This window comes from Tetrao urogallus (assembly GCF_951394365.1).
Source record: "Tetrao urogallus genome assembly, chromosome: 10".
Taxonomy (NCBI): Eukaryota; Metazoa; Chordata; class Aves; order Galliformes; family Phasianidae; genus Tetrao; species Tetrao urogallus.
In genome coordinates this window covers 9,589,138-9,851,654 of record NC_136823.1, presented here as the reverse complement: position 1 = coordinate 9,851,654, position 262,517 = coordinate 9,589,138, and the positions used below count along the sequence as shown (strand labels likewise).

Sequence of the window (262,517 nt, the reverse complement as noted above, 5' to 3'; positions counted from 1 at the left end):
GAAGCAGATCTGAAAAAGAATATTTGAGCTGCAATCAAGTGCAGATTGTGCAGCAACCGCCACAGATAGGAAAAGACAGCCGCATGAAAGATTTATCTCCGAAGAACGGCGGAGCGAACGCGGCAGAAGTGCCCGCTGCCATCATTAAGATCTTCTCAGGCACCCACAGCAAAGTGCCGGCAGCGGGGAAGGAAACATCTCCAGCAAACTGCCACAAACCTGTTTTCATCCTGGGCGAGGGTTTGCATGCTAGTGAGCAGCCGGCATGGCAAGGCGAGCTCCAGCAGCTGAGGCTCTGTGCATCGCGCTGCGGTGCCGCTGGGTCCGTGCCGGGCAGCTCCGGAGCGCTCCGCAGCTCCTCTCGGTGGCTCGCTGGCTCTCGGCGGAAAGTCGCTTGGGTAATTCACCACTTCTCCTTCATCACTTTTTTTTTTTTTTTTTTCGTGTGTGGGCTGAAGTAGCGGTGGTGGTGGGAGGGGAGGTTGGGAAGGGTTGGGGGGGGGGGGGAGAGGGAGGGCCCACGGCTGGGAGAGCTGCGGTCCACTTGCCAGAAGCTGCCGCACGCATCAAAGGCACCTTGAAGGCACGCAGCGCAAAGTTACCGCTGCCGCAGGTTGTTTGCAACTAAACTTCCTTCCTGCCACTTACTGTGTCGAGGCCACGACGGCGGGGGGAGCGGAGGGAGAGGGGGAGACCTTTTTTCTCAAAGCGATCTCCGCCGCGGAGCCGTCTCCGATGCGAGCGCAACTTCCCCAGTCGCTGCCTGCGAGCGGCGGGGAGGAGGAGAAGGAGGAGGGCGAGGAGGAGGAGGGAGCCGCGCACCCGCTCCAGCCCAGGTCGCTCGGAGCCCCCCCGGCTCCATGCAGCCTCCCCGGCTCCTCCGCCGCGCGGTGCGGAGCGGGAGCGGCTCCGGGACGCGGTGGTTCCCTCCGCTCGCTGCCCCCCGCGCGGTGCCGCCGACCCCCCCCCGCCCCGCGGCTCCTCTCGGTTCCTCTCGACTCAGCCTCCCTCGCCGGCTCCGCCCGCCGCTCGCATCGCTGCCCTCGGTGCTGTTCGGGCGGCTGGCGGTCCCGGCTCGCCGACTCTGAACGTGGAAAGGGTTCATCACCGCGAAGCCCTGCCGCCTCCCGGCTGCCCCGGTGCCAACCTGTCCGCGCTGTCCCAAATCCACGCTTGGCTCTTAGGATCCAGGTGAGCCCTTGAAGCCGCACCAGGAAGATAGGAGCTTTCAGACACCGCCTCAGAGGAGCACCCAAGCACCCTGTTTTGCAGCCCCATTTGTGGTATAGGAAAGCAATTTAAAAATGCAGGATATAATTTATGCAGATATCCTGCACCTAATTATCATAGCTTATATGCAATACATATGTTGCAACTGTATAATTTGGGATATATTTTATGGCATATGACATTTGCTTATGTAAATGTAATATGTTGCTGCGAGGTTCCCAGGAGCTGAAATAGCTCCCCGAGCCCAAAGGCATCCAGATACTGAGCTTTGACAGAATCACAGAATCACAGAATCATTAAAGCTGGAAAAGACCACTAAGATCATTCAGTCCAACAGTTCCTCTGCCATCCGTACTGCCCACAACCACATCCCTCTGTGCCACATCTCCATGGTTCTTGAGCAACCCCAGGGTCAGGGACTCCATCACTCCCTGTGCAGCAGTGCCAGTGCATTACCACCCTTTTGCAGAATAAATTCTTCCTAAAACCCAGTTTGAAGTTTTGTCATTTTAATACTGTAAGTGTTTGGTATTTGTTGAGTGCTCTCAGCAGTATCGGTAGAATGACAGGAGATTGAAGTCCAGTAACTGGTTTTCATTCACATTCCATCCAACAAACCCCTTTTCATGACAGCAGCCATGGTATTTTGAGAAGATGGGTATCAAAGTTCAGTATGAGTTCATCTTTGGTACACTGTTGTGTTCTTGTTGGACAAGAGTTATTGGCCTCATGTTGCATGAGGGAAGGTTCAGGTTGGATATTAGGAAAAATATCTTCTCAGAAAGGATAGTGAGGCACTGGCACAGGCTGCCAAAGGGTCACCCCTGGAGGTGTTCCAGAACCATGGAGATGTGGCAATGAGGGATGCGGTTATGGGCATGGTAGGATGGGTCTTGGTGGTCTTAGAAGTTTTTTCCAACCTGAATGATTCTATGGTTCTGATTCTGTTTGTATTAATAGCACAGATTCAGTATGTTTCATGACACTAATAATTGCTTAGATGCCTGCATATAATTGAAGATCTCATGGCTTTTTAAGGAGAGGCAGCTCTTTGTAATGGTTTTTAATGCTATTCAATGTGCTCAGCAAGTCCAAGCCTCCAAAGAAAGGAAAGAAATAGATGCGAACCATAACAACAATAAATGTAAAACCTCTGAGATGACCCATATAAAAAGAACAAGGAAATCAAAAGCAGACTTCTTCCTCTTTCAGTGCCATTTAAATTAAATGCCCTAAAGGGGGTTTTAGTTATATACCGCAAAAGAAAAATTGGCATTGCTTAAGAAAAAAATACACATTTATGGCTGTTCATAACGTGAGAGATTTAGGTCAGCTGGGGTCTTAACAGAGCTCTGGGAACTGTATGCAGAGTTTACGATTTACTGGGCCAGCTACTGTCTGGGCAGGGCTCGGTGCTATTAAAGAGCCATTGAAGTCAGCTTCATTGCTGGGAGGATCAAGGACTTGTATGTTTATTTAAAGGGTACAGATCAGATAATAACTGGATAAAAAAGCCAGGAAAGAAGGAAGCACCCTCTTCCCCTGCTCACACGGCTGGTCTGCCAGGAACACTTCACTGCTTCCCTGTGGCGCTCCATGAAACCTGACGCCAGGAGCAGCTCCTCTCCTGCTGTGTGCTGGGAATATCCGAGTTCCCAGCGAGGTGGGGGAAGATTGCTGCCTATACTTCAGGACAAAAATAGCATCTGAAAGAAATGACCTTTGCTGGGACTCAGATCCTGCCTTTGAGAACCCACCTCGGTCAGTGCATTGACACCCAGCTACTTCCCTGCAGAGATTTGCGCAGAAGTGGATGAGTGGAGCATGAACCACCCCTTCCTTCCCTTCTCCCTCTTTCCCTGAGCCCACAGGAATTTGGGCACATTTCTTTGCACACACCTCCCTCCCATCTTGGGATAAAAATAAGTGAGAAGCAACCAATGACCAGCTACTTTCCACTTGCACAGAGCTTAAGCTGTGAATGAAAAGCCACCTGAGAACACTGGATTGAGTCTGAAGGATTCACCTAGCAGACATAAAAACAATATACAAGGCTTGAGCAGAGCAATTATTGCATACCACTCTCCCTGTGAGAAATCAAAGGGATGTATGAGCACAAGCATGTGGTATTTAAGAGACTGCAACATCTTTTCTTGTCTCTGGGGGTGAAATACATTGTGGAAATGCAGTTAAACCTAAATCAACTTCCTAATAACAAATAGAAATACACTTGGTCTGTGCACTAACTCAGTCACTGCAGGGAAAGATGTTTGCTTTATTAAGGAATGAGCACTGCTTAAGTTTAGCATCACTATTGATGCCAAAGGTACCCATAGGGGCATAGAGAAAAGGATAGACCCTCAAAAGAGGCAAATTGTAGGAGAAGAATTCACACTTCAAGAAAAGTTGCTGAAATGACAGAAAAAAAACCCCTGAATTTTAAAGTTTTTATCACGACACACGGAGAGAGAAGGGAGGGAGCAGGATGGGTGGGAGATGTCATGGTGGGCTGAAGTATAATTCTGGTGGTGGGGCAAGGGATTGAGATAGGACATTCTTTGTCATTATGCTTTCGGCCATAAAATGAATTTTTAATGGGTCATATCCTGTTGGCATGTGGAGGTGATGAGATTTTGTTTGGCCTCTTTGCTTCTATTGACAACCTGACGTTTTCATATTGCGAGGGAGCATTTTTGTTTGAGGAGGGAATTTGATGGGAGTGGGTGCTAAACCATGGGGCATTCTGCTCACCAAGAACTCACAGAGAACTTCTGATGATGAAAAGGGGGAAGAATTAATAGGGGAGGAGGAAGATGCATTGATAAAATCTCCAAGTAGTTTGTGGTGATGGAAGAATCTGCCCCAACAGGAAAATGCTTGAAATGACAACAGGCAGGGAGCTGCTGGAGAGCAGCACAAGGGAGAGCACATGGGAAATGCTGTGAGATGGAGCACGAAGCAATTGAAATTGAGTGAAGAGCAGAGAACACAGTGTCACCAAAGCTGTCGGTGTGCAGTTGTTGTTTTGGTTTGGCCCTTCTCTTTGGCTGCCCCACACAAGACATGTCCAGGAGTGGGCATTGGGATAAAGTGATTGTGCTTTCCTGTAAAATATCAATTTTAATGCCTTGTGGGCAAAAACCAAACTTGGTGTCTGGCAGATTGTGTTGAGAAAGGGAATGCTGAAGGATGGCATCTTATTGATCACGTTAAGTTTAACAATACTGGAAGGACTTATAACTCGCTCTGTGGTTTTGCAGTGTCATGTACCTCTTCCCAAAGCAATGCCACGTTAAATGGAGAAAGGTTGAAGGGTTACTGCAGGGCATCTGAGCAGCACAGGAGCTGTTTGCAGGCTTCATTGGTTGATGCTTGTCAGTAATTTCTTTTTCTGTTTTCATTCTCCCAAGTCAGAGGGAATAGAATTACTAAGGGAAGCCACAAGTGGTTTAATAACCCTGATGCAAACTTCTATGAAGTAATAAAGCATTTTTATCATGAAAATGAAAATATTTAGTGATAAAGATAGCGTGTTTTTTTGTGGGTAAGAAGAGCAATAATGATATTGTAAGTCCTGCTGTCATTAGCAGTCACCTATAACTCTGTGTCTGCAAGCACATGAGAGAAGAATGCCTTGCCTGTGCTACTTATTTGACAGGACCAAAAATATCTGCTTAAAATCACACAGTTTGAATACAAGTTTCAATCCTTTAAACTGATGTGTAGAAAATGACCCATCCTACATAGATGCTAATTTCAGAGCTGGTTGGTTTTAATTACAGAAGCAGTACACTTTCTGTTTGGTGGCTTGGTGGTTTTGTTTTTTGTTTTTTGTTTTTTTAATTAAAGCAACAACAACAAAAAACCAACCCAAGAATATTAATACCAGATTCTGAGGCATATATGAATATTAGAGCCAGCACCTTCCAAAAGTAGCAAATTCAACCCAAAAGGCTGAAACTCTGCCCTCAAGTTTGGTCTGTAGAGGGGAAGATCTCCTAACAGCTCGCTGCTCGAGAATAATTAGGATTTTTTTTAAGCTCAGAACCACGTAACTTCACCAGCGTCCCACCAAGGGAGGGAGAAAGTCCATTTTTCTCGGGTGCACAACTGTTGGCATTTAGAAATGGCAGAGAAATTGCAGCTGTCGTGCACTAGAGGGCACAGCAACAGCTCCGCCGACACGCTGAGCCCTGCCAGCCGCTCTCCCCAGTGACTGTGGGTGGGTTTGAACAATTATTTTTATCAACTTTCGGTTAATCGTTAGATGGTTTTCTTAAAACAAATATCCCGTCTTATCTCTGCGGCCCGGCGGTGTTGGTTTCTAAAGAAAAGATTCCTGTAAAGAGCCATAATTAGTCATTTTCCCTCTGAATCTGCTTACACCATGAGAACCGGCCCGGCTGTCTGGTCCCCTAGACAAGCACACTGCTGCAACACGTGAAGGGAAATCCTGTCCTGGTCATTGCGAGGACAGACATTGAGGAGTCTGCTACAAGACGGAATGTCCTAGGGCTGCATGTAGCCCTGCCACCACTGAGAGAGTCACAGAATCATTCAGGTTGGAAAAGACCTCTAAGATCACCAAGTCCAACCCCAACCCGCCCCGCCATGCCCATAACCACGTCCCTCAGTGCCACATCTCCATGGCTGTTGAACACCTCCAGGGACCCAGTGACTCCAGCACCTCCTGGCAGCAGTGCCAGTGCATCACCAACATCATTGTACCAGGACAAAATAATACTGCAAAAGCTGTGGTTGGAGCAGTGCTTTCTTTTGGTAGCCAAACTGGAAGCACTGTCTGGAGAAGAGTTATTATCGTGCTGCCTGGTTTTCTTGCTGTTCTGCAACTGACAATGCATCATTTATCATGCTTTGCATTCCAATTTTTCTTTGCATGTTTTCCAGCTCATCATAACATAATTACGTTTCTGTTTCTTCCAGCCAGGGGCCGAAACTTTCTTTTAGTAAGACAACAGCTGCACTGCACAACCTTGATGAATCCCCATAAGGAGAAAATGTGTCTGTGGTGCTTGTTTCTGCCTTGACAACCCAAATGTTCAAGCTCCTTTTTTTGTGACAAATGTTGTTTAAAAGCCCCAGTTCTTTCATTACATTTCTCAAAATGAGGTTTTATATTGTAATTAAGATGTGAAATATTGAACACCCAGGCTGGCTTGTAACTTTTTAAGGCTTCTTTTGTAACGTTTCTTTTGGTAGTGCTTATAGATTCGTAAACACTGAGATGGAATTTTAGAGGGCTGTGATTATTGTTATGGAATTTTTTGAATGAATGAAATTGGTTCTAAGTGTGAGTATCAGCACAACCTCTAAGGATGTGTTATGCATCATAAGGGAGTTGTGGGGGCACAGGTGAGTTACTTCCTAACTTGGCCTCAGTGGCTCTGGCTCAACTGGAAGATAAAGTTAATTATACCGGCCTGGTCTATGAAATGCATTAACTGCTGGTGATGGAAAATGTCATAAAAGACGCCTGGTATTTTTATTATTATTTAGTGAAATGTTCTATTTAACTCTAATTTGCTGCTTTGAAGCTGAGATTTCTAAACACTTCCAGCAGGAAGGACATTTTTATTTTGCAGGGGAGAAATCAGGACAGAGAATAGCAGGGTTCGATACTGGAGGTGAGCTGAGGGCAGAATCTATTCCTAAGGGCTCCTGATTTTATTTACCCAATTATACAATTACTATTTCCAGTCTCATCCCCAAATCTATCTGTCAGAATCCTACAAACAACCCAAGCAGTAAAATTTGGGTCTTAAAGATCCTCCAGATTTACAAGTACAGGGAGTATCGTGTCCCGGACAAAACTTCAGCCTGGATAACTGCAAAATGTACCCTCTGGTTTTTGCTTTCTATGCTGATCTCTTGGATGTTTTTACTGCTGCCGTAACTGTGTGAAGTTGGTTTGTATTAGAATAATACAATAACTTTATAGATGGAAGCAAGAGTTTTAATTCATGGTCACTCCTAGTTACATCTATATGTACAGTGATCTAAGGATGCTCTTGGATGTTTGAGCACAAAAATGTGTGTCGGAATGTTTCAGCTCTGTCCATCACACTGACTGCTGATGTAATGGCCTGGAGGGTCTTTGGTGTTGATGAATCATATAGTCATAGAGTCATAGGATCACAGAATGGCTTGGGTTGGAAGGGAACTCAATGATCACGAAGCTCCAACCGCCCTGCCGAATGCAGGGCCACCAACCTCCAATCTAATACTGGACCAGGCTGCCCAGGGCCCCATTCACCCTGGCCTTGAACACCTCCGGGGACGGGGCATCCACAACCTCTCTAGGAAAACTGATGGGAACTGTACCTCCTTGGTCAAAGCCAAATTCAACTTCCATCTACCAATGCTGAGTATAACTCAGCCGTTGTTAGAGAAGGTAGCAGGCTTGTTGTTTTGGATATACACTGACTTATGGCTGATGAGAAGAGCTTGCCTTGTACTATTTCTTCTTTATAACCCCATGGTAAATTCTGGCAGATTCTGCATTGATACATTTTACTTTTTTTTTCTCATTTATCTTTGGTTTCTCTGCTCCAGCCACTCACACATGTTCAGTGTATGGCTGACGTGCATTTTCTTTCCAATTCATGTATAGTATAGTAATTACTTCCTAACATCTGCCTAACAGATTTTGTAAGAAAAGTAACTTTGTAAATATTAAAAAAAAAAAAAAAAAAAAAAAAAAGGATGAAATCTTTGAAACCCCTATTATTGGGTTTGTTATCCACAGCTGACTGGATCCATTCCCAGCCAGGAAGCTGGTTCAGCAAAACAGCTGCATCAGTTAGTGAATGGGAGGCTTGATTCTCAGCCTGCTGTCAATCAGGAGTAGCACTGGAGAAAGTAAAGAATATCCATCAAGTGAAGTGCACATCAGGGGAAAAACCTCTTGGTTATTTGATTTTTGCAATATCTGCTACAATTTACTTCATAGCTCCTAGCAAGGGAAACGCATTCGCCAGTTTCCCTCCTTGGCTGAACTGAAGCACATGATAATTACCCAGAAGCATGCCTTGGGAAAGGGGATGACAAATGAGAAGTACTGCAGTAAAACAGAGGACAGAGCATCTGCAAGCACCCGAAGTATTTCATACATGAGACGATGATGACATTATAGCCCAAGAGAGCAAAGGATTGTTAGCAAGCTTTAGAGAAGGACATCTTCAATTCTCAGGGCCTTTAACAATCTTCCTATTTGATCTTATTATAAATTAGCAGCATGTGCTAACATCCAAAGTTACAGAATCTGAATGTTCGCCATCCCGGCTCTCACTTAGCCCCAACACAAGACATCTGCTATATGTTGGCTACAGTCTTTGGTACTCTTATATCAAAGCTATCTGTGGTTTTGTTTCTGCCTTAGAGTCAGTAGCATCTGCAGTTTCTGTGAGGTCCCTGAATGGCTCGTTGGTCTCCACCTCTGCACCTTGTCCCACAGCTCCTCAGCAATACCTACTGCAACAAACCAGAATTTCCGGGGCAACTTCAGTGACACCAGAAATACGTTCTGCTGTTCCAAAATCTGTCAGTGTGAATGATTCATTCAGCGCTGCACCCCTTGGCTGTTTGTATCTATAAGATGATCAAATATATTTTTAATTATCAATCTGAGATATTTACTTTTGCTCAGTAGACAATGCCCAACTGTATTGTAAGAGCCATTGGGAGAGCGCCAGAGAATTTGACAGCGAGATAAGGAACATATGGGCTCTCAACACTTAAGAACATATGGAAAGAGGTTTGGAAGAGTGCCACGTGGGGTGTAACTTGAAAGATGGTACATTTCTTCATCCTTTTTTTTTTTTTTTTTTAATCAAGCAAATGTAAAAATTTCACTTTTTTGAAGGATCCTAATGACCTCAAATTGTATAAGGGGAGGCTCAGGTTGGATATTAGGAAAAAATTGTTTTCCAAAAAGTGGCAATGCATTGGAACAGGCTGCCCTGGGAATGGTGGAGTTACTGTCCCCAGAGGTGTCAAGAAATGTGGAGATGGGGCACAGAGGGACGTGGTTAATGGACAATATTGGTGACAGGCGGATGACTGGACTAGATGATCTCAGACATATTTTTCAACCTTGATGGTGCTATGATTCTAATTCCTGTTCATTTTCTGTGATGCAGTACTGCTCTAGAACAAGCCATTAAATTCAGTATCAAGGTTTGAATAAAATAGGCGCCATGTTTAAGGGCAACTGCAGGCAAGTAATTAAACAGGTGACAAGACTGCAGATCTTTCCAGGCTTTTACCTCCTGATTTATGAGCTCCCTCACAGCTGAACTCAAAAACCTACAGCTGGTGACTCAACCTTTGGGATGAGAGAGAATATATAGTACCTGGCTAGATGGTATTCCTTTCACCTCAATGTGGATGAATGGAAGGAAGGAAGAAAGAAAGAAAGCATGGATGGATGGATGGATGGATGGATGGATGGATGGATGGATGGATGGATGGGTATTTCAGATCACTTGCCTTTAGCACACAGTTTAATTGTGTGAGTTGGAACTCTAGCACTACTCTACAAATATCAATTTTAGCTGGGGCAGGGGGGAATAGTTGAGAAGAGCAATCTGCAGCAGGATGTTTGAGTCTGGGCATCTATGAAGCAGCATCTTTGTGATATTTAAGAGACAAATGTCTCCTGCTTGTAATAGGAGGAGTCTGTATATCTGAGTTATTGCCTTGCTTTGTCAAAAAAGTAACGTACACTTGGCTTTGTATTTTGGTAATTCTTTTGCTACTGCTGAAGAAAAGGCTTTTCATGTTTTTTTGTTTTTTTGTTTTTTTTTTTTTTAGCACAGTTTTGTGTTCATTATAGGACTGCAGCAAATGCAGAGTTTACTGGAATATGCAAAACTGTATATGTGTATTAATTTGCTCTGTTTGCACATGGACCCTGCAGCTTAGTGAATTAATCTCTCCAGCTGGTAGGAAACCATCATCATCATCCTGCTTTGGTGGTGAGGGATGAAGACCAAGAGAATGGCAGGGGTTTGTACCAAGTGACGAAGTGTGATTCACAGTGTTTTTCTACTAACAGAATATGCAAACCTGAGGAACATTACAGGTTTTTTTCTTTTAATTCTGTGTGGCCATAATGGCTTCAAGTTCTGCTGTTTTGAGTATGTACTTCTGTGTGTAACTTTCAGTTGTGGTTTCTGGAGTGGAAATGCTAAGTCATGGCTTGAAGCAGTGATTGAGCACCTGGTGGGAAGGCAGGACCAATCCAGTGGAGTTCAGCTACATGCAGTGCAATGCACCTGAGTGACCTGAAAGGGTGGAGCCACGATCCACCCCTTCCTAAACCTCATTTAAAAGTTGGTAATGGAAGCAATGATATCTTGCTGGAGATTCCTGTGTATCTCAGGTCTTTTGAAGGTAAGCAGCTTCTTTCCTTTATTTCTGTGCACCTGGCTTTTGCATTTGAGCAAACCCTCAGTTGCAGCTCTAATGTTATTGCTGTGCTTTTCATTGTGCTACCATCTCCACTTAGAAGTATTTTTGACCCTGGCACATATTAATACTTATATTTTATTAAAAGCATTAATAATAATGTCCAGAACAACTTTGTGTATTAAAAAAAAAAAAAAAGCAGCAATCTGTGTGTTTCTTTACCACCTCCATTCCTATCTCTATGGATCTAAAAGGAGGACAAATTCTCTCCTATCTGCCCTTTCCTTTGCCTGATTAACTGGCTGCTGTGGCAGGCCTCCCTTTGCTCTGCTACAGTTTCATTCCCAGCGAAAGAAACCTGGTGGATGTTAAGCCCCTGAATGGTGGCAAAACTGGAGGGGGAAAACGTAGAAAAAATCTTGGTTTCTGTTTGTACTAAAGGGCTCTTGGTGCCTCCTCAATCAGGCAGTGTGTTTGCTGGAAATCAGCAGATCCTTGCCTAAAGGCATCAGGCAGTGCAGTGCAACTCAGTAATAAATGCATGTCAAGGGATCAGGAGGGAAATTTCTGAAGGAAGAGGGTAAGTGCTGGTGAACAGCTGACTTTGGGGGCTCTCTGTGGCCCTTTTTTACATTTATTTTTTCAGATTGCCTGAATTTGACAAAGGCTCTTTAAAATCCAAGACAGAAAGACTTACAAATTAAGCAACATCTAGCTCCTAATGTGTAAAACTGCAATTTGCATACATCACGGCAGCTGCTGAGTTGGCCCTTATTACCTCTGCTGGAGTGTTAATTTAGCCTCAACTTTCTCATTTATTTAAATGAGAAAGCAGCGGGTGGCTGGCATGCCACATTATCCATGAGGCAACCTGGGAATCAGGTCAGCAGAGCCAGGAAGAGATTTCAATGCAGGGGACTGCAGGGGTGCTGCTCCTTGGATGGTTGGACACTGGCATGTCTGGGTTGCCCTTGCCCTGTGCTAAAGGTCAGCACTTTTCCTAAGGAAAAAAATCAATGTTTTGTTCAGAGTGAAATAAGAGATAATAAGATTAAGCTGGGTTCCCTGGTCAAGTAAATTTCCCTGCTTCTGTTTTCTCGTATTTGAACTGGTGCTGTATTTGGAGATACAACTACCAAAATATCATAGCTTAGTTCTAATGTAACTAGAGAAGCTGTGATGCTCCATTTCTGGAGGTATTCAAAGCCAGGTTGGATGGGACAGCCTGATCTACTTACTGGTTGTCAGTCCTGCCCTAAGCAGGGTGGCTGGAGCTCAATGATCATTAAAAGTTCCCTTCAAGCAAAGCCGTTCTATGATTAATACAGCAACCTCCACTTGCAGAGCACCCAATGTGGTGAGGTCCAGAGCCTACACATACTGAGCCCCTGCCAGCCAGTGTGCTATGTATGAGCTATGCTTTTGTACCACTGCTTCGTGAAGCATCTCTGTACAACTGTGCATCTGTTGACAAAGAGCAAAACTGCAGAACCATGGCCCATGAGAATGGGGTCGCTGACTTCGATTGAGGTCGTAATCTGAAATCTTTCCTAGGCGAAGCACACTCTTGGGAACTGGTGGGACTCTTGCTTAGGAATGTGGAATTTATCCAGTAGGTTAATTTCCTGGGCAGCCTGATCTGGTGGTTGGCAGCTGAAGGGTTGAAAATGCGTGATCTTTAAGGTCCTCTCCAACCGAAGCCATTCTATGATTCCATTCGATGATAATCATGAGAAGCTGAGATTCAGGGAGGGATTTTCCTCCACACGGTGACAGAAGGCATTATATGGTTGGTGCCAGGCAAAAATTCTTTCTAAGACATTAAGTTCAACACATATTTCCAAAACACTGAAATATTTGCATCAAATGCCTCTCCCACCTACTCCTAATTGTTTTACAGCTTGCTGTTAAAAGATCACGCATTTGTTGTAGCGCCACAGACGTTTTTCCACTTGCTCTTAACTTAGCCTTGTTCAGCAAAAACTTTTGTCTTTGCCTACTTGTTAGCCATTCATTTTTGTAATTAAAATCGCCATGACAACAGATAATGATATCAGAGTGAAAGGATTATGGCTTAATTACATGGAGGAAGTGGAAAGCAGAGAAAGCTTTGAATTCCAGCTGACCTAGCCTGAGCACTGTTCACTGCTGGATTGCTCCACCTGTGCTATCAGAAAGTACTGCCTGCCCTAGAGGAGGCAGGGATTCGGGGGATATTTGGAGTTTTGAGAGCAATAGAAAGGAATTTGTCTTAAAAGTGCCAGCTAGCATTTTTGTGGGATGGACTCTTTATATGAATTAGCTAAAGAAATATACTCAGCAAAGAAATGCGTTTATTATTATGGTAGCAGAGTGGTTTCCTATAAATAAAATTTATTACATACGTGCTCAGTGTTAATCAACATGGTGCTATAAGCTGTTGCATGTAAGAGGAGAACAAGGCTTTTTAGGGGATGTGGTTCATTTTTATCATAGTGGTGGCATTTCATCAGTTTGCTGTTCCATCCTGGCTTTTGTGAAAGCTACAGTATGGGGTTGGGTATTTATATTTCTTGGGGTGTCTTATATTTCTAAGATAAAGCTGCTCTTTAATAGGAACAATCTGGGAGTTCAGACCACAGACTTCTTTGTAATCTGATCTCTCACATTTCCTGTCACGAGTAAACTTTCATCACTTTCTTTTTTTTTCTTCTTAGTTTTGTCCACAAATTATATGAAATCTGCTTTTCAAGAAGATGTACATCTTAATTTTCTCCTAAAAACAATGATTTGCTATTGACTATTGAACATTCCTGAACACAAGCCTCACCACTTTTGAAAAAACCCCACAGTATAACCATCTGACAAAAAATCTAGATAAGGAGAGACATTTCATTTTGAATTTTCTCAAAAGCTAATATGATCAATCAACCAACTTATTCAGCCAATAAATAAATTAATATCACTTGAAGAAGAGCATTCTGAAAATTTAGTGTCTTTCTCAGTTAAAAGCATAGGCTCAACATCAATCCGTTTTATAACCCTAATTTGTGCTTAATCTTTTTCTCACCTTTGTTTAAGCATGTGGATACATGCTTTATTATGGCCCTCTTGATTTCTCCCTTCAATTTAGAGTATGCCACTATCTGAGCAGATCTGCAGCTGATGGAGATTGGTGCAGTCCCATTATTCCAGCCCAACTTAGTTGATCTGCTTCTGATTTACATCAGCATAAGCATGTTGATGGTCAGGGCTTACAGCTGATTAAAAGTACATAGATAATTTGGAAGCAGAAATCCTTCCTCCAAAAGCTGGTCATCCCTTATAGAAAGAACTACTCATTTTTCAGAGTCTTAAAATTGCCTGAGTTGGAAAAGACCCTTGAAGGCCATCAGGCTCAACCCCCCTGCAATGAGCAGGGACACCTGCAGCTCCGTCAGGTGCTCCGAGCCCATCCAGCCTGACCTTGGCTGTCTGCAGGGATGGAGAGCATTCCCGGAGGTGCCCACCTCTTTGGGCAGCCTATGGCAGTGCCTCACCACTCTTATTGTAAAAAGCCTTTCTTATATCCAGTCTAAATCTCCCTTATAGTTTGAAACCATTCCTCCTTGTCCTGTTGTCCCCCCCTTGTTCCCTTAAAAAATGTCATTTTACAGTTTTGGCTCTTAAGGTGTAGAAAAGCAGAAAGTTTTGGGCAATGCCTGCCTGTAGAGATAGCAGTCTTGGTTCTGAGCCCAGCTTGAATGGCTTGAACCAGCAATAGCATATCCTTCCCTGGTACAGGGGAAGGAGAGCAGCCCCAGTGCCAGCTGTCCTGACGTGGCCCTGTGCCTGACACCTGAGCAGTGCCATGTTCCAGCCAGGAGCCCAGCTCTATTCATAGCCCCAGCACTTCAGTGCACACAGCAGCTCTCTGCTGTGATGTGAGATTTGTTTCCCTCCTTTTCGAGCCCTGTCTCTCCCCAGCCCCACAGGCACCTGCTCACAAAGGTACGTGCTGAATTCCTTCTTGGAGCTCAGCTGGGAGGAGACAGTAGGGCTGCTTTGGGATGTTGGATGCGTGTCTTGGGGGACCCACAAGACTGCAGGCACTGCTTTGCTCCCATCTGGGTATCCCTGTGTGCCTGGGGCTGCTCCTTACTATCAGAAGTTGAAAATGTTTCGTATGAGGTGTACAGATTTGTTGCAGGTGTGTGAGTGCTGGGGCTGTGTTGGTTGTGCTGCATGGCTTTGCTGGGAAGTTTCTCTTTTGTGTGGATGGGCGTACCTGAATACTTGCTTGGAATTGAAACTAGATAAAGTTTGTGGTGAGGGCTGGTTTAAAACTGGAACTAATGTTAAGTTCTAAGGGTTTGCATCATGCAATTTATTTTAATTTTGCTGGCACACCGAGGTCTGCATACCACCATTTGCTAACCAAAAGGATACGTACTTCAGAGTTTTATATAAATATAGGCAATTACAGTTTGCAATCTTTTCTGCTGTAAACATGCAAATAGAGTTTGGTCTGCAGCTAATTGTTAAATTATTTATTTTAATTGTGATATAGTTCAGTCTATAAAAGCACAATATGATGTAATTGTTCCAGAAAGAAAATCTTTCCTGTACTATGCAGTACGGTTAGAAAGAAACGAAATGAGAAACTTCTCTGACCTCTGCCAGGCTGCTGAGAGAGCTAATGAACTACATCTCAGAAACACGTTTTCCTTCTGCTGGCATCTATCATTGGATATGCAGAAAACTTGTGCGTCCTCCTACTGTGAAGAGCACTTTGCCATTTCAATTAGTTTTGATATGTAAGAAAATGATCTGCACATGTGAACTGCGAAAGAAATGGGCTCTGCATATGTGAGCTTAGGTTCTATTCTTCTTGTGCAATTAGTGCACATCATTGCTAAGAGTGGGGGTTGTTTACAGGGAAGTGATTGTGAACAGCCATGTGCATTTCCTACTTGTGTTGTGGGATTCTTTTGACTGACTCCATGGAGCTTTGAACTGGACCAAGAGTAAGGTGAGGGCTTATTTGAAAATGTGGCCCATGAAATCTTTCTTTATGAGCTTAAGAAAAAAGCCTCGTGTGCTGAGATAGGATCAATATTAATCAGTGCCACATCTAGACTCTGCCTTGGCTGTAAACAGAGCACAAACTGTCGGACCTTTCCAGAATCACCAACTACTCAAGTTCTTTGAAAGGTGATTAAAACAGCTCCAGGTCTCTCATAGTTAAGTGCATCCCAAATCAGTTTCAGCAGATTTTCAGGCTGCTTAAATCTCACTGCTAGGTGTGTGGAAGAAGCTGGCCCATAACCTGGTAGCAAAGCTCTCACAGACAGGAGAACCAGCTGTCAGGAGACTTCTGGGGATCTTGGCTCAGCTCCTTGGTGTCAGATGGCACGTGGGAATAAATAAGGTGCCGCAGGTTTGGAAGGAGAAAAATAGTTGGCATCACTCTCAGATGTACTGCTGTACGTTTGCAGCATTCACTTTTAAAAACCTTGCAGTTCCTCCATCCTTTCCAGCAAGTATGGATTCATAGAATGGCTTGGGTTGGAAGGGACCTGTAAGATCATCTGGTTCCAATCCCCCTGCTATAGGCAGGGACATCTCCCTCTAGACCAGGCTGCTCAGTAGACTGGTTCAGATCACCTGAAAAACGCCATCTGCAGGGCTGATCCAGGGAGATTGACAGCGCTGAGCAAGGAGAGTTCCTGTTCTGATTTCAGTGACCATGTCCCCTGGGAAATCTTTTAAAGCACGTTGGGGTTGGAGTTCTACTGTGGAAAGCAGTGCAGACTCTGCAGTTCCAAAATTACACAGTGACCTTAATTAGAAGGTGTAATTTTAACTTTGGTGCTTCTGAAAACCCAAGAAACCCAAATCTCTAAGTACTTAGCAACCGGTAGAATGCTGAAAACTTGAGAGAAGTGAGATTTATGGTGGTGGATGAGATACACCCAAACACCAAATGTCTAATTGTCACAGGGAACTGTTTATTAGAAACATTTATCTGTATCCCCTGTCAAACCACATAGACATAAATTCTATAAAAAGAGTTGGATGCTCTCCCACTTCAGTGCTCTTCCACTCTTCTGCACTTCTCTTTCTATATTTTATCTTGCCAGAATGGATGAAAATTGTTGAAGAAATAATATATAAATCAAAGCAAGAAATGTCCTGAAAGGTGACCTATGGTTTCAGGGAACAGCTCTACCTGCAGACCAGCAGTGCTTCCTTGTTTGATCACGGATAACTGTTATTTGAAGTGCTTTTTCAGCCATTCAAGCACCTGAGTGACAGAATCATAGAATTATTAAGGTTGGAGAAGATCTCTAAAATCACTGAGTCCAACCATCCACTTTACCATCAATGGTGCTCACTAACTGATTTCATTTAATCCATTGATTTAGTGATATCATATGAGATCATAGTATTATTTCATGTAGGATGAAGTACCTAATTTATCTCCTATTAGCCCTGAAAAAAAAAAATATGGATTGACAGCAGCTACAGCACCTACCAAGAATGAATTATCACCTTATTGCCCCCTGAGTTCTTATAATTCAATTTCTCCCAGCATCTTTCCAAGAATTAGTTAAATTAGTCTATAATTCCCTGGAAGATTCCTTTGTATTGCTTATTTTTGTGATATATTTTCCCTATATCAAGATTAGCATTATTATTTGCTCTTGCCCAGTACTGGGGTGAGGTTTAAAATCCACATCTTAAATGCCAGCACTGTGCAATTAACCACCCGGATTATAATGCGATTATCATCTGGGTGTTGATTTCTGCCTGGCCGTGGCTGTCAGCCAAATGTCATCATGCACACAATTAGCAGATTTACTCCCTGGCTTACTGATAACAATGGAAGCACAAATAATTCATAGGCAGAGGCATCGCTGCTTTGATGTGATTGAACTCTGATCCGCTCAGCACCTGAAGGGATGCGGGCTGAAGAAGGGTAGCCTCATTAAAGTGGAGAATAATGAAAACAAGGCGAGGAGGAAGAGGAGGAGGCAGGGATGACCCATGCTGGGCGCTGTGACCTCTTTGGGGCTGGGTCCTGCAGCTCCCAGCCTCCTGCCATGGCACAGGAACATGCAAATTCCCGGGGACGTGGGGAGAGGCAAGGAAAACCCATGTCCCAGACTGAAATAATGTCTCTAATTACAAGGCTGCCTTTTTTTTCCTGGGGTTAAGGGAAATTCCTGATGAGACGTTTCCATCTGGTTCGCAGTCCCTTTGCGCTGGGGCAGTTCAAAGAGGCTGCAGTGTAACTGAGAATTGAGGACAGCATTTATTTATAGTTGGATCATAAAAGCTGGAGAGCTGAGCTCGCAGCAGTGCACTTATTTATGTTTTAAGCAGCACCCCACTGCTGGTAAAACATGTGCTGTAGCTCTGGTGTAACATTAAGTGTGACTCTTTGTAAGGTTCGTGACACAAAGTTTAAAAAAAAAAAAAAAAAAAAGCAAAATTAAACTAACAAAACAGCTAACATGTAAATAAAAGTAGCAGCCAGAAGTGGAGAAAAATTAACAGTGCTGCTCTGAGATGAAGTAACATCAATGGAAGATTTGTATCTGAATCCATTTTTCACACTGCAAGAAAGAAATACCCTGAAATTCTGACTCTAGTTCTTGATAGTGTTACAAAGGATTTGAGCCTTAGTGTGGGGCTTAGTAATGACATCCCAGCCTCTGGCACCATCTCAGTACAGTGTCTCACTGCAAATTGTGTTTGTATCACATTTATCCTTTTTTTAATATCAGTGTACCTTCTTTTTCCTCTGTAACCCAGAGGGGAAAGCAAAGCAGCTTCATTTCATTATTACCCTTTAATAGTCTTCCCAGTGATACATGGGAGAATATTAATATCCTTCCAATGACCTCACCTAAACACTGCTAAAAGCCAGGGAAGGAGTGACAAGTTTGTAGTTAATGTAGGGGATGAAATTCTGGTTAATGAAAGGATTTATAGAATCACAGAATTGTTTGAGATGGAAGAGACCTGTAAAGGCTATCTGGTCCAACTTGAGTGATGGATGTAGGCTATCTCCATCACTGTAAGAAGAAAGGAACAGGCTCTTTAGGAGGGTCTGTTGTGGTAGGATGAGGGGAAATGGTTTCAAATGAGAAGAGGGAAGATTTAGACTGGAGATAAGGAAGAAGGTTTTTACTATAAGGATAGTGAGGCACAGGCTGCCCAGAGAGGTGGTGGGTGCCCTGTCACTGGAGACACCCAAGGTCAGGCTGGATGGGCTCTGAGCACCTAGTGGAGCTGTGGGGTCTCTGTTCATTGCAGGTAGGCTGGACCTGATGACTTTTAAGAGTCTCTTCCAACTGAAATGATTCTGTGATTTTTATGAATGATCACATAACTAGTACCCAGAATTGTATGTGAACTGTCAACTGTGCTGTACTGCTTGCACCTTAGAAAGAGATGGCTGTGAGCATTCACTGTCAAATATCCAAATCGCTTCTAAATGAGCACATGGAATTTGCAAATCTGCTGAACTGTGTAATCGAAGACAGAGTTACTCTTAAGAATGCTAAATTAATGGTGAAAGAAAACTTCAAGGTGGCCAGCAAAGGAAATGAAGTCATAACTCAGTTCTACACATGCTTCCTGATATGTATAAAAGTCTGAAAAAGATGGTGCTGATTAATCATCTCACTTGTTCTTCACACTGGAAATGCACATTTTGTCCATTACAGGGAAGGTATGGGATGTGTGAAGTTACAGGATCAAAAAGAAAAGCAGAGAAGTTGATCATTTTGGAGAAAGAAGCTTGGTTATATCAGACTGTTGAACTTGACTGAGGCCTTATTTGTAGGGAACACTTTCATCAAGCTGGAGAATGAGCAGCCCAGTGAATGGCAGTACAGCTCAGCTGCTTGAGATACGTGTACTCATAACATGATCTTTCAGTCATGGAATAATCCCTTTATCAAAATGCAGTGAAAACCAAACATTATAAAGTAATAAAATAGCTAGAGGGGAAACAACAATTGGCCATCTAATTACCGCAAAGGATTAAGAAAAGAACATCTGTTTCAAAAAAGGCTTTTGTTGAATGTAAAGACTGCTCCATAGGTAGATGAAGAGCTAAGACCTAAGGTTTCTTGAATTTCATTTTAGTGTAGCAGGAAAAAAAAATAAATCTACATTCAACATTATTTTTTGTGCAAAATTTATTATCTTTTATTGATTTTAGATATTACTGTAAGAGCTCAGAGCCTGGCCCATGTTCATATTGTGAAATTAGTGTTTTGTCTTCCAAATCCATTTTTAAAAATCTGATAACCCAGACTCATGTCTCAGATGTGTTGCTTCTAGTTCCAAATTTAGAATATGGAAAGAATTGATAAAAATTAAGGAAATGTGAGGCTTTTAATTTAGCACTCTAAGTGAGGAATCTATTTAATTTGCTAAAATAGAATGATGACCACTTCCAAAAACAACTGGACAGCTGAAAGAGTAGGACTGAAATGTACAGTATAGCTGCAGTTATCCTCTTCCTCTTTGGAAATAACTGTAATATTTAAATTCTTTTGGTCTAATTCTGTAGAAAAATCACATGTCAAAGAATTTCATATAATCATTTTCTATGTTGATTCAGACTTCTTTAATGAAACAGACTATTTTATGCTTTCCAGATTAGAGAAAGCAAGCTCAATCTGTCGTACCAGATCCTGATGCTGCAAATTTTAAGCTAGTGAGGAATGTTACTCATTTGAGTAGTCTCATTAAGCAATTCATGCCATGCTACAAATGTGTTTCAAACATGGTTATACTATAGCTTTAGGACTTGTCTGGGCATCAGTGATTCATGACATGATTCCTTAACGCATTTCTGCCACTGTCTCATTACCACATTAGAGGCAAAAACTGTGAGGGACTGATATCCCTTAAGTGATGGGTAGGCTTTATTCTCCTATTGACAGCTTTTCCACTGCACCTCACATTCTGGGTAATCTGAAAACTCATGAGGTTCACTGAAGGGCCCCAAATCCTTCTACAGATTGCCAGGGAACTGGGTTGCACCAGTGGCTTTATTTCCCACTGCTTTGCAGGGGTGTAGATCACTGTAAAAAGTAATGAAAGAAGCAAGTCTGATGTTCTTTTTCTTTTTTTTTTAGTCTTGTGAAAGTCTTGAAGTCTGTCTCTCTGGACAAAACTCCTAGTCTGAATGGATCTGTTCACCTGAAAAGGCACTGCTCCATCCCACTGCCCAACCTAAGGGAGAAGTTGAGAATACAGGGTGTTTCAGCACTGAAGCATTGACTAATTTCCTTTGGGTGCATGTGAAAGACAAAACTTGAATATCCCAGTAAGTTACACCCCGACCTTGAGTTTATTAAAGTCAGTGGAAATCTTTCACTTGATTTTAATAAAAGAGAAAAAGAGGAAGAAGGAAAAGGTGGCTGGAAAAGATCATTTTGAAGGGAAATTTTCTTTGATTAATCACAAAACTCTTGGGGAGGTATTGAATATTAAATGGAATATTAATGATCATTTGGAGTGCTTATTATTATTATTTTTTAAAGTCTGGAGATCTTCATCATGAGTTCTTAGCATAATTTTACAGACTATTCATATATTACTAGTTTATGGCACCCTCTACAGAATGATTTATCTTTAGAAATGAACAGCAGTATTAATTTGCCTAGTGATTTCTTCTTATTGAACCATATTACCCTTCTATCTCTAGAAACATTCTGGATGAAGACCTTGAATTCCAAGGAGATCTAAAAAGAGAAAGTTTGGTGATTAATCATGGATCATAGGACTGAGGAGAAAAGAAAGCAACGCCATAGCTTGACCTTACTGGAACAACTAAAAAGAATGAAAGAATCATCAGAGATAGTTGATGTTGTGCTAGTTGCCGAAGGTCAGAAATTTCCCTGCCATAAGGTGGTACTAGCTGCCTTCAGTTCTTACTTCAAAGCCATGTTTACCTGTGGCTTGGTTGAATGCACTCAAAGAGAAGTGGTACTGTATGACATGTCAGCAGAGAGCGTGTCTGTAATCCTCAATTACATGTACAGTGCGGATTTGCACCTCACTAACCAGAACGTGCAGACTGTTGCTCTGGCTTCGTATTTCATGCAGATGGAAGATGTTTTCAGCTTGTGTCAAAAGTACATGATGGACCACATGGATGCTTCCAATTGTGTGGGCATCTACTACTTTGCAAACCATATTGGAGCAGAAGATTTATGTGATCAAGCGAAGAGGTACTTATATCAGCACTTTGCTGAGGTGAGCTTACAGGAAGAAATATTGGAGATAGAAGTCCAGCAGCTGTTGACTCTTATAAAATCAGATGATCTGAATGTTTCCAGGGAGGAAAGCATTCTGGACCTTGTCATTAGATGGGTGAATCACAGCAGAAAGTCGCGTGCAGAACATCTTATCAAGCTCTTGAAGGAAGTGAGACTGGTACTGGTCAGCCCTTCCTTTCTCATGGAAGCCCGCAAAAGGAACACAGTGATTCTGTGCAATTCAGAATGCAATGATATGTTTGAGGAAGCATTGAAAAGCATCAAACTAGCCACCCACCCTTCTCTCAGCTTGCGATATGGCATGGAGACTACTGATCTCTTACTCTGCATCGGCAACAATTCGCTTGGCATTAGGTCAAGACATGGGAGCTATGCAGATGCCAGTTTCTGCTACGCTCCTGCAACACAAAAGACTTACTTCATTTCCTCTCCAAAGTATGGAGAGGGTTTAGGAAGTGTTTGCAGTGGTGTTGTCACTGAGAATAATGATATTATTGTGGCAGGAGAGGCAAGCGCCGCCAAAATGTCTAGACAAAAAAACAGGAACATTGAAATTTATAGGTGTGTACCCTGTCAGAAATTCCCTGATTATTTACAAATTTTAAGTCCAAAAAATGTTTCTGAGATCAAGAAAAGACCATTACACAAAGCGTTCTTTACCTGAGAGTTATCCCAGAGATTTCGACTACTGTAATCAGTTTGTCACAATTGATCTTCACAGTACAAGGAATCATGTATCTAAAACCAAACCCTTGTGCTTTTTCTCCTGAAAGAAGGAGGGTTTACACAGTGGAATCTTTGTATAAATAAGCTTGATTAGAACCTGCTTTGTTGTATGTGGATTCTATATTCTCCCAGTACAAAGCTCCACATATTACTAAGGTTCTCTTTTTGAGGTCTGTAGTGGGGGTAAATGTGTCAAGTGAATGACCTAAGGAATCCAGAAGGGGAGAGGTAACAGTCTTATCTGAGAAATCCATGTTGATGCTCAGAGATGAAAAGATAGACTGATAATTTAAATCTTCTATTTTACTCAAGTCTTTTTCAGATGAGCCCCTTTTAAAGACAGCCATAGCTTTTCTGGATTAAAGAGAGAATTAAAAATAACTTTTCAAACACAGGTACCTGAATTTAAAGAAGTAAATCCCCACAAGTCAGATAAAGTAGCTCTATTTTCAGCTGTGCTGAACTTCTGCTCTTCCCACTAACTTCAGTGGGGAACAGTTACTGAACAGCACATGCCGAAAAAAAGAGTCAAATATCTTTGAAAGAATGCTTAAAATCGGGATACCTAATTCTAAAAATGCTTGATCTTGCAAACAATGAGGCCAATTGTATAAACTGTCTATGAAGGAGAAAGCTCCTCTTGTCATCGCATCACTGAATAATCATTGAAGATGAAGGGGATAACATTTATAAACAATCATATGAGACCACACTGAACCACAGCATTTACAGCTTTGAATTTCCCTACAGATACCACCAGCGAGGAAATCAGTTTTGGCACAGCCTGTGCACCGCTCAGTTCCGTGAACTCTATGCACTGGGCACTGTCCATAATGATCTCTATGTGATCGGAGGGCAAATGAAAATCAAAAATCAATATGTGGTCACAAACTGCATGGAGAAGTACTCCATGGAGCAAGGTACCTGGAGAACCACAGCACCTCTGCCAGTGCCATTAGCCTGCCATGCAGTGGTGACAATGAAGAACAAGCTCTACGTGCTGGGTGGCTGGACACCACAGGTTGAGAAAAGTGCCAATCATGTTTCAGGAAAATGTTTGCTTTTTACGTTGTGCAATTTTATGGTGCTGCTTGCATGGGAAAATAAATTGCTCACATTGTTTGACATCTTTTCTAGAAAAACCAAACAGGGTAAAAAGGAATAATATTCATATTAAGACATCCTCACTGAAAATACCAGCTTCAAGAAGGGCAGTTCATTCATGAAGACATGTTCAGTGAGCAAGATTTCAAAAAGATTGTTTAAAAACAACAACAACAAGAAGCAAACAAATAACACCTCCCCTCTCCATCCCACTCTGAACAACAACAACAAAAAAAAAACAAAAACAAAACTAACACTTCCTTAGATCCTGTCTAAATCTCCACTCTTTTAATTTGAAGCCATTTCCTCTTGTCGTATCAAATGCCTATTTGGCATTTTGTTGTCATTACAGACTGAAAAATTGATTAACTGCAGTCTTTCCTCTTCCTATACACTGTCCGTTTAATTTTGCTGTGTATCAGTAAGTAATGTTCTTTAAACAATACAGAGCTCCTTAATTTATTTGTTTTTTATCGTATTTTAAATGAAAAGTTTCTCTGGAAAAGAGATTCCTGTAATCCACTCATTTTTTGTTTCAATTGCATTGCTTGGCCATATGATGCTTTAACAGTTTTCAATAGGGCCACAGATGCCATTTTCAGTAGAACAGGTAATACACAGAATTATGCTACGAGGCAGAATCATAGAATCACAAGGTTGGAAACGACCTATAAGATCATCTAGTACAACCGTCTTCTCATTACCATTGCTACCACTAGCACTAAACCACATCTCGCAGCTCCAAGGCTCTCTCCAGTCATTCCCAGTGTGAAAGATGCTTTTTAAGAGTTTAATTAATTCTTATTTACTGCTCAGTGCAGCTTAGTTTTGGGCATTTAAGAAAAAATAAAAACCGTGTATTTGACAGTGGTGTAGAGCACCTGTAATTGTTACTGCCAACTATAATATTTTCAGACTGTTGTCACATCTCATTGGTTTGTGATCACTTGAAATACATTACTGTTTGAAGTGCTTAGATGAGATGTATTCAGCAAACAGGATTTCCAGCTCTTTGGATATTTACAGTGCTGAAGTCCCCAAAGGAGACAACGGAAAGATCAGCAAGCCTTTCTCATACTAAAACAACAGAGCAAGGACACCTTGCTGTTTAAAGAAGTAAATTATGAGAACAGGTTTAATGTAGAAACAATCTGTCCGCTAAAAAAGAAAGAAAGAATATTTGAACTGGAAGATATAACAGATACAAATGTGGAAGTGAGATCCAGCTTTGTTTGTCTTAACAGATCTCCAGAACAGATTGAAAGGGGAGAAAATGGTTTAGGTGCACAAACTACAAACACTAACCCAATGTTAGCTTTAAAAAATCACCTGGGGAATGCTTAAAATTCATACCTGACAATCAGCATGTATGCACTAACAGCATGTGAGCGTGAGTTCATACAAAGCAGTCTGGAGCTGAGTGGACTAATGCTAATTGTCTCAATACTACAGCTTTGTAACAGCAAATTGTCATGTGTGTCACTGCAGAAGTGACGTAGGATGTGAATTTAGAGCATGTCAGATGGTGTCTGCTCTTAAGTATATGCTCACTCTGTATTGAAAATACAGTTTACTTCTTTCTCAGTGAATAAATCAGTATTTCACACCTATCATGGAGAAAAATGTGTCCCTGGGCACTCTAATGGAGTAATAAAGAGGTTATATATTGCCTGTTAGTTTGACTTCTACTATCTTGTACGTTATATCATAGAATCACAGTATCATTAAGGTTGGAAAGACATCTAAAATCATCTAGTCCAATTGTCCACTTACCACCAATATTGCCCACTAACTGCTTCCCACTAAACCATTTCCATCAGTGCTAGAAATGTATTTTTGGAGTGAAAAAGAACAAGCAAAGCAAGGGCACTTAAACCAGCTTTACAAGTAAGCAAAGTAGTCCTCTCCTCTCTACATGAAAACTTTAATCCTGGAAAGTTTCAGAATTCTCACCACAAAGCCTACTGCATGCAGCCAAAGCATACTGCGTATGGCCTGAATAACAGTGAAAGTGGAAATTCAACCATTAGCAGGAGAAAAGATACAGCAACCTTTTCCCTCTATTATTAGTAGTACTTCATAGGAGCCTTGTAAAAGAAGGGGCCAGAGTTGGGCCCGTGAATGTATTGTTATTACTCAGCTCCTTAGCTTTATTGCTACAGAATAGAAATTCTCAGCTATTCATTTGCCTTCCACAGCGTACTGCCAGCCACAAGTCAGGGCTGCTGTTAAACCGTCCTGCACGCGCATCGCTTCGCAGCTGTAATTGATGTGTTTATGTTATTTATCTGCTCCTCTGCCTGCTGTGATTAATTGCACGCAGGCATGTGCAGAGGGCTCCAAATGTTGTATTATTATATGGCTGTCATATTTCATACAGATGGATCTGCCTGACGATGAGCCGGATCGATTAAGTAACAGAATGTTTCAGTACGACCCGGGCCGAGACAAATGGGCAGAGTGTGCACCAATGAAGTACTCCAAGTACCGCTTCAGCACAGCCGTGGTCAACAGTGAGATTTATGTCTTGGGTAAGAGGAAAGAGATTTTTAACAGATAGCACCATGACTTTGTCTTTTTTCCAGCAATTTGCTTCTGTGAAGAAAAATATCTCACCCTTTGCTTTGTAGGACAAAGTATGTTGGATTAAATGGGTGGTATTTTTTGGGATCTATTACTTCCCTACATAATTTCTTCCTTCCTTAGTGCTTGAGGATTAAAATAAGTGAATAATGCTTAGTGTTCTGAATTAACATAAGAAAGGTACTTTGTTTTCAAACTACTTTTCTTTGGAGTGCTGATGGGAACTATATATAATAATAAATTTTATAAGTAGGGAAGCCCTGACAGCATCATTTCACAGGTGAACAGTGGGAAGCTGACATGCCCCATGCCAAGAAGAAATGGCACAAGGAAAAAAGAGAATTTGGAGGTCCCAAACAAAACCAAAATGGTTTGTAGATTCTGATAAAATTCAATGAATCATTCTCTTCCACCTCTTCCACCCAACTCAATGCAGTGCATTTTTGGAAAGCCTGAATCTCTCTGTTATTTTTTAAATCAAACTTTTCAGTTTTTTCATTTCAAAACAGAAGTTTGACCAAAAGTTTTAAGTTTTTGTGGAAGAGTTCAGCAATCTCCTATCCCCAAATCTTTTGTCCCAGAATAATTCTTGGCATGTCCCCAGTTCTGCAGTTCATCAATAACATGATTCTTCCCTAAAGCAATTCTTTATGGCCCCTCTGCCCAAGTCAGTAGAACGAACATCGCCTGCTTTTAAACGCTACTAGACAGCTCTGAAAAGCAATTCAAGAAGGGATTTTATGGAGAGATAATGATGGTTAAAGGCAGGAAAGTGCAGCCAGAGAAGAAAGACACTTTGGGCACTGGCAATTATATGGGAAAAAAAGCTGAAGGGGCATTTTGGAAAGACAATAGGAAATACAAAGTTAAATAAGCAAGTAGGAGAAGAATTATAGATAGATGCATTGCTAGAAAGTGCCTGAAGAACGGAGAGAGAAATTTGTGCAATTACTCCATAGGTGAGCTGTTGGTTGTTGATGTCCTTCCATGCTTATTTTCACAAAACTTGTGAGGGCTCTAATGTTAACAAATCTGTAAAATTTGGCTAAAACTGACCAATGGAGTCAAAAGCTGTGAGAGGAAGACAAACAAAGAACACCCCTACTGTGGGTAATTGCATATGCCTTGTTTCCTTAGGAAATCAAATAATTTTGCAGCTCATTTTTTAATTGAAAAATAAACCTGACACGGAGCCAAAAATGTTTTCTCATCAAATTTTCCCCTTGGATATGTAGATTTGAATCCACATTTTCTCTTTTGGTGGAAGTAACATTTTTCTCCCGAAGTTAAGACGACAACATGGATGGTAAATGCTAGCTGTCATAGTCTGAAAATTGTGGAGTAGTCTGAAAAATTTTCCAAGGCCTCTAAAAATGATGAAACATCTTCCCATAGAATTCTGTCTGGAAACAGCAGTGCAGTCACTGATACTGAAATCTTACTCTGCTGCTATTGCACGCAGTCTCTGCCCCAGCTGTAAACTTGCACGGCAAAAACCTGGCACAGAAAAGATTCAGTTCAAGGTTCATTCATGTTGACAAAGGCTTGCTAGCTTGTAAATTCTGAGACTGTTGTGTTGAGAAGTAGGTATAGCTTTCCTTTGGAAACTATTGCGATGGTATACCGAACTGGGTATGTGTAGCACAAAAAGGCATACAGTGAAAGCATTCTAAATCTGGCTCATGTGGCACACTTCTCTGCCATTCAGGAGAGGATGGGGATGGAAGGACTGAGCTTGGCACTGACAGACCAAAGAATACCAATTGCCATGAGGATGATAAGACCATTGCAGTCTGGTCAGAGCTGTGGATCCCTCAGACATCACTGTGTCTTAATAGTGTTACGCATCATAAGAGTCTAAAGAGATGCTGTCAAGGGCAATTTGTTCAAAGAGATATGTTCTGAAGAGGGTCACAGCCTGAGGGTTGTCTTCATGTAGTGAGTTCAGAGACATCTGTGCTCAGACATAGTAGTTAAGGTTTTATTCTACAGATCAGCAAGACTTTTGTAGAGTTTCTACCCTTGCCTTTTCTACAGCTTCTCATTCAAAATGGGGATTTCTCATGGTGAAGTGTGTGCATAGAACCTGAACATTTAACAGGCTCCCACATAACCCCAATGTGTGGGACATTCATTGAAGGGACAGCTGAGAAGCATGCTCCGTAGCAACACTTGCATTCCCACAAGCGTCACCCACTTCTCATGTAAGACTTGTAATGCACAGCTTTTGGCTTGGTACATAAAGTCATCCTGCAGGTAGACATGAGTTAGGATAAAGGGGTAATGGCCTCAGGTTGCACCAAGGGAGGTTCAGGTTGGATATTAGGAAAAATTTCTTCTCAGAAGGAGTGGTATTGGCACAGGCTGCACAAGGAGTGGTGGAGTCACCATCCCTGGGGGTGTTCAAGAACTGTGGAGATGCGGCACTGGGGGACGTGGTTGCAGGCATGGTGGGGGTGGGCTGGGGTTGGACTTGGTGATCTTGGTGGTCTTTTCCAACCTTAACGATTCTAAGGTTCTGTGACTTCTTTCAAGCATCTCTGGGAAGATATTGTTAAATGATGCATGTCTGTCAGTTCTTTCAGGTAGGATCTCTGTCTTCCCATAAAGTTTGTACAGGTCTCAGCACATTCAGGATTAAGCATAAATGAAAAATCACCTCACAAAGGATTAATCCTCTCTAATATCTCTGATGTATGAATCCAAGTTCTATCATAAATGTGAAGCAAAACACATAGATGGAACGCTAGTTTTGAACGAGGAAAAGTGACAGCCTTGATGTGAGTGCACTTTTTGCTGTGATCCTTGTAGGTGTACGCCTGTAGTAAGCAGTCTTTTGATTTCAGTGGTGTTGTGTTATTTAGGCTCATTTTGTTCTAACCAGATCAGCATCTGATGCTTATCCACTGAAGTATTATGTTTTGAAAAGTCCTGTTGGCACAGAATGTAAAGTACACAGTCACTGTCCAAAAACCCTTCCCAGCCTAATTGCCAGCGCCAGCGTGTAAAACCCTAATGATTTAATGGAATTATTCTAGAGTCACACTTATGGGAGGGAAATGAGAAATTGATTAGAGTTTTTTTTGTCTGAATAATGGCACTGTGCAGGAACTTCCACCATGTGTCTTAATCAGCAGTCCTGCAGTATAATTGTTGTGTAATATTCCTAGAGAATCCTATGCTATTTATACAGCACACACAAACCTTAAAAGAAAATGAACGGCATTTCCTAAGGCTTAAAATCCTTTCTCCTTTTCATCCCATTTGACTGTCTTAGCTCTTTCTCTCCATATTTTCCCAGGAACATAACTATATTCATTGGAAAGCCCAAGAAAGAGCAGTATTGTGTTCTTAATGACAGAGGCAATTGAGATACTTTTGGAAGAAAACCAGAGGGGAGGGCTCTATTTAAGGTCATGCATCTTAATCTGTTGCTTAAAAAAAAATATCCTTTGCAGCTAAGACTCTGAAAACTCATTGCAGCCAATGGATAAATTAGGAAGATTTATCCAAATGTGGATAAATTAGGAAGATTTATCCAAATGAGCCATTTCAATGCTATATTCATTAGCTTATAATGAAACTCATTCTGCATAACTGCTGTCTCTGAAATACGGGTCACTGATAAAAATATTGAACCACCACGACAGCCTTAACCATGTGTTGCTTTCATGTTGTGTAATTCCTGCTTTAAAAATAAGAACATATAGAAGGACTTAAATGGGAAATCCTATTAGTGAAGATTTAGGAATCAAAGAATTTTTGTTTATCCTCTTTAGCCTGGCATCCCACCTCTTTAAAACTTGCTTGGTGTTTTTTTCCCAAGTTCTTGCCAAAAGCTTCTCTTAAAAGTTTTAAGCAATTAAATGAGGTTCAGTTAAGAACTGAAAGTCTCGGTCATAAAATACTTATTTGAATATGCGTTTTGGGGTCTCCTTGGAAAGGAAAGCTTGTGTAGGAGGGAATGGAAGGAAACATTTTAGCTTTCAGGTTTGAGTATTAGCCATGAATCTGAATAATACCTTCTTCTAAAATAAATGTGCCTATTTTTAGATATGCTTTGGACTTCTGACAAGTAGCAGATTACGGGCCTGATTCTGCTGTGCTGTACCTGTGCCACAGTTCTGTGGTGCCTGTGTGCAGGAAGGGATGAAAAAGGCAAAATTTGATTTGATATAAGAGATCAGAAATGCTCTCCACTCACTTAAAAATAATTAAAGGAAACAAGAACGAGGCACCATGGGACAAAAGAAGGAGCTGGAACTGAAATGTTCACCGTGCTGAGGAAGACAATTGGCTGGTGATTTTTTTTTCAGCTATGCTTCTAATCAATCTTCTGCCCTTGTGCCTTTTACAAACTGCGTTACATCATCTGCTTTGCTCTGTGTTAGTAAAGAATGACAGCACTTCTCATCTCTGGAAGTGCCTGCCAGGAACGGCTTTATAGCTCCCTCATTTCTGCAGGAATCCACTTACGCAGCCTTGCTTCTTGAGAGCGTGAGCAAGCAATGGAAGCGCTGAGACTCTCAGCTTGAGTGCTGTTAAAGAGTAATGAAGGGAAATGTTACATAAGAGATTTACGCTATTAAGCCCATTGTGCTTCCAGAGATCAATTTAATAGTGAATTATTTTACGGGAGGCAAAGGAGAGCATGAGTTTGGATTTCACTTGCATGTTGGAGAATTACTCTTTTTTTTTTTTCCAACCAAGTCACAGAAATGACAGTAAGAAAAAACATTGCTCTGTATTATGATCTGAGTATTTAATTATATGGCAAAGGATCCCAGTAACAGTGCCCTGATCTCAATCACCCAGACCAGCCTCACCTGGGGCCTCCACCCACAGCCTCTGCCAGTAGGTCCAAGGGCACTATTTAAGCACAGGGCTGGGAAGTCATTAAATTTTCATCCCCTTCTTTTTTGCCTGATGACTTCTGGGCTGTTGGTGGACCTTTTGCAGTTGCCTACTTGTGCAGCTATGCCCCAACGGTGAGCTCACTGTGTTGCCTGGGACAAGCTTCCCTCTGGGAGTAGCTCTGAATGTTTTTCTGACGTGCTGCTGTAGCTGAGGGATGTGGGTCATGCTTAATTTAAGCTGTCTGTAAGTGGGGGAACCAAGTTAACTTTAATGCTGGGTTCCTAGCACCCAAACCTTAAAGGCAGTGAGGCACTGGCAAAAGCTGCCTAGAGAAGTGGTGGGTGCCCTGACCTTGGGGACACCCAAGATCAGGCTGGATGGGCTCTTAGCACCGATGGAGCTGTTGGTGTCCTTGTTCATTGCAGGGGTATTGGAGTAGATGGCCTTCAAGGGCTCCTTCCAACTCAAACAATTCTATGCACATATATTCATATATGAAGTACTGATTTCCTTCGCATCTGCTGAACTTATTTTTGCTAGTGACTACCACCTCACAGCTCTTATAGGTGTTCTCCCTTATGCACTGAGAGGGTGTTCTGTTATTAGAAGTGATGTGATGCAAATTGTATTCAGCCTTCTCTAATGAGACTGGGGCAAGAAGGAGGCAGCTGGCATTAAGCAAAGCAAAATTATCTGCCTTCAGCCAGCTACAGTGTGTGGATACAGCAAGGCACAGGATGGTACTTCATTGAAATGCTGAGGATGTGCTAATCGCATCACCTACCTCTGCTTTGCCTTCTTGCCATCAAAGGCTTGTCTTTTCTGTCCTGATTTCTTTATAAAGTTCATATATAATTCCATATTATTTATTTTATTAACGGAGCTTCATGTTAAATTTAAAGTCTATTAGAACCACTTCTTACAGAGTGCCCTTGAAAGTATGTGTGGTTGCAAAATCATCCAAGCATGATATGGAAAGCACTCAAGCATTAATGGGTTTGGGAACACAAAGGTGACATCATTGGCTTTTTTTAGTCCTTCAGTGGCATCTGAAATATCTCCAAGGGAAAGCCAATAACGTAAAAAGCCTAATGTGTTGAAAGGGTGTATTTGTAACGGGTGGGTAGGGGAATGGCTGAGTTCTAGGATTAAATCCTCTTGTGTGATGAATGTGAAAATGACAGAAGTGTTTGAAACTCCTGGTGAGAAAACCACCTCTCCCTACTCAAAGGACACATAACTGGGCTTTACATAGGGAACTAAGCCAGGTGGTATTGAATTCCCCTGCTCTGTGACAAGAGGGATGACTGTGGGTTACTGAGCCACCCTCCCCAGCATCTAATGCAGTCCTTAGCCATGGAAATAGCAATTGCTGCCCTTCAGCACACCTGCTGGGGCTCCCAGGAGGTTGTGACCATGGCATGCAAATTGTAATGACCCTATTTATAGCTCTGTGTGGTTTAAAGTACAATAATACAATTGCAAATACACAGTATTGACCCTTTCTTTACCATGTGCTGCTAGTAGGGCACTTAGAATCACTGGATCATTAAGGTTGAAGAGGACCTCTGGGATCATAAAGTTCAACCATCTACCTGCCACCAATATTGCCCTCTAAACCACGTCCCTCAGTGCCACATCGACAAGTGTCTTGAACACCTCTGCTTGGCATAGTCTCTCCCAAACAATCTACAGCCCTCTGCCCTTCTACAGCTCTCCCTTGACCTCCTAGAGGCACCTCTGTTCTGCATAGAGGCCTCTATAGGAACAAAGCATCAACTCATTCGGTCAGCTTTGGCACTCAGAGAACACAAAACAGACAACCTTCTTGATCTTAACTGCAATTCCATATGTCTCTGCTTGTACTCCTAATGGTTTAATAAATCTCTGCAAAGAAGGCAATGGGACAGGATGAGTTCTGGGTTCTGTGAGTGGCTAAGCACAAAGCAGCATGAATTGCCTGACACAGCAAGTTTATTTTTCTGCCAATTTCGAGTCTTGCGTGCTGTACACATTGTAGGTGATGGATGGTCTGTTTAATGTGAGATGCCTCTACTTGGTTGCAGATGTGATTTGATTTCGCTTTGAGAAATTTTCTGGCTGATTTGTGTATTCAGCCTTTTGGGAAGAGGCCTGAGAAGTTGGTCTCTGTAGAGGAAAAAGTATTGTCTTGCAGGAGCATTTCTGAACTACCATATGTGGGAACAAGGCAAGGCAGTCCTGGTAGAATCTAATATCCTTGCATTCCTTTGTTAGCAATATTTCAGTGTTAGCATTGTTTTAAAAGAGGAGATTGAAATTTTCTGTGAGTTTGATTTCTTGTTGTTTAAAGCTTGAAAATTAGTCTTCCCTCTGATTTTCTTTCTCATTTTCTCTTTGCTGAGAACTTAGCTTTGTCTTTGTTGTAAATTGAACATGAAATTGGATTTAACTGGAATGGCTGTTGAAAGTGAAAATAAGTTGGAGATATCTTGTACCTTCAGGACTGTCTGATTGCGACAGGATTAAATGAGGTCGAATTTAAATTGCCTAAATTATCCAATGAAGGTTTTGTAAATGTTTGAGAATGTGGTAGCTCTTAAACTTTTGAAAAGATCTCCAATAGACAACTGAAGATTACTTCTCTAATAATTGTACAGGGGAAATGCTTGGAGCTGATCCCCTGGGCTGGCAGCTGTGTGTCTTCATTAACTAGTAATGGTGGTGATTTTTTTGCAAAAGGCACCGACTGCGCTGTACCTCATTATTTCTTATTTCTGAAGCTGCCATGCCCCACGGTTACTGAACTTGGCAATGACAGTAAAAATACACTAAGAAAATAGCAAATAGCAACTAGGCTTATAGAAAATGTTCTGGGGGCATTTTAAGCACTGGCCTACGTGAAATATTTAGGCAATCAAAAAGCTATTCAGTTATTTGAGTCTGATATGCCACGTGCATTGCCTGAGCGGGTATCATCCATTCCTCTGCACAGCACCCTCTTTCATTCCTCAGATGAAGACTCTTCCTCATGGATACATGCCTGTTCTTCAGTGCAGAACTCAAATACCACTTGAGCAATTTGAAAAGAGCTTGGTAACCTGCAGCAGTCTCTTTGGTACTGCAAAGCTGTCTCCTGAGCAGATTGAATCAGTCTATTGGGAGCTTTAATATTATTTGCTCTTAATGAAAACTACCTTAACTGTCTTTTTGCTGCACTCCATAGACTGTTCTTGCCCTGGTATCAAGTTGCCCTATACTCTGATTTTAAGGATACTACAGAATCAAAGAGTGGTGAGCTATCAATTAAATAGCTTTATCTAAAGCAGAAGTTGTCTGAGTACTCCTTGAAGCTTTTCTTGATAAATTTAGGAGAATGGCATCATGTCCCATCCAATCCAAGTTAATTTTTTGCTAGTTTCTTTATTGAATTCTAAGCTAAGCATTGGACAGGAAACTTCCAACAGGGTTAGAAATGTTTTCCTGAATGTTGGGGCTTTCAACTCACCAAGCTTTAGTAGTTAACTTTTTGCTGATAGTTGAAAAAAGTAATTACCTACCAAGTGGAAGCACTGACATTGGCTGTTGAGGTAACCATGGTATGTACATATAAGTGCTTGAGAAATTCAAAAATTGAATCTGGACAAAAAATTGAATACTGCAAGTTCAGCTGGAGGAGAACTTCCAGCTGAGGTTAATGGATGCTGAATTTGGTTCTCAGTTTGTTGCTCTCATGGGTTGTTTATTCAAGTAAGGATGTTTATCTTGTCCTTACTTGAATCTAAAATACAGATCAGGAAAAATGGTGGTGGCCAATTTGGAGTATTGTGATCAACAGTTACGTGTTCTCTTGCAAATATCTTCAGAGAGTGCTGCCAAGATTGGAAGAAATAGTACAGTCTATATGAAGAGGTAAATGGGGACTGGGGGGCTAGGGGGCTAGAACTAGGGCTCATCTCTCTGATAGACAAGCTTAGTGCAGTGCACAGTTTGTAAAAATGGGATCTGTTTCAGTCCCACACGTGGAATTCAGGCATCCTAATTAACCCTCCAGCAGTGGAGCTTGTCACAAATAACTCAGTTGCTACTCCTGCATATAGGATGGTTTTGTCTCTTTTGCCTAAGAAATGGGTATAACCTTTCTTTCATTTAGAAAGACAAACCCAAATAGCTGTTGGTTAGCAAGTGAGATTCATGCGCACTAACAGTAACTGGGAAATAATTTTGGATCCACTGCAACTTAATGACAAACTCCAGCACACGAAACATAATCATGACAATTTATACCACAAATGAAGAAAACAAGATAAAATACCTTTGTGTTTTGAAGACATGTTTCTTGTCCTTCCTTTGTTACAAGCCCTCAGAAAGGATCGTGCCGGATTTCTGTAAGTAATGGGTTGTGTCCTGCTTTGAGTTCACTTTCTAATGATCTTTCCAAGCTGCAAAATGAAAAGGAACAGGAGGCACATGAAGACGTGGAAACAAAACAAAAAAAAAAGATGCAACCAGCAATGTATTTTCCTGCAGAACCTGGGGCTGCTACATGTGACCTACGTGTCCTTTTTCCCTAGGAGGAATTGGGTGCCTTGGCCGTGACAGGGGGCAGACACGGAAATGTCTTGATGCAGTGGAGATTTATAACCCTGATGGAGACTTCTGGAGGGACGGACCTCCTATGCCTTCCCCGCTCCTCTCCTTGCGAACAAACTCTACCTGTGCAGGCTGCGTGGAAGGCAAGCTGTACCTCTGCGGAGGATTTCACGGAGCAGGTACTCAAATGAGTCTGAGATTCTTTGCCCAGTTGAAATAACTTTCCCTGTACGCGAGCTGACTTGGCTGAATAACCCTGTCGGTGGCACTGGCATGCCCTGGAGCCACAGAGCTGAATGAGTCCTTTGGACTGCTGACTCCTAATGTCAATATGCATTGTGTTCTGTTCATCCTCTCATGCTTTTTCCTTATCAAAGCAGGAAAAATTAGGGATGTTTCTGATCAGCACTGAATCTTTTCAAAACTGTGAACTCAGCAGAATTCTTCTGGATTTACATTCAGAGCCATTAAGATCAGAATCTCAGTGTATGTTATGGACGTGAAAGAACTTGAGCGTATCTGTTGGAGACTAAGGCGTTATTGATCTGTGGTAGCTGGCTCTATTTACTGACATGCTTTTCATTTTCAATGCTGGAAAACCTTGTGCATTTAATCAGTAACCCAGGTTGGGAGCTGAGGTACTAAAATCCCTGATCTGGTGATTTCTAATCCCAGCGTCACGACCACCTTTCTCCCTTCATTTTCCTACTGCCTAAATCCCCAGTATTGTTAAGCATTATATTCTAATTATAAATGCAGAGAGCCTCTCAACACATGCACACTTATTCTCCTACTATGGAGCAGCTGCTACCCCTATTTCCTTTCTGGGTGATGGCAGAAAATGCAGATAATGCAGAAATGCATTATGCACTACTAATACATGTCATGTCAGGCTCACTGCTGCCCAGGAATGTTCACATGGTGTCCCTGGGAGATGTATCCTCCACATGATACTGACTACGGCTGTGTTGGTTTTTAGTTGCATTACAAACTCTGTGGTTGCTCTGCTTTAAAGTGATTGCCACGTCTTAGTTCACAGCTCACCTCCCCTTTGTTTGCTGCTGCTTGAAGAGGCTGCTTCCTGAAAACAGTTGTACAGCAGGCAGCTCGCTAACAGGCCTGCATTTATGCCAACTCTGATGGAAATTCTGCAACCTCAGAACTATTATGGTTATGATGCATCATAGCATCAGAATGTTTGCATTTCCATAGCAAACACAGTGTCATCATATCTGTCTTTTTCCTCAGCAGTGTAAGGAAAAAGCCTATTCAGTCAGTGGGTTTACATCTCAAAAGGCTGATCATTTTCACTGGAAAATGAAGCAATTTCATTCAAGATGACTAACAGCTTAGTATGAAGTTTTCTGAATACGATAGCTTCAGAGCCATAAAAGTGCTCTTTACAGTACCACCATGTTCTGTCTCTGAGCCTCATGTTAAGAATGGTAGTACTGGGAGAGGTGGGAAGTTCCCATGTGGGTTTCAAGCTGGCTATCTTCTGTATGTACATACAATGCCTGCTCTATGGGTCCTGACTCCTGGCTGTGTTATTGCAGTCTATATTATGATTGTGCATTGAGCTCCGCTGCCCTAAAAGTACTGTTTAGATTAGAAAGCAGTAAGTTGGAGTTAGAAAATGTCAATTTCGCTGTTACCTGTGCAACCTGACCCCGCTATGCGTGCATTTTGTGTGCCAGTGCAGAAAGAGTGATTGTGTGTTAGACGTTGTGATGTCTTTTAAAAGGGAGCCAAAATAAGATTCTTACTGTCAGCTGTAAATCTGGTATATCCAAATGCCTGAGGAGTTGAGAGGAAGCTGTGCCTTAAAGATAGGCTTCTTAATGTGACCCTCAATTTATTAAAGGAAAAGGGTTGTTTAAATCTTCATAACAATAGCTTCTAGTTACTACCATCAAGGAATAGATGTCTGGAGTTCATGTGCTAGGTTATCTAGCTGGCTTCTTTCCCTGTCCCTGTCTCTCTGCATGCTGGAAGGTGTATTGTTCTTTAGGGATGAAGGCTGGAGTGAGGAACAGAGGGTTATTACTGTCATGTGGGAACTTGGAGAGTGGCTTGACTTTTTCACAATTACAGCTGCTCAACAGATTCAGGATATTCCCAGAACAGCATGTGCTGCTGCTTTGGTAGCAGATAGGGTTATTTTAGAATGTGCTTGTTTGGTTTTAGTCTTTTGGGTTTTTTGGCATGCAACTTCAGTTTTTGTGAGGGATGCAACCAAGAGAGGATACTCCAATTTTACCAAACATTGTAATTTAGTTTCAACCAAGTGGAGTTTTTGGAACAAGCTGGAGGCACAGCTGTAGGCTCTGTTTGCTGCCTGCTGAACTCTAAAAGGCTGCTCTGAACACTTGAGTACAAGTGCTTCTCAAAAAAAAGCAAACAAGCCCAAGATATTGCTGTGCTGGAAAGTCTTTGCCAGCGTATATAAGCAGCTGTGTATAGGGACTCTCTATATACTGGATATCTGTCTCCAACTCCCTCAATTTCCCTTTGCGTTCATTTAACCTCGCTCTTAATCCAACAATGTAAAAGCTGCTCTAATAAGGATGTTATTCATCTTAATTTTACTTGTGTGGGCACCATGCTCTGCGTGCCTTCCTGTATGACCATAGACCTGAATGGTTAATTAGAGGCCAGAGATGCTATACTCAAACACAACACTGAGAAATAGCTGCCAAGTGCCCAAAGGATCTTAATTTTGGATGGAAAGACAAGATGTTGCCCTTTTGAGATTGCCCTGTATGACACTCCTTGAAGCTTTGTGATGGCAGAAATTGCATCCCACTTGTATTGCCTACCAAATCTTTGCTTGGAGGAGAAGTGGAGTAGCACTAACAGCATCCCCAGGAGCACAGGAAGAGAAAGCAGAAATTTAGACTTAGCTGGGGTGCCTACATGAAGACCTTAGTGACCCCAGGCTCCATGCAGCCTATGGAGAAGCACAGATACTTCCAGAGGGACGTTCATCTCCTTGCTGCTTTAAGTCTGCTCTGAAAGACAAGAAGGCAATTCAGAACCCTGAGAACCTCTTGTCTCTTAATGCTTCATGTTTCTATCAGCATATGAGCAACTCAGAGTTGGCTTACCTAAGGCAAATCTGTTGGGACCCTGGTGTCTATGGTTAGATAGAACAAACCACTCTGAGACCTATGTTGGAAACACCTAGAATCGATTAAGGTTGAAAAAGACCTCTAAGATCATCCAGTTCAACTGTCCACCTACCACCAATATTGCTCATTGACCACGTCCCTCAGTGCCACATTTCCATGGTTCTTGATCACCCCAGGGATGGTGACCCCACACTCCCTGGGTAGTCCGTCCCTATGCCTGACAACTCTTTTGGATAATAAGTTTTCCTAGCATCCAACTTCTGCTTGTTTTGAATTCAAATTCCAGTTTCCTGCTTTAGCATGGCTTGCCATACATTGTCCATTAGCCCATTGTTTATATAAATTAGATCGTTTTCTACTAAAACCACTATGACAAATAAGAACCAACACTCTGCACATCTCTGGTGCTCAGCTCCAGCTCATGTAACTGAGTGGCATGAGTGTGTTTGCCTGCCTTTTGTTAGCAATGTTGTAGCACTCAGCAAGAGATTCAGAAATGTTTAAAATCATTGGGTTTATCCACTGGTTTGTAGTTCTGCAGAGTGAAAATGACAGTCGCAGTATGAATATTCAGAAGGACCCAGTGTGCAGCAGCCAGCCAGCTTGCCACTAATTGCTAAAATATGTTGCTGCATTTACTGCTGTAGCTATGGATTTTAAAGCAGCCTTCGCAGACTGAGCATAGTGTTCTTGTTCATGCATCTTATTTCCTTTGCCTTTACATAGCTCTAAAACCTGACACCTGCACAGGTTGGCAGCTATTAATGTGAAGCTGGGCATGGCAGAAGCAGACTCATTAGTGCTCCTTGTTGGAGGAGGGGTGAGCAGCTCTGCAGGTACGCAGCAAGCACTACACACAAATAAATGCCTGCCACATTGTATTCTCTTTCCCTTTGCTTCTAAATATTACAATTTTTTTTTTTTTTTCCAGTGAAAAGAATGAAGGCAAGTGTGTGTTTGCTGTGACTGCTATCAGCTCATGGAGGCACATACTCGATGTCGTGCTGTAGCCTCAAAGAGATCTCACAGCATGTCTCTGGGGGCTGGGGCAGGGGGAAAAATCAGCGGGGCTCTGTTTTCTTGATCATAGCTTTAGTCTATAGGTGTTAGTCCAACTGTCTGCCTCAGATTTGAACTAAATTCTATCATATTTAAACTTCATTGTAATTACTGTATTCCCATGTGGCATCAGCTGGTGTGCAAAGCGAAGGGACAGCCACCTCAATTCAAATAAGATGCTTTACAGGTCTGCTGGTAGTGGCTCATGCCACTTAAAACGCCTTGTGATTTTATCAGCTATTGCATTTGATGTGGAACTGCCTTTCTCTGAACTGGCTGTTCTGCCATCTTTCTTCAGCGCTGTTCATAGAGAAGATAACGTTTGCTGCTTCCCTACTCTATATGTTAAAATTCTGTGTGGGGCCAGAGCAGCTCAGCTCAGATCTGCTATTTACTTATCACTGCTATCAAACAGTAATTCATTTTTTCACTCCAGGGGTATTACTGGTGGCGGGAGGAAAAGGGGAAGAGATGCCTTTGGACTTGGAGCACAAGAATCTCAATTTTGTCTGCAGCTGTTAGATAGGTGATATGGTAACAGTCTGCGAGCTGTGTAACTCTGATTCTACCAAAAAAAAAAAAAGTATGCTTACCCCAGGTGTGCTTTCTGGCCTCTTCTTCCCTATTTACATAAATTGCAATCCATGTGCTGGAATAGCAGCAGCACTGCTTGCGGCAGCGCAGAGCCGGGTCATAATTACTGTATTCCAGCTGAGCTAATGAGTTTGCATCTCCATGCCACCCTCTCCTGACAGTGGACTAGCTTAATAGTTATTTATTTTGACTAATCTCCCGTAAAGGCTGTTCCCCTCAGCCTCATCCATTATGTGATTTAGATGGAGAATCGTTGTAATGCCTGTTTTTTTTTTTATTATAGTGGTTATGGTACATTACTGGAATCAAATTAAATCTAGACATTAAGAAGTCTGGCACAGTAAATACTAGACTTGTGAAGTTTGGGGGATGAAGGATTGGAAGGAAAGCTGTTTTCCAGCACCTTCGCATGTTCCCAGCTAAATAAAGCAGAAGGGCAAACCCTGGGCTGCAGATCTGCAGCACTGCTTGCTTCCCTCGGTTAGAATTTACCAGGCAGTGATGAATAATTAAAGTTCTCCTGCCCACAGTTGTTACCATTTACATATGCATCCCCACCCATGAAATGGATTCGAGGTCCCTGCGTTTCACTCAGCACAGAAATCTGACACACCACTGCTGCTTGTCTATGGGTCCACTCTGAAAAATGCCACTTGAATTCTGTCCGTTCTCTGAAGGGCTGCTCTGACACCTCTCCGGGGTGCTCCTTCCAGCCCTGTGCTCATTAGCTAGAATCTTACTGTGGTAAATAAGGCCAGTGCAGGTCAGGGAATCGCTGGTGAGCAGCACCTGCTTGTTTCAGATCTAAATTCAGCCTGCTGCCTGACTGTATTAGTAATTCGGTCATGCTCCCTGCAAAGATTCATTTATAACTTATAAAGGGTTAATAAATGATTAATTGACATTTTAATGCATCTTAATTAATTGCTAAAGAGGTCAATAGGTTGTTTAGAAACATGGCTCACAGCCATGTATGACATCTTCCATTGTGTTCATAACTGCCTGTCATGCATACAGTCTAAACATGCTTTATATCACCGATTAATAATGTATTAGCCCATCACAAAGCATTTAGAAACAGTATCTTAATATGGTCAGAGGCCGGTGATTCCTATTCTGATCTCCCAGCTTTTATTCCCATGAATGGTGCATTGACTCCAGGAGCACTGATCCTGCTCTGCTGTGACCCACCGTCCTGCCCCCATCAGCATCTGTGCCCATAGGGCTGGAGGAGGCCTGGCCCACGAACAATAGATAACTGGAAAGAGTTCAAAAGCTGAAGCAGCTGGATCAATCCCAAGAAAATCAGTTGAAATAACTGAATCAGAAGCTCCTTCCTGTCGGCCATTCTTTATTTATTTTAATAGATATTGATTTGTGAGGGAATGGGTGGATCACAGTTACGGTCCTGAAGAATTAGACAGCAGAGCGAGAGGATAGAAGCCTCGTCTATGAGAGCGAGTGGCTTACCTTACTCCATGCCGGTGCTTGGAAAACAGTGAGCTGCCATAGCTGTAAATTCAGCTTTTGCTGTGTCTGGTGGAGAACGCTGCCTTGGAACTCGGCATCCTGAAGGCTGGCCAGCATGTTAAACAGCCGAGCCAAGTTCCCTCTCCTGTGTATTCTCTGCCTGCTTCTGCCCACAGGCGCGGATGATGGATGTGTGACCCCCTGGGTGTGAGCGAGGCTGGTGGAGTTGGGGGCAGCTCGCAGGCTCAGATGGGATTGGAGGCCACAGACTTGATGAACTTACTCTTTTTTCTTCTGCACATCAGGAACCAGTACATCTGGAGATAATGATCTAAATGCACTTTCTTCCCAGTGTGACACAAATGTGAATTCCCAAGTCACCTAACTCTACATCATGTAATTATGAAAGCAGCTATTAGTGGCGAGGAAGATAAGTAGGAGAGGCTAATCCCACATGTTTAAAATCACCGTCTGCTCTCTGGTGCAGATAATGGCATGCAAAACCAGTTAGGAACTAGCACTGGAGGCCGAGCTGCTTCAGGGCAGCTCTGGAGTGGCTGCTGGGTGACAAGGACCTGGGAATCTTTTGGAAGAGCACCCTGAGTATGTGGCTTTGGGGACTGATGGGCACCTTGTGATGTTCAAGTGCTTTTTCCATGGAAAGAGCGGAGCAGCTAGTTAACAATTCAACCACTAGAAGTCTGATGGCTTTTTTCATAAATAGATTTATGGATAGGGAAGATAAAGCATGTTAGAGTACTGTGCTGACGGGAAAAGGTTCTGAGACAACCTGAGAAGTGCCAGGACTGACATCAGCAGGAGCTGGGAAAGCAGTCTAGGTGAGGATGTTTCAGGGCATCTTATGGACAAGGGCAGATGTGACACCAAGACTACTTGAGGCTGGATGTTAGGAAGAATTTCTTCTCAAAAAAGAGTGGTGATGCACTGGCACAGGCTGCCCAGGGAATGGTGGAGGCACTGTCCCTGAAGGTGTTCAGTAACCATGGAGATGTGGCACTGAGGGGCCAGCGGTCAGTAGGTATGGTGGGGGTGGGTTGATGGTTACGGTGATCTTTTCCAGCCCTAGAGGTTCTGTGATTCTATGATACACGCCTATTACTCATTGTGGTTCCATCCCGAGGTACCTGGTCCTCCTTTGAATAAACTTCCTTAGGTACTGTTGGCCATACAGCAATGGCTATGCCATGGTTAGGATGCAGGCGTGCTTGTCCAAAGCTAGTTTGGTTATCTATGCCCTGCACTGATGAGTGCAGAAGCACCCTACATTATGGAACATGCTCTCAGTATTTCCTTAATTTTTCTCCATAAAATGAATGCTCATAGAATGGTTGATATCAGCAGGCTCTTGTAAGGAGGAATTAAAAACTTGACCACATTTCAGCAAACTTGCTATAGGTTTAATTCCAATGAACTAAAATTCAGCATGATTTTATTTGAGTTCAGTGTTCTGTACATCAAAAGTCCATAGAGTAAATTTCTTGGTATTGGCTTATCAAAATAATAGCTGAGTGGTTGATAGTCCTCTACGAGCTATAGATTTTCTGCCTGTTAAGCATGTTGCTTAATTCTTCTATGTCTATCTCTTTAATAACTTCTCCATCCTGAAACAATTCTATCAAACATTCAGTTTCTAACAGGAAAGATACAAAAAAACCCAACAACCCAGAGCTGTATTAGTAGCATACTCTGAAGAGAAGATGTTCCTCCTCCCCGAACTGAAGGAAGTTGGGAAAAAAAGAAAAAAAGAAAAAAAGGTAGATCAAATATTTATAACATTGCCTGCAGTCATAGTGTGGGTCTTTCTGAGTATGGTTCATCCTGATTTACAGTCTATCCTTATTCAAATGAGAATGCACACAACATAAAATGAAGTCAGGCCATATCAAAATAAAAAACATCCTTTGTAGAGAGAAAACAGCCTTTTCCTTTCCCAAATAGGAAAAAGCCATATTGCTATAAGTGCTGTTATACTTTTTTGAAAGCATTAGGCTTAGGTTTGTACTACCTGAATGATTCTAATATAAAGGAGTTTAATGCTGAAAAGCAAACCGTAAGAGAAGATTCTTAACAATTTTCATCATCTTGGATTAAACAATAATGTGCAGAAAAATACAGCCTCATTTCGTAGGAAGAAAAGATTGAAAGCACTTGGAAGGGAGTGAAATCCCTTCCTTAGTTAAGGCGCCTGCCTGGTAAGTGATGCAGAATGGTGCTACGTGTGACAGGGAATTGTGGGGTGGCTTTTTAAGAGGATAATCCATGTAATACAGCCTATTTCTTTTTGTAGCTGTCTATCAACTTTAAATAAAATTGGCTGCAAAGCTATTGCCTTAGAAGCAAACAAACACAAATAAGATAAACAGATGAGGCCGAATGTGAGATTCTTTGTACCTGGGAAAATTTTAAGCAGTTTATTGGGATTAAAATACAAATCCAACATTACGGTCTGGAATCAAAGGTGACCAACTTCTGGAATTGGTGACAGAAATTACCTTTCCTCAGTCCATGCAAAGGGAGTGTGGGAGGGAGAAGTGAAGGGGTCAAAGTTGAGGTGTTTTAGCCCATTTCTCATCTGAAAAAGAAAGGGTGTGTGTCATATTTTGAAGCATAACGATATTGTGAGCAGTGCTTTTCCTCACATGAACTTTCTTGCCCAAAGGGTGCTGCTTCCTTTCATACGAAACAAGACAAGACTGGAGAAGTGATTGCTTCCTTTATTCCAGCACCGTAACCTTTTTATCTCCCAAGGGTTAAGAGCAAGCCAATCGTCCACATGCTGGAAAGCAGAATTTGCAGAGGGGAACAAAACCAGCTACATTATCCCACAAAAAAGGGAAACAAGGGACATTAAAGGTTGTGAGTTGCCAGGGTCAGGAAAAACACAGCAAGGCTTGCAAGGAAGGACAGCTGAGTTTGCCTTTGATGTTTTAATTATGATTTTCTCTGTAGTGTCACAATCACCCACCGAAGGTTTCAGGCACTTCCACTGTTTGATTTCTTTTCCTCCGGTTGTCTCATTTTTGTCATGATATATGCCAAAGAAAATCCAAGCGTACAAATTTATTGCATAAAGGAGATGATCTAATAATAAATCCAGGGACTGGAGCCTCCTGTGTCACAGCTCAGGTCTGTTTGTCTTCATAGCTGTATCTTAGGAAAAACCTGCTCCCTGTCACAGGGTCATATGGACACACATGAACTCTTTGGTACTGGCATGTGCTATTCACTTAGGGGTTTGGTTGTGCTTTCTCTTCATGTGCTGTGAGGTATTTTTGAGGTTTGCTGCCTTGTCCTGTGGAAGGTTGCTGCCTTCCTACCTATTCTCCTGTACTTAATGAACCACCCAAGTGCCATGAGCAAACCATCGCGACTACTGGTTCACTTTCTGTGAAGAGAAGAAAGGAATGGAACAAGGACTACTCAGATGAGGCCAAATTCTGAGATCTCATCCTAATCCTCAAGCAATCTCCCAGAGATCTGTGAGTGTCCTGGAGGGCTTAGGCCAACAAAAACATTGCCACAGTTCTGACACAATCGAGGGGAAAATACTTATGGGCTGCAATGCAGAAATGTGTACTGTACTCCTTTCTCAGGTGAGAGAGGGATCAGAGATTGGGAGTGGTTGGTGAGTGGCCTTAGGTAAATGCACAACACAAATTTCCAAAAAGCCAAGAGATCCTCAGTTGCTGCAGGTCCTGCACATGTGCAGAAACACAGACGTGCACCTAAATAGTTCAGCAAGGAAAACAATTCCAACAGTGGAATAAGTCTTTTTTTCCTCATGTGATCTCCCCGCACCCTGGAACTACTTGTGGAGGAACCCTAGGGTTGTCTAAATCCCACGGCGCTACGCCATGGTTACATCAGCACCAATTTTGCTCAGAACTTAAACCACAGTAACACCATAGAAGGGTGGTATCCAAAGGATGGGATGCAGCCACTAGATAAGGGTTGATTTTCAGGTGGTATAAAAAATAATAATAAAGAAAAGATCTGAATGTGGATCTCGGTGTGGACCCTTTACAGTTTACTCTGTCATAAGCCTTTCAAGACTCAAAATGGTGTTGAATATACACCATATTCCTACCCTATTACCTGTAAAGTATTTGGTTTTGGACTAGATGATCTCTAGAGGATCCCTTCCAGCTCTGATAATTCTGTTATTATGTGATTTCTTCTTGTCAATCTTTGAGACCAGGCTCCTAGAAAATCTGCCCAGAAATTCATAAGAAAGAGAAGGAATCTAAGAGCAAAGCATGTGCGTGTCCTCATCTCAAAGTAAGAAAAGTTTAGACTGAGGTTACATTCTGCAAGAAAACAATCTTTAGATGAAAAAGTTGGCAAAAACAAAAGATGCTTTTTATTTTTAGGAAATAGCTTGGATTTGAATAACATTGCTGGAGAGTTAAAGCAAAGAAAGGTTTTTACCTTTTCACAAGAAGTTTAATACAGCACTGCTGGTTGACAACTATGGTTCTCTGCTGTGTGGTGATGCTTTCATTACTTTTGTTAGTAAAAAGCTGCTTGTCTTAATGTCGTGCTTTATTGGCAAAGAAAAGATGATGCAGTGCATGTAGGCATGTCATTAACAATAGGCACTACGTCTTAAAGTGAGCATTTGACACATGATTGCATAATTAAATGCCACCTGCATGCTCCTAGCAAGGTGGGGAACCTTAAGTTTCTATCTGCTGTTCAGAGGATGAATAGTGAATAACCTGTATAGGTTTCCATCTACACCAACTTGTTTGCTATATAATGACACTGATTTTGATAGGACAAGAAGGTGTGGCCTCAAGTTGTGCCAGAGGAGGTTCAGGTTGGACATTAGGAAGAATCTGTGGAATGGTGATGCACTGGCACAGGTTGCCTACAGAGGTGATGGAGTCACTGTCCCTGGAGGTGTCCAGGGAGATATTGTACTTAGGGACGTAATTCAGTGGGCAGTATTGGTGGTAGACGGACAGTTGGACTAGGTGATTTTAGAGGTCTTTTCCAACCTTACTGATTCTATGACAAACTTGCATACTCCTCAGACAGTGTAGCTGTTGGTACCACAAAGAACCTTTTCATTGCCACCCTATAGAGAACAGCAATAATACTGTTGTAAACCTCTTTGATCCTGTTTGGCTGCAGTTCTGATTGCTGTTGTTTCTGCATTTCAGCTCGTCACGAAGTCATCACCAAAGAGATCCTCGAATTAGATACATGGGAGAACCAGTGGAATGTGGTGGCCATCAATGTCCTCATGCATGACAGCTATGATGTGTGCCTTGTTGCTAGGCTGAATCCACGGGATCTTATCCCTCCTCCTCCTGATTTAGTGGACCAATAAATGTTCAGTGGCTCTCTGCTTCCAGATTCTGCGGAAAGAGAAGAATATGGAGAGACAAATGGGAATATTAATGGAGCCGGTGGCTCCATTCTCTCCATTGGCTAGGTGTACCACAAGCTTAAGCACAGAATTGCCTTCCAAATGTGCTTCTCAGATGATGCTTAATTTGCTAGCACTGGTACTGTGGACTTCTGTGTTTGAAAGCTGAGTTTGTCAGCCTTGTCTCTTGGTCTGCCACTTGGTGTTCAAGCTGCAGTCTGGCGGTGCTTCTGGGGCCTGTGCCTTAGGCATGGAGGCAGCCTGGGGCTCACCTTGCAGCACAGCACTATGTTTGAAGGAAACCTCTAACCAGGAGAAACCCTCCTTTGCTGTCCAACTCACTGGGTTCTAGTCTACTGAGGGAGCTAAGAAATATCTGAAGTCATCTGATGGAAACCAATCTGCTGTACCAAGGTGACAGATTAATTGGCTGATGCAGGAGCAGAGGGAAGATGGAGAAGAGCATTTGTTTGTTTAAACAAAAAGAAAGCATTAGCCAAGGTTCATTAGCCAAGTGCAATAGCTGCTGCAAACATTATCTAACCCACAGTCAGGGCATCCCTTCTTTGGCAGCAGAGCTGAAGTTGTGCTGGTAGAAAAGTGGTCTTCTGGGAACAAGACACATGTGAGTCTTCCTTTAGTAATCCTGCACCAAATATGAGAAACTGCTAAAATTTTCACATAGATCCTACCTGTCATGAGGCAGAAATTTGTGTGGTCAGATGGAGAAGGGGATGTAAATGAAAACAAAATAAATGAGAAACAGTGTTAGCTCTGCATCTACAGAGAAAGGATAAAAGCACCAGGCATTTAGAGTTTATGTAAACTAGCTGGTTTTGTAGAAGTAGCTTTAATGAAATAACATCAGGCAAATTCTGCACCAATGGAGTTGGCTATAATTGCAGTGAAGAGGAGTAATTCAAACTGTTTCTTAAAGCAGTGCTGGCCTTTCTGGGGCTTGAAGGCAGTGGCTTAGAAAATTGTTACCAGTACAGCTGTCTTATTTGAGCTACCAATAACTGTTCATCATCCCCTGATGCCTGCATCACAGAATACATGTGAGTGATTGCCTGGGCTGTGTGGACAGGAGAACTGGGAATTTCTGTTGTGTTCTGGGGCCGAAACTGCAAATGACTGTATGCTGCAACAGACAGTGAATGACAGAGGCAAACGCTGTAAGAGTAAGCTAGAACATAGCAGAAGAATCATCACAGTCAGCAAAAAGTTGTTTGTTATGGTTACAGAAACAGTAAAAAAAACTGGAAGGAAATAATTGGCAAATTAATGAGGAAATCCATCAGGTGGTCACTTGCAGGATTTGCACTTCAGAGCACCTCCATTTTCTTTTACAATCACACATCAGGCTACAAAAATGACAGCATTTTTTTTCTTTTTTTTTTTTTAATTGCAATGCTTATTGCAGGGAGAGGTGGAGAGGAGAGGATGACCCAAAAGCCTTTCCCCAGTCCCGACTTTTCTGATTCATGATCTATTCTTTAAGATATCCAATGGGAATATTAATCTGTCATATAAAAACAATTAGCAGGAAGGTCACTGGAGTTCACTTGATAACAGTTATCACATGCTGAAGACTGCTCAGACAATAAGGGAGTTGGTGGGAGGAACTGAGGAAAACATGCAGAAAAGAAGTAAACTGTGAGCCAAAAAACTGATCTCTTTTCTCCCTTTGTTTCCTGGGCAGAATGAGTGTCTCAGCCTAAATGCAGACATTTGTGTTTGTAGCAGTTCCACATCATGCAGACGCTCTATTTTTCTTTGTTGACACGGGGGTTGTTATCTGTCCAGAGGAGAGCTCTGACAAGCGAGTCTCAACCATTCCGGCCACAAAACACAGTTGCAGATACAAGACTAAGGAGGTGAAAAAAGAATCTATTTAAATATGTTTTTAAACAAAAGCAATAGATTGTTTTCCCACTAACCAGGCAACATTGGAATTTTTTTAAACTTTAGGTACTCCTGGGAAGTATAGGCAATGATTTCCCTGCAGAGTTCTCAAGCCAGTAGGAAGCAATGCTTGAGGAGCAGCTCTCAGCCAAAATACTGAGTGTTTCCTTGTGATTACAACAAATTCTCGTACAGTACCTACAGATACACTATCACCTTTTTTGGTTTTCTTCATGCACCACTGGAAAGCCATTTGCCCTTGCGTGCACAGAGCATTTCTTTTCTTCTGCCTGCCTGGTCTGGCTGTTGACAGGACTCAGTGTCTCTCGGTTTCCGCCTAACAGACCAGCTATATATCCAGCAGGGAGTTGTTTTCTTCTTGTTTAAATGTCTAGAACAAAAGAACAGTCAGACCAATGTAGATTCCAACTTCAAAACATTGTGTGGACTCCACTTAGTTCATTGTTTGCCCCTGGGGCGACTACAATTTCTAAGTTGGAAAGGAAAGCTTGAGGGAAGGAAGGAAGAAACTGAAAGCATGTTTATTGAGAGGTACCAATATTAGCCAAAATCCCTCCAAGTATGTGAATGTTGCATGTCTGATACGTTCATGGGTAATCTCACATTCCTGGGAAAGCCCTTAAGAGCCTTAATTTCTTCTACTATGAATCCTAATGCTAGAATATTATAGAATATGCATTCTCCAAGCTTGCGTGCTTCACTGAAATAATAGTTTACTTCAGCCACTTTCCGGCTGAGCAGCAGTTAGCTGAGCCTTTAATCAAGGCTGCCTTGACATCATCCATAATTCTAAAATGTGAACAAAGCAGTGCTGGCAAGCTATGGGCTGTGGGAATGAATGGGGGGATTATTAAGCAAAGACATGTGCTTCAGTTTCACTTGAAACACAGTACATCACTAGTTGCCAACTAGAATAAAAAAATATTGGAGAGGTTACTGGTCACATGGTGCATGGGGAGTAAAGAAGAAAATGAAAAGCTATGAAAAGCGAATTGAAGCTCTCCCATTAGTGTTTTATCTTGACATTGTCAGTGCATAGCTCATTTCATAAGGATCCCCATGGGTCTCTGATTTCTGTTTTCACCCATCAGGTCACAAGAGCTGCCTGCACATGTGAACCCTCAGGCACCTGACAATGCGTACTCGCATGCCACTACCGTGATGGCTTGTGGCTCAGCCACTGCCTGTGCAAGGCAAACACATGCACAATTTCCTATGTGCAACACTGAAATGTATGGGGAAGGTTCTGGATTGGGTTCCAGCTGTATTCTGCCATTCGGGATGCCTCAGCTTGTCAGCAGAAAATTGCCTCGATGCTTACAAAGCTGTTGGATACTGCACTCCCAGGTATGTTCCAGGCAACAGGCTGAGGGAGATTAAAACTGAGCCCCTAGCAATGGAACTTAGAGCTGCTCCCAGATCGTTATGCACAGAGGAGCCAAGGTGGGTGCAATGATGCTCCCATCACTTCCCAGGAAGAATTCAAGATGTAAAAGGATTGTGCCCTGGATCTTAATCTTACATTTTTCCTCTACTCTAAGTGTGTATTGAGATTCTTGATCATCTGAAAAGCAATGAAAACGAATGTTACAATAATACATATAAGTATATAAAATTGTAAAGTATATTTTATGCAGGTCTGTATTGTTTTTCTGCTGATCTGGAAGTCTTTTAATACGGATTTACCAGTGATTACTATCTAAGCTGTAGCAATGAGGTCTCTTTCATAGGCTGCTCTCCTAATGGATTATGGAGCTCCTCTGAAAATTTATTTCATGAATCATAATGCTTTGAATCCCCAGGTCAGAATTTCAGCTGCTCTTTGTGCATTTCTGTGGCTCTCCCTACAGCTTTTCAAGTGGACTGTAGCTGTAGCTTCAAAGAAAAGCTATTTCACCCCCAGTTGTGCTCAGCTGGAACTGGTACGTTTGCAATTTGCAATCATTTGACGTGTTGAGGTTGAAAGCAAAGGAAATACTGGAAAATGGAGAAAATATACACTGAGCCTATACAGAAGTACACTTCCTTCCTTTCCATGTGCTTACTGCTCTGCCTGGGTGTCTGATGGAAAGATTTAATAACAACCCCTGACTGCAGCCATGGCAAAGGCCATGCTGGGTTATGCGTTTGTACTGCTGGAGCAGAGAGCACGGTGCTGAGCTGTGCTGCCTTGCCAGAAGAAATTACCTTCAAACAGAAATGTGCTTAAGTGTTCCATGATGTATACCTGTATGCATTTTCTATACATATGTATAACATTATTTTTGGAAGTTCTTTACTGACAGCAGCAGAATCCCTTTTTAACACCTACCTGGCAACCTGTCTTCTGCATAGCTAATCAAAGTACTTCAAATAAAGTGCTGTTCTTTAAAAACATGAAACTATTTCAGGCCTCAAATCATAAAGAAGCTGGAATTCCTTGCTGAGGTAAGGAACGGTTGGGGAAATCTTTTAGTCCTGGCCTATGTCTTCTTCCTTCTCCAAATATTTTGCTGGCTGTAGTCCATTCAGAATCCTCCTAAAGGATTTGTGCAGGTCTAATTTGTTCCCCTTTACCTTCCCTGCTCCTGCCTCAGCCCATCCAGTCCTTCTTTTCCCCTTTGCCTCCCAGAAGATGGTCATGACCACTTGAGGTGTTTGCCAGGCTCCTCAGGAGCCCATTACTCCAGGAACAAACTGACTCTGAAGATGGAAGATGACCACAGCAGGCTTCCAACCCAAGTTCTGTGGCTCAAACTCATTGCAAACACAATCTACCTTCTTTGCAACATCTCTGCTTTCTGGCTCTGACCCAGCTGGGCAGGCAGGTGAGCCCTGCTCTGTTTGCTGCTGTCTCACAGCATGATGCTGCTTAGTTTGACATTAAACATCTTGCATGCTGCGTGTGCCATAGCTGTAATGATTGCAGGCACAAGACGTCATCGTTATCTCTGATTCTTGAACACTCGTTGCTACAAAAACTGTCTGAAGCACGGAGGGAACTGTCTTCATTATTGCATTATAGCTCACGTCTTCAAGACTGACTTTCTTCCAGTTTCACTGAAGAACATGTTGTCTAATGTATCACATTAACTACTGGCATTTTTTCTCCGCTTTTTCCTTTTCTAGTCATTCTTTACAAGAATGTGAGTGATGTCACCAGCTTTTCTATGAAATGCGTTATCCAAACCAGCCTCCTGGGGCTGGGGGCTTTTCATAATGGGATCCAAGTACAGCCGCTAAAATGACAGCCAGCCACACTACTTTGTTTTCCCAATCAGCAACCTCACAGCAGAGGAAATGTACTTCATCCATACATAAGGTAATGTGAGAGGAAACCGCTTCCCACATAGACAAATCCCTGACTCATTCCTTTAGAACGTGGCTGAAACAACTGCAAAATGCCAACATAAAACAGCTCTGATATCCATTCAGTGAGCTCTCAGGCTTCCCAGCAGCAGGAGGAGGAGTGCAAGGAGGTGCTGGCTCATTAGTAGAGCACAGATCCAAAGTGCCCACCTCTGGGCTCTGTTCCTAGCCTTGGGCATCCTTTAGGCTCATCCATGTGAAATGTTTATAGCAGTGCACCACTGCTCATCACAGAGTGGTTTAGGCTGGAGGAGATCTTAAAGATCACCCAGCTCCAACCCCATGCTGTGGGCTGGCTGCCACCCACCAGCTCACGCTGCTCAGGGCCCATCCAGTGTGGCCTTGAGCACCTCCAGGGCACTCCCACAGCTCTCTGGGCAGCCATGCAAGTGCTTCACTGCCCTCTGAGTAAAAAATTTTATCCTAATATCTAAACTAAATCCCTCCTTTTAGTTTAAAGCTATTCCCCATCCCCTCATCCCCCTTGTCTGCCCATTCTGTGAGTCTGCTCTGATTTTAGAGGAGGTGATGGCTGTACTGTTATGCTGAGATCTAGAGATCACAAATTATATAGTGGTAGAATAATTATATTACTGCCCTGCCATCTCCCTCCATTTTAGCTGTGGACAGCATTCAGAGCTTCAACCCTCTTGGGAAAGGAGAGACCATGTGTCTGCAGCTCACTATGGTATTTCATTCACCCCCCCCCCCCAGGAAAATGGTGAGGGATACCAATCACTGTAATCTCAGCAAATGGCAAGGTTGCTAATTGAGGCTGAATTTAAACAGCAGTAATTAAAGAAGGAGTGTATGTTTCTCAAAGCAGATTTGATTTAATAAATTATGCTGTTTAGATAGATACAACTGCTCTCAAGCCAATAGAAGGTGGTTTACAGAAGTGCAGCAGATTTACTGGGTAACTGAGACCTGAATTACCTGAATTGATAGGAAAGCGGCTGCTCTGAGTCTCCGGGGGGTTTCCATAGCCAATTTGTAATGCATTTAACTGGCCGCTAAAAGGCACTGTTCCATCCAAGAAATTGCTTACAGAATATGCGTAAGTGAGCTTTAGGATATCACTGAAGTGTAAACAATGTGGCATCTACTTGCTGACTTGCTGAATTCATAGTAGGAATTATGTTGCCTTCCCCACAGCGTGCCTGAGTAAATAATCTTAGTTGAACTAACAGGTAATTTATAATACATGATACCTGAGAGTCCAAAAATCTTTCAGGTTAGGATGTTTTGCAGGGTAGAGAACATTTGTAACTAAGGCAGGGAGACGCGCTGGCATTTCCCTGCAGTTAAAAAGCCCTAACAAAACAACATAATAAATAAATGCAATTAGTTTGCAGGATAATTCTACAATGGGACTGATCAGAAAACTATCCAGGTGTTCTGTTTTTTTTTAGGCTGGAAGCTTGTGTACAGCAGCTAGTTTACAGTCTTAAAAAAAAAAAAAAAAAAAGATTCAGAAAGAGTTCCATGAATAAAAATAAAAAATAGGACAGATGCTTCTCTCTCACGTTATGCAAGTTGTAATACTCAGACCTAAGGTCTGCCTAAAAATATCTGTAAGGGCTAAGATTTCACCCTTCTGGTGAGGATGGAAAGGAAACAAAGCATGAGGTGAGAGGTGACAGCCTGGTGATGGGGACCTACACCTTTCAGGTCAAACACTGTGCAGGCCAAGAGTTACTCCCTGCAAATGGCTGTCTCTGACCACTGCTCAGTGCATTACTATCTGGCAATCCCATAGCTAATGAACAGGTCAACATGCTAAAAAATCAACAGAGAAAAAACCACTGGCCTCCCTGCTGGGAGCCTGAATAACAAGGCCATGGACTAAATAGCCTGTGATTTTCATGTTCTCTTCTCCAGATGATCCCCATTAGCAATGTTAAAGATCAGCCAAATGAATTTTGCATTAATGTTATCTACACCCCAAACAGGGAGAGAGTGCATAAAGATTTAAGGTAGGTCAAATGGAAGGAGCTCCCAAACCAGCATCCTATCTTACCATTTGAGATAGGTCTGCTCCATTCATTCCTCATTTTGCCCTTACTCCTGGTTAATTCACTGCAGCAGTAGCCCATTGAAAACAAAAGGAGCAGTTCTTTATTTTAGGTCAGTTCAAATCCTAAGGGGAGAAAGCTCATATTTAATCTGAGTCTCAAATGTTATATCAGATATTTCGGTGTCTATCATTTATCTGTATTTTTTAAGTTTCTACAGAGTGACAGGCTAGATGCACAAAGTGGTATCTCTGTAAGTTCCCTCTGGGGAACAAGGTGTTTGACTTCATAGAATCACAGAACTCTAGCTCACATTCAGAGTATGCAGAGGTTAAAGGATCCTTAACGTTCTTCTTTCTTGCAGCACCCCTCAGTATTGATGTTTTAAGGACAGATCTTTGCCTACTGGAATCAATGGCAGAACTCCCATTGACATAACTTGTTTTTTGCCCTCTAGTTGTTTGAAATGTTTGCATAAGAATTGCTGTGAGTTGTGAGATATGACTAAAAGCAGAATGGAAGTATCTAAGCCAGACCCACTTGTGGTGCAGTCAGAACTCTGAAGTGCAGATGAAAGAAGCTAAGTCTGCAGCTCAGCTGCAGAACTTGAAAAAAAGCCTTTTACAGCCAGATCATTTCATCATCCGTGTTGCCATGAAGCCACAGAATTGTGTATACTGGCACAGCACAAAGAGGCACAGAGAAAGAAACAAACGCTGCTAATGGGTGTGTGGTGCAGCAGCTGATGGTGCCAGCACAGCCACTTGAAAATTCACTCATCAAACCATGCCTGGGTGCACCAGCATGCACCTCAGCCCTGAAACTCGCCCGCTGTAAAGTCTGCTCTTTGGAGTGCTTTAAGGGGAGGAATAGTCAAAGACTGTACAATCAAAGATTGATAATTGCTGCAGAGCCTTGTCGTGACTCAGACATTAATAGCTTGCTGCTTGATGCCTCGTGCTCTCATACAAAGAGGCCAAACAGCATATGAACAAAACCATGGGATAAGAGGTTCAGTCTTTTTCAAGTGTTTGTAGATGATAAAACCTTCGGAAAGGTTTTTGTTCAAATACATTTCAAAAAGGATGACGACTCCACCCCTCAGCACTGCAGCATGGAGCAGTCATCTGATACGCAAAATAACAGTGATCTTGCCAGGAAATTTTCTGTGCTAATGCTGCTGTCCTGGGCATCTCAATCTTTAATCTGATTTATTTGTTCCTTATTTCAGGTAAGTCAGTGTAACAGCAATGTTCAGTCAAACCTGCAAACCACCAGGCACATCGCTGGCACGGCATGTTAGCAATGTGCTCTCTGCAGTTGGCCACTGTCCTGATTACTTGAATTTAAGGAGGAATTTAATGTGCTTGTACTACTGCGAGATTGCAAGGTCAGCTTGTATTTACCTCTTTATTTTCTCAGCTGAGCTAGATAGAGCCTGATATAGACAAATGTTATTTTTATAAGGAAAGTAAATCCTTATAAGCACAAATGTGAAGGGAAGCTGCAGCTAGCATTTTTGGAACCATCTGTGCAGTGTGTATTTAAATCACATTTCTGTTGTTATTGGATTATTGGATGCATTTTATAAAGTACATTAGGAGATCCACTGGGATGGGATCCACTCAGAGAATGTGATCCAGCAAACCAATGCTGTTAGCACTTCTAAAAGCCTTCTCTGGGATCAAGGAAAACAGTGATTAAAAGGCAATTAGACAAAGTGATATGTAGCAAGTAATTGATTTTGTTTGTATCCAACCTGCAACTTTTAAAAGGAAAGATGGTTTCAAGAAAACACTTCACAGATCTGACTGAGAAGCTGAAAACATCCAGCTGCTGAATGCCACTGTTCTTCCGCTGAGAAATACAGGTGGTTCAGGTCTAGAGAAAGAACCAGCTCCTGGGAATGACACTGAACCCACTGCTGAACCATCCACAACAGCCTGCCCTATGTAAATTGTAGTGGGCTCTTGAGGGGCATGCTTAACAAATCCTACAACAAACATGATGGAAATCAAGGCGGTCCTTTTCAACGCAGGCCATTCTATGGTTCTATCAGTTGAACTAAAATTGAACTGAAAGACCACTGGAAATATTGCTGCCTGGGGACTGCTCACAGTCAGAATGTAGAAGTTCTGGTCACTGCATTAATGACAGCGAATACTTTTGTGGTGCCAGGAAAGGTCGACAGGACAAGCGGAAATGGAGGAGATCTAAATTGGATATAAGGAAGAATTTCTTTACAGCCAGGGCTGAGCGAGACACTGGCACAGGCTGCCCACAGAGGTGGTGGGTGCCACCACCCAAGGTCAGGCTGGATGGGCTCTGAGCACCTGGTGGAGCTGTGAGTGTCCCTGTTCATTGCAGGGAGTCAGACCCTTTAAGAGTCCCTTCCAACTCAAAGGATTCTATGATTCCATGATGATTCAAGGAAAGAAAGCTATTAGAAGAAACTACAGAGACATCTAGCTCTACCTCCTTACACCTGCAGTTGCTTGCCAACCAGTGGTATACTGTGGAGATAAGCAAGCATAATAAAAATGTTACAGTAAATTTTAAAAATGGAAGAACTGGAAATAGAACGCTGTTTTTAATTGCAAAGTGTTTCTCATGCAAATGTTCTTGAAGTTATTTCACAAAAGAGATTGAACAAAATACAATAAAAATCAAATCAAACCTTATTCACTGTATACCAAATCGAACAGCTCAGGTTTCAGCTTTGGTTTTAAAGCCAGAAATAGAATTTACCTGATGAATTTCTGCTGCTACTCAGAATTCCAAAAATGAAAAAAAAAAACAAACCCAATAGCTGAAAAGGTAATTTGCAAACAGTCTGGATTTAAAAGCTATGTTGCCAAGACAGCAAAGTGAAAGATTCAAAGAATTATTCAACAAGAAGCAAATATCTGCAAAATAGAGAGGATTCAGTCCTATTTCAGAATCAAACCCACAATTTCACATGTACATGTATTTTCTGACTGCTGTCAGAACATCTGGGCTGGAGCAAAGAGATCCAGTACCACATAAAACATAACTTGAAAACCAGACTGCTCTTATGAGTAGCTCTCCAGTCCTAAATATAGGTTCAATGTATTTTTAGCACAGAAGGAATTTTTGCTAATGCTTCACAAAATTCTAGAGCACATGAATGCTCCGTGACAAAAGCCACATCTGAAAAGGTGTACAGAAGTTTGGCAGTGATGATTTCTAATCTTGGCCAGTTTCTACATGATGCCAGCTACAGCCAAACTGGCAGTGATTTTTATGTAAATGAGTCAATTATTGGAAATATATGGATCTTGTTACTCAGCTATAGGCACTGAAATACTGAAGTCAGTATTTCCAGCACAGGCACTTCTTTTCTTAATGCTCCACACATTTTTCTTTTATCTTTTTTTCCTCCTTATAGGTCAACAGTTTGATGGTTGAAAAACAGATCACATAACTGAAAGCTAGTTCTTAATCCTTACAACTCTGAACATGCTTGGGGTAATTAGCTCTAGTATCATTTTTACAGAATCCAGTAATGGCAGCCACAGTAAAACAAGTGGAACATGAAAAATAACCTTTCTCTGTGGTCTCTTTTTCTTTTTCAAGTTACAGTCTTATAAAGTGTTCTAGATGAAGCATTGCCATGAATGCAGGGAGCAGAGTGATTGATGTTCTAGGAGTGCCTGGGTGAACAAGTTGGAGAAATAGGGACGTGAGTCATGACAGGGGTTCTGGATTCAAAACATTTCATGCAAGACGTCGTTAACTTCTCATGTCCTGGTAATGATGTCAGAAATCCTTTTGTGCACTGCAGCATTGGGGTGATGTCTGACAGGGAAGCTAAGTTTACTTCTTTTGATGCATGTAGGGCAATTCTATTTAAACACTGGTTTTGGTATTTGAGCTTAGATATCTAAATTGGATTTTTTTTTGCAAATAACCACAATTCTGTAAACTTCAGGATAGGATCTGATTTTGCATTTCTTAACCTTCTATATTTAGGAAGGAATCTGAATTGCATCCCTTATAGAAAATGCAGGTTTTATCTTTTAGAATGCATGTCCTCAGCTAGAAGGAATTTACATTTTTATAGTCCTTTTATTAAAGAAGCAGAGGATTTTATTGGATAGAAAGAAAAAAAAAAGACAAATTAACTGATTTCTTTGCTTCAATCAGGCAGAAAGACCTCTTCACTCAGCATTTTCCATTGCCCTGCAATAAAGTACAAGTTGAAATTTATGTAAGAAAATATTACTCCATAATACTTAAGTGGAAATGTGGCTCTCAACACCTCACCGAAGAAGAGGTCTCCAATGGCACAGCTGGATTATGCAGAGAAACATATCACAGCGATCTCCTCAACTATCACAGACCCAAGTTCTCTGTGCAGCAATAGGAGCTACCATTAGGAAGCTCCTGGCAGGATTGCCATGTTTATATAACACTCAGCATGTGCAGTTCTGGTCCTGAACGGTCCCACTGATGCCATATAACTAATAATAATGATAATGAAACTTGCCAGCAGAGTTTTCTGTACTTCACGCACACTGAGATGGCATTATAAGTAAAGCAGTTCTTCCACCTTGTGGTTAAACAGACTACTACTGGTTTGTACATCAAGTATCAGAGCCTTCATATGAATACGGCTGTTAAACAGACCCGTACACAAGGCTCTGTTGGTACCTCTTGCAGCCCAATGCTGCATCTATTAACTAGCCCCATTCTGGAAGGTGCATGTCCTTGTATGTGTGAGTGTACACACACAAACGCGTAAGAACAAACAGATTTCATTTTCCTCCAGAGATCCTGGGATGTGCTGTAACAACAGCTTAAGGGAGTTTCTTAGCTTCCTTGGTAAAAAAGGCCTTTATTCAATGCAGCGTGAAAGCTCTGTCACGCAGATAACAAGTGGCAAAGTGGGAACAGAGAGTGAGCATGTCACAGATGTGAAGAACTGGACCCCTTCAAACAGTTTGTGGACAGTTTCTGTAAGCGGTGCTGCTACAGCTAAGCTGAACTGTTTGGATGCAATGAGAAATTCATCTAAGCTGCTTTGTTTCACTTCTACTCTCCACTCCTATTTTCTGCTTTTTACCTCTCACTGTTGAAGCAATCATACAGCCTTTCTTGTTTGCATCAGGGTACAATTCAGCACAATTGGGTCCAGCATCTGTAGTCAGTAACTACAGAGTGTAGACATTTCAAAAGCAGTAATTAAATGTCAATTTTATACTAATGTAATAGAGGTGTATTGAGATATATAATTTTGCAGCAAATGATGAAGATTTGCACAGTGTGAAACAGTGGAACACATTGACTAACAAAATTTAAAGCCACTAAGTGAATATTAATGATTTTAATGGCCCTAAATTACACTATTTTCAAAGCAGAATAACTTAGGTTACAACAGAGGAACTGATTTGGTTCAAAGAAATCAAGGCAAGTTGTTTAATCTGCTTCTCAGATACTGCTTTTTTTTCTAAAGAGCTGTTTATTTATTATATGCCAGCCTCATCATCGTTATTCCAGTTGTACCAGCTGTCGCTGTACTAAACTGAGTCCTCTTGTAGCAGTCGCTACTACTCCAAAACTGTGAAAATCAACCCTAGTTTTACCAATGCCACTTTTGTCACTCAAAGTGTGACTGGCTACCAAAATAGATCCCAAGATAAACTGAAGTTAGGGAGTCACAGTAAGCTGAAACTCGACCCTGTGTCTCACACGGCGTCACCAAAATAATTCCCCAACAACTGTATCGTCAGTTTCTTTTACTCTTCTGTTCTGCAGTGACAGCTGATGACACAAAGCAGCCGACCCTGAATTCTCTCTCTGTCTTTTTTTTTTTTTTTTTTTAATTCAGTTAGCAAAAAAAAGAGGCTTTTCACTGTGGATTTCTAAGGAAGCTAGCTTTCATAAACCATTTATTTCCAGAACTGAACTTCAGTGACAAATTCAGCCATAGTATTGTATTTTCATATTCCCAAATGTGAAGTTTTTCAGATTCAGAATGGCCAAAAGAGAGAGGTAAGAAAAAACTACTGAATTTTCAGCTTCCATATCTAAGTAGACAACTCTAAATGAAATTATAAGGTTTGTTTTCGTCTAGTATCAAATTACATTATTGATTAAACTATTTTAAAAAACAACAGGAAATCCATATGTCTAACAGATGGGCCTTGTGAAGAACAACACCCCTTTCTTTAACCTATCTGTATGTCACAGATGAAAAAAATAACACCATAGCATAAAGAACAAGTGTGACTTTATATCCTGGGAAGCCATCTTTTAAGGATAGACTTATCACTGTGAAGGAGAAATAGAGTGAGGCCCTAGAGATTGACACTATCTATTTGTCAAAAGAACAATTACAATAGAAACAGTGGATTGACAAGCTTCCCCACAGACTCTCTCAAAAATGCCCAAGCTTGATTCCGAGATAACATCTTTGAGAAGACACCTTACACAGATGTATTAGATAAGCGGAGTCAACATTTCTCCAGAGGTGCTCATCAGCATCTCCACTGAGCATGGAGTCTAGACAGTGACCTACTCACCTGACTTCTAAGTGGCTAAAAGCAGAGAAGCTGTTTAGATAAGAATAAAGCCACGTTATCCTTTCTAACTTAACCATGATCTGGCATAGTGATGTTATCAACACCCCTCACAGCAGTTTCCCGTGTTTTAATAAATTCCACAAAATTCTGGCAGGTCATTGTTTGCTTCTATCTTTGATTCCAGTTGTTGCTTCCTTGTTCAGACTTCCACAAAATTACTGCTAATTCTCCTTTCTCTTCCACCAGTTGCCTTTGGTAAATGGTGTCAATCCCTGTGTTAATAAGCCAAAAAGATCTCATGAAGTAAACTCTGCCTAAGAGTGTGTAATTTGAAAAACAGCTGCTTCCTCAATAATTGGAAATGAGTGGGTAAAAACCATTCATAAATTGGAAATTTTAAAGCAAGCTCCACTGGCCAAGGGCTGACTACAACAGTCTCAGTGCCATCAGTGGATATCTTTGATAACTCTTAGAAGTGCGCAGTTTCAGAAGATTTGAGGCAGGCAGATATAACATCCACTACAATAAATGAATAAAAAGGAGAAGGGAAAAAAAAATAACACCACCCATCAGGCAATGGAAATTAGGTCTGCTAATTTTAAAGTTAATATCAGGGAAGAAGAGATCAACTAATCAAACATAGCTAAGTGCCTAGAAAAGAACAAGGAGATTTGTGGAAACCACAGTGGATTTCACAGTGTTTATGCTGAGTAATTCTCTTGTATCAGCACCTCTATTTGCTTTCCTCCAACTTCTGTTTACCTTCAGCTTTCAGGGCAGCGATAAGTCCCTCTCTAAATGCCTGGAAAGCAGGCAGAACGTTGTGTTACTCTTAAAAACACCTTCAGCAAGAGGTCCATGGGACTACTTTTCACTTGTTGGAGAAGGGGTTGTTCGGGGGTTGGAGATTCACGATCCTTGAGGTCCCTTCCAACCCTGGCCATTCTGTGATACAAACACATGCTACACGTCAGCACTTTTTGGCACAAAGCACAGCGCTGCACCTTTTTACCAGTGCTTTGTATTTCACAGGAGGCTCAGCTTTCTCCAGCTGTGTTAAACCCAGCCTGAGGCTCACGAAAAGGATAGACGTGGCACTGAGGGACGTGGTTAGAGGGCGCGGTGCTGATGCTTGGACTCGGTGACTTTAAGACGACAAGATAAGATGGCGGCCAGGGGAGCTGACTACAACTCCCAGACTGCCACACGACTGGGTGCCTTCACCCACACGGAGCCAATAAACATCAGTATTTCCAGGCGGGCGCCGCAGGCTGTGTGAGCAGTGCATGCTGGGAGTTGTAGGCGATTGGCCGGCGCGGGGGAAGAGAACAGCGCCTGCGCAGTGCGGGCTGCGGCGCGTGGCAGGAAGCGGAAGCGGAAGGGCAGGGGGCGGCCCGGCTCAGTCCTGACGTGTCCATCCCGGGCAGCCGCCGCAGCGCTCCGCGCTCCCGTCCCCGGCCGCCATGGGGAGTGAGTATTGGGGTGTTTGATTGGGGCTGAGCTCTGTGCGGGTGTAGGGGCGGGCGGGGAGCCGCGCTGACGGGGTGCCGCTCTGCCCGAGCCCGCCGGAGCCCCGGGCTGCGCGCTCTCTCTGCGGCCAGGCCTCGTAGGGCAGGCGGGCTCCTTCCTCAGCTCTGGAGGTTCCTTCTGCCTTTCTTTTTCTTGAGTGAAATAATCGTTTCCTGGGCACGGCAACTTCCTCCTGGAAGGAAGAGCCTTCTGAAAAGCGTCTCGTTATCATAGCTGCTAGCCTCTCCTACGGCTTGGTTAAGGCATTGAAAGCACAGCTAATGATTTGAGATGGAGCAGTTCTTTATGAGTTAGTCGTAAAGCGTTATGGAAGTGCTGCCTTCCGTATGGAAGTGTGCAGCCACCAGGAGTTCCAGTTCTGCGTTGTCTCAGTCCTTCAGATTCGTCCCCAGATGCACGTGCAGTCTGAGCCTGGCCTCGGGAAGTTCAGCATTAACTCCATTCGAAACTAGTTACGTGTGATTGTGGCCAACGTGTGACTTTGCACATATTCCTATTTTGTGTGTGGTTGTTTTGGTGTTGTTGTTGTGTTTTTTTTCCCTAAAACTGAGGCAGCTTTGACTTTTCTGATCGGGGAACGTGTCCTTGTGACAAGGGGGTGATCATTGCAGGAGCAGTTCTGTAAAGAGACTTGAAGTAGAACATTGTGTGCGTGGACACTGAGTAGGAGCTCTTGAGCTGTGTGGCCTGAAGGCAGCTGCTGATTTTAACCTATCTTCAGTGTTGGATTTCTTAAATATTGGTACTTGAGAAGCGTTATGAAATTGAGTTATGAAGACATATATGTGTGCAAAACGGCAGCCGGTTTTCTGTGCTGCCAACCTACTCATTAAAAGCAGAAGGCTGTCAATTTGTTCTTTTTTTGTTCTTCTGTGTTTCCAATCCATATTCTACTTATCTTTTCTGCATACTTCTGCATGAGAATTAAAAAACAAAAAAAGGCAACATTTTTCTTAAACGCAGCATTTAATTTTATTCGAGCTTTTCCCTGTGTTCTTTCTGTGTGTTTACTTTGTCTTTTAAATAATTTCCTTGCAGTAAAATTTCTTGAAGTAATCAAGCCCTTCTGTGTTATCCTGCCTGAAATCCAGAAGCCAGAACGGAAGGTGAGTTGGTGAAATTTCATTCAGAAGTTTATATCTGTGTAATACAAGATGCTTGGCATTGTGGGGAGAATGACAAAGGATGCATTTCTGTGGAAATGCTAGAACTACCTTTAACTTACACTGACTTGCTTATTTGGATTAAGGGTTCAGTAAAGATTTGGCTGCATTCGGGGCAGAAGGGATGAAAGTGAACTATTTTGTTCAGTATCCTACACTTTGTTCCTTCAGAAGAAAATCAAATGCTCTGCAGTGTATCACTGTGAAAGTTTACTGGTTGACTAGATGTTGCTATTTTGGCAGCTTTATCTTCTTCAATGTGTTGTTTTGTTTTTCCTTTAGATTCAGTTTAAGGAAAAGGTACTATGGACAGCTATCACACTCTTCATCTTCTTAGTATGTTGTCAGGTATGCTTTTTTCCTGTTTGTAAGGAAGAGCTAAGATGGTGAATGGGTGTTACAAAGTCTAATTAAAAACTGTTTTCTTCTCTTGGTTGGATATTCAGATTCCCTTATTTGGCATAATGTCATCAGACTCAGCAGATCCATTCTACTGGATGAGAGTGATTCTGGCTTCTAATAGAGGTATGGTCAGTCTTCTAAGAGAAAATGTTTGTGACATGGAAGAAGACATTTTCAAATTTGTTCTTAATTTGTGGTTTCATTTATTGAAATGGGAAGTGGAACAAAGAGGAAAAAGTAATTTTATCTAATGTAAAAAAATATAAGTCAGCGTGGGATTGGAAGGGCACGCTTTCATGGACAAAATGACTTTGTAGCTGGCTGCAATCTATTCCATGCAAAAATGAGGGAGCATTTGGTGAGGAAAAAGACTGGGGAGAAAGAGTTCCAGCACTGCTGCTGGTACAGGATTCTGTGTACTTTCCAAGCTATTTCAGTCATACTGCAGCTGTATTTGCTTGCGTTCTGTTTTTCTGGATGATGTCTTTTCAGTCTGCCTCACCAAAGATTAAAGTCTGTGATTGTTTTATTAACTTCAGTTTATCAGAAAGGTTTTTAATGTAGATACAAATGAAGAATTGTGAGGTGATTTATGTGAGCACTCCTGAAAAAAGTGTGGGCTTTTGTTTTTAAATTGTTGTTATTTGTTTGTAAATAAATAATGAAGTTACTGATGATTGCCAAAGACAGAGCAAATTCCTACCTTGTCTTGTATACAGGAAAGCTGTTCCCAACACCAAAAGTCTTTTCCAGCAAATGTGATTCTTAAGGTACTGAGAAGTACTGCATTACTTATTAAACCAACTTTAACAAGCTTCTGTTACCATGGAAGCCTCTTATGTGTGTGGATATTTGGAGTTCTGTCTCATCTCTGTCATGATGCAAGGGGTGGAAAGTCAAACTTGGAAAGAAAGTGCTGGTGTGCACCATACCCACACACATCTGAGGGTCACTGTGCTTCCTGTGTCTGGCAGGTACATTGATGGAGCTGGGCATTTCCCCTATTGTCACTTCTGGGCTCATCATGCAGCTCTTGGCCGGTGCCAAGATCATTGAAGTTGGCGACACCCCAAAGGACAGAGCTCTATTCAACGGGGCACAGAAGTGTAAGTAGCAGCTGATGCTAAATGCCAAAGTAGGGTGATTTAGAATCTAACACTGACAACAGAACGTTGAAGTTTGCTTTGGTCTCCAATGTTCAGTACAGGATACAGACTTCTGTCGTGCTGTGTGTTCATGCTGTGCTACAGATGTCTCTTTCTGCAGCCTTGCTGGCTGTTCTTTGGCTTGTTAGCATTTGGGGTCATTTAGGTTTGTAGAGGAAGAGTATCTGTGCAGCTGGCATTTGTGCTGCAATCTCATCAAATAAACTAAGCAATGTTTTGGGCACCCGTAGCTTGAATTATGCTGGGTGGTGTTTGTCTAAAAAAAAGTATGTATCTATGAAGATGTTAGTTGTAGTAGTTGTTACCTTACACTTTCAAGGATGGTTCTTCAGCAAGATGGGATAAATGGCTTTTAGAGCAATCTGAGTATTCTCAAATGCGTGGCAACAAAGCTCTTACTGATTTGTTTATGGGAAAGAAAGAATCATAACCGAAGTAATGTCAATTCCTCCTCAATTTTCAGTGTTTAAAGACATCCTTAGTAACTAAAAATACTTTTAAATCTTTGTTTCTGAAGTCTGTGCATACTTGTATTTTCAGTGCTAGATTTCAGAGAACAAACTTAACCTGCTCTTGAATGTTCTGTGACTTCTGTATTCCTTCCCAACTTGCACAAAGATGTGATGTTTGTCTAATTGTCCAGGACATAAATCTTCAGAACAAATATGTAATTGTTTTTTGTATTCTCCAGTGTTTGGAATGATCATTACCATCGGGCAGTCAATAGTCTATGTGATGACTGGGATGTATGGAGACCCATCTGAGATGGGCGCCGGTATCTGCCTGCTTATCACAATTCAGGTAATTTCTACTCTTCCCTCCTTTTTTGTCCTCCAAGGGGGTCAAGGATATCAGTGTTGTGGATTCTCTCCTTACCCACATGCAGGGAAGAGATGCCAGTGTGCTTGCTTTCTCATATGTAGTCTAATTTTCTAAGAGGAATTAATTTATTTTTTTTTTAACAAAAAATGAGAAGGAATGTGAGTAATGCTCCTGTTTGTTTTTACTGCAGCTTTTTGTTGCTGGATTGATAGTTCTGCTCTTGGATGAGCTCCTGCAGAAAGGGTATGGTCTTGGTTCTGGCATCTCTCTCTTCATTGCTACCAACATCTGTGAGACTATTGTGTGGAAGGCGTTCAGCCCCACCACGGTGAACACAGGACGAGGTAATACTTGCATCAGAACTTCCTTATTTTCTCATGTGGAACATAAACACAGCAGCTTCTCCCCACAGCCTTCTAAAATTCCATCTCTTTACATCCCTTTATAGAATAGCACAATGATCTCTTAAAGTCAAAAAGACCAGTTTCTAATCCTGAACTCAGTGTCATACAGTGCCTCCATAAAACTTGATAGGGATGACTGCTGTTGTATTGCAGCTGCTGCCCAGCCTACTGACAAGTACCAGCTGTTCCTTTCTGTTCCTTATCTTACTCTTTGCTCCAAACCCCTTATTCTCCAAACCTGATAGGAGGCAATCATGTTGCTGATGTATACTAGAAAACTGAAATGAAGTAATTGCATTTTTTAAATTCAAACAGTAGCCAATGGCTGACCACAAATAATACTAGAAACGTTATCTCCCTTGTTTGAAAATAAATTAAAAAAAAAAAAAAAAAATTAAAAAAAAAAAAAAACAAAAACAAAAAAAACCAGAACAACAAAAAAAAAAAACCAGAACACAAAAAATTGTGTAAGTAATTTTGTGTCTCAGGAGATCAGTGAAGTTATTCCATTTGGTGTTTGGGTGGTGATTCGTTCCTAGTTTCATACAGGGGGGATTTCTGAATGTGCCCTTAATATGAACAGGGATGGAAGTGGTTCTGTTATGAGTCCTGTACTGTAGAAGAATGCTTCATTGGACAAAGCACTGAAATTTAAAGATAAAGATATCATGCTTAACTTGAGTTTTTTTCTTTTTCCACCCAAGGCATGGAATTTGAGGGTGCCATCATTGCTCTGTTTCATCTTCTGGCTACTCGTACAGACAAAGTCAGAGCTCTTCGTGAGGCCTTTTACCGTCAGAATCTCCCTAACCTCATGAATCTGATTGCCACCATCTTCGTGTTTGCGATTGTAATTTATTTCCAGGTCAGTTGGCATAAAGAGAGTTACTAAGCTGTTTCTATGGAAAAAGATGTGTAATCTGCTTCCTGTTAAAGGAAGTGCCGTCGTTTTTTTGCATGTCATGTTTATTTTCTGCTGTTGTCAAGGCCTGGCCCTTTCAGTTCATGACCTGTGGTATGGGTTCATGCTGTCAAGTTATAATAAGGGGCTTTTCTCTTTTGGAAATTTTTCAGGGTTTCAGAGTGGATCTTCCTATTAAATCTGCTCGCTACCGTGGCCAGTACAACACCTACCCAATCAAGCTGTTCTATACTTCAAACATTCCCATTATTCTTCAGTCTGCCCTGGTGTCAAACTTGTACGTCATCTCCCAGATGCTTTCTGCACGCTTCAGTGGGAACTTACTGGTTAGCCTGCTGGGCACTTGGTCTGTGAGTATTCCTGGTGATCTTCCATAGAGCACTGTAGGAGTGCCATTAACAGGTGTGCTTGGAGAGATGGTCTCCCTAAACACAAGGGCACATGGGTATGCTGAAGCTTCTAGATTAGCAATTTGTTAAATTGATGATGGTGTGTGAGACTTGCTGTAGATGTTGAATCTTCATTCAATTCTCACCATTCTTTACTGTCCTGGGGGTTCTTACTGTTCCTTATTGTATTCCATTTCCACATTAAAAACTGCTTATGATAGTAAAGTTGAGTCTTCATATGCTTCTGTAAGGATAATGAAATACAGTGATGTAAAGGTGGGATATAAACCCAGGATTAACTTTATGGCTGAGAAATGGCAAGAAAACTGGTGACTAATTGCTTCCTTTTTTGTAGGACACCTCAGCTGGAGGCCCTGCTCGTGCTTATCCTGTTGGTGGACTTTGTTATTATCTGTCACCTCCAGAATCCTTTTCTTCAGTGTTAGAAGACCCTGTCCATGCAGTTGTTTATATTGTGTTTATGCTGGGTTCCTGTGCTTTCTTCTCTAAAACATGGATTGAAGTCTCTGGCTCGTCTGCCAAAGATGTAAGTTTAAAATGATAAATGATATCTTGATTAAAAACAGCAGATATACATACTGAGTTTTTCTTAGATTACTGTTAAGCTGGTGATCTTCACAGTAATTTTTATCATTTGTGTAAGCAGTGGTTTTGATTTTTGGATTAGAAAGAGCTTTAAAAAAATGATAACTGGGGAGAGTGAGGGAAAAATGAAACTTTTTTACTTATTTTTGCCCTCTTCTCTTTACTGCTGTTTTTGAAAGCAGTGACAATAGCAAAAGACATACAGGGTTTTTTTGTTAGCATTAGGAAACTTCTGACACTGCTACATGAAATGTGATGAGTATGAGGAAAGATCAGGTAACACTCAAAGCTTTTAGCACCATATCACAATTGCAGTGTGTACAAGGCAGTTGCCACTTATAGGAACCTGCAGGTAAAACTTAAGTATCCATTTCTGGCATAAAGAGCTCATAGTTTGTTCTCAGGGAAGATTAACAAGAACTTTTTAACTTAAAAGATCTGAGAACTGAGAATGTAGTTCTGTGCATTAATGTATGTTTGGCTTCTTAAATTTCCTTTTGCTTCAAGATATTTGATATTGAGTAACTGTAATTCTCCAGTTGGAATTGGAAAACGAGATGGAAAATATCTGTCATTTTGGTATATTTGTATTGTATGGTTTGGGGGCAGGAAATGAAGTTTGACAGCCATGTGGAATGGTTTAATCCATACTTGAACAAATATGTAATAGTTGCATGGTGAGTTAACAGCAGGAGCACTCATTTTGGGTTTGCATCTGGCTGCTTGCTGTCAGACCTGCAAGGAGGCGCTTGCAGCCATTTATGGATAGAATTTCTTTCAGAATGAATGGAGATACAACTTGTAATGCTTCAGTACACTTTCCTCATACTGAAGAAAAGCTGATGTAAACAAGATCAAAAATTAAAAATTGATAAACCATTACTTATGTATACGTTCACAGTATGGTGGAAAACTGGTAGCTTAATCATCTGCAAGTACATTTAATTGGGTTACAGGCAGCTTTAGAAGCTCATCTACAAGAGTTTCAGTTCCTGTCAGTAGTTAGATGTTAGCAGGACTCAATTGTAATCCCATCCACTTGCAGAAATACCATTTAAGAGTAGTTTTCCAAGAAACAATCCTTTCTCAGTCATTTCCCTTCTAGTATAGTCTCACAGATAGCTCAGCTGAATGTGGGAGACTGCTGGAATGCACACTTCATAAGATGGTTTTAACAACATCAACTAAACCCTAACCAGGAGAGAGTAGAGACTTGGTGCTAGAACAGGACTTGTATTTACTATGGGAACAGTAATGGTGTAACAGCTGTAGCTTGTAGTGTGTGGGACAGCCACGGGTTTCCGTGTTCTTGTTTTCTCAAGGAAGGAGAGTTCTAGTTGTAGGACTAGAACTATCCAAGGAGCTTTGCATAATTGACAGTATGGAGAACTGCCTCTGACTGCAGTCTGGATTATCCTGAGTTGAAATACTGGCTGTTTTTATGTGTGAAAATGAAACACGAGAAAGACCAGTAACTCACTGAAATGCCTTGCTCTGGATTCTGGACTTGGCTAATAGTACTAACCTAACTGACTCCTTTTCTTTATTCGATGCAGGTTGCCAAACAGTTGAAAGAACAGCAAATGGTGATGCGAGGCCACAGAGAAACTTCAATGGTACATGAACTGAACAGGTGAGCTGTGCCCTTCACAAGTTGCTTATGCAAAGTGTGGGAGAACACATTGTAAACTTTGCTTAGACTGACATTTTCTGGACCCTAGTACATGGCTGTTCTTTAAGCTTTAGGGTTCTGTGCATGGGCATGGAGCACTGCCTCTCGTTAATAGCTGGACTTGCACAGCAGGATGTTGTTGCCTTGCAGTTAGAAAACATGCTTGAACTTCAGAGCTTTTATTTTCTTGTTTTATTTTTCCTTATGTCAACCTTTATAGGGAAGTTAGTAATGAGGGTGGAAGTATACTACACTTCAAACTGACAAACAGCACTTTAAGATTGTTCATGTGTCTTAAGAGTACTGCTTTCTATGTACTCCTGTCTAAAACTAGGAGCTACTTAAATCCAGTAGGTGTAGAGGCAAGCAGAGATTGGTCTAGATGAATCATGTTACAGAAATATTATTGCAACTTTTGATTTCAATCATCTGCAAATGTCTTGAGGATCTAACATTCATTAACATGTGCTTAATTACCTGGTAGACTGAAATGCACATCTCTCAGCACATCTTCTTCTTTCCATTCAGGCTGGGTTTTCTTTCCTTACCTGGTGTACTGGTCCTAGTGTACAACCCTTCTCTGGGATTAGCGGACCTATACCAGAAGAGAGGATGCTACCACCGTTTAGATTATCTGTGTTTTGTTTTTCTCAGTGGGACTGGCTTCCTAGGAAACACCCATCTCCTCGATTTAATACATTCCATGGTTCCCATACAGTGATAATCCTATTACATTTACCATAATCCTGAGCTGGTTCTAATAGCACCTTTTGTATTCACATCTTGTTTTACAGGTACATTCCTACAGCTGCTGCATTTGGTGGCCTCTGTATTGGTGCCCTCTCTGTGTTGGCAGACTTCCTTGGGGCAATCGGGTCTGGAACTGGGATCCTGCTGGCTGTCACCATCATTTATCAGTACTTTGAGATATTTGTAAAGGAACAGAGTGAAGTTGGCAGTATGGGAGCTCTTCTTTTCTAAACCTAGCTTCTCATGGACCCAAGAGAGAAGGGAACAGCACTCTCTAAAGCATCCAGATGCAAAGAAGTAACGTAAACTTGAGAATGTCATTCCATAGGAACACATCTTTTAATAATGTTTCCGAAGCGCATTTCCTTATGTTCAAACTTTTCTAGCATACTGTTTGCATTTTATAAATTACTGAGGAAAAATGTGCACAATTTTTTTAATGGAAATTGTTTCTTAATTATGTGTTAGGAGAATCAGCTTTCTGAATTGGATTTAGTTCAACAACTCTTGGATTTTTTTTTATCCCCTCTAAAAATTAGTAAACCTGAAACCTTTACAGGTTTTAATAACTGTGGGTAGGGTTGAATGTTTGGAAGGGTTTTTTTTCCCATTTTATTTTTTTTTTTTTGCAGCTCCATTGCAGCAGTAGTGAGGAAAAACCTCTCCCCCTAATGCTTGAGTTCCGTAACTACAATTGTAAGCACAAACAGCGTTTAATATGTTCAGTTTTGTGATGTATTTTTGTTCAAATATGGCAGATTTGGGAGGCAGTTGCTTCTTTTCACTCTAAATAGCAACTCTAATTCCAGAAGTTTTGCAATTACTGAGCTGGACCTTGACAGATCTCAAATATTGTCTTGAGGCTTGTCAGGGTTTGGTAAGAGAATGTGTTCTTTCCCATCACTCTTGTCTGTAAGCAGAAAACTCAGGTCAGTTGAGACTGTGCCAGCATCTGTGCCTCAGGAATGGCACCTTTTGAAAGTTGGTAGTATGGCAGATTTGTAAAAACCTTTTAGTTAGGGCTCCTTGCCATTAGCTCTAGCACTTCTAGTTCTGATGCTAACTGAAAGAAATACGTGTTGTGGAAACTCAGATGCAAATCTGCTTGCATCCTTTTCTGAAGGTAGGTTTCATCAATTTTAAAAATTCTGGTTGTACAGTTGTCAGGATGTTGCCTGATTATATCTACATATCTGGTGAATTTTGAGTCATGCTCATGCAAAGGAGTGTGAAGAGAATGTCTTTTTTGCCTAGAATTCTTGTATTTAGTTGTAGATATGAGACCCTTGTCAAGTAACTCTTAGAGTCACGCAGAGGAGGCTTTTCCATCATGTAACTGTGTTGACCTGAATGGTGCACTGAAAAGTACTTCTACAGAAGGTATTGGGACCCCTTTTTTTCCTACCATCATATCTCCAAAATGGAGAAGTTGACAGTAGAAGACTTAATTTTCCATTTAAATTGTCAGTACTAATTAGGTGCCTAGGACCAAATGCCAATCTCTGTGTACGGGTCTTGTAAATCTTGCCAGTGTTGGACAACATGAGAGCCAGACTTAGAAGTCGTGATGTTGGGATGTTTCTGTGCACGGCTTCACTGCGCCTTGTGTGCAGTTGTGCGTGTTGTGCCAGCACTGAGTGCTTTACTGCTGCTGCTCAGAGTGGTGGGACTCTTACATTCCCGAGAAGCACAGATGACGTCCAGAAGCCCTTGATAATGTATTGAGCTCAAATACCAAATGCATGAGAATTCTGCAAACTCAGAATGAAATACACCTGTCTGTAAGAGTGAAGGCCTCGGGGAAAGGATCACAATGGGGAAAATGAACAAAAGGATTGGGATAAAGCATCTGAAATGCTCACTGCCAGCTGTTCACTGTTGATTCACACTACTTTCTGTCACTTTCCTGTCTGTTTTTTTTATAAAGTACAGGCATGCCGTGGTGTGATTTTGATGTGAAATCAGGGACAGTTAAAAGTGACTGACTGGAAAGGGAGGGAGTATGGTGTGGTTCTTTTTCTTTTGGAATTTTTTTAGTTGGTTTTCCAAGAAGTCCAATGTGATTTTTTTTTTTTTTCCTTTTTTTATTTGTAATAAAAAGGACTCAACTTCTACATGTGCAGTTCTGGCTGGGCTGGAGCTGGACGTGTATTTTTGACCATATCATCCGTTTTCACTGGTTGCTGTTCAGGCCATCAGCTCCTGAGTGTCCGAGCAGCACTCGTTCTATGCATCTGTACTTTTGTTGTCCAGTGCTGGAGTCTTTGTTATTGAGCAGCTGTGTCCTGGTAGCAGGACCTGCTGCTCATACAGTGGGTGTTCACAGAACAATGCCTAAACAATCTGCTTTATAATGAAATAAAGTACATCTTTGGAGCTAATGCTTGTTCCGGTGCTTTCAATACCGCGATCCTAACGATTGTGGAATACTCTTACCTGCCCAAAATACTGGAAAAAAGGATCCCTCTCAGAACAGCTGTTCAGAGTGTGAAAGAAAAAAGTGGCATTTGCTCCAAGACCTTTCAAGAAAGCTTGTTGAAATCACAGTGCCTTAGCCGTTCCTGTGGGCTTTCCTGTTCCGCAAGTGTTGCATTTCAAAAGGTGCTGCGCAAGTGAATAGTGGGAAAGTCACGCACGGGTTCCACGAAAACGGTTTTTGTAACAGTGCTTGTCTTCTGCTACGACTGTGGTACTTAAAATAATGGGGTGCTAATTGGAGCAGGAAAAGTCGAAGGTCGGTGATGTCCCGATGCTTTTTAGCCAACTGACAACAATCTGCCCAAGGTTCCTTAATTCAAGTACCCTTTGCAGGAGCCTTGGCTGAGATTCTGGTCGTTTATAAAGTCGCTTCTAAGAAACGTGCATTAGTAATAACTGTCATTGCTGCAGGAGTGTTAGGTAATCATGTGCATCATCCCAAGTAACTGGAATTACATGGAAAGGAGTCGTGCAGAGGACAGCTACTTGAGGTACCAACATAAGGCAGTGCTTGAGGTCCTCTTTGGGATGGTAGTATTTCCAGAAGTCCTTGCATAACTGCTTCTTTTGACCTGCAGAACCCATGTGAAAGCTTGCAAAGCTTTTGCCACTTAAGCAGTGAGTGTTTGATATCCCACTGCTATTCAGGAAGCTGTAGAAGCCCCCCAGTTTATATAGCAGTTTGTGTATTCCTAAGACTTTATCTCCGTGTCATTTTGAGACAGAAAAAGATTCCATTGTTTAACAAACTTCAAAACTATGTTGTGGGGTTTTGCAGCCAAAATGATTTTTTTTACAGCTATGATGGTTGTTGCTTTCTTTGTGGAGTGCTTCGTTACTGCGCTCCCTTGATTTCCACTGGGATAACCCTGTCCTATGCTGTAAACAAAAGGTTGTTTGTGGAATAGATTTAGCAGTAGGCTTTTGGTAAAGGAGGAAGCAGAGTGGTAGTAACTGCTTTTCCTAATTGTTCTCCATTGCAGCAAAGAACACTAAGCCTTAGGTGGCCTTGAGTTTTATTCCAGCTTTGGGGACCTTCACACGGGTTTTTGTAAGGCTGTTACTGGCATGGCGTGACACAAGCGACAGGTCCTCAGTTGCCCCGTGCTGCCTGGAATACTGAAACTCAGGTCCTCCATCAACCCTCACTCCCTGGAATACCAAAACTCAGGTATCCCTTTGTGCCCACAGAGCATTCCCATTGTTCCTCAATCCAAGGTGTGATGGCTGCAGGGCGATTTCACCCTGTAAAGTAAAGAAGAGTGCTTTCAGAGAGAATCTGCGGGGAGGGAGAGCAGCGACAGCTCTGAAACTCCTGTTTGATGTGTGCTTGGATGGCCTGCTGTCTCGGTTCCTCTGGCTGCTCCCACTGCCAGCTTTCTGACATGAAACCCCAGCCTTCGCCTGCTTCCTGCCTGGAAAGGTCACAGCTTGAACTGCGGCCAGCAGCGTTGCTGGCACCTTCCCAGCTGCACAGGGAGACGTGCAGGTGTTCAAACAATGCCTGCCTGTTAGGGGGGCTCAGGGCTGTGCAGCCCCACCAAGCCTCGCTGAAGGACGGGTGCTGGCACGGCACAGGGGAGCATTTGCCCGCCTGGTGGCAATGTTACACTGCGAGTCAAGGTTTGCAATTTGGAAGAGAGCAGCAAAACGTGTATTAAATCTGTTCTGAACGTGTGTGGGGTCGTTTTTCCTTTGCTGTTATGCTTATGGGTGTTCTGCAGTGTAAAAAGTTGGGGATGGAGTTCGCTATTATTTCTAGGTTCTAGAATCAGGGCCAGGATTGAAGGAGCTTAAAGCTGAAATGCAAAAATGTTCTCCTCTTACGGTGTTTATAATAGTTAGAATACAGTCTATTGTTTTTCAAGCCTGCTCAGTGTCAGAGGTGGCTGCTGAGACAGTCGCATCGCCTGCTGAATATTGCTCTACAATTTAGCCTAGACCAAGACAGTCAATGGGATTGGAAAGAAAGCGAGAAAAGTAGCATTTAAAACCAAAATCAATATTCTAAGCTGGGGACCTAATTAGTCAGCGGGACTGTAAGCTGCTGCTTTATGGCACGCGACTGCACGGATCGGCTAAAATTGAAGCTCTTCTGTGGGCCAGGTTCTAACGATCCCTGGCTATCGCTAACGTGATGCTGGCCAAGCTGGCAGCGCCTAGCAGAAAGGAAATACCCCAACAACTGGCAGAGGGGCTGCAGTCTGGATGGGCACAGAGGTGGTGTGCTTTGTCACCATGCAGCGGGCTGTCAAGGTCAGAGTTGGGATGCCGACACAGATAGTTCTTGTTGGAGAAACAGGAGGCTTGGCAGTCAACCTTGCAGCAACACAAATACTTGAGAGCTTGAAACAGATGTAAATAAAAGCCTTTATCTGCGTGGTGCTCTTAGGGCTTTGGTAAACCTGTGGTTTGAAGCTTTATAAAAGGAAAAGGCTTCTTCAGTCATAGCAGAAAACTCAGTGAGCAGATCATGCTGTGCGATTAACATCAATGCTCAAGCATGAGCTGTATTTTTGCTTAAAAGCTTCGATTTTTCGACAAGAACAGGGAAACTTTGCTGCAGTTGGATTCCATAGGGTTGCAGAGCAGCACCTAATGCCTCTAGAGCAAGGGATCACTCTGGGCACAGGTGTCATTTATTGGGTGATTTGGGGTTGTAGAGCTCAGCTGCAGAGAGTAAAGGGTAGGGGTGTGGTGAAGGGGCAGCTGGGAGAAGTGATCCAGGACAGATGTGTCCTTGTGAGGCTGTTCTGGTTGGGGTGATGTGTCTGACTCAGAGGGGTGTACATGAGGATGCTCTGGTGTTTTGCCCACAACCAACTGTGAGTGTATTGCGGTGATGGTGGTGGTAAAGGTTGTGTGGAGGTATCTGCTCTTGAATTTTGCTATTTGCGTACCTGTGTGCTGTAGGAATTGAATTCTGATCTGTATTCTGTATCCCAAACTGATCCAGTGCTGCCTTTCCCCCATACGGGATTTCCTCTGTCTCTGTGGCTGTAGAACTTGTAAGATAGGGTTGTGCGTTCATTAGAAATGCTCTGAGAAGGACTTGGTTTCTCTTCAAGCTCTTGAGCTTGGAATTTGAACTGGTGCTTCTTTTAAAAAACAAATATTTCTACAGTTACCTTCCCTGGGAACGAGAGCAGCCTCTTTTTGCCAGAAGAGGCATTTAAAGGTGGATGTCTTCAGTGCTGAGCTTTGAGTTTGTTCAGTGCCTCCTGCTTCTGAAGTAGTGCGGAAGTGTATGTAAGCAGGATGTGAGATAGGGCTCATCTCATTGAGTGATGAAGCTCAATCACATGAACTTAACACTGCATAGCTCACTGCATAGCTAGGAGCTGCTAATTAATAACTGGTGTGCTTTGTTGTGTCCTTAATCCTAAAATCAGTGCGCCAGCAGCAAGCTCCAGCTTGCGGTAAGAAGAGGGGTCAGAGAATCAAGCGGTCCATGTGCCAGTGTGGTTGTGCTGCTCTTTGTTCCACCAGAAGTGCTGAGAGATCACAGCCTTGATGTAATTTCATCCCTGTAGAATATCTGTGCTCCTCCAGGGAGCGTTTCCCTATGCAGAGCACGTTAAGCAGCGGGCAGAGCTCTGAGTGCCCAGAACTCATCACCTCTAATGCTTTACTGTAGGAGGAGGCAAAAGTATTTGTCTGTGTTCTTGGTTCTTAAAAGATCAACTCAACTCTGTTGCCTGCCTAACTAGAGGTGGCATATTTCTGCTAGCTGGTTTCTAGAAGGTGCTGCTGAAGAAATGATGCCTTTGCCTGTTGCTGACCCAATGAGCCTGACGGCTGTCACACCGCTGCACGCCTCTGCCCTCCTGCAGAGGAGGGGCTCAGAGCCCAACCAGCCTGACCTTGTCTGCCTACAGGGATGGGGCACCCACTGACTCTCTGAGCAGCCTGTGCCAGTGCCTCACTGCCTTCATTGTAAAATATATCTGATTTTATACTCAGTCCATCCCATTCCTGCAGAGCTGCAACAAGGAGTTAGTTTTTGTGCCCCTACAGAAACAGGAAGGTGCTGCTGGCAGAGAACTGGCACAGGGAGATGGGCAAGGATGCACTCTGTCCCTGCCCGGAGCAGTTGGCTATTGGTTAATGTCCCTCTGGCTGCCCATTAGAGTTCATTTTTTCTCGTAGTGGGATTTGTTAATGTTCACATTCTGAAGCATTTGCATAGGGAAAAACAATCACAAAAGAGCAGCGAAGTATGTAATGAATCACCGCTACGGCTTTTGCGCTTCCCTCCACCAAGCGTTTCTGTCATTAATAACGCTCTGTGAGCTATCTGCTATCTCGAATGCTGGATAGCGTTCTGCTGGCCTGCAGGTTTCTGGTGCAATCTGTTTCCCAAATGCATAGCAAACATCCAACCAGACCCAAAGCGCCTGTGCCTTGTGCCAGGCAGCTCCGCTTCTCCCTCGTGACCCCCCACAGGAGGGTGGTGGAGGAAGACCTGAGGGTGTGGGGAGCAGGATAGGGCCGTTCCCCTCCAACAGTATGGCAGGAAAGGTGTGGGTGCCCCTGGACTGGTGGTGATACATCTGAGTGCTGCTGGAAGGTCCTCGGATTAGACAAAGTGAATTCACCCTCTGAAAAATCTATTCCCATGGACAGGACCCTTTAGGAACATGGAGTTATCGGCCTCTCTAATCTTTGGTGCCCATCACCTGTACCCAAGTTGGTGCAATACAGATATCCAGGCGGGTTGAAGCCGTTCAATAACGCTGCTGCTCCAGATCCTCTCATTAATACTGAGCTGGAGCACATCGCTCCTGGTCAGTGGTCTGGAAAACTGAATGCAGCTCCAGGACATGCAGGGTGCTGGGGAGAGCAGGAGAAGGGAAATGCTCCTGAATCTGTTGCTTGAGCTAAACTTTGTCTTGCTCGCTTTTATAGTGATGGAAAAAAAACAGTATTAAGCATGATTACAGCCTAAGGGGTATTATACTTATGAAATAATGTTTCTTTTACCATATTACATTCAATATACCCACCACACTGATAATGGGATTGCATTGCATGTAAAGAGATGAGGAGTTGTTTGCTGAACCCTGTGAGATGCTGAAGATGGGACTGCAGGTGTGAATGTAAGGGTTTGAGTGATACTCAAACAATTCCATGTGGATGGTTTCTCCACAGCAGCTGCAGTACCACAGCCGTGTCCCAGTGTGAGTGGCATGCAGGGCAGAGCTGCACTGGCAGCTTCATACACCCTAAATGGCCAAATGTTGCATACTGGCTTTCAAATCTCCCTTCCAAATGAACAAAGTAGTTACTTGTGTGAGGTCACTGGAAATTATGTCTTCTTTTCCATCCCTGACGGTGCTCAAGGCCAGGGTGGATGGGGCCCTGGGCAAGCAGAGCTGGTGTGGGGCAACCAGCCCATGGCAGAGGTTGGAACTGGATGGGCTTTGTGGTCCCTTCCAGCATGAGCTGCTCTAAGGCTGGAAGAAGTAACGCAGCACCTGCTGACCAGCTTTGGCCTGGCAGTTTAGGAGGAGTGATGCTCTGTGTGATGCACCTTGCTCATGTGGTGAAAGCAGGATGTGGCTGTGTTTTGTTGCACAGCCTCTGGGCTCTGCATGTTCTCCTGTGACCCAGGCTGAGCTTGTCACCCAAGAGATGCTGGGATCTGTCTACTTCACCTGGATGGGGCACTCTGCAGATGCAGAGATGAGAAAGGGAAGATATATCTAAAGGGAGACTAGGAGAAAGAAGGGGACAGGCTCTTTAGCATGGTCTGTTGTGACCAAGGGCAAATAGTTTCACACCAAAGGAGGGAGATTTAGATTGGCTATGAAGAAGGTTTTTAACAGTAAGGGTGGTGAGGCACCATGCCTGGAGGCAACCAAGTCAGGCTGGATGGGCTCTGAGCACCTGATGGAGCTGTAGGTGTTTCTGTTCATCGCAGGGAGGGTTGGACCTCATGGCCTTCCAACTTGGGTGACTTCATGGTACTGTGTCTTCACTGAATCCTCCTTCTTGTCGAAGTGGGAAATGCCCCCATGCAGCAGGACGAGTCCTGTTCTTCAGGAGATGTTGTGGATATCCTGGGATCCCAAATGAGGGTGCTCACAGCCCTGCTCATCCTTCTGTAGGAGTGAGCCCTGTAGAGCACTGTTCTGGACTGCTCAAAGCCCAGCACTGGCAGTTCAGGAAGACCTGTTTTCTCTTCAGGGCTGTACTTCTTCCAGACTTTTCTGTACTGTGGGGTGCTGCTGTTGCTGTCCTCAGAGCCTGCCTGCATCTCACTGATGGGGCAGAACAGTGGAAGCACTACTAGACTGGGCCACTGTAAAATACTCTTTATCAAAAACAAACATTGCAAAGAGTGCTGTAATTCTTTTGACCCCCTCTCCATTTTTTTTTTTTTTTTCCCTTGTGAGAATATATCCACTGTTTAATTAATTTTGTTTAATATCTCTCTCTCTCTCTCCAGACTTTCTGTTCCAGCCCTGCTGTGGGCGCTGTGGGCTGAGTGACAGCCTAATAACCTGCTCCGAGGCCGGTGGCAGGTGTCCCAGCACCCCTATTGAATGCCACCATCCAAAAAAAAAAAAAAAAAAAAAAAAGGAAAAAAATTATCAACAATCTTCCTTCAACAATGATTTATTATTGCCATAATTTGCCTTGGTACAATGAGGCGCAGAGCATATTTCTGCACCCGGCTGACAGGGGTTTGATGGCTCCAGGTTCCTATTTTATTTAGTCTTGAGCCTAATATGATTTGGTTACCCTCGCCACCCAACCTTTTCTCATTTTGTTTTGTTTTCTATGAGCGTGTGTTTCGCATAACCCTGGGCCGGCTGACAGCGCTTGTAAAAACCAGAAGTCGATCTCGCGGTGGCTTTTCACCATTAATCAAGCTGCCTGGAATTGGAAAGTAACACTGACAGGCTTTTATCTTGGCGAGAAGGAGGATGGCAGATGTATTTTATGGTGGATGAGCCTTCACGGCTTCTATTAGACGGGGACTTCAGCGGTACAAGGTGGTGCTTGGGGGGAGCGAGGGGGAGGAACAGCCGGGAGCAGCCTATAGATAAATAGATCCGTCCGTCAGGCGATGCGGAGGTCTCCAGGCGGCCAGCCATTGTAGGTGACAGAAAAGGCAATCAAAGACAAAACAAATCAAAAGGTACATCTTATCAGCAGCAGGCCAGCTGGACTTCCACCGCACTCGGAGGCCCCGCGGAGGGCAGGAGAAATTAATCGTGCTGTCGAGGCCGGAGAAATTGTCGCCGCGCGGGGTCCAAGTTCAGCCAGCGGAGGTGGCCAACTCGCGGGAAGCGGAGAGAGCGCGAGTGCCGCCGTCCCGCCGCGCTCCCCCCGGCTCCTGACATGTGCATTCATCGTGCGATGATAGCTCGGCACCTATGATTGGTACCTTTAATAATATAGCCCTCGCTCAGCTGTCAGGCTGGAAGAACAATTTTTCCTCCCGCTTTCCCCTGATGCAAAGATACATCGGTAATGAGAAGGGTGACGGAAAGTGGGAGCGTGGGGAGCCGGGGAAAGTTTGGAGGAACATTAATCACAAAATGAAGCTGGAGGTGATGTTGGGAGAGGAGTGCTGTGAGCCGTGGGCTCTGCTCTGCTCCTCCTTGGGGCCCGGGCTCCTTTGCAGCCCCTTGGAGCAGCCCCGGGGGTCCCTTCATCCCCTACTGCACAGCCCGTGTGCCGCAGCCCTTGGGTAAAACCAGCACAACTCATGCGTGCAGTGGGTTTGCACTGAGTGCAGAGGAGCAGGCGGCTCTTTTGCTGAGAAATGAGGTTACGAGTCCCAAGAGTTTTACTGCAGCAGAGATTCTGATCTGGGCGATGTGGCAGTAGTGCCGGAGCAGGAGGTGATTGTCCATCTATACTCAGCTTTAGTGAGGCTGCACTTTAAGTGCTGTGTTCAGCTTTGGGCCCTTCCCTACTAAAAAGATATCAAGGCCTTGGAGCATGTCCAGAGAAGGGTAACAGAGCTGTGAAGGGTCCAGAGCACAAGTCTTTATGGGGAGTGGCTGAGGGAACTGGGATGGTTCAGTCTAGAGAAGAGGATGCTTGGGGGAGATCTTATCACTGCCTGAAAGGAGGTTGTGGTAAGGTGGGGGTTGGCCTCTTCTCCCAGGTAACAGTGATAGGGTGGGAAGCGATGGCCTTAAGTGGTGCCAGAGGAGGTTCAGGTTGGTTATTAGGAAAAAATTCTTTTCAGAAAGAGTGCTTGGGCACTGGCACAGGCTGCCAAGGAGAGTGGTGCAGTCACTGTCCCTGGAGATATTCAAGAACTGTGGAGATGTGGCAATGAAGGTCGTAGTTTAGAGAGCTCACAGGCATGGGCTGATGGTTGGACCAGATGATCTTCTTGGTCTTTTGAACACTAATGATTCTATGACTCCAGTTTTGGATCCAGCTGGACCTGATCCTCAAACTTGTCCTCCTCAGAGCTGTGTGGCAACTGTTCCATTTCCCCCAGGAGAAGTCCTGCCTTCCAGGCACAGTACCCTTGGAGCATGGTGTGACCCATCAGGCTTCTGCTGTTTGGAAGATGTCTTCGTGTCAGCCCAAATATGGTGGCATGGTAATGCTCTGAGCCACTGCCCATGGCTGCGCCAGCACCCAGCCCTGCACTGCAGCATGCGACCCCCAAGGGCTCCTGCACACCCACATACCGTCCCATCATGACCTCTCTCCCTGCCATCCTCCACATCCCCTGATGCCACCATTTTGAGATCACCTCTCCAAGCAATTGCTCCAGTGCTGGGTCAGGAAGGGAGCCCTGGGTGGCATTTCCCAGTGCTGGGGAGAGCAGCAGGCTTGTATCTGCTGCACTTAAGGATTATGTCTGTTTTAATTCAAGGGATAAGCAGTGACATCCCCCAGTGTGGTTTTCTCCTGCAGTTTCCAGCAGCTTTCCCAGCTGCCCAGCCCTATGCTGTGGTTGTTGGTCCCTCCCTCTGACGAAGCCCTTGGGCTCAAATTCTTTAGCATTAGTATTTGGCAGCCATTCTCTTATTCTGTCTATTTGCTTACTTGTACCTACAATTGATTTACTAATCTGCATCTGTTTTTATTTTTACCCTAATAAAAGTGGGGATTATGACTAAATCTGGATCAAAGGGGTTTGTCTGTACAAGCAGAGGGTGCTGGTTTCTGCGGCCCGTCATCCTAAACCCCAAAGTATCAGCAGGAAGCAGGGAGGGTTAGGCACTGTGCTGAGAAGGGGGGATTTGTGTTCTGTGCCGTTTCCGAAAACTGAATGGTGGTCGCCTTCATTGAGAAGGCAAAAAGCAGGCATCCAACCTGGGAACCAACTGAAGTTACTGGGAAGAATTTCTTCTCAGTGGTTGGGCATGGGAACAGGCTGCCCGGGGAGGGATGGAGTCACCGTCCCTGGAGGTGTTCAAGAACCACAGAGGTGTGGCTGTGAGGGATGTGGGCAGCGTTGGTGGTAGGTGGGTGGTTGGACTGGGTGGTCTTGGAGGTCTTTTGCAAAGTTAATGATGATTGTAAGGGATGAAGTCATGTTTACATCATATTCATGGTCATGGAAAAGCTCGGATACGTCGTAGCATGTTCATAGCTCTTGCAAATGGGATCGAATTGTCCCTTAATCACATCAAAGAAATCAGGTTACGATCTGGCTGCTGTAGCACCATTCCACTAAGATGATTATGAGCAATTCGGTCCCATCTGCAAACATCTTAATGAACTGGGGGAACTACTTTAGCAGAGTGTAACCCCCAGCTGCAGCCATGAACAAAGCAGTAGCTCATGTTTGGCAGATGTCTCCTGGACTGGATGCAAAGTTTGTAGCCAGTTCCCAGAGCTGTCACCGAGCACTTGGGTCTTTTCTTTCAAAACATATGAAATGTTAAGCAGGCAAAGCTCATGCTTGCTTCTGAGCTACAATGCTGGGCCAGAGTGGTTCACTGAAACTGCTGCTTCCTGCCCCGATTCAGGGTCTGTCTGGGTAGAGGATGGTCAGGCTAGATGAACTAAGTGGTCTTTTCCAACCTTACAATGACTGTCATTCTATCAGTGGGCATGGTGGTGATGGGTTGATGGTTGGACTGGATTTTTTTAGTGGTCTCTTCCAACCTTGGCTCGTGGCAGGCAATGCCTTGGCCCCCTGCATGCTGGATTTAAGTGTGCCCATGGTTCTGGAGCAGGATCTAAGCGTGGCACTGCTTTGTAGCTGGAAGGAAATCACAGCTTATAATATTCAACTGGTTACTATAACCCCCACCCACCCCAGGTTTAATATTAGACCTATTTTTCACGTTGAAACCGAAATAGTACAAAATATGGGCTTGCTGTAATTGTTGTTAGATTATGTGTCACCCTGATAAGATGTAACAAATATTTTCCTACCCAGCAGGGCCCGTTTCCCTGCATGTAATGGATGGAGAAACTTCTCACAGTGTGCAGGCAATCGGTCGTAAAAACTTCGCTTAGAAGATTAATGCAAGAAGTGCAACCTTTGTGGGAAATAGGGGGGAAAAATTAAAATAATGTTTTGTCTTTTCACATTCAGTATTAATACCCAAACTTCTTTGGTGGGCTGTGTGCCCCTTCCTGCTTCCAGGGGCAGCTCTGCCAAATAAGTATGTGGTTTTTTTTCCTCTTATGATCCTTCATTGGTAGCTGTTGTATGTGGTGTAGTGATTCTTTCAGCAGAACTATTTTTATCAGTAATATGAAAGACTATTTTCATGGGCAAAGCTTTGACACTCATAAGTCAGCCAGACGTCACTTAATAGGCTAGATAAACATTCGCTCGCCATTTAGGGTAGAAGGATTTTCCCTTTATATCACAGCTTTATGTCTTTGGTAGACACTTAATGGCTGTTAAAGATGGCATGCTGGGGGGAATTCTTCAGAACCAGTGCAGAGGCAACACAGGGGCTTGTTTGTTGTACAAACATTAGCACAAGCAGAAATGGGGGAGGGGTGGTCAACTTTTCCTGTTGAAGGATTGGAAAGCTGCAGGGTTTTTTTTGTTATTTCCCTTCCCTATGTGTAACTAAAGTCTTATTTTCTTGCAAAAGTCCACTCCTCGATGCCTCAGCAGGTCTTCTGCCACCATGTGAGCAGGGCACCAAGTGATCAGGCTGCCCAGGGAAGCGGTGGAGTCGCCTCCCTGGAGACGGGGCACTGAGGGAAGCGATTTAGTGCTGCATTTGCTATCTTTGTTCATTTGGAGTCAGTAAGAGAGAGGTCCCTGCAGGTTTGAAAGCAGGATTGCTCCTTGGCCAAACGTAGTCAGAGATCAACAACAACAAAATTCATTCACTGAATATCTCTGTCACTGCTGTTTAGTTACAGACGTAGAGAATGAAGTAGAAAGATTATTTAAAGCACAGAAGATAATTAGGGCTGGCTGGCAGTACTACTAAAATTCATCTTGAAGAATGGGACAGATCTTCACGTGACCGTGATGTAGAATGTGCTCAAAACAATATTAAATCCAAATAAACATAAAATGGTTTAAAATCACTGAAGTTCGTAGTAAAAGATGCAAGGTTAGTAACGAAAATGAGTTTTTTCTTATATCACCTACTTATGTTACACAGATTTGTCCAAGATTTTAAACTTTAAAGCGTTTATTCTGAGTGCTGTGAGGAACTAAAAGTATCTGCATCTAACAGAAGAGGGAAACGCGCTTTGTGAAAAAGCAACTGAAGCAAAGTTCATAAAAATCTGTGCAGAGCAGAATTTCAAACCTTAATTACCAGGCTAATTTTTCTCACAGTTGTTCTGCTAACTCTCTTGTCTGTGTGGACATCAAACACTTTTAGCTTGCAATTTTTTTTTATGGTGGTTGATCAAGAAAGCGAGGACTGAACACAGTGGAAAATGTAGCTTGTGACAACATGAATTTGTTTAATCTGCTTTAAGAAAACCTAAAGAAAAAGTTATTTCAGGAGAAACACGTTAGAAGGGCCAAAATATCCAACAAAGTCCTTAAAAAGGCCTTGTTACCATTTCTTTCCTTTGCTACAGATCTGTTCTTGTGTCATAGACCCATTTTATTCACATTTTGCATTGTGATTCCCATTTTTCAACTGTTTCTTGAGGGAAGTCAGGACTCAGGACAAACATGGGCAAACTACCAGTATTCTTGAAATACTTTATTATAAACCACTTCAGACAAACTTTGATTCAAAAAAAAAAAAGTCATCATCTGTAAAAGGAAACTATCTTAAAAGGGTATTCATAAAGAAAATAGACTGTTCTTAAGCATCAGCTTCAGTTAGAGCTCTTCCATAATGAAATCTAAAAACCACTGGTGGTTCCAGAGCTATTCATTTCACAGGTACTCATAAAATGGAGACTAAGATGTTACACAGGTATCATAGAGCATCTTATCACTGACAATACAATAGGAACGCTTGCTATTTAATTCTGGCCTGACAAAGCAGTCCAACATTTAAATATTTTTCCAGTCCCAAAAGAGACAAACCATTAACATTTCTTATTTAAGCCAGCCCTGGCTAAGGGTTAACGCCACTTCAAAGCATCTACTATAAGCTCATTTCATGTACTTCTCTTGTTGATCAGCCAAGATTTTTGCTGAAGACTTGGCATCATAGAAAAGTTCGTTTATTTCTTCAATATGCTCCTTCTCAATGCTGTCTTTCCCATTAATCTTGGCAAGCAGGTTAGCTGGGGTCAGTAGCTGCACAGCATACCTGTGATCAAACAGATGATGAAAAATTACAATTCAGTGCATTCCAGTGAACTGAATAAATGTATGGGTGGGAGACCTATTGGGAAACACATAGCTCTAGTAATATAAAAAAAAATCTGTAAGATCCTATAGCTTGTACCTCTCTAAAACAAGGCAACGGGAGGATCAGTAACCTCTAGTAACATTAACTCTTCTTAGCACAATGTTACTGTGTGGGAGAGAGTTGTTTCACTTCAAGAGCAAATTATCCTACAGTGTTTTAAGCCCCAGTCATACTTAGAAAGTATGAGAGGAGAATCAATGGATTCAACTTACCTTAAGGTTGTCTTGGTACCAATTTCCCCTAAATGATTTAGAGCTTCTTCGCTAATGTTAATTCCTTCTGTCTGAGCACGAAGTTTTATGATCTGTTGGAATAAATAAGTCAGGTAACAGCTCAAACTATCAGCATGCTACACTACTTAGTTTATTTTCTAGAAACACTGTCAGCTTAGAGATAGGCTGTGCTATAAAATGAGATGGTATGAACTTCTCCTGTTGTAATTTACCACTAAACTACAAAAGATGTGTGGAATTCTATGTCTTTGAATGGGAAAACATCATGCTGGAAAACCTGACAATCAAAAGCAGGCTGAAGTAATGTTTTGACTACTTTATGATAATTTTGCATGGTTAGCAAAGTATATCTACTAATGAGAAGCAGAGTACGAGAACGTACACAAGGAGATTGAAAAAGTACACAGAGAGTAACGATGACAGCTGGAGTCTTGTGGGCAGCCACATCAGTTCCTACAGTGCACTGTTGCTGCTACACAGCAGAGTGTTCCAACAAGCCCTACAAGCAGCTCACAACACACTTTTTATTCCACTGACAATCCAATTGTACAATAAATCAAAAAGTTACTTTCTAAGATTCACCTATTCATGCAAGAAGGAAAAAAATCACCAAGAAGAATCTAATCTTTCAAGAACAGTCCCAGGCTTGTACCAGTTTGCAGATCTGTACAAAGTTGGAGAGCAAGATATCACAATAAGCCTGAGCATATAAAGCTGTACCAGGAGTGGCGCAAGTCTCTCGGCAGTGCGTATTACCAGCCGAGTGATAAGGGGCAGACTGGATAATGATGTTGTGTTGTAGTGCTGAGATAACTCTGGAACTGCAAGCCTCATATAATACAGGTATTTTTCACTTTGGCAGCTTTGTAAACAAGATATCAAGCACTCGTTTAAATTAAAGCCATAAAGATGCGCCAGGGGAGTCAGGGTAGGGAAGGGAGTAAAGAGGGGTTTGAAATGGCAGAAAGTTGTGCTAAGACATTAATACTGAATATCAGAAACGTCCCTGCAAATTGCCATTCCAAACTGAAGACTTGTCACATCTTACAGATCACCCAAACGGCGCTTTTCCTTCAAATACTGCGGCTTTGTTCTACCCCTGCTGGAAGCAACACACCTCGAATGCCACTTAGCTCACAAGAACTATTTCTTGAATTTTTTTATCTGGTAGAACCTCACTGAAGGATCAGGGACCACAGCAGTAACCCAGAAAATACATACTAGCCAAGCTTCTGTCAAATAGGAAAAGAAGTGTTCAGCAGGTGAAATAACTGGCACCCTTTGTTCATAATGTGTGACCTCTTCCATCCCACAGCAGGCACACATGGAAGAAAAAGTATCAGGCTAGAATGTGCATTTACCAGGGGGTTATCCTAGAATCACTGCGTGGTTGCAGTAAGGAAACTGTGAGTCTTGATATCAGAACCACACGATGGGATTTCTTCTGGTTATGAACTAACTTTCCATAGACACACAATTACTGTGCTGATAAGCAAATCAGTTGTGAGATGTCGAGGCAAAGGGTCCCATGTAGAAATAGAGTCAATGAAAACTACCTCCTAGAATGAAAGAAAAGCAGGACCAAAAAGAGACACTTTGGGCATCTTTTATTTTCATCATCCCTCCTAAGCTGTATTTAGTTAGAAAGTGAAATGTAGTACATGCCTCCTTCTCCTCCTCTCTCAAAAGAATTCATGGAAAAGTCCTAATCTAAGGGAAGATGAGATTGTTTAACTATGTGGTTTATAGCAGAAAATGTCCAGATCTATTTTTAGCCTCAGAAAAAGCTACTGTAAACACTGCGTTTCCCTCAGCCCTGGGAGAGGTTGGAAAGCATAGCACTGAACCCAGCTCTTGTAAGAAATCACCAGTTTAGGAACAAGCTCTTTAATACTATATTGTCTGCTGATAACACAGTACCCTGCGCTGCTTTTTGTGAAGCTATTTTTAATTCTCAGTACATTTTCCTCCTGCTCTTATTGCACAAAATTCACATACAGTACAGAGAAGTTCAGACGACAGTTTTTAACACCTGCAGACTGAACAGAAGTCACACTTGAAAACCTGTTTTGTATACAGACAAAACACAATCATATTATTAAATCTCTGGGCTGCTTCTACTGTTATCTACATTGTAATGCTTTTAAGTATCCTTTTAGGTACAAACAAAATCAACCTGAGCGTGGTTCACAACAGCCGTATGTGAAAAGCTCCTCAAAGTAAATGAAATGAAGCTTTGCCCCTACGTTTATATTCAATAAATGCCTCAGCTTCACCGTGGCACTTATCCAGCAGCAAGAGACTATTATCTGGTGAAAACGCTCTCCTCCATTGACACTATCTCTTAAATAATACAAAGAACTGACATGATAAACTGTAACGTCTTCTGCATTGTGTCACTTCACAGTATTGAGACGCTAATGAGGGGGATCTTTGACACGGTGCATCATAATGGCACCTAAGCATTAGAATCGATACACAGTACACAGCCATGGCCCCACAGGAAAGGTTTCGGGCATTCAGAAGTGCATCTCTGCAATGTTTACTGTGCTAACGTTTCCAAACTTGTCTAGGAGCACAAAAATCCCTTCACTTATCCTTTCACTTTCAGGAAGCAGCCCAAGCAGGTTAAAGCTTTAGTACAGGGGATGGGGGCAGAAATGCAGTGAGTGAAGTTGCATTCTGTAATTCCTCATCTGTTATGTAGAGGAACAGCTGAGGTCTGGGACCACAGGTCCCCAGAATGCAACACTCATACCTGCAGGAAAAAGCACTGCCTGCTGGAACCTGCAAACTCTACAGAAGCACATGCAGGTCACTTTCAGCTCTAGACATGTTTACCAGTAGTTTGTCAGTGCATGGAAATCCAACATAAAGAAAACATATGCACAATTTTAACCAACTTACTCTAAATGGTTTCTAAAGTAGCATACATTTAGGAAGTGGTAAACTTTCTGGCACAAGCTCTGCTGATTCCAACAGCTCAATAGTAACAGAGTATACAGGAATGTAGAAGTTATCCCAAGAAAGTAGGATCCCATATATTTGTTAGAAGCTCTCAGGATGCTTTGTATACCTGTTTCATTTCTTGAGGCGTGTACAGCATGGTTCGGATAATCATCACCCTGTCCAGCAGGTCCAGTGGTATTCCATGAGGAGACACTACATCCTCTGTGCCTCTAAAGGAGAAAACCAATGGAAAGGGATCAGGTATTATTCTGAATACAGTGTGTTGATTTGACTAAAATCAGTAGTAATTGACTGTATGTCCACTAATTTACAACTCTTCTGTACTCCCATAGAGACAAACTCCCCAGGCACTGACAGGAAACATTCTAGCCTGAAGTTCACACTGGGCAGCCTGCAAGAAACAAATATTACAGGAACTTTTAAACATGTCACTCAAAAATAGTCTGAGGTGGTGCTTTTCCTTGTATTTCTTTTCACTGTATCTTACAATGTGGTCTTACCTAATGTTTCAAAGTGTATGCCAATTAGGAACAAACGTTAAGCTGTATAGCAATATCAATTATATGCACTATTAGTCACTGAATGTTCTCTCTTTCTGAACAAGCCACTACTCTGTTCTATACATCCCTGAGACCCTCCAGCCACTGCAGTATTTGCATTACAGGCTTGCAGTCCAGCAAATTCAGAAGTAGAGATCTGTCTATGAAGGACAGTCTAGACTCTCAACTCTCAACAAAATTTATTTTGTTTGGCAAACAACACCCAATAGCAGTGTGCAGACACATCTACTCTTGCTTTTTCAAGAAAAGTGAATTGGTCAAGAAAGAAAGATATCCACATTTTGTGATACCTATGAAGATAACAGATGTAAAAGGTAAAGTGCTGGAGGATACATTTCCAAGTTCAATACCAGTATTTAGGCATCTCAGCTTTGGTCACGGTTCTCCACGGGAAACAAATCCAAAATCCCTGCAGTCAACCCAAGCAGATGATGTTGTCTCACGAGGTTGAAGAATCAACCAGCTACGTTGTAAAATGAAGTCTCCCCTGACCCTTTTAAGATACCAGTAGGCATACCAGAGCATCACCAACACTTTAAGATAGCAGTGTGGAGTTAAGACCTTGCTTTTAAGGGATTTAGTTTATCAATATTAGATACAACTATTATATGGAAACCTTTCTTTCTTAAATCACAGGTTCCCGTCAATCCCTGCTAATAGATCTGTTTGTTCTACTTTTACAAGACAGCCTTTTTATTCCTTTGCAGAAACAGTACTGCAAAGTCCCACCTCATCATTTTTGACAGGCTTACCATCTTAACTTCTAAACAATGCAAACAGAGAAAGATTAATATCAGATGACCCAGTAAGAGCGAAAGGAATAGCTGGTTAAGGAGCTGAATTAAGTCAACTTAAAGAGTAGCAATCATTGCTAAAGACATCTTGTTTTGATGTACTTAGATCTAGACCACAAATTAAGAGTAAAACTTGAAGAAGAATTTGAAAGAGGAAAAAACTTTTACAGAAAATGCAAAGAATGCACTGTGTGGGTGCAAAATATTGAAGTGGAAATGGAGCAGAGATTAAAAACAGGAGGTAAGTTGGCAGGGCTGGAGATAAAAAAAGTCTAGACCACTAAAGTAGAAAAGAAAGAAGAACAGTGAGAGGATGAACTGCAATATGCTTCAGCAGTAAGGACAGGAAGTTTAAGCCTTATACAACAAGGATAGCAAACAACAAATTGATTCAGAAGGAGAAAACTACAATAGAAGTTTGCATTTCTGGTTCTACAAGAGCTGTGTTCAGATATCTGAAGAGAGAGGTAACTGTAAGAGAACATTCAGGGAACGCAGTTTAGAGAACAAGAGGGATGTGTCAGTAGAAATAAAAGGAGTTCTAATCTGCTTTAGTTCAGTTAGTGTGGCACTAAATGAGCTTCTCTTGGTGAAGCCAACAAGCAATTCCTAAGCAGTGATGCACCTCGCAACCCACACAGGGTGTTTTCACAGATGTCAGTACCAGAGACAAAAGCTTTCAAACGTTCTCACACTGCTGACACAGCTCACTCCACGACTTATGGGCTGATGCAAACTGGAACATTCGACTTCAGACGTACCTGATTACACAGTTTCCTCGATTGGATGCAAAGATTACAATGGGGGAAATAGAAGATTCCAGTGCTCGGTGCAGGTATGTGAAGCATTCAATATCCAGCATGTGAACCTCATCTACAAACAGTACACCCGGGACCAGCTCTGCGATGCCTTGATCAATGTATTTATTTACCACTTTATTTATTTCTCCTCGAAGTTTATCTATGAGAACCAAAATAAGCTGTTAATTACTCTGCTAGCGAGCAATAGGTTTCTATGAAGACTTAAAGCAATCAACAGATTCCCCTGGAAATGTTCATGGTTTGATCTCTTAATGCCACAGGATAAATCTCGGCAACACTGAAATTCTGTGGAAATTGAAACTAAGATTTGAAATTTCAGTCCTGTATTGTGGAGACATCTGTGCATCAAAATATCTCTTAACTGAACTTCCTGCACTTAAGTCAGCCAAACTTTGTTTTAAAATGTGAAGTTTAACCAAGTTTCCAAGCATGTGTAAAAAGATTATTGAAAGAATAAAATACTTCTGCTGTATTTCAGCAACGTAGCATTCTATAAAGATTCTGTCAACATATGGATCTCAAAGGTACACAAGATGTTACAGATAAACTTCACTTCAGAATAAGCAAAATGACCTCTGGAGTGTAAGAAACACTTCAAAAGAGCACCGTTCAAGTTAGGAATTGAGGACTTTTATCTCAATTTAGTTACTTAATGAAATATCAATTATTTCAAAGAATGAAAAAGAGAACTGATTTTTCTGAAGATCTTTTTTCCTTCAGACGTGTAAGTAGGAAGAGCAACAGTGCACTGACAGCATCAAGTCAAAGGCAGCTGCTACAGCAGTCAAAAGCAAACCAAGGCTGGAGTGCTTAGAAGCCTTTTTCCTGCTCCTCAGAAACAGTGCACGGTCGCTTCACAAAACAAAGTGACCTAAGATTTTTTTCATTTTTGAGGTGTCAGTTTGCAACTCAGCACAGCTCTAGGAAAATATGAGGGCTGCTCTGAAAGTAATGACTGCTATTTACTGTGTTGGCCTGTGGCAACGGAGGCAGATGCTGGTGGTATGGCAGTAGAGGCCGAACCTTTCCACCAATATTCTGTTATGTGCTGTTGACAGATGGCAGCAGAGGGGCAGTCTGACAAAATGGCATCTGACATGGAAGCGTGCATGAAACAAAGGTGTGGGACTGAATTCCTCCATGTGGCAAAAATGGCACCCACTGATGTTAGCATTTATGGAGACCAAACAGTGGACATGAGCACAGTGAGGAGGTGGGTGGTGCATTTCAGCAGTGGTGACAGTGGGTCACCTGTGCTGGTGCAGATCTTTATGAGCTTGGCACACAGGCTCTTGTTCAACTGCTGGTGAAAATGCAGAGCTAATTGATTGTGACTGTGTTGAAAAAGTGTTTTGTAGCTGAGAATTTGCTCTACCAACTAGTGTTACTGTGCTCTCTGTATCTGCTGCACTTTCCAGGGAAATAAATAGGCATTACTTCTGGAGCAACCTATATATAACCACATACTCTTGAGCAGAAATATTTGGAGAAGGACAGCACTATGTCTCTGACCTCCTTCTTTCCAAAAACATGGATGCAGAATACGGTATATAGTTTAAAACTGTGTGAGCCAGTAACGTTTGCAGTGTTTCCAGCTAAATCTGAACATTTTTGAAAAAACATTATTTGTAGGCATTCATCATTATAGCTGCTATACTAATAACCCAACTTTTAATGCTTTTCTAATTGGCAAACATAGGTTATGATGGTCTGAAAACATGATGCAGGGTTCATACCAGTAATTTCAGTTTTCTTAGGCTTCATCAGCTGTCCCATCATAGAGAGGATGTCTTGCCCACCCTAGAAGAAAGTTACAGCAAGTATTAAGTCTTGCAGTGAACACGTACCATGAGAATTTTAAGAACTGGAAATTGGCTAAAGCAGTTCTTTCTTGCAGTTGAACTGACATTTTATTCAGCAGTGGCTGCTAACCTGCCAAAGGTCAGGTCGCTTTACCACAGTGGTGTTCCAAGCCCAACTGTTTGATTAGCTATTTCCTTTCTTTAACCTTGCTCATTTGCACAGTATACAAAAAAATGAGATATCTGCTTTTAAAAATTGTCATAGAGAAGCTCATGAGAACTCAAAACATCAGGGAACACAGAGGCTTAGGATTATTTGTGTGCACTGTAATTGTTCAACCTGTCAACACAGGAACAATTACACAGAGTTTTAACACTTTAGAATTCCTTGATATTATCAGGTAAATGATTCTGTTGGAAAAAGGATGTTTAATCTGAAATGCAGTAGCAGGTTAAGGGCTTGTAATATCATATCATAGGGGTGCCAACCTTTAAACACAAATACTGTATTGTCAGTGGCTTTTGTTTATGACAGAGAAGGAGTTTCCTCTTTCCTTGGTTTACATTACGATACAGATAGGGGTAATTCTCCTACTTTCAACTTTTTTATGCAGTGACTTCAGAGCTCTACTGCAAATCACAAGGAAGTTTAATGGGAGGTTATAAAATGTTTCTGGAGGAAGTGGGGAAATTAAGAGAACCTACAGCAAGGTCAAAAACACTCGGTGATCAGACACACGGTCTGATCTTTGGGTTGTCCTGTGTGGAGCCAAGAGTTGGACTCGATGATCCTTATGGGTCTACTGCAACTCAGGATATTCTGTAATTTATCACAGTACTTGCAATTTCTATTTTACAACCACAAAGCTATAACTACAAAGCAGAAGAAATTAATCTGTACTCAACTTTCAACGAATAAAATGATGCAGATCTGGCTGCTGCTACCTCACATCTCTCCTTATGGAGACAAAGGAGTAATCTTACCCAGCAGGGGAGACACCATGATCAAGCAGGTTTTCCAAGGGCAAGGTGCTCACATTTATTATTATTATTTTTAAATGTCGGATATTAGGAAAAATTTATTATCTGAAAGAGTTGTCAAAAGTTGGAACACAGGCTGCTGGGGGAAGAGGTGGAGTCCTCCACTGTCTGTCCCTGGAGGAATTCAAGAAATGTGTAGATGTGGCACTTAGGAATGGGATTTATTGGGCATGGTGGTGATGGGTTGAAAGTTGGACTTGATGACCTCAAGAGGTGCATGGTAACTGTTGAGTCACAGCCTGAACCACTGACTGAGCACCTGAGGAAAGGACCCAGGTCAGCCCTGGGAGCACAGGTGAAGGCAATTCAGCTGTGTGACAGGAAGGGTGGAGCCTGGCTGCAGCTCTCTTAGATCTCATTTAAGGGCTGACTGCAACTAGAGAAGGATCTCTGGCTGTAGATCCTTCTGTTGTGGAGTTTCCTTTTTGTGCCTAGATCTTCAGAGATGGGTGAGCACTTTTTCTTTGTAATACCTCTCTGCTGTGCCAGTCCCTTTGTCATTACACCTCCTGTATTGCTGTTCCATTGCGTTGATCTTTCTGATTGTTACAAGAGGTCTTTTCTACCTTTAATGACTCTATCACCTCTTTCTTTGTCAAGAGGAGGAGGCCTCCTTGCAGAGAGCAGAGTTAGAATGGCCTTTGAGATACCTTCTGTTTTTCCTGTAGCAGTGTCTTTGAGGGTACTTTAGAACAACTCAAAGCTTTCTATATCTTCCTGGTTATTCTTGAAGCCACCAGAACTATGTACAATATTTTATTCTGTAAAGGCTTCATCTGTGTTATTAGATACCTGAGGTCGAGCATTGGCCACATCCAAGTCATGCAGAGTAACGTCCTGAATAATTTCTTTCTTCTTGTGCACGTCACCCTTTGGTAAAGGAACATACTCTTCAGCTTCAAGGTCAAATTCTGTAGCATAGGTGTCACACCTGCCTTGCCTCTGAAGAAAGGCAAAGAAGAGAAACTTAGGTATAGGATTTGTTTTGGTGCCAAAACCTTGAGTGACAAACTTGCTAAAGGGCTTAGTTCACAACTCCAGTCCTGACAAGCTTCTGTCTGACAGTTCAGACATCCCACTCCCTGCTTAGCAACAAGCATACTGTATCTACTGATCAAAGCTCAAAATACCCTACTGAAAAGCACCTGATATTTTGGTGGTAAGAATATTTCACTCCTCCCTCCCTTTATTTTAACCGTATGCAATTCTTGCTAAAGGACAAATCCAGACGATTAGCTAGAGATTAGGGGAACTGTTCAAGACTCCTTTGTAGGTGGGTGATTTATTATATGATAGAAAATATTATGGTCATCCATTAAACAGCAAGTATCGCTACTTTCCAAATCAGATATGAAAAGAATGCTAACTAATGCAGTATTCCCTTCTACATGTATATATCTTGTGGAGAAAATACCAGAGCGATAAAAGAAAGATTAAATACACTGCACGTGTCAGCCTGAAAATGACTAAAGTTGCTTGCTGGTTTTTTTTCCCATCTTTCCTTAAAGATGTCTTGATCTCAGAGAAAAGGAAACTCAACCAGGCAGCACCAGCGATAGCTTCCTTGCCACATGACCTTAATCGTGAACCAGATGACCATGTTCTTTCAGTGCAAGAGATATTTTTCTTACCAGATAAGGATAATACTAGGCACTTTTAAAACTCTCACATAACCATTTCATGTCAATTAAGCTTAACAAATGGGAGAGCTTTCTGACAAAGGCAGGGAAGACCTGCAAGAACACATCCACCTGCATAAAAATGCAGAACTTTAACTTTACCTTGACAGCTCCACTGTTTGCTTCAATGTAAATAACATCTCCTGTTTCCACTCGTTCCTTCTGCAAGCTTTCAAATATGCTTGGGTCCAGCTGCACACAAACAAACATCACAGTTGGTGAAAACAGTTCTGCATTAATGTGGTAATCAACAAAAAGTTTAGACTAAAGCATATTTCAGCAGGCAACGTTAAACTGCAACTTCCCCCCATAATATCCTCTAGGATTTTATAAAGCTGTGACACCTGGAGTAGTGGTAGAGTACAACTTAGTCTTTACTGTAAAATCTAAAGAAGATGCATAAAACTTATTTTCTTACACTAAAATATCTGTCTGAAGAAAGTGACATTAAGTGCCAAAAACATAATGCTACCAGTTACAAAGTGTGCCTTTGTGTAATGTGACAACATGTTTACACTTAAGATGTGGTACTTCTAGCTTTCTAGCAAAACTTTCACAAAAACTGACTACTGCACCGCATTATGCTACTTGATCCTGAGTCTGCATCCTCTGTCAAGCTGCATGAGGGAAAGAAAGTGGAATATGTGAGATGCTATTGTTTCTCATAGTACGTATTTATTCATTTTTTCCTCTGCATTTTCTTGTTTCCAGCGTGAACAAATGCAAGTTGATACTTAACAACAGAGACAGCTTTCAGCTCTTGTATTCTAACTGACAGGGAAATTAAACAATAAGGACAGAGACAAGAAAACAAAGGGAAAGTGGGGCTGAGCTGGCAACATACCAGCTCAATTTCTAGTTCTCTATCAAGTATTCACTAAAGCATATCTCCACATATAGAAGGAAGAACTGTGGCAGAAAGAACCATTTATATGGAAGCGGACAAAATTTGCCAAAACTACTCTCAAAAATTCAGTTGAGTATCAGGAAAAACAAAAATGAATAGGCTTTCTTGAATGTTTGCTACTATGAACGTGAAGTTACAGCTGCAGTCACTGTGAGCAGATCAGGTTGTAGCTCAGACTCCTCACTGACCTGTTTTCTCTGTGAGCTAGTAACATTGCTGCTAAACTGCAACAGAATCTTTTGCTGGTTAAATCTTCCTTTTAACTTGAACACTCACAAGTGTGTATTGTCAAGCAGAAAAGTAACAGGAGCTGTTAAGTGAGCGATGGAGTTTCTATTAGTAGGAGAAAAGACCGACATCCAAAAACTAAGAACACCAAAGAGATAAAAATACCTACTCAGGAGTAAGATAACATTGTCTAGCAAACCAGTTTCTTTGCACTGTTACTCTACCCAGCTGGGGATCAAGAATTAGTGAAAAACAAAAGATACAGATATGATGCTTTTAAGGAAATTTGGAAACCCCACCACACATACCTTCAACTGCTTGGTTCCCTTTGCAGTTTTGAGTCCTATAATTACATGGCTGATTGTTTTGCCATAGCCCCCCATGGGGTTTTCAGTCTCACATGGAGTTAATTCTGTGACTTCTCCTTCATACACCTCCTTGGTCTCTTTAATCCTCAATCCTGGAAACAATCGTTTGGAATAGCTTAATTACACAAATAAATGGCCAAAAGCACTCGAGTCTTCTACATCAATGCCAACAGATTTTAATATATTGCAAGGGTTTGTTACGGTTAACTGGAAATCTTCAATTCCAAAATGTCAAAGATAATTATAGCTCTTCAATATGAAGTGTGAATATTCAACCCATGTCATGAGAGGGAAAGCTGAGCCCAAGTTCTGATCCAGAAAGCAGCTTATTAAGCTCTAAGAAACTATTTTCTTTCTGCTGTTATTATTCATTCTTTAGGCAAATATCAGTATCCTCTTTCTTTTACCTCCCGTCAAAGAGGGCAGTTGCCTGATTTATAACTTTACACTAAACAGTTCATCAAAATTCTGAAACTAAGGATCATTGACAACAGCACAACTGTGAGTTGTACACAATTTTTATGCTTTTAGAAAAGTCCCATAAAGTCAGGATAGAGAAATAAAAGTAACTTCAAAACCACTTTGTTTTTAAGAAAAACAACGTATAATATTCTACAAGTTATAGGTGAGAGGTGAGCTAGACAAAGTTTAACAGAATCTGTTATGAAGCAAACTTAAAACTGTTTCAAAATAGGAGACAGGGACATCCTTACTTCACTGTTTTTCAGAGAATTGAGAAAACATTACAATATTCTAAGCCAGAAATATTGCCGTGGACTAAAAGTCACTTTAAACTGATAAATAATACAGAGCTGAAGAGTTTTACGGTTAGACTGTGCCAAAGAAAAACCACTATCATCACCACCACAATTATGCAGACGTTCTAACTACATAAAATTTCAAAGAACCCACATCTGAGGAGGCTCTATAAAGTATTTTATGAGACACACATGCCATACCAAAAATAATGAATGGGCTGTAACAAGATATAAGGAAATCATCCTGCGCAGTCTGAGGCTATTAGGACTTCATAAAACTTTCCTTGTTCCTTAACTTTTCATTTTGCTTTGAAATAGATCAGACACTTCACCAGGAATCTTGAGTTGCTGATAGGGAAATAGGAAGGACTGACAAATAAGAGTCTGTCTCCCTCTACTGGACCCAAATTAAGGATGGGAGTTGAAATGTGAGAAATAGTGGGATTTTCAGATAACGTGGTAATTTCTTGGTAAGATGTGTGTTTCCTCTTATTGAGAATAACTTGGAAGTTCTACACAAAGCTAATTTCAGAAAACTTTTCAAATGTTTAAGTATGCCAAAACATTAAACAAAAAGTAATGAAACTCTGAATTATGAAATTGGCCTAGACAAGGCTGCATCACATAGACTACATCTGCAAGGAACATTCAGTAATATGGGATTCTGCACAGCACAACTCCCTGTGGTAAGAGATCTGGACACTTGCAGGCTTGCTTTTCCCTTATTTTTAACATTTCAGTGTAAGTTCTTTCTGCCCCCACAAACTGCAAGCCATTCATGTTTGGGGTGTATTTTGCATGGTCCTAAATCACATCTTCATGTTCTCTTTTGTCAGAAAAGAATCAGACCTAAGAGCAAATTCTGTTCCACAATACAAACCAAGGCTGAATCAGCTGAGTTTAACAAGATCTGAAAAAAAGTAATCGGTGTTTTGAATTTCCTGTTGACTATCTTTTGTTTTAAAATCAATCTGCATGTATCAGCTTAACTCTTAAAAGACCTCCTTAACTGAAACAGAGACATTTCCTAATTACAAATCAGAAGCATGAATCCAGGAAAGAAGCTGCAGAATGCTTCACGTTTTGGCTCGAAGGTGGACTCAAATAGCAAGTGTGTGATTTACTGGCAGTTGCAACCCATAAACAGCTTACTGGTTCCCTGTATCTAAGGGGCTATTCCAGTCGTGATTTCTTACTAGCTACTGTCACCATCCTGGTAGGCTGCTAATAAGCTCCACAGAGTACTGATCCCTCTCAGCTGAAGTGTTTGTTTTTAGCCTGTATAATTCCATCTTCTCATTTTCCACTTTTTTTTTGTTTCTTACATATTCTGAACAATGTTTGGCCATTAGACTACATCAAGCATGTTATTATATGACTTCCAACAGTAAAAATCTGAGAACTCTGATTTGCCTGTTTTCTAATGCAGTGATGGGATCAAACCAATCAGCCCCTCTTGCTTCCAAGAAAAAAAGAAAAAACTGATGTTAACACCCCCAATTGTTTTTACAATTTGAGCTGTCTAAAGCTCCTTACTGTAAAATGTACAATAAGGGAAGCAGATGATGTATACAGAACCTGCAAGGAAGGCTTCATACCAATCAAGCAAAAAAAAAAAAAAAAAAAATATATATATATATATATATAGGTGCCAATTGTGAGATGATTTTTTTCTTGCACTCAGCTACAGCTGCACTGTGCAAATAAAATCAAATCCTTTTTGAGAACATGTACTCTTCTAAATTATTTATTTGCTAGGCAGGTGATTGAAAATCTAACCAAGAATTAAACACGATTGGAAAACATTCCATGATTTTTTAAAAAAAAAAAAAAAGCAAAAAAAAAAAAAAAGCAGATCCTTTAAAACTTTTTTTTTTTTTTTTAATACTGAGAAAAATATTCAATAAAGGTTGTGTTATGAAAATGTGACACAGAGTTCAACAGAAAGGAATAAAAAAAGCTCCATCTTTCATGAACACCAATATTTGTTTAGAAGTGTCTCTCTGCTGACACTCAGGGAATGCAGAGAACTAACAATGCAGCTGGCTGTTAACCCAAGAGGTAAAATACAGCTATCTCCAGAAATGACAACATGGATGGCAGAAGTTTCATCTGTTGGTTCAAGTTTCCAAATCTTTGACAGGGAACTTCATCACATCAAGGAAATATAGCAGACTGCTCAGTCTCTGGCTTCCCTCCCCCAGGCCCTGCCAGGTTCACGGTAACTAGACCACAGACTACTGAAAGTTGCTTTCTTATAAAAATGAATGGAATACTTCTACTTGGTTGCAGAACTGAGAGACCTCTTCACCACCCCCAAATACTCAAGTGAAGTCAGAGAGGAAACACAGCACAGAAATCAGGAAAATTAACTGTTAATAAGCTCAGTTTTTCAGTTAGGTCATCTTTAGGCAATCCTTACACAAACAAGGACCACTTTAACTGCATTTATCAGCTGTCAGCAGAGATCATAAAAGAGATTTTAGCTATTTAGCAAGGTTGTGTTGCAAATTTACCCAATTTACATTGACTTTGTAAAAAGCACTCTAGAATTGAGGAAGATATTGAAGATATTTATTATGCTGGCATGGAACTTCCTCTGTGCTCACTGGATACTAAGCCAGAGTAACACTGCCACTTGGGAGTCTCTGAAGAAGGCTGCTTGCTCAGTAGGGTGAAATCACTGAAGTAAAAAAGGAAAGCATTGTGCTGTCTATGAGTATTTCTGCTAACGTAAGAAATTAAAACTAGGTTTTCTTTCAGATTTCTGGAGAGTCAGAGGCGACATCAGGAGATGGAACGTGAAGGATATGAAGAGATTCTGGGGGAGGAGAGCAAGTAAAAAATAACCGTGGGACACAAGCATTTATACCCACAAGCATTTATCTCCAGAAAACCTTACTGACTCTGTCAAGTGTGGGAGAGATTCCCCAAATTAAGATCAGAGTTGAAGAAAAGTTCATACCATTATCTGGAAGCCACCATGATTTTTTTTCCTTTTCAGATTACTAGAAAAAAAACAATGTAAGTACTGTGTAAATGCTTAATTTTCTATTTTCTAAAACTTACCAATTGCTCGTCTGAAGTTTTCCATCAGAACTTCCGTTTTCTTTATTTCAGTAGAATAGACCTCACTTCCAACCATAGGACAAAAGGGAACTTTACTGCCAAGTTCCTGAGCAATAGCTAAAGCCAAAGCAGTCTTAAAAAGCGAGAAAAGAAATGAAGCGTTTCATTTTTATGGAGGATTCTTTCAGCACAAATTTAACTTTCCTCATCATATCACTTTCACTCTATCAACCACCGCTTGAGTATTATAACTGCTCTGTCTGACATCTCACATACAACAAACCTCTCCCACCACAGCAAATTAGACATGCATAAGGTGACTTCTGCCAAAGACTTACGAACACTGTAAAGGAACAATATTGGACATCTGAATTCAGCAACTTGTATGTACAAAACAGCAAGGGGAAAACAACTAAAAAGAGTAATTATTTAGGCTATTCTGATAAAATTAACTTTTAAACCTCTTCTTCAGAAACCACACTACCTCTGTGTTTGGCAACCTGCATGAGGTGCTTTCACACTAACGATGACTGCAAAAACCAGAGGATGCTGCCAGCATTAATGACATGGCAAAAATTAAACACAAAGCAGGAAACTGTGTGGGGAAAAAAAAAACACACAGCAGCAGATGAAGACAATATGTAACCGCTATTCTAAAATGGTTGTGACAGCATGTTAAATTACAATGGATTTCAGAAGACTTTATTTCTTACAAATAAAGGAAATATCAGGATACCTTGCCAGTTCCAGGAGGTCCTGCCAACAGGACAGCTCTGCCAGCCATCTTCTTGCTTTTGATTAATTCTACTATAACCCCACAAGCCTGCAGGATAAGGGTTTGCACCATGAACAAGAGAAGTGTTAGAATATATTTAATTCCAGCAATACTAGATGCGTTCAGAGCTACTGATCTTCTGAGACACTAAAAATAAAGCGGATTTCAATTTTATGTACAGAAAAAAGTGAGGTAAGAAAGAAATCACTTCCTACAATCGTTTAAAAAATAAATCAGACGACAGAACTCAAACCAAAACCAAAATCCTTTCCCCTAGCTGAGCTGCACGCAGGTATCAAGGCTTAAAAACAGAGCAAGGAGTTTCTGCACAGAGGACTCCAGCACCGGGCCGGAGCCCCAACACCCCGCGGCAGATCGCTGATGTCGGGGCGTTCCACAGCCTGCGGCACCCCTGTTCGGAGGCAGCTCCGCAGCTAACGCGGTCAGTCACAGCGGCAGGGACTGCCTCACCGCCTCAGGCGGCATCAGCTGAGGTAAAGCCTCGCGCTCGCTGCTGAGAATTACAGGGGGGTAACGGCGAACTCACGGCCCTGAGGCTCCCCGTCAGCCCGCGGCAGCGCCAGGCCGGGCCCCTCGCTCACCTCCCGCGCGTTCTCCTGTCCCACCAGCCCGGCCCCCGCCGGCTTGGCGGTGCCGCTCTCGTCCAGCCCCAGCCCTTTAACATGGCTGTGGGCGGCGATGCGCTGGGTCTTCGAAGTGCTTTTCACCTCCTCGATCTTCATGGCGGGCCGCCCCTCTCCCTCACGTCCACCCTCCACACGCGGCCCGCGCGTTACCAAGGCTCCCGGCGCGCGGCCTCCGCTCCCCGCCCCCTCTCGCTATTGGCCCGCATGACGGCGCTCCGGTTGATGATTGGATGCGATGGGTGCCTGTCACCGCCGAGTGTGTGCATGTTTTTAGGGGCCGTCTTCGCGCTTCCGTGTGCGCCGCTCTCAGAGGGTCCGGCTGCGCGCGGGCGCTGTCAGGATATGGGCCGGGTCCGAGCCAGGACATCACCTTCGGGTGGGCCTCGCTGTCGTCTTGCCGTTACCGGTGTAGCAGTTAATTAAGTTTCACGTGCCCACGGCAGCGTCTGAAGCTTTAACTTCACCTTTTATACCGTACATCTACAACAGCTTCCTCCTGAGCTGCTAAACTGAGGGAAAAAGCACATCACAGAATCACAGAATGGCCTGGGTTGGAAGGGACCTAAAGGATCACGAATCTCCAACCCCCCTGCCATAGGCAGGGCCACCAACCTCCACATTTAATACTAGACCAGGCTGCCCAGGGCCCCATCCAACCTGGCCTTGAACAGGGCATCAACAACCCTTTGAGAAGCCTGTTCCAGCACCTCACCACTCTCATAGTAAAGAACTTCCCCCTGGCATCCAACCTCAGTCTTTTCTCCCTCAACTTAAAACCATTTCCCCTTGTCCTGCAGTTATCTACCTTTCCAAAGGCATCATCTCGGCAGGCAGCTCCATGCCCTCAGAGCTCCGTCATGTAACGGCTCTCCCACCATCATCGCTGGCAGCCAGCTGTGGGCTCCTCCGCAGTGCTGCTGCACCTCTTAACATGGTACATCAGTGCTTGGGGTGAAAATGCTGCGAAATTTCAGAGGGTTTCAGAGCTGACTGCTCCAGTGGCTTGTTGGTAGATTTTGGAGTTACTCATAGAATAGTGAAGGTTGGGAAAGACCTCTAAGGTCATCTAATCCAACCACTGACACCACCATGCCTACTGACCACATCCCTCCATGCCACATCTGCACAGTTCTGGAACACTTCCAGGCTCTACCAATCCCTGGGCAGCCTGTGCCAGTGCATCACCACTCTTTCTAAGAAGAAGGAACCTGCTAATTTTAGTATTTTCCTGCTAATACATTATGTTTGATGATAAAAGCTGTGTCCTAACGCTCAGCGTTAAGGGGCTAATGTTGTGTGGTGCTGCTGGAGCTGCTGCCACAACTCTGCTGCAGGCTGCCAGGGAGAGCTGCAAAGCAGTTGTGCAGTGATCCAAAACATCAGAAGGGCTTTTGGGAAGGAAGGGTGGGCATTGTGGCTCAGGTCACTGAAGTCTGGTGAAGACTGTTATGTGCCATTCATTCCCTTTTCATCTCAGAGCTTCCGTTAGTTTTGATTTAAATGTCATTCAGCAAAGAATGCTATTTTTTTTCCTGCTAAGTTGTTCTGTCAGTTTATATTTACATAATCTAGTTTAAAACTAATCACAATATAATTGCAGACATATGTAGTTCAACACCTTTGTAAGGATATCCTCTCATTTCAACTCTTGTAGCTAAGAATTTTTGAATCTAATAAATACAAGCTATCCTTTAAATAATTAAAAAAGTATGTATACTGTTGGACCCTATACATCCTTCCAGGGTCATATTAGTCACAGAATACAAATGCCTAATATGTACTGAGCTGCAGACATTTTTTTCTGTAAAAGAGCAAATATACAACTTTGATTTCTCTAGTGCATTGTGCTGCCACAAGTGCTGTGGGTATGTCTGGTCAGAGTTCAAGTTTCTGCCAGTTCTGGAAGAATAATTAACAAGGCTTGGAGGAGCTCTGAGGGCAGTGATATAGTTATATATATTTCTCTTTGGTGAAAGTCAGTGTAGAGGAATATAGATGGCAGGAATAGAAAATTATGGTCATTATAATTTAGTGGTCATTATAATTTAGAGGAGATGTAAAGGTCAGATATGCTGCATTAGAAACACTGATTTATTTAGAGATTTTCTGATAAAAGTGAGTAGCACTTACTTATCTGAAAGGAAACAAAACTGGAAGCTTTTCTAACTGTATAATTGTTTCTCTAAAGCAATATGGTGTCTTAAAGATAGAACTGGAGCCTAAAACTTCAATCTGTTGGGATCATCTTTGCTCATCATCTGCTGCCATGATGAAGATACAATTTTAGTACTGATACACAGAAATCATTATGAAAATGGGTTGGCTTTGTATTTGCAGTAGAAGTGGGTATTTCTTTCTCTCTGTCCATATATATGTGTTAAAAAGTAAACAATTGTTTACATGACAGATGCAGAGCTATCTTCTCCCTCTTATTTACTCAAATTAGCATCACTGTTCATAAACTCTGAATGGTTTGGCACATCTCATTGTGTTGACTGTTTTACTCATTCCACATGTTCTTTGAACATTGTACTGAAATTGCAGTTGCAGAAAGGAAAGTACGTTTGGGTGAAGGAAAATAAACAACAATCCTTTAGGCCACCCAGGATCAGTTGTTTATTTGTCAGAAAGAGTAAAGTAGAACTACTGGAAAGTTTAGGACTGAACTTAAATAGCTTAAATGATCTGTGATAATTGATGTCTGATGTGTTATGATGCATCAGTGTGAGGAAATACTGAGTCTCAACATGAGTTTTGTGATTTTGAATAGTTGACACATCTGTTACAGGGGAAGGGTAACACTTTGCTACAGATCTTGAGTCAGCTTTCTCCTTTGCCCATGCCACCGGGTGGAACATAAGTTGGCTGTTAGACCATTCTGCCCATCTCATGTTATGAGTGCTTTGAGTATAATTTAGTATTTCACTAGCCAGTTAAGCAGAAAAAATAATACCTGTCACTAAAGGTCTGAACTGTTATTCCCCAGGTTTAATCAACTGATTTTACCAGCGTTTCTTTTCCCCCCTGTTTGAGGTCTCCTGTTTGGCACAGACGTCATGTGATACCCGAAGTGGGAGCTGGGGACTGGAGAGCTGTTTTCCTAGTCTAAATGTTTGAGGTTACAGGACGTGGCCTAGTTTCACATAAGCTTTCAAATTTCAGTGGGACATGCCGAATCCTGAAACTGTCAAATAGTGTATTATTTTTGGAGGGAGAAAGAGTACGTGTATGTAAGTGTGTGAATGACCTTTACATTTTTACCCTATCCCAAAAGTCTGACTTCCTGCCCTTTCTCCCATGAGTCCGTAAACTTTAGCAATTAAAGTGAACACTTTTTAAGGAAGAAATTCAGTGCAGAAGGGAAGAACTGGAAAGGGGAATGGAGTTTTGAGGAGAAAACAAGAATGAGAGAGAAATGCTGACTGCTTCGTGATGATATTGAAAAACACGAAGAAGTTGAAATTCTTTAATTTTGCCATTATCTCCTTTCTGTCTTAGTAAGGTAAATATCTGTGTGTGTGTTTTGTTTGCTTTCCTGCAAATGAAGCTGAAAGGTTTTTCCTATCTTTCCTCATTGAAGCAAAAGGAGTGATGACTCCTAACAAATGACATCTCTTAATTCCCAAATCTTTAATTAATTATGCAGACTTTATAAACAACTAGAATGGACCACTGAATAAAATTGTTCATAGCTCTGTTATACCTCCTCCTTGCTATTGGTGTATTTTACAGGTACCATGTGCACCATGATCTTGCAAAAACCTGTGTCTTCAGGTGATATATAGCCAAATCTGAACTACAGACTATAAATTCCTGGAGACAGAGGCATGTTCTGAGTGATAACAAAACTGTGGACACTGGAGCAAACTTATCTTTTTTCGCCACTAAGTGCACATTCTTTACACGTTATTTCCCTTCTATACAAGGACAAATGCCTTCTCTGTCTAGTGAGTTGCAAGTCTGTTCTGTGTCTAGAGGAAGGAAAAGAATAAGCCACAGTTCCCACCTGATATCTCCCTTACTTGCAGGTCAGATTTTTTTCTTTTAATCTTTCCTTATTACATCTTAGCAAAACCGAATTTTTCCCACAAATTTTGTCCAGTATCCCTTTGGTTACTATCAAAGCAAAACCAAAAGCAAAAGCTCTTTGTTTTATTGGTAAGTTGGAAGTCCAAGCAAACTGGTCATGCCTGAGCTCTTGCTATAGCCTGTTAGATTGTATGGGCCATTGAAACGGACATTTCCTTCACCTCACTCCCAGTTTTTACAGGAATTGTAGAAACTTTTAAGATTTCTGAGCTTTGTCAAAGCTTGTTGAAAAATAGCTGGTATTTTAGATGTGTTGGGAGGACTGCTGGATAATGCCATTCTGGATAATGCATCTTCTGGTTGGGAAATGGACCTCTTTGCACCTTTTTCTTCTCAACTTATCTAATAGTTAATGTTGAAAAAGAATTAAATTGTATGTAATATTATGTAGGGATATCTGTGTGGATTATGACTGTGTAGGGCCTTTTCTTGTGGGAATAGAGTATACTTTCCATTAACTTTGCAAGTATGTATTGATATAACAGCTTGAGACTTTTAGGGCAGTGAAATGTACATAAGCTAAGAAGCCTTACGATTAACAGGAAACTATTCAAAGCCTGGGAACTTGGTCTGAAAAGTGACATTATGCTTGATTCAGTTCCCATGACAGAGCTCCCATCAAGCTGAACTATGCTGCTAACGAAACCGATTAACCTGGTTAGCTCAGTATATTGGCAGCCCTCCTTGTGAGTTTTGTGGGTTCATGTCTTTCCTTCAGGGAGATAGTTGTTTTTCAAATAGCACTGTGCACTAGGAAAGTCTGCTTTTTTTTTTTTCTCCCCCCCCCCATTCCCCCAACCCCATTGTTGAGTCATTGACTAGAATGTAGAATGACAGAACCATAGAATCATACAATCGAGGCTGGAAAAGATCCCCAAGATCCCCAAGTCCAATGCCAACCCACCCCCACCATGCCCATAGCCATGTTTCACAGTACCACATATTCATGGTTCTCGAACACCCCCAGGGATGACTCCACCACTTCCCTGGGCTGCCCGTTCTGGCTCAATTTTACTGCTTTTAGTACTCGGATGCTTGTCAAACTCATCGGTGGGTTGTATAATTGGTGGTGGTGGTTTGCAGGACAGCTCTTTGGTGCAGTTACTCATCTTGATCATTCTTAATCCCATCAAAGTATGCTTTTCAGGGGGCACCCTACACAATATACTTACAGGAAGAGGAATTACACAAATCCAGAAATCAGTGAGCAAGTTAAGGTCAAGCAGGTCAAGATCCAGGTAATTCTCTTCCTTTTAAAAAAAGAAGGGAGAGAATTACCCAGATCTTGACCTGCTTTTTGCGTTTGACTTCACGATGTCTGGGCAACTGTGAAGCCAGATTTTAGCCCGAGCGGCACCAGTGCGTGGCTGTCCTTGGCCGCAGGGGCTGAGGCCGGCGGAGGCTAAAGGCTGAGGAAGGCTGAAGCTGCAGCTGAAGGCTCGGGCCGGGGCAGCGCGGAACGGTGGCGGCGGGATGCGCGTTGCCGCAGGGGCGCTGTGCGGACGGACCGCCCGGGTGCAGCGCCGCCATGGCCGCCGACTCCGCGCCGCCCCGCGTCCTCAACGTGAACGTGGGAGTGCTGGGCCACATCGACAGCGGCAAGACGGCTCTGGCGCGGGCGCTGAGCACCACCAGCTCCACCGCCGCCTTCGACCGGGCGCCGCAGAGCCGGGCGCGGGGCATCACGCTGGACCTGGGCTTCTCCTGCCTGCGCACCGCGCTGCCGCCTCAGCTGGGCCCGGGGCCCGGCGAGCTGCAGTTCACGTTGGTCGACTGCCCGGGGCACGCCTCCCTCATCCGCACCATCATCGGCGGTAAGGGGCTCCCCGCTGGTGCCGCTGAGGGTGGGACTCGGGTCCCCACCGCCCCCGTTGCCCCTTAGATTAACCCTACGCTCGCGGATAAGCGCGACTTCCTTCGGCTCCGCTCTGCTCGCTTCTCTGGAATGAAAATTTTTCTGCCTGTGAGACCCCGCCTGCAGTTTGTAAGGGCAGCTGCTGCTTTTCCCCGTGCCGCAGTGCGCTGCGCCCTGTGCTTGGAGCTGTGCTGCACCTGCTGGACGTGCACACGTCGAGCTCTTCTGCTCTGAGCTCTAACACAGGAGCGTTGGAAGCGTTAAGTGGAATTTGCTCCATTTCAGACTTTGTATATGATGTGAGAAGTTGATTCTGGCTTGCTTTAGAGTTCGTTTAAGGCAAGTTCACATTGTTAGATGAAAAATAGGACCTTTTCTGTTTCTTGCCCAAAGCTGGGAGGTGGCTGTGCATGGCTAAGGGCACAGCGGGGATCGTGGCTGCAGGCAATGTGAAGTAGGCACAGGTGGGTCAGCTGAAGTACAGAAACTTCTGAAAAGTCATTTCCCATGCATCTTCAGTGCTGGTGTCTCCTTAATGTCAGGTATGAGCCTCACAGGTAATTAGCAGTAGGACGAGTGGTAATGAGTGAGTGGCATCTAGATGCCCCGTGGGAGGTTCAGGTGGGCTGACAGCTGGACTTAGTGATCTTAGTGGTCTTTTCCAATCTTAGTGATTCAGTCATCCTGTGCCCAAAGGTACAGCAAGAACTGCAGCCACAGGTTGGTCAGTTAAAGTATAAGAAGTTCTGAAAATTTATTTCCCATGCATTTTCTTGCTTGTGTCCCCTTTGTACCAGGGAGGAGGTAGTTCTGCAATGCAGCATGTGTTTATTGGCAGCTGGACTGAGGTTCTGACTTATTCTCTCCTCTTGCTGTATGAACCAACCCTGTCAGAGCAGACGTGTGAGTGGTGTTAGCAGTGATAACATGGTATTGTTTGCATTTCTTTTGGATAGAACAATAAACATTTCACTCATTTCTTGATTTCTGCAGCAGCGTCAGTAATGTGTGCTCTGTGGCTGCAAGGAGTGGCTCAGTGCTGAATTCCAGAGATCTGCGGTCGTCTTTTGTGCTTTACAATCAGTTACCGATCTTAAGTGCTTGTAAGCACCTGATTATCTTCTGATGAACAAAGTGTATTTTGGCAAATGGTAGCTTTTCTTGGATGAACTGTCAGTGACTGGTAGATGGGCATTCCTTTCTTCAGGAAACAACTGCTCTGAGGGCTAAACTTTCCTTGTGAAGAGGTCTCTGAAAGCTTGGGGAAAAGCAGCTTTTTGTTATCACTTGTTTGGGGTGTTTAATACATAGATTTTTTTTTTTAATTGCTTCCTATTAATTGCTTTTATGAAGATGTTAGAGCATTTACTCACTGCTACCCACACTGGTAGAGTAAGTTATTCAATTTACGTCACTGTAATGCTGTGCTGGGAAAGGATGTGGGCTAGACTAGTTGAATGGTGGTTTTCTTCTCAGCAAAAGTGCAGGTAGCAATTCAGACACAAAGAGTGTCAAACTTGTTGGAACTATAGTTCCAATTATAGCAGGTTACATATTCTAGTGAAAACTCTTGATTGTTTGATTAGTATGACATAATGCAATTCTATATGTTAAGAAACAGAATGGCAGAGAAAATGCAGTATTGTGTGAATACTTGGAGCAAGAAATTTCAGCTGCCTGCTTGGTAGCATGCACATAAATCTTGATATTGGATGCTCCTTTATTTTTTACTACCAGGTTTAAAAAGTGAGACCTTGTTGTTAAAACCTGATCTGTGCTGGTGGGAACACTTGCAATTTTAGTATGTTTCGGTGAAATTCAAACTGAAGTATAGCATGTCCTGTGCAACAGGATACATCCTTCAGTGTTTAAGCATCACTTCGGTATTGCCACCTTGTCTGAAACAGAAAGCCAGGCAGCCCAGATCACAGTACTTTAAAATTTAGTCTGAACAGTTGTGATTAGGAAATAGATGGAAACAGTTTGCTGTTCCATTTTCATTACAACCATGGAGGCTGTGGTGGTGTTGTTTTTTTTTTTTTCTTTAATCTACTTTTTCCTTTTATAAATTTTCTGCATTGAAAGCTTTTAAATAAAATATAAGAGCGAAGTGCTTTATCTTCCTGTCTTTATTCTGCACTTTGGATTTTCCACAGCTCTTGAAAATAGTGCTCTTCGCTGTGTCCTGAGATAGCTGTAGATGTGAGTTAGCCTGCAGAAAAATGGGAGATGTGAAGGCTGTGAGGAGCTGGAAGGGTGATGGGAGGGCTCTGTAGCAGCCTTTTCTTCTGTGTTTCCCCTCACGCATGTGGCTTTTAATGTTGAAGCTACAAGGGTGAAAGTATGCAACCGCATGCTTGTGTTTGAAGCCTTCTTCTCTCTGAAGGCTTTGTAAACTAGTTGGCTCCCCATTGATGGCTCCATCCTATGGGATTGCTGAGTAGCTCTGGGTTTATTCATTTTGTCCAATCTACCACCAGGCAAGCTCAGGAGGTTCCTTCTTGGGAAAAGGAGAAAGCAGTGCTGTCATCTCTGCCCTTCTCTTTTTTTTTTTTTTTGGTTTGCCTGCTCTCCCAGGTTGTGTCCTAGTGGCAGCTCCGTCCTCTATAACTGCCATCTCTTCTATGCACCCAAGATACTCCTAAGGGTTGATTCCTCTGCTGTACAAAGCTGATAAATCCACGCACAGACTCACTGAAACTATTTACTCTTCTTTAATGTATTTTTGTCTCTAGCTCATTCTTGAAGGGCATTTTTATGGCTGAATCTAGTATTGCATTTTGGTCATGCTGCACTAGGTAGCACTTGACCTTGCGAATACTTCTCGCAGTCATTCACAGGATGCTTACATAGAGACGGTACCTTAGGATTCAGGGTGCAGAATATTTGAACAGTAACCAGATGGAATGGAAAATGGAAGTCATATTTCATTCTCTGCGGCTGCATTTTTCTTACAAAGCCTGCCCTTGGAAAAAACAAAACAAAACAACATATCAGATATTAAATCAAAAGTAGGGTTTTTGGGGGGTTTTCTTTTTTTTTTTTTTTCTTTCTCTTTTTTTCTTTCTCTTTGTTTGTTTGTTAACCTGCATGCTAGGAATTGGAAGTGCTGCAGACAGTTCTGCCCAAAGTGCTCTCTTGTTATCTGAAGGATGATAGTCAAAGGCTGGAATGGAATAAGTGATACTTGACTCACCACATTGTAGCTTTCACTTGTATTTAAGCCATGCTGATTTATTCCTCAACTTTTGTGGGTTTGATGCTGCAGGAAGGTGTGCTGTGGATAGCTGCATGGTTTGGACTGTGCCACGTACTTCATTTATTTCTAAATAAATGTTCTTCTGAAGAGCAGGACCACAATGTTTTTTCTGGTAGTTTATATAATTTCAAGGTTGCAGCAGAGGATTATCTTACACATAATAAGCTGTGCAACAAGCAAAATGTTTGTATTTATAGCTGTTGGAAGTCAGTTTGCTTAACAGAAAACAAATCTGAATAACTGAATTTTAATGGTCAATTCGTTGGCTTGTCACAAGTGACACGAAGCATCTGCATTAGCATTAGTCTTGTGCTTGCCTTCTGCCCTGAAGGAATGACTGCAAAATGCAACGCTGCTTTTTCTATCGGGGCTGTTTTTCCTCTATTGCTATAGAGATCTAAGTGATGTTCTCACAGAATTTCACACTGAAATTAGGTTGTTTCTGTTGCAGTGCTATGGGTTTTGTGTGTGATTTTAAAGCCTCTCTTCTTGTGTTGAATCTCAGCTCTCCAGCATTCCCCGAAGCTGATGTTGCCTTCATCATAGTAAAAGATTTGCTTTAACATTTGTTTGCATCCAGACCCATGCATCCAGAAGGGTCTCAAATGAGTTCAGCAGTAGGGGATGCCTGCAGAGAGGTTACACAAGTTAATCTTCCAGGAGAAATTCAATCCCCATATTTCATTTTAAGACACTTTGCGTAGCAAAGTAGTTTAACCAGTAGCAGATTTTTTACTTGCTGATGGTTAATTTCATGCCTACAAAGGGTCAGCACACTAATACAGAAGAACATGATTACTTCACCCCAGCTTCCCCCACACGCACGCAGCGAGGGGATCCTGCACTGTTTGTTTTGGGGGAGCTGTTGTCGGGTGCCCTTTCTGTTTAGTTTTGAGATGGGTTCTCAAAAGAACTTCTACAAAAGAAAGTTATCTTTTTTTACCCTATGAAGTTCAAAGGACAGAGCAGCCTTAAAGCAGGCTTTAATTGGAAAGCTACTGCTTGACCCTGGTTGTCTAAACCTGTGGGGGGAATTCTGGCGATCTTGTAGTTTTGTAATCCTTATGCCTGGCTGAACCTTTGACCTTTTTACTTTATAACTGGAGCTTCATTGTCACCATTTGTCCCCGCAGTTCCTTTCAAAGAAAACTGCCTCGCAAGTGTCTGTTTCCACTTTGCTGCTGTGTTCTGTTAAGGAAGGGTATTAATTCATACCTGATACATCGGAGGGGCCAAGACTTTTGAACTTGCCCAAGAGCTTGGGGACGGGGAAATGAGCATAGCGAAAGCATGTCTTGCTGATGCAAATGAGTACAATGAAAACAGTCTTGGGAGATCAAGGGAAACGTGGGTTTGCTACCAGCATTCACATTCAGTCAGATGCAGATTATTTGTAAGATTAACGCGCGGCAAAGGAAAAGTACTTTTATAACATTTGTTGTTTTGATGGGTTGGTTGTAAGCTTGTAAGAGGATTTGCAAACTCAGCGTTATTCTTGTGTTGTTGTCCAGAAAATACACTGCCATCAGCATGAACTTTTGCTTGTTGACACCTGTGTGAAGATACAGTTCTTTGTTTGCTCACACAGAATGGAAAAGAAAAAAAACAGGGTTTTAAGGTGTGTGTGTGTATGGATGACTATAAATTTGTGTTGAGGACTCTTGCTTTTGATTAATAATGTTGAATGGAAACTTGTTATCTGAGGACAGAGTGCTTTGTGTTGTTCAGTGGATGCAGTTGTGGTCAGAAGGGTCAGTGAGGCGATTTGAGGACTGGGCTGCCGACTCGAGCTAAGAGCAATGCAATAAGCAACCTTGTTGAAATCATTAAGCTATTGGTCCCACGTGACATTTTGTATTCCTGAAGTTTGATGCAGTGGAAATACTTGTGAGTCAAGAGAGTTGAGCGTTTGGAACTATCATTAATGTGAATGATCTGTTAAGTTTGTTGGATTCGTGGTGCTTATAAACTGCTGACTTCATGTTAGAAATGCAAATCAACTTTATTTCTGTGAATGAAAAACCTTTCTCTTGAAACTGAAACACTGTTCATTTTTAAACTCGCTTTCAGGAATTTGTTTGGAGCCCGATACTCTGACAAATTAAAGGAGCATTTTCATTGAAATTTCTTAAGATAAAGCTCGTTTATTTTCCTATTATGGAGCTGTGTGTAAAGTAGAGGCAGCCAGTATAGAAACAGGACTGGCCTACAATGCCCTCCTCCCAACCCCCCAAAGCACAACTTCTTCTACACGATATCACAGTGCACAAGAGGGCAGCATTTGCTTACAATGTAGGGTCCTGATGGTAAGTAGGTAGAGTAACAGGTCAGCGTGGATGAAATGACCTTACTTTGAAACTAACCAACATTAAGTAGAAGATTTGAAACTCAACTGGGGCTTAATTTTCCCCTTCCTAAAGAAAATGACCCCTGTGTTTTGAGGAAGGTTAGTCTTACTTCATTTACAACTTGGATAGCATTTTTTAAGCATTAAAATACACAAAGTGTTGTCTTACATTACATGACACAGATGGGACAAAACAACTGGGTTTCATGGAAGTTGAATGTGGGGGGGGTGGCTCTCCTCTAGTTGAACTTGTAAAGCAATTGAGAATGTCAGAGCTGTGAAATTTGGTGCACACAGCTACTTTTTCTTCTCTGTTTTCCCACATTATTTAGCTCTGTAAAAGCAAGGTGGTTGCACTAAATCTACTTTGAAGTGTCTCTGTGCTGTGTAGGGCTGGTGTGAGATCAGGAGTAGAATCAAATTTCTTTTTGCTAGTGTGTACCAGAATAGTGGAATTTTAATTGGTATCATAACTAATTATTCTACTTTTCCACTGATCATACTGATCACACTGATCATACATTATTTCTCATTTCTGTTCATAGTGATGTTTTCTGAGTGTGGTGACAGTGAGACTAGCCTACTGTGATATGCTATGATTTCTGTGTTAATGCTCTCTTCTGCATTTTTGGCTTGGAGCTAACTTCCCTATTATTTACAATAGATTCAATGTGCTTCTAAACCGTGCAGCAACTGTTAAGTAGTAATAAAGGAAAATGCAGTCTTTCTTTTGACTTATGGGTTGAAAAGGTTGAAAGAAAGCCATCACCTTCTGATCTTAAAAGCTATATTGAGTAATTGCATTCTCTTCTGCTTCACTTTAGAATTCCATAAGAGATGTAGTATTCAGTTGTACTCTGTTTTGAAAAGGTGCATATCTTGTTCTGAAGGTGTGATTTATAGTTTCATTCTCCATCTTAAACATAGATTGTAAATGAGTGGCTTTACAGAAACTTGCTTGAATGTTGAAATTCTTTTCCTAATACAGGACAACTTTCCTACAAAGCTGTTGAGTGGTTTTGCACACAGTTGCTTGTATACAACAAAATTGGGCTAATTCACACTTCAGTGTTTGACACACAAATTTGACAGCTTCTCAGGAAAACATAATAAGCAAGTCCTGTAATGGTGTTGACTGGTTCTGTTTGATCATTTTCCCTATTGATTTAAAAACAGAATTTCTTTGTTCCATCATGCTGTGTGCTAGCATTCATCACATAACTACGTGCCTTTCATTTCATTTTTCCCTCATTCTAGCTTGAGTTTCGTGAGCTGTTTGGGACAGCAATCGAGCGTTATTAATCCTTTTTCAGATGTTTTAAAATACAAGCTATTCTCATCAAGTCTTAGAAATACCTGCATAAAAACTATTTCAACTTACTGTAGGATATGAAGCATTTTTGTAATTAGAATTGCTGTTGTCAACACGAATTTAAAGCAAATTTTTCAAAGCAGTATTTTTGCTGATGATAGATACATTTCCTTGGCTAAATAGTCCAGTTTAGCAATTTACAGTGGTCTACTTATTAAACCAGTTTGTTGATTAGGTTCTACTGCATTTGTTTTACAGCTTGATTTAGAAGCTGTCTTTAAACTGTAGATGGTAGATACAATTTTAACGATACATTGCTTATGTATAGAACTCACTTTTAACAGTTTAGCTTGACAGAACGGGGAACTTAGCTTCTTTAATTTTTTTTTTTTACTGGTATTTGTTGTACTGTTTTTCAAAACCTTTACAAAACCGAAATGCAGATGGAAAAATCTTCCAGCTAAGAAAGCAAACCGAAGCTGCGCACTGAAGTCATTGCTAAAGTCTCTGAATGGAATAAGAAGTTGTTCCTGTGGTGTGGCAGAGAGCTGTTTTCTCTCGGTAACCCCAAGGCTGGCCTAGCAAGCTGAAGAGTGAGGCGTATCTTCAGTGGTGGTAACTTCCAGCTGGTTCTTGAATGCATTCTGTTCTTTGGGTCACAGCTCGTAACGCAGAAAAACTGAGCGAGAGCTCCCGCAAAGAAAGAGTTGAACAGCTTGCACGGTAACTGATTGTAAAGATACCATGCGTTCTGTGAGGAAATGTTCTCAGTGCTATCTGTAAAATTCAGATTAAATAGCTGTTCTGAAGTGCTTCCTTTAAACTGCTTGCTTCCAGAAGCGTTGCAGGCTAAGTAAATACCAATAGTTCTTATTTCCCAAGTCCTTATCAGTTATTCTACCAAAATGTTCTTGCTCGGCCTATCTAATCTCTTCAAGTGTACATGAAATGGTTAGTGTTGGTTTCCAATTTGAATTACGATCTCTGTTTCAAACTTAAGCTGATTAATTCTACATTAGATTGTAATTATCAGCACTACCAGCACTAGGGGTGGCTTCAAGTAGCCAATATATATGTGGGATATGACAGCGGAGTAGGAAAGAAAGGAAATAAAGCAGAGTTCAAACAAAACTGAGCTGGCTGTATCCAGCAGTACCTTACAGGTAATGGATGAATTTTCATTTATTTATTTTTACGCTCTTCCATGCTAAGTTTGGATCTTGAGAATTATAGAGTTTGCCCAGGTAAGAAAGCAGGCCCCTCAGCCCAGCCTGGAGAGATGAGATGATTCATTTTGGGTTAATGATTTGCTTGCTTAAAAAGCTATTCTCTTTCAGTTCTTGCGTAGAAGGATCATGAATATGTTGTTTAGCTGACTGTAGATCTGCTTTTTCTACAGTGCCATAAAAGTGAATTTAATGGAGTTCCCTGCAGTGCTTTCTCGTCTTCTGTGCCAAAGTTTTCCCTTGCTTTTACTTCTTATTTGGGGTGCAACATGTGGTTGGCATATAATGGCAGTTGGTACTCTCAGATCTTAGTTGATCTTTTGTACTGTGGAATTTTGCCTCCATCTGTAGTGTCATTTCACATTTCTTTTATTTCCAGTGTGTACATCGTAGAACGGGTGGGCATATTCTGGAAATGATTCCTGTATCTGTAAAATTTGAAGTAGTCTTTGGGAACCTGTTGGGCAAGAAAAGCTATAGGAATACTTGATAACTATTGGTAGGACTGTCTGCTTACATTAACCAGGGTCAGCAAGGGAAAATATCTTTTGTTGCAGACGTTTATTCATGCTTAAAACTCCTCTTGTTGTATTAAACACTTCCAGCATTACTGCTTTGCAGAAGAAAGTTTCCAAAGTATGCAAAAGCTGCATTTCAGAGAATGAAACAAAATAGTTGTATTTTTCTTTTTTGGGGGATCAAGAGGGAGAAGGAAAATGGTTTCCTTGTATTTAACCGTACTGTTGGATGGAAGACAAAGCTCGGTCTCTCTTGCTGACTAATGTCATCATCGAGGCATTTTTTTTCTCCCACAGAGCAATTTTGTCTCCATTGAGACCCCCACAGCCATTGGCAAGGCTATGGCCCGAGATTAAATCTCATGCTTGGATGAAATTCTAATGACTGTAATTGTTTCCTCTTTTCAAGTCTGTGGTCCCTTCTTCAAAGAGTGGTGCGGAAATTATGCATTTATGTTGTAAAAAGGGAGGTCACGATTACCTGAACCTGTGGTTGACTTTGGGGATTCTGTGTTGTGTTCTGGCAGTGGTTATCCACACTGACATTCTAGTATGTGAAATGATTTAAAGAGCGACTTAGGGTATATACAGAAGGGTACACATGTACACATGGCCCTTTGGCCATCACATCCTGCTGGGCTGCTGCTACCGTGTAGGGTGGGGAGCTGCTCTGGTGTCTTGGTCGTAGAAAGCAGTAAGCGTGGCACAGGGTGGGTGTCTGAATGATGTACCAGAGCCAATTCCCAGCATGCTACAGCAATGAGGTGGTGCTGGGTTTGGCTGCCCAGCTGGGGAGTGCTCAGAGCATGCTGGCTCTGTGGCTGTTAGCCTGGGTGCTGGTGATGGTGTCTGCCACTGCGGTAGGGCTGTGATGAAGGGATTTAGAAAGCACTCGGCGTCAGAATCTTTTCCTGATCTCAGTGGGGTAAGGATTGAAAAACACGACAGAGAAATGCCCATTGCACTGGTGCTGCTCACCTGAGCAATCAGCTCTGAGCACCTGGCACTGACACTTGGTCCGGTGTCTGGCAAAGTTACAGCTTGAAATAACAACTCAAGAATGGCTTATCCTCTTTTCTCCTTCCTCATGTTAAAAAAGTGCCTCAAAAGCAGACTTCTGCGCCAAAATTGTGTGTACTACATATATATGTGTATAAATATGTGAATGCATAAAGAAAAAGCTTGAAACAATTGTTGATTGTATTTATCCTAAAGCGTGACGTACTCAGTATTGCTTAATGTTCAAAAGTGATGAAGTGGGCATCCCTAAGGAAGTTTTCTTCTCTTGATTTGTCGACTTTGAGGTTTTTACCTTATAATAGGAGAACAACGTGTTCATTTCTTATCCTTTTCACCTGACCAGCAACTGAGATCCTCCTGTTTTTTGTTGTTTTTTTTTCAGGCTTTCTGATGAAGCTGTGATGCTTGGTGATGTTTGTCATTGAGCTCACCCTTTGCTCTGTGCTGTGCGTTAGGATTTCCAGCAACGCTGTCTCATTCTGTCCAAAATTGGTATTTCTGCAGAATCTCTTGTGGGAAGAGGTTCACTTCAGTCTTTGTGGTGCTATTTATTCCATCCAAGGGCAATATGAGAAATGCATTTTGGCAAAATTGAGCTGTACCAAACTTTACACAGATAAAGTATTCTTATGGTTAAAGGCAACGAAAAGTTCTGAACTGAAATTGCCTGATCTGTTTATTATTTTTTTTATTTAATCAGTGGCCGACAATCCCATTTTTACTGAAATTTCTTCTCTGGATGTTTTCATCATGAAACTGTGTTCACCCATAGGTTTGGAGGGGGGAGGGAGCATTGTGTGTTTTTTCATTACAGATCACTAAGTGTGTGCGTGTATGTATTTGTATATATTTAATATTCTCAAACAGAAGCCCTGATGTTTTTCAACCCAATCCTGACCCAAAAAAAGAACTTTTTTTTTTTTTTTTATAGAATGCTTTATTGAAATTAATGCAGTGGTTGAACACTGTTGCTTTTTATATTCTTTTTCCTTTACATTTTCAAGATTTTTAGTTTTGTCCTGTTAAGAAAACTGTAGGCCTTAGCTAGGAAAACTGTAGACCACATGTAAAGTGATGTCAGGTGTATGGAATCTTTTTCCTGTTTTCTTGCATATAATTGAGTCAACCCGGGGTAAATACGGAATTGGTTATGTGACATTTAAATTAGTTGATCGTATCCCTTCCAAAGCTTTCACATACTGTTTTAAGCGCTTTTGCAATCTCTTATTAAGCATTAAGGTGGTTCTGTGTAGGCACAGTGAAAGTAGCCTGGATCAGCTTGGTTAAAATACTGCACTGAGTACAGCTTGTCGGAGGAAGCAGAGCATTGCATAGCATCAGTCCTTGCTGAAATGAGGGATGATTGAGCAGTAGGAAGGTGGCAGACAGCTTTGTACTCAGCCAGCAAAACAGCCCATCAGGAGAGTTTTCCACAATTACTGGAAAAGATGGTTTGCTGCTAAGTAGTAATAGCGATCACTACAAAATACTCTGAGTGCCTGAGTTGTGCTATCTCTACCTCTGTTCCCAAAACATTGAGCTTCAGTCATCGAGGCTGTATTCTTTCTCAGTGCTTTCAGCATTGAATTAAGCAGTGATTAGTACCCTTTCATTATGCGTTAGTTTATCTTAGTGATGCATTGTTGGCTTATTGAATTCGGCTGATGCCTGGCTATTGCAGCAGGTTTTATTTTCTTGCTGTGCCAGAACACTGAAGCTGGCAATAGACAGACATTCATAACCTTGGCTTTGTTTTTAGTGTTGGTCTTACTTGTTTTTTGGAGGAAAGTAGAAGATGTGAGACCTTTTTTCCCTGTGCACCTCTTGGATGTTTGGGAATGAGCCACGCAGCAGGTTGATCTTACAGCTTGGAGTTAGGATGTTTTATTTCTTGATGTTCATAAGCAGGGCAGTTCCACATATGAAGAAAAATAAATATTTTTTTCTTTAAAAACAGTGAGGAGAGGAGGAACGAGGAGGGGGCAGTGCAGTGGGAAACAGCTGCAGAGCTATTCCTTTACTAATCCCTACTTTCTGTATAAGAGGAAGAGATGAGAAAAGGACGTCTGTACCATTAAAAGCTCACCTTGGTTGTTTTGTCATGATGGGATAGGAATTAAACTCAAGGGAGCCCTGGTGGTCTGTGATTTCGAATGGCTTTTGGCAGAGGTGCAGGGTTGCTGCTATATTGCTGCGCTTCTGTATATTTGATGTTGTCTGTTTGGATGTTTTTATGTTATTAAATATTCCGTTTGCTTCCAGATCTAGCAGTATGGAAGCTTGACTTCTACTTCAGTGATATCCTGTAGTGGAATGGGCTTCTCTGCCTGCCCAGTGTTGTTGGCAGAGGGAATGGATTGTCTCTGCTGTCTCTTGGTACTGCAAACGTCAAGGATTTCGTTTTGGTGGTAAATCCCATCCTACAGTGTGTGTTCTCTTGGATTTTGATTTCATTCTTTCCTGGGAAAACAGAGTTTTAAATCTGGCTCTTTAGGAGAGGCAGCAAATCTTCTCATTGGAAGTTTAACTAATTTTTCTAAGCTAAAGAGAAGTGTGTTGTTTAAAACATGGTTGCTACCAAATGAATAGCTGTTTAGAAGTTATCCCCCCCCCACACTTGTGGACCTTCAGGTTCTCTTCCCCATGTAATGCCTACCTTTTTTTTTTTTTTTTTTTTTTTTTTTTTTTTAAAACATTCCAGAGTTGAAAATAATGTAAACGTGAGAGAAAAAAAATATCTAAATACCCATTTATGTGATACTTATCTGTTGGGGTTTTTTTTTATTCCCATGCAAACTAGTCATTAAAGACAGTTTCACTTTACTGAAATTACTCGCTTTTTTCTCTCTTTATATACTATTTCAACTTCATATTTTTACAGTGCAGTGGGGTAGTTTTTCCTCAAAAGCAGACCAACTGTGGCATTTTAAAGATAATTAATAAAATTAATTTATTGTGAATACTTTCATGAATTCTTCCAACAGTATTTAATTTTGAAATCTACAGTAAATTGTCAGTAGGAATATATTGAATAAATTTCCTTTGTACTTCTCATCTTCTGTTATTATTTGGTTCTTCAACAACAGTTGTCTCTATCATTTATGTGAATGCCAAAGTGATCAGATAACAAATGAAGCATATTTGCTGGAGTCCTCTTACAGTGAAGTTTACATGCTGAGTCCTCCATCCCTTCTTCTGTCAATCTAGTTTCTGTTGTTTAATTTGGAATCTGTTGTTTTGAGCATAGAAGACTCGAGTGTGGAACAAGACCTAACAATGTGTGTAGGAGGTAACTGGTAAGAAGCAAAAGCTTCTGAAAGCGGCTTCCTGCAAAGGTGTGTGTCATCTTTGGATATTCTTGATGTGCTTCTGACGCTGGTTTGTACCAAATTATGTTTAGGAGTTGCTTCTCTTGGTCTCCTGAGGAGCTTTATCACAGAGGACAACTTAGCAAGTGTGGAGGATTTAGCTGGATGTCAGGCATGGCACTTCTAGCATCTAAACTGGCTTGGGGTGGCTCAGAGCTGGTACTGCTGCTCGGTGAGTTTTGCAGTGACCATTGTTGTCTTGAAGTGTCCTGGTTACCTCGTTCCATGAGCAGTGAAAATGTAAATTTACAGGTATGGTGGAAAAATCACTGCTTTGCAGTCGATGCTACTTTCTTGTTTATCTGGCATTCTTAGTCTGTTCATATTTCCATGAAATAACTTCAGCAGTGCCAGCATTCCTGAGGGGTGATCACATGAGCTGGGCAGAGCAGCATGCATTCTGAGCAGACTTTGTTTGCTGGAGGCTTTGCTTCCCACTTCCCTGGGGATGTTTTCAGCCTCTGTTTTAGCTCTAGAATGTAGTTTTGGGAAAGCAGTCCTTAATTAGCAAGTGAAACATAGGAGAGTGAATGTGTGTGGGATGAATTGCTGGGAGGGAGACCTGTAGTGCTTTTTCTTCTGCTGGCTCTTCTTGGTCACAGCTCTGGCCTCAGTGAAAGTTTTCATCCTGATTGGTATTTTACTTAACTAACAGATGTGGCTGCTTACAAACTTCATTTACGTGAAGTGCCTGCCCTCCCAACTCACTGATTTTTGTTTTATTCAGTTCTAGAGAAAATGCTAAGGAACTTGTTCTGAATTATTCTGACATATCTATGATAATCTCAGCATGTTCTGCTTTGTATAGGATTGCAATTGGACTATGAAATTACTTTGCAGGGCTGTGTTGAAACACAGCACCTCTGAAGATTCTTCAAAATACCTAAAAGAAAACCTTTTCAATTATGAATTTGTGAGATGAAAGGACTTTTTCTGTAAATAGGTTTCTGTACGTTCACCTTATGAGATGCATGCTTTTCTGTGCATGAAAGTTGAAGCAATAAAGAGACCTGCCTGTGTCCAGGATTAAACTGTTTGTAGGGGGCAAGTGGAGCTCAGCCTGTAAGCTTTCTAAAGCAGGGATCCCTGTGTGTGTCTGTGAGGTGCCATGCACACTCACGGCTTTGTATAGAAGCAGTTCAGAGCCCACCTGGGCCATTCACGCTCGTGCAGCCCTGCAGCCAAAAGGAGACCTTGCAGCACTTGGGTCCAGAGCACTTTGTACTTGGATTGGGTCATTTGCACCAGTAAGTCTTTTTAAATAATTAGGTAGGTCATTTAAGTAAAATTTCCAGATTATTTGAATTACTATTCAACCAGTGAAAATATGAATATCTTCTTAGGATGCTTATTCTGCTGTCAGTTAAGACATCTTTATGTAGTCACAATGTCTTAGCTTTCCCAGTTAATGAAAGCAGTTTTACCTCTCCTCCTGATGCTGCTGTTGAAAAAAATTAAAGAACTGTTACAGTCTCTTTCTGTGGATGCACGTCATTAAACTTCAGGCCCTTTAATCCAGTATGAATTCAAAACTTGGCAATTATTGTCTGGTTTATTTAGTAGTTAAACTCTTACTGCTTTCCTCCTTTACGTCACCTTCTTCATTGCCGTTGCTTTTTATTAATTATATGAAAAATGTATTAATGTGAAGCAAATAGCACAGCACCTACAGCATCTGGATTGCTTTGAGGAGTTTCAGTTTGGATAACGTATCTGGCATGAGAGTTTGTTTCATCCTCAAGTACTGGGCAGTGAGATTTACCTGACTGCAGAGCCCTTGGGACTATTCTGAAATGAGCTGTATATCTTGAGCAATCCTACTCAGCAAGATTTTAAATAAAAATAAATGCACTGTCAAAAGCCCTTCCAACGCCCTAGCAGAAAGCATGCAGTAGTTCCATATCTGATGATGGCTTCCCAGGAGAAGATCCCCTGGTCCAGTGTGGTGTGGCTTGATGCAGTGCTGAGCCACGGAGAGCACCTGCGTGTTCCTGATGCGATACCAAACTGCAGTGCATTGCCTGCCGTGGACCGAAGGCCAGAGGAGAGAATACCGAATGAATCTCCTTTAGAGTTTGATTTTTGAGTCAAATCTATCTTCTAAAACAAATAGGTGTTGGAGCGTTTGTGATTGCTGAAAACCTGATTACAGTGAACTGAGTCTTGAGGGCCACTTTTTCAGTATGGATTTATTTTCCTTCCTTGATCCAGCACTCTAAGAGAGAGATTTCTTCTGTTGGCACTCGGAGGTGGTGAACTTGATTCTTAATGAGATCTGCCCTTCCTTGGCCAACGCTTTCCTCGCGCGGTGTCTGCCCGTAGCATTCTGTGCCATTGGTGACAAAGGGGCCCTGCAGCCTTGGCACTGTCCCCTGCTGTGAGAGCGTGGGCGACTGGACTCGCTCCTCCGGGCAGTGCTGGGCTTCCCTGGAGAAGCACTCCTTGACCCTTTGTACTTTGCGTACAGTATCCGCCTTGCGGGCGGGCTGCAGCCCGTGTTTGGAATGCGTAGCTAACGCGTTCCACTTGGACCCGCCGTTCCATTCCATAATGTTAGCTTTAATTGGCTGTTTTTAAACTTTCATGTACAATTTTGTCGTACACGGTGAATTACCACCCTCTTCGCCTTTTCCGAAGAGCAAGAAACTACAATCCAGGCTGCGCTTCCCCTTGCTGCCTTTTACTGTTGCCCCTGAGGTCCTTCAGAGGCAGCGCTGCTGGGTAGTGCTTCTGTTGGAGGACAGACCTTTTGACTGGTATTCTTCCTCTAAGCTCACAGACTGTCTTTTAACATTGTGTTTTTTTTTATGGACTTTTGTAGTTGGAAACGGGATTGTCGCATCTTGTCTAAATATGCATCCCCAATTTAGTATCTGTTGCCTAACTCTGCTTAGCGTGGTTGGATATCCAACGTGTCCTCCAAGTGATACTTTTGTAAAAAAAAAAAAAAAATTAATTTGCTTGTTTGTTTCAGGACAGAGTCAGCTATTACCAAGGTTTGTTCTTATTCTGTGTGAATACATTTCTGTGTGCTTCAGAAGTGTCATTATTTCTTGGAAGGGCAGAAAGAAGTCTTTCCTACCGTATGGGTTTCCATCTGAGCATCAGCTGCAGGTAGTTTGGAGAAAAAGGAATAGTTTGGTTTTTTGAGGAGCAAAATGTAGAGACTGCATATAAAACCAATCTTGCAGTTGAAGCTCCAAATAGTGATGAGCCTCTTGTTCATACTTGGTTTGAGTAAAGTAAAGTAAAACAAAGCCTGCCTTTATCCTCCATAACAGGCTTACGAGCTCATGTTTCGGCTTTTCCTTTCCCCTCCCTTTCTGCCATGGACTCTTTTTTTTTTTTTTTTTTTTTTCCCTTTGCTAAGCAGGCAGTAACTCCCCACAATATCTTTAATCTCAACAAGACGTCCAGCGGCTGATGATGCGCAAGTGTTGCACCACCAGAGGTGGGATGATGGCTGCAGCATTCCACATCAGACGTTTTTGGCTGCAGATCTGTTCTTGTGGCCACTGGTTCCTCCCAGCACAGCGTGTGAGCTGCGGGCAGGCGGCTGCCTTCCATTGACTCCTGTTGTGTGCCTCCCCTCGCCTTACTGTGGGCTTCCCCAAAAAGTCATGGCTGGAGTCGTATGGTTTGAGATGAAAGAGCCTGTTGTCTTGTTGAATTATCTGTGTCCTGTCTATATTTAAGCAAAGCTGGCAGGTAAAAAATGAAACAACAGAACAAAAGCTCTGTTATAGTAACATCATAAGGTAGATTTGAGTAAAACTTTGTACTTTATTTAATTTTAGACCTGTTGTCTGTTGCCCACCTAGCAGCAGAATGGGACTCAGAGGAGCTTCCTGCACAGAAGTCTGTCCAGTGAAATAAGTCATACAATGCATTTCCCCTAGATGTTATGAATGTCTTTGGGAATGGTATACAATGGAATTTTAAAATGATTTAAATGTACGATCGTGGGTCTGGAGGAGCCATCAGGATCTTTACATCTTGAGAAGCTAGTTGTTTTTTTTTTGAAACTAATTTTTAAATCCTAAAGCAGGAATGTCTTTATTTTAATACTCTGGTGCAGCACTTGAAGTTACTAGTTGGTCTGGGAGATGCCTGCAGAGCAGGCTGCTTGGGATGCTGTTTGCTCACTAACAGTGCAGCTGCTGGACACTTTTTTGAGACGGGCTCAAGAACTTCTCCTTTACATCTGAACTCCTTGAGTCCATACAAAAATCTGCTCAGGTCATAACGTTTAGCCACACGGGGTTGCTTTTATTGTGCAAATAAAGTACCAGAAATTGATTTATAATCTAGCAGTGCTTCATGGACATGCCTGTTTGTTAGGTATGTGTTCCTTCCCAGCAGAAAGCCTTCAGAGCCCCTCAGTCCTGTGCTTGGCCGCTGCAGTCAGGTACTCCTACTCAGCATGAAGTTCCCGATATAATTAAGGGAAGTTGGGGTAATGTCTTGATTTCTACCTGAATGCGTCATTAAACATTACAAGAGGGGAAATTAGGGCACGGGGTTGGTGTCTTTTTCTTTTCTTTTCCTTCCTCGCTTTTGGTAAATCTTATTTTTGATGCAAGGGCAGTTCTGTCGCCAGCCAGTCCAGCACGTGTAGACGCTCCCCCCGCCATAAAACAATGAGCACATTCAGGCACAACTCGTGTTTTCAGTTATTAAAAAACGGAGCCGTCTGTCTCTGCCTGTGACTTTAATCTTTAAGCCTTTATTCCCCGTACCCCACCCCCTCTTTCTTTCCCCAACCTTTTGTTTGTGAAGTGCAGGGCTACAGGATACGTAGGCCCTCACTTTCTGAATGTTTTGTACATTCCCTTGGCAGAGACAGATGTTTATAACCCTGATGTTATTTCAGTATTGTGAGGGTGAAGAGAAAACTTAAAAATGCTTTAAAATTTTTTTTCTTTGCCCCTTGCAGCCTTTTTTTTTAAAAAAAAAAAAATATTTTTTTATTTTTATTTTTTTGGAGGAGGCTTAGTAAGTTGTATACTTTTTAATTGCTTTTATTTAAAAAAAAATATATCTTTTTCATTGACCTTGGATGAAAAATGCTTGAGCGTTCCAGTAGCCAACCATAACTCTTCTGTAGGGGCAGTGTGTTTCACACGGTGTTGTGAAACGTATCTCATACTGGGCTGTAGCACAGAATGAGCTCCTTGCTGTGGGGTCCATGACCTCTGCTGTACTTTATTTCTAAGACAGAAATAAGGCAGACTCAAAATACTTGGAGTTTGAATCACGCTAATTTATTTCTAGCTCTGCTTGGAAACCAAATTGTTTTGTTTTGTTTTTAATAGAGGAGTGATTTAGAATCTGCTGAATTCGTGATTTACTTTTGGATTGGTGACTTGCAGAATTGTTCAAGGAGGCTTATTTTTATTAGTCTCGTGGGTACTTTGTAGAGAGATACTCTTGATCTGTAAGAGGTTTAAAATCTGTTTCTTCCTGGTGTTTCTGGAACTTCCTAAGGCTGCAGGTGCATTGTAGGATACATGTCTTTGGACTGATAGAATGAGTAGCAAATCTATGGTGTTAGCTTTACGCTTTCCTTAGGGATCTCTGTGCATTTCTCTCAGGCGTTTGGCTTAAAGCCTTGAATGTAAGTGGAGAATAGTTTAACGGGACTATGAATTTCTGGGCTCTTCCTCAAACTCTCAGAGACACAACTTTGATGCCTGTATCTGCTTTCCCACTACATCCAGACTGCTGTTTAGGCGCTGTGCATGTTCAGAGTTACTCATGTAAATGTACATTCAGGTTGGTGTCTCTAGCTCCAGGTGGTGCATGATAGCAGTTCTTCCTTCATGATTGCTGCCTAGAGCTTCTTGTTGGATTGCTCTTTCAAAGATAGGGATGCACATCAGTAGAGCATCCTTTGGCCAGGTGGGTCTTTAAGAAGTTAGGACTTTTTTTTTTTTTTTTTTTTGCTGTCTTTAATGTTTCTATAATCTAATATTGAGAGTAAGTCTTGTAATTAGGATAAGTTAAAAACTTCTAACAGACATTCCAAGATGTTGCAATTCAGTAATACTTGTAAGCAGATGGAGGCAATAGATACTCTTCAGTAATGATTCTTCTTTCCCTAGGGGAAAAAAAAAGTTTGGTAATTAACCATAGTACATTCTCTTTATCCTGAGATAACCAAGTACTTCAGTTGTGTATTGCTTTTGTAAGGATTTCTGTGCTATTTCTTGCATTGAAACACAGGCACAGATGTGATTGAATCCTAGATATGCTAATGCGACTATATAATCTTATAAAAATTCTAAAAGGACTTGAAAAGATGAAGAGCTGATTGAAATATTACTGATACAGAATACTATATACAAAAAAATGTTTAAGTATTGTGCAAATATCTTCGTTTCCACTTTATATAATAATTTATTCACATACCTCTAGAAATATGGGCATTTCCAGAGCTGGAAGTGCTGCAGGGGCACCCACATTGTCTTCTCCCCGCTTTATATTATCAGTGAAGCATCTCATAAACCTCACGTGTAACATTTCTGAAGCTGAGAGTTGTCTGCTCACTTCTGCTTGATGAGAACTGACTCTTCAGAGACAGAGCAGAAGACTGGAGGCTGTGTGCAGCCTGGGAGCTGGGGATGGAGCTGTGTCCTCGTTCAGGCAGCCTCACGACTGGTAACTCTTTGGGATGCCTTATGCCTTTTTCTGCTTTTTAGCTGCTACTTTTTGGTCTAAGAAATATCTGCGAATACTGCTGGTCTGCCCTCTTGGAAAGAGGGAGCAGAATGATCACACCTTGTTCTTGTGTAGGTTTTTTTCTTCGCACTTTATTTAGCATACAATATATATTTAGCTTTGCTGGTCAAGTGTATTTATCATTTTAATCTGCCACGTGATTGGCAGTCTTGTAGAGACTATAAGTAAAGCTGGCATGAGTCAATAAAAAGGCTCCTTTTCATCTGGTCTCTTCTCACCTATTTGCTTTTCAGCATTTACCTTAAAGACTTTACGGACTACCAGGAACCATTTATGATCAGCTGTTTAAGGCCCAAGTGTAATGGTCCATTAATTCCCAGAGCAGTCCAGAAACACAGATGGCAAAATACCTCTGAAGAGGACTGAAACCTGAACTAATTGCTCATCAGATTCCAGGAAGGCTTACTAGGATGTTGGGCATGCAGTGCCATCTGAGGAGGTTACAGCAGGGTTTTGGATGTGTCTTGATTCTTCTTTTTTTTTTTTTTTTAATTTTTTTGTCCCTTCCTTTCTTTCCAAATCATAACCATAGTGTTGGTTGATCTACTGTAAGCTTATTACCACACTGTTTCAGAAATGTTCTTTCATGAACTCAACTCTACACAGCATAGTAGGCACTTGGTTGCAAACCTGTATGGTAGGTGCCATTTTCCTATGTCGTGTGAGGACCCAGAAATCTGACATGACTTTTTCTTGTAGCTCGAATGCCAAATTAAGGGACCAAACCTTTCCATACTCTATGCAATACAAACACGCAGTGCCAAAAAAAAGTGGCAATGCAAATGGTAATAACCCAGTTGTTTTCTTTTCTTGTGCTTTGTTTTGCTTTCAAGTGTATGAAGTAGCCTTTTTTTTTTTTTGTAGCATATGTCATAGATTGTGCGTCAAGAATGATGAGCGGTATAATGACATTCAGGCTGAAATGTTAGCTAACTTTTGCTTTAGTTTTATGCAATATCCTGAATATTTAACTTCCCAGCTTTAATTGTGTCTGCATTTGCATATGCATGTATATGAATGACACTTTAAAAAGTTAATGTTTGCTAACTAATTCACGATTTATGCACTCTCTTTTTCAAGCCAAGAAAGAAATTAATGCGGCTGAAATACCAAGGTGTTGTGTAACTCAGGGAACGTTCACTTTTTTTGTAGCAGTCATCTGTGTCTACTCAGGATGACTGTTGAATGTTTAAGATATGTAGGCATTTTTAACCCCTTCCATAGTTAATGTTTTCAGCCCTAAATTAAGTAGAGGTTCTTTTTGGATTCTGTCCAGTTTGTGCCGTGTTCATCGATACAGAAATTCAGATCTGTTAATGTGTAGTATTACAGAAGAGGACATTGCAGCATATGGAAGAAGGATCAGAGAATCACAGAATGGCCTGGGTTGAAAAGGACCACAGTGATCACCTTTCAACCCCCTGCTATGTGCAGGTCACCAGCCAGCAGACCAGGCTGCCCAGAGCCACATCCAGCCTGGCCTTGAATGCCTGCAGGGATGGGGCATCCACAGCCTCCTTGGGCAACCTGTTCCAGTGCCTCACCACCCTCTGATGTCTTCTCTCTTGTTACTATTTACCTCTGTTTTCACGTGTGCTATATACTGTTGGGCATTTCTCATTATAAGATGGGAATATTTACTTTCCTATAGAATGTAGAGAGAACATTCTCATTTATGGTGGTTTTTCTGGTTTTCTTCAGCTGTTGAAATTTTGAGCAGGAATTGAAATGTACCCCAGTAGTGTTACTCATCACAGTTACTGCATTTTCTTTGGAAACAGGTAAGTGGAAGTTTCGGGGGTCAAAGCAAGAAAGTCAATGATGGCATAAATGTCTTTTGCTTTAAGCTTCATCGCATTGCCTTTAATAAAGGATGTAAACATAAATGTCTTAAAATCCAACTGGAGCTAACTTAAATCTTAGTTGTGCAAATATCAAATCTGCCTTTCTGTTTGGCTGAAGCCACACAGTATCTAGCAGCACTAATTAAAAGACTGGCATTTCCACATTTTGTGACTCATTGTGCTCTTTTTAGAGGGATTTTGATTTCCTTTTCTTGCTTAACTTTATATGCTTTTGTCATTGTATGCTGTTATGTGGAATTTTCTCTATAAAAACTTGAACATGAAGTACTTAGTGCATTTGTTTTATTTCCTGTTTTTGAGGCCACTTGTCTTCCAGATTCCTTTTTCAGAACATGCTTAGATGTAAGAGTAGCATTGAAATTACATCCCTTGTGCAGTCCGCTACCTTTCTTCACCGCTTCTAAAAGTAAAAACAACTTTGCATTGAACATAAATGTGTCAGCAGATTTTAAAAAGGACAGCATTTATTTGCTGTAAATACTTGCATACTGAGTGATGAATGTCATCCAACACTTTTTAGCAACACACTGACTGCTGACTGAGCTTCAGTCAGCAGTCCTAAGCAGCTGGGCCTTTCTTGTCTGCAAGTGTGCATCCTCAGCTAATGTCCTTCCTGTGCTGCTCCTGCTTTAAGTGCAGGTGAGGCACAGGTTGGGTGCTGTTGTCTTCTGGTATGTTGCATATGGAAGGAAAAGCATAGGAAATGATTCCGTGCTGCCAAAATTGAGAAGTTGCATAGCAATTTCTTTTATTATGGTAGTGATGTATATCTGGGAGCCTTTGAAGGAAGAACTTTGTGTCTGTGTGTGTGGTGTTTTCTATTTATTTATTTTACAAACTATGTAAAATTTTAATGTGCTTGACAAGTGAATTTATTTAGATCATAATGAGAGCTTCCCATACTTGCCTTGTCTTGGAATTGTCTCTCCCCTATTATAAACAAAATCTTTTTTACAGAAAACCTTTTTCCCTTAGCGCGGAGATAGCAATTCAAGAGATCTTTGCTTTCTGGAAAAGCTGTTTACTGTTTTTTGACCTTGAATGTTTTTCTTCCTTTCCCATTGTAGCATAAGGCTGCAGAAGGGGACCACAGCATTTGGGGGTGACTCTGTGCTGCTGCTCCGAAGCTTCTTGGCCTGGTGCTTTTGAACACCTTAGCAAAAGCAAAAGAAAAAGAAAAAAAAAAAAAATAGAGCAAAGATTTCACATTCCATCTCTGTAAGCAGTGCTGCTGGCTGCTCAGGGCGAGCCCTTCCTGTTTTCTGAACCATCTGAGTCCTTGAAAGTAATACCTAGATGTCAACAACCCCATGCTAGATTTCTGCCTGTGTCGCAGGATCAGTGAGTGTATCTGTATTCTCAGTTCCCTTTCTGAGCACCTTGATTCCATGCCCAGCCCTCCTGCACTTGCCTGTTGTCAGTTGAATTTGTGTGGTCTTGGGAAGTGTGATCCGTGGCTCCATGGGCAGCCCAGCATCCACCCCTTCTCCAAAGAGGCTGACAGCAATGTGGGGCTCCTTACTTTCTCTGTGAAGTCTTGCTAAAGGTCTTTAGATGACCTTTTGGGGGTGGTCTTTCAGGTTTATTTTTGCAGCAAAAGTAATCTGTTTAAGCTTACTCATAGGGACACTACTGCAGCAGCAGGATCTGCATATATCGTTAATTATTAGATGACGTTCCTCAGTGTTTCTCATCATAATCTTCATGGAGACATGATCGCTTTTGTGCTTCCTCCGCATGGACAATTGAGCTTACTGATGTATTCTAATTATGTTATTTGTCCCTTTGAAGAGCGGAGACTTGTCTCTGACATGTTAGACAAAAGGAAAGGTAAAGGCCCACAGGTCCTTTAATGTCTTCAGGGCAGCGTTGCACTCTGGTTTATTTGGCAGATGAAATATAAAGTATATTCTTGTGTGATGTTTTTTTCTCCAAGAGAATCCTTGTATTCCTCATTAGCAGTTCTCTTTCCCTCACTTACTATTTATATTTGAGTTGAATTTGAGACTACAAGTAAATAACCAAAAGGTTATTTGGCGTATCAGAAAAGTTGTTCCTAGGAGCGTGTAGCCATCCTGCTTTCTCTTTGTAACTCTCGGTTTAGGAAGGAGCTTGGTGCCTGGTTTTCATTTAAGGGGAATTTGTGCAACCAGCGGTTTCTTTATTGTTAGGAAAAAAAAAATGAAATATGCGTATAATTTTAAGCTTTACTGTGTATTCAGAAAGCAGGCTGTGGGTTGCTGGTCTGACCCCTGCTATCGGAGATGCGCCAAGCTAACCAGAGATAGAAGCCGTGCAGTCTGTTTGTGTTTCCAGCTGCTGAAGCCTTCAGGAACAGCGTGCCTGGGAAAGGGTGGTGGGATGCTCGAGCTCCACGAGTTCCTGTTCTTTTCAAAGCGGTTCCTAATGCAAGTTGGTGTATCAGTTTTGATCCTCGATTTGCATTGCTTTGCAGAGGATTGCTTCATGTATAATTCACGCGCTCCGGTTGTGTGCACATCTCTCCCTGCCTCTTCTTTTCCTCTTAAAGTTTGGAAGATTTCATATCCTGCAAAACATCTCCCTTATTCAGCTCAGTGCCTCCCCCCACGCCACCTAGCCCAACTCGTGGCATCTCCCGAGGTGTCACTGTGTATGAAAGCAGGGAAGAGTGTAGTCCTTTCTGAAATAGATTCCTTACAAGAAGGGGGGGGCTGGGAAAGGGGAAGTTTCATACTGGCTGCATGATATAGACAATATTTCCTGAGACAGGAGATACTAACCTCAAAGAATTTAAAATAAAACATAGATCTTTTTTACTTTTTTAAGGGGAATAGGGGAGGCAAAAATGGTTAGAATAGTTGCTCTTTTTATCCTCTGTGCAGATGAAATTGATTAAACCTTAAAAACTCGCCTCAGTCCACCCGGTTTATTAATTGAAGAATTTCCTCTTCCCCAGAATGGGAAGTGCACATTAGAACAGAGCTTTGCCCCTGAGTAGCAATGATACTTGAGAACAGCACATTTTCTACAATCCGATTTTCTCTTCAGCACTAGAGGAAATCCTAACATTGTAAAAACATATTAGGGGGAAAAAAAAAAAGGAAGTCCTCTTTCATTTCCTTGTAAAGCATGAAATCAAATTATAGCCCGTGGCCCACAATTATTTTATTTTTACATTTCAAATTCCGCTTTCTGCTTCCTTTTGGTGTCTGCAAACAGGAGTTGGACTGCTGCTGCAAAGTCAGCTACAGAGATGACGACAAATGGAGAAGGATGCAGTAGCTTAAAGTCCCGAGTCAGCTGTGCTCAGGTTTGGTGCCCATGTGCACATGGGACCCTGTGCTGGCTCACACTGGGACTCCTTCTGTCCTGCTCTGCACTGCCTGGGTCTGACTGCAGTCCATTTGGCTTTGTAGGGATAGATGATGGGGAATCTAATGTAGTACTGAGCTTCTGCTTGCTGAAGTAGTAGTGGTTTTAAATACTCTAATATTCTTAATCTGCATTTGTTGAGAAAAACCATTCAAACTGTCCTAGATGTCTTCAAGTTTTTTCTTTTTCAGCGATACTGAAATTGCCAGTTAGTTTAGTGCTTGCAGTTTATAACAAATGTGGGTGTAGTGTGCACATATAGAGGAGGTAATTGACAGTGTTGTATTTATTTATTCCCCTCCCCCCCCATCACTTAGGCTTAAAAATGCCTTTGTTAATTTGTTGGGAATGTGCTGTAGGGCTCCATCTCCATGCAGCTCAATACTGGAGCTCAGGTATACAGGTAACATACAGGTGTGTGCAGCAGGTTGCACTAACAGGAAGGTTTTTGAGTTCCTGAACTTGCAGAGTTGCTACGGCTTCTATGACAGAGGCTGAAAGGGATTTGCCATGTCAGATGTGATATTCTGTGCCAAAATAAACACAGCAATTACAGTGTTTTGCAGTTTATAAAAAGTACAGTCTATGGATTGGGTACTCCTGTGATGTTTCCCTGGTGAATATGGTATGACAGATCTGGTTTTAATACTTTTTGGTTTTGGCTTTCTGAAACAATAAGGCATTCACATTGTGAAAGCCTACTCAGGAGCCCACTGTGCCAGACAGGAACGCAGCCTGATGTGGGGGCTTGCCTGTGGTCCTGCTGGCAGCACGGATCCTATTTGATGTGCAAGCAGTGGCAGTAAGGAGTTACTTCCTTGATGATGATCGTTGTCAGATATTCCCCCAAATTCAGAAGCCAGAGTGGATTGGACTTAAGTATTCAAAGCTAGGGTAGTCATTTTCTTTCTCTTCTCTGAAAATATTTTGTTAACCTCTTAGTTGTGTGATTCTTGTCAGTGTTGTGGTACAGATGAGTGCTGGTGCCCCCGAGTCCAGCTGGTACAGCTCTTGCAGGCTATTCTCTGATGCAGTGCTGCCAGCCTTATTGCTTGTCCCCGTATCTGGCTGTCACCCAAACTCCCTCTGTTTGTGTTATCTTTGTGTTTGTTTTCCTTCACTCAGCAGACCATCTACTTCTTTACTTTGTTTTTCCACTGTGGTTTAGCTTCTTATTGTGCAGTATAATTCCCATCTTTCCTTCTCCCTTGTGTTTTCTGGTGACAACTAGTTTGTTTCACTTCCTTCTTGCAGGACTGTAGCCGAGTGCTGTCATCACAAGAAGGATACCCTGATGGTGGATGGTTTTCAAACTGAGTGAGAAATCATACTTCATGAGAACTGTCTTCCTTAATGCTCTTCAACACCACTTTCACAGATGAAACACGTGTCTGGTTTTTTTTTCCCTATAGAGAGGTCATTTGAAAACCTTAATTCAGCTGAATTGTAGATTCTATGTCACCTACTTCAGTGCAATGAAGTTTTTCTTACTGCTGTGATTCCTTGTATGCAGACTCATCCTTTGCATGTGTCTCTCCTTCATTCAGGTTGATTTCCAGTCCTGCTTGCCTGCTTTGAGGGCTCAGTATGAAAGCAATGACTGTTCCTCATCGTGACAGTATAGGATGATACTCTGTCCTGCTTTGAGAGAAAATGTGCTTCACTTCCTTTTGTTCCGTTTGACACAGAGGGCCATGGCAGGCCTTCTGTGGTCAGATAGTGCAGGTTATGGTGTGATATCATCACCTTGTTTTGTTCTTCTTGGTTGTGGAGCCTCTACTTGGTATGGCTGTAATATTTTTAAGCTTCAGTTAAAAGACCGTTCCAAGTCAGATTGTATACACAACACATTTATATAATCCATTCTTACTGTAGCTTTTCTTAGTTCAATCTTCTGCTGTAGAAATACTGCTGTAGAAATATTCTTCAGGAGCACTATTCCTTTTGTTGACCAAAATCCAACATGGTGGTAAGTTGATTTAATAGTCTGAAAGAGAACTTCATATTTGCAATTTAAATAAAACACATTGTAGGCATCTCCTAAGATTATTTACATACTAAAGGAAAAGCTGTTCTGAATGAGATGTTTGATGCTCTGGAGAGGTTATATGCGTGCTGAGGCTGTGGTTTAGTCACCTTCCTTTCAGTGATTGGTTAACGTTCACCATTAGGGACTTTGCCCCACGAATCCCCATATACTTTGTTTTGATCTCCCTGGGTTACTTCACTTTTAAGTGTTTAATGAACTATTATGCATGGATGAAGGGCAACTAAGGAAATGGGTTATAGACTAAAACAAAACTCACAATAGCTGTGCTAAGCCATATTTTGCTAGTTTGAGTATGTTGCTGTTTCCTTGGCTGTTTTATGCTTTCACGCAGAGTGTTTTGATGCATTTTCTGGTGGTTTTGGAGTTCTTCCATGGGCTGTACAGTTATTTTTCCTGTGTTCTTCTTTTCTTTGCTGTGAAATGCCCCAAGGTAGACATTCTTGACCCTCTAGCAACAGGGCTGATGAGTTTTGTCGCTCTTTTCAAGTGTTACTAATAGATTCATAAATACAGCAATTACAAGTATTTGCTTTGTAACAAATGTGTTCAAAGCAGTTAATTTAGTGTTTCAAGATAAAGGGGCCCTTGTACTGAAACTGCATGTAACAGCTTCAGTGCAGATTTTGTCTCCTGTTGGAAGGAAGAGATATTGCACCATACATAATGCATCACACGAGCCTCCCTTTGCAGGACCAGAATCAGATCTGGTTGCTTTGACTTCATTACGGAGCACGGAGTGCTGTGCCCTACCAGTCATAAGGCTTAGCTAAAACTTAAGCTGCAATATTGTTATTTCACTGAACGAATGAGCCGTCTTTTTATGGTATTAATGTTATTTAACTTCATGGTTTGATTTTAGTTAGTAATTCCCTTTCATTTTTAAAGGTGTCGTCTGTGCAGGAAGAATTACCATGCGGAGTAGTTTAATACAGAACATGGGCATTAAGTTTTACATACAAAAAGCCCAACCCCTGCTGGATACACTCACAGCAGTGCGTGCATGCTGATTGTTTGGTGTTTTGTTCCACTTGAACAATTTTCATGCTGTTGGTTCCCCTTGTTTGCTGTTCTCCAGCTCTGTGCTTCAGCCTGGCGTGGAACATCCCAGCCTTTTCGTGCAGCCCTGGTGAGAGCTGTTATAATTTAAGCGAGTTCTAAATTAATAGCATTCTTGAAACAATGAAAATAAAAATACTTTCGAAGAGATAAACTTTATCTTCAGTTTGTCTTGGAGAGTTTTTTGAAATGGCTGCTGAAAAGTTGTGCAGGAGCTTTGCAGATGTCATCGTAAGCCAGCCAGCCCTCTGAGGCATCCATTATTTACATTTAGCATTCATTATTCCAAGATGAAAGCTTTGGTAGGTTGAAAATAGTCATTTGTAACCATAACTTTTTTCTTGTCGTCGTTCCCACCCACTCGTTCACCCATGCACTTCAGCCTCAGAATGATTTCCTATCCCAAGAGTTCATGGGAACTAGAAACAAGGCTAGCTGTTGTGACTGCCATTATAAAGACTGGGAAAAAAATAAAGTGGGTTGGAGAGGGCAAAAGAACAAGGAACCGTCGCATCGATTTCATGTTCTTCTGATCAAAAGCTTGAGACAAATATTAAAAGCACTTATGTTCCAAATGCTGCAGTCTTACATGATTTCTTCTACTACATTTCTTAATGTGTTGGGTGTTTTTTGTCTAATGTAACTTCCTGATAGTTCGGCTTTACATTTCTTTTTCTGCTTCGTACTTAAACTTTGTTACATTGAAGTTGTTGCAGCTTTGTTTTGGTTATTCAGAGTATTTGAGTTCCCTGGAGTGAGGCAGTTCCTGAATGCTATTAGTGGAAGGCCCAACGCTCACCAAAAGCTCCTTGAAAATGAAGTTAAATTCGTGAAATTCGAGTTGCTTCAGTCAGAGGTTAAAGAGCTCATGAAAACAATATTTAAAAAACAATCCATGAGCACAATTGGTAACAGTAGCCTGAAATTTAGGAGTTTTTTCAGGTAAAGCAGATCTAAGAATCTGTTCTGTTTATGACTGTGATATGAAATATGCTTTTCACTGATGTAGAAATGAACTGGAAGTGAATGCTGATGTATTGAAGGGTTTAAATCAGCTTCATATTGAAAGCTTTTATGGATTTCCTTTGATTTGTAGTAAATCAGACCCTTATTTTTAAATGCAGTGATAGTGTCCTTGCACTGCTAATGGGGGGGGAACATGTAAACAATCATAGGCTAGAATATTTTTATAATTTGATAGGGGTATATAAGGGCTTACATTCCTCAAGTCCAATTTTCAAACGCAGCCAGGCATTTGATGCTTGCATTAATTTGTACTTTGTTCATAATTCTGGGCACACGTACATATCCAGACAGTTGTTATGGAAGCTACTTGAGAAAATGATCCCGAGCCTCTTTGTGCTGCCGCAGTTCTGACTGTGAGTTCTTGTCCAGGTGCCCAGATTATCGATCTGATGATGCTCGTCATCGACGTGACGAAGGGGATGCAGACGCAGTCAGCGGAGTGCTTGGTGATCGGGCAGATCGCCTGCCAGAAGATGGTGGTAGTTCTGAACAAAATAGATCTCCTTCCAGAGGCCAAGAGACAAAGTGCCATTGAGAAGATGACCAAGAAAATGCAGAAGACCTTGGAAAATACAAAGTAAGTTAACAGTGACATTAACAGTTGTAACATAAATACTTTGACCACATCTCACTTTCAGCATTTTTCTGAATTCATCTGTCTGGCCCCTGCTGGATGAGTCATAGGTGTAGATGAGAAGAGAGGAAAGATTACCAGAAATTTAAACTCAGCCCTGGATTTAGAAGTATGTACACAGAAATTTCTTAGTGTGATTAAACATTTTGGTTTAAAGAACTGCGTTGAATTCAGATTTCATAAAACAAAGCCAGAAAGGCTGGATGAAGGAGAACTTTTTCTTAGTTTGTGAACTTGTAAATTTTGTTATCTTCCAGAATTCTTTTTCTGCTTGAATGAAAAGAAAGAGTTAGAGCTTTTCCTTAACCCAGGGTGAAGGATGCAATTGCCCTAAGTAGGGAAATAAAGACAGCTTCTACCTGGGACAGATCAGTATGGACAAGAATCTGATTGACAGTGTTCCTGAAGTTTCCTATAATGCAGTGTGACTGGCTGGGTTGGTGTTTCAGTCTTTGTGCATAAATTAATTGAGGAAAATAATGAACAAAGTGCAGGGAGATTTGCAATTGAAAACGTGGCTGTTATGAGGTGGGACAATAAAACAGAAACTCTTATAGTGGTTGCACAATTTAGTGGTTTATACAAATAGAAGCAGAGGTTACTTTGTCCATGGTCGTGAGGGAACATTATGACTCCAAGGTTTATAGCTTGGAGGTCACATTTTGATTCTGAGAATTGAGGGAATGAAGTACAGATGAGTCCCACAGGCATGTCTTGAAAATGAGCAGACTGTCAGAACTGAAGGGAAAGTGAGTTTTTGAAATATGGGACACGTTAAATGTGAGGTCCTTTCTGCCATCTCTCTTTTAAAACAAGGATGTACATCAGTTGATAACAGCTGTGCTTCCACATGGAGAGAACTGGTCTGTTGTAATGTTTTAATTATTCATTTGAACTCTGGATCTTAGAAATGCTCTTTAATCGGATGCTCCTGTGTATTGTTCCCATAACTAACGTTCCTTTTTTGCAAGAAAGTAAAGCACATAAATGTGCTTTATGATGCTTTGAAAGCTTTGCTACCCTGGGCTGATTGCAGAGTGCCTGCCGCATTGTATGTCGGGCACATTTTGTTTCTTGACAGACTCTTTTCCACTCAGCTTAGACTCTTTTCCATTCAGCTTTAAACTTCCAAATACACGCGTAACTGTTTTTGTATTTCTAAACTACTTTGAACAGCAGGGCGCATGCTGAGACCGTCTGACAGCTGACTCAGTCCACAGACACTTGTCAATAGGGTGTTTTCCAGGACTAGTTTACTTGCTGATTATTATTATAGGCAGAGGAAAGTAACTTGTCGTAGTTTGAAAATTTGACCTAATCTTGTGATACTGTAAGTAAATGCAAACTGTTCCTATGAATGGAGTTTCTATTTAATTGTAAGTTCTGCATTTGCTACCTTGTGTCTTTGTTCAACAGGGTCTAAACACTGCTGACAAGTTGTGGAGTGACAATTTTAGTAGGTCCTAATCATATTTGGAAGTACCTCCAATGTCAGTATATGATTACTTCAGTTTATTCCGGCGTAGGGGAAACGGAGTGAGGCATTTGGTTCAGCATATATCTTTATTTATTGTAATATGTTGTCCTAAAGAATTTCCATGAAAATGATCTGAAAGTCTCAGTGGTTAATCACAGAAATTTTCAGTGCACGTTATTTTTGCTCTTTGTTTCCAGATGCTTCAGAGAAAATATACTGGATTCTCTTATGCTACTAAAGGAGCTCACCGTACAGAACTTAGTGTTTTTTCTTTACTGCAGTTCATTCCCTTTTTGAGATGAAATCTATGATTTCGGGTGAAGGGGAATCACAGGGCTGACAGCTCTCACGACTTTCGGTCTGAATCTATTGAATCAGAATCATCTTTCAGAGCCAAGCCTTTTTTTTTTTTTTTTTTTTTTACTGTTGATTATTGTTCCATTACTTTAATAAATATTTGTTTATTTAATAAATATTTGTTATATATGTATATTAACCACATTATGGTTAATCCTGAATTTTGAAAAAAATGCAGTAATAACCTGACTTATAATTTGATTTCTCTTTCCAAAACGTAGGCAAAGCAAGTTATCAGATCATCTGAACTATAGATTGTGTTCTATAGGGAGCAAATGTCCCAAATTCAATCAGCAGACTTCAAAAAATAACAAAGCAGCTGCTGAATTTTAAGGGCTTGAAGAATAGAATTCATTGCAAGAGAAAAGCTAGAGTGGGGTCAGCTGTGCTGCTCTTTTCAGAAGGTTTGCGTGTTTGAGATTTTTATAAATTTTCATGTCAGTAGAATTGGACCTTTCCACTGTCTGCAAACCTTACAAACTGTCTGCACACTCAGGTAGATATTGTGCTATCTTGCATTTGGCTCCTGTTTAGAAGGTTATGACTGTACAGTCAGAACTGTAACTGTTCTAATCAAAGTTGAAAAGTGAGTTAGTCTCCAGGTAAGCTAGACTGAATTCAGAACGACTATGATGAAACTGGGTAATACGTCCTTGCTTCAGAAATGATGTCTTGCTTTCAGTGTCACTCAAAAGTTGAATCTGTGTCTAATGTTGAACAGAGTTAAAGATTTCAATGGTGAAGTTCATTAGCACAAATTCCAGTAATTAAAATAAATAAAATAAAACTGTCCATTATTTACTAAGAGGAAAGAACAGATTAATTAGATTCTGAGACAGTTGCTTTGCCTTCGCAGTGTGGCTTACAGACATGAGAGATCTGTGGTCTAATGTGAAAGTCTTTCTCTCTTTCAGGTTCTCTGGGTGTCCTATTGTTGCTGTTGCAGCAAAGCCTGGTGGACCGGAGGCTCCAGAGTCTGAGAATCCACTTGGTGTTTCTGAATTAATTGAGGTACCTGCTGAAGAACTTAATGCTGTAAAATGTGCTTCAGCATCTTTAAATCTTTTGAAGCGACACTGCATTAGTATCTAGGACTGAAGAAGTACTGCCTTAATGTCTGTTTGGTGGGACCTAATTCATCAGGGAATCCTTCCAGTGAGTGGAGGAGTTGCAGATCTGTGCCCCAAAAGTGGATCTACTTTTCTAACTTCAAATTCTTTGAATAGCTGTCTTAAGAAGCCACTGTCACACATGGTGAAATGTTTTAAATTTGTCAGGAATTACAAAGAGTAACAAATAAAAATTCCTTTAAAGTTCTGCCAAATCATTGCTAGGTGTTATTTTAGAATTACACCACGTATGGGAATTGCTAAGTCATGAAATGAACCAATGATTGAGCACCTGAGGGAGGAACACAGCCAGCCCTGAGAGCACAGATGAAAGCAATTCACCTGTGCAAGTGGAAAGGGTGGAACCAGTTCCACCTTCTCCCTAAGCCTCATTTAAGGGCTGGCTGCCTCAAGGGAGCCTGAAGGATCCCTCCTTTTGGAGTATTTGGCAAGCCTTGGATGAGTAAGCAAAACTTTTGTTCTTCAACTAGGTTATGACCATCAGTCTTTTTTGGTAATTTAGAGCTGGTTATCTGCCATTGCCTTTTCCTACACGCCACAGGAAAGCAGTTAGGAAAGCAACAAAGTTTGAATTCGTGCACTCAGAAATCATACATAGGTGAATGTCTCCTTCCTTCACACAAGTGCTATGATAGAGGGTTTAATTGTATGATTCTTTATTCTAAACAACCCATGCCTCGTTGTGGAGGACGGACAGAACTGAACTCCTGAGGAGGCAGTCAGCATTTTGTTTTAATTCTCATTATTCTCTGTGTGGCCTTGTAACTCCATTTAAATGCTGCTCTGCAATTAGAATAATTAATTTCCTTCTGGACTTTTCTTTGGCGCTCATCAGTGATGATTTGAACACTTGGCAAATAGTTAATTTACTTCCAAAAGACCTATAGGAAGTGCAGAGATGACTGATCTGTATTTAGATTGGGATGCTGAGGGACAAAGGAGTGAAATCCAATGAGTTTACAAACACTGCTTGCCAAATTTAAAGCAGCTAGGAACTCTTCTGGGACGTGCTTGCTGATTTTGATTGCAATTGTGAGTGCTTAGCACTCTGCTTACCAAGATTTGAGGTTTCCATGTGAACCATCTGAGGTATACAACCAGTGATTACCTGTGGCAAGTTTCATTTGTAGGAACATGACGATATGTGGGGGTTCTGGCATTAGTAAGTGTAGAACCTGTTCTCTAGAGCAGCCCTACCTGCCTTTAGAATGAAACTATCTTTCTCTGTGATGCTGTGACTTGTTTACTCTGTGCCTTGTGCTTCTGGAAAAGATAAAACGCATGGCTTGGATTTGTCTAGCAACCAAATGAGATAGAGCCTGGAAAAAACTGTTCAATGGTATAACCAGCACTATATGAAATGCACGTGAAGCAAGAGAAAGTTGTAAAGTAAGCTAATGCTTCAGAGGTATCATTAGTTCTAGAAGTGATGAATTTCTAATTTTTGTGAGAATAATTCTTGAGGCTTTCAGAAAAATGGATTATATGGTAAGTTGTTTGACATGTTGCTTATACAGTGAAGGGCAGGATGCTTAGGAGTGCTGTTTGAGGTAGATGAGAGGTTCAGCTTGTTCCAGACTTGTCATCTCTTCTGTGAATAAACATTGGGAGGTATTAGTAGAGCTGGCAAATGCTATGGGAGTCCTGCCATTGAGCTTCAAGGTATTGCCCTTTGTCTTATTGATGAGGTTCCCTCTCCATTGTTCTGCCATTAGGACTCTGACTTAACCTACAGATTTTGACCTTAGAAACAGACACTAAAAGCAGTGCCAAGTTTATATGTGAATATTGTAACAGAGGCAAAGATCAAAAGTGATTGGAGACAGAGATGAACCAGCTCCTATGAACCATTGTTAGTATGTGACTGCACTTTTATTGTTAAAGTCTGATATCTATGATGATGTATTTTAAGAAAGTTATTTGTCAGCAAAACAGAAATCCTGAACTTGGAGAATTTCTGTAAAAAAAAAAAAAAAAAAAAAAAAAAAAAAAAGATTAGCTATTTTTCTTAGTGTCTTGATCCTTCATGATGTGCTAACATAAATCTGAAAGAGAAGTTGACTTAGAGAACTTACCTGAATATAATAACTTTTCTGGGAGGGAGGCAGGGATGGGGCACTAATAATTTTACATAAGTTAATTTGCACTAAATCAAAAAAGCTGAAGTAGCAAAATAGGCTATGAACCTGTACTTTGGGACAGGTGGAAAGGGGGAAGACAAGGGTACAGGGTTGTTTTTTTGATTTACTTTGCTGCAGTGTCTATATTGAGTTTGGCAGCAACTTCATTGCCAGCACAGTTTTGCTAACCAAGCTAAATGTACAGCACCAAATCTTTCTAAGGCAGAAAATCGAACTGTTCCTGCTGCTAATTGTGCATCTCCTCTATGGCACGCACAATTAATTTGACATTGGTGCATTCTGAGCTTATTGGGAGATGCTTGAAGTCAGTAAAGCTGCAAGCCTGTTCAATCAATCATCCGCTTGCCTTCCTTTTGCTGTATGGCTGTCATGACTTTTCACCCAGGCATGGTTCTGCTTTTATCTTTTATTCAGGTCCTGAAGTCTCAGGCTTACCTGCCATCGAGAGACCCCTCGGGACACTTCCTTATGGCAGTCGACCACTGCTTCTCTATCAAGGGTCAAGGCACGGTGATGACAGGGACTATTCTCTCTGGCTCTGTTAGCCTTGGTGACAATGTGGAGATTCCTGCCCTGAAGGTGAGTCTCTCACTCCCCTCAATTTTCCTAATAGAAAGAGGTGCTCAACAAAGAAGAGAGTGTTCTCCAATCTGAAATTATTCCATTATTTTTCTGATACTCAAATATAATCTGAGCTAATAGTGAGAGACTTGGAGATTTTTTTTTTAGTTAACACAGCCAGTGAAGTCACCTGCTCTATTATAGTTGAATGAAGAAGAAAGAAGGCTGTCTTAAATCAGTGTGTTAGATTCTCAACTTCAGCAAAGCAAACTGAACGTATTACCAAGACGAGATGTACTGAAGGATGGAACAAGGTTTAAGTGAGGTTGCTTGTATTTGTGCATCAATGAGAAGGCTTGCAAAGGAGTCTGAATAGGTGCGTTCTCTGAGATGTATGCAAGTAAAGGAAATGACAAGAAGAGGGCATTGAAATGCTTGATGCACATTCTCTTTGTTTGCTGGGGAGTTTAACTGATGTCAGCATGTTCTGGAAGAGCTGCTACTTTCTGTAGTTGGGATTTATAAGAGAGCCTGTGGAAATCTGAGGTCTTTCAGTGGGCTTAGTAACAACAGGTAAGTTGTTTATTTCTAGAGAGGTGAAAGACTAAGTTAGCAGATAAAGGAGTCTTTGACAGAGAAAGGCCAGATCATTTAATTCTTATAGCATTAGTAGTTTGCCTCAAAGTTTGTTATTTTCAGTTGCTGCAGATGAACTTATCCTTCCACTGCCTTGTGTGAAATAGCAGATGTGCCATATATCTGAGTGATAGAAGTGGTGAGCAGGATTTTGCTTTTTGCCATGAGCAGTTTGTGAATGTGACTGTTCATGGTGTGCAGGTAACCAAGGCACGGTTAAAGGAAGCAACTTTTGTAAGTTTGAATTGTGTGTTGTACTTACCCCTGCTAGCATCATGCAGAGTTGGGTTAGGATACCTATGAAAGGTCAAACCTTTCTCAGGCCTACAATGTAATGGAGGAAGCACATTTCACAACACATTGTGGTTTATGACTCTCTCTGACCTTTTTTTGCCCTGACCCTATGGTAACTGAGATTGACAGCTGGTGCCCACTGGGCATTTAGGGACATTACAAACCATCTGCTTTTTAAATTTGAGGAACCCTCTCACCAAATGAAGTGGCATCATCTTCCAGTTCTACTAATGGACTTCGACATCCTTGACCGCTTGAACCTGCACAAAGGAGGGACACAGCAATTAAAAATAAACAGTGACATTCTCAAGCACCCGTGCTTGCTCTGATTGAGGCTGAGAGCACCAGCAGTGCATGGATTCCTTTATGCTGTTGCCTATGTAAATTGCCATCTGGGGTTGATTATCCATACAGCAAAAAAAGAAAAATTATATATGTGTGTTTGGCAAAAAGCTTTGACACAGCAAACAGTTCACTATCCGATTGAGTTAGTAGTATTTGCTCACTAGTGCTTGAAATCCACCTTGAAGAGCATGAACCCAGGATTTCTGCAGCAAAAACATAGTGTTGGCAGAATTCTGAATGTCCATTAAGATTACTTCAGCGGTCTTTCAATCTCTACAGTCTTCCAGTTTATAAACTGTAACAAGTTATGACATTTTTATTTCTCTTTTATGAAACTTCCTGGAGTTAAATATTAAGAATTGTTGTTTTTTTTTTTCCTGCAATACTGATTCATTTTATTTTACTGATAGATCTGGCCCTCATGATTTGAAAATATTGAGCTATGTATACTCTGTTTAGTGAATGTAGTTTGTGAGTTTTGTGTATTTTGTAGCATTCATTAATTGAAAAAGGGAAGAGTTCTTTTCAGTGGGGGAGGGAAGAATCTTTGTCTTCCTTACAGTTGGAAAGAACAATAGAAGCTTTAGAACAGGAACCACATAGAAAGCCAACAAAACAAATGCAAAAGAGACAAAACCTGAGACTTTGGTTGTTACTGATTGTCTTAAAGGAATAAAAATGCGTGTGAAAAGTAATGTAGAATGAGTGGGATGTAGTTTTCTTTCTGCCCAGTGTTAGTGATTCTAGTTTTGGAATGTGCAGTCATAGGTACGATAAAAGTGGAAGACTGCATAAAACAGATGATCATATGCTAGTATTCCTTTAAAGAGATGAGGTTTCAGATTAGGTACTAAGAATTGCAACAAGAAGTTGTGAAAAACTGTAGAAGAGGGCAAATTGAAGTAAGTGAGGAGTTGGGGGTGCACGTTCACAGTAAATGAGTGTAAGTCAGGGAGGTAGGCTGAAGTTGGTTTGTAGGGATGCTTGCTTAAAAGCAAGAGAATTGCATCTTGATCAGTTGGTAGTATCCTGAAAGTGTTAATTCAGTGTTGTCTTGGGTGTGATTGGCTGCCACAGGTATGTAGCAGTCACAAAGTGTGTATGTGGGAGCCAGGTACAAAGACCACTTTTTTTTGTTGTTATTCCTGGGAATTCTAAGTAGCAGAAACTTGCTTTCAACTTTATATTCAAGTTTCCATCTGTTCTGTTTAATGTAATTGTGATTAATGTTATTGCAAGTTGATCCAGGCTGCATGTCATGTGAATGTTAGCAGCTTCACTGGAACACAGATGAAAATAAAGTGTGCTGCCATTTTGTAATGCCTTTTGTCAGAATTTTGTGAGTGATTTGACAACTAAGGAGCTGAGTTTACTGGTAAATGATTGGTGCCTATCTGTAGGGGATCGTTTGGGGATTTTTGCTGTGCACTGCAGCTGAATAATGTGTCTGGCTTAATAGAATACAAGGTTATTTCTTGTGTCATAAAATTGTGGGCCACCAGTAATGGACTGTCCTTCGGAGGTGCATCTCAGATGTGTGTCTTTGATGTCAGGTTTCTGATCTGTTAGGTGTGACTGAGCTGTTACCATTAACAGGAAGAGCAATGTTCATGCTGAGTCCAACCCTCACAGTCCCTCGCCTTTGCACCATTGCTATACTACCTCTCAAAAGTGGCAAGAATGTTTATGAAGTGCTCCTCTGTAGCTGGAGATCTGTCATCCAGGTGTTTTGGTACTTTGATGTACTTTAAAGAGGTCACCTGAGATATCAAGTATGAACAAAATGAGACACTTGTTTCTGTTTTCTAGTCAAATCTTGTGGTAAATGAGTATCAGTTTAAGCCAGTAGTAGATCTTGTCTTGACAAGGGCCTGTTTGCTGTCAGACTGTACTGACTTTATGGACTTGTAAGAAGTATCATTTTCCAAGTGTGATACTTGGAATAGCTTCATGGCTTCATATGCTTCTATGATATGAAAAGATCTTTTCGAGCTTCTTTGTTGGCTAAATAACATTGGTCCGTTTTCTAGCAGACGTTCTGTAGCTTTATGGCCCAACCAACAAAGAAGTTCTCCCGTGTCTGATAAAATAACTCAAGTAGCGAAACCACCATAGTTACTCAAACTGTAACAGATAATTCAGCTTTTTCCTCGTGATTAGTTCAGCCTAACTGAAACTAGTTCTTACTTCATCTGTTTATTAAAGCTCAATGCACAGAGGGCTTCTAATGCCAGTGTATTTAAGGATTTTTTTTTTTTTTTTTTTTTTTCAAGATCAGAGTTGTGCTATTGAAATCTTGTCAGAGAACACATTTCAGTATTTAAATCTCAGAAATTGAGGTTGGTGCAAAATCCACTGAATAGTATCACAAAGATGCGCGTATGTAGAATTTCATGGTGACATTTTTAGGTATTTGTTTACTACTTTCATCTTCTATTCTGCAGCCCTCAAAGCATACCTCATCCAAAGTTCATGATATCTTGATTGTCTTTCGTTTCGTACTGCAAGTATGAGACGTTGTTGTATTTTCTATTAAATATATGTGACTTCTGTTTCTGTACCTGCTTCTTCTGAGGCTTCTGCGATTTTCCTTACTTACACAGTGAGGCCAGAACTGGCCTTTAAGATGCTAGGTAAGAAGCCTCGGCTTGGACGTGGCTTGTTTGTAAAATCTCTTCCATTCCCCTTCGTAGAGGCTTGTGATAGAAAAATACCTTGTCACTGAATGCAGTTCACTATGTAGCAGTTGTGTCAAATAATGCAAAGTTAGTGAGATCTACTTCAAACTAATTGTTTTATTTCACTGTTCTTGGGAATCTATTCTGGAACAGTTTTTCTGATGGTGTGAAATGTCTCAATTTCCACTCTGCTTTTTCCCTTGAAACTTGGCTATAACTTGCTTTTGTTCTGTTAAACTTCTCAGCCAACTTTCCTTCTCATTGAAATGCTGTGGGGAAGGGAAGTTCAGAAAAATCTGCAAGTATCTGGGGGGAAAGAATGAAATGTAACTAGTAAAATTGCCTCCTGGTGAGAAGGCAGTTTGTAATACATATTAAAATATGTGGGTAATAAAATATAAGAATCTCAAATCCTAAATCAATAAATTAAACATACACATAATGTTACACATGCAATTTAATTCAGTACAAGTATCGAAACTGTTTCTTTAATTGTCTGGCACTTCTAAAGCATGGATTGTGTTTGTTGGAGATTTTCCCCTTTCCTAGAAAAGATCAGAGTGAATCCTACTGGTTTTGCATCTGCTGTGGCATTTACTTGAAAGCAAAACATGCGGGATTTGGCTTATATTGGAAAGTATTCTTTTGACGTTTAAGGATATTATCAGTTGTTTTGGAAGAATTAAACTCCTCAGCACAGTTCTTTGTGGTTAAGTAAAGGATTAAAGACCTGATCCGGTGCCTGTGGAATAAAATTTAGATCTGGCAATAAAAACTTCTCAAATCTTCTTGGCTTGATCTCTTGAGAGAATAGAAAGAGCAGATGCTGAGCTCTTTTAAAGATCAGTTCCCTCATTTTCAATGTATGGTTTTATAATGTTTTGCTGTTTATCATTATTTAAACTTAAAAAAAAAAAACAAACAAAAAAACCCCAGCAAACAAAAGGAACGAGACAACACCCTAAAAGAAAGGAATGCATTTTAATTGTGAAAGAAACATTCATAATGAACCTCAGGCTTTGAAAAGGCTTAAAAAGGGACTTGTATCTTTCTATTTTTTAACTACTCAATAGTGAAGTACAGTAGCTCATATCTCCTGTGATTTTTATTGAGTATAGTACATGTATAGTAAAATGAGAGAATAAGGTCAGGATTTTGTGTCAGGCATATTCTGTTCAGGACCAGGGATAAGACATAACAGAGAAGGAGTTGGGTGCATATCATGGGGTTTATTTGTCTAGTTTGTCAGAGAAGAAGGGAAGGCAGCCAGAGGGAGAGCAGCCAACCTGAGCAGCGCTAATCCAAACCACGCACTGTATTTCTGGAGCTTGTGTGTCTAATGTGATCTCTGTAGGCAGAAAAGTGGCCTGGTCATTGTTGGCCAATTAACTCTTCAAGTACTGAAATTCATTTTCAGCACAGTTTTCCTTGGTGGAGGGTTTAGATAAACACAGTTTGGCTGCAGAATGCCTTCTAATGTATGAGGAAAAATTATCCAGGAAGTTGTGTTTCTTCCTCCAATGGAGCTGAAAAGGAATGAACTCGTGTTGCATCTGTCCACCTGCAACGTCTGTAAATGATTGGGATTCACAAGAAAGTGCAGCTTTAATGGAAACAGTGTTTTTTTCTGATATATAAGTTCTGCAGTATTTCTGTGATGCTAATTGCTTGTTACAGAATACCTGCAGTGTTGACTGGTTGTGGCTAACTGATGACATGATTTAAAGTGTGGTGCTTATGCTACTACTGCACAGATAATTTTGCCTTAGTAGTTGGAAAGTGTAGAGATCGACTTCTGTTGTAGAATGGTATTCCCTTCAGTGAGATTCAAAATGGGAATGAAATATAGGATTGTCTTAGCTGTGTCTGAGTAGATGAACCTTACATTTGTCCTTGGGTACCATGACTCGTTTTCTTGGGTAAACCAAATTTTGTTTCTTCTGTTCAAATTTTAGTAGCCCATTTGTCCATGAAAATTTTAAAAAGCTCAGAAAAAGGCTTAAAAATGCTGTTATAGGAATACAGGGCAGGAAAGTAACTGAACTGAAATAGAGGAAACCCACGGACTGCAAGGAAAACTATACAGGTAGAGCTTTCCTGAGGTTGATCTTGGCACTGCAGTGCACTGCTATGAGCCCAGCTGGCTGCTGTGCCACCTCTGGTCAATATTTTGCATCTTTCTGGGGATTATCCATGTACTGAGTTGCTGGATCTGTGGCAAAAGCTCGGTGTCCAAATACAGAAGTGCCACGATTGCAGAAATGGAATAGGTTCTTACATACCGTGTTAGTGAGTGAATCAGTTTCAGCTCAGCTAAATATGGAACAAATGTGCAGGTTTGCGACCATAGAACAAAGTCAAGAAGAAAACTGAATGTCTCAGCTTTTAAGATGATACCTGACATTTAGATTTATTGCTTTAACTTCCTTCACATACTCATTTTCTTTTTTTTTCCCCAACCTATTCGCATTTCACTGTTGTCTTTTCCAGTCTCTAAGTTTGTTCTTTAAGATGACTGATCTTTTCTACTTCTGCCATTGCTTGAAGAAACCTTTTTTTTTTCCCCATTGTTTTTCTCACTGCTCTGTTTGAAACCAGCACCAACCAAGGTTGATGGAAATGAGTTCAAAAACGCTGTCCCAAAGTTTCTCACCTGTCCTTAGTTGGAGTCTGATAAAATATGAATAAATAGTGAACACTGTTATTTTCTTTATAAAGAGCAGTTTCTGATGATGTACGAGTAGGTTCCAGTACTTGCTTTAAAGGATATGCCAGCTGTTGATCCTAAGACTAAAGTCTTTTATTTTCTGTTAAAAAGAAGCCCTGCAGCTGTCCAAAGCGTGTGCTCTAAGCAGTGTCCTGTAGGTTGTGCACAGGAGGAGGAGGGCCTTAAGATGCCTTCAGTCTGGGATGCAACTAATAAAAACCTGCTTTTATCGTGGGACTTTGTAGGATGTCTCCTGTGTAACAGTTGCTAGTCCAGTGATCAGGTGTTGTGTTCTGGTGTTTGTGTACCCTGGAGTTCAAGATTAGTTTGAAAATAAGTTAATGGTCACGATGCTAGTAACCACAAACTAATGTCCAAATGCCTTTTTGTTTAAAGTTTTTAGTAACTTTTTAAAGCAAGGAATGGTTGTTCTATTTACATATGTCTTTGCTTAAGCATTGCTTCTGCTGGGTCATTAACTTTATTTCTCTTAATTTATCGGGTAGAATTGTGCTCTGTGCAATTCAATTGAAAACAGACCCACGCATGCATGTACATACTTTGTTCGAGCAGGAGTCTTATTGGAATGCTTGTGTAGTGGTGGGAAAGGTAACCTCCTGCATGGGAAACATAGCTTTCACCTGGAGTTCCTGCTGCAAATGTAACTTTAGTTGGAGTAGACTTACTAAAAGCATGGAGTAACTGTCATGTTTTAAATTTTTAATTTCCAGTGCTGGAGGCTTTGGCAAAATTTCAGTAACCAGAAGTGAAGGAAGGAATGTCGCTTTTTGTTCTTCCTTGGTCATCCATATTCGGTGCAATTCCTCATTTGATCAGGTTGTTAAGAAGTAGAGCTACGCAGCAATGCTGTGTTAAGTAATCATGCTCTGTGTATTATAAAGTTCTGATCAGATCTGAACAGTGACAAAAAAAAAAAAGTGGATTTGAGTATTGAAAATCTTACTTAACCAGTGCCCTTGAAGGTAAACTTGTGCTAGATTTGACCCAAAGGTATAACAATATGGGCTGGGGAGTTAGTACCCAGGAATCGAACGTGTCTGTCATCAGAGTGTTTTCTTGATGAAGTGTGATGGAATCCAGCTCGCAGCTCAGCACCACCCTGCCTTGCTTGCTCTCTCCAGGTGGGGTAGGGGAGAGAATCAGAAAGGTATAAATGTGAGGACTCGTAGGTTGAAATAAAGCTGTGTGTCCAAGCAAATCAAGGGATTAATTCACTCCTTCCATTGGCAGGCAGGTGTTCAGCCACGCCGGGTAAGCAGGGCTCATCATGCATAGTGGTTTCTTGAGAAATCAGATGCAATCACTCCAAATGTCCCCCTGTCGTCCTACTTTCCCCCAGTTCTTATTAGTAAGCATGACGCCACCTGGTATGAAACATCCCTATTGCCAGTTTGGGACAGCTGTCCTGGCTGTGTCCCCTCCCAGCTCCTTGCTGTTGTTTCAATCTCAGAAGCTGGGAAGCCCTTGGCTCTGTGTAAGCACTGCTCTGCAGCAACTGAGCCTTCACTGTTATCACCACTATTTTCATCAGAAATCCACAATATAACATCATATGAGTCTCTATGAAAAAAAACTAACTCTATCCCAGCCAAAAACGTAACATGAAATGTTATTACACTGTAGGAAGTCCTATGGATTTCTTGCCTTGTACTGTCTTCCCGAGATTGCAGATTTCCTGCTCCTTCAGAAGAGTAAATCATATTCTGTTATTCCTGTGAAAATTGCATGAGAATTGACTTTGCTCTTTAAACATTTGTTCAGCTCATCAGATTCTGTTGTCCTGTGCCTGTGACAATAACATGTATTGTTGAAAATAAATGTAAGACATCTCTTTGGCATTCTCATAATACTGTATTGTAATAGTGCATGCACTTTGAAAGGAAAAGTAATACTGGAGAAAGCCAATATTTACAGTATCTGCTAGAATAATATAATTATGTGCACTGCCCAGATAGTACTGTGATGAACACGATACAAAAGCTTAGATACAGATTTTCATTTGCAGCTTGCTGGAATGAAAACTACAAACTCTCAGGATCTGGGTTATAAAGATGAGCTTGAAAGCATGTGCTGTAAAACTTGGTTGGTTTCTCTTCCTCTTCTGAAGCGTAAATAACCAAATATAAATGTTTCACACTTAAGGAATCACGAGAAGGTCAAATAACATTTTTTAAGGAGTCACAGTAACTGGTACATCTTTAAATACATCAACTGTGGACATAACCTGGAAGGCCTCTGTGAAAGCTTTCATCCTTAGCTCCAGTGGTTGACCAGTTTTCTATGTAGATAACCTGTTTTATTTTTTTTTGAATACACGTGCATGGTGAGTAACAGATCCTGCCAAGGAATGCCAGAGATGGTGTTATTGCTTGTTTGGTTCAGGTAGTAGAAATTGGCAATTAGAACAGATTAATTCATTGGAAATAAGGATCCTGTTACGTGTGGAGACATCAATATCTTCAGTGAAAAAGGGACAGAAGTACTGAAAATTATGCCAAAGTTTTGGTGTTTGTTTTTTTTTTCCACTTAAGATCAGCGTGAGCCTTCAGCACCTTTTGAAGTTTCTCTGCTCTTTCATCAATATTCATATGACCACACAGTTTTGTTGTTTTTTTTTCCCATTTCAATCAGTATGTTCTATTTGCTTTTTCTTAATATCATATTCACTATATAAGTAATTTCAATAGACTTCTCATCATTCCTGGAAGAGCTGTTTCTGTCTTACGTGTCCTCGTATGTGGGACTGCAACAAGTTAAATGATAGCTTAGGAAGAAAATATGCTATTAAAACTCATTTCAGTTTTGAGAGGTGGGTATTATTCATGTGCTGTTTGCTTTGTCTAGAAGACATTGATCCTACTTGTAAAGATGACTTGACAATAATTTGAAGTCTGTAGTGAATGAGGAATATGCAGGTATACCACACTCAAAAGTGGAACCACAGAAAAGAGGATTTTAAAAGGAATACTGAAAATATGAATTTTTATACAAGATTGAAATAAATGCCCAATAAGGCTACGATAAATGCAGTTTGCTCTTCAATCAGCACGACGTGACACTTCTAATTTAGTATAAATGCAAAGTAGCACACAAGTCTTTGTACAATACTAAAACACAAAATCCCAACCTGAACTGTTTTGCCCTGTGTTTTAGAAGAGAACTGAAGGTGTGTAGTGATTGAACAAAGAACAGTGCTTTGCACGAGGTACTGGTGTTGCTATTTCAGATTTCCTATTGTTGACTCAATGCCCTTGTTTGAGGAGAAACAGTTGTTTCTACTGAATGTATCCAATTATGTTTCATTCCAGTGTTATGAAATGCTCCTTGATTGCTGGGACTCTAGAGGAGCCTATTATTTGTATTTGCCTCAGGTAACTTGTGTTGTCTTTAATCTCCTATGGGTGATGGAAGTTCTCTGATGTGGTGGGGTCCTACCTTGCTTGGAGCCCTCCCAAGAGGCTTAATGTGACCTTGAGATGCTACATAAGATTGGAGTTTAATGTAATTTGTTCTGATGTATTAATATTTCTCAGGCATGTGGTTCCCTAAATAGAAGGAAAATGATGGAAATGTCCAAGACGGTAGGAATCAAGATGTCCGTTCTTCCTCCTTACAGCAAGTGTTAGGAATTAGAGAAGCTCCGATTGCTTTTAAGTTCTTCTTACCGCTTCTATGCTTTTTATATCTCTGCTTTTTCCTTCACTTAAACTCCCCACCCAAACTTGTTGCTTGTGTTATTAGGCTTCTACGTCCAAATGTGCTTTACTGTGTGCAGATAAATAGTGGTCTTCTCTGAGATCGCTCTGAAAAAAATATCTTTGCTGCAAGCTTCAGATTTGCTTTTGGAATAGTAGAAAGCATTTAGAGCTAATGGGATTAGTAAGAAAATATTTAAGGAAGACAGTTGTCTTCAGTTGTCTCAGCTTATATATTATCTTTAAAACATGTCAAAGCTGAATGTTTTTCATTTTGTGGATTCCCAGAAAAATTAATGATATTTCCATCAGTGTGGCTTCCTGTGTTGTGGTTGTGTTTTTTTCTTTCTTTAAAGGATGGATGATATTGGGAGGAAGCTAAAGAGCTTTGTAACAACGCTATTTGAAAGACAGAAATGAGAATGTGAAGGCAAGGGTTCTATCCATAGGATAGAACTGTTTTAGTTTGGGTTTTGGGGTTGTTCCCCCTGCTGTATACAAGCTTTCTGTTTTAATTTGATTAAGAAAAAAGCAAAAGTGTGATCAATTTTTTTCATAAGGGAAATTCCAATTTTCTTCTATTGGGTTGCGTGCACTTTAATATTGCTCATGTTTTAAAGGTTCAGATACAAGAAGAGATGGGCAAAGCATCTATGTCGGATTGAAAAGAAGGGGAAAAAAAAGTAAGACGTTAACATTTAAGCATAGCTTTCTGGTTATGGTGTAATTCACAGCAGAAAATTCAGCTGACGTATACATTATAAACAGTTGTAAAAACAGGCATTAGATATTTGCAATCTGTGGTGGACTGAGTTAAAGTCTGTGATGTCGGAGTTATCTGACGTGCTGAGTTAACTCCACAAATCAGAACTGCGTTCTGTTCTGCATTCAGTTGTTCTCCCTGCTGGGCAAGGTGATTAGTTCAGCACTGAAGTTTTAAACCGGCCTTTTCTTTCTTCGGTTTCATCTAGCTGCAGTGTCACCAGCTGGTGCTTTTTACTTGGGTCAGGACGTGGCTAGGCTTCAGCAGAATACAGTGATGTGATGTGATTTGTTATAATTATGCACAGTGCTTTACAATATGCGTGCTGCTTTTCTTTCTATTTCCCGGCATGTGGAAAATCAAATTTAAACAATGTTAGTTTTTAAGTTTAAATGTGACAATCTTTTTGAGTTTTCATTGGTATGTCTAAATCTCTGGGTGTATGATGTGATAATTCTCTCAAAGTGAACCTTAGCACAGGTACATTCTGGAACTTGTTGGGCCTATGTCTATAATTGAAAATGACCATGTAAAAATGACTCCTGTGTCTTCCTAATGTTTCATATGCTGTGGACGTTTCTTGGGAGCATTTATTCAGATTTTTAATTCACCTGTTTTTAAACACGGGTATTTGTAATGGATTCTGTAGCTTTAGTCCTAGCTCTGGTGGGGAAAACTGTAAGAATTTAATAGCATTAAAAAATCTTGTTGGAAACTGCAGTACCTGTGGTGTGTATGCTATGTGAGAAGTGTTTTCTTCTAATATTTTCAGAAAAGATTTAATGTATGTATATTTATGTGTATATATATTCATATATGTGTATATAAATATATATTTTATATTATTTTATATAAATATTTATATAAAAGTATACACATACATCCCTGTATATAGAAAAAGCAATAAACATGAGTTTCCTTCACCCCTTTGTGATAGAGTCAGCTTTAGGTTTTGGTTTACATTCTGCTTTAATAGAGTTAGCTTCATTTTGTGTTAACTCCCCTCCCACCTCTCCTTTTAGCAACAATATTGGGTTTTATCTATTGTTTAATCTGCCTGCAACTGAAATATTAAGATTTTGGTTGCTGAGCTCAGAAGGCATGAATAATATAATAAAACCTTTCACCACATCTGGCAAGTTTAGTGGGATTTTGTGTGAGATGGCTGCATCACTAATAAGAAGAGGGAAGCACTCCTCAGAGGGCATAGGAGGTCTTACAGGCTGGGAGTGTTGGTTTTTGTTGTTACAGTTAGGGCTGAAATAGGAAAAGCAGATTTCTATAGCTGCTGGTCATCCTTGGTACCACATGGTACCATTTGCAGCCATCAGAGCTCAATGTTTAATCAGGAAGCTTTTATTTAATGATAAAAAGTCTATGTAGTATTGAAACTTCGTATGCATAGTGTTGAAGTGACTCTTTTTGATGCTTGTGAAGGCTTTTACCTCCCCCCCCCCGTCTCCCCTCATCCAGTTACAATTAGGTCTGACTTCTCCCTGCTGTATTTAAGAGCATATTAAATCTATTTCTCATGTACGTTGTGTGTGTGTGGAAATTCTATCTAGCTGGAGTTTGTAACACTCTGATAACAATCAGAATTCTGCAATAATAAAAAATGCATCAGTGCTGGAACAGGCAAGTATTGGGGCTTTTGAACCTTCAGAGGAATTTATCATATTTTTATTCGTAAATACAGCAAGCTTTAGTTTCTGTGAAGCAGATGGCGGGATGAAAACAGGAGAAGTCCAAATCAGCCCAGGCAGGTGTTGAGCAAATGTCTCCAGTGAGCTTTCACCATGGTTGTGGTAAAGTTCTTTACTCTTTTTGGACTTAATTGTTGGGTGATTCGGTCACAAATATCCAGATATGTACCTGTTGCTTAGATCCAATCCCAGTCTTCCAAACAAACATTCGTTTACCTCTTGTGCATCCTGGGCTTGCTCAGGTACCTTTTCAGAGCTGGTTCCTCATTGTTTCTTTTTTAACTGCTAAAATTTCTGGACCAAACACTTGAGCTATTCTGTGTTATACCTTTAGAACTGCACTTACCAAAACGTAGAGGACTTTGTGTTTTGAAAGTATGAACGCCTTCAGTCTCATCAATTATTTTTAGTATTAAAAGTCAGCAGATGGAGCCAAAGGCTTGTAGAAAAATTACTTGTCCTGATGTATATTAAACCACAAAGCCCACTACGTTTAATAATGCTTCTGCTGAAACATACAGCAGCACTACTAAATCTCACAGCAGCATCCCCTTTTCTGAACCGTGTTTCTGTGCAGAAGGAGAGTTCACTCCTTTGTATACTGGGAACCAAAAAAGCTTAAAAAGATAAGTGGGAAGCTGATTTTCTTTGTGGAGTTATCTGTGTACGGTTTTCTGCAGCACTGTTCACCAGTTCATCAGTGAAACTGTTATATTTTGTCAATATTTCTGCTTTTCCTCTGTGCACAGTAATTGGAACCTACTATTGAGGGTTAGGTTGGAATTCATTACAACATCATTTTCATTATTGCGCGGTTGGTGAGGTACTGAGGTTTCATGTTTTTCCTCTGAAGCAACTGAAATAAGCCTTTGCCTTAGATAACATGTCAGGTTTGATATTCTAATAGGCTAACCCAATGCTTTTGAAAAATATTAACATCCTTTTGGGGTTTTGAATAGTGTATTTGGGAAAGTAAGGGGTTGAGCTGTTTTCCAAACAGTATGTCATGTATCCCACTTGACTAAAATAAAAACCCAAAGCACTAAGTGGCACCTGCCTTTTGTTGGAAAAGAACAGAAAGAAATCTGCTATAGTTATAAAATGATGTCCAAAGGATATGGCAAGAACAAGAAACAGTGAAACTGAGCTGTACTGTAGTGGCTCAGTACTGTTTTGCTTTTTAGAAAAGATGAAAAAAGGTTTTAGTGATGAGTGGCGGCAGTTTCATCAAACTACTAAGTTTCATTTTAAAAACTTGTACACTCAATCTGCACATATGAAAGAATATGGAAGGTATATATGCTACATAGAATACAGCATAAATAGTATATATTTAACTCTCTCTATAAATATATATCTATATAGTATAAATATTGCACGTACTTTCTCCTCTTTGCTTTGATGATTCTTGAAGTTAGGTCTCTAGTCCAGAGCAACCAGTAACTTTGGAAGCTTGGCTTACTGAGCAAGTTAAAAGGCTTTTCTTATTTTCTTATTCTCTCTTGTCCTCACCTGTGCTTAAATTATCCTTATCCCACTCCTGTTGAGACATAGTGATAAAGCTTCAGCCTGTTGTACCAGCAAGCCGGTGCTCAATTTTCTGACTGCTGCTGGTTATGGTAGGAATTTCTAACATAGAAGTTTTTGTTTTGAGTGCTGTGATCAGTTCCTAGTTTTGGATTCACTCCTAACTTACTGTGAGCCTTTCTAGTAAAACATTAGATGCCTTTACTTAGGGAGAACAGTTCCTTCCAATAAAATCATATCTTATTCAAGCCATATCAGTTGTGCGAAAGAAGTCATTCAACTCCTGGGTGCACCATATAGTGCTATGTTTTATCTCAGTCCAGTGTCCTAAAATTGCGAGTCACCAAATCTTCTTGCTCTGATGGGTATCTTTTATGTCCATATATACTGTGGAAGAATTTCAATGTGTTTTTGAAATAAAGGCCACATAAATTCATGACATAGGAAGACAGTGCGTATTGCTGTATTAAAGCGAGCCTTCTGGATATGCAGTCCAACGTTAGCATTGATTTGCGCTGAGATAAAGGCTGATATCCTCTGTGTCATGTTGCTGTCAAAGATAAGAGCAAATGCTGTTTTGATTTTTGAGAGAACGCTTTGGCTAATGGCGACCAGTTGGTAGATGTAGTGGCTGGTGAAGTGGGTCTGCTTAGCAGGGACACTGAAAGGCAGCAGAGACTTCCTGGTGTTACAGCGAGGTGTGTTTTCAGTTGAGAGTTCTTGCTTTTGTTGTCTTTGAAAATGCTTTTCTGATACCAGTTGTCTTGCCTATACTTTTAGCAGAGAGCAGACCTAATGTATACTTGTAATTTGTACTTTTTTCCAGAGGTATTACCTCCATAGTGTATGTGAGGGAGTTGTTTTTAAGTATTTCTCAATTGTTTCAAATTGGGAAGGTACAACACGTAATGCATCAAGAGAGAAAGTGGTTATGAGGTTTTGCACCATTTAGGAAGCACTTAGTCCCAGAATTTTGGGTGATGGAAGCTTTGGAAGCTCGTGACTACTGTGGAAAAAGCTGTGGAGGAGATCTGATTATAGAGGAATACTATGAAAATCTGGAACTTTCAAAGAATACTGTGTCAAAAAAAAATCTTAAAGAATATAGTGAATATGGAAGGGGGAAAAAAAAACTGGTTGGTAAGCTTGGTAAGCTTCCTTTGGACTGCATCCGGTCATCTCAAAGAACTTCTTCTGGTGTGCACTCTTGGACTACATGTAACATCAGCTTTTCTTTTTAAATTAAAGGTTCCAGCTTTTTGCAGTATTACTAATGCTACTACTACTAATAAATAATAATAATATTTATTATTTACCCCAGCTCTGCAGACAGGGACATGGGAAGCCTTCCCCTGTTCTTGCAATGTTAGCTCTGCGGCCTGGTTGCAGTACATCAAAATACCACTGGCCGTGTCACTGAAGGCTTTCTCAGCAGGATGTGGAGCAAATGCAAAACCCAAAGATGGAAGTGAAAAGTGGCCCAAGGAAAGAGATGTAGTAGAAGACAAATGCATGCATAGAGAAGAGAAAAAGCAAGAAAAGCTGGTTTTGATGTGCCCTAGGACTGTATAAAATGCTAAAAGGTTTATTTCCTCCGTAAGTGTAAATACTGTTACATGCTGATGTTAAGTCCCCTCTCTCATAGGCTTTAGTTCCTCCCTTAATTTAACCAAGCTTCTGTCTTCGGCAGTGATCTGCTGTCAGAAGTCCTTGTGTGCTGGCTCTTGTGGTGTTGTCTATTTCCTTGATATGTAAATTCGATGAGTAGTTATCCCTTGAGGATGAAAAAATACATATATAATAATAATAAAATCTTGACACGGTGATTCTATGAAACAATAAAAGCAGCAACAAAAGGAAAATCATTTTGTTTATTTATCCCAAATAGTAAACAGGGCACTATTCCAGAGAGTCCTGCTGTACGTTGACCATGCCTTGGTGGCACTGCACATCTGCTTGTTACACCGTGCTGAGGTGTGAGACGTAAAATGCAGGAATACTTATTTACCTGATGACAACTTGAAAGGCCTGGGTGAGTAGGGAGCGTGTTTGAAAGATAATAGTTTGGAGTTCTGTTGTTTGAATACATCTGGCAGCCTCTTGGCTGTCACTGTCAGAATATCCTGAGGGTGCTTTGCAGCATGTACCAGAATTACTTCTTTTATATCCAAACCTAGATTTTCTGAAGTTGGACAGCTTTCCTGTAGCAAGCTAACAAGTCCTTGAGAGGCAAAGAAGTCACAACTTCATGTCTGTTGTAAAAGCTTGTTGTATCAGAGGTGAGGGACCCTTTTCAGGAGTTAATCAAAAAGATCTATGCAAACAAGCGAGGGGATTTTAGTCCTCAGTACAGAGCCTGACATTGTTCGGTGAACCTTCATGATCTCGTAGGCTGTGGCGTGCTCTCGTGGGCTGGACCCCTTAATAAAAACGTGGGGCTCTGGATGCACAAATTCGTAGCAGCTGTCACAGCTGGGCTGTGGTGAAGTTTGGTCAAGACCCTTTGAACTTTTTATTTCACACTAATCCCATTTAGTGTGATCAGTATAGGGACCTCCAGCTCCTAGGCCTGTTAATTAGGTGTCAAGTGTTGGGCTGGCCGGTGTCAGGCTGTAAAATACAAACACAGGAGAGACTATCCGTAGGGAAGCCAAGTGTTTATTGTCTGAATGTGTAAGAGCCACGGTTCTGCAAAGTTGCCTTCTTAGCCTGAGACGTCCTCGGGGATCTCTAGTCTCTCTTGCTTCTCTCAGGTAAATGAAGGATTAAATAAACATTTTGCCAAAGATGTGGCATGGTTGGGTGCTGTAAAAAATAAATAAAAAAGATCCAGTTCTAATAATAGTTGTACAGTATAATATCCCATTCTAATAATTGGTTGTTAGGATAGTCCTTTGCCTTCACTCTCTCTTTTTGCCTTTTTTCCCTGTTTACAAGAATGCTGAATTGCTCTGTAGCTCTTTGTTTGAACACAGGAGTCTAGGATGGGGGTCCTTCCTTTTTTTGCATAGGTACTTCTGAAATGAAGTTTCTTCCAAGCCTTGACCAATGTTTACTTTAACTTGTGCTTTGTAGCATTCAGGGAATAAACAGGGTAACTTAGATCTTCATTTCCCCACCTCAAAGAATCTCGGGGGTTTTTTCAACTCCCCCATCCTTTGCTCTCCATCATTCAAGGAAGGGTAAATATGTAGAATGATATTTCAGCTTTCATACATTTTTGGGTTCCTTTATTTCAGTCTTCCTGTGACAGAAAGTACTGGGGAGTTGTGAGTAGTTTGTTTCATCTCCTTTGAAGAAAAACTTAAATTTATAATCCCAGATCAGACCTTTCCTATAACTCATGCAACTCATCCTGTTAAATGTTTTAATATATAGCACCACTATTTCATTAAACAACATCTAGGAATAATTAGTTCAGCAACGATGCCTAGGAACAAAAGCCCTTCATTTCGTTTAACTTTATAAGTTGGTCTCTTTTGATCTGCAAGAACACATCTGGGGCCTTTAAGAAAGCAGAAAGAAAAATATTAAACGTTTAGTAAGGCCGTTGGTAGAGATTTCAAAGTATAGTAACCCTTTGGTACCAGGATGTAGCTCAGAGGTGCAAAAAAGTGTGAACTTATTTTGTAAGTGCGTGGCACCTCCACATGGTTTGGTGTTGGTTTTGCTAGGAAAGCACCACTGTGTTTTGGCTTTATTTCCAATGTCATAAGATAAGATGGTCACTTCATCTCCTCCATGCCATTTTTCCCTTATTTCTGCCCTGTCCCCTTTCTTACCCCAGCTGCATATGGATGGTTTTCATCAAGATCACTACTGGAAACCTGACTTTTGTTTTTGCCGGGTATCTGTGCTTTAGGATTTGATTTTGCTGTGCCAAACTTTGCACTGCTTTCTTCCTTTAATAGCTTAGTATTGTTTGCCGAGGTGGCAGGGATAAATTATTTGTTCTTTACAGGAGACTCAAATGCTCAGATTTTGAAAATATGCAATATGTGATATAAGTTTACTCCTCTAATGTCAATCACTGTTACTGTCTTGGATTAGAAACTGATTTGCAGTCCAGCTCTTTAAAATTTACCACCTAAAATATCTTCCTCAAGGAAAAGCATAAAGATTCTGTATACCAATTGTTTTTAATTTCACAAACTAAAAAGCATTTTTTTTTGCAAAACCTGCTTTTACAAATAGTAATTAATTTCTTTTCTTCTTCGCATAGCAGAGGTAGCCTTTGTTTTGATAGTAATTGGTACAAGGAATTCACTGGGAGTGGTACCATGTCGTTTGATTTGTTAGGTGTGCGTTCTTGTGTTGCTCGTCTGTTGGTGCATTGCACTCAAGTGCTGTTGTTCCCATTCCAAGTAGTTCAGTGGAAAATGCACTAGCTCCATGATTTGTGCTAATATTTGCCACAATTAATGGAGCCAACCAGATCTCTTTGTAATTATTCATCACTTTCGTTTCGTTTTGTGTAAATCACCTGTATAAGCAAACTTATTTTAGAGGAGGGACGGGAGAATTTTGTTCACAAAAAATGACCTTGTTCTACTTTTTTCACTTAACCTGTCAAAACAGAAGTGAAAAGACCTGAAAATATTATTTTTCATTACGGGTTTTATTTTTAAATTCAGCTTTATGTTCGCTTTGTGTTTGTTTTCTTTAGTGAGCCTTTAACTCCAAGGTTGTGACCTAATAATGACCTCCTCTTTCCACTCGCAATTGCTTTTGACCTACTCCATTAAGTAGAAAGAAATAACCTAACAGAAGGGTAACCAGATCACTGCTACCACACCAAGGAAACAGGCAGGCTTTGGGATGCTCTTCTTTAATCTCTCTATCCACAGAGCCTTCATTTTAATTTGCAAAATTGAACCCAGATCGAGAGCAGTAAAGCCTGAATACGGTAAATATTCATGCCTCAGTGATCTAGAGTGGCTCCATTACATTTCAGAGATTGGGAGAATTACCTTTTGGATTATGTATATTCATGGGCTGATTTTTATTTGAGATATAATATTACTCACGTTGGGCTACATGTCACACATTCTACCAAAACCAGCCTTCTCACAAAGCTCCCAATGTTCCTTACATGTAAAAGTTTTACTTCTTTAGCCTATAGTTTCCCCCTTTTATGCTTTTCAAAGTCTGGCAGTAAACAAATTTCTTTTAAAGAAGAAGGGAAAAAATCCCAGTAGAAGTTCTTCTATAAAACCTTCAACCCTGTGTTTACTGTGATATATTCTTTTGCATGTGACTTTGAAGTCTTCAGATAAAAGTATTATTATTGTTCTAAACCAAAATCTATTTGGAGGAGAAAAAAGAATTCGGTTCATTTTGTTGGAAGAAAATTCCAGACAGCCTTTTTTTAACCTATCATTTTGTACTGTTCTTGAGTTCTTCTTGGGTTTTTTTCTTTGAAAAATATTTATTGAAATATATTTTGATAAGTTGCAGAAATTTTAATTGGTATGTAAATTTTAAGCTTATTCCATGCTACGGTTTTACTATGGGTCTGATGTTTGTTGTGTAGATACTCAATGGCTAAATTCAATAGCACTGTGTATACTTCAAATTGCATACCTTGCTATCTGAGTGACAGCCTGCACGCGCAGTACTGCATACAGTTAAGGTTACTTGACATCTTCATGTTCCTTTTTTTGTTACAACCTTTGAGAGATCTTGGTCTTCTTTAGATGAGAGGATGTACGTTAGACATCTACTGCTACTTCCTTTAACACATCTGTGAAGCATGGGGATCACTTCCCTACCTGAAGTCCAGAGCATCCTGTATGGCTGTTAGGATGCTCTTTTGGCTGAAAATGCTATGAAATGCTAAATACTCTGAAAAATCAGCCTTCTGCTTTCAGAAAGTGCACGCTGTGGTTTCCCTTGAGAATTAAGACCATGACAAATGATGTGGTGAAATTTTCTATTTACAGGTGAGAGGCAATGCCATGTTATATCACAAGGGTGAGATGCTGACTGAACTTTAGTAAACAAATATAGCAGGAAGATGGAATGCATACAGCACTGTATGGATTTGATGGTTTACAGCAAGTAACAAATTCAGGGCAGTCCAGGCAGAAGAAAAGAAATGGGGGAGTTTCTTACTCAGTGAGCTTCGTTCAGCCTGTGCATTGGATAGATCAGGCTCTGAAAAAGTTTGAGATTATATGCTCAAAAACTACAGGAGAATGCCTACGCACAAAAGGTCACTTAACATCGTGTGCCAAATCTTAATCTTGACACTTGCTAATTTTTGATTTGTGATTGTCTGAATTAATATAACATGCACATAATTTAATTTAAAAATGTAACATTAAAGCAGAGCAGCGTGAGAGTATGATCATTGACCCGCATCTTTATTTACTGAGCGCATGGACATATTTTAGATGCTGTGAAAGGAATTAAGCTAAGGAGATTTTCCCATCCCCTTTTATACTGCTTTATTCCTGTACTGCAGCGCAGGCTACTCAGGCAGTGGAGTTATTTTAACAGGAGGAGGAGTATATTAAATAAAATCTGATAGCATATGTGTGGCATTACATAAGTACCACAGCGATCATTTAGTGGTGCACTTAAAACTTCAGTTAAGAATTTAGGAAAAAGAACCATTGCATGTGAAATATATAGCATGTGGAAGAAAAAGATGTTTCTTTCTTGGAGCCAAAGTGAGGCTACGGACAAAAAGTAGGTTCTAGAAATGTTCCAGCCCTTTCAGAAAGATATTACTGAGTCACAGCATCTCGGTGACATCTGCATGTCTTGGAATTATTTCCCATCAAGGCTGCTGCTGTTTGCAGTTGGTCCAAGCTGCCATGGGGATGTTGACTGGGAAGAGATGGCTTTCCACAGCCTGATCATGGGGCAGTGTCTGTTACTGTTGTTCCGTGATGTGCTACTGACAACTCTCGATACCTGTCTTATGCTATTCTGGAGTCCTGGCTGAAGATCCGTGGAACTCTGGATGCTCATTAGTTTGTGACATGAACCCCAAAGACTCAGAACATTAAGAAAATATATCATCATTTTTTAAAACAGTGATTTGGGTGGAGGATGTGCATGGAGTAGTGCAAGGGCCTTGAATCGTGATTTTTTTTTTTTTGAATGCTTGTTGTTGCTCTCCTGTACTCACAGCCCAGGGATCCTTTTGGTGCTTCTCAAGCAGGAGTGGTTTGCCTTACCTAAAACACTGCACACCCATCTGTAGGACTCTGCTTGTGGATGGTCATCCTTTGGTGGGGGTCCCTTGTTGTGATATGGACACATATCACATACTCCTTTTATGAACACCGCTTTTTAATCCTGTCTTTTCTCTGCTAGAATATGAATGCTAATTATTGCAACTTTGCACTTTTTCATCAGTATTTCAGGGAAGTATGGATTGCTGTATCTTTTGTATCAGAAAGATGCACTTGCAGCACTGGGAGGCAGCAGGATGACTAGGTTCTTATCTGAAGAAGCTATGAGCAATGGCATATGGCTGATAATGCAAGTTGGATAAATAAAGGAAAAGAAGCTCTGATATATTGCAGAAAAGTCATTAGCAGACTTTTTCTGTATCTTGTTTTCTATTAGTCTACTGAACTGCTTTGAAAATCTTAGTGGGCTTTTGCTTTGGTCTTCAAGTAACAGATTCTTTTACATTGAATGTGTTTGTTTATCTCAAGGGCTGGACTTTGGGCAGTCTTTCTGTTTTGCTTTTTTTTTTTTGTTTAAACTGCATTTGAACACATGAGCTTCTTCTCCCTCATCCTTTTTATAGTCCTTTATGTGACGTTTTAAGAACGTTAAAGTGATTATACAAATTTAAAATAACAACAAAAATGAAAGGTAAACTAAATTCACCAAATATAAGATTTCTACATGTGGCTTTTGATTTGAGTGATGAGATGTAATCGATTCCATGTTTACCTGCATTGTTTGTATCCAGTAAGGTCTATCACTGTGGAGTTATGCTCAATATTGTTCATTATGTGCTTAGAAAACACGAAGTTGGTGATGCAGAACTGCTGTGACCACAGTGTGACCACTTTTTCCTGGCTTCTTTGGAGAGCTTTTATATTCCAACTAGTAAAGATTTTAGTTCAGCCAATAAACTTTTCGTCTACTCTACTTTGATCTAAGTTCCTGCAATTAGTTTCCCAATTACTCTTTTTCTTCCTTCTGTTCTACAGTCTTCTCTTAATGTTGCTTATTTTGGTGGTGTTGGGAAGCCAAATATTTGTGCCCTTCATATTGGGTTGGCAGACTTTGTAGGAAAAGGAAATTCTCATTTCTACTGAGATGCTGCATCCAAGACAAAGATGTGAAGAAGTGGAAACTTTCAGTATTGTCTAGATGGTAAATAATTTTATGGTTAATAAGGTTAACTTTTCTGGACTGTTCTGAGTAGTCTAACCTAAATGAGGTCCTCAAAGTTGTGCGGCATACTGAGAATGAAGCCCAGATCTGCTGAGTTTTATCCTTAAATCGTTAATTTGGAATTCTCTTCATTGCTGCTCATCTGTTTTGGACTCTGACTTTAGGAATAGAAAATAAAGCAATGTGCAAGGATTAAAAGATGGATTGCTAAGGGGCACGCCGTGGTTGAGGGCTGATTTGAGAATAGTTACAGCTGAGTAAGACATAATAATGGCTTGAATGCTGAGAATTGCACAGTAGCATTTGGCGTAAAGCTTTTCTTAGTACCAATTCCACAGCTGTCAAAAGGGAAGAGAGCAGAAAAGAAAATGATACTGAGAGTGGAGATCTGCTACCAATTCTGTTCTGTGCTCATTCACCATAAAATCTATTATATATTGACAGAAAACACTACAGAAATGATCTCTGGAACAGACCATTCCCATAGAGAGTTCAGTTCTTGGATCTGAATTTTGAGGTTTCAGCCTTTCACAAATGATGTGTGTAACTTTTCTGTGCTGAAGGCTGTTGTCCAAGTACTTGGTGTTTATTTAGGAGAAAAGTATTTTTGTTTTTTTATTGCCAAAAATACCATTTCAGTATTTAAAGCTTGCTATCTAATGTAGGAACTTCAGGCAGAGTGGTTACCTATCCAACATCCATTAGTAGGAATGCAGCAGGTGGCAACATAGGCAAATTGTCAGAAGAAAAACATTTGGTTTCACACAGACCAGAGAAATTCTTGAAAAATGGTTTACAGAAGTGAAAGAGAAGCCAAGAAGCCTTGTTAAACTAAATTGCTTCAGTCTGATTGATTAGAGCCAAGACTGATCTTTAAAAGCTGATTTCATTTTTATGCTGAAGAACTCCTTTAAATAAGGAATAGAATAGCAAGCTTATTAGATTTTAGTATAGACAGATATTTTAATAATTTCAATCAGTGGACAATACTGTACTTTTCATATAAAGAATCATTACAGATGGAATCTCAGATTTTAGAGGCAGGTGATGCAAACCTGATTTATAAACACAGACGTTTGCAGGAAAACTCTTCCTTTTTTCTTTGTCTAGAATTGAATGGGCTGTGCAGTCTTAGATTTTTGTATTACTGATTATTTTGATGTGATACTTTACGACATGTAATGGTGCTCAGTGTTGTACAAACACTGAGGAAAATAACTTGATGAACACTTGATGGTTTTTAACCAAGTCAAAAAAAAGTGACTGAAAAGGATTTTGTGGAAGGAATGAGAAGGCAGTGAGGCAGATATGTGGCTAGATACACCATTGCTGTGTTTTTGCTGGTGTAGATGATTAAGGGGAGAATACATTAAGTAAGCTATTCTGAGGTGAGAGTAGATAGTGTGTACGTGTGGCAGCAGAGATGGAGCAAATGTCAACCTAATTGCAGCCATGATAATTCTAGAGTTTGATGGGCAGAAACACTTAAAATACGTTAAGAGGCTCAAAGTCTTGGTATTTTCAAATAATTGATAGAGGCATATTCTCAGCCTGTTCACTTCCTAAGTTCTGAGTTTTGGATTCTTCCAGAAGGGCAACCTCCTTAGAAGTGGGAACGGTGTGACATGTGGCTTTATGCCTGTGATGTGCTCGTGTGCAATTCTATTTCATTTTCTTTCTTTCATCGACAGGTGACAAAGAAAGTCAAGTCTATGCAGATGTTCCATACTCCTGTGACGTACGCCATGCAGGGTGACAGAGTAGGCATCTGTGTGACCCAGTTTGATCCCAAACTACTGGAACGAGGCCTGATCTGTACCCCAGAATCACTTCACACCATCCATGCTGCAATAATTTCCCTGAAGAAAATCCAGTATTTTCGAGGAGCGCTTCAGACAAAGGCTAAGTTTCATATCACAGTCGGTCATGAAACAGTCATGGGAAGAGTGATGTTTTTCAGTCCGGCTCCTGCTGACTTCAATGAAGAAATTCAAGAAAATGCTTTTGATTTTGATAAAGACTATCTTTATCAAGAGGAGTATTTGTCCAAGGACTCAAAGCCTTCAGAGGAGAATAAAGAAAATGGCCAATCAGAAGTCCAGCTGCCAAAACAACAGTGGGCTCTGCTAGAGTTTGAAAAACCCGTCACTTGCCCTAAGCTGTGCCTTGTGATCGGCTCCAAGCTGGATACGGATATTCATGCAAATACCTGCAGGCTGGCGTTCCATGGGGTGCTGCTCCAAGGCACGGAAGACAAGAACTACGCAGAGACTTTTCTTCCAAAGCTGAAAGTATACAAACAAAAGCACAAAGAAGGACAAGTGGAGAGGGTAAGCTGTCCTTTCACTGCTGTTCATTGGAGAGGGGAATCTTTGTTCTGTCTGAAAACATATGTTGATGTGCTGGGGAATTTTCACTGTTACAGTGGACATTATACCATTTTCTTACATTTATATACCTAGTGTATTAGGTATTTCCTGTTTGCAAAGAGTTGGAGATGGTTCCTCAAGGCTGACAAGTTTATTTAGGTCAGTACAGCACCAAGTAATTTGATACTGTTTTTTCATTGATCCTTCTGATGGCCTAGCCTTTGTGTTCTTCCTGCAAACTTGCCTTGTTTGTATGCCTTCCTAAGTGGGTCAGCTTGTTGTTCTTGTCCCACTTGACAAAGCCTCCACTTTTCCACTCATTTTTTTTTTTAACACAGATAGCAGTACATTGAAAATATATGTGCTACATGTAAATACATCTGCCTATAAATAAATTAATTGCTTACCCTTAGATGAAAGTAACTGATGAAAATTTTAGCAAATGTTTACTTGATTAGTTAGTATTCCAGGTGTTTTATTAACTTCTGGGTAAGAAACTATTAATTTTTATTTTCCTAATCCAAATCCGATTACTTGAACAAAACACTTGGCAATCTTCTCACTGCTTCTTTTCAAAATTCCATTCAAACAGTTTTGAGTATTGAATAAGGTCCCTCCTTACTTTGCTAAAGGAGACTAAACAATTGTCAGCGTAGCTTATCACGTTTGCAATTTATAGTGCAGACGTCTTTGAATACTTCTATGTTTGTTTTACTAATATAACAGTAAAAATAAATTATGTTCCTTCTCAGGGCATGATTTTGTATTAGTGAGGTTCCTTTTTCTAAATGCTTCACTATATTAATTAAATAGGCTATGTATGTTTCCCTCCCTTTCTCTCAGAGGAATCTGTGTTTTTGCTTTTTCAAGCAAAGTTACTCCTTTGTGTTTCCACTGCTGATTTCAGAGGCCATTCTTTTCAAATGAGCAAGAAGACTTCATTGTCAAGATTCCAAAACCATTTCTTTTTGGATGCTCATCTTGTCACTAGAAAGGAAGCAGAAGAGGCAATCTGTAACTTTCTAGAATCTTTTCTTTGTTAAGATGGGTTGTAAGAGATGCCAGAATCAGTAGTCACTCTTTGTGTTAGGTGTACTGTGTTTCCCCTGTTCGAAATGGCTGGCTGCCTTTCTCTTTGGCTGGTGATACTGAACTAGAACACCAAATTGCAGGTAGTCTTTCCTCTGAGCTGCAGAGAAGAAAAGAAAGACCAAATGTAAATGTCTGGATCTCAATTCTACTTATTATTCTGATTGCTCTAATCTGAACTCATGAAACATTTCTCTTCATCTCTGCTAAAAATGTACTTGCTTGTGCCCAGACCATGCTGCCAATATCCGGAGAGACCTGGCTTACCAAGTGCTGTTGTTTCTCTGTGGCTGTTGGGAATATGAATGGGAACAAAAGTTGGTGTGACCCACGGAGGCACATGCTGTTTGGTTCTTGTTTAACTGAAATGAACCAGTCCCGGCTTCTTTCTTTATTTTTGCTCCTAAGTAAGGCACTTGTATAAGGCCTTACTGTATAAGGGAGTGCAAAACTCGTGGAGTGCTGTGAGGTTATGAATTTACTGGCTTTGCACACGTAGCCTTGGTGATGTGCTTTCAGTGGCTTTCTTTTTTTTGCGTAATCTTCAAATCCTTTATCAGTTTACTTCTGCTATTGATTTTAGTGTGTAAATAGTAGAATAACATTAATCAGATTATTCATATGTGAATTTCATTGATAAAATAACTAGTGAATGTAGGTTGAATATTTTGCCAACACAGTAATTTACTGAGTATAGTGAACGATCCCATTACCTTCCCTTGCCCTTTAAAGTAAAGAGTTACAGAGGTTACCTTATCCTTTCCTTAGGTGTTGCATGGTATTCCCTGCCTATGGGCCCCTGTCAGTCTGTCTGAATACTGACAGATGCTGTGTTTGGGTAGCTGCCACCAAGCCGTCTGTCTGTCTGTGGGTTGGGTTTGTTCTCAGGTTCTGGCTCCTGTTCCACTGCTCAGCTTGGAGGTGTTTCCCCCTCTTGCACAACAGGGCAGAGGAGCAAAACTGGTGCTGGAAATTCAGGGGTGTGCAGGGATTGGGGAGGGCTGGTGGGGAGAGGGCTGTGCCGGTTACCAAGGCGTGCTGGGGAGGTACTGAGGGCACTTGTTGTGGTAGCTCCTCTGATGTCTGTGCTTTCGTGGAGCAGAGAGCAGTGGGAACAATTGGGTGGTACAGTGACTTTTTTAGTACACAAAGTCACTAGCTAATAGAAAATCTGAATCAGCTGGGCCCACCCTGCTGCTGAATGGCTGCTGGATGGCTGGAGATTAGGATCGCTGAATTTAGGGTGTCTATTCTTGGCACTGATGCAGGAAAATTTCATTCTCTCTGTTGAGCAAGGAAGCCTTCCTCCCCGCACACCTTCCCTGGGGAGGCATTAAAAACGTAAAACTAAAAATTCCACATTACCTTCATGAGAAGTGAGAACTCCTCCTCCGGAGAATGCTGCTGGGGAAAAGGGTGCTGTGAGAGAAGGGAGCAGGCAGCGCCTCCCAGCCGCTCCATGGGGTCTGCAGCCCCCTGCTCACTGCTGGGATTGGAGCCAGCTGATTGACCCAGGAGAAATCAGGGAGCCGTGGTTGGGCTTTCTGTTCTTGCTCTGATTCGTTGGGTGCTTCCATGGCTGTGGGGACAGACACCTGCCGCATGGGCAGCTTTGCAGAACTTTGGCTGACAAATGTATTTTAAACAGGAAAAAGTGCTAGGCTGGCAACAGATGGCTTGTAGTTACAGTATAACACGGGGCTGAGAGTGCTGTTGCAAACAGCAGCATTGCTGTCCTTAAGGACAGTGATGCGAGAGTCTTGGCAAAAATAATTTACAGATGATGTGCTGAGAAAGTTTGTACCTTGGAATGGTGGTTGTGGGGTGGGCTTGGGGAACTGCAGCGGCCAGCACCCCCCAGAGGCAGACAAGGAGTTAATGAGGATTAACAGCAACTGCTGGCCCTGGTTGGGTGCTCAGTTCTGCAGGGGAAGGAGGCTTCTATTCATCCTAACCGAGTCTGAAATACCTCCCTCTCTGAACTTTGCTTCTGTGTGGCATCACAGCTTAATTCCAGTGTGAGTCATGGAGCTGTTACTCAGTTCCTGGGATAAACCCCCTCTTCATGTTTATCATGTTATTTGCTCTCTGGCTTCCCTGGATATGCAGGTTGAATGCAGTGAGCTTCAACTGAAAAGTGAACTTCAGAAGTGCATCGTGCTTTCCTGTGTGACTCAGAAATTCTGCCTGTTTTGAGAAGTGTTTGCACAAGCAGGATTTATCTTAGGATGTCTCTTGCAGGGTCTTATTGTGGAGGATGCTCGTAAATCTGTAGCTCTGTGCAAGAAACAAAAGGAGAAGGAAAACTGCCGTGCGTGTAGAGCACAAACTGCACTTTTAAGCCTGGTAAAGGAAAGTAAAAGCATACCTCAGCGGTGATTGGTTCCCATTTTGAGCATAACCATGTTTTTCTCTGGGAATGGTCTTGTCCTTCCTAAAGATAATTTTTCTATATTATCTGACATTAAGAAGAATGAATTCTGTGTATTTAAAAAAATTCATGTGCTTTTCCTCAATATCTGCCTTGCTTTCAGGCTTTGCTTACTTGAAGGTAATAGAATTGTTTCTTCAGCAGTTTCCTTTCATGTGTCACCGCCATGGGCCATCCTGGTTTTTATTCACATCTGTGGTATTCCCAAATTTCGTGCTTGCTGGATAGTGACTTTACTGAACTTACTCTCGCGGGCTGCACAGATCACTTATTGCTTCATAACAAGATGCTGCTAATTGTCTGAATACTGGTGTGATCTAAGCATCTGTCCCCAGGGAGAAAAGCATTGTTGCAGGAGTGGGATGTGAAAGCAGGGTAAGTTACTGAGATTTTTATCAGGGTGACAGAACATCTGAATGGAAGATAAAAAAGATTATCTTTTAATAGTGTTGGCATCTCTCCTCTTCTTACAGTAGAATAACAAGAGCTGTGTCAGAGAACACTCATATAGTGAGTGGTCACCTGGAAGGTTTCATTGGCACCACTTAGCAGATATTCTGGCCTTTGTGAAGAATGGGTGAGACTGGAAATGAGTGCTGGTGAGCAGCTGCAGGAAACATTTGAATTTGTTGACTACTAGCAATGACCCAGGCTATTTATCAAGTTGGTATTCCCAAGCAGACATCTTGAAATGGAGCAGCTGTGAAAATGGCATTTTTAAACTTTGCTTTAACAGTTAGCAGCAGTATTTTCTCTAATTCCGTATGGTTTTTTGTGAGTGCAAATACCAACATAAAATTTACAAAGTACATGTCAAGTTGATAGTAGCTCAGCCACAAACTTTGAATTTTGAAGGAAGAAAAATAAACTCGACCATGGATGAAGGGGCAATATCCAGTGTGGATTGCTGAGGGAATGAAGCCACATGCTGGGGAGAATGACTTTGCTCTGAGGAAAGTAAAGCAGAGTATCCATGTCTGGGAAGATTCCCAAGGAGGAGGTCATGTGAGAGCAAATGGTAGTGCTTTTTTTCACCAAGTACTTTGCAATTATCAGTAATAGCAGAATGTTTCACAAAGTTGTGCCCACACCTTGCACGTAAAGTCTTTGTCACAGAAATACAGTTCCTTGCATTTTTTGTTGCATGGTTTCAGTGCTGCCCAGATTGAAGGAAAGTACATTTTGTCTGCTCAGGTGCTTTGATTCTTTATATCCAGCTTATTTCTAGACAAAGGCCGTTTCTTTGGTTTACTAGGGCTAATGCTTCAGCTGCTATTTACAGCTGTGCTGTAGTTCCAGCAGGATAGTGAGTAAAACACTCCAGCAGCCAGGCAATGGTACTTTGTAAAGAGAGAATCTGGGTGTCTGATCTATCTGTGCCATCCACAGCGTAGCAAAGACCAAATTGAACAGTGGAAATGAATTGAGCGCTGCTTGCAGGCAGTGAGCTGGGCTAGCTGCAGGACCTCTGTGACTCCAACCGGGAGAAATGGTGGATGCCACTCCATCTACTGTAAACATGCAGACGCCACAATTAATATTTTTCCTGCTTTGAAGTCTGAACATGAGTTTGTTTGGTTCTGCTTGGCTGCTGATGGTATGCTAAATACAGCAATAATACAGAGATGAAGGCAATCAGGTGAATAAAAGTGCACAGCACATTCACTAGTTAAAACGCACTGTAAAATAGGTATATAAAAGATGCATTTATTTATTGGCTTGTGTTCTGGTTTTGAGTAAGAGATTTTCTGAAGCTGAGTGGGGGAAGGGAGGACTGTATGCTCTTTAAAGAGAGGTACCATCTCCATTAAACAGCACCAAGTGTTGATATTAGATTGACAAGTGTGTAGATTAATAGAGTTTAATAAATTTGTCATAAGAGTACCAGTTAAGTCAGAGAATCTGCTTGCTTACTCATACATAACCTTGTTATTTTGTTCACTCACCAAAGAAAGAATGGCGTGCTCCACATGACTGGCTAGTATAATTTTGCAAGGTTTGAGTAACACCTATGCTTGTTATTTATATTATTAAATTTAAAATGCAGACATGCTTTTGGGTCTTGCAAGTGTATGGACAGCTGGTCTTGATTTTTCTGAGGTTGTGTAAGAGTCACCTGTGGGGGAATCGGTTTGTCAGCAAGGCAACCAATGCACCATTTTATTTATTGGATACGAAAATAAATTTAGAATGTTACTTAGGTTGCGAAATCACTTGAAAGCACTTAAAAGTTAGGAAATACCAGATTTACAGTTGCCTATGCAACATTAATTCTGTTCCCCTGTGTCTCTGCACTGTGTTCTTAATAAGGCGGGGGTTTTTGGATGTGGTCATGTGAAGACTGTATAGTGGGCCATATCAAAGAGGGACATGAGTAAGACTGTATGGACATCTGGCATTTCTTAACTTAAGTGCCCAATTCTGCAACTTAAATAACTTAAGCTTTATATAAATGTGATTTCCTAGGCATTTTTAAAAGTAAAAAGGTAAAGTGAAACTAAAACCATGTATTCCTGAACTGTAACAATCCCTCTACTGTATGCCTTCATTAGGACTGGAGGTAGTCAGCAGTGTAGCACAGATTCGTACGGCTTACTGCTGCAGGCTGGTAGCCAGACATCAGGATAAAGCCTCTCCAAGCATGGTGGCAGATGCTGGGCTTGGGCAGAGGGCTTGTATGCAGGCTGGGGAGCATCAGGAGAGCAGACAGACTTAGGACACGTGTACATCTGTGTGGTGTCTTTGCAGGGGTACGTCTGCCATCTCCCTCGCCTCTGGTTGCTCTGGGCAGGCTTTTGCTGTCCTGTCCCATTGCTTCATTTCCAGTGAGGAGTTTGTAAGCCTCTGTTCTTTGCTCTTGTCGACCTTCCCAAGTTATATCTAGGCAGTTTCCTTTACAAACAATTCAAATTACTGTCATCATGCCTGTTGATCTGCTGCTGTGCACTGGAGTCATGCATTGTCCAAAGTTAACTTTGCTGTGTATGATATTTCTTTTTGAGTGTTTAAGACCACAGAACTTTACTAAATAAGTGAAGAAAGCTGTGTGAGGGTCTTCAGTTGTGATGTTATCATGAGTCTTTCTGGTTGATCAGAAGCATGGCCCAGGAGACTTCTTTGGCCTTGCTGCAAGCCACGGTCAGGACTTCTGCACAACAGCTCACCCCTTTCCTGCTTGATCTGCGAGCATTACAGGTTTTCAGTCTTCTTATAACTTCCAGACAGAACTGTTTTCTCTGGGGCTGGAAGTCCTGAGCAGTGTAGACCTCTTCTTTCCTTCCCTGATGATGTTGTCTTTTCTTACATAAAGGAAACAGTGCAGGTTGTTGTGAACGTTAAAATCATGCTGTCAACTGTTTTCTTCTCTTGGTGAAAAGAATGTGTTCTTAACTAGGCCATGCTGGGAATTCTACCTGTCAGAAATCTAAATAGAGTTGAATGAAATTTGCGCTGTGGAGGTGTACGTAAGCATATTAGTGCTCTGTTTCTACCTGTGCATGCCTGGAGACTTGAACTGGTACGCACAGAGCTTTTAGAGTTCAGTCAGGCCTTGTTTACATGGCTCAATAGTGAAGAATCCTTTTTACTACTGTACTGCTTTTAACCAGGTTACAGTTGATGGGAAAATGTTTGGGGAAAAGCAAAGGTGGTGGGTTTTTTTTTTTGTTTTTTTGTTTTTGCTTTTTGGCTCTTAGAAATTCTCAGATACTGTTGCACTTCTGTAGAGAAAGAAAGGCAAAGAAAGGAAGATACCTCTTGCATCCAATAAACATTGGCTTTGGAGAGAAGGGGCAAACATCTGAAAGCCAAAGCTAATGGCCCTGTGGTGGGTTCCTGCTCTGTTAAAGCAACAGCAATGAGACGTGAAGTGCTGAAGGAGATGAACTTTTCTTCTCATGCATCCTGGGCTCATGTTCAAAGGCAGAAGTTTGGTTTGTTTGCTTGGAAGATGATGAGAAGAAGGTCTTCAGAGGGAGCCCTGTGCACAACTACAGGCCTATGGTGCAGGAGGGAATTGCAGAAAGAAAAGCCTCTAATTCTTTCACACTGATGTAAGCTCTTGAGGAAACAACGTAACTGACCAAATCTTTAGTTTTGCCACGTCCTTCACCTAGGTCTTGGTAAAGAACTAAAAGCAAGAACAGCCTCTGGAGAATTAAAAAAGCTGCAAACTCAGTCGTCACTGAAATCCTGTCAGTTCTTTTCAGCTTTGCCCTTTTGTGGCCTCATGTGCAGCTGTTCCCTAAATGCACAAACCCGCGTTTTAAAGAGGGAGAGCAGGAATTTGCAGCCTCCAAAACATTCCCGTGTCTGTGCAGAAATGGAAAGTGTTCTGAAAGTGTTCTAGAAACTAATGAGCTGTTACTGATCATGATGAAGATGTCTCAAGTGTACTTCTTCTAAAGAACAAACTGTAATACTACCTGGTATTTTCAGGTTTAATCTTATATTCTTTGTTCTTTTTCCTTTCCTCCTTTCTGCTTTGGTTTCAATGGATAATGTTTTCAATTTACTAAGTTTCATCAGCCCTGTTTTTATCACTTTTAAATAATTTTCTTTTGCTATCTGATTGAAGGCAGTATAATCTTTTCTGATTTAACTTAAGCTTATTCTTGCTCCATCTTTTTCTAGCTATTTCTGTATGTTTATATTATATGAATAATATTTTAATTTTTCTGACTCAATCTTCATTTCCCAGTTCACTCTGGCACAGGTCTGTTCCCTTTGCAGCTGTGTGCATTGGTTCCGATCCCCGTATTTTTTCTCAGTTGTATTAAGACATGGAATTACTCACACACAAAATATGGATTGTTTGAGAGGGTGTTGATGACAGTATGACAGTAGTTTTTTGTTGTTTTTTTTTTTAATGGTGGTTTAACAGGGTAGGCAGTATAGCTCGCTATCCTTGCTCAAAGGGAAATCCCATGGTTATTTGTCCTTACTGTTATGCTGTGGTTCACGCTGTGCTGGCAGATGTAACGTTAACTGCATTTTTGCAGGCAATATGCTGCAGTGTAAGTACTGCTTGGCTGGGGAGTGTGAGGAGGTGCTTTATTTTTTCGGTGAACTTCTTGGTATTAGCAAAAGTGTTACATGCCTGAGATGCACATACTTCACCTATGGTTATAAAGTGCTATTTACTTTTCTCTTGCAAACACAAAAGCCAAGTGGGAAGGGATATTTCATAAACTCAGTGCTATTGTGTCCTCTGGTCTAAGCCATAAAACAAGAGTAACAGAGACGTTCCCTTTGAACTTGAAATCCCTCTCTAAGCTGCTGATCTAACCTAAGGGAGAGGGGGAGACTACACCAGCCAGAAAATGTTCTCTTCTGGGTATTTCTCTTCCCCCCTACCCCTTTTCTTTTTCTAAAGTCCTTAAGTGAGTTTGATGCTGCACCTCTGCCCATAAATTTATAAAAATATTATCGTAATGTAGGTCAGTGAACTGAAACGCCACTGTACACCACAGGGGATTAAAGTCAGAGAGGCAGCCCTCTCCCACTCCCACTAGGTCATATGACAATATAAACAAGAAATGCAAGGAGCCTTCAGCTTTTTCTTGCCCTAATCCTTTGTTTATGCAGCACTTAAACTGACTTTCGGGGTCGTCTCTGTCTGGCATTAAAGCCCTAAAGCTTTTTGAAGTTTCCCTGAAGTTAATAAAATTAGTCTGCCCTCATTGCTAGGCCCCTTGCTGCTGCTTCGGAGCAGACTGCATATCCCTTACTGTCTTTGCGGCGCTTGGCTTTTTAAGTTAATAATATTTTATAACAAAAAAGTGTTTGAGAGAGAGGCAGAGATCTCCCCAAAGGCCGTTCAGCTAACAGGCAGAGTGGTTGCTGTTGTAGATGCTCTGAAAACTCAGAGGGGATTAACTTAAAATCCAGTGATCCGAGGTAAATTGCTGGTAGAGTAATTGGAAGTGGTCAGTTTCAACTGGAGAGAACGAGACGCGTTTCTGTGGCTTTTAACAAACGAAGACTAAAAAGTATTTTTTCTACTATTTTTGTAAAATTGTCTCAAAGTTGAGATAAATGAGGTTTCCTTTGCAGTAGTTACCTCCAGGCTGTACCCCTTTACCTATTGATTTTACTGCAAAGACTGATTAACTACCATAGCTCGTGTCAGCGATCTGTCACTAAGTTGTCTTCACGGGTAAATCGGTGACAGGCTGATTTGGGGTTGGGGCACTGTTGTACTTCATGTGTGGGGCTGTCTTCAGCCTGTAAGGGTTTTATTCCAGCAGTTGCTAAGCACTACTAAGGAGATTCATCTTCTGATGGCAAATGTCGATGTTCAGGGAATAATGGGAATACGGGCAGAAGATGAACGATTGGCAAAGGAGGGGTATGTGCCATAAAATCACATCTCCTTATGGGGAAGAAAAGGTGCTTTAAAAAAATGGTGTTGATTGTGGTTATCATTGCTGCTTTATTTGGGAGCCCTTGATGCCTGTAGCACACGTTTGTAGAGATTGCTCAATTCTTAGGACAGCTTTGCTGGGGAGGCTGAACCGAACCATGCTGGTAGAGTACGATTGTTCTCTAAGCCATACAGGTCTCAATTAACTTAAAAGTAGCTTTGAAGCACTCCTGGAAAAATAAAATGTGTTTAAATTGTCTGAAGTTGGACTCATGGGCCATTGTGAGGGAGAGCAACCGAAATAGTGGGTGTATGGGTGGAATGTAAGAGGCTGAAACAAAAGGGAAGAAGCACATAGCCTGCAGGGGGGTGTTCGGGTCTCACATCCTAGTTGTAGGAACAAAAGTAGCATAGGAAGAAATAGTATTTTGATTGGACCAGCTTGTACAATAGAAAAAGGATGAATGTTTTGAGAATGTAAGTGCAGCTTCAGGTTGGAATGAACAGCTTGTGATAGTCTGCTGCTTCAGACCCAAAGAAAGGCCAGCATGCCTGCAAGCTTATCTCCCCCCACCTCCACTGGTTGCTTAAGTAAAAGACATTGTTCTGTTTTGAATTTAAGCCAGAGGTTGCCAAGCGGTGATAGTACTGCTACGGGTTCACAAAGTATTTTGGAGCAGTGCTTGTTTGGAGCAGGGAGATACCAAAAGAAGAGGAACCGGAACCTCCTGGTGCACGCCAGGCAGTGGGCATTGAGGCACTGAATGGCTCTGGCTGCTGGAAGCAGAGCTCTGTGCTTCCCTTATCAGGGTGACAGAAGGGATGCAGGCAGCTCCTGGCCTGTGCCTGCCCTGCGGGTGGAAGTTACTCCTAAGATCTGAGGGAGAGCAGCAACTATTGCTACCAAAAAGAAATAATCATGAGGAGATTTAAGCAATACATTCTTATTTCTTTTGATAAGTAAATAAAGGTTCTTGCTGCTGCTCTGAGGTACAGTAACTCCAGACATTAGGTATACAAGGATATTCACACCTACGGGATTAGGCTCACTTGGCTGCACCTTATACTTAGTAATGCCTTAGGGAGGGCTGTTTATCTTGCCTCACCTGCCAACCTTGCTGCCTCTTGTTCCTGATAGCTTAATTAGGAATCCAGACTTGGAATGGTTCTTCCCACTGGGTTACAAACCTTGAAATTAAAGTCGGATACAATGGTCATAAGGCTTTTACTTTAACAAATCAATGGGTGCGTAAAGGTGAATATTTAAAAGGCTGCATTTAGAAATTCTAAGTAATTGTCATTTCGTTTAAAGTGTGGCTGTTGGAGTGCAGTTCTGGAGCTAAGAGAGAAATGCTTATGTAGGAGATAATGTACTTAGCTCTAGGATAAGTAATGGAATAAACTTTTTTGAGCATAAGTACATAAGTGACTTTTACAGAAGGGTTTCAAAGCAGGAAAGATTTTAATTGACTGACCTTTACAGCATGTTCTGATGCACATTTTAGTATTCCTGTGTGAAAAGGAAGGAGGTAAAAGCAGAAATACGTGAATGCACATAGTCTTCTCTACTTTTGGATGCTAATTATCTTAGACTCATCAGTTTAGATGAGTCATCTAGAGTTTTTATTCATTTTTGGGTAAATGGTTTTCCAAGGGCAGGGCAATGGAAGTCACCAGTGTATCTCATACGTTAATTTTTCTTGTCACTTCAGATTGTAAATTCATAATGCCTTTTCTTTTGCAGGTGATTGATGATTACAGCGTGATTGGCCGTTCGTTGTTTAAAAAGGAAACAAACATCCAGATTTTTGTGGGTTTAAAAGTCAAACTATCTACAGGAGAAGAAGGAATAATAGATGGAGGTTTTGGACAGAGTGGTAAATTTAAAATCCGAATTCCAGGTAGGTGCTCAATAACTGATATGCTCTAATCTATGTCAAGTATAGAGGATTTTCTCATATTGTAAGCCTGAATGTCTCCAATAGTTCCTTGAAATTTTGTGGCATCATCTCCAAAACAGCTGGATGACTGTTTATTTGGTGGGTTTTACCACCTCTAATTAGGAGCTGGGGGCAATGACTTGTGTTATGAGACTCAGTGGCCAGCAGGCATGTCTGCGTATGAATGAACTCAGGTCTCAAAATGACTTCTGTACGTGTCAGTAATGTGGAAATCGTGCTCTGCCCAAAATGGATTTTAGAAATCTCTCTTCTCTTAATATATTGTATAATTTTCTCCACAGCCCTTCTGAGCAAATACAGGGAAACAAACCTGCAATCATCTTTACCTGTAGATACTTATTAAATAGAGTGTACTGGATGCCAGTTCTTGAACTCGTCTTCATTCTGCATATTATTATCTATCTTCCCTTCAAACAAAAACTACAAGCACTTTGATAAATGAGTTTTTAGAGATCTTGAGGTTTTTTTTATTGCATCTAGTTTTGTGGTATTGTATAGTACTGTATTTGTTCATACTTGGTGAGTTGCAGCAAGGATTTATGCCTCCCTAGCTTAGAGCATCAGAAATGAGGGGTGCTGGAGTTTAAGTGTCATTACTATTTTCTTAGTGGAAAAAGTGGCTCTAAGCCTTTTCAACAGGTAATAATAGGTGCTGCATTTAACTCAAATCATGGGATATGGTTTTAGATATACTAGCAGTACTTAATTTCTCTCAAATTTGCAGCCCTTTGTCACTGTTAATCTACCACCCTTTTTAGAGAGATGGACAAAATTATTCTGCTGTACAACTGGAAAAAAGGAATTGTGATGTTTGGTGGCACCAATGTAATATTTTAAGTTGTTTAACTTCTGATTGATGCAAATGCACTAAGTTTGACTCTCAGCAAATTTCATTTCTTTTGCCTTGGAAATAAGAATTTCTGACTAGGTGAAGACTCCTGTTTTCTAATATATCTGTAGTAGTAGTTTTGTCGCCAAATGCTAGACTTTCCAAACAGCTTTGTAAGCCTAATTAACAGGCACACTGCATCTTTAAAGAAAGAGGCTATGCCTGGCATATGTATGTTTTGGGTTTTCTAATACAGAAAAGCATTTAAGCGTTCGTTGAGCTTCCTACTTTCAGGCAGGGGGTGAAATGATGTGTAAGTGTCCTTAACACTGACAGGGGTTCAAGCTGAAGTTTTTGTTTAAAAAATGCGGTGGTGTTCTTAGTAGTTTTTCTCCCCTGAAGACATAAATGTGTTGAAAGAGAAGAACAATGGGAGGATGCCATTGACAGTGGCATTTTCATATTTTGGTGAAACTATTCTTCGTGAGAAAGGGAGAAGCCTAAAAAGGACTCTTGTGGCTGTCATCTTTGTGGATGGTGAGCAAGAACTGGAGTTGCAAATCAGCAGTCATGTTAAGAAAATTGTACACAGCATTATGAAATTTTGCTTCGCCTATTGAGTAGGAAGGAACGATACCTTTCACCAAGGTATTCATATCCAAACATGGTTGGACTTTTCTGGCATTTAACAGCAAACCATCGATATGTAGACAGAATGCTGGAATTAACACCTCAGTAAGATGGGCAGAATAATACCACTTAGCTTGCTTTTCTGCAGTTTGGGTCAAGTTTGGGTACTTTGCTATCTGGGAGGAAGAGGCAATAAGATAACATGAGCTCAAGCTGAAAGTGCGTAACAGGAGAAAACAAAATTTGGAAAGGCTTAAATCCCTGTTTCTTTAAGAGTTACAGGGATGTGTGTAGGGGGAGGGCTGTTGCTGTGATGCTGTTTAAGTCAACTGCAGTTCACATTCCATTGTTAGGTCAGTGTTGCTTTTTTAATGTGTCTGCATCCTGTTTGTGGGTTTTTGAGTCTTTTATTAAATTTAACTGGTCCAGTTCTTCCCTCTCCCTCATCCTTCGGCTGTGCCTCCCTTCATAGAGTCTGTACCACGTTGCTTTTGTGAAGAGCTCCTTTCAGTTGGTCTGAATTTATTTCTCTGCAATCCTTTCACAAATGTGTCGGGGAGTGGGAGGGAAGGGAAAAAAAAACGTGCAAGTTGGAAACTGCCTTGAATTGCCGCAGTCTGGTCCGTCTTGTTGTCTTTAAAACTAGCCTTAACCTCTGGAATTGAATAGCTTGTTCAGGGAGGTAACCTCATGGCAGCTGGGGGCTGCTTTTAGAAACAAAGCAATCAAAATCAGGTAGATGCATCAGAAAGCTGTGCCCTGTTGGCTTGAGGTGGCAGTACGGCGTGGCACCTTGGGGTGCTGCTCTGGTGCCACTGGTGCCCACTCGTGCGGGACGCGTTGGCTCTCGGTGTTGTTCCTTGTCCCTCGGGCACGGCTCGTGTTTGCTTGTGGATCAGAGCTTGGGAACGCTGTGTTACATCATCTGTGGGCTGAAACTTGGCAGACCTCATAGCTGGGAATGGCAGAGCGCAGCTCTGTTTCTTATTCTGGCACTGCTTGTGTGCAGCAGTGCTTAGGATACTTCTCTGCTTTTCTGTAAAATGGGGATAATTGCTATTTGTACTATTAAAATGTTATGAAATCTGATTTAGACTTATTCCAGAGCTGAGGCATTAATATTTCTTGAAAAGGCTTAATTATCTTTCCGCAGAGCACAAAAGTACATCTAGAGTACAGCATGCAACTGGAAGTTCCTCAGCCTCTGAAAGATGTCAGCAGTTTGGAAGAAGTTCAGGGAAGAGCAGCAAGAATCCTGAAGAGGTTGAAGGGATTGATTTATGGGGGAAAGAAGATGAAAAGGAATGCATGAAACTTGGCTAAATGATTTCTAAGTGGGAGATACGATTATCTGCAAGTATTTGAAGAACACAGTGAAGAGAAATCCCGTAGGGTGGTCCAGGGAGGTAGAAATAAAGCTAATAACATGAAATAAAACAAAGCACAGAGTAACTTGACTGTTGAGAGATGTCACTTGAATTTGCTCTGCCAAATCATCTCAGCAGAGGAAGATAATGTTTTACTTGGAGAGTACTTGTGTAAATAAGCCTGGATGTTTGCTGTGCCTGTTTCATGGTAAAACACAAACAAGAAGACGGTGGGAAGTAGAAGAATGTATTTTTTTTCAGCTGGTTTATAGTTTTACATTGGGACACACTTCTATTACCTCAATGAAAAGATATAACTTTTGTTGTGTTCTTCTATTACCTGAATGAAAAGACTCTTAGCAGCAGCATCTGGTTGTTCCTTGTTGTGTTGTGGATTTTTTTAATGCTTGCTTGTTTGTTTTTGTTTCTTTCTCCTCCTGTGTTTTCTGGCAGACCTGCCATTCTGTAGGGCTGTCAGTGTTCTTCTAACTGTGAGATAACTTCTAAGGCATGTCAGTCGACAGGAAGACGCTTGCTTTCCAGACGAGTTGTGCGATCAAGTACATAGAGAGAGAGACACAATTTCTAAACTAACAAGAGATTTTTGTCTAGTTTAACAAGCTGCTTAAAAAACAAACAGTTTAAAAGCAAATGTAAAGCACCATGCTTTGTAAGTAATGCTAGTACGTGTGTTTGTGTATAAGAGTGAGCTATTAATGAGGTTCTTACTGAGGTGGGTGATAGGTGGCAGCTGTTTTATTTGTAAATGGGAGCCCTTCGTTATACAGTCAAGGTAAATGAGTGAAAAGTATTGTTCCCCTTTGAGATCAAGAACGAGTTTGGAGAGGCAGGAGCTGTATGTTTAGGTGTGCTAAGGAGTACAAAAGCTAGCAAAACATACTTTGGAATACACTTATTTCAACGTACATTGCACCTAGGAATGTCATGCCATTAGATGAATTCTGAAGAAAGCTCACTGAATGGTTTGAATAACTTGTTGCTAATTGTGGCTTTTGTTTAACTGTCTCTCACCCAGGAACTGACCCTGTAAAACTCTGCTTGGTCTGCAAAATCATAATGTGGTTTGATAAGCCTCACGACGTCTTTTAAAAGATTGTCTCCAGATATGCTCATTTGGTCGGTTCTGACAAGTTGTGTTTGTCTCGTGCTTAATTGTTGTAACATGTAGCGACTTCAGTCTAACTGGAATATGCAATATCTCAGGCATAGGTCACTGTCTGTCTGTCTGTCCTTGCTGTCTAGGTGCCAGTAAACCGTTCGCCTTTCTGATGCGCTGCAGCGTTTGGCTCCAGTTCGCATCTCTCTCTGACTCAATGCAGTGAAAATTGCTGTACACGAAATGAGTTAAGCTGCGTTATTGCTTAATGTGAAAGAAGCAGTGCATATCTAAGAAACTCATGAGAGCTGAATGCGTTTTTGAATTGAGCAAATTTAAATATAATAAAATGCACACTTTCCTAAGAAGAGATATGAATGAGAAAATTAGAATACAAGTTTTTTTTTACTTTGCTGTTCTTACCTGTACATGACAATAGTGGTTTTAAGTTTCTTGTAACAGGTGAAGACAAACCTGTTAGTGACCGTGTCTTTTGTAGTAAAAAACTTTTCTGCCTTTCGTTTGTGTTACTGTATATGAGAGAATGAGTTTGTTCCCACTGTTTCTATTGTTTGCCTTGGTGGAAGAGTTGGATGCGCTATCAGTGTGCAGTAATAGTGTGGATGTGTTTCTCAATTCCGGAGGCACATGGCTCTGGGGTCCTGCAGTGCTGGTGTAAATGGTAATAAATCAATGTGTCTTGTCTTGAGAATCCATCATACTGTTATGTGGAAGTAGGGGCAGAAATGCTAAATGTTTCCCCCTCGGTGTATTCCAGAGAATAGTGTGTAGTTGAGTTTAGTGTCTTCCATTTTGCTGAATACTGGGGTCGCTGGACAAGATCCCATGCTACCTTCTGAAGTAGTTAATGTCAGAGGGAAAGTTTTGGTGTAAGAACTGCAGCTCAGCAGTTCTGCTCTGCAAAGTTTTAGTTCTGGTTAAAAAACATGGGTTGAAAAGTTGGACTCAAAGCAGTTTGTTTTTTCAGTATTCCACTTAATGAAATCAGGTAGAGGCTAAATGATATTAGGGAAACGAGAATTGTGCCAAGATGGAAAAAGGCAACAGGAATACAATGTGTACAATGCATTTTCTCATATTTTCACTTTAAGAAATACAGAAATATCTCAATTGTGTTGTGCTTTTTATATATTTTTTTCATGGGGGTGTTTTCTCACTTGAGGTAGCTTTCAGCACCCCTATGCACCTGGCCCTTGTGGTGTGTTATTGCAGTTTCTTCTTTTAAATAGTTGTAGGAAAGAAGCTTTAAGTGGTCAGCTGTAAGTAAATGTCATTTCCCAGCTTTGAGATATGGAGGGCAGTCCTTACTGACATCAGCAGCAGTGGAGTAGGCTAAGCTACTCCAAAAAAGCTCAGGCTTTTCTTTGCACTGAGAATAATTAAACATCCTGTCACTAAGCAGCACGCTTTTTTTTTTTTTTTTTTTTTTTGTGGGAGATCTTGACATTTGGAATTCTTTGCTTGTGTTGCATTAAAATAGGATAATCTTCTTCTCTTAGGCCAAATGAAATTTAGGTACATTTACTGTCCACGCTTGCCCAGCCTGGCTCCTCTTTTAATAAAAGAAAAAAAGAAATGTTGGCTGCAAGGGTCTGGTGGGTTGCCATCCCTGTCAGTATCAGGTGAGGCTGAGCAGGATTTCAGTCAAGAGGAAAAACAAAAGCCCAAGGGCGAAGAAATCTGTGTAGCTGTGTTTTGTTTAAAAGCTAGAGATTAGCTCTGCTTGTTCTTTCACAGTCTCTCTTCTCCTACTCTCTAAAACAAACAAAACCTAAAATCCTTAAGGGGTACTTCAAGCATAAATCTCCGTCTTTCCTTTTTGTGGGAGTTGGCTGGTGCAGCATGGGCAGAGGCTGGGAGAGGATTGCTGCCAGGGAAGCATCACTTCCCTGCATGATCCTCTCTTGAGCGGATTAAACTGTAGCAGTGTAAAGTCTTGGTGACCACATAGGAGCTGGGAGTTTGCATTTGTGTAAGAGGTTGGGCTGATGGACTCAAACCTACCTGGGGAGCAGTGACACCCTGTAAGCCCGTATTGACCTCCAGTGTTGGATGTCCAGATTTATTGACCTTTAATTGGTTTTTGCAGGATCTAAGTCAAGATTTGTGCACATTCCTTCTGAATGAAAACAGAAGTCAAAGTGTTAATTTATTAACTAGGTGCCTGCTTCTTTGAAGGCAATATCAGTAGATCTTGGTCTTGTCTTAAAATTCAGTCGTTACAGACAAGGTCTTATCATAGAGCTTTGAAAGGTGATTTGTTGATTTCAAGATTGGTTTGAGATGTAGTTGGTAATTGTACGTTAGCATAAATAGGGCACCCAGGGGAAGTTTGGGCTCATCTTTGAACATTAAATTGCCATTGGAGTGTATATTTAGCAGGTTGATCTCCTGGGATCCTGCAGATACTGATGATGAAATTATCAGGTACAGATAAGTTAGCAATATGAGCGCTCCTGGGGAAGAAAAAGGTCCAGGTCCAGTATAAGCCCCTGTGTTGAGTATCCTGTAGGCTAGTCTTGCAGTGTAACTGAAAAGAGTGAAATGGAGCAATTTTCCCTCCTTCTCCACTATTTATGGCTATGACCATCAGATTTCTTCTTGAAGGCAGGACTGGTCTTTTTTTTTTTTCCTAAAGTGGTCTTTAGGAAAAAGTAGCACTGCTTTGTGACCAGTCCTGAAATAATGCTAAGGAGCAGTGTGGCTGGAATCCTGTTTCCTGCCCTGACTGACAGAGCATCTTACACTTGCACTGGTGTGAGCTTAGCAAACAAACAAACCCAGCTTCAATTCTGGGCTTTGCCGACTTTTGTGTTTATGCTTTTGGGTTATTATTTATGCAAAACATGCATTTGTGACCCTTTAGTCTGTATTCTGAAAGCAGTGAAGATGTAGGTGTTGTCTGAAAGAAAATTGTTTCAAAAGACAATATTAAGTGCTTTACTTTGTGACTTTAAAACTAGAAAAAGTATTTTCATTACTCTCTGTGCACAGGCGTTCTGATACAAGCTCCAGTTATGCAGTTGTGTTCCCTACACTTAAAGAAACAAGTAAAATGTTGCTGTGCTTGGGTGATGCTTAGCAATTGACCTTTTGTCATGTGCTATTTTTCCTCATTGAGTAGTCAGTGCCTTTACTTTTTGCATCTCATTGGAGTCCTGCTCTAAACATGAAATTTCTGTGATTGATGGGGAGGAGGAGGAGGATCTTAATAAGAAAAAAAAAACTCCAATAGATGGCATTTGTTTGACCACAGAATGGTTATCTTTACAGGACATGAGCCACTTGGATTTACTATATTCTTTTAATCCCTGGAGATTACCTGTATACATTCGTTTTTCTCTTATTATCTGCAGATCTCTATCCAGTTCTCCATTTACCTTTTTGATACTTTTTTTTTTTTGTATTATTCTTTCCTCTCTCTCCGATCCCTCTGTTCTTTATTCCAGTTTACTTCTGCTGTCCACCTTGCCCATCTTTCTTGGTCTCTGAGGTCTTATGCCAGTAACACCATCTATTGCTATCAAATATTTCTGCCAGCAGTTTCACACTGTGGTAGTGATGTGCAAGGGAGAGAGGATTTGTTTCTGACCTGTAAATGCTCTAGTGCTGTAACTGGAAAAATCCCATTGCAAAATAGAAGGGCGCTATAGTTGAATTTGTTTATCTTAATTTCAGGATAAAATGTAGCTCAGTTAGTTGTTGCCCAAGCATTCTCCACATTGTGAGGTTTTACAAGTATTCTAAAACTGATCAGTTGTTGTTTCAGTTGGCAATGACATTGGTAGTCAGCTGTCCAAAGTACTCCTAATGGTAAGCCTCCAATGAATGATTAAAAAAGAAAAAGAAATTAGACAAAGGTTATTTCTTTTCTTAGATAAGCTAAGGCATATATATGAGATTCTCCTAAGCCACAAGAGCTTGATACTTAACTTAAACTGAGATTTGCACTCAGTTGCATGTGGTTAGGATCTGGGATTTCAAAAGTAGTACACTTATCTTGAGATTTGTGGTGAAACAGAGAGCTGGTAGTGCTGCTGCTTGTTATAACCTTACTTCTGTGTAGGGTCTCTTGTGGTCACAAGTCTTCCCAGTTAATCCAGGCTTTATTATTTTGGGGAATGTAGCTATTGTGGACAATTACATTCCCTGGGAGAAAAGCATATTTATGGCTGCTACTTTGCTGGTCCTTGAGTAATTACAAAAGCAACTGCAAGCTACTTGGACCCTATTGCATAGTCTAGATCATTGGCAGGATGCATCTGTAATTGATGTAGCTGAGCCAGCTGCTGTGTTCTGAGCTCCTGCTTGCCACCACATCACCACTAATCTATCCAGTGACCTTCTCCAAATTATCTACTATCTTTCTGCTTCATATTGCTGATGTATGCCAATATCTGACTGTCATGAGCTTTGCCTACTATGCTGAGGAAACCCTCTGTTACATGGAGTTTTTTTGCAGTAGGTTATGTTTTTCTAGGAAAAAAGTGGAGAAAATGGTCATATTGGAGGCTGCCAAAATTAATATTCAAATTCAGAAATGACTAAGTTGATTTCCCCCTTAAAAGGAATCTTATCTTATTTAGCTTGTCTAATAGTTGATACGTTCCATAAATGGACAACTGCTGAATGAAGCTATATTTAAGTTGGAAAATTTTAGCAGCACTGTCATCTGAGATTTTGTACTGTTGAAATGGAGAAGCCTTGCTATAGTTACTGCAGACCAAATGTACTGTTCTGTATAAATCAGTTCTGCGTTTAATTTTGACTCTGCTGGACTTACACTGCCAAAGTTGCAAACAATTCATTAGACCAGGGCGTGGAACAACACAGTGGCTCTTACTTTGATGAAATACTCCCGAAGTCTCGTTTGATGGCATACTAGATGCACAAGAGCAGGTAGTGTGTTATTTTCTGTTTTTTGTTGTCCTCCTTAGGTGTTTCATTTTGCAGATTCAATACTCTTTTACTGTATTTCAAGTGTAAAAACATTTTACTCTTAAGAATAGCTTACTGTTTTTTATTAAGTGTCTGTACAGCTTGGTTAGGCAACCTTAGAGCACCAATAAATAATAATAAAAGAATCCTGTGATACCTTATATCATCTCCTAGAGCAAGTGGAAATATCCATTTCTGGTTGAATTCTCATGTAGTTCAGCTTAAGAACCCTTATGCTTTGCAGTACAGATTTGGGATGCTTCAGTGGATGCCTTGGAAAACATACTGAAGGGACCAGGCACGTTTTCTTCAAAAATGTAACTGAATGTGTATGTCTGATGGAAGTAAAATTAGCATTTCTGATGTTAACTTTGATGGAAGTTCACTGCTGCTCAGATAAGTGCAGCAGTGGGAGGAAAAAAAACACCTTTTTCTCACTAAGAATCATAGCATTTTAAGGTTGGAGAAAACCACTAAGATCACCATGTCCAACCCCAGCCCACCACTGCCATGCCCACTGACCACATCCCTCAGTGCCACATCTCCATGGGGCTCCCCCACCTCCCTAGAACACAGGTGATGTCAGTGCAGCTAAATGTGAGCAATGCAGAGGATCCCTGGGCGTTCAGTTACAGGACTAGTGTCTATACAGAGGACTGCCAAAATCCTAAGACTTTCAGAATGATGCCTCCAAAACATGCTGGGGACTGGCATGTTTTATAATTGCTGCCTCTGCTTTTTGAGATGTCTAACATGGAGTTTAGTTCTGGAGGGTTACAAGTGAGGCAACTGTGCAACCCTCTGTGCCCAGGCAGCACATGGGATTTCCTGACAAGCTGCTCCTTCTGCCCTTCCTCAAGTGACCAGGTATCTCCAGGAGCTCTCCCACTTGTGGAATCTATGAGAGCCAGCTTGTGTTCCCAGGGCTGTAGCCTATACACTGTTAATTATTTTCCCCATCTTTTTCTGTTCTCTTATGTGCAAGTTAGGATTGTACCACCTCCGGGTGTTAGTCCTCACTCATAGCTTTGCAGTGGAAAATGCATATATTCTCACTGTTTACCTAACTTAACTTTGATCCTGCTAAATATCTCCACAAGGATAGATCATGCATTCACATGCTCTCTTACAATGAAATTTCTTTCCCATTCTATAGAGTGCTTGTGCTTATTTGCTCGATTTTGATCGTTTATCCCTTGGGCCTTTCACCTTCCCTTTCCACAAGCGTTTGTTCCAATATCTATTTGAAGTCTGACTAAAAACACACACACCACGAGGGCTTCCTGGAGCTTTGTGGTTTGCAGATTGTAGGCTATTTGAAGTGCTGACTTGGAACAGTGGCCGGTGCTTAGTGGATATGGGAACTGGCATGTGACAAGGACGCTAACCTTACGAGGCTGATCTGTGTTTTGAGGCTGGGGACAAGAAATAGCTTTTTTTTAATAGTGTGCATTGATTTCAAGGAAGTCTGTGTAAAGCAGTCTTTTGGTTTGTGTTTTCACAAAGGGATTTCAGCGTTTAATAGGAATAGGAAATAACTGGAGCTTTAACAGACCTGCTTTGATAGGGGGTCTGCTACAACGTGATTTTGTGTAATACTCTGCATAAGCGACAGAAGCATTTCCTGCCTCCAACTACAGTATTATTCCATTAAAAAGCTGTGGAAAGTCCTTCAAGCTGGAATAAAAGGTATACATAAAGAAGAAAAACCATCATCCTGCCTAGAAAAGCCTTTCTTCTTATATCTGAGCTTGTAACTTCAATCACAAAAATTCCATGTTGCATGCGTTTGTACTGAGGTTTTTATCATAACAGCTTCTTAAACCTTTGAGCCCTCAAATCCCTCTGCCCCTCTTCCTCTTGGTCCTCCAGCTCTTCCAGGTTAGGAAATCAAGACAATTTGGTAATTCAGAGAACCCGTTCCTTGCTGTTGCAGCTGATTAGCTACACAATTCCATTTTTTTTTTGTTACCCCCATCTCTCTGTACTCGCTCCCTTTCCCACCCAATTCCCTCATTATTTGGCTACGTACCTCTTCTGACTCCAGCAGTCCTTCCCTGTGCCAGCTGTCCTTGCCCACACAGCCCTGAGCAACCTCAGCTGGTTTTTGTTTTTATGAAATAAATATATTAACAACTATAGAACCCTAAACCAAGAAAATGGAGCTGTGCCAGGCCCTCAATTACTTTGTTGTTTCATCCAAAATTGTCTTTGTATATAAATGAACAACATTGTTTGTGTGGTGCAGTCTTTTGCTGTGCACCTAAGGATTTTTAATTCAGTACATGGCTTTGCTGCCAGCTACGTATTTACTTCTGAATGCATTTGTTTACTTTCTCAGTTTTCAGTCTGTGAAATAAGAATAACATTCCCTTTCTCTATTTTGACCAGTTGATGTATGGATGCATTAGGGCAGGGACCATTTGTGCAATTGTAAAGTATCAGCTCATCAGGATTGGTGTAGCAATATGAATACAGCATGAAGAATATGCATTTGTTTTTTGATTGCAATGAATTATCTTTTCAAGCTAGCATAATGGTAACATGGGCTATGCCAAGCAGAGTGTGCCAGGTGCAGCAGTACTGGCACAAGGGAAAGAAGACATTTTCAAGGACTGAAAACGTGCTAAAAAATGAGAGTTCCCACTGACAGAAGCAGGCTGTATATCGTGAACTGGAGATTTTCTTTTCATGGCTCATTGCAATCGACTGTTCTGACAAGAAGCTCCTGAGAAGATGTATGGAGATTATAGTCCCTTTGGAGCTGGTGTGGAAATGGATGCCTGGTTCTCTGATCCCTGACTTTTTTCCACAGTTTTTCTTCATGTTTTCCTTGTTATGGCTCAGAGTAAATATTTTGAGGACGTAATGTCATTGGTTTTAGTCGTGAGACATGGTGGGGCTTTTTTGTATTGAGTTCGTGCACATTCAGAGCAGGATTGAGATTCTGTTTGATGTGGGGAGGAAAAAAGTTGTTAACTGTTGCTCCAGAACTGTTCAGAAAGACAGGAGGGAAAATCGTCATTAATTGATCACCGTTAATTGAATAATTAATTTTGAGTAAGTGTGTGAAAGGGGAGTCTGCCTTTTCCAACAAGCGCCAATTTCAAATAGATGCAGCTCTTCTCAGCTGTGCTTTCTGCCCCACAGCACGTGTTCCACACTCCGGATCTTTGCTGTGTGCACTTCAGAAGCTGAAAGCTGAGTTATGGCTCCTATTTTGAGCTGGAGATGAACAACCTCTGTACCATGTCCATGTAGTTCATCCTTATTGTGAAAGGGAAGCTTAAGGAGAATTTAAGCCACATCTGTGGATTTTGCCTATGAAAAGCTGTGCAGGTTGTATAAGTATTAGCAAAATGGAGACAATGCCAAGTGGCTTGGAAAAACTACATTTATTCAGTAAATTGCTGCTGGTTTTATTTGTTACTTGGAGTGAAACTTCAGTGCAGGCTTCATGCACTCTCTGCCTGTGTCTGTTTCCCTCTGCCTGTGTCTGTCGCTGCCTTTCTGTTTCCCTTTTTCTTTTTTAAAAAATTGAATATTTTCAGAACACTTTTCTATTGACTCAGCCATGATGAAGGCCAAATAGAAATAGAAGATTCTGAAGTGAATAATAAGATATAAATATCTTTTTACTACTTGCCAAAATCTCATGAATTTCTTACACCTGTGAAAATAGAATAACTTGACTATTTCTGTTCAGTTGATCATCATACATTTTGCTGGTACTTTTAAATGTATTACTAGGTTTCAGAGTAAACATGCTGGAACAAAAGCAAGAGTGATTCTCATTTAGATCGTGTGTCTTTAACAGTGTGGGGGGGAAATCAATTTTATTTCAGATTTGGGGAAAAAAACGCAGGTAGTTTAACATAAAGATTTTAAATGTCTTTAATAAAGCTGTAGATCTTAATAGTGGTATTCATAAAGAGGCTGTTATAGAGTTTTCTGTTGTGAATTAATCTGATTGAATAACTTTGTCTAATTTTCATAAAGGAAGCAGGGATTTACAATATACTTGAATGATGACTCCTAGGACTTGAGTAAAGAGAAATGCATAAGCTTGTGAAGGAAGGATATGCGTTCAGAATCTGAAATGCCCAGATTCTGCTTGCTGATAGCTGGGAATTTCCAGTTTGATATCTGTTGACTTTCTTTACTTCAAGCTTTTATTCATGTATTATTTGCAAGTGCCTTTGATTTCAGAACACGTGCATATGGATTACATATATAGTGTGTGGAAGCATGTTATGTATTCCCTGCTGCTTTCATTGAACCAGGTAGTTAAAATTTCTTGGAGATGGAAAAGGAGAAGACCAGCTGTAAGCAAATTGATACAGGGTATTTCAGTCCACCCCGTCGATTATTTCTAATTGAAGCTGTCTGAGCCAGTCTTAATACAATTTAGTTATCGCCAGCCAGAAGGATTTTATTTATGGAACAGGGCCTGTTGGAACTTCCTCCGACCCCGGAGAAGCTGTGAACAGGAGAGAGCTGATCAAGCAGGCATGCCTGGCTAGCGTATGCATTTCTTTAATAAGGCAGGGATTGATGTCTTTTGCAGTTCAGGGGTTAGGTAAACAGCAGCCCCTCGGTTCAAGGCTCTCCATGTTCGATTGTTTGTTTGTACGGATCTCAGAAGGTTAGTTAGCCTTCTTGACATCTCAGGGGAGCTTTCCTGACCATGGTATAACCTCATCTGCTCCAGAGTTGTTCAGGAGGTGTTGCGTCCCTTCTTCAGAAGGGTATGGGCAGAATGGAGCATCTGTAATTGGTACCTGGGCTCTAGGAAAAGTGGATGTAACTGGAGGGAGTGGAACACTGTGAGTCTGCCTTCAGTAACTCATAAATACTTTGCACATGTAGTGCCTGTGGCTAATTAATGTGCTTTCATAGACTTGACATTTGCACACAGAGATGAGTAGTACGTGTAACTTAGGCTCTTAGTGAATTGCAGTTTTGAAAAACAGCAAAATATATAACTCATTTCACCAGAACTTTGAAGTTGTCTAATTTTTGCTTCTATTGACTTGGCAATGGTAGTTCTTAAAATTAACAAAGATAAATCTTAAGTAATAAATAAGTAGCCATGTTACTAGCTTTTATTTAAAAATGAGTGATGGTTACATGTTGAATAGAGCTGTGAGTTAGACCCTATGTCTCACTGGTTCATTTCAGTAGCTTTCCCATCTCAGCCTCCTTCTATAGAGGTTGGTGACTGTTGTATGAGAAGTGGGAAGGGAATTTGACTGGGTTCTGCTGCACTATATGTAGGTTGCTCTGAAAGTAGTACCTCCTATTTATTTCCATGGGAACTGCAACAGATCCAAAGAGCATAATAACACTATTTGATACAGCAAATTCTCATCCACGAAGCATTCTTTTTCAATGTAGTCACCACCATCAGTGGTATACGTTTTCACCAGCAATGGACAAAAGCCTGCATGTTGTGCTTGTAAAGGAAAAAACCCTCTGCACTAGCAGAGCTGACCCACTGTCACTACTGTTGACGTGCACCAGCCACTGTCTCACTGTTCACATCCACTGTTTGGTCTCCAGAAGCATTCAGCAAGCTCATCAGTGGGTGCCATTTTTCCCACATGGAGGAATTCAGTTACCCTCCTTTGCTTCATACGTGTTTCACAGTGTCAAACACCATTTTACCAGACGGCCCTTCTGCTGCCATCTGTTGCATAGCCATACAATATAATGGAATACTGGTGGGAATGTTCAACCTCTGTTGCCATCCTGCCAACTAGCAGGAGGCATTACTTTCAGAGCACCCCTCGTAGTTCTGATGTGTAGAGCTGTTCTGGAATTTGGGGAATTACTTTGCTTAGGGTTAGAAATATGCTTTTATGCCTGTGATATATTATGAAGATGACTTAAATCCCTGTCTTTGTTGAATTGCTTTTGGCTGATGTGATGCCTGGCAACTTGTACTTCATTTTTCTGCTGTGCCTCAGGTATGTAGTCACGAAGAACCCAAACAGACATTAAAACTAGCCTCACTGCTTGTGAAATATGTTCACATACAACTTTGGGGGAACTGAGGCACAAATAGGGGCTATGAGTTGTCACTGGATGTTTTGGAGGCTGTTAAGATCTGTGCTGACCATTCCCGTCTTGTAACCCCCGGAGTCATGCTGCTTGACCTGCGGTGTCACTTTTCCTGGGAGAGGTTTGTATTAGTCCTAGAGCTTTCCAGGAAACCTGAACTTTGTTCACTGATCTCAAATAGGAAGTCACTATTAAAGTATCCTGTCCTGTAAAAATCCATATGGGTGGTATTCTGGCTCAAAGGTGAGGAGGTGTTTGGAGTGGGAGGCCACTTCCATGCTGGCTGAGGTTTTCAAAGTGCCAAAATATGAACGTCTTGTCGCTTTTAAATAATGTGTGGGGTCTGACTTAAACGTCGGGTTTTGTATTTAATCAGTATTAATATGATAACAGGAATGTGACAACTGAAGCGAACACAAAGAGATTATCTTCTTAGCCAAATGCATCCATTAGCAAGGAAATATAGGTTTCTATTAAATGAAGCAGACAGATGGGCGATTGGAGGTGACTGAGAACAGGAGGGGGTGGGGGCTAAGAGGTGAAAGTTGAGGTTTAGAAAATCTCTATAAAAATAAAAACAAACCATCCGTCTTGGTGGTTGGCGTTTTACCCTCCCGTTGCACTTTAGGGATGGTGCTCCGATTCCTATCGAGAACATTATGCTGAAATTTAATCTAACAGAGCACTTACTCCTGCCAAACTCTGGCTCAGCGACTCTGCTGCTCCCCCAGAAAGAAGCAGCCAACAAGGCTTCAAGTACAGGACAGTGCTGTGCCATTGGGGGAAGATTGCTGCTTAGGGATCCCAGGGGAAGGCAGATTGGATCTTCTCGGTCTAGTCTGTTTGGTGGAAAAGTAAGTTGAGAAAATAAAATCACGTTACAGCATTTCAGGGCGGTTGTAAAGTAAATTGTATGTCTGTGTGTGTATATGGATGTGTGTATGTATGTATATGGATCCCCACCTAATAACTTCTGCAGCAGTGTTTATAGCCAGTGTTTGAAACTATGATGAAAATACTATAAATAATTTTAGATAATGCAGATAAGAAGAAAATAACATAATTAAAAGAATTTTACAAGATGGGCAATTCACTAAGATAGCCGGAGTAACACAATACATAAAGAAAAATATCTGTAACAGTGCAGACATCACACTGATGACAGGAAACATCTGTCTTGCCAACCATCCCCTGGACTGGCCACAGCCATGCATCTCCACTGTGGCCCAGGCAAGTCTGCATTGCTCTGTTGTGTATGTGGGCATCGCACCTCAGCCTCAGGCTGCATCAGGGTTGAGTATTAGGATAAAGTTCTCTGAAAGAGAGGTCAGGCACTGGCACAGGCTGCCCAGGGAGCTGCTGTTATTATGGTGGTGTTAGCATCCTGGAGGTGTTCAAGAAACAGTGAGATGTATTGCTGAGGAACGTGGTTAGTGGGGGAGTGTTGACGGTAAGTGGACAGTTGGACTAGGGGATCTTAGGTCTTTTCCAGTCTTACTGATTCTATGATTCAGGGTGGGTGGCTCATTCTGCCACAAGCCTGAGGTGGTTAGGAGTTGGCTGGTTGATTTCTGCTTGACTTTTTAAAGTTCATGCATGTATTATGTGACAAAATGAAAGGAGACATTTTGGATGGCTGTCTCCCTTGGATTTTGAAGACGTGCCAAGTTTGCTCCAGTTTAGCTTTGAATGGGATTTTAGACTTGGTAATTATGGGAGTACTGGAAAGGAGAAAATGTGTAGCAAGAGGAAGAAACAGCGTCCCTCTTCTATCTGGAATTGCCTCATATACACTTTAACAAATGAATTGCATGTTCTTAAACCAAGTTAGCATTTTTGCCTGTGTGGCATCAGCTTGATTTTCCTTTTTCAGTGTATAGCCCTAAGTGTTAACAATAATGAGATGCACGGAAGTTCAGAGCTGACTTTCCCTATTCCTTCACTCCGTCCTGCTGTCCGCCTCTCTGAGGGATTTTTCTTGTTCCTCTGTGATGTCCCTTACTTAGGTATGCTGACTTTCCCAACAGGTGATAGCCACAGAGGAGGAGCAGGTCCCTGAGAGGCCAGGCGATGGCTTCCAGAGGATCCTATTCCCTGCTGGGATGGAGGCCCTGCTCCCCATGGTGGAGGCAAAGAGGCCTGTGTGCTGTGAGCCTCTGTGCAGGATGGCAGGAGGCCATTTGTCAGGCTGTCCTGTTATTCCTGCTTGGGAACCTGACACACGGCCCTGCTTTCTTGCGGGTGTTGTTTTTTGGGAGGGAGGGAGGTGACTGAGTGGCCAGCCCCTTGACAGGGCAGCTTTAAAACATTCATAAAACTTTTATTGGGCTGCCACCCTTCCAGATAAATATTTTTTGAGTTTATGGGCTTATTTTAAGGATCGAAGCTTAATAGCAGCTTTGTAGCCCTATCCGTCCCCAAAATAGCCTTTTGGCAAACCCCATCTCAGGAGGCTGCCATGCTTTTCGTGGTCTTTGGAGTTTCTTCATCACTGAATTACTACCCTTTTGCCTCCTTCCAGCTCTGTATGACTAAATGGGACCAACTGTTAAATGAGCCTTTCCCCTTCCCCCCAGCCTTGCACGGAGCTGAAAGCTGATCCAGTGCACCGTATTTGGTCATCGTGAAAGGAGAGAGGTTGCAGTAGTTATAATTTTATTTCCTTTATTAAGTTGGGCTCGTTAGACCTGTTTTATTCCCGTCTTAATTATTAATCTCTCCTTAATGTGGCACGTGGTTTGAAGATGGTACAGCCTGGTGGCATTTCAGACGTGCTGGCACTTCTCAGGCAGTTTCTCAACACGCTTCCACAAATATAAAAGCTTCACAGTGCGTCTCCGCATTCAGTGGTGAAACCAGTGGGCTTGCAGCCAAAGTTATACAAAGGAATGCTGTGTGTAGTGCTTGCAGGAAGACGGAGTTGCAATTTGAACATCCATGCTTTTTGATTTCACTGCTTTGTGTCCAAAGAGGTTTCATGAATTTCACTGTGGGCTTTTGCTAAATGCTGACCTGAGACTGCGTGAACATTTTTGGCTGCTGTTTGAGAGAGCTGTGTATGATCCACGTAATTTCCAGATCTTGGAAAGTGACTTTTTTTTAATTATGTATATAACCTTTTATCATCTGGCATCTTATTCCCCATTACTGGCTCTTTCTATCCCCTTGCAGTTGCTCGTGCCCCCTGTTTGTCTTACTGGGCACGTTTGTAATTGCCAAAAGCAAAACATAGCCTTTATTTTTGTCATTTACTCAGCTGTATATGATGATGCTACTTTTGATCGCTGATTTTCCCAAACAAGAAGTTTCTGTCATAGGAGATTATATATCACAACTTCTTTCTTATCTCAAGTTTTTCAGGGAATAAGGCTCTTTCTACACAGTGTGAGTGCTGGCCCTACGCTTGTATTTGTGGAAGGGAGCATGTGGTAGGAAGTAACCATGGGCTTTGGGGAAAGACTAGACTGTATTAGTGATTAAGATAAAATAGTGATTCAGAACAGTGTGGGAACTAGAACAAACTTTTAAGTCCTTTAACAGAGTTTAACACTTTTAATCGATTTTAAGAGCTTCAGATCCCATTTTTCTTTGGTTTTGGGTGAGGTTCACAAGTCTTGTACAACGTCTGGAAACTTCCCTTTCTAGACCAGACACTGTACAGCAATGACTATTCTGGTTTGTTTTTATTCCTAAAAATAGAAATGTCTATTTTGGTAAGAAACAATGCCCTGAGACTTTTGTTCCTGTATTTCTATGATTTCTGTCATTTTTGTCAGCATGTTTTGGAAGTTGTGCTAAAAATGGAACTGACATAATCAGCTCAGCTCTCTAGACATCTAGAGCCTCACCACTCCTAGCCATCTAATCTGTTGTTTAGATGAGGAAACTACTGTGAAACTGTTTTTCTGCAAATGTTACATAAATTAAAAACAGACAAAACAAATGAGGGAAAAAAAAGCAACAAAAACCCACAGGTGTGGAAAAATTAAGTACTCAATTTGCCAGACTCTGTGTCTATCTCAGTATGAGGCAAAGGGGGTAAAGCATGGCTTTTTGCAGAAGACTGTCAGATTCTGGAATTGCATGTAGAGTTCTTTGAATTTTTGCATATTTGTATGTGAATTTTATTATTGTATTCCTTACGTAAGTGTGAATGTAATGGGTAGCAATTGTTTCAAGTCCTTTTCCCAGATATGTTGTAGCACTAGTCTTCTTGCTAGCACCTGAACTTTTCACAAGCAGGTGGAAGTTCATCCATTCCATTTACCCAGTGAATTCAGATATTGTCCATATTCCAAAGAGGTAGAGAAGAGATGCAGAGGGATTAAAGTGCCAGTGGGTCTGTGGCAGTGCAGTGAATGAGAACTGAGGAGTTCTGGTTATGATGCCATTTGTGACATTTGGTCTTTGGCTTTATAAGGTAAGAGTATCTTGTAGAACTCTACTAACGAAGGACAAGGAGTGTCCTTTTGTTAGTGTCTGTATGCACATCAAAGCTTGTGCTTGTTTTTCACAGAATTGTAGGGGTTGGAAGGGACCTCCAGAGATCATCGAGTCCAACCCCCCTGCCAAAGCAGGTTCCCTACACCAGGTCGCACAGGTAGGCATCCAGGCAGGTCTTGAACATCTCCAGAGAAGGAGACTCCACCACCTCCCTGGGCAGCCTGTTCCAGTGTTCCGTCACCTCACTGTAAAGAAGTTCTTGCGCATGTTTGTGCGGAACTTCCTATGCTGCAGTTTCCAGCCGTTTCCCCTTGTCCTGTCTCCACTCACCACTGAAAACAGTCTGGCCTCGCCATTCTGCCCCCCACACCTTAGATATTTATAGACCTGGATCAAGTCCCCTCTCAGTCTTCTCAAGGCTGAACAGACCCAGTTCACTCAGCCTTTCCTCATAGGAGAGATGCTCCAGGCCCTTCACCATCTTCGTGGCCCTCCGCTGGACTCTTTCCAAGAGATCCTTGTCTTTTTTGTACTGGGGAGCCCAGAACTGGACGCAGTACTCCAGATGAGGCCTCACCAGGGCAGAGTAGAGGGGGAGGATCACCTCCCTCGACCTGCTGGACACGCTCTTTTTAATGCACCCCAGTAAGCCATTGGCCTTTTTGGCTACAAGGGCACACTGCAAGTATCCTAATAAGAAATAAGTATGCTGTTCTGCTCCAGAGTGTTGCTTCTGCTTGTCAGCGCCTTCCTACCAGCAGCAGAGCTTGCTCCAGCCTTAGGAGATGCTGTAAAGTCCCATAGGTTCGTGACCTATGAGAGTGTAAGGCACTGGTGCTGCCTGTTCTGACCTGGGCCTGCTTCATCAATCAATCCCTGCTGTGCAGCAAGTGAAGGCTGCGTGGTGATGGTTGGCTTTGGTTTTGTCTTTTTTGGTTAAAAGCCTAAAAGATTGTTTCTAACACTTAATGCATTGAAAGTGGCAGTTGTTGGCTCATGTCATATCCCATTTTATGTTGATAGTACTTCTGATAAGGTTTAAAAAAAATTGTGGTAGAATTGTGTCTTTCTTTTGGAACAATTTAAGAGAAGCATTGGAATATAAATGTACACAGACCAGAGCTGCTTACAGAATGTTTCCAAAATCAGACAAAAAAAAAAGATTTTTTTTCCTCTCACTATTATGTATAGGTTGCTGAAGAAATGGGTACAGGGAGGTGAATTGTTTTCTGAGGACAGAATGGTCCAAAACCTGCTGTAATAAGATTACAAGTACCAGAATTGGTAGTAGGCATTACTTGTATTTTTCTTGAACAATTATGAAGAATTTAGAGAGTTGTTTGTTTTTTTGTTTTTTTAACCAGTAACCTTGGAAGACCTACAGCCTAGGCAAGTTAAGAGATGCTTCTGATTCTTAATTGATTTTTGAACTCTGTTTTCTTTCATTGCGGTTTAAATTTGGCATTGATCATAAGTTAATGCTGCTTAAGTATGTAATTTACCTTCAACATGACTGTTCTTGATGGTGTGTGGATGGATCAAGCCCTGTGGTTTTGGTGGGAAAATATGAACTGCAGACATGTATTCATGCTCTGGGAACACAAAACTTTCTGAAACAATGAACAAATACAGCTCTAGGGGAGAAAATACACTTCTCAAGTTTTGTTGTAAAATAATTAGCCTTCTGTGGTAGGCATGGAAGCCACAGAAAACAGACAGGAGTTGCTTGTGATTTGACTTAAAGTTTGTGACCCTGAGTAATGTGCCTGTTCAACAGCACTTAACAAAAGCATATTTGATGAAACACTGAACTCATGAATTACATTTCCAAGAAAAGTCTTTTCTTGTGCTGACCAAAAACCAAAAAACTTTTCCAAGAAAAGTTTTTAAAAAGAAAATAGAATCGGAAATAAATCACAATCTTCAGACCTCAGTCGAGTTGTTTAAACGTGAAATTAAAAGGAACTGGCAGGTTTATCAACAGTGGTACTCTCCAAACTGAATGATGTTATGTAACTTAACAAGAAAGGACCATATATTTCAAGATATTGCTCAGAGAGTTGCTGCATTCTCAACCCTTTTTTGTACATGGGGACATTGGGACAAAATTCAAACTTTCAAAATTTGTGAAGCAATAAGTTACACAAAATTTTTACTAGGCCTAGGTTTCTCAACTCTCAACCCAAATGTCTGCCCATAGGCTTTAATGCCCCGAGAGCATGTTATATTGCAATTTTGGGGCATCTCTAAGCCAGTATTTGTTCCTCGTTTTCATTGAAATAACCAACGGTTACTGGTTCAATTGTATTCTCATTTCAATCATTGAATGCCTAGAGTCACTCCAGATTTATGCATAAAAAAGCAAGCAGAATCCAGTTTACTTACGAGAGAATAGATGTGCTGTCCCTGCCACGCGCAGCGGCAAGCGGTGGTCTTCCCTGCATAGAGCTCTCAGCCCTGGGGCTTGCATGGCATTGGAGAGCCTATTCTTCTCTCATTGTCCTTTTATTGTTCAATGAATTTTATTTTATTTCTCTTCTTCAGTAAAACATCCCAATTATTTATTGTCTGAAAAGAAAAAGTAGTTGGGTACTCTGCACTGGAATTAAAGTCATTCACAAGTATTTCCTTTGTGGCACAACATGCAACTACTGTATGACAATGAAAATACGATTTTCATTTTCTTGGAGTTTTTGCCATTATTTTTCACCTTTTGAGGGATCGAATCTGAAGTTAATGCACTGCATAAAACATTTCTGTTAAAAGCTGAAAATGTCCATGGAAAGCCGTACTGGTCTTTAGGCTGTAAGAAAGTCTGAAATGCACAATGGCTCCGATCATTAGCTTTTCACTGTTTGTCCCTGCAGCTTTTGAAGGGAGGCTCGCGTTTTTTGGCATTGGCCAAGTAGTCTGGTCTTCATAGACCAGCCATCTGTAGTGTCTTTGTGCAAAGTTTTCCCCCTGGGCACCGTCCTATGTTTTAATTTGCAGTTTCAGTTGCTGATGTATGGGCTCCTCTGTTAAGAACTTTTATTTTCTATGCCATTATGCCTACATACTTTACTTGATTTGTGTTACACACAGTGTTTTTCCCGTGTTGTATTTGGAGCTGATTTGTAATAGAGTTCCTGTTGTGTAATTCTGACTGAAAATTACAACTTTTATCAACAAAGTGCTTGTTTCATTTGAAAAATTATTTTCTGTTTGTGGAATATTTATCCATTGTGTGCTGCTTTTATCTTTTAAATAAAACAATCCACTATTTCATACATGCTGCATGTTACGAATGCAAGATTCGCTGGTACGTAGAGCACTTACTGCTATCAGCACAAGTGAAGAGCTTCTGTAAACAATCTATCCAAGATTGCAGAGTAACACAAGTGCAGTGAAAACTATTGCTCTCAGCTGTACTGTCACATTTCCATGGATTAATGAGTTGCTGTTTATCTCAGTCATAGTGGTTGTTGGAATGTTCAAACCCTATCACAAATGTGCTATAAATTCACAACCTTCATCAATACCAAGAAGCTCTCTTGTGCTCTCAGGTCTCCCGGCCTCTCTTACTTCACTCCTATTTTCAGCTCATTGTGGCAGTGATGTAAAGCTATAAATATGACTCTCTGGCCATTGTATCTGTTACTCAGGTATGCCAATAATGACCTTGTAAGTGACGTTAATCTGGTCAGGCTTGCGAGTTTGGTGATTGTATTTTTCTAAGAAGCATGTTGAATCTAAGTAAGTAGTATTGCAATTAGCAAATTCTTTCATTAATGTGCCCTTTTGAAATTATGCCAGATCGTTCCAGAAGCTTACTGAATTTTAAAATGCACACTCACCATGTTTGAGTTGGGAAGGCTGACCATGCATATAATGCACACTGATCCAATGCAAGCTGAACAGTATTATGGTATTTTAAAATAAGTGCAGTGTGTTCTGTGTGCAAAACCATACATGTAAACACGGTGTATATTGTGGCTGCACATCTTCAGCTTGTGTGGTATGATGTGCACACTCATGTGCGCGCCCACACGCTAAACCTTTGCAGGTCAAAAAGTGAGGATAAACTTTTGAACCCAGCTGCTCCCAAATTAAGTACATGTGCAAGGGACCACCAGAGCTGGGGTTACCGTATTCCAAGAAAGTGCCGGACGCTGACACCCACATTCTGTGCTGCAGGAGGCTTCTTGTTCTTTCTTACAGCCTGAAGGATGATGCCTTGAACGCGCTCTGTCCTCTTCGCCCTTCCTTGTCACCAGAAAGGACAGGCGGCGGTTTGGTGACTTCTCCCTTCGTTATGGAAAGGGGACAGATACAGTAATCAGGATGCTACATATGGAGCTTTTTAAATTACTGCTCTTCAGTCTTTTGTTAGCCTTCATTATTCCTGAAGATTTTTTTTCAAGTCACAAAAATGACATTTTTAATATGCAGAATTAAAAAAAAGGCAATATGAAGAATACGTTTTTGTCAATAAGCTTTTACCTTTTAAACCAGTTATCTAAGTTTCTGCTCTAGGTATTTTAATTGAAGATTAACTACAGTTAAAGAGTATACAAATTTAGGTAGTATATATTTGGAGTAGTAAAATAGGACTGAATAAAAGATGGGAATAGAGCGGTCTGTCCATTATAATTTTAGATTGTGAAGTACAAACTAACTTCCATTAGAAGTCAGCACAGCCTTCTTCTAACGTTATGGCTATTTTTCTTTTGTTCCCATGAAATTAACTAGAAGTATACTTTGGAGTTGGAGGTCTAGCAGCTCTCCTCTGGATACTCATATCCTCTGCTGTCTCTTCTAGCGGTGTTGGTAGATCAAAGATGCATGTCTATGTGAAACCAAATCCTAAAAGTAACAGTTGCTCTGTACTTCTCGCTTCTGACTTGCCTCTCCTTGCTTGTTTTTGCCTGATGCGAGGAAAAAAGACTCATTCCTGTTTGCAAACTGATTTTTATTGCGCCTGCGGTAGAGATGGTACCACGTTGTCTTAAATATGTTCGCTTCAGATCCAAAGGCTGATTTCTGCTTGAGAGGGAGTTACGGTGCTGTCGTTGTTCAAGCACTTGTGAGTTTCAGGCGAGGTATCCGCGTTCCTTCCAAGAGCCAGACTCTTGGCACAGAAGGCCATGGGGAAGACCTTCCTTCAAAGGGAAAAAGGACAGCCATCTTGAGAACAGCTCTCTAGGACATGTTGTTTGAACCTGTTTGGAAGGGAGCAGCATCTGGTATGTTTTACAGAGACTCAGCTTTTCCTTTCCTCACATAGTTTTTACTAGAGCCTGAATTTCAGCAGTGTAAATGTTAACGTAAACTTACTGTAGATCAGCAGCCTCAATGAACTGCATGTAAAACAAACACTTCGTGAACACTTGGAGTTCTCTCATCCTCAATAAAGGTGATGAGGGAATGCTGGCTGCTTCTTTTTAGCCCTGTGAAGGCTGAGCCAGCCTAATGAAGTGCGGGGTGGGCATGCTGACCTATGCAGGCATCTGAGGTGCCTGCTTGCTGGGCATGACCCAAGGTAATTCTGCCTCATGCTGCTGTCTGCATGGAACGTAGATCTCGGACAGGAGAACGTGGCTTGATGTTGTCATGCACTGCACAGTTCCTTCTCCTCCAGCATCCCTTGTTAAGGAAGGAACCTGGGTAAGACAGGACTTCAGGCTTGGCTTAGGGTGCTACAATGGTTCCTATGCTGCTGTTTTTTCCACGACACTTTCCCAGTCTTTCCCTTTTTTTTTTTTTTTTTTTTTTTTTCCCCAACTGGTTGTTTTCCCTCTCTGCAAAAGGACAGTGAATTTGAACCACAGATTTGACATGATTCTGCTGCAAAATCAGTACCAGCTGTTAGGATCGCAAATGGCTTCTTGGTTGCAGTCATAGAACCTGCAGTTGATCAGCTCTGCCCCCAACAATAAGTGGAGACATCAGGAACACTTGAGGTTATAGCTGGAGAGTCAGGGAGGGTGGAGTTGTAAGCCTGAGGCAGGGGGCTGAATAGGGAACACAGTTGCAGATGGGTGTTCAAAGGGACACTGTTTCCTTTTATTGGGCCTCTGTGAAGTACAGAGCTGACTGGAGTGGTATCATAAAGTGAGCAGGAGGAGCGTGTAGGAAAATGCAAAGAGGTTTCAGAGAAAACTTAATGTGAATTTGTCTCATCTCTGCTCTGTTCCCCTTCAAAAAGTCCAATATCAGAGGAAAACCTCTGTCAGGACAAGTGGGTGAAAGATATTCCATGCTTTGTTGGGGTCATTTGCAGGTAATTCAGGTTAATAGGTTAAGTTATATCTCTGTGTTGTCCTTGAGTAACACAGTATATCACCAACATTATGTTAGCATAAGGCACATGTTTAACAGTTACTTGTCAAGGGAAATAAATTTTGAAGCGTGGGAACTCTTGCTCCTGAAATGGACTGTACTGGAACCCAAACAATGAAATAAGCACTCATCATAAGAGATGCTGCCTTTGTGGTTTTGGAAATGGGGTTAATTTATGTTTAACTTGTTTGTGTTTTTTGGCTGGTCATGTTGCATCTTCTATAATTTAACGTTCCTCTCATTCAGTGCTGCGTTATACTGTACTCCTTGGAAACACCAAGTTTTTGGGGGAAGTTTGCAGTGCAAGAGGATTTGGTGTTTTGGCAGTGTGCAGTGGCTCTTGGGGAAGGTCAGCAGTCCACAGAGCTGTCTGAAATACAAGTGGTGAACCTTTCCCCTCGCACTTGCAGCTGTGGACCCTGGCACTGAAGCAGGTTGGCACTGCTAGTGGGAATATTCAGTTAAGCTGCTGTAACTTTTCTCCTGTAGCCAGTCACCTGACATGAGGACAGTTGATAAGTCCTGCTTCTGAGCTTTGTAAACTGCCTACATCTTATGCCTACGCAATATCAGTAGCTGGAAAGTGCAAAGAGAAGAGCAGAATCTTTTTTGGGGAGTGGCTCAGGAGCACTAATCTGCTTCAAGCTTTAAATCAGCTTCCCATAGTCTCGGACAGGAGCAGTACCTGCATTTTGTTTTATTTCACTGGCTTTTAGAACAGTCTGTGCCCCAGGAAGAGTGTGCTGAGGAAGGAAACCCAGCCCTTGGGTGCTTGCCTAGAAAAATGGAAGTATTGCTGTGGCATGGATGGATGTATTCAGTTGTTACTGTGTGCTCCATCTGTCACTATCTCTGCAACTTCTGCTATCTCAGTTAAGGTCTAAGTATCTCTGCTTCTCTATAAGCATGTCTCTGTGTGGCTGTGCAGGACTTTGTGTTGCTGTTTATTTGGAGCACAAGTATTGTAAAATAGCTTTTAAAAAACATTAATTTGGGATTCAGAGTTTTATTTCTGGGCTTTGTGATTACTGAGGGGGGAAAAGCATTAATAACTTGAACTGAGACTCTTAATACTGAGAAAGTAAATACGAATAACAGTTATGCCTTCAAAAATAATGCTAACGTTTGTTTTAAATGTCTTCATTTGGAGGGCAGGGTGATGACTTCCCATGTTTTTGAGATTCATGATGCCGAAGCAGCTTACAAAAAGTTCTGCAATCTTTTTCACTTTTGCTAAACCCCAGGATCTTTGCTTCAATTCCATAAGAACGCTTTAAAATAGTAGTAGATACATAACACAAAGAAAATCGGGTAAGGCTCAGTGTTTCTCAACTAGCATGTGCTGAATGGGGAGAAGCAGAGTGTCTTAATTAGAACAAATGCAGGAGACTTAGTTATTGTAAAGTATTTTTTCACTGCTGGAGGATTTGTGGGTGACTAAGAAATGTATAGACTTGAGTTTCTTTTAAATAAAAAGCAGATCCATGTCTTCATCCTTTGCTGGCTTGTTGACTCAATTTACTTGGATGGAATTTTTCAACATTTAAAACAAATTAAAATTCATGAATCATTTCTGCTTAAAGGCACAAACTTTCATAGATACAACCATTAAGGCTTCTAAGTGGTTACATACTGTGTTGCACATGCAAATTATGTACTTGCTTATGAAAATGCGAAGTTTTGGAATAGGTGGGACACGTTAGACGTAGCCAGTTAGAAGTTTAATATTGCACTGCACTTATTTTCCATTTTGGCATCGTTCTGTTTGCTGCAAAAGCAGAGATTAGTTGTAGAACAGATGTATGTGAAGAAGACCTGATGCTGCAGTAGGGGGTGATGATGTACAGCCCTTTGGTAGAGAGCTACCTTACAAAGCCCTGCTGCCTTGGACAGTCTGCAGTTTCTCAGTAGTTCAGTTTTGCTGTAGTCACCTATATGCACTCTTAAACTGTTGGGTTTGATGCTTCTGTGCCTGCGTGGTGTGACCCTGCTGAGGACAGGGAGGTGTTGTTTTCACCCACAGTACGTTTGGATTAGATTAAGATCAGTATTGTTTTACTTTGTAGTCAGTGCAGCACACTGTGTTGTTTTATGATTTGCTTTAATCGTTGTGGCCCGTTGTTTACTGGTACAGCTGGGCAAGCTTTTCCACGAGCATTCTGTAAATGGAGGAGGCTTCATCACAAGGTTTGCATTTGGAGATTTGCTTAAAAATGTGACTTTGGGAAAGGAGGTGAGCAGTCAGCGAATGTTAACAGAAAATAACAATATGCAAATCCAGATGAAAATATGTTTTCTTTTAGTAACATGTTAGTTCAAGGATATTTTGAATGCCTGTTTGGAAGTTCGCTCGTCACTCGGCGGTACCCACACACCCATCGCTGCAGTGTGCCTCCTGGCACCAGGCTGTGCTTACAGAATTCTCAGTCGTGGTCAGCTTTCCTCATCTGGGCTCCCTTGGAGGATGATCCACCTGTGAATGGCATTTCTGGGAACCTCACCCGCTGGCTGTGTGCCCCCTGAAGCTGCTCTGCCTGTGGGGTTGCGGTGCCCTGTTGGCCATCACCAGTCTCAGTGAGAGCTGTTGGTGATGGCAAAATGTGAAGGACAGCTGGGGGGAAAATGCACCATGGGATGTGAACCTGAAGGTCTTAGGGACGAAAGCTGGGAATAAGAAAAGAGAAAAAAAGATCATCAAATTGGCCTTGGTAAAACAAAACTACACATTTTCCAGAGTTCTGTTTCGTAGGAAGTTGTGGAGAAGGAATTTATAGGTTATTAAAAGACTAAAAACTTCACAGTAACCCAACATTCTCATACTATTTCTTCTGTTCCACCTCAGACAACATTTTATTTCCCTTGTAATAATTAGTTTGAACTTTCATCTGTTTCTGTGGATCAAGTAATTTTCGTGCAACTTCAGGTTTTTTTTTCTCTGCTTTAAAATCTTTCTTCTAAATAATGTTTTTTTTATAACAAAAAAAAAAAGCCATGAATACATTATAATTTCAATTTTCATGGTGTGTGAGAGATTTCTGCGCTAGGTCTTTATTGTTTTTGAAGAATTCATCACCCTAGTTAAGAAGCTTAATATAAATTAAAGAAGGTATTAAGGAACATTAAGACATCAAAATGTGGAGCGTTCTTTTCCTTTCGATTGCTCCAAATGCAAACAAGTTGAATAAAATGCAATCAAAGGGCCTGTTTGGAGAACATTGAGTGGCTTTACAGCTGTGCTGTAGAGAACCTCTGGTAAGAGCATAATTCAAATAAAAAGGCCTTTCTTTCCTCCTCCTAATTCTCTTTGTTGTGGTGACAACAGAGTACAAGCCCGATAAAAATTTAATCACCTTATCTTTTTAAAGCAAATTGCATATTTGTTTACACACAATATACATAACATAAAAAAGAAAAAAGCTGCTATCCAATCCCCCTCCCTCTTCTAATCGCATTAAAGGCCCTTGCCTAGAAGTTTAAAAAAAAAAAAAAAAAAAGGCCCACAAAAATTAAATGTTTTATTCTTCATTCTGAAGTCCCATTGTTTAGGATTGCTTTATAAAGGCAGCCCAGGGGAAGATGAATATCACCAACTTAAACTCTGGACCCGCACGAGCAGCAGATGCCTGGGATAAGTCAGCGGAGTTGGTCCAGCTTAGCGGGCTTCTCGGATGCCTCGTGCACATCAAGATGGGAGGATTACAGCCCGGCTGCGGATCTGGCACTGCGGTTTGAAGCTGCTTTGTAATAAATTGCCTTTGATTCTGTCACATCTGCTAACCTGAACTTTTTCCCCACTGTGTGCCTTTTTGAAAGGCTGCTCTCGGAAATTCTGTATTGGTGGTGTTGCTGTAGTTGTTGCCTTTTCACTACGTGGATGGGATTTTAGTCCCTTGCGTTGGATTCAGAACATATTTTTGTTTCAGAGCATGAGTGTTGTTCATCTTGTTTGTTTACTGTTCTGTAGGTACCAGGGTACTGACAATAACTCTGTCTTCTGGGGCACCTCTGCCTGACTCTGACCCAAGAGCTGCCACACCTCAGTTAAATTTAGCTTGATACTCTGTGGATTTTAGATTTAGGAAGTCCCTTTCCTTGTTCCTTGAACTACTTCTAGATAACGTGGCTGTATTCTTTAGGACATTTTGGAGATTTTTCTCCCCCCTGACTTGAGTATTTAATTAGCAAGGACTAAACTTGTTAAAGTGTGTCTTGGACTACATTGTCCCAGATGTCACTTGTGTGAGTGTCTGTGTGTTTCTTTCCCTCTCTCACATCCTGGCTGTGAATATTTCATATAGGTCCAGTGACATGGGGTGTGCCTGGTCCTCAGGCCTAGTAGCTGGAGCCACATGATGAGAATGGACAGTGCTGGCAGGGCTGTATGTACAGCAGAATACATGAAATACATGGGATCTGATGAAAAAGAGATTTCTTGTCAAGCTGGCTATGTAAAAGTGCTATGGGAGATCATGACTTTATACTAAGTATTCCTGCCAGGAGTCATGCAAGGGAACACAAAGCTGTGTGCAAGAACGAAAGTATGCCATGCTGAGTAGTGAGCAATGAAGGACAAGCTGCAGTCCAGTATAGCTGTTCAACTGTCAATATTTATTGTGCTCATGTAATCCTGGGGGGCTGAGATTCTCTGAAAGAGAGGGTGAGTTCCCTTTGATAAAAAGGAATCTATCATGAGGTCAGCTTTGATTTAGCAGAGTCCTGATCCCCAACAACTGCAGAGCCCCAAATGCCTGTTGTTCCTAGAGAGAATGATCAATTTTAGAAACAAGCAACCTTCCTTCCCTCCTGGTCCAAGTAACTCATTTTAAGGCACTTCTCTCTTGGAGTGTTTTGAATGGATACGGATATTAATGCTGACCTACCTGTGATTGTTAAATTGTTGAGTTGTACCAAGAGCCTGTGTACGTTCCTATTACATATATTTATATTAATAATTGAATGTTCTTATTACTTCAGTTTTTTCACAGCTGCTCTTGCTCTGTGCTGAGCATTTCCCATGCACTCAAGGCAGCCTTTTTTGTTTCAGGGAGTTTGAGGAATGTGTAGACAAAAAGCACATTACCAACAACATAACCAGCTCTGCCTGTTCCCTCTTTCTGGGAGAGCTCTTCCAGCTGGCATGCTGAGGCAGTGACTGAAGTAGCACTTGGGCATGATCTCAGTGACTGTATGGACTTTGAGTGACCATCCAGTGAAAACAGTTTATGAATAATTGCTGATCTAGTAATTAGCTGACATAATTGCAGCCTTGTTAATGCTCTGAAAGCACATATGTAACTGCTGCAAATATTACTTTGAAAATCCTCTCCCTGAGGCTAATGGGACAGTGTGAAGATCAAAAGATTACCATGGTGGCTGTCCTGTAGCTCTGCGAGTTGGTTCTTGTGGTGTGTGTACATGTAATTTGCACAGCCAAGACCTTGTAATTGCAGTGCCTTGGAGTCTCTGATGTACCCTGTGTTAATGTTTGGCAAACAGAAACAACGAATTGCAGGATGCATGTAAACCATGGCTGTGTTCCAGGAATGCGAATTGTGAAGACTTCTTTAGGAGATTGCCCTAGAAGGGTTTAGCCAACAAATGTTGGTGACGTGCAGTGTAACTGCAACTGAAATACATGCTGGCCTTGTAAGAAGGTCAGCTTTGGTATTCTCAACTGATGTGTATTGCAGTACGGCCAGCTAGCCAAGAAATGAAGATCCCAAGTGTCAGTGCATTTCAGGGCTACTTTTTGGGGCTGAAGAGTATGTTGGGTTAGGATGTGTTTTGGAAAACTCACAGTGGGAACTGCAAGTAGGCTTCCGAAGTGTGCCTGGGTCTGAGTACTTAATGAAGTGCTCATGAAGCAAGGCTATGATAGACTGGGTGTATGTATGGTGCAGAAAACTGTCCTACGGCATGGCTTCAGGTGGCAGTAATTATTTGTCATAAATTTTGACCAAAAAAACCAGGTGAAAATTCAGATACACGATGTGGATTTGCAAAATGGGTAACACAGCTGGAGCATCTTGCTGTGAAAGGAGAGGCATAAAACAAAATGAATGACACGTGCTCTCAGCGCTGCGGTGCATTGAGTGTCCTCAGTGTGGATAGCAAGTGTGGGACGATGCAGAGGGAGAGACAGGCAAGGCGTGTGTGGGGACGGATGGTATCGATAACCATTCGGCTGCTGATAGATTCTGTGTGTCACTGGAGCTTGAGCTCTGTTTAGCAATACAAAGAATATCAGACTGAAAATCAATACGCTGACTTCATGCAGAGGGTATGGCAGACTAATTAACGAAAAAAATCTGTACCAATGGAGCCTATAAAACTCTTCCTGACCTTGAGAAAAGTCCCAGAGAGCTGTGGGAAACTCCAGACCGTCCCCTCTGAACTTTTTTGTGTTGGTGCTTAAATATAGTAACTGCTTTTTTAATTAAAAAGAAAAATTAGATGGCGTTTCAAATTGTGTCCATGGTGCCTTGGGGACCTATTACAGTACAAATTACCCTGTACTATTTAGTGAGGGCTTGTTTACTATTGTGTGAAGCAAGGGTTACCAGTGTAAGGATGTAGGACAAGAAGGGCCCTTCTTTGAAAGCTTGGCTCTGCACATGAAAGTGACGCCAGCAATTGGAAGCAATTTGTGGAATTGTTTGATTATATTAATTATGGCACCAGCAAACAGTGCTTGGGAAACAGTTTTGTTTTCTTGCATTCTTTCTTGATTGCTTGCAGCAAAAGCCAAGATACAAAATGTGCCTTTAAGGGCTGCCGGAGAGCGCAGCTCAAGCCATTGTGTGGAGCTGGCACTGAGCTGGAAAGGGCTGTGTCCAACTGACGTGAGAGTTTTCCAAATACAGCGTTGGCCCCAGCTTCACCTAGGTCAGCCTCTTGAATTAAAACAGCTTCTGTCTTCCTCATCAAGGAAGATTAGCTCTTTCCCTGCTAAGTAGGAGCCCATAATGAAATCCATGTTATTTCTAGATTATCACCTCTTACAATAATGTTTCTTAGTCCAAAAGCCCTGTATAAACTTAAATTGATACACAAGACTCAAATCAGTTCAGCGCTGAACTGCAGCCATCTGGGATGTGGCACAGGGCAGCTGTTCCCTAATTTATGAGAAAACGTTTTGGTAGTTAAGGATTTCCATCCACAGCCCACCAGGCTGAACCTGCAGGGGCGGCTCTGCAGGCTGGCACAGCAGTGTTTGGGCAGTACACGAGCAGTATGCTGCTTGAAATGGCTGTAAGACTTTCAGATCTTTGTCACACACAGTGAACACCGATATTTTGTGTAGATCCCAAGGCATTAGTGTAATTCCCTTTTGGAAGGAGGGAGTGCACTTTCTGGTCTCCTTGGAGGCTGATGCTCTCCCTGGCCAGCTTCATGCTGTTTTTCTGTTAATATTCACAAGCCAGGCAAGATGATAACAACAGATCCTGTACCAGCCAAAACAGAAAAATGGATCTTTTCTGAAGCTTGAAACCCCAGCAGAATGTTTCTGAAGAGAGCTGATGAGATGTTTGAAAAGGTGGTGTGAATTCAAAAGAGAATTACTGGAGAATTGTGAAGTGATTTACATAAGCAAAATTTGTTGCCTGATCTGTGGATGTAATTGAGGCTGAAATCCTGACCTCGTGAGGGTGGTGGCAGGAATATTCCTTGTTTCTTGAGCGATGGTCAAATTGTCTAGGTGATTGTATTACAGTTGTTATCATGGTGATTAATGCTTAGGAGTAGAGCAGACCAGCTCCAGTAGGATGTGCTCAAACCTTTTGATTAGCTGGGCTGATGAGTGCTGACCCTGACGTCAGGTAGAGAATTCCTGCCTGGTCCTGGGCTCTAATTAGTTTAGGACACAGTTTTCATCCCTGCTTTTTCTGAAGCACCATATATTAATGACAAGCAGATGGGATGCTTGTCCTTTCTGTTAGGGCCAGCAGCCTCTAGATTGCCACTAATCTAGTCTACTAGTCGTGATGTGGCATATCTGATGTTCCTAATACAGGATTTACGGGCAGAGCAATATAGTAGTGTTGTTCTTGGAAGGCTTAGAAAGATGTCCTTTTCCTGACCAGATCAGGTTTTCTTAGCTGGATACCGATGGAGAAAAATGGCCACCTTGGTTGCAATAAAATGAGAAGTTAGAGTATTGGATATCTTTGCTGGGTAGCAACTTTGATTTTCTGCTAATGTAATATAATGAATTCAGGCAAAGAGATATGATGTTTCTATTATCTTTTCTGTCTGACTGTAAAGAAAAGTTTAAGAGGTAGGATTTGGGTAAATTGATCCTCTGATTTTTATGTGGGTCCTTCTTCTTTTTATTCAAAACAGCAGATAATTACTTTAGGGATAATTGCATAAGCTTTCTGTGTTTTTAGGGCGCAGATCACTGATGTGTTTTGTAGCAGAGCTGAAATGCTTTAGAACTAGGTGAAGAACACCTGTGTGCTTGCTTAGTAGGATCCCAAGAGGCAATTTTTGTATCACTGGTATTTCCCTTCATTCTGCTGGAAACAGAATATACCTCTGATACCTTAACTTTAAAGTTAATCAGAATCTGATACTGATACAAGTGCTGCATTGCTTGAACCTTCTACCCCTCTTTGGTTTAGAACATAGGAAAGTGGGATTTAAAGGTGTAAATACAGTTTAAAGAAAAGAAAAAACAAATATGTTTTTTGTGGATTCTGAAGTCCCATGATACCAGCAAAAAGTTTTCCTTTCAGTGGTCAGTCACTGCATTAAGCTTGCTGGGAGCCCATCCCCAGCACAGTGGACTGACCCCCGCTTGGGGCTCTGATCTTTTCTGATTTTCGGGTCATCTGCGTTTTGTACTCCTGTTAGCAGGAGCGTTGGTGCAGTCACACACTCCTACCTGTGTAATGAGGGCTCAGGCTCCGAGGATTCCAGTTAAGGAAATCCTGAAATTGTGAAGACCGGCTGTTACAAAGTCTGTTGTGAGGGAGGATTATCCCCAAACCTTTGCCTCTTTCAAGTTTTGCTCTTTTCTTTACTTCCCTCAGGAAGAAAGAAAAATGTCTGCCTGTCATAATAAAAGGTTACGTTTGCCTTGGCTGAAAATTATTTTTGACTTGTGCTGTGTGCTATGCTAACTTGTTCTCTAATTTTCTGTCAATTTTTAACATTTGAATGTTGACAGGAGACAAGAAATTGCAAGTTCTTGTCTTCAGCTGCAGTGGTGGAAGGAAGGAAATAAGGTATTTTCTTTCCAAAAGTGAGAAACAAGGTTGGCTCAGTGTTCCTGGATGGGTGGGAGCTTTGGAAATAACAGCAAGAACAGTCTAGGAATTTTTTTTTTAACAGAGAGTGCATACTGGAATATTTTCTATTTCAGTGATAGCTACTGATGTAGCTTCAGTCTTTTTCCTAACACTGGGGCAAGAATCGTGTGTCTTCTCTGGGCCAACGCCTTCCCAGCAAACCATGGCAAGTACCACTGCTGGTACTTACTGGGATGCACTCACTGATTTTCCTATTGCCGCCAATGGAATGGTTTCTTCATTTTGATATGGAAGCCAACTTTTCATGAATCAGGAGGCCTGAAATCTTTTAATATATATATATTTTTACCATTACAATAATCAGTAAAAAAAAAAAAACTGCAGTCATGCATGCTAGCTAATGCCTTTGTGTTCCTTAGCACTAACCAGTGCACTTAGCTTTTTTTCTGCCTCTGTGCATCTGAGATGGGAGCTGTTCAGTGAAATAAATTATTATTCTTGGCTGTGTGGGAGAGCATGCCCAGTACCTTTATTATTGCACCTGTTTTCAATGATGTTTTTATCAGTTGCTTAAAAATTACTTCTGTTCTGGCTGGGCTACAAGGAGTTGCTATTATCTGGCTTCTCATCCACAGTGGGCCTAGCATTCTGCCTTCAAAATCTTCCATTCAAGTATTTCTTTATTTTTGAAGGAGGTGGGACTATTCCTGAATATCAAAGAGAGATGATCTGTGGAAGTAGGAAGTAAAAATTTTTGGAGATGGGAAGTGGGGAGTAAAAAATGGAGATGGGAAATCTGAAGATGAAAGTTGAAAAAGGGAAGAGATACAACTGCTGAAGTGCTGCATTGGGAGTCAGGAGAAGGAGCTGGATGTTAGGAGAAATAGCAGAGGTGACTTGGAAGTCGTTTCAAGGAGCAGAAGAGGCAAAGGGGAAAGAAAAGATGGCCTTTATAAGGAACGCTGACATGAAGTGAAGGAGAATGTGTAGTGAGGAAGTAACACAAAAGGAAACCAGTATTAAGCTTGTAAGTGACAATGAAATAAAAAAAAATACATAGGGAAAAAAACACAACAACGGTATCTCATCCTGCAGTTGGATTAGAAAAAGGAATGAGAATGCACCAGCTTTCTGCTGAACTGAAGCAGCAGTGGTAAAAAGAAAGCACAAGTAAACCTTGGTGCCTGTGGCTGTTTACGTTCCGTATGCATTGGCTGTGGTTTGTGTTCTGGCTGACACTGCCAGCAGCCAGGTGTAGAGGTGGTCCCCTGGGCACAGAGTGGGACCTCAGGTGTCAGCATGGGGTGGTTGTCACCATAAATCCTCTGTTACAGGGAGGTCTGGGTAACTTTCATGTAAAGAGAACGTGAAGCATTAGAGAAACCTTAAAACTTGCATAGATAAGGCTGTCTTTGCTTAGGATGTAAGAAAACAAAAAAAAAAAAAGTCAAAAATTGATGGCCAGTATTTATAATCAAGAATTTTACAGTGTGAAACTTACACTAAATTGCTAAAATCTGTGTGTTTCCATGCAAACTATATCAGACTCTACCAGAATAATGGCAGAGCTGCAGAACACAGTGAAGTGTTTGAATGTAAGATGCTGCTAATCATTAGGAACTTGATTTTATTTGCAAAAACTGTTTAAAATATTGTCTTTATCTTCGATTTTTTGCATGTGGAATTGTTCTTAAACTTGGAAAACGTTTTCCTGGTGTGGCATTGCTTTTCATTTGAGTTTTAAAAATGCACGTTTTGTGAATGCCTCTGTTTAGAGTAATCTCTGAGACTGTGCTGAGAGAAAGGATCAGAGTCTGTGCTCTTATTTAGTAATTATTACTAACAGTTAAAACTAAAAGCATGCAGCATTAAACTATTTTCCTGCCAGATGTTGTATCTAATGTGCGTTAGCTGATGTCTTTTACATAAGACCTGGGCGCTTCTTGTTACAGACATGGTTATGATGGGTGGGAATGAATTTGCTAAGCTTTCAGATATTTTCTATGCCTCTGAGGACTGCCCATTAATAATATTAATATATAGGTATTTCCCACTGTTGAATGTGAGGCATTTCTTAGAACTTTGAAGCTGAAGTCTTTCTTAACACACGGGCCTTTTCAATTTAATCCATTAGCAACTTGGCAAAATAAAGTAATTGTCCAACAGAGGAAGAAAAAAAAATCTATTAACATTTGCTACGAATCCGAGTAGTACAGGCAGCACTTAATTAATGGAACAGATTTCTCACTATGTATTCAAGCTAACATAGCCATTGTTCAGCAGAGATTAGACCCTTAATGTAAGTAAGTTAAACTAGACCTCCATCTAAAAATATCCGTCATTTCAGCTATTAAAGGTCTGATGTCTTCTTTGGTGACAGATATATTTCCCTTCATTTCCTTGGTTTTGTGCAATGCAACGCGTGCATTGTGTGTAACGCGAGAGACGCGCCGAGGCAGATGAGCCCGCGATTACAGCGCCTGTCTGCCACTGCCTGCTCCTTTGTGCACAGCCTTGCCAGCCCCGAGACCTCCTGGCACCGCGGCAGGAAAACAGAGAGCGCCGTTTGTTAGGGTAGGATGCCAGCCACCTAATCTGTTTGCAGAATGAGGGCCGTGGGATCTGATTAGGTAATTTAGATACCTTGTGAATTTAATAATACCTGAGCTGCCTTTGGCTGCCAGCCCGTAATTTCGCTCATAGGAACCACTGTGTTCTTCCATTCCTTTTGTAAACTTCTTGCCCAGAATATCGTATTCAAATCCATCTGGGTGTTAACAGCTGTAGGTGGGGTACTTTTACTTCCCTGCGTTTGGAAGTTGAGGTGATGGCTTGCAGGAGGTGAGATCACTTGGCTTCGCGTGTTTTCCCCATTGCAGTTCCACACACAGCGTGTGCTGATCTTCTTGAAAATGGATTTTCTTTTTTCCAGTGTGGGATTCCTCATTTATCCAATTGAGTGGCTGTGCTGAGCACTGGGATGCAGATGCCCAGCCGATGAGGGGGATCTCAGCAGCAGCAGGTACTCAGCTCCATGCACCTGAAAGAGAAACCCCGGGCTGCTGTGTCAGTGTCTCACCTCCTCCCTTCCTCCCTCCTTTCCATCAATTAGTGTTTTTGGAAATTAGTGTCGCAAAGCCCACTAACAAGAATAGAAGTGTTTTAGAATTTGTTTGCTTTAATTAATTTAAAGTGCCTCTCACTGAGAGGATTTAGAGTTAAACAGCTTTCTCACACAGCACTGTGCCAGTAACAGCAATGCAGCAAAAACAAAACCCAGCAAGCAAAATGCAGTTTTTTTGTCCAGAAAACGTTAATGGTCATCTTGGGAAAGTAGAGGAGATACTGCTCAGGGACACTGCGTGAGGCTGGTCAAAGCAGTAGAAAATGTACCTGCAAAGAGACTGGGACAGTATGGGGCTGTTTTTGTTCTGTTTTGCTTAGTTTTGACTGTTGCCATTTTTTCTAGCTGCACCCAAGGTGTTCTTTGAGCTTCTCAAATAGGAACTGTGTTGCTCTTCGTGTAATGATAAATAATTTTGTGTAATGAAGATGGAGTGATGGTAAGGCTAATGATATTAATGGGATTTATATGAAAGCATCCAATTAAAAAAAATTGAAGCAGCTGCATCAAACATGACTATACAGTGTAATAAAACCAAATAATAAATGTGCTCAAGCCACATCATATTATCTAGTTTGATTAATTGAACCTTACACATGCAAAATGGTCATTATCAGACTTCTCAACCATCAAGGAAAAACCGTCTCAATTATTTCCACAGTGAAACAATCATTACTTTTTTGTGTACCATCTGAAAAGAGAAATCTGCTCTGACTTGGCTGCAGGATACAAGACCCCACAGGACGATGTCAATTCTGCCTAATGTTGGCCTTCTGCAGCCTTAGTGTAAGACGTACTTTGAGTCACTTGCATTGTGTTGCTTTTCTTTTGTGCTGTCTGGTGGGGTTTTTGGGTCTTTTTTTGAGAGACTCTGCAGGTCCCCACGTGGCTGTGCTGCAGGGCTGCTCTCAGCAGCCGTGCTTATGAAATGCAAACAGGCAGCTCCCTGGTGGTGCTTCAGCACTTGCCTGCTTCCCACCTTCCCTCGGTGTGGGTGGGGGTGCTGTTGGAGCAGTTAGCTGCTGCTCTGCAGGGCAAGTGCCCAGGCTGTGGAGCCGTGTGCCCGCAGCCAGCTGGAAGTGCTCTGTGTGTCTGGAGCAGAATCACCTGCGAGCGTAGACCTCCTGTCTCCAGCAAATCATAAGCATCTCGAGCTTTTTGTCAGGCTGTGATATGAGAATCCGCATCTGAATTTCAGTACGAGGGGAGAGAAACCGATTAAGTGTTTGAGATAAGGTTATGTGACACCGCGGGTTAAAAATACCTGAACTGAAGTTGGCCACATGCCTGAAAACCACGTCTCGGTGTGCTCAGGTGGTGCTGAATGTGCTCCAAGGAGCGTGCTATCTTCTGCTTTAAAGAGGCAGTGCCTCAGGAGTGGTCTTTTAGGAGCTGCATCTCTTATTTTACAGTGTTTCTTCAGGTTCTTGCATCTCACTTTTCTTTAAAATGACACCATTGAGTGAAAAGATAAAAATTTAAATCAACTCTATCCATTTAGGAGGGAAAAGACAAATGCTTGTTTGCACGTGAATATCTGGGGAAAGGCTTATTTTTGGAGTTCAGATCCTCAGAATCTTACACAGGTTAATTCTAATTCCCTTAAGTGAGCTGTAACCCTGAGCTGCACTTTAGTCCAAACTAGAAAGGAGAGCATCATTCGTTAAAACCAACCAGATGGCAGGTCTGGGAAATAAACTCAAGATACTAAAGCACCTTAGTCTTAGGGCTGTATTCTTCAGTAATTTAGCTGTTATTTTTCATTTGTGATCTACATTTCTATAAATATTCTCTGTAATGAGAGGAAACTCTGGGAAATATGTGCAAGTAATAGGGAAAGTCTGCTGGGCTTACCTCAACCAAGTAAGTTATTCTGACCTGGTTATGTTTTGGTCTGTATTTAATATTTGAAGACCTTGGTACAGTTTAGAGAGGCGTGTGTCAGGTTGTGGGTGTGAGAATGAGTGGGTCTGGGGGTGATAATGGAGGAGACTGCACTGGATTTGGGGTACTGCTGATGTGAACTGTGTCTGAGCACCTCTCTTGTCACGTAACTTAGTGTAGTCCAGGAGCATGATACAGAAATGTAACTTTCCTAATGTACCAGATGCATTTTTTCATATTTTCCTTGGTTGATTTCAGAAGTGAAGTTGCCTGTTCATTTTTTCCGGACACGCTGCAATGTGTAGTTAAGCTCTTTGGTCATGTATGTTCTTGTTTGTTTGTGTTTTTTTTTTTTTAACAGGTGGGCTGAAGCCAGAAACCAAGATGCTTCTCAGTGCTGCCTCCAAGAAAAAATCTAAGGCAGGGAAGGGGGATGCAAACAAAGAGGATGAAAGCAGCAAGAATGATTCGGCTCAACCTGTTACCATCACTCTTCTTTTTAAAAGATATGTCTTTGACACACAGAAGAAAATGATTCAATCCTGAGAAAGCAGTGAAGCCTCTGAGCCCACCAGAAAGACCAGGCTCTGGAATGAGTTCAGATGGAATGTGTTGCTTGCCTGAGTGCATTAGACCTGTTCCTTCCTTGCAGAGCTTGGAAGCTCCTGCTGACTCTGCGTCCGCTTCTGAAATCCCTGCGATCTGGTTTTATTCAGTTAAGATGGACTTATCTTGTCATCTTAGTGATGTGAACCTTTATGGCCTCCTGAAGGATGCCACCTGTCAGATGGCAGTGTTGGGGCGTGCATTCTCATAGCAGTGCTTTTCTGCTGAATTGTTTCAAGGTTTCACGTAATCTGAAAGTTTGCCACCACTATTGATCTAAATGAAGTCAAGATGTAAATTTCATGCAACTCACAAAGTGAAGCTGATTTGCCTAGGTTCTCTTCCCCAAGTGAAGCGAGGGACAAAAAGCGCGTGATACAATAGGCGGAACCTAGAATGGATATTTCAGATGCCTTCAGCTGCAACTATGTAAGATGTTATCTGAGAGTTGGTATGGATCTTTGTTACAGATGATTTCTATCTAGAAATGTTTTTCGTATTAAACATAATGATGTGTATAACTGAGAGTCTTAATTGTTCTGTCTGCTGTTCCAAAGGTCTCAGAACCTATTTTTGGTGACTTTTTATATAGCTTTTTTGAATCTCCTGCTGGTTCTGTGCTGAATCCTCTTCCGGAATTGTTTTCTTTTTTTGTAACCAAAATGCCTTTAGTGTTTCAAAGAAAAAGTTGCCTCTGGAAATAGTCAGGGGCTTTCTTTCATTGAAATAATGATAGAAGATTGCAGCATAAACCTTGTAAAATGAATATCTCCAAGATGATTTAGAAACCATTAGTTGTTTAATTGGGATTTCGTGGCTGCTTTGGTTCTACCTCTCAATTTCATGTCCTAGGCTCACATGGAGGAGAACACTGGTGGTATCCCTTCTTTGTTATTTACAAAGCATAGAGCACCATAATGTAAAAACTAACAATAATTCCACAGAGATGGACATCTTGAACAGAAATTGGACCCTGGGTCTGGCAGCATGGAAGCTAATAGTTCCTGTATGTTAAACAAAATGAGTACTTGTTGGTGTTAAATAGCAGCCTGTGGCCACCTTCAGTGGAGCCAGCCATGACGATAATGTGAGTTAGATGTACATGGAACAAAGTAATGGTAATAGATCATTTTGCTTATTTATCAGTGTTGTTAATCAAATACCCATTGTTGGGCGTGAATCCATTTTACTAACATAATCCTATTTTTTCCCCTTTTTTCATTTCCTTTTAATATCCAGGTAACCAAAGTGGCCACATGGCAAAAATCTCAGCTATTTTGAGGAGGTGTTTACAACTGGATAGCATTGAGACAGGGCAAGTCAGGTGTTCAAACTAGGTTGATGGTGCCCCTTTAAATCAGAACAGAATTAGTGCTTTGTGGAATAATCCCAAACAGTTTCTGCTGAGTGAGTGAGTCCCAGCAAAGCTTTAGCACATCCCATAAGATTATGGGGTATGCTTTCAGTGTGATCCCAGAGGAATTAGGCAGACAACTTCAGCAATGGCTTAACGTGGCTTGTGCTGCCAGCCTTGCTGGAAAATGTGTCCTTCTATAATGAAAAAAAAATGCATTTCACACCCCTGTCACCTCTCCTTCCCTATTTCTCTTCTTTTCCCAGACACCCCTAAAGGCAGTCTTTGGAAAGAATATTTTTTGTTATCTTTCTATTTAAGCCTTTATCACATCCTGTTTTGTACCCTGCACTGTTGCTTCTGCTTAAGATATCGCAGTGATGGAAGCTAGAGAAACAGATGACATAGAAGGGATGCCATTATTACCATACTGTGTTAGCCTAAGAATTACTGGTATCAGAAAACCTCTCTCATTTAATATATATATATATATATATTTTAAAATGAATTATTTGGGAATTTGTTTTTATCTGCTTAGATTAACGTCCTTGCCAAATTTTAAATGGGTAAATAAATTCTTCTAGCTCTGCTTAGAGTTTTGGAAAGAAAAGGATGCACATCCTGAAAATTATCCTGCCATAGGATGTTGTTGGCTGCTCCACAGTTGCTGGTCTTGCCTTACAAATGAAAAAGACAAAGACCTGTAAGAGTGTTATTGAATAGATCTGGAGAGGAGGCCTGATGTCAGTGTTACAGTGGCACGTGTATTTTTAGAAGGCATTATCTGATTGTTTTCCCTCTCTACTGCTGACTGCCCATAGCAGCCTCAGTGAGTCAATCGTTATGGAACTCGATGTGTTTGAAAACTGTTTAGCGCTGCATACTGACAGCTCTGCAGCTCTCTGCTTGGCTCCTCACCAGTCATCTGGTGTGGAGTGTCCCACAGTTTGTTTGCTTGGGGCACTCCAAGGGAGAGAGCAACAACAGCTTTTGCAGAACTGTACCTCCATCCCTCTCTCCAGCCTTCTGTAATGGGTGTTTTTGAATCTATATCCCCACCTTTTTTGTCATCTTCAGTCTAGAACGCTAACTTGGCATCATTGTTCCATCCCCTCAGTCCAAGATCTGCCTTCCTCCCCAGTGCTCCTATTTCCAAGCATTTTGCTTCTCCTGCTTCTGCCTCTGGAGAAGAAGACAGAAACCCAGGCAGCATACGTGCCATATAAACCTCATGTGAGTACCTTCACCTGCCACCATTTTCTGCCCTGGTGCTTTGTAATCTTCTGCATAAAGCCCCTCATTTTGCTTCCCCAGCAGAGATCTGTGTAGGATGGAGTGCTGCAGAGGTATCTGGTGGAGGCTGTTTTTTTTCCCCCAGTTTTAATTCTAAAAGAACTTACATGTGCCTAAGAACTTTGATTATAATGTGCTGTTACTGCAGATCTCTGGCTGCTGTCCTGAGGCTGTTGGATACACACTCGAAAAAGGGTGAAATGGTGGAACAAAATGATTATGGGAAAATCAAAGCTTTTAAAGACATTTGTAGGATGAACAGATGTTCAAACATTCTTTTATTTGGTTTCCAGACAGACGTAGAGAGTTACCTTTCATCCTCATAATCAGTACATTATGCTGTAATTTGTAAAAATGGCATTAAAAAAATATTAACAGGGTCATATTGTGATCTACTGACACTGTGTCATTAAGCCGTGAAGTTAAGAATGGCAAATGGAACAGGGGTTAAATGTTGCAGAATGTACCGTATTGTCAGGCTGCATTACAATGAACCCAAAATGGAATAAAGATATAAGGAGGTTATTTTTTTCATTCTACGAAGGTTGTCAGTGTTGCAAAATTAGAAATTATGGTGGTTGTGCAGATGTTCAGTGAGTAATACGTCTGTGGGTTGTGGGGAGAGTAGCAGTGAGAGAAGCTTTGTTTTTCCAAGCCTGTTTTCTGCTTTTCCTCAGGATTCCTTTTGGTCCTGCAGCTTGCCTTGTGATCCTGCCAGAGGTCTCGAGCTGTGAGGGTCAGAGCGTGCAATCGTGGTGGCAGGGATTCAGTAGGTGGCATCCTTTGCTTGTGATCAGAACTGAATCTCCCCACCAAGAAACAGGGGTTGTGCTGCCACTGATAATGAAGATTTCAGATTAAAACTTGCAACCCACCTCTCAAAGAACAGTTTCTACTAAGAGCTGCAGGGCATGCAGTTACTAGGGTAGAGCCATTAAATGGTTTGTGCCTCTTCTCCTAGCTTCCTGCCACGTGCGGCAATTTATTGCAATACCTGACCATGAAAGCAACAAGCCACTCTGGCAGAATCGTTGGGGTGCATGCAGCAGGTGTTTGGGTGCTGAGCAGCCACGGGGAGGCAGAGCAGGAGGAGATGCTGGGTCCTCGAGTAGCCATGTTTTACCCCAGGACTGGCTGCATTTCACTGCTGGGAGAGCAGGCTGTGTAGTTAGATTTGTAAGGAGCTCTGAGATTTTGTGAAAAGAAGGGTGAAAGGCAGCAGAGGAAGAAATAGTTACTAGCAGTTCTTAAAACCTTTGGCATTTTCCTTTTGGATACAATCCCCAGTGAGCTGAGGAGCTTTTTATTTACTAACACAGAAGTTTTTAACCAACTTATTAACTGAGTACATAAACAGAATAATTTGAAAATAAAGCCTGGCACAGGGAGCTCAGAGGAGCTGAGAGGGGAGCAGGGGGAGAACTGCAGGATTACATGCTGGTGAAGCCAGTCTAGATGATGGGTGTCCAGAAGGAATTCAAGGGTTTGGGAGGTTGGATTTAAGCAAGGTATTGAAGAAAGGAGAGCAGTCTTCTGGGCATTCCCACAAATTGTCCTACTGTTCTGCACAAAAATAGGCTAAAGGCGTTTGAATAGGATTGCAGCTTCACCGCAAACACTGTGTATGAAGAGAGTGTGAGTATGGTGGTTTCACTTGTTTCTTGTTGCCAGTACCAAAATAGGGCCTGTCCCACATCTGCTGTGCATGCAGAGCTGTTTTTATTTCCAGTTGTTGGTGGACTTAGACTTTGGGATAGAATGTGTTTTCCATTTCTCAGTGTTACAGTTCTTTTATTGTTGTGCAAATGAATGCTTTTCCAGGATCAAGAATGAAACCTTGGATTCCCCCCATTAAGGTGACTGCTGTTTGTCAAAGATGAACGCTTAAAGGGGTCTCTTTCTCTCAGACTGCTGCACATTTCCACTGTATTTACTTTTTTTTTTTTTTTTTTTTTTTGGTAATGAAAGACCAGAGAGGGACTCCCATCTCTTTCTGAAGGTTATGCTCAGGATCAGCTTTGAAAAGAGCTCATCAGACATCATCAGAAAAAAGCAGCAGGATCTTGCTAAATCTCAGTCCTGTCCTGCTCTCTCTCAACAATCTCACACTCTCTTGCCTGTTGAGGTCTTGCTCAGTCCTGTATCTGTTGCAATTTCTTAACCAAAAGATAATTTGAGGTCTGGCTTGCAAGCTTCAGAACAAACCTGGTAGTGACTGAGGTACCCACAAGCAATATTTTGTTGGCATTTTGGCTGAACTGCTGTGATTATTCATAATCCCTTAAGAAATCTGTCTGTCCATCAGCTCTAGAAGGTTCTGTTTCGATCAATTTCTTCTCCTTTTCTTTGACTGAAAGTCCTGCAGTCATTTTTTTGCTTTGGTTGCTCATTCCTAGATTTCTCAAGGGCCTCACTCACATCATTCAGATTCCATCTTCCTTGGACTGCAAAATTGCTTTTATTAGGCTCTATATAGCCCTCATGCAGACGTGTAGGAACCAGTTCTTTTATACTACTTTTCTGTGAAAACTGATGTTTTAGTGCCCCGAACTTCAGCCTGACAATTAGGAGTAATCCATGTCCTCACAGTGAATTCATTCCCACAATAGCATTCCATAAGGACACGCTGAAACTTAGACCCCATAGGGTGTTTTTGCAGAAATTTCTTTATTTTAAGCAGAACGAGCAATTTATCATGTAGTTTTTCTTAGATTTGATTACAGAGAAGCTTAAGCTGAACTCTGTACCCTCCATGTGAAAATACTGTAGTGTTACCTGGTAAGACCAAGGTCTTTTAGAAGCTCTCTCAAACAATGTCATATTACTCAAAGATGATCCACATTGGTGCCCACCTGCTTGTTTAGCAAATGTTGCTTGTCTCAGGTTGCTAAAATGGGCAGAAGGGTGTTTTGCTTGAAATACTAATACTAATAAGATCTGTGAGAGAGCAACAGAGACCACCTTCAATTTGTGGATAAGGCTTGCTAATTTGCAACATTAGTTTTGGTGGTTAGTGTTTTTTTTTCCCCCCTTTAATTAGAAATTTTAATTACTGCATGCTGTGTATTAAGATGTTAAAGCTTTGAGTGGCAGTTTGGAATTGCAGAAGGATCAGCTGTCTCTGTAGGGCTGTAGCACAGCAGGGATTAGCTTGCACCCTTCTGCCTGCAGGTGTGTTTTGTTTCTTGAGTCAAATCATCGGAAAATGTTCTTCACTCTGTAGCCTTTGTTTTCCTGATCAGGTCTTGTCCATTCCAAAGGACTAGAGTTTAGAGGAGATTTAGAGATTCACTGATTGTATATAGGGTGAAAAGAAAGTCTCAAAACTGAATGACAAATAGATGAATTGTTAGACTTTCACCGTGGCACTGGATCAGCCTTGCCCATTTCTTTGCTTGCTGCCTGTGTAGGGAGGATTCCCTGCCTGTGTCTTTGGAAATCAGTTATTATGTCTGCAGATCTGCAGCTCTCATTTTCAGTCCTGCCCAGTAAGGTAGCAGAGAGATGCCTAAAGAGTTTTTACCATCTTTGATCTGCTAATGTCAGCTGTCTAACACATCATGCACAGCGCGTTGCTGAACACGAGGGAGCCTTGAGGGCAGATGTGCTTTGTGTTCTTCAAGCTCCCTTCATTTTTCTCTCTCTCTCTCGCTTTAAAGCAGATTCGTAGGAAGATAGGGGCAGGTTCTAAAGCATCACATCTTAGAAAGTACAAAAACTTCTGCCATGGGTAATTATGAAATAACCTACTTGTAAGGGAGCTGTTTGCCCAGGCTCTCCTACTTGGTGGGCATCTCATGTCCTTTAAGCCTGACGATTCGTATGTTTGCTCTGTGAAATGTAAGCGTGGGTTTCTCTGTTGTGCAGACAAATAACCAATCATTTAAAAAATTGTTGAACCGCGTTTTCCAGCTATCTTGTGACACTCTAATCCTCAAGCTAATTATGAACCTGCAATTTTAATTTGCTGTTTTCAGTTAATTTTATGTTCTGTTGGAACAGAAGTATGTGATTTTCATTCCTTTCTGCTGGCATGTTTACCTTTTCCAAATCTCATCTCACTCATCTGTCTTCAGAAGTGCAAATCTTTGCAGCCTCTGTTGGTATAGAAAGCTATTTGTGCTTCAACTGGATTTATCAAATCAATGTGCTCTTCAGAATGAAGATTGATCAGTGGCATTTTAATAATTTCAGTAATATCTGTCTCTTTTCTAAAGCATCTTAATTCCTGCATCCCCCAGAGTCCTGCTGTGAGAGACCATGTTCTATTAAGCTGTTCACAGTGATGCCCAGATCTTTTATCTCAGATGCTTGTGTAAATGTATCGGTGTCGTTCCATTTTTTCTTTCTTTGTGGTTACTTTTCACTTGTCAATACTCCATTTCAGCCCAGGTTTTGGTGGTACTGAAATTCTTCCTCCTTTTCCTCCCTGCTGAATTAGCTGTGGGCTCTTTGCAAATCTCGCTAAGATGTTGTTCTTTCCTTTTTGTGCAAGGTCATTGAAGTTAAGCAACCGTGAGGTTAGTGTGGAGGTTATTCTTTCATTAGGTTAAAGCCTGACTTCTCTTTCTATCCTCTTACTGATTTATAACGCAGAATCATTAAGATTGGAAAAGGCCTCTAAGATCATTGATTCCAACCATCCACCCACCGCTGATATTGCTCAGTGACCACGTCCCTCAGTGCCACATCTCCATGGCCCTGGAGCACCTCCAGGGACAGTGACTCCAGCACTCCCTGGGCAGCGAGTGCCAGTGCATCACCACTCTTTCTGAGAAGGGATGTTTCCTAATTTCCAACCTGAACCCTCCCTGGTGCTACTTAGAGCCATCACCTCTTGTCCTGTCGCTGTTACGTGGGAGAAGAGAATGGTCAACTTCTCATCCTGAGCCACTAGATTTTCTTCTTAACGTCTTGCAGAGATCTGGGGGTGCCCAATTTTTCTTTGCATTTTTGGTACTGTATCTCAGTCAGCCTGGGTTTGATTTTTGTGTTACTATTTTACCTGGTGCAGAACTAAGCTCATCAGTCTGTAATCCCAGGAGAATTTATAACCTGAGCTTTAAAGAGAGTAGTGATGTTTGGTAGCTGACTATAGTGTAGATAGGTGTTTCTATTAGCATGTGACTGTCTTAGTAGTTTAATCAGTAATGCAGCTAAGTATTGCAACAGTTGTCGTATGATTGTCCAGTTCCTTAGTGGACCATTTTTATGCCAGTTGGTAGAAGTGTGTATCCAGCCTGCTTTTAAAACAAACAAAAACCACTAAAGAGGAAAAAGAATCTTAAAATGGTTTTGAATTGTGCTCCTTTCTGTTTGCTATACGTTGCTACATGAACCTGAATCAGCACTTGGTAATTAGTGGATAGTGGTCTGCTTTGAACAGAGCAGTGCTAGCCCTCAGATAGCTGGCCCAGGCATCATCATAAATTCTTGTGTTCTTCACCTGGTTGTGAAAGCAGCTTCTGTTTTGTGCTTTGAAAACTGAAGGGCTCATTGTTTGTCTGAACTTGAAGCTAGTCAGAAAGAAAAGTGGAATGAGTTTTTGCTGGAAAGACTTCTGTAGGTACCATGTGGAATGAGCCAGGCAGCTTAACACAGCCAGCATTCCCTCCTGCATCAGGCTCCAGGCCTCTGCCCCATGCAGCATTTCAGTGCCTTAAAAAGGAATACCGGGAGAGGCTTTTCACCAAGTAGAAAATGAGCAGTGGTGTAGAAAATATGCCGTGATTGAAAAAAGGCTGATTTAATTAAACGTTTATGGCTGGGACACTGATGTAAACAGCCTGTGGCTCCTTGCTTGCAAATTAGGTGTGTCTTTATAGCTAATCTAGCTGTTTGTGCATGCAGGATCAAAGTTTCTAATCACTCTGAACTCAAAATACCGAATCCAGGTAAGCAACTGTGCACTATGAGGGAGGAGAAAATCCTCACTTAACTGCAGGTGTGCAGCCTTTCCTAGAGGGATGGGGAGCAGGAGCACACGGTGAGTGCAGTTAGTGCAGCAGTCAGTGCAGTGCTGCCTGAGCCGTCCTGACGTGTGGCTTTGTGTGTGAAGTGGGAACTCCATTTTTTGGTCACTGGAATCTTAAGGCTTTGTCACATCAACTTAGAGTGCAGTAATGTTCAAAAGGGAAAAGGTTATCTTAAAAAAAAAAAACCCACAAACAAAAAAAACCCAAAACTGAGTTGTGGGGAATTGTGTCTGATTTAGGATCAATATAAAAAAATTTAAGAAAGATCCTCTTGTTTTATCTGCTAGTAAAGATCTCTTCTGAATCTGTCACTGATAAGTATCTCTTTGTGCCTTTACAGTACAGAGTTGTCACACATTGGATATATAGAATGACAGGGCTGTCACTGCTTGAAGCGAATCCAAAGCCTGTCCTGTTCCCACTCATGAGTACTGGCTGAAGGCAGCAGGATTTTAACTTTGGCTTTGCCTCAGGCCATCTTCCAGTTTCAGCTTCCCTGTCTGCTGGTTTTGCAGAGTCAGGGTGATGTCACTGTGGTGATGCCACTTCATAGGTCTGTTGCACGAGTTTGTTTTTCCATTCTGCACTTACACATTTCTGTGTAATGTATTACTGTGTCCTCTCTTAAATAGCCTCCAATTTTTTCAGGCTACTCACCCAATTTGTCAGGATGACTTAAATCCCAATCCTTTCCTCTAGCATACTCATTAACACCTGATCTAGCCAGTCATCAAGATCATTAATGAAAGTACTGAATGAGATTAGCTTGAAGACAGACCTCTGTGAACCAGGCTTCTAATATATCCTCCCAGATAGCATGCTGGTGATAACTACTCTCCCTAAAGTGTCACGTTCAAGCTGTCGAAAGTTCTGTACTGACCTGCAAGACTGCCTTCACTGCATTGACTCCTGTGCTAACGTACAACCCTAAATCTGAGGTGTCCTCAGACACCCAGGTGTACAGTGTCCAAGCCCAGCCTGGGTCCAACCTTGCAGCTTTTCTCTTTCTTCTTAATCACAGCAAACTGTGGCTGAGAAGCTGCAAAATTTGCAGATGAATTGAACAATAGTTTGGTGGCGAGGATGAATCCTATGAAAGGTCTTTTTCCTGTAGAAATTAATAGGGGATTTCACTTTAGGTGGGTGTTCTCAATCACATGATATTACCAGGTGCAATTAAAATATTTTTTCTTAATATTTAATAATCAAAGAAGACCTTTAATAAGTTTTCCCCCCTTTTCTGGCCTTGTAATACACACAATAATCAGTTAATGTCATGAGGAGTAATTGGATTTCAGGCCATCTGAGCATGTAGATATTAGGACACCTTCTGCACCTTTGCATGCAACAAATGAGTTACAATGAAGAGCAGCCCAGCTTCACCCGTGTGCAGTGTGAGGCAAACAGTTCCTGGCAGAATGTGTTTGCTATGGCCTGAGCTTTGGGAAATGCTCTTTCACTCCATCAGCCTTGCTGCACTTGCTTGTTTTTTTCCCCTACGAACTGAAAAAGAAGAGGGAAATGTATCTTTGCAACCACGCAAGCAAGAATTAGCCCAACTGTATTTTACAGGTAAACTAACAAATAAGAGGAATCTGAGCAGCCCCAGGGAGCTGAATTTGTTTGCTACTGGGCTGTTCTATCTGCAGCTGGCATCGGTGGAAACCTGAGTGCTCCATTAAAAGTCGACAACCTCTGTTCAGTGGGGCACGGGACAAACAGAGCCAGCCTGTTCTGCAGACAGACTGACGGCCTTCTACACCCCCCCACACCCAGCTGGTGATGGGAAATGGTGGGACTGAAACAAAAACCTTGAAACTAGGACTCTGTACTCTTACCCTGTGGCCATTGTACCAAGGAGGAGTAGTGACACAAGGTTGGTTTTCAGTGGCAATGTGGGAAACACGCAGAGTACAGGTGAGGACTGGGGCTCATCTGCAGGTCTTAAAAGGAATGGAGAATACATAGTGCTGATGTGATGATCACCCCACGTAGTGAACTCAGAGGTGCACATCTGAAACATCGGGGATTGCATGAGATCACTCGAAGACAATGGGAACAATTTGATAAAGCATGCACCTTTCAACCGTGTCCATTGGTTAATGCCTTAGGCAAGCACATACTCCTCTCCAGGCCTGTGTCCTACTCCTCGCAGTAAGCAGGGCTGGCTAAAACGATGCGTGGATGCTCTTGCTGCTCACCAAGCAGAAAACTGGAGCGTGTGTGTGTGTCTGTGTCTCTGTGGTAGAAGAGGATTAAATTGCAGCTCAAACACTTGGCAATAGTGATAATTGACTTGAAAATACATTGCTATTTTTGTTTTGTTTTTTGAAGAGACAACATTTCAGCTAAAGGACAGTGTAGAAATGCACAGGAAGTACACTGAGCTTCGATGGTATCGCATTGTGAAGGGAAATGGATGGTGCTAACCCAGACACAAGGGAAGTGGTCTTTCCACTCTGAGTTTGCAGATATTTGAATGGTAGGTTCATCAGTTTCCCTGCGCCTGTGCATGTGTCTTTACCTTGTCCTTGCTGCTGTCTGTCCTGTGTTCCATCTCCTGTTTGCATCAACAGAGCTCTTTGGTGCAGTGCTGCACTGCGTAGCTGTGTGAGTGGCACTAGTGATCTACAGAAGAGTTCTTCGTTGCACTATGTGGACATGCCCAGAATTAGGATTTTTTCCCCAGAACTGCAGGGGTTGGGCCTCCTATTTCTTGGGCGTTCCCTGGTGCCAGGATAATTATCTATAAACCTGTTGAACACAATGAATGCTGGCATCCCCACAGAGGAGTTAGGAGGGGAGAAGGGCTTGGAAGGGTAGCACACGAGCACAGACCATTAAATGCATTTGGATGTTGTGTTTTGCTTATATAATAGTGTTTGAAACCTAAGGACAATCCTCAGCAAAAACAGGGCAAGGATGATTCCACAAAAAGAAATATCCTTAGCTTGCAGCTTGTGACCCTGACCTTTGTGTCAATTTGTCCATGGTGTTGCACTGCACGGGAATAATCCAAAGCAGTTGTGTGTTGAATGGAGCTGTACAAGATCAAGCTAGAAGGGATTTGTGGTTGTGCTGTACTGGTATGTATTGGTTAACGCAGAAGTCCTGAAATTTTCCGCTTCTCCCCTGGATTTTCTGGCTCACCTGAGGTATGAGGGGATGCTTGAGGTCTTACCTTTTCCATGGAAGTTTCTAGACTCTGCATGAAGACTATAAATTAAGGTTTGGGGTGGTGGAGTGGGTGGCAGCAATAGGGTACAGCAAAACCATGCAGGTGCTTTTGTTGGTTTGTAATTAGCTTTTAAGCCATCTCTCTGCACAACGCATAGGTCCAATTCTACTGCATGGCCTTCTGGATTCTGAGACATCAGAGGCATTGGGGTAGGGAAGAAGCCCAATGACCTCAGTGTTAGCAAGGACAGGCAGTTGTCTTTCAGGCATGCATGTTGAATGCTGTCTGTTGGGAAAATGGATGTCTTGTCTTTATGGTCTGAGCTTCAACTGTTTGTCTGGTCTGAAAACGACAGACACCAAGTTGCAGTGGGTGCCTCATGGTACCAGGAGAGACAGCTGGACTTGCTGTTGAACTCGACGGTCCTTTGTAGGTCCCTTCCAACTGAGTTACACTGTTCTAACACTGCTTGTCTTTGAGAGTTCTAGAAGATGTGTTTGGTTTGCTCTTTTCTCTGCCTCCTGTTTCATGATCAATTCTCTTTCTCCCATCACTGTTTTCTCTGACATTCTTCAAGAGGTTTTGTGTCTTACGGTGCACAAAGAGCAGAGTTGGAGGCGGAAGCAATGCAAAACTCAGATACGTCCCCATCTCTCTTCAATCTGTTTATCTTCCGCAAAGGCCAGATAATGAATGACATTCATATAAACAGAGGGTAAAAGACCTGATGTGCACGGTTCAAACATCCTGTCATGATCTGGGCACTGTACTGGGTTGAAAAATAAACACCTAACATGTATAAACATCTGATGTGCACTCCTGGTTAAATTTCATGTCCCCATGCTGTAATTTTCTTTTAAGACTTGCAATTTATTCCTCTATTTCTCCACCATCCATAAAATGTAACCTGTTTTTATTTCTGCTTTGCAACGCTGCTTGTGGCTTGGTTTCTGCTGTAGACAAATTTGCCTGAATGCAAGTTTTTGTGATGTAACAAAGACTATTTTAGGGAAATACTTTGCTTTTCTCTTTCTAGCTGTGACCCAATGAAACTTTTTACACAATTTAACTTTGTACAGCCTCTCCTATTCAATACAGTTGAGAGAAAGGACAGTGCTTTAGAGAGCCAGGTAGGAAGGACCAGGCTATCGTTTGAGTTTTACAATCTCTGTTCTTGGAAAGTTTTTGAAGACCCATCTGGACAAAGCCATAAGCTACCTGGTCCAGGCTAAGTGTTGACCTTGGTTTCAGCAAAGCTGGCACTAGATGGTCTTCCTGTGGCTTCTCCAACCAAAGTGCTTCCAGGAGTTGGCGTTAGATTTGTGCAGCCATAGTTAAGATCAGATGTTGTCACGCTGGAGTTGGTGTAGCCTGGAAGAAAAGCAGCAGCTGTCGGTGTTCCCTGGGAGCTGTTCAGCTTTGTGCTTGGTCTCTCACTCTTGTCAGAAAGCAGCTGGGTGTGGGGGCTTTCACAACACATCATGTTGCTCCTTAAAGGAGCTTGGAAGCAGACCTGAAAATCCATCTGTGTAACTCTCAGGCTCTGGAAAAGGAAGGACTAAAAGTTCTGTTTTCTTGGGAAAAAGTGGTATAAGCCCAAATAATAGATGTGCATGCATGGAAGTAATGCACTGACCAATAGTATGGAAAGCCAAGATGGTGCTCCAGCATGACAGATAATTTCTCTTGCTGTCTTGTCTGCAGTAGGCTAAGCAGTAAAAGCTTTGACCTGAAGGCCAGTCAGTGACCACATGTGATGGTCTCACATGCTCACCTCATTTTGGTAGAGGAATATGACAGCATCCCAGAGCCACGTTTCCAGAAAGAACTCCATTTCAGGGCAAGGGGAAATATGCTCAGCCACATTACTCTCAAGGTGCAACACATGTGGCAAAGTCCCTCAAACCTTTTGCTTTCTCCTACCACTGGGGAAGCAAATGGCAAGCCTGTTTCAGGAGGTGCTGATGTTAGAGGGGATAAGGCTTTGAGCCTGAAGATCTGTACTGACAGCCATTTTAGCTTGTAGAAAAGCCTGGTAAAATCTCTACTAGGGGCTCTGACATGCACAGTTGCCAGTTATGTCCATGAGAAGTTTGTTTTTACTGCGAGACACATCGTGCGTGCTGTTCAGCCCTTGCTGTCTCTTTGCCCTCCTACTATCCTCAACTCTTTTCTGAAAACTTAGATTTATCACTCTTGGATCGTCTGCCTTGTTCTGGCTTTTAAAAATAAAAGCTTTTCAGAGGGCCTTTGGAACAGGCAATGTTATTTTTGGCTTAGGGTCTTAGTCACAGTCGCTGCAGAATTAAAACTTCTAATTAGAAAGCCAAAAAAATGCAAAGAGAGGAGAAAGTGTTGCTGCAGAATTAAGGTGGATATTTTAATTGCCCTGATGACATGCAATTCAGGTCCATTGTAGGATTTGCTCTGCTGCAGAAGATCAATATAGATATGCTTTCCATATGTAATCTAGAACCTTTTAATTTCAAAACCTCAAGCTAGCATCTCTGCCAAGATGCTTGGATACTGCCTCAGTCGATGCAAACATCCTAATAAGAACCATTTAAGATTTACACAGTTGATGTGAAAAGAACAAGATACCAGAAGAAAGTAGTAGTAACAAATAGTAAGGGAAAGGTTATAATAAATAGATGCAATGGAAATATGAATGAAGGTAACCTCTCTGACTTTGGATTAGATATTCTCCCTGGGTCTTGGATTTTTTGAATGGTTTGTTTCCCCCATGCCAGTTTAGTGAAAATGGCTGGGCGATTATCTACCACAAGGGTCTGAGCTGGAAAGGAAGAAGGCATGTCTGTAGAAATTCTGGCGGGCTCCTTCCTGGTTGGAGTGAGTGCTGTTTGACACTGCTCGGTTTCCCTTTATAGAATCGTAGAATCATTAAGGTTGGAAAAGACCTCTAAGGTCACTGGGGGTTGGAACGTGATGATCTTTGAGGTCTTTTCCATCCCAAGCCAATCTACGATCTAGTCCAGCTATGCACCTATCACCCAATATTGCCCATCCCTGCACGTCCCTCAGTGCCACATCTCCATGATTCTTGAACACCTCCGGGGTTGGTGACTCCATCACTGCCTGGGCAATCTGTGCCAATGCATCACCACTCTTTTGGAGAAGTTTTTTTGCCAATATCCAACCCTTATGTAGTTTCATACTAGGCCGTGGCCAGACACTCAGGGTGGGCACGTGTCTTTCCATGGTACCCGTCACCAGAGAGCAAGGAGGGGGCCTTCCTGTGATTGTTTGTATGCATTTGGTTCTCCTGAACACCTCTGAGTTCCCAGTTGTGCTTTCTGCAAAGCTGCTTTGAGAAGGGTGAAAGAAACAGAGAGAAAAGGAGATGATTGGCAGTAGCCCTTTAGATTTCTGTTGTTAATGCACCAGTAATAAGATAAGCCTTATCTTTAAATGTTCATGGAATCGAGACTTTGATGGGAACAGGCTTTTGGGTTAATATATTTTTGATAGATAAAGTAAAATGGAAAGACCGGGGGAACCTGCAGTATGTGGAGGACGTGTTTTTCCTTGGAATCTTTCTCCTCGCATGCTATCTGTGAGTGCTTGGCATATGTGTATAAATGGTGTGTTGGTAAATGTGCACTCTGCATGCGTGCTGGGAGGAGGCCCACAAAACTGGCATCACTTCTCTAAGATGTGAAAGCCGGTCTTTCTCTCCTTCTGCCTCAAGTTGATCTGACTTTGCCAGCTAGATAGGATGAGAGGTGATGGCCTCCAGTTGCACCAGGGGAGGTTCAGGTTTGAAATTAGGAAATTCTTCTCCAAAGGAGTGGTCAGGCACTGGCACAGGATGCCCAGGGAGTGGTGGAGTCACCATCCGTGGTGATGTGACTCAGTGGGCAGTATTGGTGGTAGGTGGATGGTTGGACAGATGGTCTTAGAAGGCTTTTCCAACCTTAATGATTCTATGTTTCTGAATGAATGCAGGGAAGAGGTTGCAGTGCAGCATGGAGTTTGCCTGTCCTGGAAAGGAGCTGTGTGCCATCCCTTGGAGGAGTTTGGGCAGCCAAGTTCTGTTGGCTTTGTTGTCCAGGGGAGAGGTTGGGCGCTGTGCTCATGCAGTGAACTTGAACTGAAGTACCTCGATGATCTGCTTTAGAGAAAGGCATAGGACAAAGCCAGGTGAGTGTAAATGATCATACCCTCTCCAGATACACTTGCAAACCCTCACCCCATCTGACAAAACATGGCCATATATTGCTGCTGGAGCACCATTCTTAACTGCTCGTGAATGTGGCTTGGCAGATGAGAGGTGCATTTGAGAGGAGGGTTCCAAGGTCTTTGGAAGCAGAGAAAAGTGGTCCTAAAAATGCCTAATTCAGGTCAACCTGGAAGAGCAAGAGAGACAAGCTTTCATTTGGTTTTGCTAAGTCTTCAGTGCCAAATTAGGGTTTAGACTTCTCTTACTGCAGTAAGATTTCTTGAGCTCAGTTTGAGGTTTTGCTTGTTTTTAAGAGGTTATAAATTAATCTCCAAAAATGAAATATAATGCAGCCAGGGCTGGAATCAAAGCCAGGCAAATAATATACTGCCCACTAGAACTCTCATGTATCCTCATGTTTTTACCATGTATTGCAGCCTTTCACTGAATGCTGATGCCTTGGTTCTGGCTTGGTGCTCACTTCTTTTCTGGCTGTAGTCATGCTGGAGGTGTTTCTGCTCTCAGCTGTGTCCACTGCTGCTTGTGAGCACCATCCACAGCCACCAGTATTTGCACCATCCTGAATTAACTTCCTTTGAGCAGTTTTCAATGGTGAAGTTCTACCATTAGAAATTAAATGCATTGTAGAAACCTGTGTGTGTGCTGGTTAGGATGTCTGTGTAACTTGTGGACCTCTATTTAATAAACGTAAAACAACTGTCTTGAATCTAAGAAGCTATCTAGTTGCAATTAGTTCTTGTTTGCTAATTAATTACCAACGAATGATTAACAACTTGTTTACTGAGGTTTAGCAGCTATCAAAAGCACACATCTAGTACTCAAGGGATTTACTATGTGGTAACTGTACTGTTGAATTAAATTCTTACTGGAGACCTCTAGACTGAAACGGAAGGAAGATGCTGTGCATTTGGGGTTTCCTCCAGCAGCTCCCCCGTGTCTTCCTGGATTGCTGGATTCAAGGTAAGAAAAAAGAAGTGTTCAGTGCTGCTGTGTTGGTGGAGCAGCCCTGCTCCATGCAGAGTGCTGTCTGTAGCCCATCAGACGTATTTCATCCCATCTCTTCTCTGCTGCTCATCGTGTCTTACTCCAAATAAACTGCTATGAATGGAGTCTTTTTTTTTTTTCTCTTGAGATTTGTTTGCAAACTGGCTCTTGCTTTTACTTATAGGCTTTTTTTTTCTTTGTCCTTTTAACAATTTGAGCGGTTTTGTCGAATCGCTTTAAGTCTGTGGGTTTGTTTGCACATTTAGTCCCTGTGTTTATGGTCCCCTTGGTCACCGAAACCCAAGTTTCTGCTTACCACTTGATGAATGAGAGCAAGATTTATGGTGGTAATTAGTGGTTTTTACGGGTAACCAGCTTAAAGAGACTTGAGAAAGCAATGCATTGGCTGCCTGCTCAAAGCCAAGCTCTCCAGGTGTGTGGAAATGTGCAACAATGTCACTTGCTGCCTTTGACAGCATCACCCTGCACGATGAGAACAGACAGGAAAGTTAAATGCCCAGATTCACGCCAGCTCTTGGTTTACCAGCAGAAAGCTGTTTCCTATAGAGTGGTGTTGAACAAAAGCCATTCACACAGATGTTAGTGAACAACAAGGGACAGAAACGTGGTTTGTGAGAGCAGTTCAGAGGATGAAGAGATTTTCTGAAAAACTGTCTTGCAGGATCTTTTGGCCTTTGCTTTCTCTCTGCATTTTGGTTTTCTGCCAGTGGGCCACCAAGGCAGGAAAGCAGGCAGGGTGCTGGGAGGTGCTGCACCAAGAGAAGTCTGGTAGGATTTCATGGAATCATTTCACCCCTTCTTTCATTTTCTCTTCTGCTTTCCTTATTATAAGCCTGAGGTTTGGATTGGTTTCCTACCAACCTCTCTCACTAAGTAGAGCTGGCAGGGAAAAAAAAAAAGAGAGAGGGAGAATGAGCAACTGCGGCAGAAAAGTGATTAAAAAGAATAATTAGCATTTGCCCCTGATAAATGAGCAAAGCCATTAATTAGACTGATTTACTCCTGGTTCTTTTTTCCTTCTCCCTTTCCTCTCTGTATTTTTTTTTCCTCTTTATCAAATGGCAGCGCCGTGACTGCCCCTTTGGTATGTTTTCATCAGCTTTTCAGCAGTTGTCAGAGCTAACACCCTCCTTTCCTGGAGCCCGTGCAGCCTCTTGTAGCTAATGGATATGGAATGCAGCCAGAGCTGATAGCTGCGAGATCTGCGCTGGCTTACAGGTGTTTCCATCATTACTGCCGTATTATCTGCCACCCGGTCCCCTTCCTCCTCCTCTTCTCCTCTTTGCTCTGTTTTCTTCCTTCTTTGCAGCGTTCCAGAAGTAATTACAGTTTAAAAAAAAAAAAATCCTGGCAGATTTTTAAGAATTTTATTTAATGCAACACGATGTCCCGGTGATCAAATCAATTTCTTTTTTTGGCACGGTGACAAGCGGCGATGCTGCTGCTGTCGCCTGTTTGAATGTAATTACTAGGATGAAAGGGAGAATTTTAATTAAGACAATTTCCCCCACACACCTTCTTCCCTCCCCTTTATTCAAATCATGAGCTGGGGGCTGTGTTGTTTTTTTTTTTTTTAATATGTATGTTCTTTTTTTTTTTACTAAGAAATATTAGCAATCGTCAGGCTGTTGCATATTATATCATGAGTGTGTCCTCCCCTCTGCTCCCAACCAGGTTCTGCTGAGGGCTGGCAAAGGGCTGTGCAGAATGGGGGAATTATATGCATGTGGCCTCCAGTGGGGGCTTGGCAGTCTGCAAATACAAGCAGAAAGTCCTTGTTTTATATCCGAATGGTGCAATGGCGTTTCTGGCTTATTGTGGTGCTTGGAGCCTTTTGTGATGAATTACTGTGTGCGTTCCTGTAATGCCCAGAGGTAAATTTTTCAAGCAGTTGGTGGGCACTGGAAGCAGAGGCAGACCCAAATCACTGCCCTGCAGCCAAATGCCACAGAAACATTGCCCAATCTGTGTTTAACATTCACTCCTTAGGGCTGCCTCTGTTAACGGGATGTTTGAATTGTGAACTGGGGAGCAGGTAATGGAAGGTGCTTCTGAGGTAGGAAGCTGCTGGGAGGTGTGAAGTCAAAAGTGTCAAAGTCAAAGAGTGCTGGGGGTGGGTGGAAGGAGCTGGGAGGAAGCTGAGAATAAATAAATGGAAGTTTGGAGATGTCACACTCGTTCCACACGAAGCATTCATTTTCAGGCTCAAGCAAATACAGATGGATATTGTTATGCACCTTTGAGACAGAAGTGCATTGGTGAGAGCTTTTGGGAGTAAAGATTGTGAATTAGACTTCTGTGGGGAGGGCGTCCCTGTTCATTGCAGGGAAGTTGGGCTAGATGACCTTCAAAGGTCACTTCCAACTCAACTGATTCTGTGATTCTGTGATGATTCAATGATGTGAGATGCTGGGAGATAGCTAAATTATCTAGCTATTCTGGAGTGTGTTCTTTATCTCCAAGTGTTTTAAGCTGGGGATTATTTTAAGTGGCTGCTGTCTGGGAGGGACATGTTATGCTGCACTTCCATCATCTCTGCACCTGAATCCCATCACTGCTCTCAGTACCCACATAAAACTCCTCCAGGAATGCATAGCTCAAGTGGAGCTTCTGGGAAAGGAGCATGGAGGGATTTTCATAGAATCACCAAGATTGGAAAAGACCTCTGAGATCATCCAGTCCAACCATCCACCTATCACCAACACTTCCCACAAAGCCATGTCCCTTAGTACAACATCTGAACATTTCTTGAACACATTTCCTCATTCCTTTGGAAAAGGCAGGGGATGCCTTCCCAGTCCTGTCAAGATTTAATGATGTTTGCTTCCATCCCATTACTTGGAACCATTAATTGGAATTAAAATTAAGTCTTCAAAGGGGACCTTTAGCACTGGAGGGGGCACATCCATTTCCTGGCTGCATTTCTGAAGCATGTCTCATGTCAGCGGAGGGCAATTTAGGCCAATTTAGGCTCTCAGCTTCCCAGAAGTGCTGTGTGCAGGTACCATAGCTGTGCATCCCTGCGTGAATCAGGTGGAAGGTAAGCTGCAATGCCGAGGTGGGTGGGTGAGCATAGGAGGCCAGGGGGATTGAGGTGGAGAACAACACCAAGGACAAGATGCTAGGACAAGGAGGAGAGGATACAGCACTGCGTTTCCAAAACTCTGCTGGGTCTGTCCTGAATCTTGATAGCTTGTGGTGAGGTGGGGGTCAGTCTCCCAGGTAACAGAAGCAGGACAAGAGCGAATGCTGGAGGTTGGATGTTAGGAATAATGTCTTAGCCAAAAGAGTGACGGCGTGCTGGAACTGCCCAGGGACAGTGATGGAGTCACCATCCTTGGAGTTGCTCAAAAACCATGGAGATGTGGCACTGAAGGACGTGGTCAGTGGGCAGCATTGCTGACGGTTGGGTTGGAGTTGGTTATCTCTGAGGTCTTTTCCAATCTTCAAGATTCTACAGAGGCTGGCAGTGAGCACTACCGATCAGGTCAATACTAACCAGTTGTGTTGGAAGAAGCTGTTTCTCTTGGATGTCAGCCCTCCGGGGTTTGGCAGAGCTCAGATACACTGGGTTAGGGAGAAGGGATTGGTATGTACATCCCAACCACACACAAACAGATGCAGTAATCTGAATTCTTCGTGTGCAACCCAGGTCCCTTGGCTTGCTCAATCCCAGAGTGGAAATTGCGCCTGAGGTTAATGCACTACAAAGAATGTACGGGAAATGTTTCGCATTTTAAACAAATAAAAATCAGTGCGTATTTTTTTAACGCTTGCTGACCAGCTCTTCACATCCTGTTAAGCTAAATATTTGCACGGTAGTAGTGCAAAGAAGGCTGAGCAAGGAGCCCGTGTGTTTCGTTTGGGCGGCTGTACATTGCGATCAGCTGCTCTTTCCTCTTCTGTCTGTTTTTCTTAGCAGGGTCAGGACGAGTTTCACAGTCCGAACGGTTCACTGCAATTCTCTACAGGATATCCTCATTTTACTTTAATGGGGAGGAAATTAATGAAACATACAGGCCCTGGGGCTTTGAATACTATACATTAATATTATCCCAACGCGTTGTGGTATGTGCGCTCTCTCAGACTAAACTTTACACTGGACAGAGGAAGTTGTGATCAGATTCAGGTGCCTGTGAAATTTAAGTGGTGGGGGATAGAGGGGAAAAAAAATAAAGGGAAAGAGAAGCTTGAAGCAGTTTCCTTCCGTTTCAGCCCCTGATCAGTGTGAGAACAGGGATGTTCAAATGGGATCAGGTCAATACTAACCAAACAATCCCAGCTCCTAGAGCAGAACTATTTAGCTATATTTGTGTTGAGAAGTTTGTTCTGGTTTGTCAGTTCTCAGGGGAGTGAGGTCTTCCTCTCTTCTGTGGGTAAACCAGTAGTGAGGCAGCGGTGATCTTTAGAGGTTTGCATATCTTCCCACCTTCCTTTACTCTAAATGTAAAGTACCAAAAATGCTTTTGAATGCATGCAAGCAGGCAGGCAATAAAATGGGGAATATCCAAGAAAGTTAAGTTCAGTTTCAATAGGTTTTTTTTTGTTGTTTGTTTTGTTTTGTTTTGTTTTTGTGATAGCTGAGAGCAATGAGAAAACGGGGCTGAGAGTGACTTCATCACCCCTTGTGCAGAGCATCTTACATGAGCAGCAATTTCTGTGCATCGCTGCATGCTGGCTTCATCCCAGTGCCAGACTTAGGAGCTGGAGGTGCATTGCCCAGCAGTGGCTTTGTAGGCTGTAGGAAGCCTCTCTAGAAGACCAAAAATCTTTTGCTGTAGGTTGGAACAGCTGAAGGTCTGAGCTGTCATCCCGGCGTTGCTTAAATGCAGCTCCTCCCATGGCAGCTGCTCCGGTGGTTGGAAGGGGATTGTTCCGTTGGGTTGGGCCAGGCCCACTACTCAAAAAGCTGCTGACAGTGGATTTTGTTTTTCCTTCTGGGATTTTTGTTTTGCTTTCTTTCCCCTTGTGGTACAATTTTCTCCACTTACAGCAATTGGCGCTGTCTTCGCATCAAAAGGAGCAGTCCTCCGCATTTTTTTGGTGAAAGAATGTGGAGAAGGGGATCTTGTTTGGGGAAATTGGCTGAATCAAGGAAAAATTAGAAGTTAAAAGGTCATCATGGTTTTAGCCTCTCAGAGGGGTACCGAGGCTTGCTTTCTTTCTTAGAAATATGCTAAAATGACAGAAATTTTCTATGGGCTGAAGGAGGAAGTTATCCCCTCCCATTCCCAAACTCCACATCGCCAACTCTGTCCATTTGATTTTAAACATTGCTGAACCTCTTGCCTGGTGGAGAAAACCACAACTTGAATATTACCACATTTTGCAAACTGAAGGCTCTGCCTTGGGATATGGGGACAATTTATTAGTGGAAATATCTTTAATTAATTTGTGCACAAGTTCGTGTTTTTCTTTAATTCTTCTCCCCAGGCACTTGACCCATAGTAATGAAATCCGAGAGTCCTTTTCAGAAAATGACTTTCTCAGCATTTTTGTTCCTTTTAAAGTTAAGTGTATCGCATAATGACCATGAAATGTTATCCTTTATTAGGAACACACTTTTCACTCAGAGCCTTCAAATAGACTTTATTACCAAGAACTCTGTGGTAAGCTGCCATCCGCTGCCTTCCAGTCATCAGGCCTGGCTTTGGACTCCACACGTAAGTGTCTTCCAGGACAAGTGCCCCTCTCTGATGGCTCCATCAGTGGAAGTATTTGGGTCCTGGTCACGTTCCAGTCTCAAAAGACAGACTGGAAGTAGTTCTGACCTTCAGTAACCGAAAGCAGGTCACTGGGTTCTTGCAAATAATGGATGTCCAAAATGAATGGAAGCTTGAGGGTCTCATATCTGACTTCACCTGTTGGGTGGCTTTGGGTGCCTCCAAGTATTACTGTTGGAAACACAGGCCTTTTTGCTAGGTCTGAGTGGAGACTATGGCAGGGATGGCTCATGCCGGCCCAGTCCCTGCCAGTAGAATATTGGGGTAATATCACAAAGGCTTTCTCTTCTCTGGGCTTTCCCTTAGGGAAAGCTTTCCAGCTGAGAAGATCAGGGCATGCCTCAGGAATTGCTTTGGTGTCTTAGATACACTTTGCTTCTCTCTGCTAACAGTCCTTCAGGACAGAGCTGTTTCCTTTTACACAGATGGATCAACAGTCCCCTGTGGTTTGGCATGTGGGAGCATTAACACTGACACAACACGCAGTGGTGATTGAGGGTTTGTTTGGAGGCAGTGCTGCCAAAGCAGAATGGGATTTTTCAATTTTTTTTTTTTTTTTTTTTTTTTTGAAAGATGGGAGGGGGGGTTGTTGTGCCTAACAATAACGGGCGATGAGCAGTTCTGATTTATAGCCCATCTGAAAGGCGTTATCTCCTCAGCCCACCTCCTGCCCCTTAACTGCCACTCTCAAAGCCTGGCACTGTCTGATGCAACATTTAGGGTGCTGATTCTCTATGGATTCAGAGGACGCGGTGTCATTGCTGACTAGCTTAGACTGACATTTCTTAGCAGATCTTTCATTCAGACCCTAATTGGGCTTTTTCCCTGCTGGGAATACACTAAGGAAGCCACCATGCTAGAACATGACCGTGTTGTTCTGGAATGGGACAGAGCTACTTCACATACTCATCTCCAGCTCCAGGTCTGAACCCCCTTTCTGAGAGCAGTATTGCAGGACGTTTGCTGCTCCCTCCTCTCTCTGACGTTCACTCCCAGTGGATTCAAACCCCAGGGCTTTTGGGGTAGGCTCCCTGGAGCCAATTCACATCATGCTTAAGCCATTCATCTTATCGCAAAGACATTGTGAGCATTCAGAACCCCCCACCATCAGTAGAAAGGGCTGTTTCACAAAGGGTCTCTCCCTATTGTTTTGAGGTCATCCATCTCCCTGTCCTGGTCCCATTTTCACTCTAATTTGTTTAGACCACAGAATGGGTGTGTGAACAACTCGTTTTGTTTTTGTTTTTGATGGGTGACCACAAGAACATTGGCTGCATGTGCTTTTCCTTTGGTTGCAGTTTAACAGCTGTTCCCTTTGAAATAAGCTGTTTCTGCTGGCTTTATTTCTGAGTTGCTCTTACCCAACTTTTCTGACCAGTAAGCGCTCTGCCTCCTCCCCACCCACCTGGCCCCGTTCCCTGCCCTCCCCTCTGCCACCATAGGAACCCTTTTGGTTATTTCAACCTCCGTGATTAAACTGGCCCCCAATTGTTATCAAGAAGATTCAGGAAGGAGGATGAAAAAAGGAAACATAATCTTATCTGAGAATAGAAAATATGATAAGGGCCCCCTATCTGGAGGCTGCAGTGTCCCTCGTGGTGGGGCTGCAGCAGTTCCTTTGAAAATAATCACCGACACCATCTCTGCTAAATCACCTTTCACACAGCTCAGGTCTTTGATACAAAGGCCTCTGGCAAAATTAGAGCAGGATTGTGTAGACCCCAGAGCAAACGCATTAAATGCTCAAGAGATCAGAATTAGGGGCACCCAGCTATAATTGCATAGGAGGGACTGTTCTGGGGGAGGACGCCATGCCTGCTTGCGTATGTGTGTGCGTTTGTGCTGACTGCTGCTAGATGATGACTACAAGTTATAAAGGCGTGACATGAGGTGCTAATTAATCACTCTTTGTACCTTTTAATCATCTGCATGGGAGATGAATTGGGGCTGGACCAAACGCAGTGTATGAGTCTGAGTGCTCAGCTCTTACAGGCTTGGGATAAGGCACTGACAGAACAGTCCTGTGTGTGTTACGTGTAACAGTGAGCACAAGCCAGTCTCTTGCTTTTAGGATTGTGGTTTTTTTCTTTTTTCCCCGTGTTGTTTTTGTTTCCCTGCCTGCTTTGCTGTCAGAAGCCTTAGGGTTAAACTTCTCTTGTTTAATTGCAGCTGAAGTGAATTTCAGAGTCTTGTATGCTAATGGACCTTACTGGGTATGGTAAGGGAGGGGGGGGGGAGATCAAACCAAACAAAAATAACCAACGCAGTGCATTGCTCCCAAGATTTCACTTTTCCATGCATAAACCAGAACTGGAAGAGTGCTGGTGCAGTGGGAGGAGGTCGCTGGAGCTTGGGGAGTGCAATATCCTGCAGGACTAGGACTGGGGTGCATTGGGTGAGTGCAGAGAGTCGCAGGAAATACAGATACGGGCCATAAGTACTACTGTGTTCAGAAGGGAAAGCAGTCTTCCTTGCAATCTATCTGTCTGTGGAGACTGACGCTGTAAGTAGTGCCTATTGGTTTGGGGTACCCAGTTTATGGCCTAAGGTGCCTTTCAGAGGTTGGCCCTTTCCAAGAAATGAAGTTCTTCTAAAATGTCTGATATTAGTTATCTAAGACAGGTTCCCCTCATCCCAACAACCTTCTGAAAATTGTGCACTGCTAACTGTGGTTGCCATGTCTCGTGGCTTTTAGGAATTTAAGCTGAACTGGAAAAATCTTGCAAGAACAACCTTGTCTTGCAGGTGTGAGCCGTCATCCAAATTTCCCATTCCCGAGATCTGAGACAAAACTAAAGGTATGCTTAGAGGGGAGGAAAAAAAAAAAGGCTTCTAAAGCCTGCAGCAGCCAGCCAACTCCACTCTTGCAAATATCAGGTTCAGAAGTTTTGCTTGGGGCATAGGAAGTGCTGAAATTGTCACATCTTGTGAAATAATTTGAGTGAAGAATCCAAGCTGAATTTGGCAGAGCTCAAACTGTAACACAGCTCCTTTGTAATGTACTCATCTGGAATTAAATTCCCTTTTCCCGTAGAGAAAAGTAACTTATTTCTCCTATTTTTGTGGTGGGACATTGAAACACAGAGGGAAGGGCATCAGAGTGTTGTCAGCAGGCGTCTCAAGGCAAGATGCCAACTCCAGGTCTACAGCACTATTTTGAGGTAAAAAGTTTGAAGTAATAAAATGCCAAGTGTTGGCTTGGAAGCAGATTGCAGCGGTGGGAAATTGGCATGGGGCGTGAGAGATAAGCTCAGAAACCCTTGTCTTTCTGCTGATCTGGTTTTCAGGGGCTGGCACTTGTGAATGCAGCCCATTAAGAATGAGTGCTGTAGCGTGTTGGTTTGTAACAGAGACGTGGTCCGGGTGGGATTGGGCTGTGGGGACTGGCAGAAACCTTCCAATTTTCTCCAGATACGCAAAATGTGCCCTTTAGGCCTTTTCCTCCTATTCTTTCCCCTCGACAGTGAGAATTATGGATGGAGGTGCCAGCCTCAGCTTTGAGTTTCCTGTTGCGTGTTGACTGGTGGGACATTTGTGCAAGTGAAAAGCACGCTGATTTGAGGAGCATTCACAGGGGGTTCAACAGTGACTCTGACCATAAATCCCACGTTGTCTTTCACAAATGGGCAGAACCCTTTCCTTCACTTCTGTGGCTGTCTCTGAAATGCATCTAAACCAAACCTTAAAATTTCGTTGGCCATCTGTGGGGAGCTCAAATCTGAATCTTTCTATTGGGGATTTAGCTACCAAAATGTCTGGTTTATAGGGGCTTTTGTTTGTTTGTTTTTACAATTGGGCATAATTGCACACTTGGAGACGCTGCTCAGATTCGCTTGCAGTGAATGAAGAGAGGCACAGGCAGGCCATGGTTTCATCTGCAAAACCACTCGTTGCCATCATGGTTTGGAGGATTTCCCATCCCTAACATCTCCCTTGTGATGGTGACCCTATAGGTTTGTAAGGCTGTGCAACAAAACATCTCAGGGAACTGATCTGGCTGCACAAGTGGGAGAAATCCTTCTTTAGACAAGTGCATCAGTTCTGCTCCGGGTGAGTGCTATGCACCACTGCAGCAGCACTGCAGAGAGGATTGTGTGCTGCAGGGCAGAGATGGATGCAACACAATCCCCTGCTCTCCCACTGCTGCTGAACTTGTAGCATCAACAAGTCTCAACTGCAGTCATGCAGTTAGGGAGACTCCAAACTCCTCATTTGTGTTTAACAGCAGTGGGAGGTGTACTGTGGCCGTATGGGGAGAGCCTTCCTATGCAGTGTCTGACCTCCATGTCCCTTTCTATGCCACTAAAAGGGGCTTTGTTTTCCTGCTCCGGTTTCAGGCCCTTTTTATGGTTGCATCTTTTAAAGAGGGGTTCCCAGGCGTTGCTCAATCTGTAACCTTCATGCACTTCCTGCGGAGCGCGCTCTTATATTATTTTTTTATCAAAAAGGCCCAGAAATTTGATAGGGGAGATGAGAAGATGGGCACGAGCAGGGAGGATAATAAAGAAGAACTGTCACTTCCCCGGCTGCAGCTTTGTTGGCCCTCCTGCTTTCTGAGATAAAGACACAGTGGCTGGTCTGGGTTCTATATCAAAAGGCTGATTTGGCTGCTTGATTATATATGAAATATAGATTTAAAGCTTAACTTATGTTCCCAAAAGCGAATCAATCGCAGGGTAAAGCCTGACACATTTGTTATGATCACTAAAGAGCTTTGCTGGGCTTGTTGATGCTCATAGTGGCTGGAGGGGCTTTAAAAAGCTGTTTGGATCCATTTTACTGAAATCTTACCTGTTCAGAATACGTTATTTATTAATAACAGCTTGGGGTGGGAATGCTTTTCTGTCTGTTCCGAGTTTCAGAAACCACCTCCAGAGGAGGAGTTAAACGTTCCATTACCAGGCAGACAGAAAGAAAGTAAGGCAGGAATGCTTCCAGAGCCATGGTGCAGAGAGCTCTGCCTCTGGAGAAGCTCTGTTTTCTTATGCAACCCCTGGACCAACAGTTTGTGGGATCTGCTGCTCCAAGTTCTGTTCCTGGAAGGCAGAGTGCATCAACGTGAAGGGGACAGGCTCTTTAGCAGTGTCTGTTGTGATGGGACAAGGGGAAATAGTTTCAAACTAAAAGAGGGGGAGAATCAGATCGCATATAAGGAAGATGATTTTTGCAGTGTGGCCCTGGCGCAGGCTGCCCGGTGAGATGACGGTGTCCATCCCTGCAGACAGCCAAGGTCAGGCTGGACAGGCTGTGAGCACCTGATAGAGCTGTGGGTGTCCCTGTTCACTGCAGGGGTTGGACTAGATGGCCTTTAAGAGTCTGTTCCAACCCACATGATTCTGTAAACACAGAGAAAAGCTGCCTTGCTGTAACACAGCATCCTGCGGTACCCTGGCAAAGCTCCCCCAGAACACCCAGGGGTATCTCTGTGGGTCCTGCAGGTAGAAAGGCCCCAGAGCTGAGGAGCCGTCCTGTCCCCACGCACCATGGATGGAGCTCGGGGCCATGCAGCATGTGCCAGAAGCGTGGCTGGAGCCGGCCTGCCTTGGCCTCAGAGCCCATCTTGTCGCACGCAAATAAAGCCCTGGCAATCTCTTGCTGCAAGAGCCTCGCTGCTTCCAGGGGGAAAGAGAGCAAAGTAATTTGATGCCTTCATTATCTTCATAACACGAACCAATTTGTCAGCAAACTACTGTGCGGCCTGATTCCTGATTGCAGGGAATAGCAGGCTGGGGAAGAGCACTATTATTTGCAACTAGTTTAAGCGTTGTTCTTTTCAGAGCAATATAAACATACAGCGTAGAGCTGGCTCATTAGACACTTATCCGTTTGTATTTATGGTTTAATTAAATAACTGCACAGAACGACCTTGGTTTCTAATCATAATAACGGTAACAATTTTGCCCTCTTCACGGCAGTTTCTGGGGAAGGCTTTGTAAGCACGAGTGCGTTGAATCTGCCAGCTCCCATCCTGGAGGGAAGGAAGGCAGGAGGTGGAATAGCTCGGCCCCATTGTACAGAAGGGCTCTGAAGGGTGCTGATGGGAGTGCTGGATTCCTGCCTGAATCGTGGGTTAGGGTGTTAGTGTGAATAGCCGATTGCTCTTTGCTGCTGGAGAGATGGGTGCCCACATTGCTTCATTACAGCCTCTTTGCCCTCCCTCCTTGTTTTGTCACAAATTCCAGGCTGAATGTAGCTTTCCAGCCATCCTGAGTCTTGGTTTTGGCTAAACTCTGTCTGAGCTGCAGATATGGAGATGATTTGCTTGTTATGGCTCCAAGCCAGGGTGGGAAGGGTGCCATGTTCTGGGCATGATCCCCCCACAGAGGGGCTTGAGCTGCTGCCCTGTCCTGGAGCAGAAGCCCCAAAGCCCATCACAGCCGAGGCCGTGCAGGACAGGAGCAGGAGCTGCCTGCTGCTGGGGGTAACACAGTGTGAGACTGCTTTAGCTCTTCTGGAGGCTTGTAGCCCAAGCTAAGCACCCCTCTGCCTGTCCCTGAAAAGATGGTCTGCAGACTGGTATCACTGGTGCTGCCTTTGGACCTACTAAACCCTGTAGGCTTCTTGCCATCCCAAATTTCCCATAAAAACAATTCCATGGGTGATTGACTTGCAGTTTTTGATGTGAGTGAGTCAGTCTCAGATCAGGGCAGAGGGGTGAATGTCAGCTTACTTCTAGGCAAAAGTGGACTTTGTGTCCACCTTCTCCATGTCTTCTTGCTATATCTTTCCTGTGTTGTGTGATCTTGAGCTGGGACAGAGGATGAGAAGGTGGTGAGATCTGGTCAGCCACGTGTCTTCAGGCAGTGCTTTGACTTTAAGGCTGAATTTTCTCTTTGAAAGTCAGGGGAAATCTAAAGGAGCTGCCTGTTGCTTAGGGAATAGAGAGAAGAATGCTTTGACATCATATTTTGTTGTTCCTAATCGTTGCACTAGCTGATGTTTTTGTTTTTTAACTCTTCTGTGTTTAATGTGGTCCCTTAAATTGCCTAAGCTGCTTTTTCTTTTCTTCGGCTCAGTTAAATCAGATTCCCCAGTACCCTGAAATATAAAATACATGGAGGTTTTCTCTAAAGCATAGTTTATGCAAATAATTCCCTCTCTGCATTCCTGTGCTAGAGTCAAGCACTGCATATCTGATTGGGCTCTTAATGACTTTTGGGAATCATTTAAATATCTAGCTGACTAGCCCAGTTAATAATCAAAGCTGCAGCTCCTTGAAGCAGGAGTGACTCATGGAAGGAGAAGGAAGCTTCTGGTTATTTCTAAGCCCTGCTCCTGCCCCTTCACCGACGTGCAAACTCTGAAGGGCACGGCGTTATCAGATGTTCCCAGGCAATGTGCATCCTTTCTCTCTTGCTCCCAATCACACATTCAGGTGATGCAAACTGCCAGCTCGGTTTCTGAACATCTGTTGCCTGTGCATCCCGTTGCAGGCAGATCACTGGAGCTTGCAGATTAAGCAGTTCGGGGCAAATTTAGTGTTTGAATTGCAGATTTTTCTAAGGGGGAAGTCCATAGATGCTGTAGTGGAGATAATGCTTGGGATGTGCCAGTCTTTACTCCTGCATGCTTAAGTGTGCCCTGGTGCTGCCAGTGCTATCTGTGAATGAACCAACAAACAGGAGTACTGGAATTTGCCTTTGGAATTACTAATCTATTTCAGGGTGTTCTTTTCTAAATAAAATGTTACTGTATCCTGTTTGTCCCAATTTTATAGTATTTCCAGACCATCTCACCTAATGCTTCCTGAAGTTTCACTGAATTCCTGGAACGATCTCTGTTTTTATCTTCTGCTCTAGAGCATTGTTGTTCTGTGGTGTCACTGCTGGTGGCTTGGCACCCAGACAAAGCTACTCTTTGGTCAAAAATAATAACTGCTGTAAGCTTTCCCCTTCTCCTGCCCCCCAGAGTTTCTCTCCCAAGCTCAAATGTGAATGTTAGAAGTACCTTTTTGGCATCTCTGTGTCTTCATTTGTGTCCTCAGTGGCAGTATGCACTGAGTGCTGCTGCTCTGATTTATGAATCGAGATATATTCCACTAGAGAGAATGAGAGCCTGGGGGAGGAGAGCAAGGCTTTGATCTTGCTATGCTTTTGAAATATGACTGTAAAATCTGAATTAGATTGTAATCTCTTTGGGGCAGGGACATCTTTGTTTGCCCTGTACAGTGCCTAGCATGCTTTGGGTGCCACGTTATCAACAACAGCAGTTGAGTAATGAGCGATGCTCACAAACTGTATCTACTGACCCTGCAGAGAGCAAGGAGCTGTTCTTTCCTTGTCCTATAATTAATAGCGTGTTTTGATTTCTTTCCTCTGCTTCCCATCTCCATAGCAGCTGGACTTTTCTGAGCTCTCTAACCGTAAGTGCATTGGGATGCCACTGCCTAGGGTTTGGTGCTCTGCTGTGTAGTTCTGGCCTCACGTGTCAGTGGGGAAGAAGAGGGCAGGGAATGCTGAGTGCTGGGCACTGCCTCTCACGTGCATCGTCCGGTGTTATATTGCAAAACAGTTCTAAGATAGCTGGTGACAGGCACTGTGAAACAGCTGGTGGTGCTGCACCCTGCACTGGGGTGGCCACGCTCAAAAGTTTGGGGACCAGGCACAGAGTTTCCCCTCCAGAAGTGTGAGCACAGAAGTGGCAGTGCAGTACATGCAGGGCTGGTAGAAATGTCTTTGTAATGGGTGTTCACCTATTGGCAGCTGCTCTTTGAAGAGGGAGAGCAGGACGGGTTCTGGGATTCTTTGAGCTGACCTGGCTGGGAAATACAACCCTTGTGGAAGCTGTTTCAAAGAGGGCTGTTTCCCAGTCTGCTGTGATAAGATGTAGGAGCACTTCCTAGGTTTTTGCTCATTCCTTAATGAGTAGATTGTGATTCAGAGAGGAGAGAAAAGACGCCTTTCTGGAGACCTACCAAGCTGCCAGAGTTAAAGCTGATACACTGAGGTGATGTCTCCAGTTCAGTTGCCTGCAAGTACTTTGTAGTGAAATGGCATGTGTTGTATTTCATTTCACATGGGCTGTGTCCTTAAACACTCACCTAGCTGTCTTAGTTCTTCAGCTACAAAGATTCCTTAACAAAGGCTGAAATTCCTTGCATCCCCAGCCAGGAACAAAAAGGCAAAGGACTTGTGAAAGACGAGGGGAGAGCTCCAAAGGAGGCTTTGCTGGCAGATGACTACAGCGCATCTCACGGCCCCATTTAGCCCATCGGTCTCTCCAGACCAGCTGATGGCACATGCAAAATGCAGCGAGTCCTTGGGCTATTGTGTAACTGGGGGGATGCATGCAGCCACTGTTCATAATTAATCATTTAAGCAGCAGTAAAATCAAGTGACTTTACTGACAGTACCCAAACTGCTGACCTCAATGCATTTTAAAAGTTCGCTGGATACTGAACCTCAAATGACCCATGGATGGATCTCGAATAATAATTTTCATAATCCTCAAGTCATTATCTTAAGAGGGAACGTATTGTTCTCCTAATTAAGTTCGTCCACACGCTGTGCATCTTCCCATGCAAATGCACTGTGCATAAACTAATTAAAAGAAATATACAGTCACAAGGACTTAAACTGTCTTTTATGCAATCTCTTTAAATTATACGAAGTCTTCCCACCTCCCCCTCCACACACAATCTAACAAGGGATTCGGCACCATATTCAGCAGGGAAAACCACTGAGCCCTTTTGGATCAGAATGTGGAATTCCCCACAATTTATTAGAAAGCTTTTGTTTTATGACATTTTTGTGAGGGCCCTGAATGTGTAGAAGACCTTAATTAAGAGAGAGTTACGATCGCTTAATGGGATACAGTCCCTGCCCTGAAGAGCTTACAGTCTAAACAGACAAGACAGCCAAAAGCTGGAGGAACCTCATTCTGCAGTTAACAGCCCAGCCATTGAAGAGTTGAATGACTTTTTCAAGGTCATATGTACAGAGCTGGAAGCTGCAGTGGTTCGGCTTCAGCACTGCAAGTACATTCTTTTACCTTTAGCAGTAGACCTGAAAGGTGCAATGCATAGAAGCCTATTTGATGCATCATCAGCAGAAAGCACTTTCATGGTGAAACTTGCTTGCAGGTTAATTGAGAAGTGGCTGCTTGTGCTTGGTTGTAGCAGGAGCATGAGTGAAGCAGGTTGAAGGATACTGCCTGGGTGAGCCTTTTTGCTGCAGTCTCCCCTGGGGGCTGCTGCTGATATTGCCTTTGGCTGCTGCTTTGCAGCAGGAGCAGTGGAATGTATCCTGTATGTTATTTTCACTCCTCTCATCGGTGTGTCTGTCTGGTGGCCACACATCTGCTGGAGCACTGTGACACCACTACTTGCTCTTCTTCTGTAATAAATCAACAGCAGCTAAGTACTTTGTCCAACATATCATCACAGGCTCCATGAGCATGGGAAGGGTGTCTGTGTACTAACATTGAATTGCAGGTAGCTTGAAACATTGAGTGTCCCAGCAAAATAACCTGGTTTTTTTCTTGCTGAGTTTCTCCTGCAAACTCTTTCCTTAACTTCAGGAGTTACGAGATATCCCAGATCATATCCGGGGCCGCTGGGTTGGAGTAGCTATCTTGCGAACTGAGTCTGGGTATGACGTTGGAGCATCAGTGTTTTCACTGACCTGAATGCTGATGGAAGCTTTGGCATTTGCAAATATCATGTGGATACTTCTGAACCAGCTCTGCACAAAGGCAGCGAGAGCCGGGTCATGGCAAATGGGCAGGCAGCAAAGAAATGGCTTGGCAGTCAGGCTGGCAGAGCCCAAGCTTGGTTGCTAGCTGGGGAGAGACGTGTTCTCCCTTGTAGAGGAAGTCTGCTGTTGCAGAAATGGGTACGAGCTGGATTTGTGATATCTTCTGAGACGTTCAGCTTTGCGCGCTGTCAGAGAATGGCTATCAGGCAGACCTTTAACTTGTTTTGGATGGCAATTTACATGTACATTTTGAGAAAACAGAATTCCTTGGGTTTTTTACTACCTTTAAAAATTATTATTATTTTTTTTTTAGCGAGTGTTTAGAACTGCAAAGTGGAAGATGAAGTTTCCTTTGGCTGGTCTCAGTCCCCGTCTGATTCTTTGGAAGCAGCAGGTTTTCTGGCAGCAACCCTAGCAGTGCAGCAGCCATTGAAGCAGCAGCTGAGAAAGGAGGGTGAGGAAGAGCCTGGCTCTGCCAGCGGGAGGTCCCTGCAGAGCAGCTTCAGAACTGGAACGAGCAGTTCTTATCTGATGCAGCCCTCGGAGCAGACAGGACTACAGCAGTCAGTATGATGGGAATGTGGTGGGTGGACTCTACCAAGAGAAAAGAAACCCTCCCCTTTATGGATGAGCCTTCATCCCTCCAAGATGCTTCCCCCCTCTCCAGTCCTCATTCCGGCAAGAGGGAGGAGGATCTTTTTCCCCATCCAGCGATGAGATGAAAGAGTGCCCCCCACTTGACACTTCATGAGTTGGCTGAACCCTACAAAATGATCTTCATAAAATCCTGATTCCAAAGCATCAAAGCCTTTTCCTGACTGGTAAAAACCCTAAAAATTCCTGGAAGAATTGCCAAAGGGCAGTGGGGCTGATTCTGTCAACTGCCTCTGGTTAGAGCTGGGCTTGGTTATTTACAGGGGCCGAGGGAGGCAAGAACTTTCCAGATGGGCTGTTGAACCAAATATAACAATGATAACAATCAATGCAGTTATGTGAAGGGAAAAGAATGCCTGTGGTGAAGGCCTGCGTGAGGCACACTTCTGTGTGCTGGAACATCCCCCAGTGCCGTGCTCTCTGTGGCATCCCAGCCCAAGTCCTGCGTATTGCATGGGAATCTCCTGTGTCTGCTGGCATGTGGCTTTTCTGGAGAGAGATCCTCGCTAACACTAATGGTACCTGACAAGGCTGTGCACTGCTTGAAGAGTAAACTCAGCAGATCTGTTCTGAGCCCACATAAGAAGCCCACAACTGATTAGCAGCATCATTTTGGCTTCTTCAGTAATTAGTTTGGCATCCAGATCACACTGGGACTTCAAGGAAACTGCATCTTGCTGAAACCCTGTGGCATTCCTTGTAGCAGACGTGTCTCTCATCAAATTGTATCTCAGACAGAACTGGGGAATGAGGGATTGAGGCTGGTACGTAAGGTATCAAGTGGGTTGCATGGAAGCCTTTGGATGAGAGTAGAAGGTGGAAAGGTGAACAGCTCCTGTCTGGAGAAATTTGCTATTGTGATACGACGGTTTGCAAAAACTGAGCAAACGGGGACAGCCTTCAAAGTCATTTGGGTTCTTAAGTCTTCCTGAAGTATTAATTCCGATCACTTGGAGCACTGCTGGTGTGTGAGGCAGTCAGGGCAAAACGCTGTCTCTTCTCCAAATGCTTTGCACAAGGGAAGAGAAAACTTAAGAAAAGGAAAAACATGTGGAACTAAGACTGATCATTAGGTCTTTGTATGCATCCCAAAATAGAGGATGAAGATTTATTAATTCATTCAAGGAGGAGGCTTGCTTGCCATCTACTTGGAGAGGAAACATGCTGAATATCTGGTGTAAATGGGGAGATGGCTTGGAGTCAGGACAGAGTGGGCGAAATTAAATATCTGGCAAGATGGATGTTTGCTGGAGGGAGTGGGAGTTGGTGACTGCAAACTGCCTTGGGCTGAGCATAGCCTCGGGTTTCCTGTATGGGTTTGTGTGCGGAATGGTGGTTAATGGCAACACAAATAGCCAGTCCAGCCTTCCTAGTGTTGGTCTTTATTTTTGGAGGCATCCTTCAGTGGAAAGCCTTTGATGCTCTCATGGAGAAGTATGCAAAGTCTAAATTCTCCCTTGGGTGACTGCATTTTTCTTTTGGCTACATATTTGCCATTCTTGACCTCATCTGTTGAGCAATGTGTGGACACTGCTGACGGGGTGGTGAGGCTCAGCGTGCTAAGGTTGCTGTGACTCCAGCTCCAGGTAGGTCTAATAAAATTGAGGAACCACTTACCCAACAGGCAGCCTTAGCTAGCTGATTATTTCTCGCTCTTGTTTAGGTCAGGTTCTCCATCTGCATTCGTGCTCCTGCCCTCGGGTCTCCCCAGCCTGCTGCCCTGTGCAGCCACAGCCATCAGTCAGCAAAGTTGCCAGCTCCATTCCTTGCTCCTCACCGATGGGCAATTCAGCAGAGGGGAGGCCAGGATGAGGTGAGTGGTTGTTCACCAGTGAGATGGCAGGACCCTCGGTTCCTGTTCAAGGCACGGAAGATCGGAGATGCTGCTGATGTTCTTGTCGTAGACCTGAGGCTGAGATGACACTTTTCATCCACGCTTTCTCTCCAGTTTGACAGAAATTTAGCAGTTTCTCCCACTGTCTCCAGGCTCTGGAAAGCCCCTAGACAAAAGAAATGTTTCAAACACATCGTTTCCTTTTGTGAATCAAATTCTAACCCCTTAATGTTCAGCAAATAATTTGTTCCAAAGGGACCTTGTTGTATGTGATCGTAATTACATTTGGTTTTTAATAATCATAAACACTCTTGTTTTCTAAGAACCAGCAAAACTGATTTCCAAATCATTTAATTTGAATGGCATGTTTTGTGTTTGTGTAGCATCTTCTCCCCCCATACACACTTCTAAAGAAAAACAAACAATGTATTAAAAAAAGAAAGGCAAGTGTGTTGGGAGGGAACCTTGGAGAACTTTAAAAGACTAAACCTGAAAAGGGAGGGTGGGATCAGCTAATTTGTCCCTCTTTTGTGTGGTTTATTAAGCCTTTTGTTCTGGAACGCATGGGTTCAGTGGGAAAGCGGTTTTTGATATATAATGTATTTACTTTTGCTAATTAATTAAAGCAGTATTCATATGAAAATGCCGACTGATAATGGCTTTCACAGCAACAACTGTGTTTTTTAAAGTAGCAACTTTTAATTACAAATTGACTGGCAGAAATATATAAACCCAAATATTGTTCCACTGATTTCCTTTTAACTGTGTTACTCTTGCTTGATTTATCGGATTAGGGCTTTTCACACATAGTGCGTACAAGATATTGTTTTTAATGAGAAATTAAAAGATTACCAACAATACCCATAAACCATTAAAAACACAAACTCTAGATGAATGGTAATTAGACAGAATGATTTGAGGCTGATAAATTGAAAGCAATTAATGTATTTGTTTGGGATTCTGGAGATAGCTGTGTGTTCCAGAAAGCACTGAAGGGCTCAGATTTGGTGTCGGATTGTGTGCAGAGATACCTGCACTGCTTCAGTGTCCGGGTCCCAGGAAAACACCAGTGGAGAAGATGCTGAAAGGGCTCCTGGGGCTTTGAGAGAGGGGGAGACGTGAGAGGTTGTGAGGGGCTTTGTGGGGAGGTCACAGCAGGGCGTCCTTGAATCAAGCCTTTCCTGTGGTCTGATGTGAAGGGATATGTGAGGTAAGGAGGGGGAAAGTGCTGAGACAGGAAAATGTTTCTCATCTGTGCTGTGGTTTATTCGTACTGAGTCTTCTGCTTAACCCGAGCAGTCCTCAGTTGGTGAGCAAGTGTGAGATGCTCCTCTGTGGGACAGGAGGGGGATGTGGCTTGTTACTCCAGCAAGATCATTGCTGCTCATGCTCTTGGCAGAATAACTGTTCCAAGACGCTGTGTCTGGAAAGGGAGCACTGTTGGATGTTCCTTGTGCTTGCTTCCAGACCAATGTAAATTCCTCAGATATCAAAATGAGGACTCACAGCAAACAAAAACCTGAAACCTTTTCCCTGTTTTCCCCCAAGTCATCAGAATCAATCCCTTCTCACAAAATGTTTTGTTTGTGATAATTTGGCGTTTCTGGTGGGGAGGGTCTAATAAAAGAAATTCTAGACGTGGAATTGTGCAAGTAGAACTCCTTCTCTACCATCAGCTTATCTCTCTATTCCAATCCCTCCCTTAGATGTATTTCTTCCATGAGGCTTTTCAGTGCTTATCCGCTGTGGAAGGAAATGCATTATTTAACAAGGCAAGAGCAAGAAAACAGTGCATGCCCTTCACGTTTAACCATCAGCTGCTGGTATCTTGTTCAGGGAATCAGGTTTTCAAAGGAGCACAAGCTCTTGAGAGGCCTTAGAGGAGCAGATGCTGGTGGGAGATCAGCTCTTTTGAGAACCTGGCCACCATGTTCCCAGTGGGAGCTGTTGGACTGAACCAGACTCTCTTGAAGTTTTGCCCTGAAAAATAAAAATGATGTTCTCTATGGAAACTCCATGGCTTGTCAAATTTAGGGCACAATTCTTTCAGTTGCTGATTACCTTCCAAGAGTGTTGCAGGTGCTCTGAAGCTTACACCTGCAGGAGCCCCTGTGTTCAGCTCCACGTGATGCTCACACGGTGATGTTTCTTATGGCTCACCTCCATCCCACTGGAATCAAAGCAGGTAGGTCAGCAAGGAACATCCTGCTTCTGGGGGTGAGGGAGACAATGCATGGCTTAACCCAGAGGGCTTTACTCTAGGGAACATTTGTTGGGTTGCTGCCACTGCTGTAAAGTAACGTCCTGGGCATTTCGTTAAGTTTTTTTCATTCCTTGTTGCACGAATTCAGCCATCAAATTAACAAATAAGGATCCAGGAGGAGCCACCTGGGGCCTATTGCGAAAGCTGGATGCCAGTAAAATCCAGTTGCATATTGCAAAGGGGAAAAGACCAATAAGGAAACAATAACAGAAAAGCTCTATTAAAAAGGCATATGGATACAATGTTGCTGGCCCAGTTAATGAACCTGTTATATTCAGTAGTGCAATAAAATCCAAAGTAATTGCAAATGAAACTTAATGCCTTGTAAAAGAGTCCAGCTCCTTTTTGAAATGAAGGCCTGATCCAGCAGGAGGTGTATGTGTGCTGCACAGCTTAACTCTTGTTTTAGGAAGCATCTGAATAGCTGTGGATGGTGCTGAGGTTGTTTGAAACGTGCCTGCTTTCTTAGGCCAGCCTTCTGCAGGAGGATGTGGAACTGGGCAGCGCATGGAGAATGTGACCTCGACCCTGTGCGTGTGGGATCCTGCATACCCTGCTCTTCCCTGCAGGCTCAGGAGTCACTTCAGACTGGTGCAACCAGAAAGCTGTTGAGGTGATGGTAAACTTTTCTTCCCTTTTCTCAAATTCCTTTGTTTCACCATCGTTCTGACTAGATTGGAGGCCTCAAAGCCCTGCAAAAGCAGGCAGAGGAGTCCTTCCAGCCTTCCCTGTACACATAGCCATTCTTCCTTACTTTTTTACTACCAGTCCGCTTCAAACAAACTCCGTTTGTAGACAGAAGATAGATTAAGAACCCATGATTTTGCTGTCTATTGAAGACTTTGGATAGTAACAGTTTCTGTAAGTAGTAGGGATGAATCCTGATAGTCTTCATTCAATTCTCAAGCTTACTTTGTGTGAATAAGAAATAGATGAAAGGGAGAGGATGTACAGCGCCACCGTTTTCTGGTGAGGCTGGTGATAGTTTCTTTGGTGATTTAGTACCTGGTCTCTGGGATTTAAAGAGCTGCATGAGAGTTTCAGTTTTGTTTTAAAAGCACATTTCTAGTCCTCATGTTTGTGTAAACTCCATCCCCCTGCCTAATTCAACTTGGTTATGCCTAAAAGACTTGGGATCCAGAAGGCAGAGAAAAATAACCCAAAGCTGGTTGTTATTAGAAACAAACACTACCACCCATTCCCCAAACTGATGGTATTTGAATTCCTGAGTTTGCATTGCTGATTTTGGGCCAAGGGAGCTGAAGGCAGGTAGAGCCTGACCCGCATCAGATTACAAGGTGGAACCTGGTTGTTTTTCTTGACAACAAACCGAGCCTGGTGAAGAACCCACTGCAAAATAATGGGGCGAGCAAGGGCAGAGGGCAATAGGAGCCCTCAGAAAATCCTTCCCACTTCCACCCGTAAAACTTCATTTTTCAGGAGAGAAGTCACAGTCCTGCAAAGGATGCCACCCCCCCCTTCTCCTTACTAATCAGGTTTTCATTTAATTTGCAATGCTTCATTTCCCCACGTGAATTGACTATAGCTGGTAGATAAAGCTGTGAATGGCTCTTTTAAGTTCAAATGATGGTTCTAGCTGCACATTCCTCGGTTAAAAATGTGCAGCATCCTTCTTTCCTGGCATGCGCTAGCAGAAGTCATGGGGGGCAGTCAGAGGAATAGCCTGTGCTTGCTTTATTGTTGTTCTTTCCTTCCTCTGATGGCATGAGTCAGGGATACTGCTGGTCTCTGAAATGGCAGTGTCTCCAATCCAGCAGTTACTCTGCCCATTCCATTGTTTTACTGAGCTCTGGCAGGCTATAAAGTTTATCTTGAGCCTGTGTAGTTGACAATAAGGGGACAAATTTCTAAAATTCTAGTGGGAATTCTAGGGAAAGCTCCTTCTCGCTTTCCCTCTTTGAAAGGAAGCAATCTCCTCCAGCCCAGTTCTTTCCTTACGGGGCTGGGACTGGATTCCTTTATTGGTTTCCTCTGTTAAGCTGGGTTTTACTTGGCTTCTGCCAAGGTTCTTGCTGAAACTGTTCCAACGCTTTATCCTCACAGCCGCACACACTTGTGAATTCTTCTGTGTCATATGTTGGTTTAAATCCCTGCAAGTCATGGCACCTCTCAGTCTTCACCCCTGTGAAGTTGTGCAGCATCGAAATGGAGGTAAGTGCAAATAGATTCAAGGTGGGGAGCTTTCGTTCTCCAGAAATAAGAGATGGAGGCAGAGGAGTCCTGTGCAAAGTGTTTGGGCTTCTCAGTAGTTAGAAACATAACTGTCCCTTAAAGTTGGATACAAAATCTGCTGAAGTCAATGGAGAGAGTTGTGCTGATGTCAGTGAACCCCGGATCAGTCCCTTCCAAAGCTGCAAGGAATATGGTCCTAATCAGATGATGCAATTGTGG

General features: G+C 41.8%; 4 protein-coding genes across 5 annotated transcripts; 3 read left to right on the top strand and 1 right to left on the bottom strand.

Annotated features, from left to right (window-relative positions):
- Window positions 1-21,417: 21,417 nt before the first annotated feature.
- Window positions 21,418-47,378, top strand: KBTBD12 (kelch repeat and BTB domain containing 12; the record flags this gene model as incomplete). Its single annotated transcript, XM_079540168.1, has 5 exons — window positions 21,418-22,487; window positions 23,403-23,673; window positions 26,137-26,287; window positions 35,750-35,947; window positions 47,209-47,378. The coding sequence occupies 5 exons, from the start codon at window positions 21,418-21,420 to the stop codon at window positions 47,376-47,378; spliced, it is 1,860 nt and encodes a 619-aa protein (XP_079396294.1).
- Window positions 47,379-63,824: 16,446 nt separating this feature from the next.
- Window positions 63,825-71,308, top strand: SEC61A1 (SEC61 translocon subunit alpha 1; the record flags this gene model as incomplete). 2 transcript variants are annotated; one of them, XM_079540538.1, is made up of 11 exons in its annotated part: window positions 63,825-63,887; window positions 64,227-64,292; window positions 64,391-64,469; window positions 65,321-65,452; window positions 66,204-66,313; window positions 66,525-66,678; window positions 67,443-67,603; window positions 67,813-68,010; window positions 68,405-68,596; window positions 70,212-70,288; window positions 71,122-71,308. In XM_079540538.1, the coding sequence occupies exons 3-11, from the start codon at window positions 64,409-64,411 to the stop codon at window positions 71,306-71,308; spliced, it is 1,272 nt and encodes a 423-aa protein (XP_079396664.1). In that variant the 5' UTR covers window positions 63,825-63,887; window positions 64,227-64,292; window positions 64,391-64,408. The 2 variants fall into 2 exon arrangements, with proteins under 2 accessions (XP_079396664.1, XP_079396665.1); XM_079540539.1 differs by lacking the exon at window positions 64,227-64,292 and having other exon boundaries at window positions 63,828-63,887.
- Window positions 71,309-86,084: 14,776 nt separating this feature from the next.
- RUVBL1 (RuvB like AAA ATPase 1) lies at window positions 86,085-103,094 on the bottom strand (the record flags this gene model as incomplete). The annotated part of the gene is made up of 11 exons (XM_079540453.1): window positions 86,085-86,244; window positions 86,559-86,650; window positions 89,656-89,758; window positions 91,665-91,863; window positions 93,461-93,524; window positions 95,360-95,509; window positions 96,349-96,438; window positions 97,690-97,841; window positions 101,577-101,709; window positions 102,313-102,399; window positions 102,954-103,094. The coding sequence occupies 11 exons, from the start codon at window positions 103,092-103,094 to the stop codon at window positions 86,085-86,087; spliced, it is 1,371 nt and encodes a 456-aa protein (XP_079396579.1).
- A 5,521-nt stretch (window positions 103,095-108,615) lies between these two features.
- On the top strand, window positions 108,616-221,871 carry EEFSEC (eukaryotic elongation factor, selenocysteine-tRNA specific; the record flags this gene model as incomplete). Its single annotated transcript, XM_079540455.1, has 7 exons — window positions 108,616-108,901; window positions 138,454-138,661; window positions 141,467-141,563; window positions 144,238-144,402; window positions 168,812-169,450; window positions 181,118-181,274; window positions 221,687-221,871. The coding sequence occupies 7 exons, from the start codon at window positions 108,616-108,618 to the stop codon at window positions 221,869-221,871; spliced, it is 1,737 nt and encodes a 578-aa protein (XP_079396581.1).
- Between the last annotated feature and the right edge of the window lie 40,646 nt (window positions 221,872-262,517).